General features: G+C 43.8%; 39 protein-coding genes and 1 long non-coding RNA gene across 46 annotated transcripts; 20 read left to right on the top strand and 20 right to left on the bottom strand.

The window, feature by feature from the left end:
• Window positions 1-729: 729 nt before the first annotated feature.
• On the bottom strand, window positions 730-24,833 carry DAAM (disheveled-associated activator of morphogenesis-like protein). Of its 2 annotated transcripts, none has more exons than XM_036820387.3 (10): window positions 24,538-24,833; window positions 7,156-8,121; window positions 4,392-5,360; window positions 4,147-4,324; window positions 3,386-4,081; window positions 3,112-3,317; window positions 2,911-3,053; window positions 2,696-2,857; window positions 2,470-2,633; window positions 730-2,400 (listed from the first exon to the last, which is right to left on the bottom strand). In XM_036820387.3, the coding sequence occupies exons 1-10, from the start codon at window positions 24,583-24,585 to the stop codon at window positions 1,493-1,495; spliced, it is 4,440 nt and encodes a 1,479-aa protein (XP_036676282.2). In that variant the 5' UTR covers window positions 24,586-24,833; the 3' UTR covers window positions 730-1,492. The 2 variants fall into 2 exon arrangements, with proteins under 2 accessions (XP_036676282.2, XP_016936680.3); XM_017081191.4 differs by lacking the exon at window positions 24,538-24,833 and adding an exon at window positions 19,976-20,106.
• A 19,792-nt stretch (window positions 24,834-44,625) lies between these two features.
• On the top strand, window positions 44,626-51,989 carry fs(1)N (female sterile (1) Nasrat). Its single transcript, XM_017081744.4, has 7 exons — window positions 44,626-44,853; window positions 44,908-46,980; window positions 47,041-47,170; window positions 47,228-47,358; window positions 47,418-49,191; window positions 49,502-49,710; window positions 49,763-51,989. Exons 1-7 carry the CDS (start codon window positions 44,716-44,718, stop codon window positions 51,692-51,694), a joined length of 6,387 nt encoding a protein of 2,128 aa, XP_016937233.2. The 5' UTR covers window positions 44,626-44,715; the 3' UTR covers window positions 51,695-51,989.
• Window positions 51,990-52,202: 213 nt separating this feature from the next.
• Window positions 52,203-63,609, bottom strand: LOC108015429 (serine-rich adhesin for platelets). Its single transcript, XM_017081862.4, has 3 exons — window positions 63,288-63,609; window positions 56,240-56,445; window positions 52,203-56,168 (listed from the first exon to the last, which is right to left on the bottom strand). Exons 2-3 carry the CDS (start codon window positions 56,431-56,433, stop codon window positions 52,475-52,477), a joined length of 3,888 nt encoding a protein of 1,295 aa, XP_016937351.2. The 5' UTR covers window positions 56,434-56,445; window positions 63,288-63,609; the 3' UTR covers window positions 52,203-52,474.
• A 6,760-nt stretch (window positions 63,610-70,369) lies between these two features.
• On the top strand, window positions 70,370-73,231 carry Naa30A (N(alpha)-acetyltransferase 30 A). Its single transcript, XM_017081677.4, has 3 exons — window positions 70,370-71,517; window positions 71,576-71,821; window positions 72,192-73,231. The coding sequence occupies exons 1-3, from the start codon at window positions 70,768-70,770 to the stop codon at window positions 72,354-72,356; spliced, it is 1,161 nt and encodes a 386-aa protein (XP_016937166.2). The 5' UTR covers window positions 70,370-70,767; the 3' UTR covers window positions 72,357-73,231.
• A 49-nt stretch (window positions 73,232-73,280) lies between these two features.
• On the bottom strand, window positions 73,281-77,811 carry MTPAP (mitochondrial poly(A) polymerase). Its single transcript, XM_036820413.3, has 3 exons — window positions 77,690-77,811; window positions 76,763-77,621; window positions 73,281-74,500 (listed from the first exon to the last, which is right to left on the bottom strand). Exons 1-3 carry the CDS (start codon window positions 77,778-77,780, stop codon window positions 73,627-73,629), a joined length of 1,824 nt encoding a protein of 607 aa, XP_036676308.2. The 5' UTR covers window positions 77,781-77,811; the 3' UTR covers window positions 73,281-73,626.
• On the top strand, window positions 74,927-76,702 carry Tsp2A (tetraspanin 2A). Its single transcript, XM_017081678.4, has 2 exons — window positions 74,927-75,019; window positions 75,834-76,702. The coding sequence occupies exon 2, from the start codon at window positions 75,845-75,847 to the stop codon at window positions 76,577-76,579; it is 735 nt and encodes a 244-aa protein (XP_016937167.1). The 5' UTR covers window positions 74,927-75,019; window positions 75,834-75,844; the 3' UTR covers window positions 76,580-76,702.
• Window positions 77,812-78,352: 541 nt separating the features above from the next.
• Window positions 78,353-82,636, bottom strand: LOC108015251 (solute carrier family 12 member 8). The gene is made up of 7 exons (XM_017081604.4): window positions 81,972-82,636; window positions 81,373-81,917; window positions 80,969-81,170; window positions 80,679-80,913; window positions 79,984-80,562; window positions 79,746-79,924; window positions 78,353-79,674 (listed from the first exon to the last, which is right to left on the bottom strand). The coding sequence occupies exons 1-7, from the start codon at window positions 82,211-82,213 to the stop codon at window positions 79,515-79,517; spliced, it is 2,142 nt and encodes a 713-aa protein (XP_016937093.2). The 5' UTR covers window positions 82,214-82,636; the 3' UTR covers window positions 78,353-79,514.
• A 74-nt stretch (window positions 82,637-82,710) lies between these two features.
• On the top strand, window positions 82,711-85,284 carry LOC108015250 (ESF1 homolog). Its single transcript, XM_017081602.4, has one exon. The coding sequence runs from the start codon at window positions 82,820-82,822 to the stop codon at window positions 85,178-85,180; it is 2,361 nt and encodes a 786-aa protein (XP_016937091.2). The 5' UTR covers window positions 82,711-82,819; the 3' UTR covers window positions 85,181-85,284.
• A 52-nt stretch (window positions 85,285-85,336) lies between these two features.
• png (pan gu) lies at window positions 85,337-86,379 on the bottom strand. The gene has a single exon (XM_017081601.4). It carries the CDS (start codon window positions 86,298-86,300, stop codon window positions 85,425-85,427), a length of 876 nt encoding a protein of 291 aa, XP_016937090.1. The 5' UTR covers window positions 86,301-86,379; the 3' UTR covers window positions 85,337-85,424.
• A 2,623-nt stretch (window positions 86,380-89,002) lies between these two features.
• On the top strand, window positions 89,003-90,601 carry LOC108015104 (histidine-rich glycoprotein). Its single transcript, XM_017081348.4, has 2 exons — window positions 89,003-89,148; window positions 90,013-90,601. Exons 1-2 carry the CDS (start codon window positions 89,134-89,136, stop codon window positions 90,454-90,456), a joined length of 459 nt encoding a protein of 152 aa, XP_016936837.1. The 5' UTR covers window positions 89,003-89,133; the 3' UTR covers window positions 90,457-90,601.
• A 17,173-nt stretch (window positions 90,602-107,774) lies between these two features.
• Window positions 107,775-131,976, top strand: mei-P26 (meiotic P26). Of its 2 annotated transcripts, none has more exons than XM_036820776.3 (8): window positions 107,775-107,892; window positions 111,102-111,870; window positions 112,331-112,836; window positions 112,982-115,092; window positions 115,567-116,035; window positions 116,492-116,655; window positions 116,723-116,955; window positions 117,096-131,976. In XM_036820776.3, the coding sequence occupies exons 3-8, from the start codon at window positions 112,340-112,342 to the stop codon at window positions 117,198-117,200; spliced, it is 3,579 nt and encodes a 1,192-aa protein (XP_036676671.2). In that variant the 5' UTR covers window positions 107,775-107,892; window positions 111,102-111,870; window positions 112,331-112,339; the 3' UTR covers window positions 117,201-131,976. The 2 variants fall into 2 exon arrangements, with proteins under 2 accessions (XP_036676671.2, XP_036676665.2); XM_036820770.3 differs by having other exon boundaries at window positions 115,513-116,035.
• Window positions 131,977-135,980: 4,004 nt separating this feature from the next.
• Window positions 135,981-137,662, bottom strand: LOC108015092 (uncharacterized). The gene is made up of 2 exons (XM_017081334.4): window positions 137,522-137,662; window positions 135,981-136,903 (listed from the first exon to the last, which is right to left on the bottom strand). Exons 1-2 carry the CDS (start codon window positions 137,561-137,563, stop codon window positions 136,163-136,165), a joined length of 783 nt encoding a protein of 260 aa, XP_016936823.2. The 5' UTR covers window positions 137,564-137,662; the 3' UTR covers window positions 135,981-136,162.
• A 1,767-nt stretch (window positions 137,663-139,429) lies between these two features.
• On the top strand, window positions 139,430-140,210 carry LOC108015067 (uncharacterized). Its single transcript, XM_017081307.4, has one exon. It carries the CDS (start codon window positions 139,479-139,481, stop codon window positions 140,145-140,147), a length of 669 nt encoding a protein of 222 aa, XP_016936796.2. The 5' UTR covers window positions 139,430-139,478; the 3' UTR covers window positions 140,148-140,210.
• A 506-nt stretch (window positions 140,211-140,716) lies between these two features.
• Window positions 140,717-141,928, top strand: LOC108015033 (neuferricin homolog). Its single transcript, XM_017081264.4, has one exon. It carries the CDS (start codon window positions 140,754-140,756, stop codon window positions 141,612-141,614), a length of 861 nt encoding a protein of 286 aa, XP_016936753.2. The 5' UTR covers window positions 140,717-140,753; the 3' UTR covers window positions 141,615-141,928.
• A 383-nt stretch (window positions 141,929-142,311) lies between these two features.
• LOC108014995 (COMM domain-containing protein 3) lies at window positions 142,312-143,173 on the top strand. Its single transcript, XM_017081219.4, has 2 exons — window positions 142,312-142,586; window positions 142,649-143,173. Exons 1-2 carry the CDS (start codon window positions 142,415-142,417, stop codon window positions 143,110-143,112), a joined length of 636 nt encoding a protein of 211 aa, XP_016936708.2. The 5' UTR covers window positions 142,312-142,414; the 3' UTR covers window positions 143,113-143,173.
• LOC108014994 (uncharacterized) lies at window positions 143,124-145,019 on the bottom strand. Its single transcript, XM_017081216.4, has 3 exons — window positions 144,797-145,019; window positions 144,171-144,715; window positions 143,124-143,585 (listed from the first exon to the last, which is right to left on the bottom strand). Exons 2-3 carry the CDS (start codon window positions 144,696-144,698, stop codon window positions 143,283-143,285), a joined length of 831 nt encoding a protein of 276 aa, XP_016936705.2. The 5' UTR covers window positions 144,699-144,715; window positions 144,797-145,019; the 3' UTR covers window positions 143,124-143,282.
• Window positions 145,020-147,152: 2,133 nt separating this feature from the next.
• su(r) (dihydropyrimidine dehydrogenase su(r)) lies at window positions 147,153-152,775 on the bottom strand. 2 transcript variants are annotated; one of them, XM_017081746.4, is made up of 5 exons: window positions 152,582-152,775; window positions 151,159-151,215; window positions 147,619-150,423; window positions 147,392-147,549; window positions 147,153-147,323 (listed from the first exon to the last, which is right to left on the bottom strand). In XM_017081746.4, exons 2-5 carry the CDS (start codon window positions 151,201-151,203, stop codon window positions 147,236-147,238), a joined length of 3,096 nt encoding a protein of 1,031 aa, XP_016937235.2. In that variant the 5' UTR covers window positions 151,204-151,215; window positions 152,582-152,775; the 3' UTR covers window positions 147,153-147,235. The 2 variants fall into 2 exon arrangements, with proteins under 2 accessions (XP_016937235.2, XP_070853330.1); XM_070997229.1 differs by having other exon boundaries at window positions 152,672-152,694.
• A 5,355-nt stretch (window positions 152,776-158,130) lies between these two features.
• On the bottom strand, window positions 158,131-164,219 carry SmydA-9 (SET and MYND domain containing, arthropod-specific, member 9). The gene is made up of 2 exons (XM_017081189.4): window positions 163,112-164,219; window positions 158,131-159,244 (listed from the first exon to the last, which is right to left on the bottom strand). The coding sequence occupies exons 1-2, from the start codon at window positions 163,961-163,963 to the stop codon at window positions 158,591-158,593; spliced, it is 1,506 nt and encodes a 501-aa protein (XP_016936678.3). The 5' UTR covers window positions 163,964-164,219; the 3' UTR covers window positions 158,131-158,590.
• LOC139353331 (uncharacterized) lies at window positions 160,128-163,104 on the bottom strand. The gene is made up of 2 exons (XR_011604564.1): window positions 160,952-163,104; window positions 160,128-160,875 (listed from the first exon to the last, which is right to left on the bottom strand). It is a non-coding gene; the product is annotated as an uncharacterized lncRNA (long non-coding RNA).
• A 1,600-nt stretch (window positions 164,220-165,819) lies between the features above and the next one.
• Window positions 165,820-166,387, top strand: LOC108015070 (sarcocystatin-A). The gene is made up of 2 exons (XM_017081309.4): window positions 165,820-166,035; window positions 166,109-166,387. The coding sequence occupies exons 1-2, from the start codon at window positions 165,857-165,859 to the stop codon at window positions 166,305-166,307; spliced, it is 378 nt and encodes a 125-aa protein (XP_016936798.2). The 5' UTR covers window positions 165,820-165,856; the 3' UTR covers window positions 166,308-166,387.
• Window positions 166,388-169,871: 3,484 nt separating this feature from the next.
• On the top strand, window positions 169,872-173,954 carry Obp8a (Odorant-binding protein 8a). The gene is made up of 2 exons (XM_017081249.4): window positions 169,872-170,018; window positions 173,228-173,954. Exons 1-2 carry the CDS (start codon window positions 169,986-169,988, stop codon window positions 173,666-173,668), a joined length of 474 nt encoding a protein of 157 aa, XP_016936738.2. The 5' UTR covers window positions 169,872-169,985; the 3' UTR covers window positions 173,669-173,954.
• On the bottom strand, window positions 172,041-172,608 carry LOC108015022 (sarcocystatin-A). The gene is made up of 2 exons (XM_017081250.4): window positions 172,362-172,608; window positions 172,041-172,294 (listed from the first exon to the last, which is right to left on the bottom strand). The coding sequence occupies exons 1-2, from the start codon at window positions 172,538-172,540 to the stop codon at window positions 172,096-172,098; spliced, it is 378 nt and encodes a 125-aa protein (XP_016936739.2). The 5' UTR covers window positions 172,541-172,608; the 3' UTR covers window positions 172,041-172,095.
• Window positions 173,955-173,967: 13 nt separating the features above from the next.
• On the top strand, window positions 173,968-175,198 carry LOC108014967 (AN1-type zinc finger protein 6). Its single transcript, XM_017081188.4, has one exon. It carries the CDS (start codon window positions 174,301-174,303, stop codon window positions 174,994-174,996), a length of 696 nt encoding a protein of 231 aa, XP_016936677.3. The 5' UTR covers window positions 173,968-174,300; the 3' UTR covers window positions 174,997-175,198.
• Window positions 175,199-176,088: 890 nt separating this feature from the next.
• t (C45 family peptidase tan) lies at window positions 176,089-182,567 on the bottom strand. The gene is made up of 8 exons (XM_017081816.4): window positions 182,252-182,567; window positions 180,677-180,770; window positions 180,493-180,596; window positions 177,990-178,100; window positions 177,679-177,913; window positions 176,903-177,023; window positions 176,722-176,838; window positions 176,089-176,662 (listed from the first exon to the last, which is right to left on the bottom strand). The coding sequence occupies exons 1-8, from the start codon at window positions 182,336-182,338 to the stop codon at window positions 176,368-176,370; spliced, it is 1,164 nt and encodes a 387-aa protein (XP_016937305.1). The 5' UTR covers window positions 182,339-182,567; the 3' UTR covers window positions 176,089-176,367.
• Window positions 182,568-183,855: 1,288 nt separating this feature from the next.
• Gr8a (Gustatory receptor 8a) lies at window positions 183,856-188,517 on the top strand. The gene is made up of 5 exons (XM_017081763.4): window positions 183,856-183,918; window positions 187,011-187,969; window positions 188,029-188,180; window positions 188,240-188,329; window positions 188,392-188,517. Exons 2-5 carry the CDS (start codon window positions 187,129-187,131, stop codon window positions 188,464-188,466), a joined length of 1,158 nt encoding a protein of 385 aa, XP_016937252.2. The 5' UTR covers window positions 183,856-183,918; window positions 187,011-187,128; the 3' UTR covers window positions 188,467-188,517.
• LOC108015095 (uncharacterized) lies at window positions 184,926-186,315 on the top strand. The gene has a single exon (XM_017081337.4). It carries the CDS (start codon window positions 185,056-185,058, stop codon window positions 186,154-186,156), a length of 1,101 nt encoding a protein of 366 aa, XP_016936826.1. The 5' UTR covers window positions 184,926-185,055; the 3' UTR covers window positions 186,157-186,315.
• Window positions 188,518-188,605: 88 nt separating the features above from the next.
• On the bottom strand, window positions 188,606-192,264 carry LOC108015351 (protein GPR107). The gene is made up of 7 exons (XM_070997450.1): window positions 191,909-192,264; window positions 191,711-191,821; window positions 191,507-191,652; window positions 190,595-191,444; window positions 190,406-190,539; window positions 190,082-190,343; window positions 188,606-189,687 (listed from the first exon to the last, which is right to left on the bottom strand). Exons 1-7 carry the CDS (start codon window positions 192,017-192,019, stop codon window positions 189,094-189,096), a joined length of 2,208 nt encoding a protein of 735 aa, XP_070853551.1. The 5' UTR covers window positions 192,020-192,264; the 3' UTR covers window positions 188,606-189,093.
• Window positions 192,265-192,434: 170 nt separating this feature from the next.
• On the bottom strand, window positions 192,435-197,103 carry Ir8a (Ionotropic receptor 8a). Of its 2 annotated transcripts, none has more exons than XM_017081671.4 (5): window positions 196,956-197,103; window positions 196,747-196,896; window positions 196,247-196,632; window positions 195,820-195,999; window positions 192,435-194,572 (listed from the first exon to the last, which is right to left on the bottom strand). In XM_017081671.4, exons 1-5 carry the CDS (start codon window positions 197,023-197,025, stop codon window positions 192,557-192,559), a joined length of 2,802 nt encoding a protein of 933 aa, XP_016937160.2. In that variant the 5' UTR covers window positions 197,026-197,103; the 3' UTR covers window positions 192,435-192,556. The 2 variants fall into 2 exon arrangements, with proteins under 2 accessions (XP_016937160.2, XP_070853550.1); XM_070997449.1 differs by having other exon boundaries at window positions 197,011-197,028.
• Window positions 197,104-197,222: 119 nt separating this feature from the next.
• mxc (multi sex combs) lies at window positions 197,223-204,070 on the bottom strand. 2 transcript variants are annotated; one of them, XM_070997448.1, is made up of 8 exons: window positions 203,719-204,070; window positions 203,465-203,632; window positions 203,228-203,402; window positions 202,862-203,159; window positions 201,801-202,766; window positions 198,815-201,725; window positions 198,055-198,754; window positions 197,223-197,905 (listed from the first exon to the last, which is right to left on the bottom strand). In XM_070997448.1, the coding sequence occupies exons 1-8, from the start codon at window positions 203,762-203,764 to the stop codon at window positions 197,740-197,742; spliced, it is 5,430 nt and encodes a 1,809-aa protein (XP_070853549.1). In that variant the 5' UTR covers window positions 203,765-204,070; the 3' UTR covers window positions 197,223-197,739. The 2 variants fall into 2 exon arrangements, with proteins under 2 accessions (XP_070853549.1, XP_016937158.2); XM_017081669.4 differs by having other exon boundaries at window positions 198,815-202,766; window positions 203,719-204,069.
• Window positions 204,071-204,851: 781 nt separating this feature from the next.
• Window positions 204,852-206,971, top strand: Larp7 (La related protein 7). Its single transcript, XM_017081235.4, has 2 exons — window positions 204,852-205,202; window positions 205,268-206,971. The coding sequence occupies exons 1-2, from the start codon at window positions 204,932-204,934 to the stop codon at window positions 206,779-206,781; spliced, it is 1,785 nt and encodes a 594-aa protein (XP_016936724.2). The 5' UTR covers window positions 204,852-204,931; the 3' UTR covers window positions 206,782-206,971.
• Window positions 206,962-208,318, bottom strand: amx (TM2 domain-containing protein 3 almondex). The gene has a single exon (XM_017081270.4). It carries the CDS (start codon window positions 208,211-208,213, stop codon window positions 207,329-207,331), a length of 885 nt encoding a protein of 294 aa, XP_016936759.1. The 5' UTR covers window positions 208,214-208,318; the 3' UTR covers window positions 206,962-207,328.
• A 530-nt stretch (window positions 208,319-208,848) lies between these two features.
• Dsor1 (mitogen-activated protein kinase kinase 1) lies at window positions 208,849-211,912 on the top strand. 2 transcript variants are annotated; one of them, XM_017081223.4, is made up of 4 exons: window positions 208,849-209,358; window positions 210,350-210,980; window positions 211,232-211,558; window positions 211,634-211,912. In XM_017081223.4, exons 1-4 carry the CDS (start codon window positions 209,249-209,251, stop codon window positions 211,745-211,747), a joined length of 1,182 nt encoding a protein of 393 aa, XP_016936712.1. In that variant the 5' UTR covers window positions 208,849-209,248; the 3' UTR covers window positions 211,748-211,912. The 2 variants fall into 2 exon arrangements, with proteins under 2 accessions (XP_016936712.1, XP_016936711.1); XM_017081222.4 differs by having other exon boundaries at window positions 208,850-209,358; window positions 210,341-210,980.
• A 561-nt stretch (window positions 211,913-212,473) lies between these two features.
• On the top strand, window positions 212,474-218,499 carry LOC108015339 (kelch-like protein 5). The gene is made up of 6 exons (XM_017081745.4): window positions 212,474-213,136; window positions 214,995-216,038; window positions 216,097-216,304; window positions 216,361-216,483; window positions 216,546-216,782; window positions 218,146-218,499. Exons 1-6 carry the CDS (start codon window positions 212,877-212,879, stop codon window positions 218,236-218,238), a joined length of 1,965 nt encoding a protein of 654 aa, XP_016937234.1. The 5' UTR covers window positions 212,474-212,876; the 3' UTR covers window positions 218,239-218,499.
• Window positions 218,500-219,062: 563 nt separating this feature from the next.
• ric8a (ric8 guanine nucleotide exchange factor A) lies at window positions 219,063-222,189 on the top strand. Its single transcript, XM_017081809.4, has 2 exons — window positions 219,063-219,244; window positions 219,316-222,189. The coding sequence occupies exons 1-2, from the start codon at window positions 219,164-219,166 to the stop codon at window positions 220,963-220,965; spliced, it is 1,731 nt and encodes a 576-aa protein (XP_016937298.1). The 5' UTR covers window positions 219,063-219,163; the 3' UTR covers window positions 220,966-222,189.
• Window positions 222,190-222,607: 418 nt separating this feature from the next.
• Window positions 222,608-225,043, bottom strand: LOC139352158 (extracellular signal-regulated kinase 7-like). Its single transcript, XM_036820778.3, has 2 exons — window positions 224,578-225,043; window positions 222,608-224,300 (listed from the first exon to the last, which is right to left on the bottom strand). Exons 1-2 carry the CDS (start codon window positions 224,601-224,603, stop codon window positions 222,608-222,610), a joined length of 1,719 nt encoding a protein of 572 aa, XP_036676673.2. The 5' UTR covers window positions 224,604-225,043.
• A 437-nt stretch (window positions 225,044-225,480) lies between these two features.
• On the bottom strand, window positions 225,481-231,599 carry Erk7 (Extracellularly regulated kinase 7). The gene is made up of 9 exons (XM_070997862.1): window positions 231,005-231,599; window positions 230,779-230,936; window positions 228,469-228,799; window positions 227,941-228,131; window positions 227,671-227,877; window positions 227,452-227,598; window positions 226,320-226,416; window positions 225,724-226,175; window positions 225,481-225,621 (listed from the first exon to the last, which is right to left on the bottom strand). Exons 3-9 carry the CDS (start codon window positions 228,553-228,555, stop codon window positions 225,606-225,608), a joined length of 1,197 nt encoding a protein of 398 aa, XP_070853963.1. The 5' UTR covers window positions 228,556-228,799; window positions 230,779-230,936; window positions 231,005-231,599; the 3' UTR covers window positions 225,481-225,605.
• A 1,175-nt stretch (window positions 231,600-232,774) lies between these two features.
• LOC108014966 (CXXC-type zinc finger protein 1) lies at window positions 232,775-234,942 on the bottom strand. The gene is made up of 4 exons (XM_036820781.3): window positions 234,799-234,942; window positions 234,606-234,739; window positions 233,863-234,541; window positions 232,775-233,800 (listed from the first exon to the last, which is right to left on the bottom strand). The coding sequence occupies exons 1-4, from the start codon at window positions 234,826-234,828 to the stop codon at window positions 232,844-232,846; spliced, it is 1,800 nt and encodes a 599-aa protein (XP_036676676.2). The 5' UTR covers window positions 234,829-234,942; the 3' UTR covers window positions 232,775-232,843.
• A 370-nt stretch (window positions 234,943-235,312) lies between these two features.
• Aladin (aladin WD repeat nucleoporin) lies at window positions 235,313-237,324 on the top strand. The gene is made up of 5 exons (XM_017081589.4): window positions 235,313-235,800; window positions 235,863-235,995; window positions 236,061-236,212; window positions 236,274-236,650; window positions 236,902-237,324. Exons 1-5 carry the CDS (start codon window positions 235,397-235,399, stop codon window positions 237,240-237,242), a joined length of 1,407 nt encoding a protein of 468 aa, XP_016937078.2. The 5' UTR covers window positions 235,313-235,396; the 3' UTR covers window positions 237,243-237,324.
• c11.1 (maestro heat like repeat family protein c11.1) lies at window positions 237,256-245,317 on the bottom strand. Its single transcript, XM_017081588.4, has 9 exons — window positions 244,994-245,317; window positions 243,430-243,607; window positions 240,926-243,363; window positions 240,221-240,866; window positions 239,684-240,158; window positions 239,421-239,621; window positions 238,471-239,361; window positions 238,302-238,404; window positions 237,256-238,240 (listed from the first exon to the last, which is right to left on the bottom strand). Exons 1-9 carry the CDS (start codon window positions 245,163-245,165, stop codon window positions 238,098-238,100), a joined length of 5,247 nt encoding a protein of 1,748 aa, XP_016937077.2. The 5' UTR covers window positions 245,166-245,317; the 3' UTR covers window positions 237,256-238,097.
• Window positions 245,318-246,917: 1,600 nt separating this feature from the next.
• On the top strand, window positions 246,918-267,090 carry lz (lozenge). The gene is made up of 6 exons (XM_036820779.3): window positions 246,918-247,128; window positions 248,525-249,410; window positions 251,108-251,347; window positions 256,783-256,896; window positions 258,883-259,218; window positions 265,473-267,090. The coding sequence occupies exons 2-6, from the start codon at window positions 248,639-248,641 to the stop codon at window positions 266,366-266,368; spliced, it is 2,358 nt and encodes a 785-aa protein (XP_036676674.2). The 5' UTR covers window positions 246,918-247,128; window positions 248,525-248,638; the 3' UTR covers window positions 266,369-267,090.
• Window positions 267,091-268,428: the final 1,338 nt, after the last annotated feature.

Genomic DNA, 268,428 nt, shown 5'->3' with positions numbered 1-268,428 from the left:
ATGGCCCGTCAAAGTTAATCAAAACCCAAAACTTCGACGTTTCACGGCAAATTTCTTCATTTTCGACACCAGGCGAACATAATTCGTAGCAGGTGGCTGCTGGGATTCAACATTTCAGACATTCTGGAAAACAACAGTTACCTGGCAAGAGCTCCCTGGCGATGCCCATTTCATCTTATTAAATCCCCTACGGATTTTTCTGTTCCCCTGGTACTTGAAATCGAAAATTGGCCCACAAAAATGATTAAAACCCAATAACTTCGCCGATTCTTGGTTCATTTTTTGATTTTTGATACCAGGCGAACATAAATGGTAGCAGGTGGCTGCTGGGATTTAATATTTCAGTCATTCTGGAAAGAAACAGTTACTTGGCCAACGCTTTTCCAGTTTTGTGGAAATCTACCGTTAGTTTAAAGGCAAGCTCAGCCTAGAGATGGGCAACCCCGCTGTTCATCGGTGTGTGTCACGAGCTTAGCACGATAGTCACGAATGTCCCTTGATTTCAGTGGCTGCGTGCCACAAAAAGCAGTCACGCTGTCACCCCTAAGTAAGCTTTGACTAAAGCAATCAGCTGATCGTTTTCACCTGTTGGAAAGTTCTGTTCGCCTGGTATTTCAAACACAAAAATCCTCTCTTTTGCTCAGAAAATGCAGCTGTTTCCTGCAGAATGCAAAAAAACGTTAGAACCACCGCTTTTTTAAGAACTAAACGAACATAAAACCAGCTTCGTTTATTTTTCATTCACAATAAATGTTTATGTTTATTATAATTTGTTAATAGTAAGGGTGTAATTTGCAATAGAAGATAGCTATTTCCGCAAAAGGGCGTGGTCTGTGCAAACTCCCAATGCGCCTTAAAACATCCGTATCCGTGGGTTCGGTACGGGTTCGATACTGGGTCTCGTGCTAAAAAAAATCAAGAAGAAACAAACGATATATACCTTAATTTTGAACATGACTTTATGGCGGGCCCCAGAGCTCGCTCCTCCGAGCTCTCCGGCGGTTCCATGTGCGGGGATTATGCTGAGTTTACTCGATTGCGCTATGTGGATGAGGACGATGTGTGATCTCCGAGAAATCGGTTCGATATATAGCTTTGGGATTAGGATTTGCAGATACAGAAGCATGTATGCCATATTGTTTACGGTTGCCAAATACAATTTCAAGGTACGCTACACACACATGATGATTTCACTCGCCTCGATTCGATTAGATCATAACATTTTTTAGACTTTAAATTACAATTACTTTTCGATTTTGTAAAAAATTTGGTTTCACGCTTTTACGAGCTTTACGTTTAGATTATGTGCTATATATGTAGATCGTAGTGTATGCGTACGGGTAGTATGTATGTATGTAGATATAAATAATTACAAAAAGTGTCTTTACGATGTAAGAAAAAAATACTTTCGCGCATTCCGGAAACATTACTTTACAGCGGGGGTCAGAGGGCGGTTCGAAAGGGGGATCCCTCCCTAGTCCGCACCCCCTGGCTACTGGCGCCTCACGGTCCGCTCGCGCTCCCGCCCGCTCTCCTCCCGCTGCAGGCTGCCGTGGCGGGGCGGCGAGGTGTGTCCGGTGGGGGCGCCTCCGCCATTGAGCACCCGCGCCTTGCGCGACCTCTTGAACTTGGCCATGTCCTCGCCGAAGACGTCGCCGGTCCGCAGCGCCGAGATGAGGTCATCGAACTCGCCCTTGTTGTCGCCGCCGCCGCCGCCCTTCGCCGGGGAATCCGGACCGCCGTTGGGCGACCCGGACTTGAGGCCCAGATTACGGGCCACGCTGCTCATCAGACCGGTCTTGTTCTTGCGCTCGATGGTGCGCTTCTTGAGCTCCGCCTCCTGCTTGGCCCGCTTCTCCTCCTCCTCCTGTCGCCGGCGGAAGCTCTCGTTGTCGTGGCGCGCCTCCGCGAAGGCGCCGAGGAAGGAGTCGAAGATGCCAAAGAACTCGTCCGGCTGCAGCACCGATCCGTCCTCGCCGAACAGACGCACCGCCCGGTCGAAGCGTGTCTTCATGTCCTGGAACTTGTCCTCCAGCTCCGCGAAGCGCACCGACGCCTGCGCATGGAACTCGCGCATCACGGGCAGAAAGCGGTCACCCTGCTGGGCGGGACCCGAGCTGCGGTGGAACTCGATCTCGCGCGCCACATCCGCCAGACCCGTGCGCAGCATTTGGATGTCCTTGTCCATCTCGCCCAGCGACACCTTGGAGGCCTCGCGCACATGCGGTATGTCGTCCTCCAGCTTCAGCAGGTCCTTGAACTTGCGCTCGATCACCTGGACGAGGTAGTGCAGCAGGGTGGTGCCCTTGGCGGCACTGGACTTGGTGTCCGCCAGCCGGTTGAGCGAGGCCAGTCGGAAACCGGAGGCGTTGCCGCGAGCCCCGCGGTTCATGTAGTTGCCTGTTGGGATTGCAATTGGTGGGGGATTAATATCCGAGAACCATTAGCCATCGGGCCAGCGAAACATACCCAATGCCAGGACTAGCTCCAGAAGCTTGCGCAGGCGACGGGAACGAGCCACCTCGCGGGAGGCCTCCATCACACTGGTGATGCGGGGGATCAGGTCGTTGATGGTCAGCATGAAGCGCTTCTTGTAGTGCAGGCTCTTCAGGCGCTGCTCGTAGTGGGGAATCCTGCAAGTGAAATATTTTATTAGAGGAGATTCCCCCTGGATAGTAGCTCAAATGAAACCCACTTGGATATCTCATAGAGGAAGCGGTCGGCCCGCGCCAGTGACTCAATGTCCTCGCTGTGCTCGTCCAGCAAGGCTCGCTCCTCCGCCGAGGGCGTGAACTTGAGCAGCTGCTCGACCATGTCCAGCTGCAGTTGCTCGTTGCTGTCCATGGAGAGAATGGCCCTGCAAGTGGAGGAGGTTAGCAATGGGTAGTGGTTAGTGGCCAGCAATCCTACTTTGATATCTCCATGTCGCTCATCTTCAGCTTGCTCAGCAAGATCGTGCAGTTCTGCGCCCTGCGTCCATCGATCACCGACAGTACCTTCTGCTTGGCCGCCTTGCCGGTCACTCGCAGATCCTCATAGGACCCATCGGTGGCCTGGAAAGGAAGGGGGAATTAGCTGGTTGGACAGCAGAAGCCAGACTCCTGCACTCACCGACACCCCGTTCTTTTGGTAGGCCGAGAAGAGCTTGTCTATCGACTCCAGCTCCATGTTGTTGTACAGCTTGCTCTCGTCCAGCTCGCTCCACACGGTGCCCTGCAGCTTGGCGTCCGGCAGCTTGGACCAGTTGAAGCTTTTCAGCGGATTCGTCGGCTGTGGCACATTCTTCTTTGGCAAATCCACTTTCGGTGGCGCAGGAGCTGTCATCAAGGATGAAAATTTAGTCAGTAGGAGTACAATCAATCCCCATCCACTTGAGACCACTTACCCATCGTCTGGGCCATACTCGGCGGCGGAGGAGGTGCTCCCGGGCATGGTGGTGGCGGTGGGGGCATCATGGACGGCGCCATGGGTGGCGGAGGCGGCGGGATGGCCTTGAGCATGGGCGGCGCCGGCGGCGGCGAGACGGCGCCATTGCAGCCAGTGAGACCGGCCACCTTCTGGTCGTCGGGGATGCTGCCCTCGGTGACCAGCCGCTCCAGGCGAGCCCGCTCCTGCTGCTCGCTGAGCAGGCGGTGCTGAAGGTCCTCTGCCCGCATCTCGGCGGTCTGCGCCCGCTGCACCGCCTGCGAGTGCTGGGCGGACTCTTTCTCCAGGCGTTCCCGCATGCGCGCCAGTCCCGTCTCCAGGTCCTCCTTCTCCTGCATGCGCAGATCGAGTTCCTGCTCCTTCTTAGCCAGCCGCGACTGCACGTCGAAGTTCTCGCGCTCCAGCTCGTCGGCCCGCTTGCGCGCCTGCGTCAGCTGCTCCTCCTTGACCAGCAGGCGCACCAGCTTGGCCACATCGATCTGTAGGGGCGCCACGTCGGGATCGTGGACGGGCGTGTCGCCGGCCAGTTTCAGCTGCTTCTCGGGGTCATCCGGATCGGAGATGAGGTCGCTGTTCGGCCGCTGTTCCACCTGCAGCACGATCTGCTGCACCACGCGGTCAATTAGCAGCCAGTGTTCCGTGCAGTGGCCTGTGTCTGTGGGGGAATCGTATGTGTATTAGATTAGACTCTTTGGAGGAGATGGCAAGGTGACCACTTACAAGGCAGCAGGAGCATGTGCTGCAGCAGGGAGAGCATGTGGGGATAAGCGGGCGAGTGGCTGAGCTTGCGGCGCAGCAGCTCGAACATGGAGCCGGCGCTCTTGGTGTCCACATGCTCCTCCTTGAAGCGGCGGGCGAACTCCTTCTCGTCCTCGGCGCGCACCATCTCGAAGAAGTCCTATAGGGAATTCGAAAATCCGGTATTAGAGGGAGGACCACCACTTTCACGAATACTCATCACTCACCAAATGCCTGTCCAGCGTCTCGTTCTCGTGGGTGCGCAGCTTGTCGATCACCGGCTGGATGCCCAGCATGAGAAACTCGTACCGCAAGTGCAGCCGGAAGTCCAGGTTCTCCTGACCAGGTCCATAGTTCAGCACCGCATTCACGAACGACATGAGGGCCGTCTTCAGGTTGACATTGTCCCTGTAGCCGTACGTGGAGCGATCCAGGTCGTTCACGATGCTCTGGAAACGGGTTCGCTCCGTGGCGAACTCCTGGAAGTAGAGCATAGCCTGCAGCACCTTGCGATGGCCGCCCGGCACCAGGCACACGGCACCCAGGATTTCCAGGGCGGCGATCTTGGTGCGTATGTTGTCCGCCACCAGGGATCTGGCTATGGTATCGATGGCCGTCGGATGGGCCAGCACATGGGCGCGTCCCATCGAGTTGTTCATCAGCGCCTTGATGCAGCCAATGAGGCTGGTGTGCAGCGGGCTGTTGGCCACCCGGATGTCCAGCTGCAGCAGGAGATCGAGCAGGGCCGGCAGCCCGTCCAGCTCCACAAAGCGGAGCACGAAACTGTGCGTGGAGGTGCGCAGGGCCGTCTTTAGGGCGTCCACGAAGGCGGCATGGCCATCCAGGCGGTTGCCCAGCTCGTGGCTGGGCGAGTCCTCCGGCGAGAGGGAGACGTGCACCACCAGCTCCTTCAGTCGCTCGATGTAGTGCTCCGCGGTGGGTGGCTGGGTAATGGCCGCCGCATCCGGGCCATCGGCCGCGTCCAGGGGCAGCTTCCTGGAGCAGTAGATCTGCCACTTCTTTTGCGCCGGCAGGCTCAGCATCGCCTCCTTGTTGGGCGCCGTCAGGTCGAGCTCCTCCACCAGCTCCGCGAACTTGGTGTCCAGCTCGTCCACCGACGGCATCGGTTGGGTGGGCGTGAGCGTCTGCAGGGTGAACGCCCCCTCCACCACGCAGATCTCGGGCGGCTCATCGTCCTGGAACGGAACGGGGAAGGGGAATAGGGGAAAATCGATTAGTGGCAGGTTGCTCAAGCTCCAGCGCATATCATATACGTTCTACGGCCGTCAGCAGTGCGTGTCCAATTAGAAGGCAAACCACCATTGCCCAACCTCGAGCTAAGGCCCACAACCCACAGCCCACACCAGGGGGCAAGCCACCAGTCAGTCCAATCCAATCCAATCCAATCCGCCTGCTCAGGAAGCGGTTCTGCTTGCTGAGCTAATGGCACTACTCATGGTTCGCCCGCTGACTCTGTCTGGGTTCTTGAATATCGACTCTGGCTGCTCTAATGGGGGATCTTTGGACTAGGAAAACATTCCTGCAAAACCAGGTACACTATTTAATGGTATAACTGCTTGTAAAGCCAAGTTTGAATACAACACTTGTCAAGAATAGTGACTAAAATCGGAAATTTATAAGTTCTTAGCTTTGTTTTGATCTTATACCCTTGATATTTTGTTTATATGTCCTATAGTTCCGATATTAATAATATCTCTTTTAGTCTGGAGTACATACGCTTTTAGGAAATCACAATTTCGAATTGTATTTTTATATGAAAATAAGTTAATAGTTAAGATCGGAAAATGAATGGGATTTTGAAAAGGAAACATATTATAGCTTCTTTGTTTGTTGAGTATACTTTCTGCTGTTATTTAGTTCTGCATTTTTTTATGGTTTCATATACAAACCAGTTCAGATTTTTACTTTCGAGTACTTTACTCGAGTTATTATTGCACAGGTGCTAATATCTAGCCTGTTTGAAACTGCTTACATATAAACTTCCTTTATAAATAAAAAAAACCGCCGTTCTCCAAGTATAATCTTATTACTATCTTCATCTTCCCAAAGTTAGTTTCCTTTCTTGTTCCACCTTAAACTCACTTAAGTGCACTCGAAGTACGTCTCTGTTTCGACTTATTTAGCTGGCGACGGAGCAGAATCAAGTTCCTCACTTTGCCGTGTCTCAAAGGGCTTGAGTCGTACCCCCAACTCCCCCTACTTTTCGGATCGTTCCCATGACAATTTGAATTATCGCCTCGCTCTTATGCAACTTCGTGCACAATTTGACAAATTCGCTGACACAGAATCGGCGGAAGAGGTTGGAAGGGGGCTAAGTTGGGGCAGTGCTCGAGTGCAGGCTCCGATTTCGATTGACAATTGGGTCTGTCGGGGTTCCAAGTTTCGCACGTGACTGCCTGGATTTTTCTTTTTTTCGGGTTATTTGATTCGGTCCGAGTTATGTTCTACCGAAGTGTCACCCACACTTTGTATGGTCTGATTACTTCATTTTACTACTACATTTGCGTTGGAATTTAGCTGTTTGATATTAAGTAGTTAGATATGCGTAAAGCCCTCAATACTAGACGTAGGATTATATCCAACTACTATCACTGAAGTGTCACCCACACACATTGTATGGTCTAATCACTTCATTTCATTACTACATTCATATTGGAATTTAGTTTTTTGGTATTACCTGCTTACATATGCCTAAAACCCTCTCAAGGGATAGTAAGTCATTCCTAGACGTCGGATAATAATATAAAATTATTTCCTAAAAATGTTCTAATTACTTAATTTCATTACTACAATCATATATCGGAATTCAGTTTTTTAATAATACCTAGTTACATCTACCCAATCTATTTGTAATGCATCGAAATGTCACTCCTAGTAAATGAACGATATAATACATCCTATAATCACAACATTATAGACCGTTTCCTGTTTTAAAATCAACCTTTGACTTCGGCTGTCACCGGGACCTACCTTGAAGCAGCCGCACCAGACCCTCCTGCCCCTGAACCCGGGCATCTTCTTCTTCTGCTGGTGCCTGTAGTGCTTCTGGAGCGGCGTCTCGTTGCTACTGGTGCTGCCTGAAAGCCACTTCCTGAGGCCGAGACTGTGGGTGCTGCTGTTGCAGTTGCTGTTGCCGTTGCAGTGGCCGCTGCCGCTGCCGTCGAGGTCCTCCTTCAGGCCAAAGGGATAGCCGAAGGTGTAGCCTAGTATGTTGTGGGTGTAGAAGGAACCGGCTCCGCTGCCCAGGCCGTTCTCATGGTCGGACTGTGACTGCTGCTGCTGCTGTTGCTGCTGTAGCTGCTGCTGCTGCTGCTGCTGGTGACTGCTGCTGATGTTGCTGTTGGTGGCACTGCGTCCGCTGTACTGATTCCAGTAGCGATACAGCCCGTGGAAGCAGTTGTAGTCGCTGAGTAAGCCCTTCCAGTGCTCAAAGTCGAAGCGCTCCTGGAAGTTGTTGTTGGACGAGGTGTCGCTGCCGTTGTTGTTGCTGTTGCTGGGATGACTGCTGATGTTGTTGCTGCTGCAGGTAGTGCTGCTGCTGCCGCTGCTGCCGATGGGCAGGGTGGCGGTGCTGCCCTGGCTGAGACTGAGCTCGCTGCAGCTGTTTAGGCTGGTGATGGACACCAAGCTGCTGCTGTTCTTGTAGCAATCGGTCTTGGTGTGGCTGTTGCTACTTCCGCTCCCGTTCGCCTGGTCACTGGTTATCGTTATCTTGGTCACTCCGGCCGCACTGCTGGTGGTTCCCACTCCTCCGGTGGCCTCTCCTACTCCTCCATTGATGGCAATACAGTTGCCATTCAGGCTGGTCACCGATGTGCCCGATCCTCCCGCCTTGGGCTTCTCTAGCGTGCTCTCCGGACTCGTCTGCAGAATCTCCGTGCTGGCACTGTGCGTGTCCGGCTCATTGATGCACACGATGGGACACGACTGTAGCGTCTGCGGGCGAAAGAAGAGAGATGTGGCATTAGTATATGGCGGAGTAATTGACCTGCCCACAACATTGTGACAGCGCACTAATGCCGGCTGACAGGCCGAGGTGTCACGCCAGACAAATGCCCGTCAACTGGGAAATGGTAACTGGCAACTGGCAACTGGCAAGTGGCAACCACCTACCGCCTCATGCCAAGGCAACAGCCCAAGCCAGAAGCCAAGAAAACCAGCCAAAGCAAACCGAGTCATGGCAACGGAGACCAGACAGCCCAAAGACGGGCCAAGAAGACAAATGCAATCGCAGTTGCACACACACTCGGACTTGGACTCGAAAAACTGGGGGGCAGTTGGATGGTGTTGACTGGTCTTCACTCAACCAAGTCGGTTGCACCTCAGGTTCTAACTAATGTGGCCATCGACAGCAATATGGACTGTCCAATTTCATTTAGAGAAACGTTTTCAAGACTTTTTGAACCAAAGAATTACTTATTGTTCCATTTCGAGTAAAGATAATTCTTGTTTCTTAAAATATTTTAAACTTCTTTGTATTAAAAAATAAAAATAGTTAATCCCTTAAACATACTCCAAACTTTCTTGTACTAAGAAATAATACCTTTTGATTCTTAATAAAAATACTTGCATTTCAATAAGATATTCCAAACATTCTTTTAGCAAGAAATAACCTCTTTATGAATAATAATAGAAATATATTCTAAATAATTCTCTAGAAATATTCCAAGATGTTCCACATTTTCCTGTACCAATCATCCCCAATCCCCTTTGATTCTGAATTAAAATAGTGGCATTTCCCAAAGGTATTCAAAACCCCACACGAGGGGGGAGCTTTTCGCCTGTCAGATGTCAGAGAGTACTCACAATTTGCCTTTAACCCACAAGATACAGAGCACAGATCTGCATATTCTGCAGCATTTCCATTTCCACTTCCACATCCACAAGAGCGGATTTTCGTGGGTTTCTGGCTGCTGGCAGCGCGTGGGGGACATCAGACATTTATTCATTTGTACTCGCAGGGCGACAAAAAACCAAACAAACTAAACTGAACCGAGAAACAAACATTATTACGACTGTTGTCAAGTTGTTGGATCTGTCTGTCTGTCTGTTTGTCTGCGATCCGTGTTGCAACTGCCGCAGAACCGAAATTGAATTCATGTGGGAGAGGAGTTGAGTTTTTCTTTGACTATGGTTATGGCTATGGCTCTACGGCTCTATGTCTATGGCTTTCCCTTCCCCTGCTGTTGTTATGCAAATTGTAAATTGTAAATTGTGAACTGCAATCGCATTGCACATTGCACTCTGCACACACCACACACCACAATCCACAATCCTCAATCCACAATCCGTATGGGCGCCACTTAAGACGTAATCGAGGAGCGGACACGGACAGACAGGGGCATCAGTACCAGTACCAAGCACATTATGCTGATGATGGCTTATTAATTTGCTTTCATTACGCCTCTGGCTCGTTCCGAGTGAGTGGAATCCGATTTGGAGTACGAACGAGCTCAAGTTGGTATTTGAATTGGATTGGTATGGCGGGGAATACGCCGTCTGGCTCGTCCGACTTGCTCAATGGATTGGGTAATCGGCTAATTTTTTTATTCGCCGGAGCGAGTGCTCAATCAACAGCCATCAATCAATCAGCCAACTGGTTTTGGCCAGCCGGGGTTCTCGGACACCAAAGGATTATAATTAATACCGAGAGTGTGTAAAAACAATCTTCGATCTGATTGGGTTTATTTCTAATTTGGATGACAGATCGGCATACTTTGTGCTTAATGTCGCACAGAGAAAAACTTGATATTTAAATATCAATTTGATGTTATTCGAGAACTTATATACTGGTTATTAATACACAAAACTGTCAATAATGTCAATTCCCCTCGTTCTAAAGAATTCGCATTTTTTTGAAGAATTAATGTTGTGCTTTTGAAATGTTACCATGGTCAATATTGGTTATTTTCGTTCTGAAGAATTCGCAGTTGATATTGTTATTAAAAAAAGATTCAACTATTCCAGTTTTGACAGATTGATTACCCGTGTTTGTCAAAAATTCAAATAAGATAACATTATAATACATAATTGATATTTATCTTATTTTTGTTGTGTGTAGGAGGTGGTATAGCAAGTTTTCAATTGGAATTAACTATATCTCGAACAGCCTACCACTAAGCGGTCTTTGGAAATACCTCTCCTCGTTCTCTGCCGCCACACGAACAGACTACTTGGAAACTACTCATACTTACTAAAAACAACCAACCGCTGGATCTAGGATAATTAGAATCGCTGTTTATAAGTCGTCGTGTGAATTATCTTGAACTTTCCTTCCGTAAATCATTGTACACTTTCTTGTGCCCGATTCGTTGGGTTCTTATTATTATTATTAGCTTTCTGTGTTTCTGTATGATATTAATTTGAGGTAGACAATAAACGTGCTCTAGATTCTACGCTACCGTTCTCGCTTGGCTTAAGCTCCAGCTCCAGTTGGGCTCACCCACTAAGCGCCGAGCTCCGAGCTCCGCCGGGGGATCATTTCGGATGCAGTTGCCCCAGTTGCCAACTGGGCCCAAAGCCAGCTGCTGTGACAGCCTCTTGTCTTTTGTCTCTTTGCTGTTGTCGTCACCGTCGTCGTTGTCGTCACAAATCAGGCCAATGCTTCAGCTTTGGCTTCAGTCTTGGCTTTTCAGACAGCCTCTATCTCCATCTGGGTCTATGGGTCTATGGGTCTCCAGATCTCCATCTCCATCTCCATCTCCATCTCAAGCTCAATCTCCGTCTGGGTCGCTGCCACCGATCTGCTCTGCTGTGTGGGCCCGTCGCTCGACTAATTAAATACGCGCTTTCGGCCTGCGCGTGGGTCTAATTAGACGCGGCTCGATCTGTTGGCCAAAACGCAGGCCATAAATAGCCATGGATGCGACGCTTTTGGCCACAATTAGAGCCAAATGCTTGGACAGCCAGTAAAAGCAAAGACATACGTTCCGTATTAGAGGTAAGACAGAATAAAGACCTACAATGCGGTTTGATATCAGTTAATTAGTTCATTGCAGGGTCTAGTTCTCGAAATCTATCCAGTTTAGCCTGTCGTCAAAATCGCATTCATTCTGGAAAATGCCCAGAATGTTGAAAATGAACCTCGTGAGGGCATTCCAAAAGCCCAAGCAGGGAGAATATATAGGAGTAATACAGTGGTTAGTACACTTCACGGGAAAATCACTCAAACGATCGGGGTATCTCTCAACTAATGGTGGCTTTGTTATATCTTTCGTTAGGAAAAAGAACTCCATCCTCTGCACAGGAGTTCTCAGTGCTACAAAATCCGTGATTGGCCGATATTCGTCTAGCGTCTCGAAGAGTCCATTTGGCGGGGGAATCAAATGATCTCCGTTTGTTGGTTTCGCCGAGTCCATGGTACTACTTTATTTTATACTTAACTCATAGATTTTAAAAATATTTTTACTGACAATTTAGCTGAACGTTTGTATTACTTTTCGAAACAAATTCACCTGACCTAATGACACCGGCTTGATTTTTGACTACTAGACTGGATTTACTTTAAAAAGTCATGACAACCTTGAGGAGAGAAATGGGATGAATTAAAACCTATAATAATTGAATATAAATTCATGTTTAGCTTGACTTAAAATAAATTCAGTTAGTGTCACAAGGCCTTAATGATAGGCCTGAAACGAAGATGAGTTCACCAACGTCAACCCTAAAATTTTCCCTCTGATTTGTATTTGCTTTTATAAATTCCGGTGAATATAACCATTTGGAGGCCATTTCCTGGGTGTCTCTTTCTCCTGCATTCCCAATGTCTGATGTCTGGTGCCAGAGGCAATCGCATTTTTCACACCTGCCGCCGGCCACGCCTCCGCTGGGAAAATGCTGTGGAAAATGCACTTCCGAGTACTCCCACCAACCCAACAATCCACCACAGTCGCGTAATAACTTCATAAGCCTAAGAAAGTGAAGTGGAAATGAAAATGGAAGTGTGGCAAATGGGTGACGATCGGGGGCCAGGCCAGGAAGTGTTACTGGATCACGGATCTTTAATCTGGAACCGGGGGACTGGAGGGGACTTGCCTCTACCTACATCCAACAGCTGCGCTGCCCTTTTGCCTGAACAACCGAAAATCCATCAAACGGCGCTCGCGCAAGCTGCATCCAAAAAAAAAAAAGATAAAAACGAAAATGAAAACTAGTTTTTCCGCATGCCAGGAAAATAAAGAAAACATGTTGAAAGCGCGCACACAGCTGCTGGCAGCCAGAAACTTTTCCTTTTTGGCACAAAACAGCACACGACACATCAACATAAGCTCATCTTTACCCACTTTTCAGGCACTCTTTCAGTTTTTCAGGCGGGGTGGATGGTTGGTTAATTATCGGTGCGTTCCAGTGGCAGGAGGTGGAGTATCTGAGCATCTGGGCACCTGAGCAGGCATCAATCATACGCACCGTTGTCCGCTTTCCTCGCCGGCGACAACCAAGCAGCCAAGCAGCCAAGCACTTGCAATTGCATTTGCAATTTTGGCCCCGTCGCACGGTCCAAAAATAGTCATTATGACCAACTAACGAAAGCGGCGTGGAAATTAAGGGGGGGGGGGGATATTACGGGTGCCCGTACTCGAGATTTGTGGCATTTCATTTGCAGTTGTCAGTTAATTGCCAGCATTTTTAGCGCATTTGTCAGCCCGCCACTTTTCCAAATGCCACTTTTCTTGTTTTCGTCTTAATAGGGGAAACAGTTGCCCAATGTTCTATCTTAGCAGGGATTATCAACGTTTCTGGCGCGACAGCTGCGATAAGTGAAGTGACAATATTTGTTTGCTCAGCTTAAGGGGCAGTGGAAGATTCCGCCGCGATTAAAGGCAAAATCTCAATGGAAGAGATGTGCGGGATGAGTAAGTGGAAACTTAGACATTTCAATTATTGCTCATTCCAATTTCAATTTGGAAAAAAAAACTTTAAAAAGTATATTTTCAAGGCTCCCAAGGGAACTGAAATAATAGCAGAGAGTGCAAAGACCTCGTAGTCGATCGACAAGGCCCAAAAACGGAAAACGCGGAACTTGCCCTCTTACAAATCGCACCCGAATTTCAGACGTGATCCATGGGATCCATGAGTGAAAAGGCGCAGATACAGATACTTTCCGAGAGATACACTTAAGAAAAGCCAGTGAAGATTTTAAAAACCTACTCATTCTTAATCATAATTTAAGATTTTAGTAGTAAGTAAAGAAAAGTAATTGAGAATGATTTATTTTTAATAGAACAAACTTTCTCGCAACAATAATTTCCGAGAGGAAGTGCGATGGTTTTTTTACGAGTGTACTTATTAGGTTTTTTGTGGCCGATTGGCGGCAACAGCGACACAACGAAAGCCAGGCAAAATACAAAATAAAACAGCAGCGGCTAAGGCAAAATAACAATTGCGCTGGACCGTGGTGAAGGTGTTGTAAGGTGTTGTTTACATGCAACAACAACATTAGCAGTAGTGCCAGAAAAACAAAAAAGAAGAAAAACAATAGCAACCCGGGGCAGCAAAGCTCTGAAATTGAGTTAGACACGACGGCGCGCAGAGAAATAAAAACGAAAACTAGTAAATGTAATCGAGTAATCAGGCATGCGGGTGCTAAAATGATATTGCACAAGCCCAACCTCCTCACCCCCCGTCAATTTGGCCCCCAAAAGAGCTATAACAGAAACTGAAATCGAAACCATGAACAGCGCCACCTGCCCGCGTTTTCATACTACCGAGCAGCGGGGGCTAGGAACACGGAATCGGAACATAGCGGTGGACATAATGTTTTTTGGAACCCTAATTCAAAGACAAAACTTGTTTATATATATGGACACATAATCAAGTAAGGAGATCAGTACTTCAAGTCAGACGGAAAAGTACCTGTATGAAAATATGGAATTAAAATTAAGTCCACAGCGCCACCTGCCCGCGTTTTCATACTACCGAGCAGCGGGGGCTAGGAACACGGAATCGGAACATAGCGGTGGACATAATGTGTTTTGGAACCCTAATTCAATGACTAAACTTGTTTATATATATGGACATATAATCAATTAAGGAGATCAGTACTTCAAGTCAGATGGAAAAGTACCTGTATGAAAATATGGTATTAAAATTAAGACACACGGAACATTTTACATTTACATTTTCGACTATCGAATTGCCAAACTGTCACAGCCCCACATTGGCCAATAAATACCGGTGCCAAAGGAACAGAACAATTGGTGCCGGGGTATTTGTATTAAATATCTGATATCTTATCGGTGACCCAACAATTTGGACTTGTCACACGGGAGTTTATGGACATAAAGACTTGTTGAAACTGACACACGAGTTTGGAAAACGTTTTTCAGCTCGCCGGCTACTTGTTCTTGTCGTTACCATTCCTCTCGCTGCGTTCTTTTATCAACTAACTTGGCCTACCAACTTTTGGGTGAGTGGCTGCAATCTGAGACTCATTTACATTTCAGCTAGTTGGTATTTCGGTTTATCTACCTTTTGATATTTCTGCCCGAATGGGCGAATAGGCCCCTCGCCCTGCCGATTTGCCAACGTGGTCAGGCTGAGAATTTATGGCCAAAAGTTCGGGTACCTCGGGCACAGTCGAAGTGGGTGCAGCAGTTTCCATTTAAATGAGTCGAGGAAAATATCAGAAAATCCACTAAATGCCAGCAGTGGGGCCATTGAAAAGTGTACGAAAATAAAAAACGTATGCGAAAAAAAAGTGCAAGTGTTTTTACCTGGGTCTACGGATCTAAAAAAAGAAAAAACAGCGATCGGCGAAGCGATCATCTCCTGCTGCGGGCATCAACTTTCACTAAATGCACCGATGAAGTTGTCGCCGGTGTCCGTCGTTGTTTTTTTTTTCCGTTGTTTTGGATGGTGGTCGATGGGGGTCAGTAACTACAACAACAACCAGCCGAGGAGCGATCAGGCCCATTGTCCCCGCCCCAAACCCTTTGTCCCCCGCCCATGGCAACTCGGCAACATGTCAACGGTCATCGCTCATCGTTGGTCGTTTTTTGTTTTTAAGCTGATAATCATCGAACCAGCAAAAAAAAAACAACACAGAGCGAAGAGCCCATTCAACATCTTGGCGAACAAGTTGTTAGCGAATTGGCAAAGTGCTTTTTAATTGTGATTACAACGATCACACCATCGAAACCAAGCCCAAAACCCAAACAAAAACAAAGTTGAAAAAATGATGAGGGTACGCTGATCGACGGGATGGATGATTGGGGATGTAGGATGGACAGCTGCCAAAATGGAAAGTCAAGTGCAATTGGCAGATAAGAATGTGCAGATATAATCAAAATGCAGACGGACCAGGAAGTCGGGATGGTAGGAAATGAAGTTCCATCGCAGATTGACCATCACTTCAATCAAGAAAACACACTTTAATTGCAGCCTCAATTATCTAGCTGTTTGTTCAATAAGGTACTTTTAGGTGTTAACTGAATTTAAATGAGGTCTGAAAAAATGCCAAGAACTGCGGATAGTTGTCATAAAATGTCTGGTTATAACATAGATATAAACAGGTACATTAAATACGGATTTTTCAAATAAAGAAATAATAAACTTGATTGCAAAATGAATTATGCAAATGGTTAACTCGTAATGAACTACAATGTATTACAAGTATTTCAAGGTGGGATTAGATTTTATGGATAATTTATGAGGTTTTGATTAAAAGAGTCGATCAAAATCAGAAAAAATATTTAAGGTATGGTATTTGTGGTAAAAGTATGTTTCTTGGTTGATAAATCAAAGTATTCCTACAATTAATTATCCTAACAATTGCAGTTAATAGATGATAATAGCATGGAAGTATATTCCCGGAGGAGGGTTAGTTCTTCCTCAAATTAACCAAATGTGTCTGGAATTTTTATCCAAACCGCCTTCAGCACTTCGAGGAGACATTTGGAGGCTCAGCCCCCGACGATGAGTGGAGCTTTTGCGCGAAGCCGAAACTGAGAAACCGAAACCTTAACCGAAACTAAACCTGGGACTGGCAATCCGGCAATCCGGCAATCCGACTGACATTTAAAGTTTAAGAGGCCACCAAATGTGCGCTGAAAATGTGCTCGGGGAGGGGTCCTCGCCCCAGGGGCGCCCCTTCGGCAGATATTGGTATATATTGGTATTGGCTCGGGTAATTATAGACCAATAACGGGCCTAATTGGCCAACTGGGGGGTAAAAAACACGACTGCCAGAGTAACTGGCAAGTGGGAAGTGGTTCAGTTCGACTATTAGTGTTAGTATCAGTATTAGCAGATGGACTCGCAGCGGCCTTCGGATTCTGGCAGAAGACGGAAGAACTTGGAGTCGCTGCGAAGGCTTCGAGACTTTTACTATATATAAGTGAAGGGGTAAGGCAGGGGGAAGTTGCCTTCAAGTGCAGCAATTAATTACCCGGCTAACTCACTTCTCCCTAATGACTTCGACTTCAAACTGGCCACGATCGAAGTTTAAGAGGGGGGTTCGGTTCTATAAAGCATGCATACTACGAGTACATGCTACAGTACATTTAGACATCGGGGGGAGGACTAATTTATGGGCAGGCACCTCGAGTCTCGATGCAGTACACCCCCAAGTGATCCACTTTGGCGGACCTGGGACAGAAACCAGTTTGCGGATCCAGCAATCCAGCAATCCGACATCTAAATGAGTCTGTCGGCGGTATCTGTAAGATAGTAAGATATACCTGCGCCGAGTCTTTCGTCTTTCGGCATGGGTTTTTCTATTCCAAGCGCTTTGTTTCATTTTCGTAATGACATTTATTCCGCATTCTTGCAACTTGATTTAGGCTTGGTGCAGCTTTACCTGACTAGTAACTAACATACATAGTTGGAGCTGCTACGGGTTCGGCCGAAATCGTGCAAAATTCTTTACTGTTCTGTGGCGAATCGAGAATACCTTAAGATACAGCTGCAAATCTTTGATGATCCTATCTACGGTTCGTTTGGGATATCATTTTAAAAATGTATTGTTACTTCGTTAAAAAAAAAATTTAGTAAATCGAAAGAGTTACTGTTATCCATTACTGTATTTACTATTATTACATTTTTAAAGCATGGCTAATGTAAGGATTTTAAGGTAATATTAAGGTAAATGTTACTAAAATCGTATCTAATATTTTCTACCTAGATTCAAGTGTAAGCATTTAATTTGATAAGGGTATAGGATAGTTATGTGCTCTATTCCTTGATTTTTATCAATGTACATTTGATAAGTATCGATTTCCTATTAGACTGTCACCATCGCAGTGTTCGAAATAAGATAATTTCCCCTTAATTTTCAGCTAGCGATTTTCCGCCATAATTTTCCTTTTGTTTTGTTCCTACTTTGATTTGCTTGGCTAATTGGAAAATCGCCGCTTTACGGCCCGGTAATTTTTCTTATTATTAGGGGTCAAGGCAGGGGCGGTGGCGAGGGGGGCGTGGCATTTGGCACTTGTCCGAAATGTGTCGCTGGATTTTTGAAATTTTTATTTCGGATTTAATGGTGGCTTACGTAAAGCAAGACATCGAAGACTCTTTTGCCGGCTTCAAAAGTTAACCAGCACCGAAAAAACAACTACAGCGACAACAATTGTTGTGCAATTTATCTTTATTTAATTGAACTTTTACTTTCGTCGTCGCTGGCTGCTTTGTTGTTGTTGTGCTCAGCGAACGCGTTTCATAAATTGCAAATAATTTTTCAACCAAAATCAACTTGATACAAAATAAAAAGAAAATAATCGAAAAAAAGAGATATCCAGGCGGATCAGGCCCGATCATGGGTATGTGTATATGTAGATATATGAACATGATGGTTGGGGAGAGGTATGTATGCTAATCCGGTAAATCAATTGATGTGCGCCGCGGGCGCTTATAAAAAATCGATATAAATTATTAATTCAAAACAATGCAAAGCCAAAGAGCCAAAATAAAGTTAAAAAAAAAAATGTAAAAAGCAAAAGCCGAACGAAAACGAATCTGAATCCGAATCGGGGAAAAAAAAACAAAAGCCGGCGCCGGCAAAAGAAAGAAAAGTGCAAGAAAAGCCCGCTCGAAAGAGCAAAACAAGTTTCTTTTATTCACCTTTGCATTGGCCATTTAATTTGCCTAAACGTGGTGTTCGTTTTGGGGGGTAAGAGCCAATATAATTAGTGTATCATAAATGAGCCAAAGGTGAGTGAGATCACGTCGTTCATTCAACAGTTATTATAGTAAGATGGGTTATATTTTGATGGCTTAAAACTTGAATGTCTCTTGATGCACAGATAAAGAAATGGATAGGATATAATGATCATATTGATACATTTTAGTATCAATTTTAGCTAGATACACAGCATCTTTCTTTTTGCATTCATTTTCTGTGTCGGAGAGATTCGAATAGTACTGTCTCGCTGTAACTCCTTTCGATTAGAGAGAATTTTCAAGGAGAGAAACAATAATACCTTATAAATTTACCACACATATATTGATCATTTCTGTGCGAAGCATATTAAATATGAGTTACAGATGAGATCGGATTAAATATTTAACAGTGTCATTCCCAGATGGTTTCTATTTTTTGGATTTGTATGAGAATAAAAAAGGGAACTCCCCTTTTAAACAGGATCTCCAACTCATTTGCCCTTTCCTACATTCACTTTTTGTAATAGGGGTGAGATCCCCAGCCATCCATCCATCATTTTTAGAGGTCGGCTTGACCTCCACGAAGGCGATGAATGGGAATGGGATGAATGCGTTTCATTAGCTTCACTTGTTCGACACGTGCCTCCGATCCCCGATTGCCGATCACTGATCACTGATTACTGATCACTCTGCTCTCCCATTTCTCCGCGCTCCGTAGAAAGCAAAAGTTGGAGTTAACCGAAAACCGAAAGCAAGGCCCAAGTATCTTGACCCTCATTAATTCAAGTAAGCCGTCGGAGGCATTCGCAAAAAAGAAAAAGAAGCCGAAAAACCATAAGAAAAACTTGAAATTTACAGTTTCGGTTTCAGTTTCGATTTCAGTTTTCAGGTGGGGATTTTCAGTCTGGGGGATGGGATGTGGGATGGGGATGGGAACTCCACCACTCTGGGCGCTGCAATTAACATACGAAATTTATTTAAATTCAATTTTTATTTCTCGGACGCGGGTCTCCGTCTCCGTCTGCAACTCCAACTCCTCTTAACTTCTTGTTGGCGGCTTGGCGGCTTGGTGGTGCCCGGTGAATGTTTTCACTTTCGTTTGGCATCCGAAATATCCAAAGTCTGCCTCTGCCGTCTGGGCATCCGCCGGCAACCTGTTTCTTGGCCTGACTGACTGCCCGCTTACCATGATTATTGTGATTATTGGCCGGCGGTCGAGGGGGAAACTCTTTGGCTCGAATCTCGAATCTCGAATCTGAGCGAAACCCCAAAACACACAAATTGAATACGACTACGACTACGAATACGAATACGAATACGTTTACGAAAACGAAAGTGAAAATGAAAATGTTTATCGAAAAATATAAGGGGGGAAAAACACAAAAAAAAAAAAAAACAAAGCAGAAGATCGCATAGATCGTGAGCTTCCCCGTCCCGCATTTCCTAGCCGTAAATTAAGTTGGCAATTTCTTGTTTTGTTGTCGGTGTCGGTGAAATCTGGCTGACAAAGAAAACTCCTGGCCAGGCGTCGTGTGTGGAAAGTGGTCGGTGGTTATTGTTGGGGATAGGGTATGGGGGATAGGGGATAGGGGATTCCCCTCCTCCCAGTGGGGCAGCGGGTCAGAGAAAACGGGCTTGACCTTAAGCCCCCCTGTCTGTCCCCACATCCCAATCTCCACCAGAATCCATCGCTCACCTTGTTTCTGCGCGGCGGCTTTTTCACTTCCATTCGCACCTCGGTTTCCATTTCCATTGCCATCTTGCCATCCCAAAATTGGGCACTCAACTGGAACAACTTGGTCTTTGGCCGAGATTCGTATCTTATCCCACTTTACCCAGAATACACTTTTATTTGCCCTGTTTTGCATGTTTACACTCGTTTTGACACTGACAATGATAAGCACACACAAAAAGATACAGAGATACGGTGAAAGAGAAAGAGTAAAGGAAATCTTATCACAACAGATGCGCAAATGCTGAGATAAATGCTGGAAAGATTTATTCCGAGTTCGTTTAGAAGATCTTTTAATTTAAAGATTTCTTTCTTAAGGGAAAGCAAATATAATCCCTTAGCTGACCAACTGAGTTTTTATTTTTTCCTTGGATAGGATAGGATAGGATTCTGACTAAATCGGACTAAATTTATTTTCGAAGTTTATATGGCATTCTAAAGAAGATTTTATAACTGTAGACCTCTTTATCTCTAGATTACCATGACTTCAAAGATTAAATCTACTCATTCAAAAATCCGAAAAAACAAAGCCAGTGTCATAAGGGTTTAATGGTTTATTACTCTTATTAAAGCAAATTTTATTTATCCGAAGTGCTTGCTTTTAATTGTTTGATTTATTTTCCTGATTACAAATGCTGGGGCATTGAAGATCCACAACCACATCCACATGCCTTATCAGCAATCAATTATCAACTGGCCAGCTAGTTGGGCACTTTCACTTGCCAAAAGGCGAAAACAAACGAATTATGTATGTATTCCAGTTGATTAGCCGGGTCAGACGCGGCTAATTCGTGTCCGCATAAATTTCAACTTCAATTCCAATCTCTGACAAACTCTCTGGAAAGTTTCGGCGCGTAGGTGGCCCGCAAATGGATCGCATTACATGCAGATACTTTTGTATCTTTTGGCATTAGCTTTGATTAAGTAAGTCAAACAAGACGGCCAGCTGGAGTGTATGGGATTGGATTGTATTAGAGTGGAGTGGAGTGGTCTACGAGTCCGAATCCAAATTGGAGTGGGGACTTCACATGCAAATCAGCCAGAGACAGGAAATTATTACAGTACCCCCGCCACCCGAACCCACTTTTCCCAGTCTAGTTTTGGTCATGTGCTGGTGGTGCCCGGTTTCGTTTGCTTTCGCAGCGATTCATTAGCATTACATGGCTTCCGTATTTGGACTCCGAAAAAGTATAAACATCTATGTATGCACATATGCAGTCTGTGCGAGGCCTATACCAAATGGGCTTTATGGCTAAATGGGTCAGAGCTTCCCGTAACGATGGAGCGATATCAATCCGTTATCGAGAATCAGCTTTCTTTAGATGTGGTCACCACAGACGAGCAGACGTGTTAGCCGAGACCTTGGCGGTCTGTCTAGGATTGCCTATAGTATGGATTACCAACTATTGTTGTTTGTTGGTGCTTTGGAAAAAAAAAAAGATCAGCAAATACTTTGTATAGTAGTTACTTATAATAGTGATATTAAACTAATAGTCTAGTCAAGATCTTGCTATAATTCAAGAAATACTATTTATGGCCTTATGACACTGACTGGAATTACTTAAAAAAGTCAGTATATACTAAGTTTAAAGGAAAATTTTTGACCAGCGATATAAAACTAATATTGGACTCAAAAAATACTACCTATAGCCTATGAATATTGCAAAAGTATTGATTAACTGCCAATCTACGGTGTATACTAAGTATAGTAGATAATTTTTGACTAGTGCCTTAATAGCAGTATTAAAATAATAGTTGGGTTAAAAAGTACTAAATATAGCCTTATGACACTTGTTTAAATTTCGCTGGAAAAGTCGCTACCGTAAAGCAAATCTGTAAACATGATTTGATTTAATCATGTAGTTCACATCTATAATTTTGTAAATAAAGTTAGTTGGTCAATATGAAAGCCAGTGTCATATGGCCATAAACCTTGTAGCCACCAGTTGAAAGTACCCCCTATGAATGGGAGGTAATTGGAGGTGAGCAGGTGTGAAGCCATCGCTTGAGATAATTTAGCTATCCATCCACCGACTTGGCCCACATTCCGCGAGCACTCCAAAGCTCGTGAGAATCGAGTTCGTCTGCTGGAGACGGCGACTGGAAACGGAGACTGGAAACGGAGACTGAAAATCGGAGATCGGAGAGTGGAGGCTGGATAATAAAGCCCACTCTGTGGGCTAGGCCAATGTCAGTCTGGCAGGCCTAGAATCCGCCAGGGGCTTACGTCATAAATAATGCGACCACAGGCCAGACGAGATCCAACGAACCAGTACGAATATCACCAGCACTACCTCTACCAGTTCCAGTTCCAGTTCGAGATCGGGTTTGGTGGCACTTGCAGATGCAGATGGAGATGCAGTTGGAGATGCAGTTGGAGATGCTGAGGCAGATTATGCAACCTGCGGATTTAGCGGAGAAAGCTCATCCAAATTCTAGCGCAGATTACGGTAGTTGACGTCACAACGGAACTTGCCGTTAGTTATTGGTCAATGTGATGGGATTCCCGGGTACCCAGGTATCCAATCCCCAGAAGGTGGAGTAAGTGCACTTCCATGTTCCATGTTCCAAGTGTCAACGGTTCAGAATATCGCAGGCCAAGCCCGCAGAATGTCAAGTGAGCGAAAGTCGCCAGGAAATGATACTGAATACTGAAATGTTGTCTCAAGTGGAGCTCAGAGTTTAAATAGAGCGTAGGACAGGTGATATTATGACATTTGCCATCAAGCAAAAAGGTGTTGTGTCATTCGAGTTGGTGTAAAATATGCGATAAATGCCATTGATATTCAGCCTTGGCAGTTTTGTTCTAATAATTATAATGGGTTGTTGCTCAAATGATTCCATACATTCCGTGGGCTACAATGAAGCTATTCCTATTCCTTTGTTTTCCAATTTGAAAAGAATTCTAAGCTTTGAGCAGTATTGATTAATTGCTTCAGATCGAATTTGAAGACGGATATGGAAACAAAGCTGATTTGCTTATCTTCCAAAAAACTAGGCCAAACAAAACTTAAAACCCCTAATAATTTGGGTTATGCAACTCAGGTCTGCAAATACGATAATGGCCACACATTCCAGACGCCTGTTAATCGAGTTATCGAGTGGCTTATCGAATGGCCGATTCACTTGCCTCGAATTGCACTTTAACAAGGAGCTCCTCCATCCACCATCCATCGTTAACGGAACCAGCAATCTAAAGATAGTAGATGGTATGCTATGGTATGGGGGTCTTGAGTTTACGAGGGGCGTCTCGAGTGGATTGCTCAACTCTCACCCCGCGCTTTTACCGCCTCATCAGCATTTCTACACTCGCACAAAGAGGCAACCGAAAATTATTACTAATTAATTATAGTTGCACAAATATTGCTGCATTGCACCTCCATCGAGTACCTCCATTACCTCCATCCCCCCCCCCCTATTTATTTTTATAATTTGCTGCTTTGGACGTAGGCCACTTGTTTGTTTTTCCATTTGATTTTTGTTTTATGTTTGATGTTTGTTATGCGGTGCGCGGCATTTCGTCAGCTCATTCAATTGAAGCTCATTGAGGCGCACTCGAAATCAAGGGGCGGGATTTGTGGGGTTGGGGGGATGGATGGCCGCCAATGGGCACTTAATTTCGCTGGGGCGCATTTCACTTTCATTTCTACACAATCAAAATGCGTCGAGTACCCGGGCATCCGAGCATCGGCGATCGTCGATTGGAGAATGGGGATTGGGGATTGGGGAAAGGGGAAAGGGGAACTGGGAAAACTGAGGCGCAAAAATTTCAATTTCATTTTATTTATGAGCGACCAGGCGACACTTTTGAATGCAAATGACGCCAAATTGTTGGTCAAGTGAGAGTGGACGGCTCTCACTGTCTTTTTGCCCCAGCCCCTTTCTAATTGGCAGGTGGAAAACCTTAGAGGTGAAGAACTCGTGAGGAACCCAGTGCCCCAAAGGGATTTGGATAGGAAATGAAGGGTCCCTAACAAAGTTACCTGATATAGCCTTTGTCAGGATTGATCTAACTCTGTTTGAGTTCAATTTTAAAATATATCCTGTTTTCTGTGTATTGTTAATTAGTTCTTTTTGCTCCGTTTTATTTTACTTATGTTCTTTTTTAATGGTAGTAATAGTCTTTAAAAAACACACTACAGCATAAAAAGGCTAAACTATAATTTGTGCATAGAATATAACTTTGCAAGAAATATAATGGTTCGTTAACCAACACTAATTTCGCGTATTCTACAGACATATCCGTCTTTTTGTCTGCCAGTTGTATATAATGTGTCATCTATTTTTATTGATTTTGTATAGATTTTCAGTTTAATTAACAATAACAGCTACCATATAAATAATTTCCACAAATGACAGTCTAATGGATATTTGGCAATTATCTTAAAGACGTACCATTATACCAACAATCACTTTAAATTTCCCATTTTTACAAAATGAACCGCATCAAATTCTAAAGTGGTTCAGTGAATCGCGACCCAGAGACCCACAACCCAAAACCCGGAGAGTAACCCTGAGTAACTCACCGTGTTGATCTTATCCATGAAGACGCTCATTTGGTTCTTCCCAGACATTTTGAGTCAGCCTTTTCCGCACTAGAACTCGAATGAACTATATAAGAACTATAGCCTACTGGAGCCGATAGCTTTGCAAGTGTTTTCCTCTTTCTGCCGCAGACTTGGATGCAGCACCAAACCACACATCACGCACTGCACATTGCCAATTCACTTGGTGCGAAAAAAAAGTAATCAAAAAAATTATAATAATAAGAATGAAAACGTTTTTAAAGAGGAGTTCGCGACGACGACGTTGGCTGCACGGGAAAAGCACACGCGCGCGCGTATTTCAAATTTTCGATTTCAATTTTGATTGTGATCAGTTCGACTTCTATATGGTTTATATGGTTTATATGGTCTATAGTCTTTAGCCGGTGGGATCGGGATCCGCTCGCGTGCGTTCTTATCGACGGCTGGCAGCGCATTGAACGCTCGCCTCGCCGCTCAAGACGTGCCCACGGCAGCGGCGGCGACTTGGCCAAAAGCCGAAGTCGGTGACGACGTCGTTTTGAGCCGAAGAAGTTAACTTGGCCAAGACGGAGTGGCAACGACAGGTGCCGAAAGAGAGCGCGAGAGAAACCGGCTTAGAGGCTATTCTGTGCTCGTTGCCCAGAGACGCCACTGTGTCCCAGTACCGCCCCCCCCCCCCACCCCCCCCCCCATCCCCCTCTCAACTTGCCTTGGCCAGCGGATTGGGGCCGACTTGTGGGTGGTGGGTGGGGGTTGTTGGGTGGTGAATAGTAGATAGTGGGAGTGCATTCCAGGCGTACTTATGAAAACAGGGGCCAAAAGCCCACTGATGTGACACTTGATCTTTGACGGAAGTGTTGGGGGCTCTGAAAACGAAGAGCTAATTGCTATGACACTCTGCTGAACACTAATAACCGATTGGTAAACTATATCATAAGTCTTAGAGGTAAGAATAGATAACTTTTTAGTGTAGTGATAGGATAAACTGAGATATGAAAGTTTACTTTGAAATAAACTAACATTAGATAACAATGGCATCTTAAGTACAAAAATAAATGCGTATAGCTTTAAAATAGGATCTATAAAAAAGTATATTGCTAAGAAGGATCTTTGATAAGTTCATTGTTAAGAATACGATTATCAAAGCCAAAATAGACTGCATTGTGACTGGTTAAATGGTACTATTATTGTATTACTTTGGTTTACAAATAAATACTATGCCTTATCCTGTGTCCTGAAATTTCTTAACCAACCCAATAAGCTCAACTATCTCAAATCAGTACTGTGGGCAATAAAAACTAACTCACGGCCCGGAAAATGCATTCCCTTTCAACAAACAGAGAGGATAGCCCATAGAGCTGCAAGCCTGAATAGGAAAACAATCGCCCCAACGAGCTGGCAAATATAATCGAACAACTTAATTAGCTCTGGCAAATCAGCCGCAGACAACAGACAATTGCAGGTCCGTACAATAAGTTATTCAGAAACATGCACACAGCCATGTTCGCCAGTAACTTTGGCAATTGTGGCCTGCTCAAAGCCAGAGTCGAAGTCAAAGTCAAAAACAATTTAAGGTCGTCACAGGTAGAGTTTGTTTTTTTTGCAAGTGTCATGCAAAAAAGCAAATATCATGGCAATACCGCCTTGTAAAAATAATCCCCCCATCATCACCCCCACCGATTCCGATTCTCGTCTCTTTTTTTATGTAACGGTCCTTATAAAAGCCAATATTGTTGTTATTTTTATATGTGTGTGGTACCGATGATCATTGGCCAAATGCCGAATATTGACGGTCATTCAATTTAGCGCCAACAGATTGTGGTGGCCAACCGTTCTTCATCTGTTTTGGCTCGCTAAATTTGTCTCTTCTGTGCTCTTGATACCCTGCACTTCTTATAGATGAGGTAAGCTTATGCTAAGTTATATCTTTTGTTTCCATTTTCATAAAAGAAGAAGACATGGACCAAACTAGTAAAGATGTTGCGTCAAAATTTTTACCAAAAATTCGTTCGTATAAATGATTTAGGTGGAAGAAAATCAAATTTCAATGTACCATATTTTTCCCAAGAAAGGGTATATTATATATCTATACACCTCTTTGTCAATATTTTTTCTAGATTTATTTGGCATTTTGCTCTTGCCGATTTGGCCGTTACTGACTACGATCGTTTACTAGACTTCGATGGCTTCGGGTTCGGGTTCGGGTTCAGTTATCGGCCACTTGGCCAACGAACCCACTTGTGGATTTCTTACTCACCTGTTGTTAATTGGCTTCGTTGTTGGGCTTAGTCTTTGGCTGCAAGAAGAAGAGGCAAATTAGTTGAAATCCGTCATAGTCATAGGTAGTCAGAGACCCCCTTACCATCCCCCACCCCCCCCATTGATTAATGCAATCTTCCCGAAACCATTTCCATTTCCCATTCGCAGGGCTCTCTGGCTTTTTATGGGTGGTGTTGTGCCAACTCATCCGAAAGCTAGCACCAGCACGCTTCGATCACAATTACTTGGCCATTATGCGATGCGGCCAGACATAATTTCCCATTAGCAGCTTTTTATGGATTGGCCAAGAAAACGTGAGCATGGTGATAGAGCAGCTGCCTATGCAATCACTCAAAGAACCCATTCCCATTCCCATTCCCATTCCCGTTCCGCACCTAATCAGATTTGTTTTGCGCCCATCCCAACTCCCATCCCATATCCCTATCCCATTTTCATTCCCAGCTTATCGCTGATGCACTCATTTCATCTAGTTTCTCCCCAAGATCTTGTGAAATCTTGTTTATGCCTTCTGCAAGCCAAAACCCTGAAAAAACGTACAGAGTTTGCTCCAAAAAATAAAAATAAAAACGTTGGTTGAAAGTGAAACTTTGTCAACGTCCTCTTCAATTTGTTTCTCTTCTGCTTTTTTGGCTGTTTATTATTAAATGCGTTTTCAATTTCACTAGAAAGCACACAAGTTCGGGCCTCTTGATATTCTTGTTGGGCAGAAATCACAGCGAAATGGAGACATAAACAAACAATTTGTCCGTGCTCGCACCTGAGGTGAATAAGCCAAATAAGATACAAAATGTATAAAAAGTTCGCCCTGTCCTTTTCCAGCAGTCTCTTCCTCTCTCTTTCGCACGCCCATGGAATATCAAGTGGGTGAGGTTGATGGATAAACTTTATTAACTATATTGGATTTCGATCTGCTTGCGATTTCAATTAAATTTAAATTTTGAGTACCAAAACAAAAGACTTTAGCAAAAAACCTGGGTAAAGGACATGGAAAATGGACATGGATTGCCTTTAAACCATTTTTATTTGTATTTAATTATTAATAAATAAAGCTTAGTTTTTGGTTATTCAATTGAAAAGCCCTTTTAATTTAACAACTAACATGTAGAAAGTATCTCAGATTTTCATCTATCTGTACTCAAGTTCCTTGCATTTGACTTTTCTAGTGCTAAAACAAAAGACTTAGGCAACAAACTTGAACAAAGGACCTGGGAAAATTTGACTGTCTTTAAACAATTTTTACTTTTATTAAAATATACAAAATTCAAGTTGTTTTTGATTATACAAATGATAAGCCTTGTCAATTTTAAAAGTAATGTGTAGTGAATATATTGGCTATCAATTCAACTACATGCCAGTGTCCTTGGAACTTTAAGTGAGAAAACAAAAGACTTAGGCAACAAACTTGGAAAATATGATCTTTACTCTTATTTAATTGAAAAGTTGTTCATTACTCAAATAGTAAGCCTTTAGAGATTATTTGTTCAATGAAAACTTATCATACTTCTTAAGATATGAAGACAAATTTAAGCTATCTCTAATGAAAGTTGATTTGTCGGCTTAGAAAAGATGGAATTATTATAATAATTATTGACGGCTGCCCCTCCCAGTGGCGGTTCATCATATCCGTCAATTGGCCGGCTCTTTCCGGCTTGCGGCTCTTGGAGTTTGCATTTTGGCTTTTGGCTTTCGGCCGGCGACTTCTTTGGCCAAAACGGGCGAGCAGTTGAGTTGGCCGAGAGACTGACAAATTGATATGCACATTCGGGCGACATTAGCATATGTCGCGTATGCCTTAATTAACTATTCCGCTCAGCTAATATCGGTTTCACCCACCCCACAGACAAACAGGCCCAAGACCCACAGACCTGGTGGTAAATTGCGGATTGTGGATGACTTGACGCACGAGTATTTCAAATTTGTTTTGAAGAAAGTCTCGCCAGCACTTCCCATATGAAAGTTTTGCTCAGCGGCGGCGGGTTGAATGACTCAGAAATCAAAATAAAAGTCAAAATAAAAATTAAATCTTGCGCTGTTTTCATCGTTTGCCAATAAACATTTTAGGGGGCGCAACCCAAGCCCAAACCCCCAGTGAATAAGTAAAAGTTTCCTAGTTGACATCATCGGCAAGTCGGTTTGCAAAACAAAAACACTTACAACTGGCCTTTTAATTTGCCATTAAAGGTGTGCGATTAAAAAATAATATAAATGCTTTGAGCGCATTAAAGGGCACCCGAAAACGTCGTAAATAAATTGTAAATTGATCGCCGCAGTGCATTAGAATTCCCCAGTTAAATGAATATTAGTTGGGACCTTTTTAGCCATTCCCCCTGCGAAATTAAAGCCAAGTTCAATATCAGATGGCCACTTCGATTTCGCTGGTAAAGTACTTATAGTTTTTCTCCTTTTTTTTTAGCGGTTTTAATTGTTGATGCTGAAAAGCCGCAGCAAACAACGATATAAATGTTATGGCAGAGGGGTAAAATATATGTGCACTGAAAAAAGTGCATATTAAAAGTAAATATTCTATACAAAGTTTCCTGCTACATACTTGATTTAAACACAAAAACTTAATATTTAATGAAAAGTATACTAAATTGTATGATTTAATTTGGAATTTTTGATATCATATCTAATTCGTTAGTCATGTTTGTAGTAAATAAACATTTAATGTCTTTAATAAAGAATCATAAACTAAAAACAATGTTTAACATCTTTAAAACACAGTTAAAATTGAAAATTAAATACATATATTCAAATTATAAAAAACATTTACGTTAACATAGAAAGAACCTTAAATAAAAATCAACACAAAGAGAAATATCCAAAAACATTGTTCTTGAATAGAGAGCATTCGTTCTTAAAAACCGTGTAAGTACATTTTATCATCAATGTTCTCAATATTAGAACGAAAGATGAGAAGAGAAAAGTAAAATTGAGTTTATTTAACAACTTTTAGGTATACACTACGGACTGAACTAGTAGTTCATTTGTTGAGATATACAATGTACATAAATACCGCCAATTCAACTTGATTCGAGCAAAATTAAAACATTTTCAACTTAAAATGTCGTTCTATTTTTAAGAACATTTTCAACTCAGATGAGAACGCTAGAATTTTCTCTGTGAATATTTAAAATCTTTAACACACAGCAAAAATTCAAAACTTAATAAAATATTAAGCCTTTACATTTGCTGATTTTTTTTTAGTGTTCGAGATACTGCGCTGCGGTCGTAAAAATATATTTATGTGCCCAGAAACAAGGGGAAACGCGGTGAAAGAGGTGTGTTTCATGGGGAGTGGGGGCAGTTTTTCATTGCCGGGCTGGTGTTGTTGTAATCAGAGGAGAGGAGATTGCATTAAAAAGCGTGAGTGCGTGAAATGTCTACAACAAAGTCAAATATTGCATCTGCTGGCCTTTTTGGGCAATCATTTCATTTCAGTTGCTGTCCAGCTTTTATCGGTGTAATTGTTATTGTTATTGCCGATCGCTGGTTTTGGGGCCATCGAGAAATGTGTCAATGCGGGATGAGCGTTCCAGGTGGGAAAATAACAACTTGAAATTGGTTTTATTGGTGCTTCAATGCCAGGCGCTCTTATCGAGATGGTTAGGCAAACATTGGCCAAATTGTAAGCCATCAAAAGTTAGCCGTTTAAATTCGAAGTAGAGGTGATGCTAACAGAACCAGAAAGTTTTCATATCTATGTATATATAAAACGAGGGTAACCATTAAAGGATTCAATGCTAGGACTGAACCAAATACTCGTTTTCTAGAGTAGATATATGCTATGAAGCGTATTTTGCCTGATGTGATCACTGATCATAAATAGAAATAAAATATATATTACAAATTCCTTTTTTAACTCCATAAATCTCATTTATGTGCAGGTAGTATTTATTTTTTAGGAATCCCTTCCCCCAACTCCACGCTTCTCACGCGCTAAATCACTCATCCGCACCGTTAGACACCGCAACAAACTAAACTATTACTTAATTTCGCTAAAAAGAAAATGGATAGAGCTCGGACCAGAAACTAAACCTGCCCCACCAAAAACCAAAGCAGCGATCGAACTTCCATTTAATTTCTTTTTGATCTTCGATATTATATTATATTATTGGTCACGTTTTACGTAATCCCGAGTCCCAGAGAGACAAAGACCGAAGAGGCTTCCATTGTTTCTTCTGCCAGCAAATTAGAAGCAAGGGGGGGGGTGCCCGAAAAAAAACAAAATCAAAAACCAAATGCTTTCGATTTCTATTTGAATATGCAAATCGACCAAAGACCGGCAGCAGCCAACCAAGCCATTGGACACTGGATGGTCGCATCTTGGCCCATTCCGATACCATCCACTAAAAAGAAATTCCCATCAATTAATTTCTTCTTCTTTCATCTATCTCCGTTTTTCGATTTTGTACGGTGTTTTTTTTTCTTTTTTTAGATGTTGTTTCTATCGAAGAGTCCACCATTTGGGGTGTACAAATTTCTATACAACAATTTTTGCACACAACCAAAACTGCTCTGCTCGGAGTGAAATAAAATTTGAATTATAATAAAGTTAAGTTGGTCGTAAATAACGTTCAAAGGCGTCCGAAAATCCCAGCGATTATGATGGGGGCAACAACAAGAGATCTCTTTGGATTTTTTCCAAATGTATCATAGAAAACAGATTGGTGTGCGTGTGTGGTTAATAATTTTACGCTTGCCTATGTTTTGATTAACATTTAAAAAGCGTAACAATTAATTTGTTAAATGACCGCAGAAAACATTAGGCAGAGATGGAAATGAAAACAAGATAGATAAAGGATAAAAATATTATGAAAGATAGGCTTATATTACCATTTTTTCTCTACAAGTAAGACAAGTGTACTAAATAGTTGAAATGATTTTTTCTGGAACCAAAGAAAGCTCATAAAATTCGGCTTAGCTGGCAGACATTAATAACACATCTCACCAGATCAGGTACCATTATTCCCAGGCCCAAAATTTCTAGCCCAGAAGTTTCCCACTAACGAAAAAAAGAAGAAGAGAAAAACCCATAGAGAAGCGTAACAATTCGAAGAACCGAACTGCAAGCGAATCTATGTTATTTTTTTTATTTCTACGTGCTGAGCTTGCATTTTCCCATAGTGCACTCGTGCCTAGTGCCGTCTCTTTCTGCACCCGTACGGCCCTCTCTTTCTCCGTCTGCTTTCTAAGCAGAAGATTTACTCATCGAAAATGGGAGGGCGCGGACTGTGGCCACAAATCAAATTGTTTTAGATCTTTAACTCATCGTGTTGTGTTGTCCAAGTTTAATGGCTATGTGCCATTGCCGAGAGTTTTCCCCGCGATTCACCACCGCCTTTTTACCGGGGCTTTCACCTGCGGGTTACAAATGGCAGCAGACGTCACGTACGACGACCACATGGAACGCCCGCCGCGCCCAGCCTTGACCTACAGCACTGGTTTGGACTTGGACTAGGTATGGTCCGAGGTGGGAGTGGGATTAGAAGTGGGAGGGGCTCCAAAAACCAAAGACACTTCGGGTGCCGCCAAGAGAGATTTCCATATAATATGCAAATCAGCTAGAAACCCAGACCACGGGCACTGCTAATGATCTCCCTACTTGGTCGCGATCACAATCAAAACTCTGCTAATTAGTGTTTAACTTCGAAACAGAGGCCTAATCCCCCAGAAGACCAAACACCCACGATCCTTCCTGCCCCACTGCTCAATCTCTCAATCCCTCAACCTCTCCAAAAATCCAATGACACCTAATTAAAATCAATGAGAGCCAGCCAACAATCAACGCCAGCGGTAAACAATGAAATATTTGCTTTAAATATTTATGAAAAATATTTATGCGCGTGGGTGTCGCCATTTCCGCAATGGGGGCGTGGTAGGAAACGCTTAAGCTTGAGGTAATAATATGGAACTATATCTCTATTCCGTTGACTTTATGCCAGAAAATCGGTCAGGTTTTTATTGTTATCTAATACTATCTTATGGTAAAAACTACAAGCTAACAAAGGGTTTTATTAGGGAGCGCTATAGCAGCAAAAAGTCTTAAGCTTGCCTAGAATATATGACCTACCTATGTTGTGATCTTTATGATAGGTTAGTTGTTTATTTATTTTTAACTTTAATTTGTTCACTCAGCATTAGTTGTATCTTGTTTTATGTTTTAGAAATATGTAGGAATGAGTTTAATATTTAAGAATTCATTTCTTTTGGATTTCATATGATATGTATATCTTGTTTAGTATTATAGAACTAAGTAGGCGTGCGATTTCCTAGGAAGAAATACATTAAATATATCATATTTATGAACCCTTTTTCTCTGAATGATATATACTTTTAATATATTACAGTTGAATAGCCCCATCGAATACCTTGTGCGATCTTCAGTTCCACGATCTGCCCTGACATTTCGAAGGCAGCGGAGTATCCAGTAATCTGCAGATCCAGTCGACCGTGTCCAGCGACTGTTGACACATTTCCGACCTGTCCCGGGACTATGGAACTGTGGTTACCCCCATCCCAAACCCAAACCCAAAACCAATTCCAAACCCATTCCCCTTGCTAACTGCACATTTGCAAACGGCTACTGCTGCTGCAACGGCAACAGTTGCATCTTTGGCAGTGGGCAACATTTTTGCTTTGTTGTTAATTTGGAAAACGACGGGAGCGAGAACGTGTTTTTTTGGGCCATGTTGGCCTGCTGGCCAGTTGGCCAGTTAGCCTGTTAGCCTGTTAGCCAGAAAAGTCTGGGAAGTCAGGGAGGCCGAGGAAACGGGTTACGCAAAGCTGGCGAACAAGCGAATGTGTGGCAACATCTCCGCGGTGGCTCCGTTGAACTTTGCGGTCCGCAGTGCGTCGAGCATTGGAACAGATTGCAGCACAGCGATTGCGAAATGCTTCTGCTTCTGCTACTGCTCCTGCATCCCTCCTGGTCGCTCCTCCTCCTCCGCCAGCCTCGAATTCCTGTCCAGAAACCAAAGCGGGCTCAAAATTCTGGGTTTCACGGTGCACGGTGGAACAAATCCCTGCGAGTTGCCACAATCAGTATGTTCTTAACAAGTCAGATATAAGAAAAAACCATTACTATATTTATAATATTGGAAGAACTATTTGGTCACTGTAGCTTAAGACGTTTTGGATCTGCTTTAAATTATATAGGCAGTTTTTTATATACATATAGAAGATAATAATTCATTTTAATTGGCTTTAATTTTTTTTACAATTCAAATAAATTCCAAATTACGATGACATCTTATACATAATATATTCCCCCACCTTTGATCCCCACCTTTGAATATAAAAAGGTTTATGGTATTTAAAATATCCAACAAATTTAAATGCTCAATCACTTCGAGACTTTTTGGTAAATATTTATAAAATTCCATCACCGAAATGGAAATGTACAACTATTGAGCATAATTAAAAGTGTCCAAATATAAACATTGACCATTTAAAAGCCGCCTTCACGAAACGAGAGAACTTTCGCTGCTTAGGTGGCGAGCAGGTCAAAATCAAAAGAAAACAGCCCACGGATTCCTAGATAAAGACTTGCTCCGGGAATTACCTTAATTAGCATGCAGATGCTAATCAATCGATCGATTAGGCCAGCCCCACAAAAAGTGGGCGGCTTGAAAGTCAAGTTTGCCTTGCATACTTGTGGGCATACAGAAAGTTGTATACCATAATTTAAGGCATACGTTTGGGGGTAAGTGGAAAATCTAGACAATACGAACTTGAAACGGAAGCGGAAAAGGGGGAAATTGGGGACCCCAGACACACGAGCACACTTCATCAGCTTCACTTGAAGCTTCTTAAGCTTTCTTATGCACTCCTATCTCTTTTTTTATTTTTTTGCTTGCCCAGCAGTAACAAATATGAATGAAAAGCAGAGGGAAATGGAAAAGGGGTGGAAAAGCACCACAGGATTCCCAGACATTCTCTTGACATGTGTTCACAAGTGCTTCTGTCATTTATACAGGCAAAAACCAGGGGTTTTCCATAAACAAGTTTTATAACTAATACACATTTAGATCTTAATTATAACTTCCACAATTTGTGTACAATGAGAACACAGTGAAAATGTTTGAAATACTATATGAAACCTTTACATTTACTACCTTTTTTTGTTCAGTGTACAGTATAGTAATTTCAACGGGGTTCCTTGAAAGTCCTCAAAATTACAAAAGCAAATCAGCAGGAACCGCAAACGCTAATATCCCTGCTCCACCCCCTACCATTTAGCCCTAACCCCTCTTTAGAGAATGCAAAGGACATTGCCATTGTCACCTCGAACCTCGAACACAATGCCATCCATGCCGAGCTTCCCCCTTCATTGGTTTTCACTCCTCCAGACGGATCAACTTACCTTCGTTGGGGTTCCGAGTCGTCCAATGGCAGTCTCTACTGTTAACCATTAACTTTGGCATGCAAGGTGGCAGGAAAAGTTGTCCAAACTGCAAGCAAACAAGGGAGAATGAATAAAATATGAGGAAGAACACAGCACGCAGAGTAAACTAACTATGTTTTTCCACTAGTTAGTATTTTTCTACATTTAAGGGCACTCGATAAAGTAAGTGACATTATATCTGAGTTCTTTTCCAAAAACAGTAGCCAGGTTATTGGAAAAAACAATCTTTAAATTTATACCATACAAATAAAAAAGGTTAAAATATTTATTTCGAGAATAACTTATTAAAAGTACAGTACTCGCAATAAATTGTTCTCGGATTCTCTCTTTTCATTTTCATTATCAAGTTAACATTTTTCAACAGTACAAATTTACTTGGACTACCTACGCAGAGAAAAATCCAAGAACATTGTTCTTGAATTGAGAACATTCGTTCTTAAAAACCGTGTAAGTATATTTTGGTATCAATGTTCTCAATATTAGAACGAAATGGTGAGAAGAGAAAAGTAAAACTGAGTTTATTTAACAACTTTAAGGTATACTCTACGGACTGAACTAGTAGTTTATTTGTTGAGATATACAATGTACATAAATACCGCCAATTCAACTTGATTCGAGCAAAATTAAAACATTTTCAACTTAAAATGTCGCTCTATTTTTAAGAACATTTTCAACTCAGATGAGAACGTCAGAAGTTTCTCTATGTAGTTCCTGAATTGCAGTTTTCATTATCAAATTAACATTGTTTAACTGTTGAAAATAATCTGTGAATATCTTAAAGGTCTTAATAGGTTTTTTTATCTGTGAGAAAGTAGTTTGTAACAACAGTTAGGGCATACTTTCGGGCATCCACTCAACCACAGTTTACGTTGCTCTGCCAAGTGAAACCAAGCACTTGCCACCACTCACCCGGATGGGCTCCACTCAATGACCCACTCGAGTTCTCAATCGATTTAGCTTTGGTTTCAACGCCGATCTGGCGACGATCTTCAAGTGCTGAGTGCCTTTGTCTCCGGTTTGGCCTCCCTCGCAGGGAAAGTGCCCCGGGCCCCCAGAAACAGAAACAGAGACCGAAACACTTGCCAGCAGCATCGCAAATGTAAACAGAATGCCCGGCCGAACAAAGCAGTCATAACAAAACGACACATCTAGTTCAATCAGTGGCCATTCAGTTCCGACACTTAAGCGAAAGAGTTTGCCTGGCGTAAAATCAAAGGTGGAAGTGGAATTGAAAGCCGTCCTACCCCAAATGATCGTTGTCTATCTCTTGGGTCTCCACTTCTTCTCAATTGTTTTGGCAGTCCAAGTTCTAGAACTCAAGCCTCTTATGCAAACCAAAAACATATGGTGCTCTTGGAAATATTTATTTCGTCTATTGTTTGATTTAAACATTTTTAGAGACACTATAGCCTTCTCATTTTGGCCTTTAAAAAATAATTATCCAAAATCAACTAGTTGACAAATATTGTTCTTAAAATGTTAATGGTAGAGTTTCAAAAGCCTCAAAGATAGTACTTTAATCACAAACTTATGAAACTATTATATCGACTACTTTCGATTGATCGATAAAATATATCAAACTAATACCGATCGTTTTGCATCTTTTAAAGTGATTACAAAATATCGAAAATATCGAAGTACTATCGATTGTTCTGCATTTTTAAAAGTAAGTACAAGGTTTAAAGATAGTTTCAATCGGAATTTCGTTAAAGTTCTTAGGGATGTTTGTCTGTTTCGTAGGCCCATGTCAAAACAAATATTCCTCCAGGCCGCAGACATTGACCCTGACGACCCGCATCTGGCCATGGGCACCCCTTAACCCCTTGCAAAAGCCGTGCTGCAGCAGTGCAGCGGGGGTGGGTCGGTGGGAAAGTTGTGGAAAGGTCATTGGGCTTGTTCAGACGCCAGTTGAGGCGGAGTTTCGAGCTGCATCCTGCCTGAGTTTTTGCTCCTCAGTGTCAACGACACGCCCTTTGGCTCCTCAACTCTCCGTACCCCCGATCCCCTCCTCCGTTGGCCCTCATTAGCGCAGGTTTAAGGCCAAAGCCAAAGGCAAACAAACAATGCCAGAGGTTGGGGCGAAAAATCTGCAACGAATGCCACGCAAAAGGCAAATGCAAATCGCGAACCAAAAAATGCGAAAAAAAATAAAAGTTGTCCACATCTCAAATGGCTGCTCGCTGGCAGCTCAAACATTTGCCAGCGATAAGATTGCGCCCGCCACCCCCTATCCTCATCCTCCTCATCGACCCCTTCCCACCCATCTCGCCGTGCCCAAATGAGCAAATATTTGCGGATCCGATAAAGGCAATGGTAAAAACATTCTGGATAACATTCAAACTCAAGGTATTTTTCCATGTCCATGTAGGGTTCATTATTGTTTGGAGAGCTTGTAAAAAAAATTGCTTATATTTCGACGATATTTGTATTTCTATAATGAAAAAAAAAACCAAAAATTTAAAACTAAAATTATTACAAATAGTTATATTTCGGTCAAAAGAAGAAGAACCTCATAAAAATATGGCTATTTTTGTCTGAAATCCTCACACCCATTTTTCAACCCGAAAAACATAGGTATTTTGGCAATCATTTTGCGAATTACGGTCGGAATATGGAATGTCATACCTCGTTAAGCTCGTAATTAAATTCCCAATCGACTGGCATTCAAACCCGGAAACATTAATTTTTGACCGATTTTTGCAAAAATAGACGATGTTACTACCCCTTAGGAAAAATGTGAAATTTAGTCAAAAAATAAATTTCCCGGAATGTGATGGGGATCGGAAGCCAAGGTTGTTAGCTGCTCAAAACAGTCGATCTTTTAGCTGTGCGCCTTCTTTTGACCAAGTTACGATTGAAAAACCGCAAAAAAATAATGGTATTTTTGTCTAAAATCCTTAAACCATTTTTTTGACCCAAACAAACTAGGTTTTTTGGCAACCATTTGGCGAAATAAGGTCGGAATAAGGAATGTCGTACCTCGTTGAGCTCGTAATTAAATTCCCAATCGATTGGCATTCAAATCCGGAAACTTTAATTTTTGACAAATTTTTGCAAAAATGGACCCCTTATGAAAAATGTGAAATTTAGTCAAAAAATAAATTTCCCGGAATGTGATGGGGATCGGAAGCCTAGGTTGTTAGCTGCTCAAAACAGTCGGTCTTTTATCTGTGCGCCTCGTTTTGACCAAGTTACGATTAAAAAACTTTCAAAAAATATGGCAATTTTTGTCAGAAATCCCAACACCCATTTTTCGATCCAAAAAACCAAGGTATTTGGCAATCATTTTGCGAAATAAAGTCGGAATATGGAATGCCATACCTCGTTGAGCTCGTAATTAGATTTCCAATCGATTGGCATTCAAACCTGGAAACTTTAATTTTTGACAAATTTTCGCCTAAAATCATGATGAAAAATACGAAAATTGGTCATTTATATTTAAAAAAAAAATTATTTGTTTGGACCAAGAATTGGTATAGGTTAAAACATAGTGAAAAACTTCACAAAAGTCAAACCACAAACCAAAACTAGAAGGCAAATTATTACCATTACAAAATCATGCAATTTCTTATTATAATGCACACAGCCCACAATGATTACGGTCAAAAATCGATAACGATCGACAATTTAAGGGGCTTTAATGGCTGTTCTCCTGCCATTATTAACAATCGATCGTGTGCTATCCTTCGATATCAATTATTGATAAACCATCAGACTGGCGCTTCAAGTATTTCAATCAAGCGCACGCACACAATCCTATGCAAATAACGAACACAAGCGGTCTAATTGCATGAAAATTGTTGCCCTGCCATCCGTATTCAGATTATTATTTTTTGCATGTCAGGGCGTCGGTTCACGTAGAAAAGATCAGGAAAGACAAGGGATCAGTCAGAAGATTGTGAAGAGATTGACTTTTTTGCACAGAAAAAAATATATAAGATTAGGTATAAGTTATAATGTGAGCTATTAGGGCAAAATTTTTTTTACCCTCCTATATACTTTATACTTTTAGTTATTTTTCAGTGCAAAGCGCTTCAATTTCGATTGGTAACAGGAACTGGGGATCTTTTTAAGCATTTTCCTGGCGCTTGGCTTGGCCTTTCAACGCCAGACGCAAATCAAGATTCCGAAAGAGAGCGGGACGTCTGCCTGGCTCTCTTCTATTTTTAGCCATCTGTCGATCCGATCCTCCCTTGTCCTCGTCCGCTAATAGATCGTGGCAATAATTTAATGGACATCCCACTTCACCCCGCTTTTCCGCCTCGCGTTTTCCACCGTCGTGATGCCTTTTGGTCATGCGAACGGAGAGTCGGGAGAATCGGGAGAATCGAGGGACTCGGGACTCGGGACCCGGGACCAGCATCTTCGCCTTATAGGGAGGGTCCGCCCCCGTCCCGCCTTCTGCGATCATTCCACAACCCACATATGGTGGCCTGGCCATGACTTGGATTTATATTTAGTTCGCTTCCTGCTTCTGCTTCTCCTCCAGCCACTCGAGATGGGAAACATGGGAATGGAAATGGATCGGGAATGGGAATGGGACCATAAATGGGAAATGGCCCCTTCGAGAAGAGCAGGGAAATGTCTGTCGACTGTCGCTGGAATTGTATCGATTGCACTTTAATATCCCGAACTACACTTTCCCGGTGATTTATGTGAATCGATAGAGAAACAATACTTTCTTTGAAGTCTGGAACTCTTCTCGGCTGTCAAATCACATCTTCAAACGTCCATATATCATCTTTCTTTGGGTCCGCGCTTCAGGAACTAAAATTAGTCAACGGAATCTTTTCGGTCTCGACTTTCCCTTCGTTTTTGGAAGCCCCTCGGCATCAATTAAGAATTTTAACTTAATTGCTTGGGGCAGTGGCACAAGGAAAATGTTATAAAAATAAACCAAAGAACTTTGGGAAGTGTGCCCCAGGAAGATATGATAAATGTGTCTGTGCCTGTCTTCGCCCTCAAAATCGAAAATAGTATCATTTGTTTTCGAAAAAACTTAATTTTAATCGTGTATTCAAGTGTGTCAAGGTATATTTATTAGTATGAAAGAGTAACATTATCTTCTCGACTTTATCCCGAGTTACCTAACTTGGGAAAACCTGTTATGAAGCTGCTCTCAAACTGCAAAGACTGTGAAAAGTGAAAAGCGGTTTGATGGAACCGCAAAACACAAACCGCAGAAGAGAAGAAGAACCTAAAGTACGGATATTGAGAGAAAAGTGCGCAATTAATGAAATCAGTTTTGCCTAGATTCAATTGCTAGGCAATTTAAATGCGAAATTAATTGAGACAGCGGCGGTAAATTGTCGAGTGGAGTGTGTTCCCCCGAGTATCTTGCAGTCTGCATAGAGAACTGGTAGTCTGGGTGTCTGGGGCTAGTCGGTCGACATAGGGCTTCTCCCCGATGCAATTGGCCAGAGGTGAAGAGATGCAGATTGCAACGGGGGTGCACTTTGCATCTGAACTTCTGTGCCCCGGGGAAGATTTAAAAGATTCCCGTCGAGTCCCTTTCTGAACCCATAATACATCCATGTATGTACCTTCCCCATTTCGATATTAGACTATGATGATCTCAGGCTGATCCCCACCTCCAGCTTTAATTTGCATAAATTTCAATTAAGCCCTCGGGTCTAATATGCTATAAATCAATCTATAGTATACCATTAGTCTACGCCATAAATAGCGAGGAATTTTATCTCATCACTTCAGATCCCCAGATTCTCAATTGCATTTCGTACAAAAGCCGATCGATTTGATAAAGTGCTCCAATTTCGATTCCACTTCTTTATTGACAGTTTTATGAGTTCACCCCCGTCTACGCCCATGTTCAGGGCCCCCGCTCAAAGCTCGACTCATCAATTGTTTCCCCTTTGAAAGCGTGTTTTGTGTGCGTTGTCGCCATGAGATTTTATCGCAGATTTTGCAGATTTAGAGCAATAAACTTTATGAATCGAGACACATACATATACCATTTGCTGGTGGGTCACCCCAGAGATTTCTGAAACCGTTAGAGTTGGAAGAACCTATAACCAAGAAGAAAGAACCTAGAAGCAAACGGAGTTTAATTGACGTTGCCAACCCATTAATGCTAATTCGGGCCGATTTGGTTCGAGATGTTTGAAGAACCTTGACGGGAAAAAAAAAGATAGAGACCTAAACAAAGAGAAACTGATCGAACAGAATAATAGCTGGAAGAAACGGTTCATCCGAAAAATGCGTAATTATTTACTTCAACCATCTGTTCCAATCTTTATTTCTAACCAAGAATTCCTTGCTTTTGACGAAGTAAGCAAAAGCTGGGCATGAGAATTAGGCAGAATCGTGGGGTGTTTGGTACAAGACTCCTCCGATTTCAGCTCCGATTTCGCTGGAAGCTCCACCAACAACCCAAAACCGACATGGGAATGTTTTCGCGTGTTGTCAACAAACCCATAAACACACACCTAAAAATGGCAATCTCATAACTCTCCTCTTTCCAAACAAAATGTTCACAGAAATGAAAAACAACCCAAGAACGAAGAATTCAGTGCGATAAATAAGCGCTGCCTTCGATTTTCGACATTGGCTTTGCCTCCTTAAAGGCGGATTTACTGCCCCCTGCTCCATGGAGACTCCTACCTCCCTTTATTTATTTTTTTTTACTTCTGAAACAGCCAAGCGTAACGCCACGCACGCGCTGAAGATGGGGAAAAGGAAGGAAAACAAAGAGGACGCCGAGGAATTTTATGCGCAGGCGCAGCCCAAAAAGGGCACCAACCTCTCTAGATCTTGCTTCCCAGCTTTGCTGCTTTTATTTTTGGGTAGGCGGACAATCCACTTCGGTTGCCAGCTGGGAAAGGCAGGAGGCGGCACCATAAGGATGCAGCATCTCCAGATGGATTCGGCCATAAGGATTATTGGGTGCCCTATGTTTTTTATTTTGGAATTATCATCAACTATATTGTCAATGCTACAAGTTTATAAGAGATTCTCTTTTAAAGTCTGTTTAAGTAATAAAATTAAACTTTATTATTGTGTATACAACAACACTATCTCTTATACTATAAAAACGGTACTTCCTAAAAATGGAAACATGAATAAAATTCTTAAAATAGGACTATGATATATACATTTGTCATTGAAAACAAACATTACAGGAAATGTTGATAAATATGGTGTTTCACGAACATTATCACAAAACATTGGAAGAATAATCGAAATGAAACCCATTACTTCTAAAGGGATCATTAAAATTTTTAAGAATTAAGCCTATCTATTTATATTTGTATTTATTCTTTAAGATTTCTTGATATAATTTAGTACTATACCATTTTATAAGGTGAGTTGATATCGTAATCTTAGGTCAGGTTCAGAAAAGGAGATCAAAATGATATTTGTATCATTGTATATTTTAGTACCAATTTTGCAAATTCTTGAAAGATGAGATGATATCGCATATGTCAGTTTCAGTAAAAGGAGATCAAAAGGGAGCTTTAATGCGGATCGAAATCTTGAGCCGAGTTCAATGTCAAGTTCGTGAGGCCCCCTCCGCCGCCCCCTTGTTTGTATCCCCCTCTTCGGAGTCTCCCGGGGGAATTGATTGTTGTTGCTGTGTGAGCTCATCGCCAAAAGACTCCGGCCACGCCCCAAAGTGACGGCATAGGCGCCAAAAACAAAAAAAGGAGTTGGAGTCGCTCTCCCCTCTCTCTCTCGCTAGCATGTTAAGTGCCCACTCGAGAGAGATTTGTATCTCAAGGACGCACTTAAAAGAGGCGCGAGTGGGTGGTTTTTGAAGGGGGCGGGGCCGGGACTTTTGCACGGGGTCATGGCCGTGAGTCACGCTTATGACATTCTGCAAAAAACGTGAGTCATGCCAAAAATTCCCTAATTTCCTTAAAAAAAATGCACAAAATTGGGCAAAGGAAAGGAAGCCATTGAAGCGGAAAAAAGTATAAAAGCAAAACAAACGAGATTTGAGGGCTACGAAGAGTGGGAGGAAGAATCCAAATTATGCAATAAGAAGAGGCTTAGCTAGGATTTGGTAAAAGGGGGCTAGCACCCAAAACCCCCCTTATACGCCCATGGCAGAATATTCCTTTCTCTCCACCACAGCTTCGCTCCATTTGTTTTTGTTCTTAATCGCATCTCTCTCCATTTAACCGCTATTCTAGTCACGTTGTTTTTGTTGTTCTTGTGGTGGTTGGAATACAGCAATAACAACTAGCCAACAGTTTCATTAGCGTTTTTTAAACTAATTAAACACGCGAGTTCAGAACTAACGCAAATTTGTCTTTCTTTTATTTTTTGTCAACAAAATTAATAGCAGCTGCGTTGTTGTTGTTGCTCTTGGTGTTGCTGCAGGAACAGTTACTAAGGGAGAAAGAGAGCGAGGGAGTGAAAGAGAGGCAGCCGGCTGCTGCACACACACAAACGCACATATGTACGTACGCACAGGGGAATTTTATTGATTTTTCACACTCACAGTAACGGTAACGGTAAACAGGAGCTGCACCGAGATAACGGTGATAAAGGCCAAAATGCGGTGTACAAAAGATAATTGCCGTTTGCAACACGAAATAAACACAAAAAGTGCATTAATCGCACCCCCGCTAAAAACGGGACTCGCTCTCTCTCTCACACTCTCTTCGACCGTCCTGCAACTCCTTTTTGCTCCCTTTTCAAAAGGTGGTTTTTTGGCACGCCCAAAAATGCAAAATGCCGCGCGCACAATAACAAAATATAAGGGGCCACAAACCAATTCACAAACTTGCAAAAAAAACACAAGATTTAGAGTGGGAGGATAACTACCGTTATCCCTAGGGACTCACTTTTTTTTTGGCGCGGCTTTGCTTTCAGCAAAAACCTTCTAACAACCGTTAGTTAAGCGAACATTTAAACCGTTTTGCTTAAAAATCATCTTTATCTTTAAACACACGCGCCGCGCGCAAACCGCTCCGATTCAAAACGCGTCCGCTCGCAGCGAATTCAAAATTCGAAATTTCTCAGTAAGACCTGTGCTAGGTTTAATTAAAAACGCGTAAAAGACAGACCAGGGTGTTTTTATTTTCTACATTTCGCAGCGGTTGGCAAAAGGTCACACTCAGTCAGCTGATTTCGAATTTCTCCCTTCCAATGGAACTTTGGTTCTGAAATGTATGTTTGCCTAGCACTTTCGCTGGGATTTTCAGTACTTACATAAATTACATAATATCATTAATAGCATTATTAATAGTTAAAATACCAAATACGAATTCAAAACCATAAATTCCAACGACTATTAATTTTGTTCCAACACCAGGGGAGCTTCCCTTTTCGGACGCATTGGCGCTTTCGCCACGATCATGTCAGAGATGGCATGGGCAGCACTACGGCGGTGTGTGTCTGGGCTAATCCGCCAGTTGACGATGTGGCAGCCCCGTTTTAAAACGGTAAATTGTTTAAACTTTTTTGATTTCACGTGTTTGCTGTTTTCTTGTTATTTTCGTAATTAATTGTGTTCTTCGCGGAAAATGCTTATTTTGCACCTACTGCTCTGGCCAGCTATAATAGCCAGTCTCCCCTCGTCGCCCTCCGCGGCCCAAAAAGCCGAGGTGGCCAAGCTGCGAAGCGAACTGGAAAAAGCTCTGGAGGACGACGGTGGAGCACCGGTGGGTAAATTGTATTTGAGGAGGTTTCCCATTAACCGAGATATCCGATTCTAGCCGGGAGTGATTGTGGCGCCTAGCTGGACCCAGCCGGCTGGCCATCCGCCCCCTGCGAAGGCCACCAAAGTGGTCGTGGACCATTCCACGCTCCGCAGCGCAGCCGCCATTCGCCAGGAGATTCAGCAGGCGGTGGCTCATCAGGGCCAAAAGCAGGAGGTACTGCAGCTGGAGGCGCAGCTGAAGGCCAGGGGCAGCACCAAGGAGAGCCCCGCCCAGGTGGCCACCAATCCCCGCCAGGAGCTGGTGGGGGCAGCTGACGAGGAGCAGGAAAAACAGGATCACCCACTGGAGGCCAATGTAGTGGAGTCGCATGCGTCTTCGCAGGGCATCGATCTGGAGCAACTGCAGCGCCTGGAGCTGTCGAAGAGGCGCACCCGCGACATGCTTATTCTAGGCGGCATCGAGGAGCTGCTGAACTTCAGTCTGCCCGCGGAGGTGGATCGCTGGCTTAGCCTGCAGGCCAATGGCAGCGCCTACCTGGTGGGCCAGCAGCAGGAGGGCTTCCTGGTGCTAACCGACGACTTCAGGCCCTTGCAGACCTATGACCATCCGTCTCCCGTGGCCGCTTTACTCGGATTAGATCGCTGGAACAGCAGGATGCATGTGCAGGAGGGTCTGCTGCTGGTGGCCTCCGAGGATCAGCTCATCTGGCTCCGCTTGAACGCCAGTTTAGGACTCGCACCCTTCTGGCACTGGCCACTGGCCACGAATCTGACCAAGATGGCCGCCTTCAACTTGGAGGGACGTGACTTCCTCGCCCTCGTCGAGAACCGCACGCTCAGCATCTACGCCTTTGACCTGGAGGCCGAGGAGTTCTGGATTGCACAGCGGGTGCAGCTGCCCGAGACGATCTCCGACTTGGCCATCCTTGACACGGGCAGGGAACTGCTCCTCGCAGTGGGCCAGTGGGATGAGGCGCTGATTTACGCCTGGAGTGCCAGGGGAGAGTCGCTGCAGCTGCGCCAGAAAGTCGGAGCACCTGAAGTGACCGGCATAACTGCATTCCAGATGGGCGGACGCAGCTATTTGGCGCTGGGTGGCACACTGCCTCAGATCCTGGTCTATATGCAGGGCCAATTGGTGCCGCGCACCATTCTCGGCCAGAATTTCGGCTTTGTGGAGCACTTCCTGCCCGTTCCCGTGCGCAGTTACCGCGATGACCTGCTCTTGCTCGTCCAGCACCGAGTTGTCTTCGATCCCCATTCACTGCTCGTCCTGGAGGTTCTGGTGTGGAACGGTGAGGCCTTCGAGGCGGGCTTGCCGCCACCTTGTGGTGCCACATTCGGAGCAGGATGCATGCTGGATCAAGACCGTGAGTCGGGCATTGCGGGATCTGTCCTCCTCCGACGACTGGATAAGCCGCCTCTGGTGTTGGTGCCCAGGAAACAGGCTCCTTCGGGCATCTTCCGGCTGGAAACTCAATTGCTGGCAAGGAATTCGGAGACACAGGACTTGCAGGAGATCAGGGAGTTCATGGAGGACTGGGTGCTCGAGCAGGACAAGCTGATTCATCTAGCCGAGGAGCTCTTGGTGGAGGAGCAGCAGGATAGTCCGCATTACGAAGAGGTATCAACTCCTTTGGTCGTCAACGAGGACGGAATCATTGAGGAACTGTTCGTGAATGAAGCCCGCTGGACGGGAGCGGATGCTGCTGTGGATATGGACGAATTGATCCAGCAGATTCTCCAGTTAAGCGAGCAACTGAGTTTCAAGCGATCGAAGCGTCAGCCAGAGGCCCTCTTCAACTTTCACTACGAACAACTGGAGGTGGAAGCCATTGAGGCTGGAGAACTCTTCCTGGAGAGCCTAAACCAGGCGCCTTTCTACATCCAAAACGGCTCCCTGGAGTTGCCCCTGGGAATCCTCAATGTTCAGCAATTGCAACTACTGGAAGCTCCACAGGAGGAGCTCGTTCCCATCGAGGGCACGGGCACTGAATCCCACGAGACGCTGCAGCTGGCTGGGGATTTGGATTGCATATTTATCAATGGCATGGCGTGCGAGAAGCTGCTTCAAGAGCTAGTGTGGCGTCATCAACCGATCAAGCTTTCCCAGCTGGGCGTGGAGGGAGTAAGTTGGCTTCTTCCTGTAATTTATTCCACTGCTTATTGTTTTTGTGACCTCCGACAGGCTGTCATCTTCGAGGATGTACTGCATGTGAACTCCCTTAACGATCTAAGTTTCCCCGGAGACTTTCTGTGGTCGCAGGGCAACGAGACAAGTGTTGTCCAGGCGCCCAAGGAGTTTACCCAAACGCTCTGTAAGTAGTTTAGTGAGAAAACAGAATATTCCCTTTGTGATATCCAATCCTCAATAGCTGTCAATGCGGTGGACACTTCGGGTACCATCAACGCGGTGAGTCCGCAGGATGTCATCACCCTCAGTGATTCGCAGGACTGGCCGGGTTGGGTGACCTTCTCGCATCTGGAGGTTTCCGAGGAGCTGGAGGTGAGTAAACAACCATATGACAACCAATCATTAATAACTAATCCCCTGCAAACAATCAGCTAAATGGAAGCGCCCAGGGACGCCAGTTCGAGGAGGCTCCCTTGAATCCCACTCTGCTGGAGTCGCGTCTAATCCAAGCCGACTGCCATTTCGATCAGATTTTCGTCCGCGGACCTGTACGCCTGCTTGGAAAGCTGGACAACGAGAGCTTTGACTCCCTGCTTGGAGATCTCGTCCAGCGTTCGCCGGACCCCGGCCAGGAACTACTAGTAGTCGGCGCCAAGCGGGTTAATCAGCTGCTCCTGCCAGTGGACGCCCATGTGGCAGATAATCAGCTCAGTGGGATTCCCATCGATGACTTTGTGACCAAGCATACGCCGCAAACACTTCGGAATCTCACTGAACTGGGAGGATATGTTTACTTCCACCAGCTGGAGTTGGGGAAAGACTCCTCCTACGATGGCGTTCGCCTGGAGGAACTTCTCTCCGAAAGCCTGCGACTGGATGGGCCATCTCCTGTGACTTCCACCCTTACCCGCCTGCGGTTTCTTGGACCTCCGCCGGAATTCACCAGCCTGCAGGTGGACAGCACTTTAAATGGGGTGCCGCTGTCCAGTGGCTACCAGCTGCTCCATGAACCGCTCTATCTGAACAGAGCCAACTTCAGTCGCCTGGAGGCTGAGCAGGCTCAGGTGAACCACAATGTGGTTGGAGGCGGACTTCTGAATGGCCGAAACCTGGGCGATCTGCTCCGAGAGCAACCTCGCACTTGGTCGGGTGAAGTGCACGTCCAGGAACTGTTCCTCCCCCAGGGAGTGCAAGCAAATCAGCTGCAGGGCATAAAGGCAAAACTTCTGCTAGACTTCCTGGAGCAGCTGGACGAGCTGCCGCTGCTGATCCTCCAGGGTCGCCTGCAAGTGGAGCACATCGCCGTCAGCGGCTCAGTGCAAGTGGTGGGAACCTTGAACAGCCGAAACTTGAACGAGCTCCAGAGGCAGGTGGTGTGGTTGGATAGACCCAACGAACTAAGAACGCGTTGGATCCTGAGAGACCCTCCCCAGTTCCAGGGAAATCTCCAAATCCTGGGCAGCTTCAACGATCGCCTACTGCCCGAATTGCTGGATGACATCGTGCTGCGCTCTGACGGTCAGGAGGTGCTCCAAATCGAGGGCACCAAAAGCTTCCTGGCTCCCGTGCACGTTGAGGAACTTCAATTGGCCGCTCTCAATGGGATTCCCTTCGAACGTCTGGCCAACAAGGTGAATCCCCTTAACCTGACGGGAAATGTCCGAGTTCTGGGGCGGCTCTTTGTGGAGGATCTGCATCTCAATGGTGGGGTAAATGGGGATCCTGACTTTCCTAGTGAATTGGAGCAACTTCTTCGTTGGGATCCGACTACGCAAAGCTTCATCCATCGTGGAGTAGTGGAACTGCCACGGAAGCAACTGGACAATCTTGTGGTGCTGGGCCACTTGGGAAACCGCAGCCAAGAGCCTGTGCGGGAACTCTTTGACCAGCTGATCTTCAAGCAGCAGGAGAGGATTCACCTGCAGGGCCACAAGACATTTACGGGACGTGTCCGTATTGAAGATGGGGCATACATAAACAAACTGAATGGTCTCGATCTGGAGCAGCTCCTGGGATCTCTAATCTATGTAGATTCCCCGGAGGAGGTTGTTTTGGAAACACCCATACGCTTTGCAGCTCCCGTTAAAATGGATAACCTGCAGGCAGATCGTCTTGTACTCGCGGGAGAGCTGCTCGATGGATGCAATGTGAGCCAGTGGCTCCGGGACACCATCCGTGTAGATCGCGACTTTCAATGGCCCAAAAGTAAGTAGAGGTATTTGTGCAGTATAACTGCATTAAGAACCGATTTATAAATGTCATGTTAAGATTCTAGTTAGTTATCTGTCAGAGAAAGTTTGCATGAAGTTTATATTCTTCGGAAAACCATTTCATTTTTTCAATGTGATGTTAATTTAACGAGTGATCAATCTTAACTGAGTCAAAAGACACTATATTCAGTGCAATCTAGTTAATATGATGTTAATATATTACTTTTTTCGAATCAGCAATTTAACTGAATGATGAAATCTAACATGGCATTGAAAAATCGGGCCTAAATAATTTTATTTTCCAGTTTCCTTTGCGAAGGGATCGCTGGACGGGAATTCATTGGAGGTGGAGAAGCTTAACCAAGTGGATCTTTCGCGAATTGTCACCCGGCACACGGAGCAGCACCTAAGTGATCCCCTCCAGGCAGAGGACCTTATTCTTGATGGTCAACTGGTGGTGCGGGGCAAAGTCAATGGCCAGAATCTATCAAAGGAGTATGCCAACACTTTGATGGTGCGTAGAATCGTCCAATTTTCATTTTAATGCACTACTACTTCCATTACAGACTAACCCCTTAAAAGAACAGCACGTGGAGACGCCCCTATTTCTATCCAGCATTTTGGTCAGCGGATCTCTGGAGGTTACTCCTCCCGTAAGCGGCCTAAATCTGAGCGATGTGGCCACTTTGGAGGAAGATCCAGTGTGCCTGCAGTCACCCCTGTATTTTGCCACCCTCCATGCTCCGTTTTTAAAAGCGGATCAGAATCTAAACGGATTCAATTTCAAGGATTGGTACGAAGGAAGTCTGTGGGCGCGGGGCAGGGCGCAGCAGGAGATCAGCGGCAACTGGCGGGTTAAGAAACTTCAGGTGAAGCAGGCGGATGAGCTGCGACCACGTCGACAAACTGCCGAGGAGAGCTACCGGGAGTTGTGCGAGGGTTTGGCCAGGATCCTCCTGCCCTATCAAGTGCAGAAGCTGCGCAAGAGTTTCTTCCTAAAGCAGGAGGAGGATCAGGAAGATATTCGTCGGATTTTTGCTTTGGAGGCACCCGAAGGCATCAGTTACCTTCTGGTTAACGAGCAAGGCTGCTGGACCCGCATCCACCGCTGGAATGGCACCGCATTCGATCGATCAGGTGCCTTCCAGAGCGGACCCGTCGACGAGGTGGCTGTTTTGAGGGTGGGCAACAAGAGTTCCAACCAGGAGTTCTCCTTCATGACCAGTTACGAGATGCAGGATGATGAGCAAGAAGCTAGCAGGAACTGCAGCGGGCTGAAGCCCATACTTTTAAGCTGGAAAATGAACAAGACAAGGGATACCGAGCAGATGGATATACCAGCCGATACCTTGAGAAATCTCAGGGAGCAACACGAGCAGCTCAAGAATCCGCTAGTGCCAAATCCCAGTTACCAGCAGGCCATCAAGTACCTCAAGCGACCCACCATCGAATCCCAGCTGGGCTCGCAGTGGCAGGAGCAAAGGGAACTGGATCCCGCAGAACTGGCCAGGATGCGAAGACGTCTACTGGACATCCTGGAGTTCCATCTGCAGGCGGAGGTAAACATCACCCAGCTGAGTATTCCCGAGAGCGATCTGTTCGACGAGCACCTGGTGGAGGACTTCCTGGAGCTCATGCGCCAGCTGCACAGCCTGCGACGTCGTCTGAACACCGACACTCTCCCGTTGCCGGATACTCCGGCCAGAGTCCTGGCCGCTCGGAGTGCCCAGCTCATCTGGCCCACGCTGCAGGAGTTGCGGGGAATCTCGAATGAAAACGGCACTGGCCTGCAGGAGCTCGTGCTCGAGCAGACGCTGCTGGATGTGCTGGCGTTGGCCAACGATGAGAATGGATCTGGGGATGATGAGAAGCTGCATGCCGTCATTGAGAGATTGAGGAGCCTAAGGGAGGAGCTCCGTCAGGCGGAGCGATACCAAGAGGAAGCTTCAGGCTCCTCTTCGGACAAGGAAGAGCAGTTTCTGCCGCTTCCCAGAGCCGACTGGAGACCCGTCGCCACCCTCCGCTTGATTGTGGGGCCCTCCAGCCGTGCCCGGCTCCTCTACGCCCGTCTGACCGTTGTGACACCCAAGGATGGCCCTCCTCCCACCACGCCCTCCACTGCCCCAGCCGCCCACATCCAGCTGCATCATGCCAATGGATCGCTCTTTCAATCCCTGGCAGCGGAGCGTGGAGCCCGCCACCTGACCACTTTGCGGGTGCGGGATGAGACGCTGCTGGCCTTCGTGGAGGGATGCTGCCGGATACGGGTGCTAATCTACCGCGGAGTTCAGGGATTCGTGGACTTTTCCCGTTTTCGAGCTCCTCGCAATGTGGGTGGTAATGGCGATGGAGAGGTGTTGCAATTACTATCCCTACGCTTGTCCCTCAACCGACCACCGGGAGCCATGTACTCCTTGGCTGTGGTCCAGGCCAGGCGCGTCACATTCTACGAACTGGTAATAGCCGGATTACTAGAACCGTGGATACAATGCCAATAGGCGGAAATCTGTCGGAGATTCCCTTGAATGAATTTTTTTGCTTCTAATATTTCACATAAAACGTGTTTGGAATTGATGTTATAGCTAGGATCGTTCAGTTATATCTTTGTGCGAGGTTAATACTTTATATGTCGCATGTGTATTTATAAAGATATTTGTTTTCTTGGTTGTAAATTAAATGTTAAGGTGTTTATGTTAATAAACATAACTGTTTTCTTAAATATGTGAAAAGATATATATATTATTTAGAACCGCAGTCTTTTAGAGACTCGCTAGAATGAAAATCGTAATTCAATTCCCTTGTTTCTTGTATATCAAATGAAAAGTGTTTAAAATGGGTAGTAAGTATAGAGATTATAATGTTAGTTTAGGGTCCTTTTGTTAGATCTCTGTGAGCTGTTGGACTCTATATCATACATGTTATGACAATTTGTTTTTGGACTTACTTAAAAAAACACACTTTAACTATATAGATATATCTTTATTTCAAGAGCTCTAGTTACACATATACATAGCATTAACCACGACTTTGTGCTCGGTGATTGACTCTTACAGCCTAGGCCCGACTTACGACTACGGGTCCCCGGATGGCGGATACCGAATTCCGGATCCCGAATCCCGATCCCTGATCCGAGGGGGAAGCAAATTGAGAGGACAGTGACTACAATAAATACACACACATTACGATAACAAGCGGCTGGATAGGATTAGGATTAGGAAGAGGACGAGGAGGTGGAGAGGGGGAACATATGTACAGCTAATCGATCCAAAGAAACACTCCTACGAGGGAATCTTCACGGGCAGAAAGAGGCGCGGATCCCCGATCTTGGGGCTCAGTCGAACCACCACCTGGTCATCGCCGTCGCCCACCTCGAGGAACGAGTTCCAGTCGGCCAGGAAGTAGAAGCCATTCTTCTTCTTCGGCGGTGGTGGCTCCTCGCTGACGGGATCGGGTCCAAATGAGTCGGCCAAGTCGTCGAGGGACCCGTTTCGGGATTCCTCAGTGGTGGTGGTGGTGGTGCTCGTACTAGTGCTACTCGTTCCCTCATCCTCCTCGGCTGCTCCTTTGGTGTCGCCATCGGTGTCGTCCAAGCCCAGACTCAGGCTGATCTTGGTCGGGGCTTGGGTGGTGGTGGCCGGCTCCTCCTCCTTGCCACTAATCTCCGTGGTGGCATTTGCATCGCTCTGTCGCCTCGCCTTGAGGGTCTCATCCTGACCAGTTTGCAGAGACTGCAGATAGGCGGCATCCGGATTCGGTCTGGTGACGAAGCTCGGTGGAGTCGGCGTCACCTGGTCCAGGCTCACGTTGAGCTGCTGTAGCTCCTGCAGATTGCTGATCAGGCGCTGCAGCTCGCTGAGATTGGCCTTGGAGTCATCCCGCTTCTCCTTGGGCGTCTCGGGCTCTGGCTTTGCCAGCTGGTAGTTGAACTCACTGAACTCCGCCATGAGGTCGCCATCGAGCTCGCCCTCCCGCTCCTCGTCTTCATCCCCTGTCAGATCCTCGCCCTCATCGCTGCGCCGGCGGAAGCCCAATCCCTTGACCACGCCCATGGGCAATCCCTGCTTGGGCGCCAGTTCGGTGCTCACACCAATCCGATTGGCCGCCCGCTTGATGGCCGCCTCGATGATCTTGGTGGCACTGAAAACGGGCAGCTGAAGGCTGCTCTCCGTGGCGGGCTTGGGCTCCGGAATGGGCCTTATCCTGGGACGACTGGTGGTCAGCGAAAAGACCGCCGGCGAGGAGGTGTCATGTGCGGGAGCCGGAGTGGTGGTTGTGGTACTGGTGGTACTGGTCGTTGTGGTACTCGTGGTCGAAGATGTGGAGGAGGAGGTGGCCTGCAGCTGGCTCTCCAGCTGCAGCGACAGCTCGTGGGGCAGGGCCACGCCCAGTTTCTGCAGCTGCTGGGTGTTGTAGAGCAGCTTCTGCAGCTCCTCGAGATCCGGCTGCCTGGGCGCCGAAGTGGGCGTGGTGGGTGCTCTCCTGGCGGGCACGAAACGTGGAGCAGCCGGCGTGGTCTGCGCCGTCTTGTAGATGGGCTGCATGTGCTGGTAGCTTTGCCGCTCGCCCGTATCCTCCAGGCCACCGAAGAACTGCTGCAGCTGGCCAAAGTCTGGCGAGGATCCACGCTGCGGATGGGCGGGCTGGCTCATGGCCAGTTCCCGCAGCTCCTCGCTGGAGGATTGCGAGGGCGTCGGAGGCTTCTGAGGCTTCTGGTAAACGGGCAGATCCAGTTTGAGCTCCGGCTCCACCTCCTGCTCCCTGGCCGGCTGGGCATAAACGATGTGGGCTCCATTGAGGGTCTTGACATTGGGACTGCGCACCGAGGCTGCGGTCACCAGCTGGGACTGCGATTGGGTCACCTGATCCGTCCGCAGTTGCACTCGCTCCAGCTCCTGCACCTTGCTCAACAGCTTCTGCAGCTGCACGTAGTCCTGCGGATGCACTTCGTCCTGCTGGAGCAGCCCATTGCTGCGCTCAAAGTGACTGAGAGGTCTCTGCTTGGAGGTGGATGCCGCCGTGGAGATCTCCACTTGCCCGCCGCCGGGAAGAAGGGAGGCTGAGGTGGGTGACAGCTCCTGCAGGTGAGCAAAATCGTTGCTGGGCAGACTGAGCCCTTGACCCAATCCTGCCCTGTAACCAGCCACATTTCTGGTGAGGAAGTTGGGCGGTGTGGTGGGCTGCTGCAGTTGCTCCAGCTGCTGGACACGCGTGATCAAGGCCTCGAACTGGGCATGGTCCACCGAGGGAGTGGGTCTGGGAGTGGTGGTGGTTGTGCTCGTGGTTGAAGTGGTGCTAGTGCTAGTGGAGGTGCTACTCGTGGTCGTCTTGGGTTGCTGCTTCTTCTTGCCGTTCCTGGCCTGCTCGTATAGCTTCTCCAGCTCGCGATCGTCGCTTAGCAGGCGCTGCAACTGGAGGAGATCGGCGGCTCCCAGGGAGTTGCCCTGGCCCAGACCGAAGCCCAATCCCAAGCCCTGATTCCTCGCTGGCTTCACGGTGGTGGTGCTCGTTGTGGTGGTCCTGCTGGACTGCTCCAACTGCTGCAGCTGCTTGAGGATTCGCTGCAGCTCACGGGCTTCGCTCTGGGAACGGGATGGAGCAGGAGGGGGTGTGGTGGTGCTAGTGGTGGTACTGGTAGATGAACTGGTGGTGGAGAAACGGCTGCTCAGGGATTGAACACTCGGATTGGTCGCCTTGATCACATTCTCCGGATTGATCTTTAGCTTCTCCAGCTCCTGGAGATTCTGGAGCAGCTTGGACAGCTCATCGGAGCTGGTGGGCGTGGTCTGGTGGTTGCCCCCGTTGGCAAAGTTCAGGTCTATATTGGGATCGATTCTCCGGCGAGGCTTCTTGGCCTCGATGAGCAGTGGCTCCCCATGGGTGATGAGGGGCACGGGTGCGGGAGTGGTAGTGGTGGTGGTGCTGGTACTGGTGGTGGTGCTAGTGGTGCTAGTGGTGGTACTCCTCCTTGCCTGTGGCTGCGATTGCAGACGCTCTAGCTCCTGCAGATTCTCCAGGAGCTTGGCCAACTCGGCGTTTCCGTGGGATGGCAAACGTGCCGTCGCCGTGGACAGTTCCGTGTGGGCACCAGTAGGCTCCTCCGTGGGCTTGGCCCCTGCCTCCTTCTTCAGCGCCTTTGGAGCCTTCTTCACGATTCCAAAGCGGGTCAGATAGCCCTCCACCTCGGGCTTCACCCGCAGCTCTTCGCCAATGTTCAGGGGCTTGAAGTTGGAGTACGCCTCCGGTCGTATGCGGGCTCCCTGGAGTCCCCTGAGATCGGCCACCGCCACCACCGATGGCTGCGGAGCACTCTCCGCCGGATAGTAGTCGTCCATGGCATAGCGCTTGTGCGCGGAGTCACTTTTGCTGCCTGAAACGATGCCCAGGCTCTCGAGGATGTCCGCCACGGGCTTCACCGTGCTGGAGGCGGAGGACGTACCCAATCCTCCAGAGGGTTTGGGCTTCCTCAAGAACTGCGCATTCTTGGCACTGTAATGGGAGCTGAATCGAGCGGCTGGCGGTGGAGGATTTGCTGGTGGATGAGCTGCTGCTGCGGTGAGCGGCTTGAAGTCCTGGTAAACCACAGGCGGTGGAGCTGGCGGATGATAGGTGGTGGCCTGCGGCATGGGCCGGAACTGCTGCTGGAGAGGATTCCCCACCGCCAGGCTGAAGGCCGGCTTGTATGTGGTGGCCGCCACTGCGGGATTCCCGCCGGGCACCGTACTCCGCGGCAGAGCGCTGGGATCCGGGGTGAGGAACTTCACGGGATCCGGCGGCGTGTAGGCATCGATGACCCGGGTCACCGGAGGACGCGTGTACAGCTCCTGGAGATTCTCCTCCGTGTTGTTGTCCGTGTTGAAGGGCAGGACAAGCATAAGGGCCCGCATGCTGTCCGCCCGGCTCATGTCGCCCGCCTCCAGGCTCTTCTCGTACTCCTCGCGGGTCACCTTCTCGTACAGCTCCTCGATCTCGCCACTGCGAAGATTGGGGTATTAGCATTGGACTGTCTTGGGCCAGGGGGAAACCCATCACCATTGCCCACTCACCGGGTCAGTCTCGGCAGAGCCGGATCGTTGGCCAGGATCTTCTGCACCTCGTCGATCGTCTGCTCGATCTCCGGCGGCTGGAAGAAGCTCTTGTCCAGCTGCTGGCGCACATTCCCGCCCTGGATGGTGGGCAGGGCTCGCGTCACGACCCCCACTTGGAGGAGGGCGATCAGCGCCAGGCACCCACGGAGCATCCTGCTCGAGGACTGCAAAGGAAAGGCCCCAGAGAAAGTAGTAATATAGACTAAATTACTACTGAGGAACTGCTTACAAAATTATATTTTTGCCCAAAAATTCCTCACTCTAATTTTTGCCCAAAAAAAAGAATTTTGTCAGTCATTGTGCAAAATATGATCAGAATACCATACCTCGTTAAGCTCAAAACGTAAATGCTAATCTATTGGCATTTACATTTGAAAGCTTTAATTTCTGACCAATTTTCCCAAAAAATTATGATGTCGTTTTGTCTGAAATCTTTCTACCTATTTTTTGACCCAAAAAAAATAGGTATTTGGGCAATCATTTTGCGAAGTAAGGTCGGAATAGGGAATGCCATACCTTGTTGAGCTCGTAATTAAATTCCCAATCGATTGGCATTTAAACCAGAAAACTTTAATTTTTGAAAAATTTTCCCAAAAAAAAACCGAGGTTACCCTTATGAAAAATGTGAAATTTAGTCAAAAAATAAATTTCCCGGAATGTGATGCGGATCGGAAGCCTAGGCTGTTAGCTGGTCAAAACAGTCGGTCTTTCAGCTGTGCTCCTTCTTTTGACCAAGTTACGACTGAAAAACTGCAAAAAATTATGGTATTTTTGTCTGAAATCCTTCTACTTATTTTTTGACTAGAAAGAAACTAGGTATTTTGGCAATCATTTAGCGAAATAAAGTCGGAATATGGAATGCCATACCTCGTTGAGCTCGTAATTAAATTCCCAACCAATTGGCATTCAAACCTGAATACTTTAATTTTTGACAAATTTTCGCAAAAAATCATGATGATAAAAATTGAGAAATTTGGTCAAAAAATATATTTCCGGAAAAGTAATGGGGGCCGGTAGCCTAGGTTGTTAGCTGCTCAAAACAGTCGGTCTTTTAGCTGTGCGTCAAGGTTTGACTAAATTACGTGAAAATCAGTTAAGAAAATTGTATTTTACGCCAAGCTATTCTATATTATTGTAATAATAATTATTGTATAAATGTTGTTCGAAATAACTTGTTCCTAATTATCCAGCATAAAAGGCAGAGATTACAGTTATGGGAATAAAAATCAAAACAAAAAATGTAATCGAAATTAATTTAAAAGACTATTACCGCTACAGTCCCTGAAGGATCATAATTTTTCCCAGACCGTAACTTCTCTGCCTATAACTATAGCCATGGAAATTTTACCAACCAAATTCTGTGGTTTAATTCATTATTAATCTTTACAAGAATCTTGTTTCTATATTTTGGTTCTATTAGTTGGAAGATGTTATATGTTAAATAATATCATGATATAATTTCAGTAGTGAATACTCTACAATATGTAATCTTTACCCAAGGCATCAAGAAAAAAGTTCAACACTCTAAAAATAACTTGGCCAAAACCCATACGACACCTTTCGTTTTCGTGTTTCCTCGCTTTTGACTTCCTCCCCGATTGAATGACCCACCGACCCATCGACCACTCAAGCATATTAACCGACCACTTCCAGTTCGGTAGCTTCATCAACGTCCATCAACGATGGTAATAATCGGGTGGCCATGTGTGCGGTTTTTTTTCACAATCACAATCACAGTCGCATTTTGCAGATCACAGATCACAGATCACGGATCTCGAGTCGACTCCCCGAGACAAAAGTTTCCGCCCAGGAAAAACTGGAGAATGGGAGAAGTAATAACCGACTACTCACAACAAACTCAAATGAAATTGAAATGCATGACAAATTTTCGTCAAAAGTCGACAGCGACGACGAAAGTAGAAAAAAACCTATTAAAAACCAACCTATAGAGATAGATGGAAAAAATAGTACCCAAAGACGGCGACAAATATGTGGACAAGTTGTACAAATTTACTAAACCAACGAATGCAGCAAACAAGACGTAACTTAAAATCAGAAAACACTTGTGGCCAAGTGGAGTGTGAATCACCGGCATTAGCCAAGATTTTCGAGGATTACGCAACCGGAGGAGAGTGGTCAGGTCCTCAGATCAGGATGAGAGTGTTGCAAGAGCCTGGGGCGAGGGAAATGGAAATGGATGGACATTAAGATGGAGTTTGGTGGTTTGATGGTTTGGAGAGCCTGCGGCGAAGATCTTGTCCAAATTATAATAGCGCTTTTTGGAAACGAGTGGGGGGGGGGGGGGGTTGCTGTACTCCGGCTGTACTCCATCTATCGAACCTATCGGAGCGTTTAATTTTCACTTAATTGCCGTAGTTAAATCATAAATTAAATGAGTGCCGTAGAAAGCGATGACGAAGACGTTGACGAGATTGTCCAGCAGCGAAGCCGTTAGCGAAATGAACTGTTAGATAATCTGGTCGAAAACGTGTGCGGAGCTAGTTATGGCCAAGCTATGCCGCTCTAACTGAACTCAGTTACACCGAACTGAGCTAAACTGAACTAAACTAAGCTGCGTCTACGTGCCGGGCATTCTAAACGAGCGACAAATGAGGCAAATTGCAGTCGGGATAGGATTGAGGGGGTTAGGAAATGGGATTGGAATGGCAGCCGGTCATCTTGAAGTACCTCTGGAATGCTGTTGGTTCGGATCCATGCAGCGCAGAGATCTGTTTTGAGTTCCATTGGCATTCTCGTTAAATTTGTGGTAAGACTTATGCGAGGATGGGGTATAGTAAGCCCAAGTTATGTGAGTTTTTACAATGATTATTTAACCTAGCTCTAGACTTCTAAAGTACATCCTATTCCCAATATTCCAGCTCATTGTATCCCAAAATCCATCTATTGCAGAACTCAAGTGACGCTGGTTATAATGACCAATCCCTAGAATTTCAAAGTATATCTTATTTCCTGCATTCCAGCTCACTGTATCCCAAAATGTAGTAATCCCCCTAGTGCAGAACTCGAGTTACGGTGGGTAAGTTGACCAGTCTCTAGACATCCAAAGTATATCTCATTTCCAACATTCCAGCTCACTGTATCCCAAAATGTAGTAATCCACCTAGTGCAGAACTCGAGTTACGCTGTGTATGTTGACCAGTCTCTAGACTTCCAAAGTATATCTCATCCCCAACATTCCAGCTCATCGTATCCCAAAATTTGGTTATCCCGCCCGTGTAGAACTCGAGCTACGCTGGTTATGTTGACAGTTTGTAGTTCAATCTGGAATGATTCGCTCGCTCTACATGGCGCATACGCAATTTCATTTTGCATAGAGCGATTAAACCTCGAAAAGGGGAAAAATGCATTTAAATTTCATAATCGACTTTGCTCTGTGTGCGTGACTTTTTGCGTGTGTATAGGCCATATAGGTATAATCAAAACGCAAATAATTTGTTGCCATTGCGGCGGCAGGCACACGAAATGTGAGCCAATCTTGGGTGAGTGCTTTTCCAATCCAGTAAAAAAATAACCACAGTAGCCAAGCCGAGCCAAGACAATGATGATGATGACGACGACGGCGGCAGTGAAGCGCATTAAACCCAGAGCAACTCGGAGCCTCCTTGTGTGTGGTAACGATTAAACGTGTGTTAAGTAATTCCAGGCGCCAATTAATGCTTTAAGCTGCACCATAACCTAGTCCCTGGGACATCCATCAATTGAGCCAACCGCTTTGCTTCATTGTCAGCACTTCCCATTTTCCGTTTCAGATTTCCGTTTTCATTTCCATTTTCTTGACATTTCATTGTGCGATATGATCGTTATTAAAGCCGACACCTCGTGTGCCAAGGCGGAAGCCCGTCAAAAGTCCGAGCTAAAGGCCGTGATCCGGTGTGGAATGGCAGCTGTAGGAAATGTTGAATAATGGTCAGTCCAACGGCCAATGTAACCCGACTTCTGACAAGGCAATTATGATTGTGGAGAGAGAGTGAATGTGTTACTAATGCACTAATAATAGTTCTACACCAATAAAACTCTTTGAAGGGTCACCTAAGATCTCTCGAAGAATCATACAAATATACCATCAAACATAATCTTATCTATCTTCTATATATCAAACGCTATCCTCTCAAAACTATGAATCAACGCACAGCGAATATAACTTAAATGACACTATTTCATTTTATCATCATTCAAATTTTATAACTCTTAATTGATTTGCTATGGTAAATTGAGGCTTCCTTTGGTATTCTATACATATAAAACTCTCATTCAAATTTCAAGAATCAACAATAGATCCACACCTACTCCACGTTTTTACTAAATATTGTTATAGTAATGTAAACTTGTGTTAGGAACTGCTTTTGCGATCATAGCCAGCTTGATGTAAATGATTTAGGAGAACAACACGATCCTCTAATCCAATCTATAATATTACTCAATACAATTACTACTAAACTAAGGAAGACTGTTTCATTAAAAACCTTTGCAAAGTGTCAGCCTAAACCAAATATTTTAGGGATCAAAGTCCCTCAGACATCTATTCGTTACTTTTAGTGACCACATTGCACCCACATTTTGGTCCCAAGCCCTTGGCTCGAATGACTTTAACCGTGAACTTTTACGGCTTTTCAGTCACCCCTCCCTTTGGCCAGCAATCACAGGGCGATTTCCAGTAACAAGCGCAGCAAAAAAAGAGGAAACAGTGGTCTTCGTAAAAACAAAAGACAATTGTCTTCGGTCCAAGCGGCCGCTTCATTAGTTTGGCTTAATCAAGAGCAAAGAGCACTTAGCCTTGCTGGAAGCTGGCCAGCAGAGGTCAGCTTGATTAACTAGTCGTTAATCTACCTAGCTTCGAGAAGTACGATAAGTAAAGGTAACTCAATGGGTTTTGGTTACTTGGAACCGTAATCTGAGAAAATGATCTCGAAACGGTGTCAAAGCTACAGCTTTGTAGGTCAAAACAACAAGAAGAGTATTTACATTAGATCTAAGTCCAGGCAGGTACATAGGTATATCTTATTAACTAGTTATGAGTATTACTTTAAATTAAATTACAGTTTAAAGCCTATGCCTAAGAATTTGAGCAATAAGGGGTAATTAAAGTCAAAAAAGGTCTTAAGTTGATATTTCCAAAGGCCTTTCAATCATTTCCATCCTTTCCCAATGGAAACCTACTTCGATTTGAAGTGGGTGGTCCTTAAGGGAACCTTTCTAGCGCATGTTGGAAAATCTAGGAACCTTATTTGCCCGGTGAGGATTCATCAGAATAGTGTCCTACTTCCTTTCCCCCTGGAAACTTACTTCTGTTAACGGTAGTTCGTTTTGAGGGTCATCTTGGAAAATCTAGCAACCTTATTAGCACGTTTCCAGCTTATTCGTAAACTTTTTCCTAATTAAGTGGCTTTGGCCTGGTGACGATTCAACAGAATAGGTTCCTCCTTCCTTTCCTCCTAAAAACCTACTTCCTATAACAATGGGTGGCACTGCGGAGGATCTTGTAAAATCTAGCAGTCTTAATGGGTTTTTTACTAACTTATTTCTTATATTTTCCCTTATCAAATTGCCTTGGCCTGGTGAGGATTCATCAAAATAGTGTCCTCCTTCCTTTTCCCCTGAATATCTACTTCCGTTTGCAGTGGGTAGCTCTGAAGGTCACCTTTCTGGCTGTCTGGCGCATCTTAAGACCATTTCCGGCTCTTGGCTCTTGCCTCTGAATGGAAATGGACTTCGAGAAAGCGCTGCTCTCACTCCGAATCGGACGATTAGTCAGGCGACAGATTCGTCAGAGCTCCATCATCTGCCGTCTTCTCCCATCCCAGCATCCACACCACTTTTACTCGGCTGGATGGATGGAGCAGCTGCCATGTGCTCCATGGGCTCCTGGCCATTGTGGTTTTGCCCGTTTCGCCAGTCGGACCAGTGGACCGGTGGATTCTATTTGAGCCAACTGCATATGACAAGTGAATGTTGTTTTGGGCGGCAAAGCCAGGAAAAGCCAGTAACTACATAGCCCCCGAAACTGAACCAAGTCGCTGGCGAGGCAACTAACTTGGCCAACTGGCTTTAGCTTTTGGCTTTGGCTTTAGCTTAACTCGGACTTTGGTTTTGGGTTTGGTTTTGGTTTTGGTTTTGATTTTGGTCTTGGTGCTCGCTGCCCATTCGGGTTTGGACCTATTTGGATCTGTTTGACTTGTTTATTGGCACTTTTACCCAGTCGATTGATTTCTTGCCTTGGCAGATGCTTAATTATTGTCTTTATTATTGTCGGCTGTCCCTCTTCACTTTGTTTGTCAAGTGGTTTTGGCCCGGTGGTCGGTTGTTTCCCTTTTTATGGACACTTTCACCAGCGAATTGCCGAAAAAACAACGACAGTAATAATAAATATTAAAACACTTAACATGCCATGGCTTAATTTTTAAATTGTTTCTTTCTTCTTTCGGGTTTCTGTTTCTGCCTTCGGTTTACAATAGTTATGAAAAGATATTAAAAGTGTCGCTGGAATTGTTATGTGTTGTTTTCGTTGTTGGGATTATTTCACTGCCTGTTGAGGTGATTACAATGGAATGTTACTTCATTAGGCTTACTTCTTATAGGGTCTTTTGTTTGGCCATAAAGTATACTACTCAATTAAAACTTTATAATAGGTGGCATAGGTAAATGTTTGGCTTTGTCTATAAAACAAGAAACCCTTATGAAAGTTGTCTTATAAGACATTACAATACTCCACCTTACTCTAAAAATACGCCTTTTTCCTAACCCAAAGACTAAGCTAAGATCCTATTAACCCAATCACTGCACATGCAATCGGATTCCACTTTGCAATGCCCTTGTGTCAAGGTCGTTGCTGTGGTGCGGCCAATTCGAATCACGATTCACGAGTTCGTTGCCTAAGTCTTTTGTTTGCTGGCTGCTTTTCCACCACACCAACAACCTGTCACCAGGCTGGCTCCCCCCCAGCGGTTTTCCAATGGCCGTAGCCAATGGCCAACCAATTTTCAATTACATTTTCAATTTTCGGCCGCTCACGTTCGCCGCGCACTCCAAATTTTCAAATCAAAATCGAATCGAGACGCTTTTTCACAACTCTCAGAGGCGTCAAACTTTCAATGCACCACACACACACAGCTCACTACACAGTTAAAAAATATCAAAGAAATAGAAACCGAAATCAAATCGAAGCAAAACGCGAACACGCGACTGTCGCTTGGCTTCTGTATCGGTTGTGATTTTGATTTAGATATTGGTTTTGTTTCGTTTTCGGGCTCAAGCGCATGCGCGGCCTGCAGACCATTTTCAATGAGCGATCGCAGCGTACTGAGCCCGGTTGAAAGCCGTCTTGGCCAACTTCGCTGCTTTTGCTGCTGCTTTTGCTTCTGCTGCCTTTGCTGCTTTGCTTCTTCTCTGCTGCTGCTGCGACCTGGCCTCTTAGAAGTCGCAGCCAGAAAATACTCGATACATAAAACTAAAATCCCATTTGAAATGCATGGCATAAACTTGCATTTTCTTAGCCCAGTTAGACAACTTGTTAGCCTCACAGACACTGTCTATTAATTGCATTAAAAGCCATTACATAAATTGGTTCATTGTTAAAATACTTGGATAAAGTGAGCCAAAATAAAGACTTTTAATGTGCCTTTAAGGTGATTGATATATTTTCCATCACAATTAAGCTGTAATTGCTATTTCAAACATTTAATAATTAAAATTTGGCATAAAGGTAACGTATGTAGTTATTACTTCTTAATAAATAATATGATCTAAAATATACCCTTTTACTCTTTCTCATTACAATAAAGCTGTAAGTGCTATTTTAAACATTTTAAGGGTATAATCAAAAATGTAGTAATAAAAATCGTACATAAAAGGAACATTTATTTATATTTATTTCAATAGTTATATAAAGTTTTAGTGCACTTTTACTCTAGTGCTTGGGTACTATTACCTACTATTTCTTAAAAATATTAAATATTTTATAAAAATAGTATTAATAATTAAAAATTATTTAATAAATAATTTAGACCCTTTAAATGATTGTTTTATTTATCATAGCACTAACTTGTTCTGTTAAACATCATCATCAAACGGGTTATTAAATATTGAATAAATAAAGTCTTGCATACAGGGATCTTTAATTTAAAGCTTACAGCTTAAAATCTATAAGTAAACCCTTAATTCAGTGCTTTATCTTGATGAGTTCAGCATGACATAATGAGGGTTAAGTATACTTTTTAGCCGTTCTTATAGTTCCACCTCGGGCCAACTGATATGATCTCGTGCCGCAGTATCAATTAAAAATCGATTTGGCATAGAAGGCATTTCTGAGAGGGATTCCAAGCCCCAGGCGTGACCTGTCGCCAAAGCAGAGCTTCAATCTGTCGCTCGATCGCCGGTTAAAAGTGGCTGGTTCACCTTGACCAAGTACACTGTGAACCGCGATAAGGTGGAGGAGCTCGGTGGGTCGGTCAGATCCGTCGGATCCGTCGTATCTGGTGGATCGGGGAAGGTGAACAGGTGAACAGCATTCTGCCGCAGCAGACTGGTTTCGGCAGATGGGCGGCATTTCACTTTGGCCAGCGGCCAGCATCGCCTCTTTTCCCAATTGACAAATTCGATTGGTTTTCTCTCGCTTTCTGCTCCGCTTCGAAACGATTTGGTTTTTATTACAATGCGGTCTCTGGCACTGCTTTGGTTGCATAATGAAACGCATGTCTGGGGTCCGTCGATGGCCGATCGTCGATCGTCGATGGGCCTCAATTCACTCGACTTCCAGTGGTTCCCATTAGTGCACGCTGAACGGTCTAACCGACCGCCAAATGGTACAAGACCAGGTTCCAAAAGGAATATACGTATAGAGAGTGACTCAATTTGGAGCATTTAAGTTGCATTGCAATGATTGTAATGCTCTTGTACCTGGTGTTTTTAGGATGGTATCAAAACTTGCTTAGAAAACGATCGTTTTACATCCAAAACTTATAGAGGATCTCACAGAACTCGGCTCCCAAAAGGGCTATCATCAAAATATTTGGTATACGAACAATTTAGAGTGAACTTTTTTTGGAAAGCAAAGTCATTTACCATTCGTAATAATTTTTTTTTTGAGTGCTCAGGCAAACCTAGTTTCCAAAAACTTTGGGTTCATTTTGCGCTTGGCACGTTTTGCTTGAAATAATTAAAACGATTTTTGGTTATTTGTAACATTTGCCATTTACACACCACAGTGTTTACCTACTCGCCGCAAAAAGGGAGGATGAGGCTGCCTTTTTGTGTGTGTGACAACATTTGACACAATTTAACGCTGACGCGACAAATTCGTCTGCGGTCTTGGTTTGCTGAGCCGTGCGCCTCACTTAAAGTCTTTTTGGGAGGGGGATCTTGGGATTGGGGGTTCGGGATTCGGGGTTCGGGGTAGGTGGAACTTGGGGGTAAGGTTTGCCCAAGTGCTTTACATTTGGTGCGCTTGCGCTTTGACTTTGCCTTTTGCACACACTTGAATTGCAACACGGAAAGCAAGCGGCCACAAGGCGAATGAAACCAAACCAAACCAAACTTAAACTTAAACAGCGAAATATAAACGAAAACTGAAACAGAAAAATGACAAAGCCCATAACTCTTGACATGACACGGCCAAAATGCTTAAATGCTTGCCGGAGAACGGAGTGGGGCTTGGCATGGAAATATGGAACTTTGGAGCATCGCGCAAAATGTGAATTGCTTTTGTGCACCTTGGATGGGCAAAATTACGTTGGTCCTGGGTCGCAGACCAAATACCCTTCCTTTGTAAACATTTAATACATTTTTAGAATTATATACCTTGGTACACCAAAGTTTGTAACGATGATCCTATTGGAAACCTAGTTCTGTGAGACTCTCAGACAATCTGTGGCATTAATTTAGAAAATAGGAAATAAAATGATCATATTTTGTATGTTTATAAATCTACAAAACTTTCAAACATTTTTGGAATAATATACGTCAGTATACCAATATTTTTGATGATGGTCCTATTGGAAACCGAGTTCTCTAAGGCTCTCAACAAGTTTGTGGTATCATATAAAAATATATAAACTTTAACCGAACGGAACAAAAAAAAACAAAGATCAATTATTTAATAGTTAATATCAAAGTTGGATAACAATAGTATCAAATTGGAATTCGTGGATCTGATAAACCATACGACTCTTATTATTAATATTAACTTGCTAAAGAGCTACTTATTTATCTGTGTGGGATTATTAACTTGGATCCCCAAAGTACGAGGTGATAAGGCGTTGGCTGCGGCACTTGCCGTCTCTCCCGCTCTCTCCCCTTTCTCCGCCACCCTTTCTCCGCCGCCGCTTTTACTTTATTCGGCCATTCACTTTCTCCGTGTGTTGTTTGCTTTGCTAATTTCGGATTTGCCTTCGTCACAGAGCAACAACAACGAGAAAAGAGAAACAGCAAAACGGGCGCCAAACTGCTGCTGCTTACACTGTTGCCGCTGCAAATTCGTATGCAAAATTCCAAGAAATTATCCAATCGCGTGTCGGGGATTATCCAATTCCCGTCAATCCGAATCAATTCAAAACCAATCCAATTCCGAATGCAAAATATGCATATAGAGCATGCACTGCAGATCCGATACCAAATCGGGCTGCTCAATCTCCATCCGGGGGAGATTTCGTCATCATCAGGTGATGTTGGCCCAATTCTGGGGTTTCGGCTAACCGAACCCAGCAATGCCAAGTTCGTTGCCCAAGTCTTTCGATTTCGATGTTGGGCGGGGCCGCAACCGCCATCAAATCGACAAGCCATAAAGCTCAATCAGTCGATTGATCGCTGTTGTTAAGTAGACACGAAATTAGCTGCAAATTACAGGGGGGACACTCGAAAAGAGGCGGGGTTCTTCCTGGCCGGGCTGAATACAATGTGAAACCCGTAAAAATGTAATATCTTCCTTATATCATGGTGGGGGCGTAGCCAGGGGTGTTTTCCGGTGATATCCCATGTAAAACATTGTGTTTGTAAGTGTTATACAAGAAATTTGTTCGGAAAACCCCCTCTTAACCAAATCCTGCTTACGCTACTGTAACAGGGGTTTCTTTATCGGCACCGTTAAAAGTTATATCATTTTGAATCGATCCATAGATCAAAACAGCCTTAGAAAAAATTAAAATATCAACCATTAAAGTGGTCTAATCGTCACTGAATACCCAAGTTAGTTCGTTTTTTACTTGAGCCACTTCGTATCACTAGCAATCGTTCGAAATTACTTATCTTAGTTCCAAATTCTGTGGAACAGTTGAGCAGAAAACTAAAAATCAGTTCATTTAACATTCTTGAATGTTAAATACAAGTTTCCACCACAATTTCATATATTCACTCTCTACCCTTTTCTATTTTTAAATACTTGCTTATGAAATCCTTCAGTTTCCCACAGCAGACTGCCTTACATAAGACCACCCAGCTTAAAAGAAAAAGAAAACAAAAACTCGAGGTGATACTCGAGAAGCTCCACTTTGTCCCCCCATTTTCATAGCCCCCTCATTCAACCAAAACAAACAGGAAGGAAACCGGGGTAAACCAATAAGAAAAAGTGAAGCACACGCCTCTCCGGATCTCGGGAAAATTAAGATTTAGTCACAGACTAATGTGTTTGGAGACTGGCATTTAACTTGATTGAATGGAATTTAATTTAGCTGTATTTTTATGGAGTGGCGCCGCATGTAAATAGCCCGAAAATAAACCGAAAGTAGGCGAAGGTTGCTTTATAGACCTATTAGTCAAGAAAAGGGTATACCACAGTAGTTTGTATTTTTAAATTGCAAAACTAATTATGTAAGCATAATAATTGAAACTCAGAATAAGATAATTTTGCTCATTAAGAACAATTCAAATCGATATAGAAATTAAAATGTGCATTTTACAATGTACATAAATGTTTGCATGCTGTTAGTTTCAAGGAATGTTTAAGAAATACCACGACTTTCAGAATGGAACCCAAAACTGCCCTTCCAGATTCCATAACTTGAGTTTTTTGATCCCGATTTTAAAGTGGGATGACTCTATGGGTTGGTAGTTGGATTCCCATAACGGTATACATTAAAATATTCCTTTTAAGAGAGGATCAAAATTTTAGCCTATTTTTATGTTCGATTTTCCGGTATTTCCAATGGTTTTCGGGGTAGGAACCCAAAACTCAACTTCTAAATTCCATAACTTTACTAATTGGATACCGATTTTGGAGGTTGATACCTATATGAGTTTGTGGTTAAATTCTCTAATGGTCTACATTAAACTTTTTCTTTTAAAAGAGGGTCGAAATTTTAACCCCTTTCCATGTTCGATTTTTCCGTATGTCCAATGGTTTTCGGAATAGGAACCCAAAACTCAACTTCTAAATTCCATAACTTTGCTAATTGGATACCGAATTTGGAGGTTGATACCTCTATGAGTTTGTGGTTAAATTCTCTAATGGTCTACATTAAACTTTTTCTTTTAAAAGAGGGTCGAAATTTAAACCCCTTTCCATGTTCGATTTTTCCGTATTTCCAATGGTTTTCGGAATAGGAACCCAAAACTCAACTTCTAAATTCCATAACTTTGCTAATTGGATACCGAATTTGGAGGTTGATACCTCTATGAGTTTGTGGTTAAATTCTCTAATGGTCTACATTAAACTTTTTCTTTTAAAAGAGGGTCGAAATTGTAACCCCTTTCCATGTTCGATTTTTCCGTATTTCCAAGGTTTTCGGAATAGGAACCCAAAACTCAACTTCTAAATTCCATAACTTTGCTAATTGGATACCGAATTTGGAGGTTGATACCTCTATGAGTTTGTGGTTAAATTCTCTAATGGTCTACATTAAACTTTTTCTTTTAAAAGAGGGTCGAAATTTTAACCCCTTTCCATGTTCGATTTTTCCGTATTTCCAATGGTTTTCAGAGTAGGAGCCCAAAACTCAACTTCTAAATTCCATAACTTTGCTAATTGGATACCGATTTTGGAGGTTGATACGTCTATGAGTTTATGGTTGAATTCTCTAACGATCTACATAAAAATATTACTTTTAAGAGAGGTTCAAAATTTTAGCCTGTTTTCATGTTATTTTTTCCGCAATCCCGATGGGTTTTAATATGAGACCCCAAAACTGCACTTCTAGTTTCCATAACTTGAGTTGTTGGATCCCGATTTGGAAGTGGGATACCTCAATGAATTTGTAGTTGAATTATATAATAATCTATGTGCATTACAAATTGTTTTTTAAACTAGGGTCAAAATTCTAACCCATTTTCATGCTCGATTTTTCCGAACTTTCAATGGCTTTCACAATGGGAACGCAAACTGGAGTTATAAATTCCATGACTTGTGTTTTTTAATTCCGGATACTGTAAAAAAGAGGAAAGCTTGTGGAACAAACATTACTTACCTTTGTCTCAAATGTATTTATGTTTATTGCTCCTGAAGTTGTATTTATCAACTGATTGGAAACTTCAAAAATTTATGTGTAATTTTCACTTGAAACTGAAAAAAAATATTCTTAAAAACCGTAAGACACACCACAGCCTACATATACACACATACTTTTACAAAGGCGCCCAAGGGAAGATGTGTGTGTGGAATGCACACATTTATAGGTATTTTCCTTAATAAACTCCAATTTACCCATTTACTAGCGAAACTTTGATTGTTCTTCATTGAACCGAACTGCGTTCACTTGTATATAGCACTTTGAACACATTTTTAAAACATTTGTTCGCCGAAACAAGTTAAATTGGTTCCTTTACCGGAATGTTAAACTTTTTCAGGACGCGAGAACAGTTTGCTTACAAATTTTAAGTTTACCGTTAAGTTTGTGGAATCGAATAGTATCGATAATTTTCAGTCGACTAGGAGAAACGTCGCTGACTGTGAATAGTATGCGTGTATATCACTATTTTGTTTAGCTTATATATTTAAGCACATTCATTAATGGTCAGTTAAATAAATTATTTAATAATTCGTTGGCCAAAAGTTACAGTCGATGTTTGCATTGCAGGGAAAATATCGATATAGCCAACTGTGGCGGGCCACTCGATAGTACCGATAAAACATCGATTTAGGTCACAGCTCTAGCCAGCTGTTCGCGCATCTGTGTGTGGGTGCGGATTTATTCATAGCCAACGGAAAATCAGTCAGTTTCGGGGCACACGATACATAATTTTACATAAGTTTTACATAGATCGAGCTCGGAGTCCGATCGGAACCACCCCCGGGCCCCCCACTCCGGATATCGAGAGGAAAAAAGCAGAGTGCTGCCCCCTGGTGTGCGAGGTGTGCGTTTGTGTGTGTGGGTCCCCGTGTACGTGTGCGTGTGTGAATGAAAAAGCAGCAACTGTGAAAATATAACCAAAAATAAGTCCGAGGTGCACAGTTGCAGGCGGGGATTAGCAGTCCTCCCAGATAACCGCAGGAGCCAGGAGGAGCAGCAGGTGCCGCGTGAGACTGAGACCCAACGCTTTTCAGGATGGCGGATGCCCAGGCAGCGGCGGTCGGAAAGAAAAAGTACAAGAACAAGAAGAACTCGGCGGAGAAGAGTCCCAATCCGAATACAATTCCCAGTCCGAGTCCGGATCAGGATCATGATCAGGAGGCACCCACCAGCAATGGGTATGTGCGGCAGGAGGAGGAGGATGCGGCGGCGGAGGATCTCAGGGGCTTGCTCAAGCAGCTGCACCTTTGCAATGGCCATGGCGCCAAGGAGCAGGCTCCCTCGCCACCTCCGGTGGAGGTGCTCAACGGCCATGCCCATGGCCACAGCAACAACAATCACATACAGGCCACTAGTGGCGGCAGCAACAACAACAACAGCAGCCACCACAACAACAGCAGCGTGGACAGCAGCAACAACAACCGCAGGCAGCGGAGAGACGGGGATGTAGAAGGAATAGGTGGAGGAGGACCAGATGCCCTCCATCCAGAGGAGAAGCCTGTGACAGCCACAAGCAAAAGCACTGCCAACACACAAACAACCACAGCGACGGCCACAAAATCAACAGTATCGGAAGAGGCGGTAGTGTTGCAAAGGGAAGCGCCAGTGGCGACGGGGAGTGGCAATGGCCGGCAGGAGGCCGAGGAGGAGGAGCCGCTGCCCTCCACCTTGGACGAGTCCACGACCACCATCACAGCAGAGTGCCAGCTGCCAGAACCTGCCATTTCAGCCATTTCAGCCGACGAGATCGTGTACAAGGAGTACGAGGCTGAGCACCAAATGCATGTGAGTAGTACCTTTAAGTTCGACCTGTACCACATACTAATACCCCGCCAATCCGCAGGACATCATGCGACTGATCCAGGCGGAGCTGTCCGAGCCCTACTCGATATACACGTACCGCTACTTCATCTACAACTGGCCAAAACTCTGCTTCCTCGCCTCGCACGACAATCAGTACGTGGGCGCCATTGTGTGCAAGCTGGACATGCACATGAACGTGCGGCGCGGCTACATCGCCATGCTGGCCGTGCGCAAGGAGTATCGCAAGCTCAAGATCGGCACCACACTGGTCACCAAGGCCATAGAGGTAGGATGGCTGGGAGAGGTCCCATAGAAGTGATGGGAAGCAGTTTAGGTTGAAGATCTACGGACAGTATTACCAACGGGGGGCTGCCATTATATAGTATTGTTAAGTCTTTGTCCTGTTGTCTCATAAATTGCCATTATAACATAACAATAAGTGGGCTCTGAAAGGCAGGTACTCTTTTACCTCGATATGTAGTCATTAGCTTCAAATATTACCTAAATTTCATATATTGGAATAGAGAATTTCCATTTAAACCCAGTCAAATCCCCTGCAAAGTATACTTTTGGGCATATCTTGGTTAGAAATTCGGTACCTCAATTTATCTGTAATGTAAACCTAATAACACCATCTCTCTCCTCCCCTTTTTCAGGCAATGCTGGCTGACAATGCCGACGAGGTGGTGCTGGAGACGGAGATGCGGAACCAGCCGGCCTTGCGGCTTTACGAGAACCTGGGCTTCGTGCGTGATAAGCGGCTGTTCCGATACTATCTCAATGGAGTGGACGCGCTGCGGCTGAAGCTCTGGTTCAGATGAGTGGACCCGGCGGCTGCCGTTGAAATTGTTGTCTAAGTAGCCGCCGAAGAAGTCGAGATCCGCTCGTCCTGCCTGGCCTGCCACCTGGCAGCTTGAATCGGCGCCCTCTTTTTTGTACCTATTTAACTAGGAAGCATCGTAGCATCAGTTTACACCCCCGCCTCCCACTCACCCCGCCCCTCGTCTCTCTTTCATTTGTAAATTATTTTTTATTATGTAGCAGCAGCGGCAGCAAAAGCAACATCTGCAGATCGCGTTTAGCAAAAGCAGAGCAGCACACAACGGACCCAAAATTTGATTATTTTTACAGAAGGCAATTTTGTATGCAATACGTGATTTTACATGCATAAAATTATACATTAAATTCTTAGGCGAGCAATTAGTTATGTACATTAAACAATCTACACAAATCAATCTAGAGAATAGACAACAACAACATGGAGCAGCAGCGCAGCACACACTCATTTACCGAACTATAAACATAGAATCAAATTTTGTAAAAAGATTGATCAAAAGCAAGCAAAATCGTACGGAAACACACGAGTAATGTATATCAAAATAAACACACACAATCGGAACAAAGAGCTAGGAACAGAACCGGAAACGGAAACAGAAACACTTGCGCAACACATAATGCATATTGTAGCGTTATATACATGTACACACCTGCATGGAATGGACAGAGATTGCCATCCGTGCGGATGAAACGACTCGCCATCTGGTCTTCTATAACTTCTAACTCTGTTCTCTCCAGTGTTAACGCCTGGGATCAGGATCAGAACACAGGAACAGATACACGTAGCGATAAGGATGAGGATGTGATCAATCCCGAGTAACATTGAAAGAATGCAATAAAATCTTAAACAAATACGAAAGCCGTGACTTGTGTTCTTTCTTCAAGTCTTAAACCAAATATAGAGAAGGTTTATAATGTTTTATGATTTATTATGTTATAAAAAACAGCATTATAACTACTTTAACTAGGAAAATATCTCTTAAGGATACACAAAATCAAACTAGGATTCTGACTCGTACCGGCCTCATAATTTTGGTATCGTGCGTCATAAAAATCGATTTGAATACTCAACATTGGCTCGATCCTAGACTTAAGCCTACTTAAGAGGAGGTTTAACAGTATGAACAACATTTAGTTTAGCCAACTGCGGCTGCCTTAACCTTAAGCTTGACCCACTTATGGATGTGGATGTGGTTGTGGAGTTGTGGCTAATCCTAAGTATGTACATGGGTGGTGCCACCAGTTTCAGTAGCATCACCTGCTGCTCCGCCGGTTTTTAGGACTGTTTGTGGGAGCGGAGCTTGCCGATCCGCGGAGCTGCTTCAGTTCGGAGCGCGTGGCCGCCTTGATGCTCTGCACCTGTTGGCGCACGGATGAGCTCTTGTAGGTGACTGTTGTTGTGGGCGCGTTGGAGCCCGTCGTCGTCTCCTTCTGCTCGAAGAGATCGCTGACCTCGACCATGCGCGGCTTGAAGAACATATTCGGCCGGATGACGGCCTTCTCGGGGTGCTTGAACAGGTTCAGCAGGCCCCACGACAGCTCCTGGCCCTCGCTCTCCGGCGGCGAAGCATTCTCCACCTCCGACTCCAGCACCCAGGCCGCATTCCGCACCTCGATGCGCAGCCGCTCGCACTCCTCCAGGCTGACGTTCTTGCTCACATTGAGCAGCTGCTCCAGCGGATTCACAATGTAAATGGCCGAGTGGTCCGGCTTGGACAGTGGCCTGCCCTCGTTCAGGGAGATGGCTCGGTTGTGGAAGTCGAACTGCGAGTAGAACTCGAAGAACTGCAGCAACAGTTCGCTCAGCGAGCTCTGGTTGCGACTTCGGAAGCCCAGTCGCTCCACATCCCGGGCGAAGCTGCAGTTGATGCCGTCTTCGGTGACCCGTGCATCCCCGGCTTCCGCCGCCTTCGCCAGCGCTCCAATGGTGGGCAGGATTGGCTGGCGCAGCTGTTGCAGGAAGAACATCACCAGGCAGGTGAGCGAGAAGTTGCTGATCCAGCGACCAGGCGAGGGGTTCGTGAGGCCGCAGGTCTGCGCCCAGCGCCGAATGCTGAAGGTCAGCGGGCGGACGCGCGGATCCATTTCGCCAAACATGTAAAGCAGTTCCGACATATAGAAGCCAGTGCTGGAAGAGGGATTGGGCTTTAGAACCACCATGGATAAACTTTAAACAACGGGCGTGGCATCGTTCATTGAGCAAAAGCCCGGAGAACTGACCCCCACCACTGGCCGGATATGGAGTGCAGCGCGGAGCTTATCGGGGGGCAGGTGAATGGATGAATGGTTGGGTGGGTGGGTGAATCATGGCCATTGGCACGCCAGGGAAGTCATCACAGAGCGGGAGAGAACTGATTCACCTGCTCCGGCGCGAGAGCATCGGAATATTTACACGGTATTTGGCAATCACAACCTGTCGCTATCTAATCTTATCGAGCTCACGAAGCTTTCTTATCTAAGGCCGCTCTCCCTACCCGACTGTACGGGCCCAACTAGCCTGGATGTTGTCACCGCCGCGTATCTCAGCCAAACAACCAGTTTGGTCAAAACGATTTCAACGAACGAACCCAACGGATCTCTGTTTCTGGTCTTGCTACTGAGCAGCCTGTCTTTTTCTAACGACCCCCCGACATTCGACCAAAACAAGGTGAATCCTAGTGAATGTGTGCTGTGTGTACGGGAATTCGCGGTTCTAAGTTCAGATTTGAAGGAGAAAATCTATTTTTTTAAAGTGCTTTCGAAAAGTGTTGAAAACTGCCACCACACCCAAAGATATAAGCCAGTGGATATCAGTTTCAAGTGTAAAGTGGATATTCCTTTAAAGAATGGGTGTCTACATTAAGGCTTATGTAGGTTCTGATACATTCAGAAGTTACGAATAGTTTTGGAAACCATTCCTCAACTCCAGTCATTGGATCTTTTTCGATTTCTTGAATTGCGGGGTGTTGCAATTGCTCGTATTAATCATCTAGTGCGTGGCTGATAACGCTATTTGCTAAACACAGTTTAGATAAGGCCCTCCGAGGTGGAAAATGAGGCGGTCGAGGGCGGGAAGAATACACCATAAATGTCGAGCAACATCGTGATTAATAAACGCGAACAGGGCGAGCTTTTGGTATGTGACTCAAGGCGGGATTACTTGGTGATTCGCTTGGTCAATTATTATATAGGATCCATTGAGTATTATAGGCGGGTCTGGAGTATCCCATTTGCTCAGCAATATTTTCCTTTTGATACTTAATTAATAGGTTCCCTATATTGGATATCCTATTGTATCTCTCCTAGAGCGCCATCTTAGTCAAGGAATCCACTCCATTCACATGAATTATCCAATACCTTAGTGTATAGGTTTTCTTGTTAATGAGTCCCGTCACATGAAGCATTCAATATACAGCAGAGAATCCTTTAGTTCCTGAATACATCTTTTTCTCGTCCTAATGATCCTCCTCTTGCTTTCCCAGCTTTCCCAATCATGGGTATCGGCTATGGCGCCTCCGACGAGCAGCTGGAGAAGCAGATCGGCTGCGTAAAGTACACCCTGTTCTGCTTCAACATCGTGGCCTGGATGATTGCGACGGCGCTGTTCGCCCTCACGGTCTGGCTGAGGGCTGAGCCCGGCTTCAACGACTGGCTGCGCATTCTGGAGGCGCAGTCCTTCTACATCGGCGTGTACGTGCTCATCGGCATCAGCATCGTGATGATGGCAGTGGCCTTCCTCGGCTGCCTGAGCGCCCTGATGGAGAACACCCTGGCGCTGTTCGTGTTCGTGGGCACCCAGGTCTTTGGCTTCATCGCCATTGTGGCCGGATCGGCGGTCCTGATGCAGTTCAGCACTATCAACTCCAGCCTGCAGCCGCTGCTGAATGTGTCGCTGCGGGGCTTTGTGGCCACCTCGGAGTACACCTACTCCAACTACGTGCTGACCATGATCCAGGAGAACATCGGCTGCTGCGGGGCCACCGGGCCGTGGGATTACCTCGATCTGCGCCAACCGTTGCCCAGCTCCTGCCGCGACACCGTCAGCGGCAACGCCTTCTTTAACGGCTGCGTGGACGAGCTGACCTGGTTCTTCGAGGGCAAGACCGGCTGGATTGTGGCCCTGGCCATGACCCTCGGCCTGCTCAACGTCATCTGCGCGGTGATGAGCTTTGTCCTCGTGCAGGCGGTGAAGAAGGAGGAGGAGCAGGCCAGCAACTACCGCCGTTGAAGTGCCCCGTGCCCCTAAGTAACTTAGTTAGTAGCGACAAGTGACCCTGCGATAGATCTAAGAATTCATACCCAGTTCGAACAATAAGTACAATAAAGATTGCGACCCCATACACGAAGGAAAGCTTTAGTGGAATGGGATGAGTCCAGGCGGATGTGTTTGAAGTAAATGGGGGGTACTCACAGGTTGCTCATGGACAGGTCCACTTCCAGGTCGAGGTGCTCGTGGTGGTACTTGATGATGGGCACCCTGGCCTGCAGGATGCGCCGCACATGGCAGACGCCGGGCAGGAACAGATGCAGCATGTCCCCGAAGCACTCCATGTGTCGCTGCGTCTGCGAGCGGCCGTTGCTCAGGTTCTCCTTGGTGTGGTAGACCAGCCGCGAGGGGTCCGCCGCCTCCCGTGAACCCTTGGCGCCCATATCATTGTCGAAGCGCAGAATGAGGTCAAGATCGCAGCCCATCCGGCCGAATCCGTTTACCGAGGAGCCAAAGGGCTGCGCCTGGGCCGCGGGGAACATGCCGGCGATGGCCTGCTGCACCTGCAGGGCGGCCAGGAAGCGCATGCGAACGCCCAGCTCGTTCAGGCGCGTGTGCTCGTGCAGCAGCTGCACCTGCTCCTCGATGTCAGCCGCTCCGCGCAGAAGCCCCAGTAGATGGGACTGCTCCACCTGCCGGTTGCCATCGAGGGACAGCAGCTGGGGCGATGGGTTGGCCTGGGCCAGCTTGGGGCTTCGCCGGCCGCCTCCCGCTGCCCGGAACCAAAGGAAGGGCGATCGCACGGGCACGCCGCTCAGATCGCCATTTGAGACGCCCGCTCCGATGGCGGCCGCTGCCTCGTCCGGCGTGGCGAACTCCAGCAGCACGTAGTGCAGGGCCTCGTCCTGGCGCACGCAGTAGTGGTGAGCACCGAGGATCGAGCCGAAGCGGCTGCAGTAGTTATACAACTCCGGGTACGACTTCTCGGAGCTCACCTGGACCACAATGCTGCAGCGGGCCTGCCGCTGATGGCGGCCAATGAACTCCTCGTAGTTGGGCCTGCCTGCGGGCGGACATTGACCGTGGTTAGCGCACTCAAAACATCCCCAATCCCCGCGAGAAACCACTCACCTGGAGACGCCGCCTCCGGGCCGCCGTGTTTTACGCAATACGAGCGCCAGAGGCTCAGCTGCCGGGCACTGCGGCGCACCAGGCTGTTCATGGCGGGTGTGGAGGTGGGCTGGTCAAGTCGTGGACTTGAAATCCGGAGTTTAACTTCACCGAATATTTTTGGGCTCTGGGCCTTGAGGTTATGTTCAGCCGGTTATCGACCACAAATAGCGGGTGTGCAGCCCTGGTTGCAGCACCGGAATTAATTTAGTTTAAAACCGAAGATATGTAATACATAAATCATCACTTGACCTTGTCCAGAGCATTTTACCTGCCCTTTTATTCAGTAAAACCCCAAATATGCTAACATTTAAGCGGATGCCAATCCCAAACGATTGGCATGCAGCCCTGCAAACTTATCGATTGCCCCCCTTTGGCGCCACATTCAAATTGCGATCGAAAAGCTTCTTGACTTATCAAACTTTTTATTTCACGTCTCAGTTATTGTGTTATTATTGTTGTTACATGCGGGTTCTCCGTGGGACGAACGTTTTTGCGTACAACTAGGTTTAATTAGGCTAAACACGTACAAAAAGGGGACACGATTGGGTACATTTTCGAAATATACGCCATCTCCTCTACGATCCTGGGTTTGGTTACATTCAATCAACATTTGGGTGTATATATCGGATATATGTGTATGATATATATACATTTATTGGGTGTATATAGAGTGCGGTTATTGCTGATATCTGCGGGATTCTTATTCCTATGCCGAGTGAGTACGCGGAGTACGGGCTTATATTATCAATAGGGCTGTTATTGTTCATCGAGTTGCTAATACAGGGTTACAGCTTAGGTTACGGGGTTAAAGGTTATGTGTTAAGTGTGTGGCTTGTTTTGTATTTGTGTTCTGTAACAATTTCATTGTGCTTGTGTTCTTCTTAAATGCAAGGCGCCAAATCATCGATTTTGATTTCTGGTTTTTGGTTCACTTATTATCTCAGTATCACATATGTCTCCTCAAAATGCGTTCGTTTTGTGTGCCGAAACACTGGAAACATATCCATTTAGCAACAATCTAAACGCTCTCGATCAGGAAGTGATCATTAAAGAACTACGCGAGCAAGGAACACATCGAAAGCAGGCGAAACTTAAGATTAAAATTAAATAATTAGTACAATGCTCTGAGCTGTTGTGTGTGTGCAGTGATGGGTGTGTGCGTGTGGGCGGGGCGTGGTTGGGGCGGTGGTAAACGACGGACTAAGCAACTTCGGTCAGAATAAAAGCCTCCACAACTATAACTTTGATTTGATCTTTATGGTTTACAGCTCTAATAATACGGACTTCTTTGGAAACGCCAAGTAACTCAGCGGATCCACATAAATAAAATGTACAATTGATTCGTTTTTAAATGTTGATAATTGCCAAAAAACCTCGTTATCTTTTGAAAAATTTAACATAGCCTAATGAAATTTTCTTATCTAATCCGTAACGAGCAATTTTGCATAAAAACTCAACAATGGGAAAATCCCAATAAAAATGCGTCATCCTCCTTTAAAAAAACAGACTAAAACCGAAATTGGGATGCTACCATTGTGACCGCAGCTGTTGCTATCCTTGCTATACATCAAACACATCCTTACAGATTTACAAACATATACATATGGGGTTTAGTTTAGTTTCTGCCTCACTTCACTTCACTTCACTTTAGCTTAGCCTAGTACTGTCTAGCGTTAGAGAAATGCACTCGACTATTGCTTTCCACAGCCACGCCGCCTGCCCCATCATCATCTGCCCACCTTCTGTCCAGGTGAACCCCCAGATCCGAGATCTACGACGGGCTCTATATGTCATCGATGAGGCGGCCCTCGATAACAGACGAGTGGTGGTAGTTGGGCCGCGGGCGGAAGTCCTCGTTCTGCTCGTTGAGCTGCGTGGGCGAGAGATCCACGCCGGGACACGAGGGTGTCACCACGATCTGTTCGTACTCGTTCATCCGCTTGCTAAGAAGGCACCAAAGAGAGCGAGATGGCATTTAGATGGGGGAACTCTAGGGGTCGGAGTCATAGCTCACCCGAAGCACCGGAATATGACGCTCTTCAGCCAGGCGAAGAAGTTGAACTCCGCGGTGAGGCCTGGCTTCACGGCCGGGTTGGCTGTGCCCACGTAGAACCACACGACGAACACCACAAGGAAGCAGGTGAGGGCGTAGTACCAGTTCACCAGCAACATGACCAGTAGCTTGGTGAAGGCCTGTCATGGGATTGTAAGAAATTAGCTCAATTTAGCTTCTTCCGAAGCAGCCGACTCACCCCCAAAAGCGAGGCCCAACGGTTGCAGTAGCCGGAGTACCAATTTTTCGTCTTGGAGTGGATGGGCGGGCGAATCGGGGCAATCGGTTCGGCATCGTCGCCCTGCTCCTGATCCTGCTCGCTGCCGATCTGTCCGGCCGCCTGCTCCACGGCCAGTGTGGTGTCCGCCTCTAAGGAATTCGAAGCCTGCGCCTGATTGGAGGTGCTGGACCCCTCGCCGTTGAACTCCAGGGGAACGGTCTGGTGCAGCGGTGAGTTCTGCGGACTCTGCAGGTTCTTGTGGCGCACCCGATCGGGAAAGAGCAGGTCCAGGTCATTGCCCGTATCCGAGACACTGCCGTAACGACGCGTCTCATAGCTGGGACTCGAGGCCTGAATGCGGAAGCGCTCCTCCCGCTGCTCCTGGATGTCGAAGGTCTGGGCCAGCGCAAAGTAGGCGTAGTCGATGCAGGCGTACGTCAGCAGGAAGGGCATGGTCACGATGGGAGCCAGGAAATTGATGTCGCCCACGATGATGAAGGTGACGGTAACCAGGGCCACGATGGCCATGGCATATAAAGGCACTTTGTTGGGACCTCGCTGATAAAGGATAGGGGGAAAAAGGAGTAATTTATATCAAGATCTTCGGTGTAAAAGCTAGATTGCTTTACGACTAATTTCCCCTGATTGGCTTCCCTTTACCGACTGGTACTTACGCCTTTTCCCAGGATATCAATGCCCGGAATGACGCTCTCCTTGGCAATGCTCTGAAGGACGCGCGGGGTGCCGTACATGGCCCCCAGGCAGGAGGACATGCTGGACACGTAGATGCCAGCCAGCAGCAGGCAATTCACGGCAGCCACCTTGACGGAGATCGTGTAGTCCGTGTAGAGGTCGGTCCGCTGGCAGGTGGCTCCCAGAAACAGCACGAACACCAAGTACAGGAACGTGCTGCAAGGCAATCGGATATTAGCCAGGAAATATTCCACAGGTGGAAGGGCCTTACGAGGTGCCAAAGGCGGCCAGGGTGCCGTTGGGAATGTCTGTGGAAGGGGCGCGCAGGTCGCCACTCATGTTGATGCCCGAGAGAACACCGGTGACGGTGGGGAAGAAGACGCCAAACACCCGGAACCAAGAATATCCGTCGTCATACTTCGGCCACAGGTTCTCCACAAAGTTGCCGCTCGCCCAGCCCTTGAAGCCGCCAGCTGCAAAGGGAAAAGGAAGTCAGATTGATTAGTGCATGCTGATTGGGTTTTAAAATCATGCGAAAGGGTCCCTGAAATCTCTTTTTACCAGATCTGTCAGAAATTTCGGTTTTAGGGGTACCCCTGATTGGTACGAAATAATAAAGATGGTTTTCAAATGGATTAACATAAAAAAGAACCCATGAGAAACTACAACACTCACTGGGCTCGTTGGTGAAGCTGCCCACCATGAAGTCCAGCGCCGAGATGAGCAGTATCATAAGCAGGATGAACTGCAACTTGATGACCCACTTGACGCCGGCCACGTTGATGCTGCCCAGCAGGAGCACTGCCGCCGTGGCGAAGCCTCGAATGGCCCACTTGTTGTCCACGAGTCCCACAAGTCCGGCCATCGACTCGCCAAATCCCATTACGTTGAGGGCACATCCCACCGCCTGGCCGAAGCAGTAGAGCAATCCCAGGGCGCCACCGAAGCGGGAGCCCAGGGTGTGTGCTATGAGGAAGTACACGCCGCCGCTCTCCACGCGGCAACGCTCGCAGATTCCAATGGCCGACAGCACGCTGACCAGAGCGATGACCACCGTGCAAAAGATGATCAGCACGGCGTTCAGGATGCCCGCCTGGGCGACGATCCAGCCGGAACGCAGGAACACGATCACGCCGAACACGTTGATCAGGCAGGAGGTAAACACCCCGTCCCAGGTACCAAAGAGCACGGGCTGTGAGATGAAGAAGTTGGAGCGCCACCTGTTGAGGAGGTGGCATAAGATTAGGCTCTCTCTTGCCTAGAGATTTACTTACCAGGGCTTGTCGCCCTGCTCGCCGGCAAAGATCTCATTGGCCCCGGAGGCATGGTGGCCACCAGCCGCATACGTGTATTCATTACCCAGGTCCACGAATCCGCCGGTGTTGTTGCTCCGCTGGCGGAAGCTGGCCACCGTCACATCGCCATCCTCGTCGCCACCGAGTCCGAATCTCTGCCAGTCGACGTTGCGCCGGCTGCCGTTGCCGTTGCCGCCGCTGCCTTCGGAGCTATTAGTCATCTCCGGTCCGCTTTCCCCGAACCGTCAGCTCTACCGCTTCTTGTTGTTGCGCTGTTGCTTCTTCTTTGAAGCGGGTAGTGGTGGCGGGAGCGGTATGTGCGCTGCGTTGTTCTTGCTAACCAAGACGACGACGACGTGGGTTATCTACGACTATTCGGGCGTAATCGCGGCAATTTACTGATTGCTATTGCTCGGCGTTCGCGTTCCCACTTCTGCAGCCAAACATCAAAGCATCCAATCCTGCGGAGAATCCTCTGCAGATCGGCGATCCTCTGGCTTCGCTTCGACCTGGACTCACTGGCGGCTGCAGCGGGCAGCGGCGGGCATTGTTGTGGTGGGACGCGGGAAACTGGACGCGCTGAGTTTGCAAAAAGTTAAATAAAAACACTTGCTTATTGGTAAACTACATGAAGTCGTCATCGATGACTTTTCGGTGGGCTGCGATAGGCGGGCTATGTGATTTCAATTACGGTCTATCGTTTGGAGCCTGCTGATCGGTAATCGGCTATCTGCCATCGGTTATCGATAGCCCGCCGCACGTGTGACATTTCGGATTGCATATTTTTCAATCAAATCAACTGACAGCCGAAACAACTGAACAACCAAATGGGTAAAAAGAAGGAAAAGGCCGAAAAGCTGGCCAAGAAGGCCTCAAAGGCTTCGAAGGAGGAGGCCTCCGCCTCGTCGCCGGCCGCCAAGGGCACCACGGCCGGCGGCACCGATCCGGAAAGCGGAATCTGGCGCGATGCCCGCTTCCAGCACCTCCTGGCGGATCCCCGGTTCAAGGGTGTTCCCAAGGTGCAGCGCAAGGTGAAGATCGACAAGCGCTTTAAGGGCATGTTCACCGACGACAAGTTCAAGGTAAAGTACACTGTGGACAAGTACGGCCGCCCGGTGAACAAGAGCAATTCCGAGGATTTGCGCAAGTTCTACGAGCTGGACGAGAATGAGAGCGACAGTGACAGTGACAGTGAGAAGCTGGCCAAGAAGAAGTCCGATTCCGACTCCGAGGCGGAGGCGGAGCAGCAGGAGCGCCGTGCCGAGGAGCTGGCCATCGCCAACTTGGAGAAGAAGCAGCAGAAGGACGACCTGGGCAACGATGCCCTGGACAGCGATGGCTCCGAGGTGCCCAAGAGTCTGCGCGAGCGCCTGACCAACCCGGATATTGACTACGCCCGCGGAGAGGGTCGCCTGTTCACGGATTCCTCCTCCTCCGAGGAGGAAAGCGACGACGAGGACGGCGACGGGGGCCCGGAACTGCAGATAGACCATGTGTGGGGCGAGCTGGACAACGATGCCGAGCACACCGAGGAGAGCACCCGCCGCCTGGCCGTCTGCAACATGGACTGGGACCGCATCCGTGCCGAAGACCTAATGGTCCTGCTGAGCTCTTTCCTGCCGCCCGGCGGCAGCATCGTCAGCGTGAAGATCTACCCCTCGGAGTTCGGCAAGGCGCGCATGGCCGAGGAGGAGGTGCACGGCCCCAAAGAGCTGGTGGAGCGCAAGGAGGAGTCGGAGGACGACTCTGATGAGGAGCTGGTGCGTGAGGATGACAGCGATGCGGAGGAGGGCGAGGACTACCACATGGAGAAGCTGCGCCAGTATCAGCTGAATCGCTTGCGCTACTACTACGCCGTTGTGGAGTGCGACAGCGAGGCCACGGCCGACAAGGTGTACCATGAGTGCGATGGCATCGAGTACGAGAGTTCCGCCACCCGCGTGGACCTGCGCTTCATTCCGGACGACACCACGTTCGAGGAGGACACCCCGTCGGACGAATGCCACGAGCTGCCGGACGCCAGCAGTTACAAGCCACGCCAGTTCACCACCACGGCGCTGCAGCAGGCCAAGGTGGATCTCACCTGGGACGAGACAGCGCTGGACCGTCGTGAGCTAGGTGACAAGCTTTCCAGCGGCCAGGTAGACAAACTCACAGATAAGGAGCTGCGCAAGATAGTGGCGTACAGCAGCGAGGAGGAGGACACGTCCGAGGAGGAGGCGGAGCAGGCAGCTCAAGAGGAACCTTCAGAGCAGCCGCTGAAGGTCAAGGCCAAGAAGCTATCGAAGAAGGAACGCATTGCCACCTATAAAAACCTTCTGGCCGACATTTTGCAGCAGGAAAAGCAGGAGAAGGAGCAGAAGTACGAGATGGAAATGACCTGGAACGTGGAGCCCCAGCAGGAAGAGGAGAAGCCAATGAAGCCAGGCCCAGCCGCCGAACTTACGCCCATCGAAAAGGTTATCCAGAAGCGCAGCGAGAAGAACAAGCAGCGCAAGGAGCAGCGTCGCCAGCGCCAGATAGAGGCCAGGGGAGGAGATCCCGGGGAGGACAGCGATGCCTCCATGGTGCCCGATGGCATCGACTTAAACGACGCCTACTTCGCCGAGGAGTTTGCCAATGGTGACTATGAGCCCCCAAAGACAAAGAAGGACAAGAAGAAAAAGAAGAAGCGCAACAAGAACGATGGAGAGGAGGATGCAGAGGCTAAGCAGGAGGAGAAGGAGTTGGAACTACTCCTCGACGACGGCGATGGACGCGACGAGAAGCAGCACTTCAGTTTGACCAAAATCCTTAAGCAGGAGGAGCAGGAAACCAGCGGCTCGAAGCGTAAGCGCCGCCAGCAGTTGAAAAAGTCGAAGAATAAGCCACAGGAATCGGAGAAGCCGGACGACGACTTCCAGGTCGACCTCAACGATACGCGCTTCAAGGCCGTCTACAAGTCGCACGAGTACAACATCGATCCCACCCACTCCCACTACAAGCCCACCAAGGGCATGCAGCAGATTATCGGCGAGAAACTGAAGCGCAGGAAGGAGCAAGTGGAGGGCGGCGCTGTCAACGGAGATGTGGATGGGGAGGAGCCAGTGGCCCCCAAGCGCAGCAAGCAGCAGCTGGAGCAGACCGCCCTGGTCAAGAACCTCAAGCGCAAGATCCAGCAGCTCGAACTGCTCGGGCAGAAGCACTAGGGGATTAATTTACTATAGGTTGTAAACCATAAAAGGGTAATTTTATGAGTGCTAAGACTGTTTTGGTTAAAGGAAGGGAAATAAATACTGCAATTATCCAGTAATGTTTGTGATTATGAGATGCTATTTGATGAGATCGCACAAAACCCGCGTAAGTCACAGTCCAAAGCTTAGTTTATTGCTTAGCCTAGCCTAGTTCTAAGAGTACAATAATGACAATTGCTCCAGGGTATCGCAGTTCCCATTAGTAGCTGTAGCTGAAGTAGTGCCTGTACAGGGCCGCAGTGATTCTGGCGTCCAGGTGGAATAGATCCGGCAGGCAGATGCGGCGCTCTTGCTCGTAAACCACCATCTGTTCGCAAACGTGCGCCCACACGGGATCGTAGAGGCGCCGGATGAGCTGACAGTCGAGCCGTGGGCGGACCAGCGCCTGGACCACGGCCTGCAGTTGGGCAGCCGTGGCGTTCTTGTCGAGCAGAGCGGTGAAGGGACTGCGCCCCAGGCACAGCTCGTAGAGAACCAGCCCCAGCGACCACACGTCCGACTTGAAGTCCACCTTGCCCTGGCTGGACATCGCCTCCGGGGCCATGTACATGGGCGTGCCCATGCCGGCCTGCAGCTGGGTGCTGGGCGCATGCACGTTGGAGATCCCGAAGTCGGCGATCTTCACGCGATCCGAGGCGTCGAGAAGCATGTTCTCCGGCTTGATGTCGCGATGAATGACGCGGCGGATGTGCAGGTACTCGAGGCCCACCACCATGTCGCGGAAGAAGCGGAGTAGCCGTTCATGGTGGACACCGCCCGTTCCCGGCGGTAGCTGCTGGATGACATCTCGCAAAGTGCCATTGGGGACGTACTCCATCACTATGTTCACCGTGCCGGCGTGGCTGAAGGAGCGCAGGAACTCGACGATGTGCGGGTGGCGCAGCTGCGAGATGATGTACACCTCCTCCTTGATCAGCCCCAGCTCGGTCTTTGGGTTGCGGACGATGATCCGCTTGACGCACACCCTCCTGTCCGGCTGGCCGCGTCCCTCGCTCTGCAGGCACAGGAACACCCGGCCGAAGGTGCCCTGACCCAGCACGCGAACCGCGCGCAGCTTGGAGTCGCCCAGATCCATTTCGAGAGAGTGATTTCTGTGCCGAGCAGCCGTCGGTTACAGTTAAGTTAAATCCGCGCATGCGCGCCATGTATCGATTGTCTCCAGAACAAGAGATGCGAGCTACCCGAAAAGAAGCCGAAAATGATGGGTACTATAATTTAAATCGATTTTTTATGACGTCAATAATATGAACTATTCTAAGACTTTTGTGCATGGGAACTTATAGTACTTTAAAAGTATTGGGGCTATAACTATTATACAAAAGTATAGGTACTATAGTTTAAAAAGAACAATTTATTTTAATGATGTTTGAAATATATACTATTCCAGGCTTACAAAGGAACTTATAGTATTTTACAAGTATTAGGGCTATGATTATTATAGATTTTTTTTATATTTACTTATGTACATATGTAATTATGCCCATATTTTAGTGATATGTTTTTTTTTAATGTTTCTTTGTTACCCATTTCTATGTTAGCATTTTCTAAGTTTCCAAAGGTGACCCTAAACTGCAATTCTCCTGCGCGTAACTTATAAAATTATGGACCGATTTTTGTTTGTTTAAACTGAAATCAGTCTGTTTTAATATTGATTTTAAATTTTCATTGCATTTTTGGTAAATTTACCCTTTAAAAAGTACTTACCTACGATTTTAATTATCAAAGCTAGGTTAGGTTTTGGTGACCCCGATTATGCTTAATAATCGACATACAATAGTACAAGTTTTAACATTAAAACTATTAGATAAAGCAGTTGGGAAATTCTCTCGAAAGTCTTTGGCTTTTAATAAATATTCGTTATAACATTTTTATAAGTATTTCTTAACCCAAAGACGGTAAAACAAGTCTTAAAAAGCCACCGTCAGATATAATTGTGCCGCTTAGCCAGGTTTTTGTAAAAGTAGGTAGTAAATTTTGGCTTATCATGCAGATGAGAGATCGAGGGGACTGTCCAGAACCGATAGACTGGCTTACTCAACCGATCCTCGGACCGGTTGGCGCTTTTCTCTTTGATTTCGGTACCGCACATATGGGAAGCGAGCGCTTCCTGCCAATTTGGGTGTTATATAAGACGTTTTATCGCCAGATTGATAATTAAAACTGCTCCGATGGGGAGATTCGAGACAAAGCGACATGGGTTGGGGCCCATACTCATACTCATATGAGCCGGGTGCATGTCGGACATGGACTTAGACATGGACATGGAGTTTTGCAGACTGGCGGTATGGCTGTTATGCAAATCGTGGGGCCGGGAAAGCAGTTTACTTTTACTTTTCAAATCGATTATATGTGCGCAGTGCCGCCTTTTCGTGTGCGCCCAGAGCACACTAACCCAATAAATCGGGCTGCTTTGCGCACTCGGAACGGATTTCGGAATGAATTTTGGGCCATTCCGCGAGCTTCCCCAGTAGAGGAGTCGTTAACCTGCCGCCGAACCGAAGTCATTATCTAATGCTATTGTATTGTGCTGCATTTTAATTGCTCATTCGTTCAAATGGGATCGTATGGAATCGAATGGGATGTGGAAAGCCAGCCGCCGGTGGCCAATTATCGCTGCGGGTAGACGCACCTTTCACCTGACACGCCCCTTGCCCCACCACCCAACGCCCACCGAGGGGAACGCACTTGCAACTTGCAGCACGGCATGGAGATTGTGAAAAGCCCTTCACTCCAGCTCAATCGATCATCCATCATCGGGTACTGGGATTGGCCCATCACTCTGGGGACTGGGTTAAGTGGCCTCAAAGTTTAAACAGTCGAAAGCAACGCGGAAGCTGACTATCGGGGGCTATCGTCAGAATTGCAAAAGCGATAACTAAAGGCGATAACTTGATAGATTACATTGTCATATACCAATCCATAAAAATCTGATTGGCCTGACTATTAAATATAGCAGCGGTGGAAGTCTAATTTACATGGCTATAAGAAATAGCATAATTGGATGCTGACTTTTTTATCTCTAGACATGCAGAGGCGATAAAAAAAATCGGTGATAATTGTCAATATTGCGGAAGAGGTAGGTTAAGGCAATAACTTCATAGAATTCCATCGTCGATATAGGCAATTATTTGAGAAAGTGGAAACATAGCTAGGAAGATAGCATAATTGAATGCCGATGGATGTATCTATCTTTAAATTTCCAGGGAAGATAACCAAAATCGGTGGCTATCGTTAGAATTGAGATAACGATTAGAAGGCGATAACTTAATGGATCATCGTTGATCTATCAGGGAACTATATGAACTATTTTTATAGCAAAAAATGATACTGATCCACTGCTGAATTCCTTAGAATTCTAATAGCACCGATTACGATAACCTTCTCCCTTCTTGTTTTTTAATTAATATTTTTTATTTGTTTTTCCGAGCCTAATTGCCTTGCACTTGCATCGAATTTTTTAGCGGCGACTGGTTTTCCAGCTGGGTGGTTGTTAACCCGTTGATTGACAACGGGTTTCGGTTTCTCCTGCGCAGGAAACTGGCCGCAGTGGCAGCAAAGGCCACATGCCGTATACGTAATCCGCTTTAATTGAACCACTATCGCACGCACCTATTTTCCAAATTTTCCAAACAATTGTGGCAGGCAGCGGTCATAAATTACAACAACAGCCCACGACTTTGGCTGAAGTTCGTTGCCGTTGTGTTGCCACTGCTGTTTCTTGTTGCCGTTGCACATTTCACATTTCGCTCGGCTTGGGCCGGGTATAAATCGAATCTGGTCCCGAACCCAGAGCCACATTCAGCCATCCACTGCCAAGGAGAGCACTTCGCGTTACCGTCTGCGGTTTTGAATATTTTTTGATTGTGATCGATCCAGTGTGTGTGTGAAACGAAAACATCCCGAAAACCATGCTGAAATTCGCTGTAAGCATTGGAATTTACCACATCACATAAAATATAATAATCCAGGACCAAAAACTCCTTGAAAAACATCGTATTCTGTGTACCCATTTCAAAGTGCTGGTTCAGTTTTATATTTTTAAGGCCTCGTCCTGCTGCTTATAAATAAACCCATTTTTTAAATATTTTTTTCAAAATATAATATTACAAAAAAAAAAAATTTTATAAGTCCTTTCAAAGGAAACTTTACAACAGTCAAAATTTTGTAATACGTCGAAGAGCTATTTTGAAAATATTCATTTTTTTAGTTAGGTCAAGGAATAATTATGTTTTGTTAAAAAATATTTTGAAAGTCCTTACAAACGATGTTTTGTAAAGGAATATGTTCAAAATATTTTTTTATTGAAGTAATAATAATATTTTACTCTCTTTTTTCTTTTCAATAATGAGATTTGAAAATTTTCGAAGATCTAGATAAAGGATGCACTATTCCTGAACGTAGTTAAGAATTTATTGGAATGTGAAAGCGTAAAGATATGTTTTCACAAAAGTTTTTTTTTAAAGAAAACCCTTGAAAGGCCTTATAAGTAATACTGTGAGCCTGAAAGTTTTGAAATTTTTATTCAGTAACAAGAATTTAAGATTTTCGAGGATCTAAAAAGGGATACTCTACCCTTTAACTTTCTTCAGGTTTGGATAGAATCGAACAACACTGCGAAACCTTTTTATATAAAATATTAAATACCAGGCACGAACACCAAAAATTAAGTAAATCTGAATTATACATGCTCTTACCCAAACATATTGATGCGGCTCAAAATCTCTACTTGTATCCGTTTCCGGTTTACTAAAACCACTATTGAAATCACTGTACAACTATTCCCGCAGCTTCCCTGCCTGGCCCTGCTGGCCGTGAGTGGAGCTCTGAAGATCCACGACTACCACCAGGGGCACGAGGAGTACGAGCACCAGGAACACCACGAACACCACGAACCGGAGCACCACGCCCACTACGAGCCGGAGCACGAGGAGACGGAGCTGCACCACGAGGTGGACCACAAGCACGCCACGTCGCACCAGAGCGTCAAGTTTCACCACTACCACGCCGTGCCCGTCTACATCAAGAAGGAGGACCAGCACCTGGTGAAGAAGCCCATCGAGATCGGGGGCACCAAGCAGAAGCTGAAGATCCTGCACCCGAAGAGCGAGCACAATCACAACCACGGCCTGGTGCTCGAGAACCACAGCGAGTCGCACGTCCATGAGCACGGCCACTACGAGGAGCCGGTGCACCACTCGGAGCACTACGAGCACTACTCGCACCACGAGTAGGCTTCGGATTCGGATCGGATCGGATGAGCATGTGGATTCTGGACCCGAATCGGGAATGCCAAATGAGCTGTAGGGTTTCGCTAGCGTTTAAGTTCTTTCTACGATAATTTTCTTGTGTTAATAAAGCGTTTACCTAGATAAAGTATAGACTACCGTCCAAGTCGAGCGATCTTTTATTACTTAAACTTTTGTAGCACTCAAAGCTCCCTAACTGTTGGATCTACAACTAGACATTGGCTTGTAGGCGAAAAAATATTCAAAACACTCCAATTATGATTACTTAGATTACTGTACTAAGTTTACTCAATATTTAAAAATGTAATTGAAATATTTTCAAAATATTTCCAGAGTAACCAGGCGCACCCTTCGGCAAAATACCACAAAAACTATTTTTGGTATATTCGTACTTTTGGTATATTTAAATTTTGTGGCAGGTGGGTGCACCGGGTACACGCGATAAGTGTCTCTCTAGCGATGGGCAAGCCCCGATAGCCACAAATCGAAAGCACCATTTTTGAACGCGTCGGCGACTCCTCTCTAGGACAACCTGCCTCTGGTACTAGCCATTTCACTGTCTTTCGTGGCCGGCAGGGAAACGGTTCTTAACGCAACTAGTCCAATACTTCAAATAAATTTAATTTTTATTTATTTATTTTTCGGATTAATAAGCTCAAACTTTCAACTAGTTTTCTTTTTCGATTTTTTAATAGATAATTTCCATTTATTTTAACCAGTTTTGTGTTCGGGTTTTTGGGCCTCCGAATAGAGAGAGAGGCTGAGCTTTTCCTGTGATGATGAGTGCGCCACCAAGTCTATCGCCCTATCGTCCTAGCCTATCGATAGAATATCTTCTGTTATCGTTATCGCCTGCAACAATTGAAAGCACCATCTTTAGCACGACTGCGACTCATATAAGGGACAACCTGCATTTGGTATAAACCATTTCACTGTCTTTCGTGGCTCGGCAAGGAAAAGGTGCTAACTGCACCTAGCCCAACACCCATATATAAAAAATAATTTTTATTTATTTTTATTCTTTTAATTGTTTTGAGTATTTAAAAAAAAAATATTATGATATTAATTTTTCGACATTTGCTATTTTCTTTATAAATAGACTAAGAGATATTTTCCATTTATTGTAACCAGTTTTGTGTTTGGGTTTTTGGCCCACCAAATACTGAGCTGCTCCTATTGGCCTTTTTCCCAAGTTGTTAACATATTTATTAAGACGAATAGTTTGGAAGCAATATGTGTAATATTAAAATGACATCTCGTATAAATGTGATGTGCTGAATAGACGTTGATGCCTTTTCCTTCAATGATCGATTGTCGAGCAAACGCTAGTAGGTTTGCTGCTGTTGTAGCTGCCAGCAGATATTACGTTTTTCAAATTTACTTAACTCAATTTTTTAATTTTTTAAATCTCATAAAAATTTACGACTTTTTTTTCGTTGTGCCGTGCTCCGAAACCAGTAACAGGATGAACTTTTCCCCGCTTTTTACACAAAGAGAGATCAGTCAAAAAGGGCATACCTAAAATGTTACGCCGATTTTAAGGCGCATTTTGTGACGATCTCATCTTTTCATGGGAGTTAGGATCGTGAAGAAATAATTGTAGATTTTACAGCTAGATATTGGATTATATGCGATCAAATAATCTAAGCATTATAATTTTGGGGGAAAAAACAGACTTAATTTATATGAACTTGAATACTTCCAGAGTAACCAGGTAAAAAATCTTTTGCAAAATACCACAAAAACATATTTTGGTATATTTGTATTTTCGGTATATTTTAGCTAAAGTGGTGGGTATCTCTGCTATGGTAGCTGCAACGGCTGGAGTCGGTAGGTGCATTTTTAGCGATGGGCAAGCCCCGATAGTCACAAATCGATTATGCAGCTGCGAAAATCGAAAGCACCATTCTTGAACGCGTCGGCGACTCCTCTCTAGGACAACCTGCCTCTGGTACTAGCCATTTCACTGTCTTTCGTGGCCGGCAAGGAAACGGTTCTTAACGCAACTAGTGCCACACTTCAAATAAATTTAATTTTTATTTATTTATTTTTCGGATTAAGCTCAAACTTTCAACTACTTTTCTTTTTCGATTTTTAAATAGATAATTTCCATTTATTTTAACCAGTTTTGTGTTCGGGTCCTCCGAATAGAGAGAGAGGCTGAGCTTCTCCTGTTGGCCTGTTGCCTAAGTTATTACCGTCTTTTTTTGTTCGAATAGCACTTCGATGTTTGGAAGCAATATGTTCACATGGGGCAAGTGAGTACTGTTAAATGGGCACCGGTACAGGCGATATAATAAATGGACGTTGACACCGTTCCCTTCCAAAGTTGTTAACACTTTATTTAGTCGAATAGCACTTCGATTTTTGGAATTGGAGCCTCTTGCCTTAATTTGTTTGAATAGCACTTCGATGTTTGGAAGCAATATGTTCACATGGGGCATGCGTTAAACGGGCACCGGTACAGGCTTTATATGAAATGGACGTTGACGCCGTTCTCTTCAATGATCCATTTTCCAGCAAATGGTTGTTACTGAGCTGCTGTTTTTGTAACATCTTACTAATTTTAGTAAATCATTTATTTTTGTGGTATTCGGCCCTCAAAAAACTGACCGCAGGCTGATGCAGTTTCCGTCGGCTGTTTTTCATATTGTATTCATTTTTGCATTATCATAAAGAATACATAGATAATCCCAATTATTTAAACCAGTTTTGTGCTTGTGTTTTTGACCCTCTGTTAAGTGCTGTTTGTTCGAAATTGTTGGCTGTTTCTTATTCATCGAATAATTTATTAGATTATAATTAACATCGATTGCGCCCGGGTCGCCTAGGCATCGGAGCTCAACATACTTATGGTCTCTATTCTCAGGTTTGCACGCGCGTTCGATAATCGCAAGGATGGTATCATCCATTACGCCATTGGCCGACAGCTTTTCCATAGGATAGCCGAGGGCAATTGGATCACTCACGCGTTCATTCAATATCACCAATGACGGTGGTTCTCTTAAAATAATTAAGGCACTTTCAAATCTTTTAAGTTGTATTTCAAGCATTCTTGTGTAGTATTCCGAGATTTTCGTAAAGTTCACGAAGTGCTCGGGATTTCGACATATATAAACTTTTCTATTAGGCACGTCCTCCCAAGTCACGTAGTACTGTGGAAGCGTTGTAATTTCTTTTAGAGTAAACTCGTCTTTATGGCCTAAGAGGCTCCATATATCAGTGTTTACTGTGCTATGTATTTCTCGAGCTCCTAGCTGTATGAATTCCATCATTTGAAACGAGCTTACGAGCTGGTCGATGCTTGCGACAATATATTTCGCATCATCAACATCAGCCTTAGCTGAATCTGATGGATTCGAGCTTTTTGGAGCATGTCTAGTATCAATCGCAGACGCTGCTTCGGTTGTTCGACCTTTTGGGTCTACTATTTTATCCGAAGCTGCATCTGTCTTTTCAGGATGTATCAGCTTTTCATCATCAGATTTTTTAAGCTTCTTTTCTTTCGTATCAGGCCCTTCGGCCGTCTCACTAGCTTCTTCATTTTTTATTCTGTCCGTTTGTCTTTTCGTTGTCGTCGACGACATAATTGAAAACCCATTCAGACATTCACAATAGAAAGCATTTATTTAGGAAACATTATATTGGAAACATTTTTATTTGTTCGATAGCACATCGATGTTTCCTCTCTAGGACAACCTGCCTCTGGTACTAGCCATTTCACTGTCTTTCGTGGCCGGCAAGGAAACGGTTCTTAACGCAACTAGTCCAATACTTCAAATAAATATAATTTTTATTTATTTATTTTTGGGATTAATAAGCTCAAACTTTTAACTAGTTTTCTTTTTCGATTTTTAAATAGATAATTTCCATTTATTTTAACCAGTTTTGTATTTGGGTCCTCCGAATAGAGAGAGAGGCTGAGCTTTTCCTGTTGGCCTGTTGCCTAAGTTGTTACCGTCTTTTTTTGTTCGAATAGCACTTCGATGTTTGGAAGCAATATGTTCACATGGGGCAAGTGAGTACTGTTAAATGGGCACCGGTACAGGCTATATAATAAATGGACGTTGACACCGTTCCCTTCCAAAGTTGTTAACACTTTATTTAGTCGAATAGCACTTCGATTTTTGGAATTGGAGCCTCTTGCCTTAATTTGTTTGAATAGCACTTCGATGTTTGGAAGCAATATGTTCACATGGGGCACGTGAGTGCTATTGAACGGGCACCTGTACAGGCTTTATATGAAATGGACGTTGACGCCGTTCCCTTCAATGATCCATTTTTAAACAAATGGTTGCTACTGCTGCTTCTGTTTTTGTAACATATTTGAATATTTCCCTTACTAATTTTAGTAAATCATTTATTTTTGTGGTATTCGGCCCTCAAAAAACTGACCGCAGGCTGATGCAGTTTCTGTCGGCTGTTTTTCATATTGTTTTCAGTTTTGCAATATCATAAAGAATACATAGATAATCTCAATTATTTAAACCAGTTTTGTGCTTATGTTTTTGACCCTCTGTTAAGTGCTGTTTGTGTCGCTGCCATCAGATATAACATTTTTGGAAATTGTTGGCTGTTTCTTATATTGGAAACATTTTTTTATTTGTTCGATAGCACATCGATGTTTGGAAGCATTTTGTGCACAAGTCAAATAGATGCGGAACATTGAACGGACACCTCGAATAACTGCGTAAATGAAAATCACGAATTCGTGCATTTTGTTAAATGAACGTTGGTGCTTTTTCCTTCAATGATCCATTTTCGAGAAAATGGTTGCTACTGGTGCTGCTGTTTTTGTAGCTGCCATCAGATATAATATTATTGCAAGATTCAATAACTTTTTTTTGTGGTACCCGCCCCACCAAATTCAGCCCCAGGCTGAGGTGTTCCTGTTGGTCTGTTTCCAAAGTTTTTGTCATTTTATTTAGTCGAATAGGACTTCGATGTTTGGAAGCAATATGCCCACATGGGACTTGTGCACATGCGCATTATCGTATTCATGCGTTATGTTTAATGAAAGTTGATGCCTTTCCCATCAATGATCAAACGGTTGTTTCTGTTGCTGTTGTTGTAGTCGTTTTCCTCAGATATATCATTTTTAAAAATTTCACCTATTCATTTATACAAAGCATTTTATTTATGTGGTACCCTCCTAAAGATAGTTTATAATAAATACCCAACTAAAAACAACATATTCAATTTTACAACTACCTTTACTAATTTCTAGGAATAAAGCAAATATTAAATCTTCAATCTGTTATGCTGAAAATGGCAAGCGCCGCAATTTGATTGCCATTAAGCTCATATTGCCCCATAATTCCTCTCTCCGCCTCTCCTAGAATTTGGTCATTGGACAAAAACAAGGGCGTTTAAGCAATCCGGAAATGGAATTGGCCGGGATTAACTTGAATGTTCAGATTACCAGCCAGATTCCCTGATGAGTGCGCCACCAAGTCTATCGCCCTATCGTCCTAGCCTATCGATAGAATATCTTCTGTTATCGTTATCGCCTACAACAATTGAAAGCACCATCTTTAGCACGACTGCGACTCATATAAGGGACAACCTGCATTTGGTATAAACCATTTCACTGTCTTTCGTGGCTCGGCAAGGAAGAGGTGCTAACTGCACCTAGCCCAACACCCATATATAAAAAATAATTTTTATTTATTTTTATTCTTTTAATTATTTTGAGTATTTAAAAAAAAAATATTATGATATTCATTTTTCGACATTTGCTATTTTCTTTATAAATAGACTAAGAGATATTTTCCATTTATTGTAACCAGTTTTGTGTTTGGGTTTTTGGCCCACCAAATACTGAGCTGCTCCTATTGGCCTTTTTCCCAAGTTGTTAACATATTTATTAAGACGAATAGTTTGGAAGCAATATGTGTAATATTAAAATGACATCTCGTATAAATGTGATGTGCTGAATAGACGTTGATGCCTTTTCCTTCAATGATCGATTGTCGAGCAAACGCTAGTAGGTTTGCTGCTGTTGTAGCTGCCAGCAGATATTACGTTTTTCAAATTTACTTAACTCAATTTTTTAATTTTTTAAATCTCATAAAAATTTACGACTTTTTTTTCGTTGTGCCGTGCTCCGAAACCAGTAACAGGATGAACTTTTCCCCGCTTTTTACACAAAGAGAGATCAGTCAAAAAGGGCATACCTAAAATGTTACGCCGATTTTAAGGCGCATTTTGTGACGATCTCATCTTTTCATGGGAGTTAGGATCGTAAAGAAATAATTGTAGATTTTACAGCTAGATATTGGATTATATGCGATCAAATAATCTAAGCATTATAATTTTGGGGGAAAAAACAGACTTAATTTATATGAACTTGAATACTTCCAGAGTGACCAGGTAAAATATCTTTTGCAAAATACCACAAAAACATATTTTGGTATATTTGTATTTTCGGTATATTTTAGCTAAAGTGGTGGGTATCTCTGCTATGGTAGCTGCAACGGCTGGAGTCGGTAGGTGCATTTTTAGCGATGGGCAAGCCCCGATAGTCACAAATCGATTATGCGGCTGCGAAAATCGAAAGCACCATTCTTGAACGCGTCGGCGACTCCTCTCTAGGACAACCTGCCTCTGGTACTAGCCATTTCACTGTCTTTCGTGGCCGGCAAGGAAACGGTTCTTAACGCAACTAGTCCAATACTTCAAATAAATTTAATTTTTATTTATTTATTTTTCGGATTAATAAGCTCAAACTTTCAACTAGTTTTCTTTTTCGATTTTTAAATAGATAATTTCCATTTATTTTAACCAGTTTTGTGTTCGGGTCCTCCGAATAGAGAGAGAGGCTCAGCTTTTCCTGTTGGCCTGTTGCCTAAGTTGTTACCGTCTTTTTTTGTTCGAATAGCACTTCGATGTTTGGAAGCAATATGTTCACATGGGGCAAGTGAGTGCTGTTAAATGGGCACCGGTACAGGCGTTATATTAAATGGACGTTGACACCGTTCCCTTCCAAAGTTGTTAACACTTTATTAAGTCGAATAGCACTTGTATTTTCGGAATTGGAGCCTCTTTTGCCTTAATTTGGTCGAATAGCACTTCGATGTTTAGAAGCAGTATCTTCACATGGGGCATTTGAGTGCTGTTGAACGGGCACCGGTACAGGCTTTGTATGAAATGGACGTTGACGCCGTTCCCTTCAATGGTCCATTTTCAAACAAATGGTTGCTACTGCTGCTTTTGTTTTTGTCGCTTCCATCAGATATAACATTATTGCAAAATTCCCTCAATTATTTTTGTAAATAATATTATTTTTGTGGTTCCCGCCCAACCAAATACTGCCCAATGCGGAGAGGTTCCTGTTGGCCTGTTTCCAAAGTTGTTAACACTTTATTTAGTCGAATAGCACTTGTATTTTCGGAATTGGAGCCTCTTTTGCATTAATTCGTTCGAATAGCACTTCGATGTTTGGAAGCAATATGTTCACATGGGGCAAGTGAGTACTGTTAAATGGGCACCGGTACAGGCGATATAATAAATGGACGTTGACACCGTTCCCTTCCAAAGTTGTTAACACTTTATTTAGTCGAATAGCACTTGTATTTTCGGAATTGGAGCCTCTTTTGCCTTAATTTGTTCGAATAGCACTTCTATGTTTGGAAGCAATATGTTCACAAGGGCATTTGAGTGCTGTTAAACGGGCACCGGTACAGGCGTTATATTAAATGGACGTTGACGCCGTTCCCTTCCAAAGTTGTTAACACTTTATTTAGTCGAATAGCACTTCGATTTTTGGAATTGGAGCCTCTTGCCTTAATTTGTTTGAATAGCACTTCGATGTTTGGAAGCAATATGTTCACATGGGGCACGTGAGTGCTATTGAACGGGCACCTGTACAGGCTTTATATGAAATGGAAGTTGACGCCGTTCCCTTCAATGGTCCATTTTTAAACAAATGGTTGCTACTGCTGCTTGTGTTTTTGTAACATATTTGAAAATTTCCCTTACTAATTTTAGTAAATCATTTATTTTTGTGGTATTCGGCCCTCAAAAAACTGACCGCAGGCTGATGCAGTTTCTGTCGGCTGTTTTTCATATTGTTTTCAGTTTTGCAATATCATAAAGAATACATAGATAATCTCAATTATTTAAACCAGTTTTGTGCTTGTGTTTTTGACCCTCTGTTAAGTGCTGTTTGTGTCGCTGCCATCAGATATAACATTTTTGGAAATTGTTGGCTGTTTCTTATATTGGAAACATTTTTATTTGTTCGATAGCACATCGATGTTTGGAAGCATTTTGTGCACAAGTCAAATAGATGCGGAACATTGAACGGACACCTCGAATAACTGCGTAAATGAAAATCACGAATTCGTGCATTTTGTTAAATGAACGTTGGTGCTTTTTCCTTCAATGATCCATTTTCGAGAAAATGGTTGCTACTGGTGCTGCTGTTTTTGTAGCTGCCATCAGATATAATATTATTGCAAGATTCAATAACTTTTTTTTGTGGTACCCGCCCCACCAAATTCAGCCCCAGGCTGAGGTGTTCCTGTTGGCCTGTTTCCAAAGTTTTTGTCATTTTATTTAGTCGAATAGGACTTCGATGTTTGGAAGCAATATGCCCACATGGGACTTGTGCACATGCGCATTATCGTATTCATGCGTTATGTTTAATGAAAGTTGATGCCTTTCCCATCAATGATCAAACGGTTGTTTCTGTTGCTGTTGTTGTAGTCGTTTTCCTCAGATATATCATTTTTAAAAATTTCACCTATTCATTTTTACAAAGCATTTTATTTATGTGGTACCCTGCTAAAGATAGTTTATAATAAATACCCAACTAAAAACAACATATTCAATTTTACAACTACCTTTACTAATTTCTAGGAATAAAGCAAATATTAAATCTTCAATCTGTTATGCTGAAAATGGCAAGCGCCGCCATTTGATTGCCATTAAGCTCATATTGCCCCATAATTCCTCTCTCCGCCTCTCCTAGAATTTGGTCATTGGACAAAAACAAGGGCGTTTAAGCAATCCGGAAATGGAATTGGCCGGGATTAACTTGAATGTTCAGATTACCAGCCAGATTCCCTGATGAGTGCGCCACCAAGTCTATCGCCCTATCGTCCTAGCCTATCGATAGAATATCTTCTGTTATCGTTATCGCCTACAACAATTGAAAGCACCATCTTTAGCACGACTGCGACTCATATAAGGGACAACCTGCATTTGGTATAAACCATTTCACTGTCTTTCGTGGCTCGGCAAGGAAGAGGTGCTAACTGCACCTAGCCCAACACCCATATATAAAAAATAATTTTTATTTATTTTTATTCTTTTAATTATTTTGAGTATTTAAAAAAAAAATATTATGATATTCATTTTTCGACATTTGCTATTTTCTTTATAAATAGACTAAGAGATATTTTCCATTTATTGTAACCAGTTTTGTGTTTGGGTTTTTGGCCCACCAAATACTGAGCTGCTCCTATTGGCCTTTTTCCCAAGTTGTTAACATATTTATTAAGACGAATAGTTTGGAAGCAATATGTGTAATATTAAAATGACATCTCGTATAAATGTGATGTGCTGAATAGACGTTGATGCCTTTTCCTTCAATGATCGATTGTCGAGCAAACGCTAGTAGGTTTGCTGCTGTTGTAGCTGCCAGCAGATATTACGTTTTTCAAATTTACTTAACTCAATTTTTTAATTTTTTAAATCTCATAAAAATTTACGACTTTTTTTTCGTTGTGCCGTGCTCCGAAACCAGTAACAGGATGAACTTTTCCCCGCTTTTTACACAAAGAGAGATCAGTCAAAAAGGGCATACCTAAAATGTTACGCCGATTTTAAGGCGCATTTTGTGACGATCTCATCTTTTCATGGGAGTTAGGATCGTAAAGAAATAATTGTAGATTTTACAGCTAGATATTGGATTATATGCGATCAAATAATCTAAGCATTATAATTTTGGGGGAAAAAACAGACTTAATTTATATGAACTTGAATACTTCCAGAGTGACCAGGTAAAATATCTTTTGCAAAATACCACAAAAACATATTTTGGTATATTTGTATTTTCGGTATATTTTAGCTAAAGTGGTGGGTATCTCTGCTATGGTAGCTGCAACGGCTGGAGTCGGTAGGTGCATTTTTAGCGATGGGCAAGCCCCGATAGTCACAAATCGATTATGCGGCTGCGAAAATCGAAAGCACCATTCTTGAACGCGTCGGCGACTCCTCTCTAGGACAACCTGCCTCTGGTACTAGCCATTTCACTGTCTTTCGTGGCCGGCAAGGAAACGGTTCTTAACGCAACTAGTCCAATACTTCAAATAAATTTAATTTTTATTTATTTATTTTTCGGATTAATAAGCTCAAACTTTCAACTAGTTTTCTTTTTCGATTTTTAAATAGATAATTTCCATTTATTTTAACCAGTTTTGTGTTCGGGTCCTCCGAATAGAGAGAGAGGCTCAGCTTTTCCTGTTGGCCTGTTGCCTAAGTTGTTACCGTCTTTTTTTGTTCGAATAGCACTTCGATGTTTGGAAGCAATATGTTCACATGGGGCAAGTGAGTGCTGTTAAATGGGCACCGGTACAGGCGTTATATTAAATGGACGTTGACACCGTTCCCTTCCAAAGTTGTTAACACTTTATTAAGTCGAATAGCACTTGTATTTTCGGAATTGGAGCCTCTTTTGCCTTAATTTGGTCGAATAGCACTTCGATGTTTAGAAGCAGTATCTTCACATGGGGCATTTGAGTGCTGTTGAACGGGCACCGGTACAGGCTTTGTATGAAATGGACGTTGACGCCGTTCCCTTCAATGGTCCATTTTCAAACAAATGGTTGCTACTGCTGCTTTTGTTTTTGTCGCTTCCATCAGATATAACATTATTGCAAAATTCCCTCAATTATTTTTGTAAATAATATTATTTTTGTGGTTCCCGCCCAACCAAATACTGCCCAATGCGGAGAGGTTCCTGTTGGCCTGTTTCCAAAGTTGTTAACACTTTATTTAGTCGAATAGCACTTGTATTTTCGGAATTGGAGCCTCTTTTGCATTAATTCGTTCGAATAGCACTTCGATGTTTGGAAGCAATATGTTCACATGGGGCAAGTGAGTACTGTTAAATGGGCACCGGTACAGGCGATATAATAAATGGACGTTGACACCGTTCCCTTCCAAAGTTGTTAACACTTTATTTAGTCGAATAGCACTTGTATTTTCGGAATTGGAGCCTCTTTTGCCTTAATTTGTTCGAATAGCACTTCTATGTTTGGAAGCAATATGTTCACAAGGGCATTTGAGTGCTGTTAAACGGGCACCGGTACAGGCGTTATATTAAATGGACGTTGACGCCGTTCCCTTCCAAAGTTGTTAACACTTTATTTAGTCGAATAGCACTTCGATTTTTGGAATTGGAGCCTCTTGCCTTAATTTGTTTGAATAGCACTTCGATGTTTGGAAGCAATATGTTCACATGGGGCACGTGAGTGCTATTGAACGGGCACCTGTACAGGCTTTATATGAAATGGAAGTTGACGCCGTTCCCTTCAATGGTCCATTTTTAAACAAATGGTTGCTACTGCTGCTTGTGTTTTTGTAACATATTTGAAAATTTCCCTTACTAATTTTAGTAAATCATTTATTTTTGTGGTATTCGGCCCTCAAAAAACTGACCGCAGGCTGATGCAGTTTCTGTCGGCTGTTTTTCATATTGTTTTCAGTTTTGCAATATCATAAAGAATACATAGATAATCTCAATTATTTAAACCAGTTTTGTGCTTGTGTTTTTGACCCTCTGTTAAGTGCTGTTTGTGTCGCTGCCATCAGATATAACATTTTTGGAAATTGTTGGCTGTTTCTTATATTGGAAACATTTTTATTTGTTCGATAGCACATCGATGTTTGGAAGCATTTTGTGCACAAGTCAAATAGATGCGGAACATTGAACGGACACCTCGAATAACTGCGTAAATGAAAATCACGAATTCGTGCATTTTGTTAAATGAACGTTGGTGCTTTTTCCTTCAATGATCCATTTTCGAGAAAATGGTTGCTACTGGTGCTGCTGTTTTTGTAGCTGCCATCAGATATAATATTATTGCAAGATTCAATAACTTTTTTTTGTGGTACCCGCCCCACCAAATTCAGCCCCAGGCTGAGGTGTTCCTGTTGGCCTGTTTCCAAAGTTTTTGTCATTTTATTTAGTCGAATAGGACTTCGATGTTTGGAAGCAATATGCCCACATGGGACTTGTGCACATGCGCATTATCGTATTCATGCGTTATGTTTAATGAAAGTTGATGCCTTTCCCATCAATGATCAAACGGTTGTTTCTGTTGCTGTTGTTGTAGTCGTTTTCCTCAGATATATCATTTTTAAAAATTTCACCTATTCATTTTTACAAAGCATTTTATTTATGTGGTACCCTGCTAAAGATAGTTTATAATAAATACCCAACTAAAAACAACATATTCAATTTTACAACTACCTTTACTAATTTCTAGGAATAAAGCAAATATTAAATCTTCAATCTGTTATGCTGAAAATGGCAAGCGCCGCCATTTGATTGCCATTAAGCTCATATTGCCCCATAATTCCTCTCTCCGCCTCTCCTAGAATTTGGTCATTGGACAAAAACAAGGGCGTTTAAGCAATCCGGAAATGGAATTGGCCGGGATTAACTTGAATGTTCAGATTACCAGCCAGATTCCCTGATGAGTGCGCCACCAAGTCTATCGCCCTATCGTCCTAGCCTATCGATAGAATATCTTCTGTTATCGTTATCGCCTACAACAATTGAAAGCACCATCTTTAGCACGACTGCGACTCATATAAGGGACAACCTGCATTTGGTATAAACCATTTCACTGTCTTTCGTGGCTCGGCAAGGAAGAGGTGCTAACTGCACCTAGCCCAACACCCATATATAAAAAATAATTTTTATTTATTTTTATTCTTTTAATTATTTTGAGTATTTAAAAAAAAAATATTATGATATTCATTTTTCGACATTTGCTATTTTCTTTATAAATAGACTAAGAGATATTTTCCATTTATTGTAACCAGTTTTGTGTTTGGGTTTTTGGCCCACCAAATACTGAGCTGCTCCTATTGGCCTTTTTCCCAAGTTGTTAACATATTTATTAAGACGAATAGTTTGGAAGCAATATGTGTAATATTAAAATGACATCTCGTATAAATGTGATGTGCTGAATAGACGTTGATGCCTTTTCCTTCAATGATCGATTGTCGAGCAAACGCTAGTAGGTTTGCTGCTGTTGTAGCTGCCAGCAGATATTACGTTTTTCAAATTTACTTAACTCAATTTTTTAATTTTTTAAATCTCATAAAAATTTACGACTTTTTTTTCGTTGTGCTGTGCTCCGAAACCAGTAACAGGATGAACTTTTCCCCGCTTTTTACACAAAGAGAGATCAGTCAAAAAGGGCATACCTAAAATGTTACGCCGATTTTAAGGCGCATTTTGTGACGATCTCATCTTTTCATGGGAGTTAGGATCGTAAAGAAATAATTGTAGATTTTACAGCTAGATATTGGATTATATGCGATCAAATAATCTAAGCATTATAATTTTGGGGGAAAAAACAGACTTAATTTATATGAACTTGAATACTTCCAGAGTGACCAGGTAAAATATCTTTTGCAAAATACCACAAAAACAGATTTTGGTATATTTGTATTTTCGGTATATTTTAGCTAAAGTGGTGGGTATCTCTGCTATGGTAGCTGCAACGGCTGGAGTCGGTAGGTGCATTTTTAGCGATGGGCAAGCCCCGATAGTCACAAATCGATTATGCAGCTGCGAAAATCGAAAGCACCATTCTTGAACGCGTCGGCGACTCCTCTCTAGGACAACCTGCCTCTGGTACTAGCCATTTCACTGTCTTTCGTGGCCGGCAAGGAAACGGTTCTTAATAGGGATGCAAAAACATCGATAGTGAGTACATCGATGTTTTCAACATCGATGTTTGTAAGCATCGATATATCGCTAAAACATCGAAATTTCGCGAAAACATCGAAATTTTGCTAAAACCTCGAAATTTCGCTAAAAACATCGAAATTTTCTTCAATTTATGAATATATACCATAAAACCCTCCAAATATTAATTAAAATATTGTTTTTATGAAACTTATTATAAACTTATATTTATTCAAACAAAACAACAACAATATTTTCAGAAACAAATAAAAAAGCATAATCTTAATACATATTTTAACGAAATCATAAAGAAAAATGGAATCACATTATTTCAGTTCAGTTCACTTCAGTTCAGTTCAGTTCAGTTCAGTTCAGTTCTTACTTATCTTACTTATCTAATCGATATCTATATCTTAACTAATAATCCACTGGTTTTTCTGTAAAAACAACAGCATGTTCAAAGTTTTAGGTTTAAGTCGAGATCTCTTTTCGTCCGCGATTTGTCCTGCCTTGCTGAAAGTCCTTTCCGAGTCAGTAGATGTCGCAGGTATACATAAATATTTTAACGCGCACTGCGCAAGATTGCTGAATTGAACTTCATTAACCTGTAAGAAAATAGGGTTATTCATTATTATTATGCCGAGAGGAACCGCCCTAATATGTTTTACCTGTATCAAACTGTAACAATACTTAATAAAATGGAAAAATGTGCACTTTTTCCCAATTTACGTACCACTTGCTTTGCGTGTGTATCTCTTAGTGATAACATCGATGTTCGAAAAAAAGCATCGATACATCGCTGTTTTAAAAAACATCGATAGTATCGATAGTGACATCGATGTTTTTGCATCCCTAGTTCTTAACGCAACTAGTCCAATACTTCAAATAAATTTAATTTTTATTTATTTATTTTTCGGATTAATAAGCTCAAACTTTCAACTAGTTTTCTTTTTCGATTTTTAAATAGATAATTTCCATTTATTTTAACCAGTTTTGTGTTCGGGTCCTCCGAATAGAGAGAGAGGCTCAGCTTTTCCTGTTGGCCTGTTGCCTAAGTTGTTACCGTCTTTTTTTGTTCGAATAGCACTTCGATGTTTGGAAGCAATATGTTCACATGGGGCATGTGTTAAACGGGCACCGGTAAAGGCTTTATATGAAATGGACGTTGACGCCGTTCTCTTCAATGATCCATTTTCCAGCAAATGGTTGTTACTGAGCTGCTGTTTTTGTAACATCTTACTAATTTTAGTAAATCATTTATTTTTGTGGTATTCGGCCCTCAAAAAAACTGACCGCAGGCTGATGCAGTTTCTGTCTGCTGTTTTTCATATTGTATTCATTTTTGCATTATCATAAAGAATACATAGATAATCCCAATTATTTAAACCAGTTTTGTGCTTGTGTTTTTGACCCTCTGTTAAGTGCTGTTTGTTCGAAATTGTTGGCTGTTTCTTATTCATCGAATAATTTATTAGATTATAATTAACATCGATTGCGCCCGGGTCGCCTAGGCATCGGAGCTCAACATACTTATGGTCTCTATTCTCAGGTTTGCACGCGCGTTCGATAATCGCAAGGATGGTATCATCCATTACGCCATTGGCCGACAGCTTTTCCATAGGATAGCCGAGGGCAATTGGATCACTCACGCGTTCATTCAATATCACCAATGACGGTGGTTCTCTTAAAATAATTAAGGCACTTTCAAATCTTTTAAGTTGTATTTCAAGCATTCTTGTGTAGTATTCCGAGATTTTCGTAAAGTTCACGAAGTGCTCGGGATTTCGACATATATAAACTTTTCTATTAGGCACGTCCTCCCAAGTCACGTAGTACTGTGGAAGCGTTTTAATTTCTTTTAGAGTAAACTCGTCTTTATGGCCTAAAAGGCTCCATATATCAGTGTTTACTGTGCTATGTATTTCTCGAGCTCCTAGCTGTATGAATTCCATCATTTGAAACGAGCTTACGAGCTGGTCGATGCTTGCGACAATATATTTCGCATCATCATCAGCCTTAGCTGAATCTGATGGATTCGAGCTTTTTGGAGCATGTCTAGTATCAATCGCAGACGCTGCTTCGGTTGTTCGACCTTTTGGGTCTACTATTTTATCCGAAGCTGCATCTGTCTTTTCAGGATGTATCAGCTTTTCATCATCAGATTTTTTAAGCTTCTTTTCTTTCGTATCAGGCCCTTCGGCCGTCTCACTAGCTTCTTCATTTTTTATTCTGTCCGTTTGTCTTTTCGTTGTCGTCGACGACATAATTGAAAACCCATTCAGACATTCACAATAGAAAGCATTTATTTAGGAAACATTATATTGGAAACATTTTTATTTGTTCGATAGCACATCGATGTTTGGAAGCATTTTGTCCACAAAGCAAATAAATGCGCAACATTGAACGGACATCTCGAATAACTGCGTAATATTAAATGGACACCTCAAATTCGTGCATAATACAAAATGGAAATCTCGAATTCGTGCATTTTGTTAAATGAACGTTGGTGCTTTTTCCTTCAACGATCCATTTTCGAGAAAATGGTTGCTACTGCCGCTGCTGTTTTTGTAGCTACCATCAGATATAATATTATTGCCAAATACGCAAAGAGAGATCAGTCAAAAGGAGCATACATAAAATGTTACGCCGATTTAGTTGGCCAGCTTTGCTGAAAACCCTTTCCGATTCACACGAAGATGCGGGAACGCACAAAAACTTTTTGGCCAATAAATATCGGAAAAATATATTAATGAATTATTTCTTACCTCCCAATACGTAAGTTGGTCGCATTTTTAATGTGATGTACTGAATAGACGTTGATGCCTTTTCCTTCAATGATCGATTGTCGAGCAAACGCTAGTAGGTTTGCTGCTGTTGTAGCTGCCAGCAGATATTACGTTTTTCAAATTTACTTAACTCAATTTTTTAATTTTTTAAATCTCATAAAAATTTACGACTTTTTTTTCGTTGTGCTGTGCTCCGAAACCAGTAACAGGATGAACTTTTCCCCGCTTTTTACACAAAGAGAGATCAGTCAAAAAGGGCATACCTAAAATGTTACGCCGATTTTAAGGCGCATTTTGTGACGATCTCATCTTTTCATGGGAGTTAGGATCGTAAAGAAATAATTGTAGATTTTACAGCTAGATATTGGATTATATGCGATCAAATAATCTAAGCATTATAATTTTGGGGGAAAAAACAGACTTAATTTATATGAACTTGAATACTTCCAGAGTGACCAGGTAAAAAATCTTTTGCAAAATACCACAAAAACATATTTTGGTATATTTGTATTTTCGGTATATTTTAGCTAACGTGGTGGGTATCTCTGCTATGGTAGGTGCAACGGCTGGACGCGATAGGTGCATTTTTAGCGATGGGCAAACCTCGATAGCAACAAATCGATTCGAACGACAGCGTCAACGAAAACGATCGGGAAATCGCCATCACCAACAACTGCATACAAAAGTTCGACGGGAGCAAAAGTAATTATTAATTTAATCCAAAGCCAATTCGACTCCAATTGGCGGTCTGCTGGTTGTTTCGTATGCCCCGAAAGTGTTGATTTCGCAGATAGAGTGAATAGCGGCAGCAAGTACGAGTAACTGTAACAACTGCGTGTGGGGATGTGAGTGTGTGTGTGTGTGCGTATCTGTGTGTCGAGCAAATATAAAATCGTAACGTAACGAGCAAAAAGGAGAGGAGGAAAAAACGTGTGAAAACGAAAACTACACTTAAAATATAAGGTACCGCCAGTACGGCAATTGGCGAATCGAGTGGTAGCGTCAAACCCATTGGTTTTTCGGTTAATGGTTTCTGCTTAAATGCTGGCCAAGCCGGACAGACAGCGAGTGTTCAGGCATCTCAATCTCAAGGACCTTTTTCGCCTCCTGTCTGCCTAGCAGTGTGTGTGCGTGTGAGTGTTCGGCAGTGCGTCGCGGTGTGCATGTGTGGATGTCTCTTGACCGCGACCACCTGGGCGGTAGTCAAGTGGAAATTTTGCGTTCAAGGACAACGCCAGTGGCGTCCACAGCCCCCTTTCCGTCTAACTCACACCCCCCACCCCACCCCCAACTGCAAATCAAAGCCGACTGACCAAAAACTGTTTATTCCCGAATTTGAAAAGGGGAATAAAAACGTATTTCACATGTTTTTTTTTTAGCCCTGCTTGCGCGTGTATGTGTGGGGTGCCGTTTTCGTATTCTTTTTTTTATAATTTTTTTTTTGCCGCGTTAGAGCGAGCTTGCGCACACCCATACAAACAAAAATGAGAACTTTTCTTCATAATTTTCGATCTCTCTCTCGCTCTCTCTGTCCTTCTCTCCCTCGCAGCCCAGCCAGCGCTGCACTCGACTCGAAAATAACTGTTCGCGAGCCAGCGAGAGAGCGGCACACATTTAAAGTGAAATAAATCAAAAAGTACGTGAAAATGGACAGGAAAAAATCAGCTGCGAAGCAGATTCGACCAAGTCGATAGGGGACCACAAAATAATAATAATAATCCAAAAAAGCGGAACCAAAAATGAAAAAAGCCCTGTCGTTCTAAATTCCGATTCCGTTTACCACGTGTGTTCGCTGTACGCGTGTGTTTGTGTGCAGCTGATTTGCCATGTGGGTGTCCGCCACTGTGAGTGTGTATGGGTGTGGAGGGGGCACGAAACTAAACTAGATTTAAATCTGCCGCATACTTCCGCCGACAAAACTGGCATTTACACTTAAACCCATTTATTTGGGCAATTGCCTTGCCCCCAATTGAATTAGTTGTTCAAGGACTTTTTACCCTTTTGTCGGCTGTCCTTGCAAGGGCAGCTTTTTTTTGCCGCAACTAGCGGAAATATAGCTAGAAAGCTCAGCACTGAGGACGCGCCTGCGTGAATGGGGAAGCGAAAAGGAGGAAGAAGGAGCAAAGAAGAGCTCGGCGGGTGTGTGTGTGTGTGCGAGGCGCATAGCTACACATAACGGCGAAAAACGTAACGTAAACTTGACGCAAACGGGAATTGGATTCCCCCTCCCCTCTTCCGCCCCCTCTAACCCCTTTTAACGGGTTACTATAAATATTAATTGGAAAACGGGCGATCAGATAAACAAATACAACACACATACACACATGCATTCAATGTTCGGCCAAACCACATAGAGCCCAACATTAAAATTCCACGAAATTCGGGACGCACTTGAAATTCTCAGAAAGAGAAAACAAAAAATACTCCAATTAGCTTATGCTTGCCGGCCTAGAATCCAATTGGAATATTCTTATTGTCTAAATTGCCTTGTACTTTGAAGTTAAAGATTCATTTTGAGATACTTTTACTTTCTAAGATACATTATGCATATGTTTCTATGTAACTAACAAAACGAATTATTCTCATGGGCAAAAATACTTGATATTTTAGGAGTTCTAAGTGTAATTTGAGATACTTTTACTTTCGGAGAATAGCGGTTTTTAATTGCATTTACTAATTCATTTCGATAATTTAATTATTTAAAAGATCAATATCAAAGATCAGTAGTTATCCCCGTACAAAATGAAGATACCTACAGATAACATACAGAACCATACATACCCGCTATCTAAGGATTAAAAAAGTGTTCACGTGTGGCGACTGATTTTGCCGACTATACTGATCCATAACTGATAACCAATATGCATAAGTGGGGGTTTAGCAGTTGGCAATACTGAAATCTTTATTCGCTTACCACAGAAGTTATTAACTTTAGTAGAGCATAACAAAACACTTCTCAGACTGATTGCCCAGTTTTCTTAGTTACTTTCGTGTATGCAATTTGAAGACAGTGATCCGGCCTACTTGATCCAAAATGTTTGGTTCTGTTTGCAAGGGTTTTAATTTTTGGGTTTCAAAATCCAAACATGAATAATGAATTTTAGAATATAACATTTTGTTTCAATGTACTACATGTGGCGCTTAGACCCAAAAAACCCTAATAAATTCTATTTTCTGTTGGAAAGTTTATAATTAGTAATAATTTACAAACATTAAAAAAATCTTTAATTCTAAAACGTAATATAGTGAACTATAATATATTCATTTGAGAATTTTTCGAATATTTAAATGCAATTTTTAAAGTTACTGCTTCTATTATCTCGAAAAACGAAGCATAAACAGCTTATTGTAATCCCTGCAAAGGCTAGTAAGATTTTAATCAGCTCTTCAAAGGTAATACAATTCTTGTCGAAAATCGGAAATGGGTTAATATTTCAAAAATGCACCATCGCTGAAACAATTTTCTCGGGAAATTGCAAACGCGGTGGAAATGCCGTTTTCCTCATCCGGAAAGTATGCAGCAAAGTGTGATAGTGTGTGTGTTTGGTGTTGCATAAGCCAGAGGCGTTGTCAAAAGGGGGTTGCATTTCGTATTGGGGGCCTAGTTGCGAGGAAAAAGGATGTTGGGCTGGGGCGTGGCGAAATCCGGACAGAAAAACATTTTCTCATTTGATTTAATGCCAAGTCGATATATTCTTCACTTTCATTTTTCAGTTTGTCAGTTACGTTCGAACCTTTTGTTATTGTTCTGTATTACAGAATAATTGTAGTTTTATTTTTGGTTTTTTTTCTGTTCATTTCGTTTTGTTAGTTTTTCGCTGTGTTTTTCGTTTCTTAGCTCTTTTTGCAAAATTGTGTAATTTTATATTAACCAAGGACCAACGTTTTCTAATCTTTTGCAAATTCCAAAGGAGCGGCGCTGTCGTCCAATTTAAGTCGCCGTCTTCTTCGTCAGTGTTTGTTGTCGTCGCCTCGTTCGTCCTTGATTTCATTTCGTCCTCGTACAACAAGAACAACCAGGATCACCGCAACACGCAGTTTCCAAATGCTTTAAACCGATTCGGCAAACCTCTAAGGCAAAAATGTATACATATATATAGAAATAACAACAAAAAAATTATAAAAAGACAAGCAGCGAATCAAGAACCGAAAACACCAAACAAACAAGCAAATAAACCCAAAGTCACTGGAGGCTCGCAAAATTTTTTACAAATTTGCAATACATTTTAAGTGAGAGAGAGAAAAGGAGGAGGAAAAGGTGTTTGCGTGTGTTCGTCGTCTCAGGATCTCTTTTTTTCCAACCCCCTCCCCCCGGAGGAACAAACTGTTGTTGGACCTTTTTCGCGGCGAGAGGAGAAACCCCATTGGAATGGCTCTCTTGGGAGAGCGGCAGGACATTAGGGAGCACCAGCAGTAGGATCAGCAGTGAACAGGAAGGAGCCAGGAGTTAGGAGTTAGGAGCCAACAGGGGAGGATCAGGAAATAGGAAGCAGGATAAGGAAAGCTGGATATTGGAAGCAAGACAAAGGAAGCTGGATACTGGAAGCAGGACAAAGGACAAAGGAAGCTGGATACTGAAAACAGGATATATAGGAAACCGGAAATACAGCCCAGGCAATAATAGGAAGCATTTGAATCGCAAGTCGAGCACTTAATAAACCCAGGAAGCGTCAGAAAAAGGTTAGTTTACGGCAAAAGTAATAGGATTAACCAGATAATTAAGGGATCTCTGTTAACACTATGATACTTGTTTTTTAACAACTAATTTATAGTCTAAAGTAATCGTACTTGCCCCATTTAATTTATCTTGTATTTTATCCACATTACGTTTATTGTTTTTAACATAATTGCTATTAAGACCTATAGTTAATTGCCTAATTATGAAATAATAATACATTCCTACTTATTTTAATACATTCTTTACGATCTACTTTCGAGAAGAAACTTATTCTTTAACAACTTACCCCATATCAGTGATCTTTACTTGATTAATTGTGTTTATATTAAAAGAAATGTGTAATTTGTCTATAAAACGTTTATTTTTTTTATACATATCAGCTTTATCATTAAAACCTATAGTTATTTACTTAATTATGTAACAAAATATTTTATCAAACTCATTCCTTATTAAATATTTTAGCTCAGGATCATGAATACCTTGGAGGAGCCAGTCCTGGCGGTGGACACGGTCGATCCGTGTTCGCCGGGGCCTCCTAGCCTGAAGACCGTCCTCAGCGACGATGCCTCGAACTCATCGGTGCTGGAGGACATCGACGTGAGCAACACGAGCAGCAGCAGCTCCAGCTCGAGCAGCTCCAGCTCCAGCTCGGGATCCTGCTCGGGATCGGGCACGGACACGGACACCGGCAAGGGCAGCAGCACGGTCGGCAGTCTCGATGTGACCAGCTCCTCGAGCATTGGATCGGCGGCTTCCATCTCATCGACGGGCTCCACGGCCATCGCCGGACCCACCGGCTGCCTGCTGGACGACTCGAACTCATCGGGCCTGGGCCTGGTGGTGGATGTGGACAGTGCCGGGAGCAGCCAGGAGCTGAGCAGCCACGGCGTCACCGAGCTGGACTCGCTGGAGGACTCGTGCAACGGCCTTATGATCAAGGATGGGGACAAGCTATGCAAGCTGTGCAGGTGAGTCGATATAATTGTTTTATTAAAATGTAATATAAAGTGGACTTAACTTACGCGGTCTAGTTTCCACCCCCCCTGAAGGTCTATTTGCTCATTAAATGATTTAAAGTCCTAACCCTCGGCTTCTGTTCTTATTTGCCAACAGCTCGCGCCTTGTGATGCCGCGCATCCTGTCCTGCCTGCACGTGTTCTGTGAGGACTGCCTGCAGGCTGTGGTGTCGAAGGACTCGATGGCGGCCAGCTCGCCGAACAGCTGCTCCTCGTCCTCGTTCGACGGCAGCGAGAACCAGCACCGCCTGCCCGCGCTGCTGCTCGAGTGTCCCGTTTGCAAGCAGGAGACGCCCCTGGGCCCCAAGGGGGTCAAGGGTCTGACCTGCGACTACATCGTGACCAACATACTGGACCTCTCCAACCTGGAGTCGGAGCACATTGTGTGCACCTCGTGCAAGAGCAAAGAGGAGGCCATTTCGCGGTGCAACGACTGCGCCAACTTCCTGTGCAACGGCTGCGACAATGCCCACAAGTATATGCGCTGCTTCGAGAATCACCATGTGGTGCGAATCGAGGACCTGACGAAGAACGTCCACGACAAGCTGATCATCCACAAGCCGGTGTGCTGCCGCCAGCACGTGAGCGAGAATCTCAAGTACTACTGCTTCACCTGCCAGGTGCCCACGTGCAACGATTGCCTGCTGAGCGATCACAAGGGCAGCGACCATCACTACGAGACGGCCACGGTGGCCGAGCAGGCGGTACGCGCCGATCTCGAGCAGACACTGAGCGAGGCGCTCAAGAAAGCCGACTACTGCAACGATGCGGGCGGCAATCTGGGCAGTGCCCTCACAGAGCTCCAGTCGCAGCACGATACGGTGCGCCAGCAAATCGAGGATGCCTACAAGAGCTACAAGCGTATGCTCGAGTCGATCAAGGACCAGATGCTCAACGAGCTAGGTCGCTTGCACTCGGATCGCGAGCTCAAGATCATGGACTTGATGCAGAGCATGGAGAACAACATGGGCAAGCTGCAGCAGGCGGCGCAATTCGGCCAGCGGGCCATCGACAAGGCCAATGCAGTGGAGTTCCTGCTGCTGAAGCCCGTGATCAATGCCCAGTGCTTGAATCTCATGGAGCAGACGCCCAAATGCGATGTCAACTATCAGCTGCAGTTTGACTCCAAGCCGGAAAAGTTTGAGCAATTCGCCAGGGAGATGTTTGGCAAATTTCAAACGGATCAGAGTGACGCTAGTCCCAAGAAGCAAGCGATGGCACAGCAGCAGCAGCAGCAGCAACAACAACAGCAGCAGCAGCAGCAACAGCATCAGCAAATGCAACAGCACCAGCACCACCAAGTGCAGCAGCAACAGGTGCAGCACCAACAGCAGCAGCAGCAATTGCAGTTGCAGCAACAGCACAGCTCAAACAATTTGATTGTGGGCCATCGCGGCAGCTCCTCTGTCCAGGGACGCCTCAGCTCTGCCGTATTCAGCCCCATCTCGCTGCCCTCCTCGCTGCAGAGTTCCTTCGATGGCGACACTAACTCGGTGATGACCAACTTCTCCATGATGGACTCACCGCCGCAGCCGCCTTCGCAACAGCAATTGCCCTCTGCCCAGCAGCAACAGCAGCAGCAGTCTCAACAGCAGCAGCAACAACAACAGCAGCAGCAGCAACAACAGCAGCAGCAGCAGCAGCAACAACAGGCGGTGGTGTTGCAGCAGGTGCAACAACAGCAACAGAAGCACCAACAACACCAAGTGCAGCAGCAACAGCAACAGCTGCACCAGCAACCATCGGCCCAATCCATGCCCCCGCATGTGGCCCAGCTGGTTGCTCCGCAGGGCATTGTCCAGCAGGCTGGTCATGTCAATCTCAACGCCGGTCCCGGCCCGAATATATCCATCAACGGCCTGGGCGCCGGTGGTCCGCCGCCCAGTTTCAGCATGCTGGAGTACAATATCTCGCGACTTGCCAGCTTGACGGAAACAATGCCGGACAGCCTCAACGATGCCATGGCCGTCGGAGGCGGTGCGCCTGGACCTGTCCCGAATGTTGCCCAAGTGCCTGGTGGTTCCGTGGCCGTTGCCGGTGGAGCTGTTGTAGGCGCGCCGCATCCGCATCAGCAGCAACAGCAGGCCGTGATGCCAGCATCGGCAGTGACGCCCACGCAGCCCATTACCCTGGCGGACATCCTCTCGGGCGACCAGCGGGCGCTCAACAACTTGCAGGCGCTGGCCAAGCTGGGACTCAACAACAATGGTGAGTGCTAGCGATTGAAAGACTGACTAAGATTGGTCTGTTTACATGTATAAGATGATACAAAATATAAGACAGAGAAGAGCTAGGTTGGCAAATTCAAAAAATTCAATAACCTTACTTAAATACTTTTTAAAAGTATTTCGATTAGTTTCCTTATGACCCATTTTTCTGGTACAAGTCCAAACTAAGAATAATTCTTTGTATAGGTTTGTGTTTTAATGTTTTAATGATAATCGATAAAAGATCAGCGGCCCGGCCAATGTATCTATATTTTCTTTTCGGTTTCCTTACACTTTTGAGTTCTTTTCTTTTCTGCTTCTTGCACAAAATGCCAACCACCCACACCTACACCACACCCACCAAACAACACCCGAAATCCCACAAACACTCCACGAAACCTCTACGACACCACCCACACAGACGATGATGATCTTTTGTTGAACGGATCCTCAACGGGCATTGATTTTTTGTCAGATTTCTGCATGCCGCCGGCCACATCGCCCAGCCTGCAGTCCCTCAACCCGATCGTGGGTGGCGTAGAGGACATGGGACTCAATAACTTCCATGCCGTGGCTGCGCCGGGCACCACCAGCGTGGTCACGGGCCGCAACAAGGCCACCCCGATGCAGATCCGCTGCAAATTCGGCTCCCTGGGCACCGCCAAGGGCCAGTTCAACTCGCCCCACGGATTCTGCCTGGGTGTCGACGAGGAGATCATCGTGGCCGATACGAACAACCATCGCATCGAGGTCTTCGACAAGATGGGCGCCCTCAAGTTCCAGTTCGGAGTGGCGGGCAAGGAGGAGGGCCAGCTCTGGTATCCGCGCAAGGTGGCCGTGATGCACAACAACGGCAAGTTCGTGGTCTGCGACCGTGGAAACGAGCGCTCCCGCATGCAGATATTCTCCAAGTGCGGACACTTTATGCGCAAGATCGCCATCAGGTAAATATAATGATATTCAATCAGCATACTACTACTCCTTAAAAAATTAATACGATATATAATAATATGAATAGTAAGCGAATAAGAAAGGTAAAAATCTATTTGTCCACAAAAGAATGTGGAAAAGTAGGATAGATAATATGGAGCTTGAGCGAATATGCTTTATTTTTTTCTTCTGAAATTAAAAAAAAAGGCATGTATAAACATATCTCCTAAAAAGTTCGTAAAATTTAAAAAGTATTAATATGAATATTAACCAAATAAGATAGATAAATATATATTTTTTTAACGAAATAAACATGTGAAAATGTGGAAAAGTAGGCTAGACACAAGACGAGTGTGACGCTTTCATCTGAAACTTCAGTTATCAAAGTAATCTCGACTGGGATAGAACAAAAAACGAAATAACCGACTTTGTAAACCTAATAAGTAATTCCGATCTTTTCCCCATTGCAGATACATTGATATCGTGGCGGGATTGGCTGTCACTGCCAAGGGTCATATCGTGGCCGTCGATAGCGTTTCGCCCACCGTGTTCGTGATCTCCGAGGAGGGGGAATTGGTCCGCTGGTTCGACTGCAGCGACTACATGCGCGAGCCCTCCGACATCGCTATACGAGGTGAGTTACCCCCACTGAAAGTAAAGACAGAATGATAATAAACCCTGAAAATGTTCTTGCCCACCAGACAACGACTTTTACGTGTGCGATTTCAAGGGCCATTGTGTGGCCGTCTTCCAGGACGACGGCACATTCCTTTATCGCATTGGCAACGAGAAGGTCACTTGCTTTCCCAATGGCATTGATATTTCGAATGCCGGCGACGTGCTCATCGGCGACTCGCACGGCAATCGCTTCCACGTAGCCTGCTACTCCCGTGAGGGCGCCCTCCAGTCCGAGTTCGAGTGTCCCCACGTCAAGGTGAGTGATTGCCCATCGACATAGCTATGTATATACTAAGCCACAGAGGAAAGGTCAATGAAATTACATTTTACACCAATAATTTGAATTTCCGAGTGCTCTTAGAGATGAGAGATGAGCTAACAGTGACTCATTCGCAGGTTTCCCGCTGCTGCGGCCTGAAGATCACATCCGAGGGCTATGTGGTGACGCTGGCCAAGAACAATCATCATGTTCTGGTCCTGAACACCCTCTATGTTCACTGATTGCAAATCAAAGCGCGCAACAATCGTCCATCAGTCGATATGAACAAATACAACTACAAATACTCGTCGGGCAAGATATACGGGTGTCGACGGCAGCAGCAAGCAACCAGCAACAGCAATAGCAATAGCAATAGCAACAGCAACAGCAATAGCAACAGCAACATTAACCTCTTGGCAAGGACCCAACCTCAACCTCAACACTGCAATAGCAACAGCAACGGCATCAGTCAAATGTGCAACATGAGCAACATGAGCAACTTGAGCAACATGAGCAACATGAACAACATGAGCAACATTAGCCTCATTTGCAACGGCAGCAACACCAGCAACAGCAACCAACAGCCGTCGACGACAACACCATCAGTCATGTAATAGCAACTTTAAGCAAGAATTAGCAGCGGTTGCAGAAAGGCATAGCAAGCTAGCTGGAATAACAACACTATTACTACCAGCAATTGCAACAATCCAGTTAGGCGTATATATAGGACAAAGTATATATACATATGTGCTAGAAGAGGGAAAAGCAAAATCTCGAAACACCAAAAATCCTTTTAAACCACAAACGTTGCCGTTTCACGAGCCACAGCAACTGTATAAACCAATAACAAAATGATAAACAAAATGCAACAAATACTATTTTTGATCTCTAATTTAAAAACAATTAGCGCTACTACTAAAAACAAACATCAACAAATCTAACAAAGAAAAACAAAAATATTTTACTTAGTGTAACGAATAACAACAACAAGCAAGAGGAGAAAACGAAGGAAAGTGGGATATTTTGAAAATGTTTTTTAAAAACTCTTTAAATTGTTTTTGATTATGCTTTTTTCATTGAATTTATGTTCTTGTTAAAAATTGTCATACACACTCACACACACACGCCACACTCACACAAACACTACTTTACATGTTACTTATTATCTATATAGACATATATATTGTTATATCGACCGATTAGCTTTTTTGTGCATACCCTTCCAGAATCTTTTTCTAAAAAACAAAACAAAAAAAAACGAAACACGCATATATATATCTACACCTAGTATACAACATCTATGTATATCTAGCAAAATGTGCAACTTTTGTGCACAGGTTTTTGCTAACAAATAAGCAAATAAGGAAGTAAATCATTTGTTGAGGGCGTCATCAGAGGTCGCGTACAGGCAATAATTATAGAAGAAGATGAAATCTAAGTAGTTTATTTTGATTTCGAAACTGAAACCAAAACACTAAGATAACAAAATTCAGAAAACAAAAACTGTTTAGGTTTTTCCTTACGCTGCTTATATAAGGTGATATCTATTTATATATAAATCTATATGAATATATAAAAACAAAACAAAACTATATATATCTTAAACATATATGTGAAATCCTATGACTATATGACTTTGCCATATAATATACAAAGCAGGACGAGAGAGCAGTAGGGAGTTAGGCATAGGCATAGGGAAAGCGAAAGCGAGGGACGAAGGACGAAGGAAGAGAGGAGGCAACACACACTACACCAGAGACCGACCCAGAGAACATACATTCGATATGTATCCAACTAATTGCGTTCTTTACGCCAGCGATCCAACCAGAACTACAGACAACAAACTCAACATACAAATTACTCTGTAAGCTAACAAACCAAACAAATCGAATGCGGATCGCATTAGGCCAACAACTATGATAACTAAAAACAGCAGAGAGACAACAACAAAAAGCGTTAAAAAACCTACAAACGTATCTGTTAAGTTCTTATATACATTGTTAAACGAAAAACAAAGAAAAACAAATATTCCTTTTGCTTATATACAAAAAATAAATGCAATACACGTGCATGTTATCGACATGCACACACCGCAACACACACAACACACCCACAACAACAACACTCACGATTTATATTGACGATATAACGACAAACAACCATTTAAGATGATATATATGTACGGATACATGCAACATTTCTTTCCCGTTGTAATACAATATAAGGCTGGTTTACTCCCAAGACATTATTATTTATCTATATACAAAATAACATTTTTAATTGTGTGAATTTTATCATGTGAGAAACGATAGGTAGAACAACAAAGTGGCGTTTTATTTAGATGATTTAGAAGTTGGGCGAGAAAGCAAAGCGAAGCAAGCAACTTATTTTTATAGGCTGTAACCACATTTATTATATACATCCACATCAACATCTACACTTATGTTTACACTACACATACTCACTTACACAACATGCAACATGCAGCATGCTGCATATACAACGAAACGAATCCTTTGTATTGTGAATAATATCCTATTCGTTTTCGATTCCTTTTCAATGTTTTAAACAGCAGAAATTATGTTAAACCCATTTTTGGCACTCGTGCTGGGAAAAGTGAAGAAAACTGTTTTAAATCTTGTCATTTTTTTAATTTGTAATCCTAGTTTAAGCATATACACAACACAAAACCATGAAAATCGCGTTTATGTTCATGTTAAATCTTAAGTTGATACTAAATAAGCAAATGTACCATTATGAATACCCTAAAACATTTGCTTAACCATCATTTACTACTGTCATATGTGTAATTACAATTATTTTTGTTTAGTTTTTACGTTGTTACGTGTGAGGCTACACAGTTCTGTATACCTAATTATAGTTTAGTTTTAGTGTAAACCTATGAATAACTACCACAACCAATGTGAAACGCTTCTGTTTATGTTATACCACTGAAATTATAAACATTATAATTGATAGGAAGTACCCCAAAGTTGTTGATCGTAGACGAGAAGGTCTTAGAAAGGGAGGATCGATTATGATTATGTATGATTCTGAGCGAAAGAGAGAGAGGGTAAAAAATGCAATTTTTTGTGAAACAATTTGGCTGTTGAAATATATAATTTTTAATTTAATTATGTTTTTGCATTTCGTTTACTGTAACTTAGGCCCCAAGCGAATGTTATACTATGAATTGAATTTATCGCGAAATCCCTTGGATTTCGGTTCACTTTCCTTAAACCTTTCCTCTTCCATTTTCACATAGATAATTTTATTTTTGTCGCTGCATTAACTACGGAAGTATTAAGAGGAAACATTTTGCTAAAGACAATGAAAGCACTCAAATGCAAAGTATACCAAAAGATTTGTTTTTAATTTCTTCTCCTAATCGTGTTTGTATTTTTACTTTATTGTTTTTTTTTTTACTTATGTTTCCTAATACTTTGTCTTCGTCTTAGGCAACAGAATTTCTGTAAAACAAAACATAAAACCAAACTCGAAAACTGTTATACAAAAAAAGGGATAGACCAACAAAAAAATACCATTTTACATTTGTTTATAGTTTTTATGGAAAGCCTTCAAATGAAATTGTAATTCCACACGCTTTTATTTTATAAACTAAAACCGACACATAAAGAGGTTAACATTTATTATTATCTTAATTTGTGTTTAATTTTTATTTCTCTCTCTTTGTTAAAACCACAAAATGGAAAAAGTCAATTGTTGCTTTAAAGAAAATTTAAAATTTTAATTTAAGTTGAATATGAAAATGATATTAAGTGAAATTGTATATGATTTTTATGCGATGCGATGCGATGCGTTTAAGTAGCAAAAAAAAAACAACTTTTCCACACCAAACACACAAACAAAAACAAATTTATTTCCTATGGCATACAAATTTTTAAGTGAAAAACCAAATAAACATAATGTGCTTAAGTTTAAATCAAATTTACAATTTAGTTGAGATTACGCAACTTAACGACGATAACATTTTACTAACTACGTATGAACTATAGGATTTCTAGCGAAAATATATATATATTTACAACCTGTATATATTCGTATTATGTATACAGTTATGTACGATTAGCGAATGGCCCAGAAAGGGGGCGTGGCCAGGAGAGGGGCGGTACTACCACTAGTCAGTGACAAACACCAATTACTAACTACTAATTACCAATTACTAACCCGAACGAACTGGAAAACGAAATGGAAACGAAACGAAACGAAACGGAAACGGAAATAGTGATTAGAAATTACACGGGGCGGAACATGGACTTTAGGACGCTTTTGGACAAATTGCCATTTTACATTTACATTTAACCAACTTAACCGACTGACGAAATTTGACCAAGACCGCCCCCTGCCACCCCCTTCTCCGCCCCCGCCACCCACTGCGCTTTAATTTTCAAGGCCGAAAGCTGCAACAAGCAATAAAAACCACAAATGTTAAAATGAAAACGAAAAATGTAACGAAACTAATCGTGTGAGGAATGAGATATTTTCTTAGTTGCCTACTGTTTATAATGTGACAAAGTGAAAGCTTTCCACCTCAACTCTTTACATCTATATTATATATCTACGTATATCGAAATCACATGTACTGTATTCAAATATATATATTAATTTTCGATTCGTATTCCCAGTACTTTATGGTTTTTACTTTACTTTGATCTACTCAGCGAAAGTGCAAGTGAATGTGGAGAAGATCCAAACAAATTGTGTACAACTAATTAGGAAATACTTAACTTTACACATGTTTCTCAATCACTTGATATATAGTTACTTTAATTCCTAATCGACACGCATATTACATTATATAGCTATGTATACCTACCTATATATAGTCGAAAAATTGGCAAGATCAAAGCGAGAAATCAAGCGAACGAAGGACACGAACCTTTTAATAAAGATGCTGCCAAAGATTTTTATACAATCGATGTGGAAAATTAGAAGAGATGAGAGAGGAGTTATTACAAAGTAAAATATTACGTATTGTCCACCTTATTTTTACGTTTATTATTTGATTAGTTCAATCAAGTGTATTAATTTTGTTCTGTTTTTCTGTGGTAAAAATAAATGAATTGGAAAACAAAAGCGAGAGATATTTTTGAGACTTTTGCTCAAAAGAAAACCAAAAATGTAAATGTAAAGCAGCGCTATTAACTGAAACTAATTAACGATATCGATATAGTACAGTATTTCCAGCTGGATTTGTTACATAATTTGTTCCTCGATGCGACGCTTAAGAAAAAACCAAACAGATTCGTGCGGATATAGGACATATAACACTATACATATACGATATACATATTGAAAGTGAGGATATATATATAGAGTCGGGTACACGTGCAGGGGTATTCACATCAGTCAAGGTCGATGGTTTAGTTAACTACACACCACTACACACCACAACACACCACACACTGCTACACACAATGCCTCCTGAGCCACCAGCCACCCAGAAAGCGCCCACAAAACGCCCACTACGCCCACAAACACCCACCCCGCCCCTCATGGTTTGCCCATTTAGTAGTTCGTGCGTCTTGCATCATAATTGCATTTAGTTAAATTCCGAGACAAGAGCCACAAGTAACATAAATCGAAAGTAAAACAAACAAACAAAAACAAAAGAAAAACCAACCCAAACAAACGCTTTATACATCAAATTATTTTAATATAAATGTATAACAAAACATATATCTATATATACATATACAAGCAGACATATACAAAACGACAACAAATATATTATGTATTTTATTTAAAGCGAGAAAACATTTTTTAAGGAGGTCTCTCTGGTCCAGAGAACCCATTCAGATAAAGGAACTCAACCTATAAGACAGTCCCCGTTAAAAAAGAGGAGACGTGCGAGGAAAACAAAAACAAAAACAAAAACAAAAACAAAAACAAAAAACAAAACAAATTTACTAAATTATTTATACATGCGTACATATACTTACATATATGTAAAACAATAATTGATAGAAACCAAAACAACAGAAATACAATCTAGTGTACGTCAATTTTTTGATGATATTTTTCGCCTTATTATAGACAAACAAAAAGAAATCGATGGAAAACCAATTCGAAGTAAAGTTAGTTGAAACCGGGGGGTTATTATCCCCGGCTTCCAGTAGGAATACCAAGAAAGAACACTTTTTAATAAAAGCAGAACAATTTTTTGGGATTTATTTGCGGAGATCACATGTCAAGTTGACAACAAGAAAATGAACACTAAACGACAAGCAATCAATTACCAAAAAGAATTATATATATATTATACGGATAAATCATTAATAACATTAAGCGATGGAAACTGAACGAAAAAAAAACAAAAAACCAACAATATGTAATCAAAAGCAAGTTTACAATACACACACGACACTCTAAAAACCAAACATTATCAAAATAAAAAAAAACAACTGGAAACTCAAAGCAAGCAAATCAATTAAACACGTTTCTAAATCGATCTAAAAACATTTTAAATCTAACAGAAAACCATGAAAACTAGCCCCAAAATTTGATTTGCCTGCTATAAGTAATGGAGAAAACAAACAAGTTCCTCAACTTTATGATTTATGATTTATGAATTTACATTTAATTTTCGTTTAATCCTTAATTTATTTCTTGTAATATCTTAACTCACGAAACAATTGTTGATAATATTGAGTTGTGTTCAGCCTATGTGAATTATGTGAACGATATATTTATATGTAGGTCAAATAATATAGAACACCAGGGATCAAAAAGTACTCCCCCTACTTTGTGAAAACCCCAACAAATAAAAAATGAGCCGAAAAGAATTTAAAAACAATATACTGAACATTATCGCCTTTGTTTTTCCTTGGTTCTTACACATCATACATTTTGGTACCACTCAGGCTTTGTATCTGTATCTTGCCTAAAATCTCTGTTCAGATATTGCATTTAAGTCATCGACCATTTAACGCTTTCCGCTTGAACTTAATGTTTAGAAAATATAAAAAAATATGTAGAAACCAATAAGAGAGGCTAAAAAGTAAAAACTCCCTGGTCGAGTTGTTGTGTTAAATTTGCGTACATATCACTGGGAATTATTTACACTATGCTACAAAAACGAAAAACTAAAAACGAAAAAGGGAAAACCAAAATGAAAATGAAAGTAAGAGATTTTTTGCATAATGTTTACACACTATGCCGATATTTATACACCACAATGGGGATAGGTTTGTCGATTTGGTTCCACACCCCTGGTTTTCTTCGATCGATTGTTGCTCACCTTTTTTGTCAGTGTGTGTGTCTTGTGCGTGCGAATGAGTGTGTAGTGTTTTTGAATATATATCTAAGCGCATATGTCTTATAGAGGAAACCACACAGAAACTAAAACTATAGTGCCATGATTTACGATAGAAAACGAAAAACGGACTAGAGTAAGGAAGCGAAAAAGATAAATTGTTTATTGATGTGCTGTAACATTTAGTGAGTCCTTTTTTGACAACCGACAAAACCAAGTAACAAACGAAACAAAAAATATTATATACATACATATTTACTAGTTTATAGCGAAAAATCAAGTTAGAATCAACAAATTGCAATACAAACCGAAAACGAAAACGAACATGAAATCGAAAACGAAATAGGAATAAAAGCTTTTCGTGTTTGGGCCAGAAGGAAGCTATGTACGTATATCTACGATAGGATCGGATCGAAATGGAAATGGAAATATTAGGAGGAGCTAAGCGGCAGGATACCATATGAAAACAGAAGCAATTAGAAAGCTTTTATTTTTCTAGAATTTTAATACCAAAACCGAACAACAAGGAAACCAGAAACTAAGCTAATGAACAAGAAAACCAACTTCCTAATTTCTCTCAGCGCAAAACAAAACAAAAAGCAACAATTTAAATTAACAAATACATAAACTAACTAGTAGCATACGAAATGGCATGGGAAATGGCATACCAAAGACAATTGGGTATCAATATACTAGTTGTAGAACCATAGAGCAATAATATTATAGCAACTAATGCCGAGTGAAACAATTTGAGAACTCAAATTGTCTCTGGGGTTGTTCGCAATGTAAGAAAACCGTTCAACATGTGGCATACCCCAAAAGACCCAACATTTTTATGTGTAGCGATATTATGGAAAACAAAATTTACACAACTAACAATAACAACACATTTATACATAGCTCGATAATAACAAAATATATATATATATGTATATTCGAATTAAGATATGACCAAAAACAAAACCAATAGAAACCGAAAACTTTTGCGCGCCTTGGCAAATTTTTAAGTAATATATATAGTATAACAAAAGAAAACGAAGAAACTAAATGTAGATACCAATTTAGAGGGCAGGAAAATCCAGATCGGAGCGAGCTACACTGCAAGAAACTTTGCCACACCACTAAAATCACACACACACACACACGAAACGCATAAATTAGACAACGATGTATTGGAAAAAGAATAATGAAAGTGAAAAACGTAAAATGTAAAATGTAAACGGTGTGTGGGCAGCATGGATAAGGCCCTCGGGATCCTCCAAAATACGCATAGATTATCCAATCCCTATAGAGATCAAATAATCGACATTTCAAGCAAACGTAATGCAAACCCAATAAACATTAACGAACAAATTCCCTGTGTTGTCAAATGGCTTTAAACAAATGAGAAACCAAATGAATAATGGAAAACCAAAACCAAAACCAGATACAGATACGATTTGTAATCCATAAGCAGATATTTTGTAAGGTAGCGAAGTTTGCAAAAACATTTTTGGGGTCGAGTGCAGGAACACAACAACAATATTTTTGGGCACCAAATATACAGTCAACTTATTGTATTGCATTACGATTACGATTACGATTACGATATTTATACATATACTACCTATATAGGACTACGGATGATAAAAATCAATTGGATGAATATGATAATGAAAAATACGGTTTTCCAGCAGATCGAAGACGAAGAAAACGATAGCAAAACCAAAAAACATACAAACATATTACCATTAGAATGTTTTATGAATTATATACACCTTATATACATGATATATACATGACATATACATGTGTACTTTAGCCTAAACGATAAGATGTTGAATGAATTTTATGTGAGTTATTTTTGATGTTGTATAGTTAAAAACGAAAACGAAAACGAAAAACAAACCATTAACAAACCAAAACAATCTCCCTTTAAGCAACCAAAGCGAAAAACAAACAATTGTTGGGCATTTTAATTAAACTAAAAAAATACAGAGTGCAATACAATAAAAAAATACAAAAAAAAAGTAAAAACCATGTAAGAGAAAGGGCAAACTCAAGGCACAGCAAACATTTTTTCGAGCAGATCGAACCGATATATGTTTACCCAAACTATTCAACAGGATTTTTGAACTTTCTTTGAGAATAGAAAAACAAAACTAAAAGAAGCTGCCTCAAATGTAAAAATTGAATTAACTTAAAATTTACTAAGCAAATATATATACACATATATATTTCATATGGACAGTGGGCGCCAAAAGTAGCCACTGTGGATATATTTAAACTCGAACAAATGGAATTTTACCAAGCAAAAAACCAAAAAAACCAAAAAACAAATAACGAAGAAGCTAAACTAAAAAAGAACACCAAAACACAAATGATTTAAACAAATTTACATCATACATAAGTATTTGTATCTTCGTTTTTTTTGTAGGGCAGCATTTAGTTAATAGCACAAGGGTTAAAGGGCAAACACCAATAATTAAAGAAATTAATGTAAAAGAAAAAAACAAAAGCATATGTAAATGTTCCTCTAGAACCAAGCTAACTGTTCTTCTATCCACATCTAACCCTTGTGACCTTCGAACTTCGAACTTCGACCTTCTCACTTGACTCTGATTTGTGCTAGGTAAACTTTACACATACAATATACATAATATATATATAGCGAACGGGAAGGCGCAGATTTAAACTATTTACATACTTATAACTATGTGAACTACAGAAACCAACTTATACCATTTTTGCTGACTGTACTCCTTAGGCTTTTTACACCTTTTACCATTTTACTCGCAAATGGCAGACTATTTAACGAACGATAAGTAAACTCTTGCATGCCACACACTCAACTCAACTCAACTCAACTCTACTCAAAACTCAAAACTCAAAACACACGACACTCTAGACCTAATCCAGGCAGAGATATATGTATATTCGGATATGGTAGATGACATGATATGATAGATGATTCCCTGACGGCACCCTATACATAAATGCCTCGAGAATAAGTTTCAATTGTTGCTGTCCCGGGATCAGAATCAGGATCAGATCGGGTCTATATGGTCTATATAGACCCGATCCAATAGCCCCCCACAACTCCATTGCCCCTTCAGAGAAACCCCCTCCCGCCTGTGATAGTCTTAAATCAATGATATAACTAATTTATTTGATTTTGGAAACCCCTTCTCTTGATTAGTTTTGGCGCGCGTGTGTGTGTTTGGCTTTGATATGCTTTACATACGTATTAAATAATTTTTAAAATATACAAATTAGCGTTTACAAATATTATACAAATTTTGAGAATTTAATGAAGAGAGTAAAAGAAATAATGACAATATTCATTTGTTGAGCCGAAATCCCCAAAAGCCCTAGATATATCCCTCTGTTGCGTATAACAAATTGTTTCAGCGATTTTTTACATTAGTTAAAAACAAATGCTATCTTGAACTTAAAATTCACACGGTAAAAAACCTTAACATATCTTTTTGTTACGTTACTTGAATTGACAACGTACTTGTTTGAGCAATTTTTTCGCTATAGTTCAAAACTAGATACAAAAATTGCCAGGTCCGAAGAAAACATTTTTTGGTGACCCCGAATAGCCAACATTAAAAAAACGTTAAACATATCCTTGTTTTTTTATTTAATTAATTGGCAAAATAGTTAAAGATATTTTTTAAATGGTTTTTAAAACGCCACCTGCTAGTGACCCCGTTAACTGAGTTTGGTGACCCCGATATCCCTACAGCAAAGGAATAACGAATACACACATGCATACACTGAGCGAACTTTTGAACCAATTATACAATAAAGCATTATAAGAACAAATATAGCATTCTAAATGGTAACTGTACCTTTAACGAAACTCAATCGACGGATAACTATGGAGTATTGATTTGGATTCTGATTTGGACTTGAATTTCGATTCACTCTTTCAGCAATCTTCATCGAATATCGATTTTCGAGCTGACAATATTTTATTGAATATTGTGCCATGAAGCGAGTGAACTATATTCAATTGAATTTTTAGCATTGAGCAATCCCCCTAGAGAAATCCTGATTTTGTAATTTTTTTGCAAAAATGGTTTCATTTAACAATTATATCTACACACACCATTTTAAGGCAAAAAGTCTCTACAGATATTTTTGTATATTTAACAAGCACGTGAGAAATTTAAAGAATCCCCCTAAAAAATTTGGTCCGAATTTTTTCAGGCAGCAAAACCAAACCATGACAAATGAATTGTATTATCAAGGAACGATATATATAAATATATATATACATAAATAGTGTGTGTAATAACTAGAATCACATAATTCCATCCACTTTTGATATTTTAACAAATGATAAAAAAAAAAGAAAACGAGCAAAAAGAAAAAAAATATTTATTAACTTGATGAAGCATCTTAAGTGTTTGAATGTTGTCTTATAAAAATAACAAAAACAAATTATATGAAAATATATTATATATACGGATATGTAAATTAAGGGCGTGTCATTCCTACAACAAGAAGAAAACACAATAAATACGATCGAAAGGAGAGCAGTAGGAAAGTAGGATGTGGGTAGAATAAACATTTATTTCGTTGTGCTTTTTACACGAAAATGTTGAAAGTCTTTTCCCCATCCCAAGGGTTCAATCGATTTTTCTAAGGCCTGGTACAAAAGTTTCTATACATAGGGCTCAACCTCCTAGGCACCGCACCCTCCAACACTCGCCCAATAATTATCGAACACCCCCAAGCTGGGGATACTTTCTGCCTCCCCGCGAAGGACGAAGCTTCACACACTCACTCACTTGGATATTTATATACATATATATACGTATGACTATATAACATAGTGGCACCAAGAAATATGTAATGTCTTATTGTAGAAAACGGTTATTGATATTTACACATCAAGAAGAAAGTGGAAAAAACCAACATAAAACCAACAAAAAACCAAAAACAACAAAAAAATAATTAAATAAAAAAAATATACTTACCTATGTAAGAATGCTTTAAATTATACTCAGAACAAAATATATACAATATACACTTATATATATTTACGAGATACGAGAAACCGAAATCAGTTAGGAACCTTTTTCTAGAATGTTATGTCTTCCCTTTGAATCAATTAAGCAACAAAGCAAGAAAACAACAAAATGATAGATACAATTGATCGAAACCGCTTGACCAAAACTATAGTAAAACCAAAAGCAATTGAGAGGTAAATCAAAGCTTCGAGGAACCGAAAACCTAAAAGTTAACTTTAGCACTGCAGCAGCCAAAAAAATAAATAAAAATAAATAAAAAATAAATAAGAACAAGAAAACGTTGACAAGCTACAATAAGATGAGAAAGTTATAGAAAGTTCTCCTTTTGACAACTCCAACCTAAAAACTCACGCAGAACAACCTGTTTCAGCCAGCCACAAATTTACCTACGTACTAAACTTGGTAACTAAACTAAAACCAAACCAAAACTACAACTACAACTAACGGTACTTATAGACCCTAAACTTATACTATAGTTTGCAGCAATTCAACTCGAACTACAACTCAAGTCAACTCAACTCAACTCAAGACACTACCTATAAGCATTGGACCGCAGGGTTCCATCATCTGTTGATCGTTTTTCGTTTACCACGAGCGGAGCATCGTAATTCTAATTATGTATAATTATTATATCCAACTAATGACGTAACAAATTTGACAAATTATATATACACACATATGCCTATATGTATACATACCTTTAAAGAGTATAACAACAAAAAGAACAACAAATGAAAAATGAAAAATGAAAAACGAAAGTGAAAAATGTAAATGAGGAAAATCGCAGACTACTCAGTGCAACAGATAAGACTAGAAATTGATTACCTGAACCTTGAGAACAAAAGCTTGAGTTTTCTTTTACTTTACACAAAACGAACAAAGAATAAGGAAAATCGATAGGAGCGAATCAATTACAGAAGCAATAACAATTGACAGAATCGAGAATTTGAGAATTCGAGAATCGAGATACAACTTTTACCCAGGACAACAAACGGAATCAGCAATAAATTCAAGAAATCAGTCAACAGATTAGATATATTACTCGCATACACATCTAGAATCCTTGCCAGAAATCCGAAAAGTATAAAGTTCATACTTCCAATTTTCTCCTTTTATTCGGTAAATAGTTCAGGGATTACGGGAAGAGAACAATTAGTGGAGAATTATGTCGGTTTCCGAACAATTTCATAATAGTTTCGGTAAGCTTTTTAGGCACTCGCGGAAAAATGGTCCTACTTTTTCAAAAGTTATGTTAAAAAACTATATATAACAAAAAGATATTCAGTATAATGGATTTTTAGAATACTTTTTTGTGATCCTAAGTGATTTCGAGTTTTTTTTTTATTACATTTATTTACCATTTAGGCTTTTATTCTGAGTGTAGCACCCGTAGAGCAATTTTCACTCGGCTTTTTATGGACACCGGTATCTGTCCTCTTGCTTCCCCTCCAACTTCTTTACATGGTTGTGAACGAAAAAAGGGATAACAAGTTAGACCAATTCCTCAATTTTAATTTGTATCTCAGCCAACTCGGTCGCACTTAACCGTAGGACACTCCAAAAAATAAAAAACTAAAAAACTAAAAAACGAGAAAACAAAACAATTGTTAGGAAATCGATTCGTGTGCCCTCCTTTAATGTCTTGTACTTGTAACCAATGATCATAATTATACACATATATCGACTATATTTACAAGCAACAATAACCGAAACCAATTGTATTGTAGTGCTAAATCGGATGTAGGGACGCGAAACAATTTTCCAGGACGTGGATATATCTTAGATACTTTGCTCATTGAGTTCTAATCGCGTAAGTGTAGCAGAAACCAAATATTTAAACCTAAATATAGCTAATTGTGTGTATTTACATATTAAAGTTTACAACAGCAAGCGACAGAGAGATAGAGAGAGATAGAAAGAGGGGGAGAGTTATGTCCTGTAGAATTTTTGAAAGCGTTTTCGTATTCAAACCAACAACACAAATTATGGCCTAAATATGAAACTAGAACAAAATATATACCTTTATGTATACATATGAATTGTACTTCAAATTATGTCTAAAGCAAGCAACAACAACAACAACAATTACAAGTGTCTGTATTTTTTTTAAGCAAATGAAATAAGATTAAAACCCATTGCAATCAGGTACTGAAATCAAAATTTTTGTAAATTATATAAAAAGCAAGGAAAGGTTTTCGCCGAAGGGATAAAACAAACTAGGAAAAAAACACAATATCAGAGGATATTATGATATATGGTTTATAGGAACTAGGGTTAAAAAGCGGGGAGTATTCGATCCTTATTCGTTTATTCGAACATTCTGTAGCATACTTAGCAGGGCAGAAACAGAAACGGAAATCACGACACAAGGAAAACCCAAAACACTCATATTTAAATACGTACAGCTAAATATACTAATCTAGTTGTAACATAATGTCACTAAGTAGATGCGAAATCGGAGGAAAATCGACGGCGAAGATGAAAAATTGTCCAGACGTTCAACGAAACCAAATGCAATATTTAATTATACAACAAACTAACATAACAAACAAGCGAGTAATATATATATAAATATATTTTACAATTGATTTATATAACGTATAAGTAAATGCCACATCATTTTCGTGTAAAGCCTATTGAATTGTTTGTTAAACATTTTTTGAAACATTTTCTTTATGAAATAAAAATAAAAACAAAAACAAAAATGAAAATAAAAATGGGCAAAAATACAAAAACCCAGCTCACACAAAGTTACGCCAAAAATAAAACAAAGAAAAATCAGAACAAAAAAAATTTATATACATTTATCGAAGGAAAGATATATACAAGAAAGATACATTTTAGTAATTATTATAAGCAAAGACCAAAATGAAATATTACATTTTTGAAAATAATAACTCAAATGTGGAGGAAATGACATCAACACTTAAATAAACCCAACCAAACTAACAACAAATAGCCTTAACGACACGCGATTTTCAAAGATCTCGAAAAGTTTTTATATTTTGCGTTGTACTTTCCCCTTTGTTGTTTAAAACACGATCTAATACGAAATTGAAATTGAAGTTGACGAGTAACGAACATATTTTTACGAAACAAAACCGAAGATATAAAAAACTAAAACTAAAATGCATAACGCTTCCGACAATAAGCTTTGGCCACACTATTGTAATAATAATATTGAATTGAAAAACGGTAGAAATGGGAAAATCGAAGATGCAATCGCAAATGCATGGAGTTTTTGCACTATCGAACGAAAACGGAGAACGGAATTTCAACGCCCAATGACAAAATAGAAAACAAAAATCTTTGCCCAATTTAGTCTACAGATATATAGATAAAATACCTATGTACTTATGTAGTAGCCTTGTTCTACTCTATATATTTTTAAACGGAGTTGTATTGCAGAATCAGCAAAGCAAATGTATTTTCATGACACGCATTTGAAGCGAACATATCAAAACCGAATACCGAATACGAAAATACGAAATTATCTAGAAATTACCGATGCCGTTTACCGATTACCGATTACCGATTGGATGTTATCTTATCGATTAGCCCTTAAAGCGAAGAACTACGAAAATATCCACATATTTGGAAGCTGGCAGATAAACTAGGTTCGGGTAGGTGTCTTGAAAAATATTCGCAAAAGGAAAAAAGCAAAAAAAAATACGAGTTCTTAAGCTGTTTCATCATTTATTATTGAAAAATATTTACAAGCGCATTTAGGACGCGAAATGTGAAGAATAATATGCAATTGAAGCCATAACAAGAGAAAAATACCAAAAATGATCTACCAGTTATACCAAATCGAATGGAAGATGATAAAAAAAATATTATAAAAGAAAAAAACACACAAAACTGAATCTAAATTAAGCATAAATATTTTTTGCTGTGTCTTAGTCCATGTGTCGTAACGAATTTATTGAACTAAATATTATACATTATTAAAATTAAAAAAAAAAAACTAACTAAAACTAAACAAAATATCTTAAAATTTTTTTGTTTTAAACGAATAAAATGCAGGCAAGGAAACAAAATTTCTACAAAATTAAGCACAAATTTTTTCAGAAAAAAAACCAAAAAAAAAAATGAAAACACTAAGAAAATTGCCTTTTACTTATATTTTATTTTCTACTATAAAGAATTGAATTATTAATAATATACAACACGCTGAATTCATTAAAGCATAAAAGCGCGCCTAAAAACATCTGTGACTAATAAACAACATACATATATAACTAAAAAATCTGAGAAAATCCCGAAAACTGCAAAATGAAAATGTAAAACTCCAATAAAGTAATGAAAGTCGGATGGTAAAAATTGTTGAGCAACATATGGCAAATACATACATATACTAGCTACAGTTTAACTAATTATTGATAATGGTACATACATTCTACATATGTACAGCTGACACCCACACCCACACCCACACACTCCAACACAGACATATACATATACAGATATACCAGTACATGCAAACCTAGTTGTACTTGTATGCGGCATCAAACTTGAGTAGAACAAACAATTTATACATTAGTATTTATGTAACAAGCTACTTTTACTCACATGCAAGTGTGCATAGTATAAAGTATATTATATAGTACGATATATACACAAATATATAGACGACATTTGACGACCGTAAGCCCGAACACAGCAATTTACTTATATAACAAACCAAACAACCAAGTTTCTTTCAAACCAAGCGAAAAAACCAAATGCAAATTTTTGGTACGAAGAGAACGACAATTATGAAATAAAGGCAAGTGGATGGGAAGGGAAGAGGAGGTGAAGCAGATGAAGATGAGGAAAAACCCATGAAATACAATATATATACACTTATTTAAAATATTTAACAAAAACAAAAACAAACGATTTATATATATATATATACATACCACTAAATAGTTTAAATGTTTATTTATTGTATTTGAACAAGATGAACGATAATGAAACCAAATTTAAATAAAACTAATAACTCAAAAAACCAACCAAGAACATTTTTTAATCGCAGTGGGGAATGTATGATTTTTTATTTAATCTTCTTTATGATCATCCCTTCGAAATATTTGACAACCAAAATACTGATTTTTCTTGTGCAACTTTTTAGATTTAAATGCCAATCGATTGGGAATTTTGTTACGAGCTCAACGTGGTATCACATTCCTCAATCTGACTTTATTTCGCAATTTGCCGACCGAAATACTGATTTTTTTTGTGCAAAAATAGGGAGTATTATTTTCTGACGAAAAATACGTTATTTTTAAGCCGTTTTTGAGTCGTAATTTAGTCAAATCGGGGCGCACAACAAAAAGACCGACTGTTATGAGCAGCTAACAACCAAGGCTATCGATCCATATCACAAATCGGGAAATTTATTTGTTGACCCATTTTCGCGTTTTTTGTATCATCTATTTTTTTGGAAAATTTTTCAAAAATTAAAGTTTGAAGATTTAAATGCCAATCGATTGGGAATTTAATTACGAGCTCAACGATGTATCACATTCCATATTCTGACCTCATTTCGCAATTTGTCGACCAAAATACTCATTTTTTTTACCTCAAAAATAGGGAGTATTATTTATTTTAACGAAAAGTACGTTTTGTTTTACCAATTTTTGCATTTTTTGTAAGGGGTTACATCGTATTTATTGCGAAAATTCAGCCACCAGGAGAACATAAACGCTAAGCAGGTGTAAAAACGATCAGCTGATTAGCTTATTCCAAGCTTACTTAGAGATGCCCTAGTGATTTCTTCCTTTTGGCATTGCCTAAGCAAAAACATAGGACGTAACTGTTACTTCGTGCATATCGTGACAAGCTCGTGACAAGATCGCTACAAGCTCGTGACAAGCTGGTGACACCGGCATGGTTGCTCATCTCTGGTCTGCGTTTGGCTCACAGCTAACGGTTCTTTCCCATGCAGATCAATTCCTATTGGTCAGTGGGGGAAGGGGAAATATGTAAACGGCCGCCATCTTGAAAATTAACAGCTGTTTAAGTTCACTTTTGGCTACCAGCTGCCACTTGCTAAGTTTTCTGTTTGCCTGGTGTCTGAGACCAAGAAACTACATTTCAGACCTCATTGAAATGTCAATAATAGAAATCATAAGTCGAAATACCTTATTTGCTCGTCGAGAAAATGGTCGAATTGCTTGGTTTCTTAATTTCAGACACCAGGCGAACATAAACGTTTAGTAGGTGTAAAACGATCAGCTGATTAGCTTAATCCAAGCTTACTTAGAGATGCCCCAGTGATTTCTTCCTTTTGGCACGGCCTAAGCAAATTCATAGGACTTAACTGTTACTTCGTACATATCGTGACAAGTTCGTGACAAGATCGCGACAAGCTCGTGACAAGCTGGTGCCACGGCCATGGTTGCTCATCTCTGGTCTGCGTTTGGCTCGCAACTAACTGTTCTTTCCAATGGTCATCAATTCCTATTGGTCAGTGGGGGGAGGGGAAATGTTTAAAGGGCTGCCATCTTGAAAATGAACAGTTATTTAAGTTCACTTTTAGCTGCCAGCTGTCACTTGCTAAGTTTTCTGTTCGCCTGGTGTCTGAGAGCCATATATTTTTTAATTTTTTGAGTTTTAAATATAAAATGATGAATTGAAAACGGGGGATCTATGGACAGCAAGAACGGCTTGCAAAAGAAATCTTAACCGAAATTCTTAAATAATTTTTATAGGAAATTGAAATGTTGATAACTTGATTTAAGGGTGTATAAAAATGTATTTTTGCTATATCCTTGGCAATTATCACATAAAATTTAAATGATGATATCTTGACTTAGGTGAAAAGCTTTGTTTTCGGCGTAACCCTAGTATTATTTTTCTCCAGTTCAGGCTGCACTATCAAATGGATTTATATCAATTTTATAGGACATATCCTTCACTAAAAGTGGGCGGCACAGTCGTCGAGGGCTGCGTTGAACGCATCGAATCTCCGGGTGGCATTCTGGGTGGCCTCGGTGGTGCAGGCGGTGGCATCGGTGGCCACGGCGGGAACGCTGTTCCGGAGTCCAATCAAATGGGCTATCGAACCCGGGGCCTTGGCGAGGAAGAGGGCGAGTTTGGTATAGAATCGACCTTCGCAGGTTTTTGTCATTACGGCGCTGTTGTAGTTCTTGCACTTGCAATACAGCTTGTAGAGCTGATAGCTTCCCACGGTCAGCTGGAGGACCGCCTTCTTGGTGTCCAGGACCAGATCGATGGAGGTGACTGCGGCATCGTAGCCGCATTCCAGGAACTCCACGGTGGTGTAGGCCACCACATCCGCCGCATTGGTAGTCACATTGACAGCACAATCGCCGGCATCCAGGGCCCGCCTCTCGATGTCCTCGGCCAGCTTCTCCAGCTCCCGGATCGGGTACAGGAAGATCTTCAGCAGCTGGCGCTCCGTCAGCCGGATGATGTCCCGGGCCAGGGCCTTCGATTCGTCAACGAAGAAGCTCAGCAGGCGGTTCAAGAAGGCCAACTCTTCCAACTCCGCGTTGCCCATCTCCTGCAGCATTTCATCGTCCAGGTTGAGTCCCAGGTCCAGGTCGAAGTTCAAGTCCAGGTCCAGGCCAAGTTCCTTGACCAGTTCCTGCAGAGAGGCGGAGTCATGGGCCTCCTTCAAGGGCACTGCTGAAACCTGTTTTCAGGAAAAAGACAATTACTCATAGGTACCTAAGAATTGAAGATCCCAAACCCTTTAGCTTGAAGGTTATTTTATTATTCCGTTTTTCTAAATATATCAAGTCACATTAATCATACGCAGTGTTGACCAGCAAATCTCATTCTCAACTAGAAATAATTATTTATCCTACATTTACATTTAATAAATTTACTAATAAATTATATTTATTTATTTTTAAATTTATTAAATTTTAAAATTTTTTTTTAAGTATTTGTTTAGTTACATTAATTATTCTCAGTGTTGACCAACAGACTAAGTTATAAGAATCAATATTTTTCTACATTTATTTGTTGAGTTTAATAATTTTATATGATTTAGCACTATTAGAAAGGTATGGACCAATCCAAGGTAAAAATGTAGGCGTTTGCGATAAGCTTTTACCGAATTTTAGCTGATAGGTATCACTCATACGCACTGTTGTCTTATTTGAGGAACAAGCAATTTGGTATATATTTTATACATATTTAGGTCACACTCACGTATACTGTAAACTTAAAAAAAATTCTTTATGTTTGTTTAAGAACCCCTATATTTTTCAAAGGTTTTATTTGGGTACTCCAGCGATCTACTCACAGCTGCCAAAGCTAAGGCCAACACTAGAATAATACTCCTCATGGTTGATTGGGTTTTGCTGGGATCTCGCTGGGGAGCCACCTTATATACATGAACGGAGTCCAGATCCAGATTGCCATATCGGTGGCCATACCCCCAGTTAATTAAAATATTCAAGAGCCGTTTTATCGGCCAATTGGTTTATTTCCCATTATTTGACTTTGTCTTACTTTAATCGAAATAATTTTCGTCTGCCTTTTTTTTTCTCCAATCGTCCAGAGAAAAAAACAGAAATGAGAGGTAACGCGAGGGAGTCTTTCGATAAGGTCGCAAATTATATTTTCCTGGGCGTCGAGCGATAGAAAACACAGCTATTAATGGATTTGCCACTTGAAAATCGCTCTAATCGGTTAATCTAAATAATGCCTTAATTATAGAAGATAATGTCATATAATTTATGGCTCTGCTCATGCCCTCGATTAAAAGTCATAGAAAACAGTGGCAAGTCAATCTATGAAATCACTCGAGACATATCACACACACGTGTTATGTTATTGGGTATTTCTATTTTTGAGGGTTCTTTCTAAAGTTGTTATTATTTGGGGAATCGCATAAATGGTGAGTGGATTTCAGTCAAAAATAGGCCCGTTTTCAATCGTAACTTGGTCAAAACGAGGCGCACAGCTAAAAGACCGACTGTTTTGAGCAGCTAACAACCCAGGCTTCCGATCCCCATCACATTCCGGGAAATTTATTTTTTGACTAAATTTTATATTTTTTTTATTTTTGCGAAAATCGGTCAAAAATTAAAGTTTCCAGATTTGGTTGCCAGTCGATTGGTAATTTAAAAACGAGCTCAACGAGGTATGACATTCCCGATTCCGACTTTATTTCGCAAAATGATTGTCAAAAAACCTAGTATGTTTGGGTCAAAAAATAGGGAGAAGGATTTCAGAGTAAAATACCATTATTTTTTGCGTTTTTTAATCGTAACTTGGTCAAAACGAGGCGCACAGCCGCAAGACCGACTGTTTTTACCAGCTAACAACCTAGGCTTCCGATCCCCATCACATTCCGGGAAATTTATTTTTTGACTAAATTTAACATTTTTCATAAGGGGTAACATCGTCTATTTTTGCGAAAATCGGTCAAAAATTAAAGTTCCCGGGTTTGAATGCCAATCGATTGGGAATGTCATTACGAGCTCAACGAGGTATGGCATTCCATATTCCGACTTTTTTTTGCAAAATGATTGCCAAATAACCTTGGTTTTTTGGATCGAAAAATGAGTGGTAGGATTTCTGACAAAAATACCATTATTTTTTGCAGTTTTTTAGTCGTATCTTGGTCAAAACGAGGCGCGCAACTAAAAGACTAACTGTTTTGAGCAGCTAACAACCTAGGCTTCCGATCCGCATCACATTCCGGGAAATTTATTTTTTGACTAAATTTCACATTTTTCATAAGGGGTAACATCGTATATTTTTGCGAAAATCTGTCAAAAATTAAAGTTTCCGGGTTTGAATGCCAGTCGATTGGGAATTTAATTACGAGCTCAACGAGGTATGACATTCCCAATTCCGACCTTGTTTCGCAAAATTATTGAGATATGTTGAAGAAAAACATGCTTACAAAATTGTAAAATTAAAGAACTTCTAAAATATTGAATTTTTATTTCTAGAGAACTCTTTCCTTAATATGCATGATGTTTACGATGTCTTTTTGTGATTGTGCGACTTGGCCAATTTTAATCTAAATCCAATTACGGAAACTCTATGAATAGGAGGTTGAATGTAAAGTTTACTAATCAAATCAAGCCATGAATGATTTACAATGGAGGCCATAAATTTATGGCCAGCAATCCAGATTATCGGACCGTCTACGAATGATCCGTTTCTGGATGCCCGGGTATAAATACGATTTTAATTTGTCAAAGTCAGCAGTAGCAGTTGCAATTCTGTAGAAACCAGTAGAAATCATGAGGACCGCCGCAGTCATTATCCTGACCCTTTTCGTGGCCAGCGGATGGGCCCAGCCGCTGGAGCTTCCCGCCCAGCTGCCCGCCCAGCTGGACGCCGAGGTGCACAGCGTGGTGGACGAGATGACCGAGATTGGCAAGTCCACCGGCTTGGCCCTGGTCCACCAGTACGATGAGATCGTCCGGGAGCCGCAGCAGGAGCTGGAGGCTGCCCTCGACCAGGTGGAGTCGCGTCGCCAGGAGAGTCCCGAGTGCGTCGCCGCCGAGGATGAGCAGATCGCCAGCATCGTGGACGCCGCCCACGAGGATCTGCACTCCTGCGGCATTGTTGCCGCCCAGACATCCGCCGAAATCGCCACCGACGTGAGCGCCGCCACCCAGCAGTTGGTCTATGGGGGCTACAACGTGGCCAGCACCTACAACAAGTGCCAGAGCTACAAGAACTCCGTCCTCAAGAAGTCCTGCATGACCAAGTTCTACGTCCAGGCCACCTTCTATCTGGTCAGTGCCCGCTCCTCCATCAAGACCATCAAAAAGTCCACCAGCGAGAGCATCCCCGCTGTCTTCGTCGACGGCAACGCGTGCACCCACTCCGCATCCTCGCAGGCGGTGCTCGCCCTCCAGGAGGTCAGCAGCCACATCGACGCCTGCGTCTCCCGTCGCCGCTAGGTCATGCACCAAGTCAGCTAATTGTTTCACGCTAATAAAAATTATGGATATTCTATGCAAAAAGTTTATTGGTTCTATTTTTGTGGTTTTTAAAAGCTTCTGGTCAAGGCACAGTCAAAATATAAGTCGTCAGGAACTTAGAAAATATAATTTACTTAAAAAATATTTTTCTATAAAATATATAAATTGAAACCTGAAATTCACAGCTTCTTTTGTTATCTGTTATTTTAGAAAGAAATGACTAACATATATAAAAGTTCCCATAATTTGTTATCTTATACCTCGTTTAATCTTTTTGTACAGTGTAAGAAGAATTATGTAAGAGGATGATTAAGAAAAGAATCTAAAAGTTTGAGAAAAGCTGTATCAAGATTTTAAAACAAAGTCTGGAGATATAATAAATAAGGTTTATTAGATGGTCGTTTCCATTGATTAAATTTCTTGTTGTGGCAAGGGACTATTTGGAATATTATATTATTCAAATTTTCAATTCTTAAAAATTCAAACCGGTTTGCCGTTCTTTTTGCACGACATGGTCACACTTTTCACTTACGAGTGAGAACTGCAGGCGGAACCAGTTCCGGTTCCGGGCTGGGAAAGTAAAAGATGTTTGGATTGCTACGACACCTGTTCAAATTGCAGTTTCTCTTCGTAGTGGCCGCCGTCTTGGCTGGAGTTTACCGCACAGAGATTAAGCAGTTCCTGCGGCGGCACACGGACGACTACCTGGACACGGCTGACCGAGATGCAGGCGTTCCGGTGGCCTTTCAGACCGGTGACGAGGTTGGCACGCTCTTCACGCCGGCTGAGTTGGCGCACTTCAATGGCGAGGATGGACGTCCCCTGTACCTTGCCCTCCTGGGATCCGTCTTCGATGTGAGCCGCGGCATCAAGCACTACGGTTCCGGCTGCAGCTACAACTTCTTTGTGGGCCGCGACGCCTCCGTGTCCTTCATTTCTGGCGACTTCGAGTCCTACGATCCGGAAACGTCCGACGATGTGCTGACCCTGAAGCCAGACGATTTGATTGGACTTGCCGGGTGGCGAGACTTCTACCAGAAAGACTACGTCTACAAGGGCCGGATGGTCGGGCGCTTCTACGATGCAACGGGTGCACCCACCACCTATCATCACAAGTTCCTGGAGCTGCTGCAGCAGGCGCGGGATGCCAAGCGGCAGGTGGAGGAGCTGCGCGCCCGGTATCCCGGCTGCAACATCGAGTGGAGCGAGGAGCGGGGCACCCGCGTCTGGTGCACCACCACCAGCGGCGATGGCAAGGAGCGCTCCTGGATCGGTTATCCGCGCAAGCTTTACAGCCGCGGCAACAAGAGCTTCCAGTGCGCCTGTGTGCCCGATTCGGAGCTGGACGAGATCGATGCGGCCGGCAGGACAGTCCACGGAGATGCCATGTTGAAACCGTATGACAATTGCGAGCCCCGGGCGCAAGAGTGCTTCTATAGGGTGTAGCAGCTAGCCCAGGATCTGTAAATATCACATTTTGCTTTTTTGTATTCCAGTTACCGAAAGGTAGCTTTGGTTGTTCGAGGTGACCGACTAGAATTATAGCATCTTGGATTTTCCAAAATAATAACTCCCAAGTCGAAAGATATACTGTTAGTAAACACTAGTTCCGGTTCATTTCTGTTAGCTCTGCTAAGATTCCTGTTAAGTTGCCGTCCTGTTATTAGCAGTTCAATGTATTCTACTTCAGTCAACATTCAAATAAGTTTTGATGTTTTTCAAAAAACTTATATTTAAATAAAACTTAAAAACAAATTTAACCAGATATTTGTCTTTATATTGTCATTTCAGCTTTATCGGTCTAATTTATAAATATTTCTACTTCAGTCAAGTAAACATTTAAACAAGTTTTGATAATAAAATAAATAACTTTTATAATTAAAATAGTACTCTATTTAAATAGCAGCAAACAAATTATCAAAGGGTCTAACGATTCAATAGCTTTTTTAATAGGAAATTATTTTACATGTAATCCGTTAATTCATCAAATAATTGTATTCCTTGTGTAACACAATTTAGTGTTTGAAATTTAAAAATTAAATTTTCTTTTCAAATACTCCTTGTCTACTGTAAAGAGACTTCACTGTACTAAAGAGCTCTGAAGATTTTGCCTCTGTAAAAGGTTGCTGTTAAGTGAGCCAAGCGTGCTGTTAGGCGCATTTCTTGTTTACAACCGGGTCGATTTTTTGGTCCCCGTATATTTTATCTTTTCTTCGCGAGGCCTTAAAGGATATAGGCTGCCACACATGGCTACGTCGCCGGGAAGGTCTCCCGCCCTGGATGCGGACCCTGAGCCAAGCGGCCTGCTCTCCGCCACCGTGGTGGCCGGCCTCAAGAACCTGGGAGGCATCATCTCGCCCCCGCTGACCAAGCTGCTCATTGCGAACTCTCTGAAACTGACCCTACATCCGGATGCCAGTGAGTTGGAAACTGGGAAGACGCCGTATCACATGGTCTAACCAATGCCCACCATCCCACAGCCATTGCACCCGTTCCCGAGCTCTATGCCAGCAATGCCGCCTGCGCCAAACAGAGCGAGTACGCGGTGGTCACCCTCTACGCCCTGGCCACCAAGCACGGCTGGGACGGGCTCCAGCTTCGCCAGCAGCTGGAGCAACTGGCCCTGGACGCCGGCGCCGTCGACGAACTGAGCCGCGTGTTCGAGGACAACCGCAAGGAGCTAATCCTTCGCCAGCTGCAGCTGGGCCACAGCTTCCCGCACATCACCGACATCCAGTGGCGCATTGTGTGCGACGTCAAGTCCTCCACCTCCGACTGCAGCACGGGCGTGGCCAACTTCCACATCAATCTGGGCAACTTCCGGCCGAGCAGCGGCGAGCGGGAGACCATCGTGGAGTTCATCTGCAACGCCGAGGAGCTGCAGTCGCTGATCAACCGCCTTAAGGAGATCGAGCGGCACTGCCACCACATGGCCGTGGCCTAAAACACGCCCTCTTTCAACATTCTTATCGATTATATTTCGCACAGCATATATAACACCAGCATTTGTCGGCTATATACAGTGTCGGGAACAGAAAACCTAAACAGCTAACACAGTCATCATCACTAAAAGGCTTCAACTACATCTTAACTCCGATGGCTTCCGCATCCGCGTCATTGGGCCACCTTGCGCTGCGGCGGCACCAGCAGCTCCACCAGCTGGTCGTAGTGATTCGGCGCCGTGCAGTAGATGGTGCCCGAGAAGTGGGTGCGATCGTTCTCCTCGGCGGCGATCACTGTGCAGTGGTTCTGCAGCGACAGCCGCATGTTCAGGCCCCGAAAGCGGTGATCCTGCTTGTACAGCTTGGCTCCGTCCCGCGGCAAGAAGTAGGGTCGTCCGCTGAAGGGGTTTAGGAAGTCCGCCCAGTAGCCCAGCGACAGCAGGCGATCGCTTATGTCCCGGGCAGCCAGCACAAACTGGAAGTATGGAGTTGTCATTAGTTAAATTACTTCTTTAGATAATAGCCTGGTCCCGGAACTATATTTTCTTGTTTCACGACTGTCATGTACTAGCATTCAAAATGTTATAAATGAACTATACCATAAACAGTCCATCTTAGGTAGTATAAGTACAGGAGAGATCAGTTATTAAACTCAAAAATAAATATGAATTACATCATAATACGAAAATCATTTTCTAATTTAGTATGAGATGCAGGTTCCCTAGTTGATAATATACCTATTCCAGAACCAAATTGTCGTGTTTTACATCTGTCTTATACTTATATTCAACATTATATGAATAAACTTGATCAAAGGTAGTATAAATACAGAAAAAATCAATTCTCTAACTAGGAAATAACTATGAGTTACAATATAACATAATTATATCTAAATCTAGTAATAGATGCAGCAAGCTTTCTTTATATTACAGTAGTAGTGGTACTTAAGGTCAGCTACCTATGAAGCTTTGAACTTGAGAAACTGGTTTAGTACAGAAAGGTGATAAAGGCTATATCTAGACACATGCATATCTGACTAAACTACATTCGGAATCCTCACCTTGGCGGCGCCCATTTCGATGTCCCCCTCGTAGCTGAGGACGAGCATAGTGATGGCCGAATCCCGCTGCGCCACGACGCGCACGGGGAAGAGCTCCAGGAGCGACTCGCGGATGAGCATGGGACACTGGCAGCAGGCGAACTCCAGACGCGACTTGTCTGCATTGGCCTCCTTGAGGAAGTTGACCAGCTGGCCGAGCGGGGTGAGCAGGCCGACGGTGGTGGTGTCACCCTGCCAGGCAGGCCCGGTGGCATTGGGCAGGTAGAAGCGGTTGCTCCGGGCCGCGGTCAGTTCCCAGTTGGGCTCGCTCTCCAGGCTGTTGAGATCATCGTCGTCGTCGAGGTCCCGCGACTTGGAGACCGTCTTGAAGGGTTCGCCGGCATCCGAGGGAGGTCCATTCCGCTTCGAGTACCCGGCCACTGGGACCACAGTGCCGAGAAGTCCGCGCAGGGGCGTCAGTCTGTTGGGTGCCCCATTTCCGGTGGCGGGGCTGAAGGTGCCCAGTACGCGACTCAGAGAGCGCGACATTATTATATCATAGGCTTCTGCAAATGCGTAGAATCCGCTGGCAATCGGTGCTATTTCGGATGCGATGCGATGGTATCCAAGGTAACCGAAACACTCACCTTCGTTGTCGGCTGGAGGAGCTGTGCTCTGTCTGGGGGCGTTCAAAGATAGTCCTGGGTGCCGAACACCTTTTGAAGTTTACGTGGAATTTTGTTCGAGTTTTTACTACCAGCTTTTGTCAAGTCCAACTGACTAAACTTATTTTGGTTGCCACAATCCAAACGGCTGCTGCCTAATTTCTACGCAGTTCCGTTTTTCCTAAACTTTTCAGTATCGACCAACAGCTGATTGGAAGCGATAGTATCGCTTAAGCTCAGGGATGGAGAATTCGTATATTTAATTTGGTCATAGTTTTAAATATCAGGGCTAATTTTATAATTAAGTTAAACTAAAATATACTGTGAATTCCAAAATGATACCTTAATGACCAAAAATGGGAACAATTTAGTGTTTACAAGTTTGAACGCAAATCGATTGGAAATTTAATTACGAGCTTAACGAGGTATGGCATTCCATATTCCGACTTATTTCGCAAAATGATTGCCAAAATACCTTGGTTTTTTGGATCGAAAAATGAGTGGTAGGATTTCTGACAAAAATACCATTATTTTTTGTCGTCAATTTTTGCGAAAACCGGTCAAAAATTAAAGTTTCCAGGCTTGAACGCAAATCGATTGGAAATTTAATTTCAAACTCAACGAGGTATGGCATTCCATATTCCGACTTTATTTCGCAAAATGATTGCCAAAAAACCTAGTTTGTTTGGGTCAAAAAATAGGTTGAAGGATTTCAGACCAAAATACCATTATTTTTTGCAGTTTTTTAGTCGTATCTTGGTCAAAACGAGGCGCACAGCTAAAAGACTAACTGTTTTGAGCAGCTAACAACCTAGGCTTCCGATCCCTATCACATTCCGGGAAATTTATTTTTTGACCAAAATTCACATTTTTTATAAGGGGTAACATCGTCTATTTTTGCGAAAATCGGCCAAAAATTAAAGTTTCCGGGTTTGAATGCCAATCGATTGGAAATTTAATAACGAGTTCAACGAGGTATGACATTCCTTATTCCGACTTTATTTCGCAAAATGATTGCCAAAAAACCTAGTTAGCTTGGGTCAAAAAATAGGTCTAAGGATTTTAGACAAAAATGCCATCATTTTTTGCGGTTTTTCAATCGTAACTTGGTCAAAAGTAGGCGCACAGCTGAAAGACCGACTGTTTTGAGCTGCTAACAACCTAGGCTTTCGATCCCCATCACATTCCGTGAAATTTATTTTTTGACTAAATTTTACATTTTTTATAAGGGGTAACATCGTCTATTTTTGCGAAAATCGGTCAAAAATTAAAGTTTCCAGGCTTGAACGCAAATCGATTGGAAATTTAATTTCAAACTCAACGAGGTATGGCATTCCATATTCCGACTTTATTTCGCAAAATGATTGCCAAAAAACCTAGTTTGTTTGGGTCAAAAAATAGGTTGAAGGATTTCAGACCAAAATACCATTATTTTTTGCAGTTTTTTAGTCGTATCTTGGTCAAAACGAGGCGCACAGCTAAAAGACTAACTGTTTTGAGCAGCTAACAACCTAGGCTTCCGATCCCTATCACATTCCGGGAAATTTATTTTTTGACCAAAATTCACATTTTTCATAAGGGGTAACATCGTCTATTTTTGCGAAAATCGGTCAAAAATTAAAGTTTCCGGATTTGATTGCCAATCGATTGGAAATTTCATTACGAGTTCAACGAGGTATGGCATTCCCTATTCCGACCTTATTTCGCAAAATGATTGCCAAAATACCTTGGTTTTTTGGATCGAAAAATGGGCGGTAGAATTTCTGACAAAATAGCCATATTTTTTTGAGGTTTTTCAATCGTAACTTAGTCAAGACGAGGCGCAGAGCTGAAAGACCGACTGTTTTGAGCAGCTAACTACCTAGGCTTCCGATCCTCATCACATTCCGCGAAATTTATTTTTTGACCAAAATTCACATTTTTCATAAGGGTAGAAAATCGGTCAAAAATTAAAGTTTCCGGATTTGAATGCCAATCGATTGGGAATTTAATTACGAGCTCAACGAGGTGTGGCATTCCCTATTCCGACCTTATTTCGCAAAATGATTGCCAAAATACCTTGGTTTTTTGGATCGAAAAATGGGTGGTAGGATTTCTGACAAAAAGATCCTATTTTATACGGTTTTTCAATCGTAACTGGGTCAAAGTGGAGCGCACAGCTGGTAGACTGACTGTTTTGAGCAGCAATAACCGATCCCCATCACTTCTATTAAAATTTATTTCTTACCAATTTAAGCATTTTTTATAATGCATGATTTGTTTGTGAAAATTGGTCAAAAATTGAAATTTTGAGATTTGAATGTTGATCGACGTAAATAACCCCCACAGATAATTCACATTTGTTGCTTTTGGGCATGTGTGGTATTTTATTGAATTATATAGATCGTATGTAATAACAATTTATCGTAAAACTATGCAAATTTACTGGCACTGGCTAAGGGCATGGGTGTAGAAGGTCTTCTCCTCGACTCCTCTCTTGATCACGTGCGGGATCTTCTTGGGCACCATGCTGAAAATTTGGAAAAAGAAGGGAAATAATTATATGGAACACGATTAAGGGGATTCTCAGAAACCCACGTGATGCAGTCGATGATGGGACACACGGATACGCAGAGTGTGCAGCCCGTGCAATCGTTGTTCACGTGCGGAATGTGGGTGTCCTTGTCGAATTCGATGGCCTGGTAGCCGGAGTCGGCGCACGTCATATAGCACTTGCCGCAGTTGATGCACATGTCCTGGAAAATATTAGGGTTAGTTTAAGGATTTAGCTTTAAATTTTAAGGTTTCTTAATTTCCCAACTCACATCGTCGATCAGCGCCACCTTCTGTTGCTTGTTGTCCAGCTGGTTGTACGACCCGATCTTGTCCAGCGCGGCGCCGATGACGTCCTTGATCCTGGGCGCCGGCTTGGGGGCTCCATCCTCCGCCGGCGGAGTGCTCTTCACCTGCTCGGCGTCCCAGAGGGCTCCCTGCTGCCGGCGCAGATCGGCCAGCTTAAGGTCCCGCTGCCGCTGGTAGGGACCGAAGAATCCAAGCGTGGCGTTGCCCTCGCCCGTGAGACGGACCACCGGCTTGCCCTTCTGGTGAACGGGAGTCGGTGGCGACTGACCGTCCCAGAAGGGTCCGTCCACTGGCGGCGGATTGGCCTTCAGGTAGAGCAGGGCCTTCAGCGCCGTGCAGTAGTCCTCGATGACGGTGAAGTCCTGGTTCTGAACGGAGGAGCAGATCTGCAGGACAGTGGCGCCCGCCTGGATGAACTGCAGGGCCACCTCACCGGAGTCGATGCCGCCGATGCCGAGGATGGGAAATCCGGGCACCCGTCTGGCAATGTCGGAGATGGCCTTCAGGGCCATGGGACGAGTGGCGTTTCCGGAGACGCCGCCATAAGTGGTGCGCTGCTCCTTGCCAATCGCCGGCCAGGCGGTGCTATCCGCCTTCAGGCCCATCAGTCCCTGGACCGTATTGATGGCCGATCCTCCATCGGCTCCGCCCCTCTGTGCCGCCTCGGCAATGGAGGCGATGTCCGTGATGTTGGGCGTCAACTTGATGAAGAAGGGCAGCTTGACCGCCCGTCGCACCCAGCGCGAGATCTGCTCCACCAGCTCGGGATCCTGGCCACAGGCCAGACCCATTCCGCGCTCACCCATGCCATGGGGGCAGGATAGGTTGAGCTCGAGGGCATCGGCACCGGATTGCTCCGCCTTGATGGCCAGCTCAGTCCAGTCCTCCTCGTTGAAGCTGCACATGATGCTGGCAATCACTATCTTCTCGGGGAAGTCCCGCTTGAGCTCGCCAATGGAGCGCAACCAGTACTCGGCCCGCTTCTCCGAGATGAGCTCGATGTTGAGGAAGCATCCCTGCTGCGGACCGTACTTGTAGCCCGAGGTGGTGCCCCGAACGATGCGCGGCGACACATTGGTGACCAGATCCTTGTCCAGGCCAAAGGTCTTGGTGACCACGAAGCCCCAGCCTTGCTCGAAGGCGCGCCTTATCATGGCCGTGCTGGTGGTGGGCGGAGCGGAGGCCAGGCCGAAGGGGTTCTCGAACCGGAGGCCGCACATCTCCACCGATATGTCAACGGCGTCGATGTCCGTGTAGAAGAGCGGCAGGGCGGCTGGGGTGTCCAGCGGGAGGCCCTGCAGCTGGCAGTGGATGCTCCAGGCGGCCACCTTACCGTCGTTGACCGACTCCACCGTGGTGTTGGCCACTCCGGCCAGATCTCCGCCCAGGAACACCTGCTTGTGGCTGCTCTGCATGGTAATCCTGTCCACCACGGGCAATTCACCACGGAATTGCAGGGGAGCAAGAGCCTCCCTGACATCCTGGTCCTCCAAGCCAGATCCAAAGGCGGAGATCACAAAGTTGGCCTTCAGCCGCTGCGTCTGCTCCTCATCCTCCACCCACTCGTCCTTGTCGTTCTGCTCGGTGCGACAGAACTCCATGGCAGTGATTAGGCCCTCCTTGACGATCACCTTGCGGGGACTCAAGTAGGGCAGCAGCTCACATCGCTCATTCCTGGCCAGCTCCACCTCCTCGGGCACCGCACGGATCCCCGATGATCCCTTGCGGAAGACGACGAAGACGCGACGGGCACCGCATCTCAGGGCGGAGGTGGCGCAATCGAAGGCCGTGTCTCCGGCGCCCAGGACGATGACATTGCCATGGAGCTTGGGCAGACCGGCGGCCGCCTTGCAGGCACACAGACCCGGCTTGGAGCCATCGGACACCAGGGGGAGGAAGTTCTTGGACGTGTAGAAGCCATTGCTGGGCTCCAAACCGGCGAAAATGGGATTCAACTTGGGCTCCGGCAGGCCAATGCCCACGAAGACCGCATCATGGCCGTCGGCGAGGAGCCCTTGGATGGTCAGATCCTTGGTGCTCAGCGAGCGACCAGTCTCGATGCGCACGCCCAGGTTCTTGACCAGATCGATCTCGAAGTTGACCGCATCGATGGGCAGCCGGTACTGGGGGATCTCGGCGGCACTTAGGCCGCCCAGGTAGCTCCTCCGCTCGTAGATGGTCACGTTGCGGTAGCCCAGGCGGGCCAGGAAGGTGGCGCAGGACAGCGAGGCCGGTCCGCCGCCCACCATGGCGATCTTCTCCAGCAGCGGATTGGCCTCCGCCTGTGGCGACCGCCTCTGGCGCACGCCCATCTTCTTGAACACCTCGGTGGCGAACTGCTGCAGGCCGCCAATGTTGATGCCGCCCGCTTCGGAGGCCTGTAGATTGCATCCGCCCACGCAGAGATCGCTGGTGGGGCAGACCATGCCGCAAGTCAGGCCCAGCGGATTGTCCGAGAAGATCGCCTTGGCAGCGCCGTAGAAGTTCTTGTTGGCGATGCTCGTGATGAAGCTCTTGATGTCCAGCTGCGTGGGGCAGGACTTCTGGCACGGCGCATCGGCGCACTTCAGGCACCGGGCCGCCTCCTCCAGGGCGCCGCGCTCCGACAGCGTGGTGTGCTTGATGTCCGAGAAGTCGTTGGCCAGCGTGGTGCACGGCGGAGCGGCATGGTCGCTGTTCCGCTTCCAGTGCCGCTTGTTCTCCTTCGTCTGCTTGGTGGGCACCACCGAGCACTGCGTCTTCACGCGCGGGTTCAGCGACAGCAGGTCCTGTGGATCGGGAATAAACCTTTTTAGTCTTATAAACGTACACAGAGAGAAATATCCAACAACATTGTTCTTGAATTGAGAACATTCGTTCTTAAAATCCGTGTAAGTACATTTTGGAATCAATGTTCTCAATAATAAAACGAAATGGTGAGAAGAGAAAAGTTAAATTGAGTTTGTTTAATAACATTTAAGTATACACTACAAACTGAACTCATACTTTTTTTGTTGCGATATACGTTGTACAGAAATACCGCCAATATAACTTGTTTCAAGTAAAATAAAAGCACTTTCAACTTAAAAATGTCGTTCTATTTTTTAAAACATTTTCAACTCAGATGAGAACGTCACAATTTTCTCTGTGTAGTCAATCCAACGATTTCATATTCAATTTAAATATTTATCTCTTTGTTTTTAGTCAGTTTAAAATATGAAAATATTAAATTTAAAAATCAGTTAGTTTGAAGATTTTAAACTAGGCTTTTTTATTTAATCAGTTAATCAATGTCACTAAAAAGAGTATAATTTCTTATCAAATTTTGTATAGCTGAAGAAGTTAAATTAATTTAAAATGTAAGAAATGCACATAAGATAAGATAATACATTTTTCATATCAAAATATTTGAACAAGACCTCTAAAGATTAAACAAGTACAAATTAAATGTTTGCTCCAATTTTTTCGTTTTCTTTCAGCTTATTTAAAATGTAATTTGAAGTGTACCAAGTGAATAGACCTACCTCAATGTCGGGGGAGTCCTTGCTAAGCAGTTGGGGCGGACTCATCTTGATGATCTCCTGGAGGGCGAAAGAGAGGGATTCGGATTAGTGGTGGGCGCCACGTGGGGATCCCCTAGCTTCTAGCTTCCACCTTTCCTATCGCATCGTAGTACTCTAACCTAATCTTGTCTGCGAGCGATCCTGACCAGACGCCGGCTGTATCTATGTGCACTTATGGCACCACCATGGGTCTTATCACCTATAAGGGCGTTATCATTTATCAGTCAAGGTTGCGACGGCCAGCGGAGAACAGTTCGAACACATTGTGGCACCACCCCGAATTTCTATTTGCCGTTTCGAATAGTTTGCGGCCCGAAATAAATGGGGCCACCCCTCGAAGACCATCGAAGATTCGGGACGGGTGAAGGTCACGATAATGGGGGCCCGTTTTGTTATTCCCCGCGATAATTGGGCAAAAACTTCGAGGCGAAGTGCGTCTTTCTGAAAATGGTCTTACACACATGACCAAAACGTACTGGTTTCGATTGTAAACAATTGAGAACATAAATATATGCCTTGCATTTCTTAAGAAAAAGAAAATATTCTCTCTGTTGAGATCATACATATATCATACTTAAAAATGGGTATATAAATAAATGATTTTGTAAACACACTTAATAGATTTGTTCTATAAAAAGTCAAAAATGATTCAATAGCGGAAGCTGATACTTTAAAAATTTAGCTTTAATTTCTAAGCGATTTAGAGTTCAGATAACACAGCCATCATAAATCGTGTACAATGTACATTGATGCGCATTAGAAACTTGCGCTGATTGGGCGCACTTCAATTTCTTTGGCACCACCGTATATATTACATATAAAATGTGGGTCAATGGGAAGAAATCGTGTTTCTAAGTACTTATTTGTTTAAAAAAAACATGTTCCATTGTTATACCAGCTTGTCATTCGAAGTAAGCTAGTTTATCGTTAATAATATCAATTTACTCATAAAAGTAGACCGTTAACTATACAGACCTTCGCCTACAATACATAATTTAATTAATATTTTGTAACTCGCGCTCTCTCGCTCCTCAGCTCGTCCCCTCTTGCTCTCGCACACACTCAATCGTTGATTAGAATATTTTTTCATTTTTGACATAATAGTTGAACCCCCAGCAGCCGTCTGATCCGCCCCATCAACCCCCCTCCCAGTCCATTCCATTATCAGTTTGGCTTTATGGTCCGTCAAGTTTTTGAATATGTTTTCATTTTAGGTATATGCTAATGGCGAAATGCGAAAAACAAGTTCAGAATTCGAGCTGCTAATGCTTAAATTGGGTTTCGTTTAGTTTGTTTTTATGGCTGTTTCTTTGTTTTTTTTTCCTTGTTTTTGGCCACAAACAGTATCAAGTATTGCATGAAGCTTAGTGGCCGAAGTACATACCGGTTGAAGGAACGTTTATTAGTTAATTTATGAACACTTGAAAGCGGAATCGTTTGATTAAGCACAGGAAAAAAAATTCGTAGCTCTAACCGACGAAAATCGGTTGACACTAGCACACCCAAACTAAACGACGAACGCACGAAAAACTTTAATTGGTCTTCACACTGGAAACGCCAAATTGAAAATGCTCTTAAAGAACGATTTCCAAATCGAAGTCGACTCGGTGACGCACTGCAGTCGAAGTCGACGTCGACGTCGCTGCCAGCGCCATCTTCCAATCGCTCACAGCTGATATATGTACATATACAATGCACAGGGGCTCAGCAAAAGGGGGTTTAGATCCCGATCTCATGAGGGCAAACACAAGATTCTGCTATAAAAAGTTTTTCTATACAAGTTTTGATAACAAAAACCATAAATCTAATACATAATATTTAATAATATAATAGTTATCAGTTTGATCAATGAAAAAGTTACTCTCACAACAATAAAAACACACAAGTTACTATTCAATCGTAGTTTTACTATTAAATATTAACCATATTGTTTTTGCATCATAGTACACATCACTATTTGAATAGTTCTTAACCTTTTTCTTACAATTACGTAACCATCTGTACAGGTCAATTTAAGACTAAGGTTAAGGCAAAATATAATTTTCAAAGAATTTATTCAAAAATAATAATATAGTTAATATTAAAAATGTAATAATAAATTTACATTTAAGCTACGCATTCTAAAATGTTACAAAGTTGTATAGCTAAGCAGTTAGTCTAAGTTGATAACTCACCTTTAGAGAGGTATATTATTTCTACGCCCATGTGAACAGACATCCATATTTGCCTGGCTTGCAAAACTCTCGTTCTAGTTGCTTACATTGTTGATCACTTGGAAAAAAATCTATAATCTAAACAAAAGCAAAATCTGCTTGACTTGAAGCTTTCAAAAAGTATCAAGGAAAAGCGTTTTGAATGAACAAACCCTTGTATATGCTGGATATATTTTCATTAGATGTTAGTAATGTATCTGTAGTATACTACCTTGTATCTTTTTTCCGTGCACATATTGTATTCCAAGACGTGCTACAATCGCCCCTCATGTCTTTATCAATTATTTGTTCCTCTTTCAGTTTCTCTATTGCTGGTTCCAAAAAGGCAGTAAAAAGGTTTACATGGCTCTACAGTAAACGTCCTGGAGAGCTAACGATCTTAATAATTCGTTCTTAACAGGTTTTCTCGAAACAACATACATATTCCCATTTAGTTTTCTTCTTCTTTCTTATTAATTATGGTTATATATGATTAGTATTTTACTTAAATATGATCAAATTTAGTTTCGATTACATTCAGTGCACTTTAGTTCCAATTCAGAGAGTCTACTGTAGCACTAAGCGTTAACAGCCCAAAAGAATGCCATTTCGTTATGAAAAGTAACAAACACTTGTCTATAAAATGGATTAACGCAAGTCTGGGTTGTTGAATAATCAAACAAACGGAAGTGGGGATTGGGATTCTTTGAAAGACGAACTTGTGCACACATCAAGAATTTATCCATCAGATACGTATCTACACGATTGATATATAAACGGAGCCAAAAAGTATGCAATGTCATTTCTCTTTATCCAAAAAGATAAACCTGAAAAAAACAAGTACCAAAGTGAAAAATTCAAAATGAACATTAGCTAAGAATGGGATTGTATTACACGTAATGATAATATTCGTTTTTAATCTAATAAAAAGTAAAAATAATAAATTAATATAAAATAGTCTAATAAGTAATATTAATCTAGCAAATAATAATCTAATAAGTGATAATAGTAATCTAATATTATATCTAATAAACTAGCAATATACATACATTTGTAAGATATATTGATTTAATCTTACACATATAAAATAATGATAGAACATTAAATTGCGGAATTGAAAAGCAACTTACTTTCAAAAAAAGATTACTTTTTTTCTTAACCTTTTCTAGATGTTTCACAAAATTTAAAACAATTTACAGAGACCTTCTAAATTCCAAAATATTTCCCGAAACCGTACACCCATTTCTCGGCCCATGGGAATATTTCTGGATATGCGATCACTGGCGGATCATCTTGTTTTCTGGTGTCTGGGCCTTGATTTACGAAGCTGTAATCATTTGGGCCATTAACTGGCGGACATTGCGAGTTGCGAGTGCCAAGTGCCATTGGCAGTGGCACATGACATTGGCCATAAACTTGGGATAATCTTGGGTGGTGCAGCGGCATTTTCCCATTTTTCCCGCCCCCGGAAAAAGGGGGTCCAGCCCCCCGCTGCCACTGGCTGCCCATTAAAAAGGCATAAATTATACGCGACTGGGGGGCCTCAGATCCCCCGATTCGTAGTAAATCAGAGCGTTTAATTAATACACAATGCAGGCGGTTGGTTAATAAATTACATTCGAAATGCATGCCAAAATTCAAATTTGTTTCGTCTCGACGGAACGTGTTGACTGGCGGATTCCACCATTCGTTTCCACTTCCCTCTTTAGACAGTGGATTAGGATTTTGCCGGACAGACTGTCAGATCCATTGTCACATCGCTCACTCATCTTGTGGGTGGGATCTCGGACTATCTTGTAGTTTAAAAATAATTATACTGTGACGGAGGGCCAGAGAAATCGAGAGTGAAGGCGCCATCGCAATTAGAATTGGATCACTTGGAAGATGGACGGAACAAGAGTCGACCAGTCAGATACCCAGAACATTAAATAAAACAGATCAAAATTGTTTGACATTTGAAGGTAGTTTCGATAAAGAACAAGACTTTGGAAACGAGAAATGAAAAACACTTGATAAGCCAATTTACGATTGAAAAACCTCAAAAAAAGGGTGTATTTTTGTCCGAAATCCTACCACCAATCTTTGGACCCAAAAAACCAAGGTATTTTGGCAATCATTTTGCGAAATAAAATCGGAATATGGAATGCCATACCTCGTTGAGCTCGTAATTAAAATTTCAATCGATTGGCATTCAAGCCTAGAAACTTTAATTTTTGACCGATTTTCGCAAAAATAGTCGATGTTACCCCTTATGAAAAATGTGAAATTTAGTCAAAAAATAAATTTCCCGGAATGTGATGGGGATCGGAAGCTTAGGTTGTTAGCTGCTCAAAACAGTTGGCCAAAGCAGTCGGTCTTTCAGCTGTGCGCCTTCTTTAGACCAAGTTACGATTGAAAAACCGCAAAAAATAATGGTATTTTTGTCTGAAATCCTTCTCCCTATTTTTTGACCCAAACAAACTAGGTTTTTTGGCAATCATTTTGCGAAATAAAGTCGGAATATGGAATGTCATACCTCGTTGAGCTTGTAATTTAATTCCCAATCGATTGGCATTTAAATCCAGAAACATTAATTTTTGACCGATTTTTGCAAAAATAGACGATGTTACCCCTTATAAAAAAAGTGAAATTGGGTCAAAAAATAAATTTCCCGGAATGTGATGGGGATCGGAAGCCTAGGTTGTTAGCTGCTCAAAACAGTTGGCCTTTCAGCTGTGCGCCTCGTTTTGACCAAGATACGACTGAAAAACTGCAAAAAATAATGGTATTTTGGTCTGAAATCCTTCTACCTATTTTTTGGCCTAAAGAAACTAGGTTTTTTGCCAATAATTTTGCGAAATAAAGTCGGAATTGGGAATGTCATACCTCGTTGAGCTCGTAATTAAATTCCCAATCGATTGGCATTCAAACACGGAAACTTTAATTTTTGACCCATTTTCGCAAAAATAGGCGATGTTACCCCTTATGAAAAATGTGAAATTTAGTCAATAAATAAATTTCCCGGAATGTGATGGGGATCGGAAGCCTAGATTGCTAGCTGCTCAAAACAGTCGGTCTCTTAGCTGTGCGCCTCGTTTTGACCAAGTTACGATTGAAAAACCTCAAACAAATAATGGTATTTCGGTCTAAAATCCTTCTACCTATTTTTAGACCCAATCGATAGGTTGTAAGCTGCTCAAAACAGTCGGCCTTTCAGATGTGTGGTTCGATTTAATCAAGTTACGAAATAAAATCCGCAAAAAAACGAACTATCAGTGTGCTAAATTCGGCATGCTCCTGGGCAACTCCCCCTTAGAAGGTATCTATAAGGCAAACAAATGTCGTGTTTGGCGATGGAAAACGCGTGCAATTAATCAAAGTGGAACCGACTGCACCCCATCCACCTCCTTGGCTCTTTAACAGCCCCATCAGATCTCAGAAAATGGCATGGGCTAAAAGCAATTTGTGATTAGAACGGCCACATGCGACAAGCTCCGCGAGTTCGTGGGCCTTTCATCTGGCGACAAGTCGGTTCAGATACAGATACAGATATGTCGGATGTCGGGGATATAGAGAGCAGAACTTGGGTATATACATGTAGATGGAGAGATCTTGGGTCGACGGATAGATACACGTCGGTGGGTCATTATGGTCGGCTATATGCAGCATAATTTATTGGCATTTTTATTATAATATTATTTATGACTTGTGAGTTTTCAAATTTGTTTGTATGTGCTCCGCTTTCGCCGAACTTTTATTCTCCCACTACACTACACTCTATAGTACTATATCATTCCGCACGACCATCTTTTAAGATCGCAAGATGACATCGCTCTCGAACTAATTGATGAGACAGGTGGAGCCGAACGGAACAAGAATCTATAGCCAAATGTTAATATGTTTCTGATAATTCCGCAGCGGCAGTGAGAGATTTATTTAATTATTTTTATGTACGCGATTTTCGATTTAATGAGCAGTTTACTGGGGCAAAACTGAGTCAAATCGAATATTGAATGCGGCAAATGGCCAATTCCCATAAGACAACTATCCCGCCGCGTTGTACATCGGTATATATGTATGCATAGTGGCAAACTTATGAATCTGAATCTGAATCCGAGTATATATATTTGTATAGTCGATCGTAAAGCGGCGGCAGGCGGTCGCGAAGACGATCAAAAATAGATACGGCCGCCAGCTTTAACGGTCGCCCAAAGTCGACTGCAACTTTTAATGGCAAATAAAACAAATGCCGGGCAGGCCAATCGAATTAAATGGCCAGAAATTTTGAAATTTATGAGTAGAGCACACAAAGTCGGTGGATCGTTTCCTGTGCCCGCCCCAAAGCTACTTACTTTCGGCCATTACTTTTTAAGGATCCCATAAATGTTGATTTTGGCCTTAAACGTGTGTAATTGGCTGGCCATTCCGAAAATTTATTGCTCTGGTTTGTCCGCTCTGCTCTAAAATAATTAGTTGTTTCTGTATATCTTAAGATCAGAAACAGAACTGGATAAAATTACTTTAACTAAATTTTTTTTAAAATACTTTTGATCCTATTTATTTCGTTATAGTTCCATTTATTACTAATAAACATACCTATTTTCTTCTCGCCATCATCACAGCATGTTTTCGTTATGAATTCACAAATATTTCTAGCTCGATGGATTAAAAAACGTTTTGACAAAACGATTCCAAAGCCCCGTCGAAATGAGGCAGACAGATCTTTGGCAGACACTCTTCCACGAAATTTGCACTCGGCGAGTATAATTTTTAATTTATTATAAATAAATAAATACAAATACAGATACAATTATTTAGTTTAGTACACACAACACAGAACTGGGAGAGGTGACCAGAGGACTGTTGGGGGGACTACGCGTTCTAGGCCACATTTTCGGGATCCAAACTCTCAGTAAACTGTATTTATCACCGCAAACCCTATAATTCGATACAAGAAAACCCCTGATTTCATTGATTACGGCTGTGCTCAAAATAATGTAATCAATGATGAAATTATTATTAAAAAGGAAATGTCTCTGCTTTAATTTTGATGCTGCATTTAAGCTGCATTGTTGAAAACCTTTAAATATATATTTCTAAATTCTGGAAAAAATAAAAAATCTACTGATTTTTGAACACAGCTGCGGACTGAAAACCCAGGGGGAAACGAAAGAAATCAAGGAGTTTGAGTCCTGGAAAATGTGGCTGGACACGGTGAATATCTAGGCCACGTCGGCGGCAGCCGGCGGAGGAGCAGGAGCCGTGCCAGGATCGGCTGTGCCCGCTGCTGCGGCGGCGGCCTGGTCTGCCTGCTCCTTCTGCTCCTTCTCCAGGACCTCCAGCAGCTTGTCCGCTTCGGCAGCTTTGGCCTGGAGCTCGGCCAGCTTGCGCTGCTTCTCGGCCTCGTCCGCCAGCCGCTTGGCACGGCGCTCCTCCTCGCGACGCAGCTGCTCCTCCAGTTGGGTGCGCAGCAGGCTGTCGCCCAGGCCCAGCTTGTCCATCACGTGGGTGATGTCCCGGCAATAGCGGAGCCGTGTGTTGTTCGCCAGCTCCTCGGAGCAGTCCTCGCGGCCCTGCTGCAGCCGCTGCAGCACGGACATCTTGGCATCGACCACCACATAGTTGGAGCTCGGGATGAAGCTGTCGCTCTTCTCGTTCAGGTACTGCACCAGGGTCCGCAGCGAGTTGGAGTTGGCCTTGGCGTTGATGGCCCCGCTGGCGAAGTCTTGCGACTTCATCATCTGCGCATGCGTGGACTTCTGCTTGCACTCCAGGCAGTTCCAGTTCGGATGCGGCAGGCCGGAGATCTCCGGCACCACCAGGCCCGTGCAGTTCGTGTCCCGGCAGTAGAGCCCCGAGATGAAGGCGCCCTTCTCCTGCAATCGAAGGACGGAAAGGTTAGAGCTGGGGCATGGTAAATGGGATAGAGGATGCCATAAAACTAGCTATGTATCATCTCGGAACTTATAACCTGGATTTACACTTAAGGTTTGGATATAGATATATATTTATTTATTAAAGATGATAGTAAGGATGAGTAATTGCAATCCGATCCTTAAACTTCCCCCAAAAGGATAAACAGCGGCAAGGCCCCGAACCACCCCAAATGATGACCATGTTATCCGATGATCGACACATCATTATCAATCCCATCGGTAACCGGTAATCGGTAGTCGGGACACTTGCCAGCCCATCGATCACTTTAAGAACTAGAACACAACACTGGGGATATTTGGGGCGTGAGTCATTGGGGCCAAATATCTCGGCTAATGAAAAGCGCTTTCGCATTTCTGGGATTCCGATTGCGATTCCGATTCCCATTCCGATTCTGTTTCCAGCTAAAAATAATCCGAAAACGGATTGAAGAAGCTCCAACAAGTGATCGCCGTGTATCTGCGATATGAATATATGCCCGGCTATATATCCACCGACGATCCGCAAGATTGACATATACGAAGAAAAAAAATTAAAACAAAAAATGTCGCTCCGTGTGCGTTTTAATATTCGCTCGTGCGATCGATAAATATCCACACACAGGTTGTTAAGGATGTCGGCCACGTCATCTCCATAAAATTCTCAATCCGAATCGTTCGCCCAATTTGCTTGCTCGTAAATTAACTCAGATAATTAATGGTTCCGATCCGCAGACTGCACTATAGACAGCGAAAGTCCACTCTTTTTGGTAGAAAAATTAAAGAACGTTTTTTAATTCGAATAAATATGATGCCTTAAGTAATTTCAATCCAATTTTTTTAGATATTTAGATATGTGTGAAAATTTAGATAGAATGAAAATTTGTTATCATGAAAACTGCAATCACAAACTTTTATTTTTGGAAGCAAAAAGTGGTCAATATATGTATCTCAATATTTTGCTTCCTAAAAATATAGTTTTTACCCACAGTACTCTGGATAAAAATTGGAGCGATTAACAAATGATGAACACTTGAAGCAGAGGAAACATATAATATATGAAAAAATCCCTGCGGCAGTTCGCTGAACTATTTATTAAATATATATGGAATTCATTACACCAACATGTGCCACAGTCGAGGCCAGGGAACTAGCAACAGCTTGGGCTATTTTTGGCATTTAACAAATGGGCTATTGAAGTGGACTTGATATGGGGGAAAACTTGCAGAATATGGTTTTACACATATTAAGGTGAACTATAGCTGAAAATAATTGAAATACCTATCATTTTGTCCAACTTATTTATTTTATAAATTATTATAAGGTATTGTAGCAAGATTCATACGGTTTTTCTGCATTGGTTGTTGATACAACTTTTTGTTAAATCTAAAATAAATTTCTATCTGCTAACTTGTAGTTCTAATTTCATCATTAACTATATGAAATCCAGAAGGTTTTTTAAGCTGTATTCAATCGATTGACACCTAAGCTGCATATTATTTCAGAAAGTTTCCGAATCGAGTCACTAAAATCCTTCTTCCCCCAAAAATGCTCAATTAAATGTAATTTAAATATGCAGGGCTAGAAAGAAACACCTGCTATATGAAATGTATATGGTTTCTATACGAGACATAGTTTGCAATTTAAATTTGCAGGGCTAGAAAGAAATACCTGCTATATGAAATGTATATGGTTTCTATAAGAGACATAGTTTGCAATGTTTTCCCACCCGTTAATAATTACTTTTTGCTTGTTTTGGCTAGATTCTGAAATTTCGGGGACTTTAATTGCTCGCAGGCGATATTTACAGCAAAAAGACTGCTTCCACAGTCTGTTTATGGTTAAATTAAGATGATCTCGAGGGCCTTTCGTATAGGCATAATTCTCGTAGATTTCAGACTATTTGGCCTCTGCATTCCCATTCTAATACTCGGCGAATGTCAAACGGGAAATTACGATCCGAGGCGCTATATGTGGCCATGGCCAAGAAAATCTGTTTCTATATGCATATGAAAACAAAAAGAACAACAACCGATGCGGGGCGAATAAAAAGTATCCGTCGGATAGCATGAGAAAAATGTGACAAAAATGAAAATGGGCAGCGAAATCAAAATCAAATCAATATGAGCAGAAAATTCCACCAAAAACCAAATGCCACAAGATATATGAAAACCGAGGGTTGTGGCTTTATTGTTTTTTCTTTTCTTTTATTCCATCTTTTTGCAGGAATTTCATAGAGAGACTGCCAAACGAATTAAGAAGCTTTTTGGAATACATCTATTTATTTGTGATTTAATTGAATTGTTTTCGGCCCGTTAAAAATAAACAAAGTTGTTTATAGCCATGTTTTGTTGTTGTTGTTGTTGTGGCTTGCCACTTGTTGCGCCTGGAAAATGGAGGGAAATTGGGGAGGTGGTGGTTGGAAAATGGGAAAATCGGGGAGGAAATCAATCGATGGCCAAGAACAACAAAATCCACAACTTGTAATAACAGTGGGCAAAATCGATCTGGCCGCGAGTCTTTAATTGTTTTCGGATGAATTTTGATGGGTACAGGAAATCCTTAATGAAACTTTTCGCACCCGCAACAATTGCGGCGAAAATCAAAAAGCATCGCACTTGGAACACTGTCTTCTTTTGATGGATCGTGGTCCAAAAATGGGCGAAAATCGAATGGGGAGCACGCACTTCAATGCGCAAAGACAATGCCGACCTCAATCGCCTTCGGCGAAACTATAAAGATGTTTGATTATTTCTTTGGTTAATTGGTTAAATAGTTTATTCAGCTGGCCCATCGATCATCGCTGGGATTTTGTGGGGCGGGGGAGTGATTTCCGATCAAGAGATGCGCAAAATAAGTGATCTTTAGAGTAATCATCATAAAAATAAAATGTTTGACTTGCAAAGGGGGCATAGTTACGAGAATTCGATTAAAATACAAGTCTCTTTGGGGGCGAAAATATGAGTAACTATTTTGAAGAATCCAAATCACTTTTTTCACTTTTTATTTAAACCAAAAAATGTAAGAAAATCACCCGATCACCAAAGAAAACGACTCATAAGTATTGTTTATAAGGTCCTTCATCACATATTTGAATTGAAATATTGTCTTTCCTTGGGAATTCAATAACTGATAAGTATTTAGTTAAAAGATATATATATATTTAACAATTTTAAAAGATAATTTGGGCTCTGCCATATATATGTTTAAAAATCCCGTCGGTATCTGCTTCTAGTAGCGTTTATATTATTATATTTACAATATCTCGTAAATATAATATTTATGCGTACTAACAAGAATGCAAAACTACTTGTATATGATTTGTATTAAACGTATAAGCTGTTACTGTGTCTAATAATATATTTAAATTACATTTATAAAGGTTAATTATACATGATCATCATCAACATCAAAAATTATTCGAACTGAATTTTAGAAATTTGTAGTTACTGACTTTGATTTTTGCTTAAGTCTTATGAAACTTTATTTTCATTCAAGGCTTTATTACACTGACTGTAATTTTTTCAAAAATCGTGGCAACCTTAAAACGATTTAATATACAAAGACAAAAGATGTGGCTAAGCCTTGGAACCTTCTTTCTTTCCATTTAGTTTGTCTAAAGACAAAATCTGTTTCTAAGATACTTTATCTTTCGATTCATCCACCAGTTCTTATGACACTTATTTGTTTATTTCATTTGTTATATCTATTTATTTTTAAGAAATATCCCTTAGAAGTGGATTACTTTTTCTAATACAACTCAAAGTACTTTTGGAGTGTTTCCAAATGAAGCCCCACTTTTTAGATACCCAATCCCAGTGGTTCACTCACCGTGGGGTCCGAGCACCGCGAGCACTTGCAGGTGAAGCCCTTCTTCATCTTGAGGAAGAGGTGGCGGGCGATGTTGCCGGTGAAGAGCTTGGTGTAGGTGGTGGTCACCTCGAATCCCTCGGGGATGTCGACGGCGGCGCGGACGATCATGTTGTTGGTCTTCTCCTCGAAGGTGTAGTAGGCGTTGGGAATGCAGTCGTGGTTGACGACGCCGAACAGCGGGTACAACGCCCTGTAGTTGAACTCCTGGTTGTCGTTCGTCCTGTCGGTGGTCTTGTCGAAGCCATTGGTCCTCAGCACGGCCACGGTGCGGTTCATTATCTCGATGAGCTTCTTGTCGGTGGGGAAGTTCTTGAAGCACTTGGCCGCGTTGCGCACCTCGGTGCGATGGTTGTTGTCCAGGTTGGCCTGCAGGCAGTAGATCAGGTCCCGCTGCTCCTTGCTCAGGTTGATGGCCCTGGCCACGCACAGCAGCCGGATGATCACCGAGTTGGCCACGTCCGGTTCATTGGGTCCCCAGGCCTTGAACAGGTCGCAGTCGCTCTTGTGCTGCTTCTTCTTGGCGCACAGGGAGCACACTGGGAGGCCGCATCCCTGGCGGCACATGAATCTCGTGTCGGGCAGCATCTTCAGGCACACACTGCACGCATTCAGGGAGTCCTCCTCGTGGGCGGCCAGTCCGATCAGCAGCGGGCTGTCACGGAAGATGATCTCGCCCCGCTTCAGGCTCCGGGTGGCCACCACCCCGCGTCCCGCGATCTTCGACACTCCGATCTCCCAGGCGGGATCCTTGTCCTTGAACGGGGCCAGGTGCAGATCCAGCAGCTCCGAGGTGCGTTTCGGGCAGATCATCTTGGTTAGGGTTCGGGTTCGGGTTCTGGTCCTTGGGATGGGGACTCGAAACGCGGCACACAGACAAAAAACAGCCGAGCGAGGAGGCACAGGCACTCAAACAAAAAAAAGATAAGATCCTCTGGTTATACGATTATTCCCTGGCGCAATCTCTTCTATATCGGATCTGTATCTATATATCTGGTATGTATCTGTATCTTTGACTGGTTCGCCTGCAGCGTTTGTTGCGCGACTGCCGTGAGTAAACTGTCGCCGTTTTCCAGCCTTACATGATTTTTATGTGAAAAGTCGGCGGAAAGCTGAAAATTCGAAAAGCTGTCGGCGATCGCCAGAAACGAGCGAAATACGAAGATCCCCGATGAGGGGGCTTCTCGGCATCGAGCGTTCGCCGCTGGCGATACGATCCCCGATTTTTGGGTACTCGACGGAGGAGGGAGGGTGTTCAGGAACGACAATCCCCAGAATCCCAGAGCAGTCCTGGTGTCCACTCGGGTGGATATGGATTGATGAACAGCACGAGAAAATTTCACGGATATATATTTATATTCAGGGTGTATGGTTTATTATTAAATACAAATATTAAATTTCTTACTTATTTCAGTATGCTTTGGCTTTGATTTAAGTTTAAAAGTAGATTAGTACATTTTTTATTTCCTATTCTTATCATCTTTTTTTACTAAATATTTTGATTACTTTAAATTTATGATTTTTCTTATCAAAATCACAGATTTGCATTCAAAGTTTCGATCATGCTCTGACGTTTAGCAGCTCACTAAAGTTCACAAACAAAAACAGACCTGATTATAAGAAAAAAGTAGATACTAGTTATAACTACAAATATTTTAAGCTATGATTTGAGTTTTAAAATATTTGGCTTCAGTAAAACAGGATTTTCTAGGCTAGCTTATATGAAAAACATTTCCTAATTTATTAGTTTTAATGAACAACATATCTTAAGTAGGGACATTTCTCCCACATTCTATACATATATTCGGTGATATTTTTCCGCTGTGAAGTTGAACGGACGGACGGATGGATGGATGACTAGGTGGTGGATGTGGATGCCACGGGCGGACGGATGACTTGTCGGCCGGCGGATGTACAGATATCCGTACATTCGAAACGAGTGTTCGGGAATGTCGGCACACACAGATACAGATTCAGATACAGATACATTCAGAGATACAGATCGGCATGGATTTGTGCACTTCTGACAGCGCTCTGGAGTTGCGCCAAGAATGCCGCCCATCAGCGGATGATGAACGATCTCCGCCCGGGTTTTGCGTTTCTGGGGGGATCGGGATGGCGCAGGGGATCAGGAGGGATCAGCCTTCGGGTGAGTGTCTGGGCTGGCTTAAATCACTCGCCCTTGATTAACACGTCCACGGATGTATCGACCCCCCGTAAGCGGAATAAATTCCGGTCAAATCACTTGGGTACAGTGCAAACTGACCCAGAAAAACTTTTATTATAATATGCTAAAACAAGTATAGATATTTTAAAATAGGGTCTCAACCTATGAACTTTAATTATTTCTCATAAAAACGTTGCAATATTTCGATTTTTCGTTTCAAATACTTTTATTCTGAGCCTTGCATAGCTTTAACTTATTATCAAAACATTTTGTAATATTTCCGCTTACCGGTTAAAATACTTTTATTCGGAACCCAGTGTTTTGTTATAAACGTACTTTTCCTTGGCATTGTAATTACTAATTAGGTATTTTGTGAAACCGAGTCTTATCAGCGGGACGAGACCTATAAACACAACCCAGCTGATCTTAGATTCTGCTTGAAATACACAGATTAGCCAGCCTGAGTTGCCCTATAAAAATCGGGGAGGCTGCGATTGAACCACTAGTTTGTTATTTCATCGCAAGCGAAACCATCCGAAATGTTTCTCGCCAAGATTCTGATTTTGTGCACTGCCTGTTTATTGATCAGTGCCACTCCTCAAGGATTTGGAGGATTTGGAGCTCCACAAACACTTCAGGGCGAGGAACTGGCCAGTGCCCAGAGAACTCTGCAGGCATCCCTCACCAAACTGGCCACCGGTGAAGGACCCCACTATCGGTAAGATATAACTAGATCCAGACCTTCAATACCCTTAATATTATTCTATCTTTTTCTATCTATACACTTAAAGCATCTCCAAGATCCTGTCGGCATCTACTCAGGTGGTCGCTGGCTCCAAAGACATCTACTCCGTGGAACTGATCGACAACGAGGGTGTTACCAAGGTGTGCAATGTGGACATTTGGTCGCGATCCTGGCTTCCAAACGGTATCCAAGTGACCTTCAGGTGCCCCAACGAACCAGAATTGGTTAGGCAACACAGTGCTTAGAAATTAATATTATAAATGGCCCAAAGAAATGTTGATTTTATTAAAGACAAGCAAACCTATTCTTGTAGAAGCACCTGGAATACGTAGTTATCTCATTAAATTTCGGAACTGACACCCATGAATATGATGTTTTGTCTGATTGGAACCGTAGATAAATGCCAGTCAAAATTTGAATAGAAAGAATAATGATACTTACAGAAAAATATTCCACTTTGAACAGTGAACCCATAGGTCTTATCAGCGAGATGGAAAGTCCATGAACTATTGCAAATATTGAGAACTACTCGTATCATATGATAACGTATAATAACCAATACGTTATTATATGTTTTAAAAGTCAACAATAATCTAGTAAACATTATATCGTTTATGAAAAAATTATAAGTTGTATTATCAAAGTATAATATCAGTTATAGTACCATTTAGTATTTAATTGATGCAGCAAAAGGTATTTTTAATTCATGATACATTTTTTTGTCTTTTTGTGAGGACTGAGTACTTTGGTTTCTGTTTTCTTTCGGGGTGTTGATCATGCGTCGAGCAAGTGCCAGAAAAGCAACTTAATGAATTCGACAAATTGCAAATTGGCCACTGCCTTTGGCACCCCTTTCGTCACCTATTTCAGATTTCAGATTTTAGATTTCACATTTCAGATTTCAGATTTCCTACTTGGGGCACCGGCACCCCCCCCTTTCGTGCGCCCCTGCCACCGGGGGGCAGCGATGACGAAGATGCCTCACGTGCATCGAATGCATCGCAAATTGGCCAACCATTCCGCGTTCGCCTTCCGACAGCAGCAACTTTAATTTAATGAAATGCAAAATAATGCCAAGCAAATCAAGCAGCACGAAAATGAAACAAAAAAACCAAAACCAACTAAAATATTATAATAAAATTCGATGTATGCAAATGGCTTGCAAAATAACCAAAAGCCAAAAAAACGAAAACAGGCCGGCGGCAACAACAATTTATTGGCGCTTTGACGCGTTTTTGCTGTGCTCCGCTGGCAATGGGGAATTTGGCGCCACCAGTGGCCATGTCGTCGTCCGTGTCACAAAGTTGCCACCGCGGACCCACCTCGGAACAAATAGAAATGGATGGAAATATGAAAATAATTATTCTCCCGCCAGGTGACTGCACTCCAGGCTGTCTGTCACTCGGCTTTTCACCTGCACTTCCGCCGTGAAAATGGACATGGAAATGAAAACGGAAAATGCGTTGGAAAGTGCCAGCTAATTACAAGTTAATCGAGATGCAAACACATTGGTGGCGCAGCGAAATCGCCAAGTGCTGCATTTGCCTCTAAAAAAAATAGGAAAAATCACAGCCAGTATACTAAAATAATATTTTCGAAATTTATAACAAAATAGAAAAAACAAATGAAACTCTGTCAAGCAAAAGGAGTCGCACTGAAAGTACCCTTGGAAAAAAAATCCAAAATAATTATATATGTAGGTGATGAACTAGTTTTTTATTTAATTCTTGTAGTTACTTTAATAAGTAATATTTTATATTTATATTTATATACTTAAACTATGTATAAATATTATATTTACATAATATTTATCACAAATTGACTTGTAGTGGTATACTTGATCATAGTTATATATGTACATACCTCATACGCCCAAAAATTACTCATACGCCATGTTGTACCAATTAACACTTTTTTTAAAAGTAGTTCAGTCTTTGAAAATTTGTTTTAAAATATTTAAAATATTATATAGTAGCTCGTATCATTCCGTATATCAACTATGGTCCCCCAGATATATCGTCGGCCATATGCCGCCCGAAAATAATCTATGAAAATTAGCTGAAAACCGAATGTATGCCATTTTTCCCGCTTTTCTTGTTGCTGCGGCTCTTGCATTTTCCTCCTCTTTAATTTTCAGAGTCAATTAAAATTTGTTAATTTTACTTATAATTTTAAGGTAGGCAAAAATGCAATGCGACGACGAGGAACGACGGAAAAAAAGTGGCAATTAAAATATTTGCGCGACTTTGTCACGTCGGCAAACAAAAACAGGCGGCGTGGGGAAAAGGGGGCGGGCTTTTCAGAGGGGGCGGAGGGGCAGGGGGCGTGGCTGATGGCGGCAAATTTGCCGTTGAATGAATGCAAATGAGTACGTATGGATGGGAATACCACGAGTCGCAGGGATCGGTCCACTGCAAGCGTAAAGATCTCGATATGGAAGGATAATGCCACTGATTGGAGATATATACGACACAAATAGTGCTTCATTTGTACCATATTATGAATGGAAATGGCTTGTTTACCTCATTACGCACTCGATTTCAGTTGAATCGCCTTCGGAGGGCCCACACAAGATAGGTTTTCTTATGACTTATTTTGTTATATAGTGGTTAAAGGTTGTTTAGAGGTCGTATAATAGTATAATAATTAAGACATAATCTGCCAAGCTAAATTGCCTTGTAAATACTCCTTACCTTTTTTTTAATAGTCTTACAACTATATTTTATAGCATACTTTTTGGCAGGTAGTTTGTGACTGATATTTACTTTTTTCTAAATATTTACAGTACTACTTTAATTTAAACATATTTTAATATTATAATAAAAAAGAACTAGTATTCTTATTGAAAGTTTTAAAACATTCCATCGAGCAAAAGTGCAAAGTGAAATAGAATTCCCTGAAAGTAAAAATCAAAGCACACCTGAGTGTTTTCCAAAATCTCTGTGAAGCCGATCGGAACCGATCCGTAAAAGTCTAAATCTATATATCCATTTTTCCCTTTTCCCCCGCCAGATGGCGTGCCAAACTTCATTCACCTCAATGCCAATTACACGGCATGGACATTTTCAAAGCCCCAAAAGTCCACCCACCCACCGCAATTCTTTTTTTGGCGAATTTCGCATTTGATTTTAATACACTTAAACGCAATCAATTTTATTGCTCTCGTTGCGGTTGCCTGTCGAATCGAATTCGATTTGATTTGCTTTTGAATGCGCCATGTTCTCTGGGATTCTGGCTTCTGTGGATGTGGATGCGGATTTGGATTTGGATTTTGGCCTGGTCATGGATTCCGATTCTTCACCTGAAGATTCCGATCGAGAGACGAGATGAGATGAGATGTGGCAGGGAAAAACTTGTTTACAAGCTAAATGCGGGCGTGGAATGTTACGAAAATGAAATGAAAATGTTGCTGCGTTCCATTCCATATGCACATGATCTGCGGATGATCATGATCCATATATATATCTATATATCTGTATCGGCGACTTATGTGCTAACATAAAACAGATGACGAACGGCAGCTGTGACTGCCAATTTCGCCTCAAAAACAAAACTCGAAAAGGTCAATATCGATTTACCAAGTGTTTTTCCAAATTGGAATTCTTCAAAACAGATGCTGTCTGGATGCCAGAAAGTTATCATCAGATAATCTGCTTACTGAGAATCTTAGTAGGACTTTGCAAAACTGGTTTGTAATATTTGTAATTTTTAAGGAAAAATATTTTTGATTTAATCTATTACAATCAGAACATATAACAATAAGTTAAGATGAATTAATCGAAATCTTTCTGATTTCCTCACGAATATAGCCTCAGTTATTGTAGTCCAACCCATGACCGTGCCAATCGGGTTGGCTTAGTTCCACCGATTTCTCTGGAGCTTAGTCCAGCTTTGCGACTGCAGCGGAGGAGATCTCCATCAGAATGGCACGGCGATCGCAGATCTGGTTGCTCGGGGTGAGTAAATGAGATTTATGGCCCATTTGCAAGTGTCTGTGTCGGCAAACAAACCGGTTGCAAGTGGAGCTGAAGGGAACCACTCAAATAGGTCATGCATCTGCGGCTATACTAGATTGTTCAATGCGGTGTCGTATGCAAACCAAAGGTTGCCTTTAAGTGATAAACAGTCGGTGTTCTAGCTGTGTGCCTAGTTTTGACCAACTTAAAATTGAAAAACCGGAAGAGATAGGGCGATTTTTACCTGAAATCCTATACCTATTTTCCGACTCTAAGCAACTCAACTAAAACTACGTATTTTTGCAATAATTTTGCGAAATAAAATCGGAATATGGAATGCCATACCTCGTTGAGCTTGTAATTAAATTCCCAGTCGATTGGCATTCAAATCCAGAAACTTTAGTTTTTGACCGATTTTCGCAAAAATAGACGATGTTACCCCTCATGAAAAATGTGAATTTTGGTCAAAAAATAAATTTCGCGGAATGTGATGAGGATCGGAAGCCTAGGTAGTTAGCTGCTCAAAACAGTCGGTCTTTCTCCTGTGCGCCTTCTTTTGACCAAGTTACGACTGAAAAACTGCAAAAAATAATGGCATTTTTGTCTTAAATCCTTCTACCTGTTTTTTGACCCAAACAAACTAGGTTTTTTGGCAATCATTTTGCGAAATAAAGTCGGAATTTAAAATTTCATACCTCGTTGAGCTCGTAATTAAATTCCCTATCGATTGGCATTCAAACCCGTAAACTTTAATTTTTGACCGATTTTCGCAAAAATAGACGATGTTACCCCTTACTAAAAATGTGAAATTGGGTCAAAAATTAAATTTCCCGGAATATGATGGGAATCGTTAGCCTAGGTTGTTAGCTGCTCAAAACAGTTAGTCTTTTAGCTGTGCGCCTCGTTCTGACCAAGTTACGTTTGAAAAACCTCATAAAAATAGGGCTATTTTGGTCTGAAACCCTACTACCCCTTTTCCTACCCAAAAAACCAAGGTATTTTGGCAATCATTTTGGGAATGGGAATATGGAATGTCATACCTCGTTGAGCTCGTAATTAAATTCCCAATCGATTGGCATTCAAACCTGGAAACTTTAATTTTTGACCGATTTTCGCAAAAATAGACGATGTTACCCCTTATGAAAAATGTGAAATTGGGTCAAAAAATAAATTTCCCGGAATGTGATGGGGATTGAAAGCCTAGGTAGTTAGCTGCTCAAAACAGTCGGTCTCTTAGCTGTGCGCCTCGATTTGACCAAGTTACGATTGAATAACTGCAAAAAATAATGGTATTTTTGTCTGAAATCTTTCTACCAATTTTTTCGCCTAAACAAACTAGGTTTTTTGGCAATTATTTTGTGAAATAAAGTCGGAATAGGGAATGTCATACCTCGTTGAGCTCGTAATTAAATTCCCAATCGATTGGCATTCAAATCGGGAAACTTAATTTTTTGACCGATTTTCGGTAAAATAGACGATGTTACCCCTTACTAAAAATGTGAAATTGGGTCAAAAAATAAATTTCCCGGAATGTGATGGGGATCGGAAGCCTAGGTTGTAAGCTGCTCAAAACAGTTGGTCTTTTAGCTGTGCACCTTGATTTGACTAAGTTACGATCGAAATACTGATACAAAAACGGTATTTTCGTGCAACAGGCCTGATTCGGTTAGAAAATGTGTTCCTTGGTCGTCATGGTCTAATATAAGACGCTGTACTTTTTTCTATTTGTTTTCCAATTCTCTTATCATATAATATAGACGTCCGACCCGGCCGGTTCCGACTCATATTCTACCTGCAACGACAGGCGGACAACCAAGGGGAACACCCAAAGCTTTTACTTAGCTTTAAGCTTAGATTGTTAATTAAGACTACAGCTCTTTAAATACACTCAAAAATGTTATGGGAACCTTGAAGAACCTACTGAGTTAATATAATTCCAAATTATGCCTTATACCAATTGAACGCAAATATTTTTTAAATTCAATTTTACCTTACCCACATTTTTAAGTTATTTTTGTAGGGTTTCATTAAAGGGAGACAAACTTCCTTTATTTCGGTAGAAAACGATAGTATTTATTTATGCACTGTGTGATCGGACCAGTTCCGGTTCGTTGGCACACCTGAAGGTCACTTCGACGCCATTTTCCACCCAGCTTCTTGACCAAATCTCCACAGTGCACAGCTTGGTGTCACCATCGCCGTTGATCAGCTCCACGGAGTAAATGTGTTTGGATCCAGCGACCACCTGGGATGTGGCCGAGATGATCTTGGAGATGCTATACATGGGTGCATAGATGGCACAAGATAAAATAATATTGAGGGTGTAGATGGGTACTATCTCACCGATAACGGGGTCCTTCACCGGCAGCCAGTTTGGTGAGGGATGCCTGCAGAGTCCTCTGGGCACTGGCCAGGTCCTCGCCCTCAAGGGTTTTGGGAGCTCCAACTGCTCCGTGTCCTTGGACCTTTGCGCTGACCAGCAAACAGACTGTGCACAGGATCAGGATCTTGGCGAAGAACATTTCGGATGGTCTGCCTGTTGTTTCGACGGCAACGAAATAAACAAACTGGTGGATCGATCAGCAGCAGCCTCGATTTTTATAGGAGAACCCAGAGATTAGTCGCGCATTGCAGCGGACCTAATTAGTGCACATATCATTTTCAGGGGATGGGGATTATCGCATCGGTTGGGTCATGATTGCCTCCTTTTGAAGAGATAAGACTTTGGGTTGCACTGACCGACTAATTCCACCGCCAAGGCCACAAAGTGCGTTTTATATAAGTGGACTTCTTTAAACCGAACTTAAAATGACCTAAAAGGCTGATACAACTTAAATAAATCGTCTTCGGAGTAAGTTCTATATTTATGATATGAAATTATTACTTATTATAAACAGTGGCTAGAGTATTTTAATTAAATAGTATATTTCTTTAATTGTAGATTACAGTTTTATAATAGATTCGTTTGATCCCGGTCGTTCCAACCTACTTTTTAATATTCTACTTACATTCAACAGAAAACTATTGTGATAGGTTCAATCAGTGGCGTAGAAATACAATTTTAACGGGGGTGTTTTTTAAAATATTTCTATTATTTAATTCTTATAAATAAATTTGATATCATTACGACACCCCTGAGGACTGTACTATACAGATTTTGTCTAGTTCTTCCTTTATTTAAATTTTAAAAAGTTGTTGTTCATTTCCAGCTGTATTTCCTACTGGAACTTCCTCTGATCCTGGCCATCCGTTCCTCCCAGTCGCTGGCTCTCCTGCGAGCCCGGGACCAGTGCGGCAGGGAGCTAACCGCCGGCCAGCGCCTCCTCCTGGACAGGATGCAGTTCGAGGACGCTCCACATGTCCGGCACTACCTCCATTGCTTTTGGTCGCGCCTGCAGCTATGGCAGGATGACTCCGGATTCCAGGCCCAGCGCATCGTCCAGAGTTTCGGGGGCGAGAGACGCCTTAATGTGGAGCAGGCGCTGCCCGCCATCAACGGGTGCAATGCGAAGACGCGGTTCCGAGGTTCTGGATCTGGAATGGGTTCAGTGGTGGACTGGTGTTTCCGGGCCTTTGTCTGTGTGCTGGCCACGCCAGTGGGGGAGTGGTATAAGCGGCACATGTCCGACGTCATCAATGGAAATGCCTAAAGATATCCATGCCCAATCAGTAGATAGAATATAAAATACAAAGTTTATTGTAGAGCAAACAAAACTTTGAGAGGCCTTGGAAATATTTCGTCATAAAGAACTGGGACTAAATTCGTTAACAAAAAATAAAACCGCGAATTCTTCAGATCAAGAGGAACTTATATGGACCATTTCAACATATTTGTTTGTAAAGCATGTCTTAACCATGGCTACATACATATAACAAAATTAACGCGAATTCTTCAGAGCAAGAGGAGCTAATATCATGTTTGATAGTCTCCATTATAGAGCATTATCATATAAATATATATGTTATTACATTAAATTTTCAAATATTCCATTTTGTAACGATGCTACGATACTACTCATACGATTCTACGATACGACATCGCATCGTGCAGGTCTATCACTGGGTATGTACTTACTATAGAAAGTCAATAAGATAGATGTAAAATAAGTGGTTCGGAACTTGGTTTAAACAGAAAAAACACTCCCATCAGTGTGGCCGAAAATTGACTCTGGTCAAAATTGACATCTAGTAGGTCATGTCATAGCTGCAAAATTCGAAAATATGTTACAATAGAGTCAATCGAGCGCAGGGCCTGGATGAAAGATTCAGAAAAGCAGGAAAAATGAAAACCGGAAAACTGTGCGACTCTGGTGAGCCGAAGCCAGACATCATCTTGGATCACAGCGAGGCCGGGCTCCACAGCGATGGACAGCCGCTAGCATCCGAATCCCAACTCCCGGTGGGTCCGGTGGACCATCGGGAGCTCCAGGACCCCAACGACCCTGGTGAGCCGAAGCCAGACATCATCTTGGATCACAGCAAGGCCGGGCGCCACAGCGATGGACAGCCGCTAGCACCTGGATCCCAACTCCCGGTGGGTCCAGTGGACCATCAGGAGCCCCAGGACTCCAAGGACCCCCAGCCGGTGCGGGCGCAGGGAGGTCAGAACTCGCAGTCGGCGAACAGCAGCGATGCGGGCCAGAGCCAGAATCCAGGCCAGAACCAGGACGCGGGCGCCGGCTCCGGATCCGGCCACAACAAGAACCAAAACCAACAGCAACAGCAGAGCCACAATGAGAACAACCAGAACGACCAGGACAAGAACCAGGAGCAGGACGCGCCGAAGAAGCGCTGCGACAAGTGCGGCAAGAAGCTGGGCCTCACCGGGGGATTCCCCTGCCGCTGCGGCGGCACCTACTGCGCCGTCCACCGCTACAGCGATCGCCACGAGTGCAGCTTCGACTACCGCGAGATGGGCGCCACCGAGATCCGCCGCAACAATCCCGTCGTCGTGGCCAGCAAGCTGCGGAAGCTCTAGGCTCTAGGTGCCCACAGTCCCACTACGACCATCCACTCCTACCACGCCCTCATCCCGAGACCCCCTGCCAAGGATCCTCCACGGACGTGACATGACCATCCATCGGGATCGATCCATCTATAAAAAAAACACTAAAAAGCAACATCTATCGAAAGCTTGAAAAATAATGGGTGGACTGCTATAATAAATACCAGTCACACGACCTTTCGTTTTTAGATTAAATTTAGGGCGGTTGGGGATGCCAATTTAGAAATAATATTAAATAATAAATATAAATATATATAAAATAAATAAATATTTGATATATAAATATTCGTTAAGTTTTTATAAAAGATCCAACAGTCAATCAAAACGAAAAAAAAGTATCAGTTACAAATCAAATCACCTCTAGTTTAAAGCGGGTTAAATTTAAAAATAGAGTAAATATTTTCATATTACCCTGAGGTTAATTCTATATAAAAGAAGGAAACATCTTTTCAAATGCCAAATTTCCGAAGTTTTTCCAGTAAAATAACATAATTAGGGGTACTCAATTTATCAGCTCAAAAAAATGCTATACTTTTTTATAAAAATATGTTTTTATTTATATATATGTATATAGGACAATAGTAATTATAATTTTGTTATAATGTACATACATATATACGATATTTTTATCAGATTCCGTATACAATTTGGAATTTTCATAAATAAACACAGTCATACGACAATAACAAAAAAAGGGTTTAATTTTCCATAATTTAGATCAATACATTTAGAGAAGCAAAAAAAATATTTAAACTATTTTTGGTACAATGAAAATTAGTTAAAAAGTGTATGCATATATACTGAAAACATGTTAAATCCGTGTGGTAAATTCACTGAGTAAGTTTTTATATATCTCATATGGTCATTTGAGTAGAAGACACAAATATGTGATAAAGAAATATGGTAAAATTAAAATCATTGCATAATAAAATGTTAGAAACAGTAGCCATTGGGCGTTGTATAACTATTTAGGTTGTTATTCAACGTATAAAAGAAATATTACTTTAATATTAATAAATGATGAAACAATTTTCTTTAAATTCTTCAAAAATTAAAGAATTTCGATGATAGTTTAAAAAACAAAAGTCTAGCTGAGAATGTTTAATTAATTTAAAATCTTGTACATCTAGGAAACGTTTATCTTTAGAAAACCTCAAATGAGGAATACAAAAACAGTTATGAAGAAGCCCTAAATAGCTGGCAATACCTGTATCTGATCATATTGCTATATTATATAGTCATTTGAGAATGGTTAAGTACCATAATCTGATAGATTATAGATCGTAATGCTCATTTGAGAAGGGTTAAGTAGAGGCGCGAGATGTCCAAGGTGCCACTTGGGATCTACTTGAAGAGCAGCGGCAGCCGGCAGTGGGGCTCCGTCTCGCTGGGGTTGTCCGAGTAGAGGGAGATGGTCCGGGCACTCAGGTCGAAGATGCCCACGGCTATGGTCTTCACCACCTCGTCGCAGCTCTTGTTCTCCCGCCAGACGCAGAAGTCGCCGCCGGAGACGTCGCCCAGCATGTGGCGCACATCCTGCTCGCTCATCGGCGGCTTGTAGCTCCCGAAGGTCTGCATCCGCGAGATGCTCGAGTCGATCATCAGGTCGTTGGCCTGGTCCTGCCGGATGCGGTCGAACCTGCAGATTGGTATGTATGTGTACTTCCAGTTCTCTCAGTTATCCCTTGGGTTACTCACTGGTTGACATGGTAGTTGTGCTCGCCCAGCGGCACCTCCTTCACATTCAAATGGGACTCGTTCTTGCGCTCCGGCGAGGGAGCCATCTCCACGTTGTAGCACATCTGGCGGGGATCCCTGTGGGGGGCAGACAAGATACTGGGTTAGGGAGGATACTCCATCGAATGCACATTCTACCTACGCCAGGAAGGTGAAGTTGACGGAGCAGGCGTCCGCCGCTCCCACTCCCGCATCCTTGAGCACCCGGAAGGCGTCGTCCACGTTGCTGGTGGCCAGCAGAGCCCTGGTGATGAAGTGTCGAGCTGATGGAAGGGATTGATTTAAAAAATATATTATTTTCCCTGATAAAAGTATGAAATAATGAGAACATATATCTGCACGTTAATTTCACTATTTCGTATTTAAGATTATATTTAAATAAACTATAAAACATTGCATGATTTCTTTTGAAGATATTATAATGTATTATAAGCAATGCTATTTTAGGCATTTGTTAATTGAATAAAAAGGAATTGTTCTATAAAAATCAAAGTGTAAAATCCTTAAATAAATATAATTATCCAATTTAATGTTTTTATGTTTTAAATTAGCCTACACAGAGAGAAATATTAAAGTACATTGTTCTTGAATTGAGAACATTCGTTCTTAAAAACCGTTTAAGTACATTTTTGTACCAATGTTCTCAATAAAATATTTAACAGTGTTCTGAAATTTGCTGCGATGTGTGATCTATATATAAGAAACGATTAAATCCAGTAAGTTCATCATGGTAAATCTTCACCTTTTAAACTGTATTGCATATAGCCTATGATATAGGATTAAGTATTTTTAGGTTTTATGGTTTAATACATGCAATTTCATTATTAAGGAAAGAGGCTAGCTACTTAAACCATGGTTTTTAGGTGAGAGGGTTCCGAACTTAAGACTAGATTCTCCCACTTTTTCGGGCACACTTACGGGTCTTGCCGCTGCGCAGGAGCTCCGCGCTGATGGTGTTGATGCTGAAGACCAGGCCGTGGTGGTTCTGGCTCATCGTGTAGCCGGGCAGGTGGCCGGCGTAGCAGAGGGACATGAAGTGCTCCTCCTTCACGTTGTACTTGCCCTGCGGCTTGTCGCTGATGATGTGGGCCACCACGAAGTAGTAGTGGTTCAGGGTCTCCGTCAGGGCGTCCTCGGTGTGGCCCAGCAGGCGCTATCCGGAAATATTTCGAAATATTTATGAAATCTCATTTAAATGTATGCAGTTTACTAGACGCCCAGACACTTACGCAATTCTTCTGGTTGACAATGATCGTGGAGCAGCCGGTGGGTTGGTTTTTGCTGCGCGGCTGGTGCTTCAATGCCTGGGGCAGAATCTCATCCAGATGCAGTAGAAAAAGCTGAGAAGCGAAAGGAAAACTAAGTCGAGGTACTAATATACCCAGCTTCGGTTTTATTTTTAGGTTTATATGTCGAGCTGATCCCGTTTTCGAAGGTCTGTTTTTATTTAGTTGCAATAGGTATCATATCATAATTATCATATATGATCATAACTTTCATATAAATAGCCTCAAAAGCAGCTGCACTTTTGGCTACATCTTTTTCATAACCAGTTTTCCCTCGTCTAAAGCACTTTGAAGTACCATTAACAACACATGCGTTAATTAACCCATAAATATGCATTTTTCCGAAGTTTAATGTTAAGTTCAATGTCGTTAAACAAAACCCAGTCATAGAATATTTAAGAAATATTTAACTACCTTATAGGAAATATTAAAAAAGCAATGATATAGTGACTGTAAACTGTAACAAAACAAAGTATTAGGCGTAATGGCTCATTAGATCCCAACTTAAGCGAAAGGCGCAATAAATTTGGATTAATTGAGTACTTATCTCAGGTGTATCCAAGCCATTATCCATCATTCAGTCGTTTAAGACCCCTGCTAATAAGGCACAACTAAAGCGAGGGCAAGACACAATAATAAAATAATGTGTCTCATAAAGTCATCAGTTTTAATGCACTCATAATGCGACTAATTTGAATTATAAAACGCCACCACCTGAGCCCCTAATGATCATGATTCCAATCCCACCAAGACCAAGACGAGGGCGACGCACCATGACCATAGCCAGATTCTATGTAGACTTGGCCAAGGTCGGTGCGAATTTCGTGATGTTTGCGATTTTGCGTGCAATTAATTGGCATCAGAGAGCCGAGCGCAGAAATTATAACACATTATCGATATGTATGCTTGTACACCATATACCACATACCCGCTATACCCATTCGATCCGATACTATCCGATCCGATCTCCATGCTACTTAGCCATGCTAATGAGCCCGTTTAACTGATGGCTAATAATCGTATTGCCATTCCCCATCCCCATACCCATACCCATCCCACTCCCAAACCCAATCCCAATCCCACTTTCACTCCCACTTTAAATTCAAACAATCGAATCGCGGTCCTAAGAAGCCAACCAAGGGTTCGTCACCGTCTTTCGCCGGCTTCTTTTGACGGCTTTTTATTTATATATGCGCCTTGACCAATGGCAAATTGGCTTACAAAGTAAGAAAATAACCATGCAAGCCTTTAAATACCCTTGCTATTTTATTACCCTGTTGAATTATTACAACGTAGGTATTTAATAATACTATTATTAAACATAAAAGAGAATGGAACTGGAAAGTAAAACGAAATATAATCATAACACCCACTTAAATTTCTCAGAACTGCAAAATGGTATACCATGTATACACGGAAAAGAAAAGAAAATATTTTTATAGATTTCAGATCCTAAACGTAACACTAAATATAGAGGGGTACTACAGGAAATAATTATGAAAGAGTTGGTATAGAGCGAAAAAAAAGGTTTTCCTTACGACCAGAAATTATTCTCAAAAAGAAAGAATAGATCCTAAACGCAGCACTGAATAAGAATGCGAATTGTAAAAAAGTTGGTATAGAGGAACTACTTGGGCCGGTTAGAATGGTCACCGAATCGGGGGACAGTCACCTGGCAAAAAGACCGGCTGTCTATCATACTTATCATTCTCAAGACCACAGCACAACGGAACTAGTTCAATGTCTGCGCTCTGCACGGTCACCATTTCGAGTTCTGATCGCGCACAGTGGGCCCCGGCTAATCGCACCTGGCCAGCGGCTAATTATCAATGCATTTCCTTTTCGTTTAAGCCACTCTCTATGGATTGTGCAATCGAATCAATTAAAACGGAATTAAAGGCTGAACCATCTAATTGCACGACGGCGAGGGTTTAGATAACACCTCATCGAGCGGTCCCATCCCATAAATATGGAATAGGCTAGTTAGTTAGCATGCTCCGTAGCCAATTATCACTGTACTTGGGGCGGTGCACTCGCAAATCGCATTTATTGTTGTCATTGGGGTTACAATTGGCAACTTGCAACTGGCAACACGCAACACGAAACTGGGGGTTTTTGTAAGTTTTGGTTTTGCTTTCGGGCTTGGACACTACTAAAAGCCTATGGATGGTTAGACCCCGTACCGTTAGAACTCTAGAGCATTACAATCCACTCCCACGACGACGGGCCTTGCCGCGCGATTATTATTGTTCGATTGCAATTACAATATTTGAGCCACAGTCGCGGGGCAATTATGTGTATTCGTTTTAATGGCCATTTAATTGTGTATTATATTATTTGCTAAAATGCTAAAATGCTATAATGCCTGTTAGCTTATACGCTTATTAGCTGATTAGGTTATTAGCCGGTCGTTTACAGTTGGGCGCTAATTGGACACTTGACTCACCTTATGGAATTCCACCTCCGCACCATCGGCCACGCCCTCCAGTTCGCGAATATACTGCGGGAAGCTGTCCTTCACCGATCCCAGGGTCTCGTTGTAGATTTGCCCTGCAAGTGGATATTAAGTAGATCATCGTGAATCATTGGAACTTTTACACTGCACATATATCATCTCTTTCGGTACTCACTGCCTTTCGGGGAATGGTAGAGCGGCAAGTAGGTCTCGTTGAGGGGCTTCGATAAGATCAGAAAGTTCTTGATCATCGAGCCAAAAGTGCGGCCCTGCAATTAAAATGTATTTTTTACTTATTATTATATGTATTGCTCAACGATTAAGTGCTTTCCCATTTGGACACGATCTCGGCACTTGGATCTCATATCTCGTATCTATTCGCCAAAACGCCGGGGGTGTTTGCTTAATGAAAGACAACAATGAAATCGAAAACAGAAACAGAAACATAATCGATCACGACCGATCGCTGTGTAAACAAAGCCACCAACTAAGACACAAAAAATATGAATAATTATACGAATTAAACAATATATTGAATACGTTGTCCGTTGCAAAGTGTATATAATTTGACTGGGTGGGACCCGAACATGGTGACATAGGTGGACACGGATGCCGAGGCACGTCCATCAAAAAATAAGCAATATATTTTATTATCCAGAACCAAAAAAAATCTTATTCGGGACAAAATACTTGAACCCCAGAGATATAACATTTGATTTTACTTCTCTAAAAAAAATGCATTACAAAACCTAGGGACTTTAATGGGGAGACAAAGATTTCCAAAGATAATATCATTTTCAATCTAACCAATTTAATATGAAAACATTTTGAAATTATCTTTAGTTATATATTATCTTTTATTATATATTATATATTTTATATAACACTTTCAAAGGTTTTATTGTTTTCCGAGTGTAGCAAATATTCTTGACAGTTGGACAAAGACACGAGAATCACGAATCTGCATTCGTAAACAGCGTCTGGGTCCGGGAGTTGTCAAACGAATCGAGGTCTTTGGGCCTGGCCATTAAGATATAGCCCAACTGGCTTTAACTTATAACGACTGCAATCCAGATAAAGATGTGGGTTATCAGGCAAAGTCTGATATGTATATGACCCATTAGGAGCAAAAAATTCTGTTCTTTATCGCAGGCAACACTGCCCAACAGGATTCTTGGTGGCTATTAGTGAATCCTATTTATGTTCCACCACATTCTTACTAAAGTAATTGGGTTCAGATACAGCCCCAATCCAGTGGATCATCGATTGTGGTTAATATATGTAACACAAGTTTAATCATAAATCACCTTAACTTGTCCAACATAAGAAAGCTTAGTTTTAAAATTATAAACATAATTTTTGTATACTTGATTAGGCCATAGATAAGACATAAATGTCTATTGGAACAGTTCGAATTTTATAAGTTAAAAGAGTTTTAAATATGATATTATTTTAATAAAAATTCTTAAAATATCTTATGTTCCGATTTTAATTCTTGTTTTATTAATTGACATTTACTCTTTGAAAGGTTTCAGTTAAAATACTTAAAATAAATAGTTTTCCATGTTTAATACTTAAGCTAGAAGTCTGTAGTGTATTTTTAGAAAAAGTTCGCCCATACTTCCCCAAAATAAAGTTCTAACAATAGCGTGAAACTCTTTAAAAATGTAGCTGTCGTGACCCACTCGCAAGGTGAAGAAAAGTTCTTAAAGGTCGGGAGGGTTTTGGTAGGGGGAGTTCGGGGACTTACCATATCGAAGCCCACCTCATAGTGGGTGCCCCTGGTGTAGAGGACTGGAACCGCCTGGCGACGTGGAAGGATCTTGCCGGAGGACATGTTAACTCAGAGATCTGAAATGGGTTGGGAACTCGGAATGCTGGGGTGCTGAGTAAAGAGTTCTGAGGAAAGTAGTCGGTGATTTTATTATCGCGCGTGGTAAAAAAGGAACAGTCGCGTTCGTTGATATGATAACAAAATGTAGAAGTAAACAAAAAAAGGCGATTCGATCGGGTTCAGTTCACCAGCTGATTTGTTCTAGAGCGCTTGAAGGCAGAATTCAAACTGATTTGTTTTGTTTTGGCGCCGACGCAGGCAGGCGTCGCAGTCGCCGACCGCTGCCGCAGTGGCCGTCGACGTCGACAGCGAGCGCTGCTGCGGCGTTATCGATTACGGCCGTTAGTTTAACCCACTAATGACCACGAATGCCTCAAACTGCCACTCACCTAATAATATTTCCTTTTGAAATGATTAAGTTTATAATTCTTCTATTATGACTAATGCTTTTTTATAAGTAGTGCCAGTTACTGGGTCATATCATCATTAAAATATTTTTTATTTAAATAATTAGTTTATCTGAATCGAATATTATAGCCCTAATCCGTTTGATTTCTCTATCAGTAAGTAGTGACAGATACAACATAAAGGCCTTATTACAGTTCAAATGAATTAAGAATTCCACAAATTTCCACTTCAAGATTGAAGGGAAACGCTTTCTATTAAAAATTCCATTCTGTCATTCCTTTTACAGATACCAAAAATATTAATAATAAACTATAAAGTTTTTTAAGTATATTTGCAACTAGGCAGCAGGTTAAAAAACGCATACCTTAAAGTCAGTCAACCTAAAGAAATGTATTGAGCTTTCGATATGTTTTATTCAACTATTACTTCCGTTAACACTGATCTTTCAGAACCCATTAGGCGGAGATTATTGTACGATAATAAGTTTTATTCTGTTTATTAAGCTGTCAAAAAATCAGATTTTAGAATGTTTTCGGCCTGTAAGACAATTAGTTGCCGTCTAATAGGCTTTACGACTTAATCGAACGATTTTGCTTCACATTGTTACCCTCTTCTTTTGCGTATACGTAATATGAGTGCTAGAAATATACCCCAGTGCACCCCAATACACCCTTCCATTCGACAACTGACCATGAATATTTTCGCTTTTGTTTGCCGTCCATATAAACACGTTTTCGATTGTTTCGCCGTTTTCTTTTCTTTCCATTTATTGCTTTTTAACTGGGTTGGATTTAGCATTCCCTGGTTATTTTTCTGGTTAATTTCCACGCCAGCTGAAAAGCGTGCGAACCGATACTTAATATTAATGAGCGAATTATAGATTGGTTTTAGGGGGTTTAGAATTTTCAGACACTGAATCAAACAAATGAAATGCGAATAAATTAGGTTCTCGAAATATATTCAATCTATATGCCACTTGCATTTTAATTATTTGGATTTTTTTCTTTGTTTATTATATGAGAGAGCTTTCAAAGTGGCCTATAATCGCGACGATAATGATAATGATGATGATGATCATGACAATGATGCCGCAGCGCAACTTTCTCAGTATCTTTTTGCCCATTAGCATCACAATTAAATGTTTTCATTAATTTCGTGGCGAAAAACACAGAGCGGTGCGAAACTTAAAAATAATTTATATTATATAAGTGAGAATATCGATTATGAATGAATGCGTATGTGTGTCTATAGATATATATAGAGATACAGTAATTTCCCCGATAGTTCGAACAGATCAGGTCGCTTTCGTTATTCAATTTGTATTAACTTTCCTTCGTTGTTGTTGGCGCTGTTTGGCTGGCGGCTAGAAAAATATATGCACCGCATTTAAATAATAATGAAAACAAAAGTTAAAACAAATAAAACCCACAAAAACCCGCTAGGTTTTATAGAGAGAGGGAGAGAGTGAGATGCTGTCGAACGACGGACTGCAAGAAAATGACATTTTACAGTTGCCTTTTACACTCTCTACACTCACCTGCTCTTCGGGGAGTTCGGATTACCCGGTTCCATTGGTAACGCTCTGTAGAAAACCATGTAATAGACCATATACGGTCTATGGATCCTATAAACTTTTCCTGGACTATAAAGATCTTACATGAAAATAGAAAATAATAAGTCGTGGGATTTATTTTCCAGTTATCAGGCATAATGTTACGCTTTATATCGGGAAAAGATCCGTTGATAGGCTAAGACGTCAGAAATTGATAAATAACTTTTATTATAATTCTTAGAAGCAAATGGCTGGGAGGATAAGATATACATACTCGTTTAACCTTTACTTACAATGACGGTTTAAACTACGCTTTATGAAGGAAAAGAACAAATATTCCAATCCCAAATTTTTTTAATATAGATTCATAAGAATATTTGAACTTTAGGGGGACAACATAAATTCATAAGATAAGTTAAATATAAGACCCGATCCTAACTGCCCCATAAATGAAACATTTCTTTTAAACAAAAATATTTTTGATATTTCATGAACCTTATTAAGTTATAAGCTAACGATAGCTAGTAAATATAGTATGTGAAGAAAGGGATTTAAGTAATTCAAAACTCATGTTATATGGTATTTGGGTAGTGGGCATAGGGCATTCGCAGGTCGACCCAGTGCCAAGTGCCACCCATTTCACCCGAGGGCTCGTAGGTCAAGATGCTTGTCGTCGCCAGCATTGGCTGTTGTATATAAATTTTGACAAAAGAAAGACTTCGGTTTAAACCATTTTTGGCAAGGCGGCGGCCATAAGGTGATGACCACTCGATGCGAAGACATGGCATGGATTAGCCGTAGCTCCCGGTCGTATTCCCATCTCTATCTGATTCTTCTGCTGCCCATCTTGGCGGTTCCCCTGGCGGCGGGTTTCGGCAACGAGTACGTCCACATCAAGGTGCATGTGCCCAAGGAGGAGTCATCAGCGGAGGCGGTGCCCCCGCCGCACAAGGTTATCCACCACTTCCACCACCATCCGCATCCCCACCAGCTGCTCCGGAGCCGCGGTCGAGCCCGTCCCAAGCCCAGTCCGCTGCTGGAGAGCGTGATCCTCTCGGATCTGGACAAGCCGCTGCACATGAGCGAGCATGCGGACTATCTGAACCACGCCAAGGAGCTGGCCGACCATCTGGCGGAGACCTACGCCAAGAAGCCACCACCGCCGCCACCCAAGAAGAAGGTCAACACCTACACCATCATCGAGGAACAGCACCGGCCACATGGCTACGACTACGAGGATCACCAGGAGCACGGCGTGGAGACGTATCGGGTGATTGAGTCGCGGCCCAAGCAGCAGCACCACCATCACCACCACCCCCATTATCAGCATCCGGAGGCGGAGGAGGAGGAGGAGGACGGGGATGTGGGCTATCACTATCCGGGTGGGGCGAAAGCGCATCACTCTCTGGGCATTGGCGCCTATGCCGAGCCCGCTCCCGTGGAGGAGCACCTGGACCAGGAGCCGGACGCGGGCTACAGTTACTCCCCGCCCAATCACTCCTACAGCCCGCCCAGCCTTGCCCATCGCGGCTCCAAGGCCAACCGCGCACCAGCCTACACCCTGGAGGCGCCGCAAGAATCCGCCTACGGATACGATTACTCCGGACCCTCGGCCGGAAGTACCAGCGACTTCCGGCCGTCCGTTCAGGTACCATCCAGCGATCCGTACGGCGAGGAGGAGCCGGCGGACACCTATGGACCACCGAGACGTCGCCGGCCATCCAGCCACGTGGATTGGCCCGAGGCCAAGGGATTCAACAGTGCCGCCGCGGAGACGTATAGCGGCGTCGATAGCTACAATGTGGGGCACGTCCAGGGCTACGGTTCCAGTGGCTACCAGTACAGTGGGCCCTACCTGTAGGTGGACCACGGCAACACCTCGCCTAATCTAAGATCTGAGATCATATTTATTTCTTTTTTTTTCCTAGTTCCGTAAGTTGATTATTTCAGTTTTAAGACCCAAATTATAAGTAAATAAATGTGTATAGGCACTCGAATAAATGGTACTTAACTTATATTATCGGAGGTGGTGTTTTTTCCACCCTCTTAAAGTTAAAATGTTTTAAAAATTAAGGTTTATTCCATGTGAAAACCTTGGAGATATGTATTTTATAATAATACAGCTATATCGCAGTATAACCACTCGCAAATTATCAACTGATAAATATGCAAATCGTATTTGTTTTCTCAAAAGTTGGTGTATAAAAAAGAGACTGTCCAATTAGTACACATAATTTGATCTTGAATTCATTAATAATCAAATTCAACCACATAAAATTGTAATTATCCAATAGAAAAATGCACGTATTAATTTAAGTACTATTTCCAACTTTGAATACTAGTTCACTTAGCAATATGCGTTTTTAAGGCTGAAACCGCTAATAAAACGTGAATTAGACTTAATCAAAAACTTACTTCCTAGATTATACTAAGTAAAATAAACTAAAATAATTTTAATTTATAAGAAATAAAATGTTCTTAGATGACCAAAATTTTATTGAAATCAGACCCATACTTAATAAAAAAAATTCTAATCTTATTCAGTTTTAAAGAACATTTTATTGAGGTGACCAAACTATTGATTCGATTTCTATAGCTAATAAAAAAACTGTATTTGTATTTGGTCAAAGTATTGTTATAATGCTTATGAAAATAGCCTGTAATTGTGTTTATTATTATTATATTATTATATTATTATCCTCCTATTTTTCCCAGTGCTTTCGAAGAAGTCACTTAGACTAATCGAATTTAGATAGTTGCTTGAAAGCCCCATTTAAGGGAAGATCGGATAAGCCCGTTTCGCGTGGAAGGCCTGGGTGCCGAGCAGTCCACGATGAGCGGCCGTTTGGGTCGGGTCCTGGAGTTCCACCTGCGGCTCTACCAGGTGCTCGGCTTCCATGGACTGCCCCTGCCGGGTGACGGGAGTCCGGCGCGCACCAGGCGGCAGCTGATGGCCTGGAGTCTGTTCCTGCTGATCTCGCTGAGCGGCCTGATCATCACCTGCCTGACCAGCGGCGAGGAGTTCCTCTATCGCGGCGACATGTTCGGTTGCGTCAACGATGCTTTAAAGTACGTATTCGCCGAGTTGGCCGTGGCGGCCATTTATCTGGAGACCCTGAGCAGCCAGCGGCACCTGGCCAACTTCTGGTGGCTTCACGCCAAACTGGGGGGCCGGAGAGTGGGTGCGGCCAGCCTGCGGAGCGAGTTCCAGCAGTACCGCCGCTATCTGGTCTCCCTCTACGGGATGATGTGCTCCGAGCTGCTGCTCCACTTGGGATTGTGGCAGGTGCAGCCGCTGACCAATCACATGTTCCTGTTCTGGAGCAGCTACGAGCCGCTCGTCTGCCTCACATACATGCGAAACATTCAGTTTGTGCTGCACCTGGAGCTGCTCCGGGAGCAGCTGACCGCCCTGGAGCGGGAACTGGGTCTGCTGGCGGAGTACTCGCGGTTTGCCAGCGAGACGGGCAGGAGTTTCCCCGGCTTCGAGAGTTTCCTGCGCCGAAGACTGCTGCACAAGCAGCGCCTCTACAGCGATGTGTACGACATGCTCAAGTGTTTCCTTGGCGCCTTCAACTTCTCCATCCTGGCCGTCCTGCTCACCATCAACATCCGCATTGCCGTGGACTGCTACTTCATGTACTACAGCATGTACAACAATGTGGTCAACATAGGTGAGCTGGGAATTCTATAATGTAAAGGTATTACCATACAGTAACCATTATTATTACAGATTACTACTTGATCCTGCCCGCCTTGCTGGAGATTCCCGCCTTCATATACGCCTCGCAGAGCTGCATGGTCGTTGTGCCGAGGATTGCCCACCAGCTGCACAATATTGTCACTGATTCCGGCTGCTGCAGCTGTCCCGATCTTTCTCTGCAGGTGGGTTCTAATGGTAGGGTCCCATTAATTCAGCTAATCTTCACTTGCCCCCTTGGCAGATCCAAAACTTTTCGCTGCAGCTCCTGCATCAGCCGGTGAGAATAGATTGCCTGGGGCTAACCACACTGGATTGCAGTCTTCTCACGCGGGTGGGTTCACGGCAATGTCCTCGAAGGGTCCACGACCTTAACCTCATCCATTGTTCTTGCAGATAGCCTGTTCGGTTGGAACCTACATGATCTACACCATTCAGTTTATACCCAAGTTCAGCAATCAGTATATGTAAAACACCGAAGGATATATATAATAAAGTACTAAGCTAACCACAAAATAGAAACACGTTTGAGTGGGTCCTTGCAACCTGTAGAGATTTACCATCTAGCATGCTCTACAAGTTTCAGCCGCAGCCCAAAATAGATGGAATATAGGGTTTACATATTAAAGCTTTGTTATATTCATAAAATTATACGTAATTACATAAGTGTATTTATTTATATGTATATCTTAAACCAAGGAAAGGGGGCCTGGGTGTCACAAGCGTTCAGTATTCCGTTAAGCGGCTTCATTAATTATTTATTTATTTATTTACAAGGGTTCCTTGGCTGGCGGCTGGACGGGCGCTGGAAAAGGAGGTGGAGGAGGGGTGGCTGGTGTCCACCAAACGTTGTGCCGACGTTGCCCTATGCAGGTTTACATACTGAGATTATACCCTCCATTGCCATCGCATTACTTAGTTTTTGATTCCTTACGAAGTAAGATACACCGAACATAAAACATATATATTAAAGTAAAGGTAAAGTACTAGCTTGTGGCTCAGAATATGTGTCACATATCAGACCCCGGAGACTACAGACTACGGACTAATGCAGGGAATATGGGTGATGCAGCTCGATCTCTACTTGCGATGCTGATCCTAATCGTACTCATGGCTTGATTCCCGCTTGGCAATCAGATTCTCGCGCTCATCGTCGTTGCCCTCGATGATGGTGATGCCGCCCGAGCCGCTGCCGTGGTTCCGGTTCAGCGCCTTCACGCGGTGCACCGTCTCCGTAAGGCCGGATTCGGTGAGCACCTCCACCTCGTCGTCGTCCTCGTCCTCGTCCGGCACGGTGAAGTATGGATGCGACGAGACCGGACGGAACTTGTATCCCGTGAGCACGAAGAACACATAGGTGGCCATCTCGCGGAACATCTCGTCCAGCCAGGCGTACTGGAACACCACGGTCATCTGCAGCAGGTCGACGATGATCCGCGTAAAGTAGATGTAGCACACGATCATGATGTAGAATTGGCGGAAGAGCTTCAGTTTGCGCAGATTGATTGCCGCCTTGCCATCGGTTGCAGAGGCTTCGTGCAGATGTCGGATGGACCAGACGATCGGGAATAGGATGGCGCCGCAGCAGAGCAGGTCCACGAAGAAGAAGATGTTGTGCCAGGTGCGGAACTCGGCGTCGCTCTGGTCCGACTCATCCGTTATGATCTGGGCCACGTTGGCCAGCACCTGCAGGTCAAAGATAAGAATGTTTACAGTTTATATAACACGAAAAAGCACTCCGCTCCGATGGCTTGTTGGCCACATGCTCTCTTTGGTTTTTTGCTTCCACTTATTGAACTTTACTTTAAGTAATATACTTACGAGTCTTTAATGTATGTCACTTAAAAAGTAGGGTACCTACTTCGCTGACAAAGTCTTAGGTCACCGCGACCGTGACAAATTAGTCATACAAATATTGGTCTTTCACTAACAATATTAGTTACTTACTTACTGATAACGAGTAAGAAATCATTTGAGCAAGAATAGTCATTGAAATACAATATATGTCTACATTTACCACTTGTCTAAGCTCTCAGCTGTTTAGGATAATAACTAAAAACCTAAAGTAGCGATCACTAACCTGCAGCGGGATCACAATCATGAAAATCTTCTTGTCCTTGTCCGAGAGAATGTGCTTTATGAAAGTCCAGCCAGTACCAATCAGCACGATGGTGATGAAAAGCACGGCGCCCTTGAGCAGGTGGGCAATGTAGTAGAGGATGGCCCAAGTCTCCACATGTTCGCCCCGCTTTTCGATGAAGTGATAGTTGATCGAGTGGAACATCAGCGAGAGAGACTTGAGAAACACCAGCACGGCCATCAAATAGTGGATTTTATACACAGTGTGCCTGCCGCAAAGAACACAGAATTGTTAACTCCATAGATGCAAGACTATGCTGCTCAAACTCACTTGCTCTTTTTCAAAATAAACACCCAGAAGAGACCGGAGAGGAAGAAAAGCAGACTCATCATGAAGTACAGGGCTGGCAGGGGCATCTCTCCGGCCGACAAGTAGTTGCCATTGTTGTTCTCCTCAATGTCCACCTGAAAGAGCATTTCCCATAAGCATCCACCTTGGTACATCTTCGATGTTACTCACATTGAAGGACATAATCTTGGAGCTGTGATAGTTGGGACAGGCGTGGAAGTACAGGTTGTACAGGCCCTCGTCGCGGGGCGTGGCCACCAGCATGGAGAAGTTGAAGGCGTAGTAGTTCACATTGTTGATGGTCTCCTTGACAAGTGGCATGGTCTCCTTGCACAGGTCCTCCTGCGACTGCTTGAACAAGCCGGGTCCGTATAGATCGTCCGCAGAGTCGTCGTCGTGGGGAAAGGGATTGGCGGGAGCTGCATCCGAATCGGTATCATCATTTTTGTTGTCCACTTGTGTGTCATCTTGAGCCGGAGCAGCTGGTGGTGGTGGGGCTTCCACTTTGGGAGCTTCTGCGGCTGCTGGTTTTGCTGGGGCTTCATCCTGTTTGGTTGGTGCTTCCTCCTTTTTTACGGCTACATCCTCTTGCTCAGCTTCGTTCTTTTCCTTGGAGACGGCTTCCTCTGGCTTTGGGAATGCATCTGGTTGAACAGGCACCTCCTGCTTAGCAGAAGCATTCAGATTGGCAGCCACATCTGGCTTGGGGGCAGCCTCCTCTTTGGGCGCCTCAACTTTTTGGGCAGGGGCATCAACCTTGGCAGCGACCTCTTCCTTGGGCAACTCAATTTTACCCGCCACCGCAGCGGGCGAAGAGGACTTCAGCTCAGCGGGTTCCTGCTCCAAAGGTTCCTCCATGAAGTCATCTGGACCCTCGGCCGAGTAGGGCTGGACATCGCGAGTGGTGCGGAACAAGACCGAATCGCTGATCTTGGCCATGCGCGAGTTCCGCTTGGTCCTGGAGGGGATTTGGTTGTAGATGTGCCTGTTGACCCACTCGGGGGAGCACTTCACGCGAACCCTGCAGCACAAGGAGTATATAGTGAGGTAGGATCTTGGCCAAAACAAAACAAGGTTACATACTTGAGCTCCTTGAGGTCCAGGACGAAGAACAGAATGGGTCCGCTGATCTGCGTCTTGGGCGACTCCTCCAGGATGCACTTGTTCTGGTGCGAGTCCAGGTAGGGATTCAGCTGGTCAATGGTGGTCTTGTCCAGCGACAGGCCCAGCTGCAAGGGAGAACAGAGATGAGAGGAGGAACTGGCGGGCTCATTAAGGAAAACGAACCAAATCCGTGGGCTGCTCCTCGTCGATTGTCAGCTTGCTGAGCTGCACGTCCAGGTGGCCGTTGATGTAGAACCCAAAGGTGCTGAGTGCGATGTACTGGCGCCTGTCATTCTGCGAGTGAACCCGGGATTAGTTAGCCATGAGGCAGTTGCTCCCGCTCCAGGAACAGGTCACTGGATGCCCTTCCCCCACACTTACGCGGACTTCCAGGTGATGCTTGCGCCCGAGAACCGCCAGGGGGGCGGCGAGGAGCGCCGCCAGTGCCGCCAGCACCACTATTGATTTAACATCCCCGCCGGGAGCACGCATTTTTCGAATTTTCCGACTTTTCCGCTGCCCTGTCGGCGACGTCTCGTGGCACTGTGGCCCCTCAATTACGGCGGAGCGGTCCGGCACAGAACTCCGCGCTTGGTGCGATCGAAAAAGCGGCAATCAATTGGCCGCGACCGCCGTCACAGTTGCTATTATTCACACCGCACTTTGATGAAATAAAACCCCAAAGACTTTTCCTTTTTCGCTGGGAAAAAAGGTCGAGATGTGTGCTAGAGGTGGCCAAACATCGATAGCAACATCGATAAGTCATTGCCGATAGAAAATACCAACTGTCCAGAGGCACTGTGTGCTTTAAAAATACCAAAAATAGACCGTAAAGAACACTAGCCAACAAATTTGACTTTTTGTTATTTCCGTTTTTGCTCTTAAAAACCATTACAAACAAAAAATATTATCTTTGTTTTAAATTAAACTTTAAACTTTTGCTTGTTTTATTGTTGAATACTCATATTTCTAAAGACTAGGTGCATTAGCAAAAAAGTTCTGAACAGGACGACCACCTAATAGCCCTCCTCATTCCATGTAGCCCCCCTGGGAGTCGGAGGCGCCCAGGTTCCTCCTCGAGTAGAGTCCCTGCCGCGGCTTGAACTTGCCATCGCCCAGGGTGATCCTGGCCGGCAGCTTCTTGCCCCGGAAGGTGGCTACCTCGAACGAGGGCGGCGGCGACACCTTCTTCTCCGGCTTCTCATCATCCTCCGGCACGGGGATGTGCCACGCCTGCTTCGTGGTGCTGGTGGCGGTCGGCGGAGCTGTCGAGGACGACGAGGATTCCCCCACGGGACGCACCTGGGTTATCTCCAGGGTGTTCTGCTTCTTCTTGTAGTACATCACCTCCATGCCGAGCGTCATCATGGCCAGAATGAGGCCAAACAAGGTGGCTATAAAGACGCCGCCCAAGCTCTCCAGGGTGATGCCCTCCTGGTCCTCCGAGAGCGGGCAGTTGTGCAGGTTCGATTGGTTCCAGAACTTGGCCTTCAGCTCCTCGAAGAACCGGTCCTTCTGCAGCTCCAGGATGGCGTAGCTCAGCTCGTCGCCCAGGTGACTGCCCTGCTGGACGGCCACGGCATACGGCTGCTCCGCGAAGACCTCGCCCACCTCGGTGAGATTGCAGTTCCGGGTGATCTCGTACTTGATCTCCGCCGAGTCGTGGATGAAGGCGTAGTCGGCGTTCTCGTGGGCGTCCACATTGGCGAATCCCTCCCGGGCATCGGCCACCGGCTGGGAGCTGTTGATGGCCAGCAGAATGTGGCCGTACTGCTCCTTGATCGGGTAATCCCAGATGCGGAACTTCTTGAAATCCTTGCTGGCATTCAGCGCCAGCTCCTTCCACATCCGGTACAGTGTGTCCTCGGCGAACTTCATGTTGACGAAGTACTGATGGGTATCCGAGTCCCTGACCACGGTGTAGTTGATCCTGGACTGACGGGCCAGCTGCTCCAGCGACTGGACGGGCGTTTGCATGCGCTCCACGGTGAGAAAGGCGGCCAGATTGGCGGTGAAGGTGGCCAGCATGAGGACGACGAAGAGCCAGTAGGCGGCCACCAGCATCCGGCCGGAAATGGCCTTGGGAGCCTCCCCGCCTCCCTGCGGAGTGAAGGAGGTCAGTGCGAACCAGAAGCTCTCCCGCAGCGTGAACTCCCGACAGGCATACGGATAGGCCTGCCGGTTGTTCCGCGAGCTGTACGGCGAGTACTTGTCCATGAACCAGATCATTATGGCCGTGCCCACCAGGGCGGCCACAATGCTCAGCCAGACCTCCACCCGGAGCACGGTCATGAACTTGAACAGCGAGGTGCGGCGCACCGGCTTCCGGATGGCTATCGAGATGCCCGTCTGCTCGTAGTACGGCGGCAGGAAGTCGATCACCTCCTCCCGCTCCGAGTACATCTTCAGCGCCGCAATTGCGAAGTCCGTCTCACCGCGGATCAGATCCCCCACCACGCCGTCCCACTCCCCCCGCTCGTTCACCTCGCCCATGTGGCCCACCTGGGGGGCCACGATCTCGTACTCGAAGTTCAGCTTCTGCGACAGCCGGATGATGAAGTCGATGCAGTAGCCCTCCCAGATGGGCGAACCACTGCGATCACGCAGCAGTTCGCCGGTGCGCTCGTTCCGGCGCAGATAGCTCCACGGGATGCTCTCGGCTGTGCCGATGCGGAAGAACCGCTTGGCCGGACTGATCGTCTCGTTGAGCAGCCGCATCTCGGCCACCGACGACCAGGCGGCCAGATCCGTCTTGGCCTCGTGCTCGGAGCTGTAGTAGCCGGCGGATATGTTGACCGCAAATGTCAGGCCCGGCACCGGGCTCTGGGAGGGATCCTGGACGCGCGGCGGCGGCGAGGCGTACGTGAGGAAGTTGCTCCAGTGCACCATGTCCAGCCAGTTGTAGTCGTCCTCCAGCGGATCCCCAACCTCCGACGAGGAGGCCGTGGCGTTGCAGTCCCGGTAGATGGCTGCCGGGTACAGGTGACTCACCTGCGCCGCGTTGATCAAGCTGCGCAGCACGTTCAGCAGCATGGCGCGCTGCATCTGGAGGAGATTGGATAAGGGGCGGTTATATTAAAAGTTATAAGATATCAAAGGGTTCAAATTTTTGTCCAAAACACAAGATTCAGATTTTTGTCAAAAATTCTACATTTTTTTTCGGTTTTTCCATCGTAGTTCAGCCAAATCAAGGCGTACAGCTAAAAGACCGACTGTTTTGAGCAGCTTGCTAAATATGCTAACCATCCTCATCACTTTTAGGAAATTTTATTTTTTTTACCAATTTTCTCATTTTTTATAGGGGTTACATCATCTATTTTTGCGAAAAATGGGAAAAATTGAAAATTTCCAGGTTTGAATGCCAATCGATTGGAAATTAAACAACGAGCTCAACGAGATATGACATTCCTCATTCTGGCTTTTATTTTTGTTATGGCAGCCAAAAAACGGAATTTTTATGGCGAAAAAAGGGCTCAAATTGTTGTCCAAAACACGAGATTCAGATTTTTGACAAAAATGCTACATTTTTTTTCGGTTTTTCCATCGTAGTTTAGCCAAATCAAGGCAAACAGCTAAAAGACCGACTGTTTTGAGCATCTTGCTAAATATGCTAACGATCACTATCACTTTTAGGAAAATTTATTTTTTGGCCAATTTTCGCATTTTTGTCAAAAATTCTACATTGTTTTTCGGTTTTTCAATCGTAGTTCAGCCAAATCAGGGCGTACAGCTAAAAGACCGACTGTTTTGAGCAGCTTGCTAAATATGCTAACAATCCTCATCACTTTTAGGAAATTTTAATTTTTGACCAATTTTCTCATTTTTTGTAAGGGGTTACATCATATATTTTTGCGAAAAATGGAAAAAATAAAAAATTTCCAGGTTTGAATGTCAATCGATTGGAAATTTAACAACGAGCTCAACGAGGTAAGACATTCTTCATTCTGACTTTTATTTTTATTATGGCAGCCAAAAAACGGAATTTTTATGGCGAAAAAAAGGGTTTAATTTGCAAATGTAAAATTGCACTATGAGGTTTTGTAAGACATCATATATGTATTAATTTGAAATCTTTGAAAATCCAAAATTTGCATGAATATCAAATGATAAGATTATATATTAATTGTGGTATCTGATCCAATTATATTTTTTTTATCATATCATGTATTACATTTTTCAGGAAGACCTGAAGAAAACTAGAAACTAGATTGGTATGCAAGTATTTGTATACCTACCCTTATCAGAACCTAGATTTTTGAATATAATGCCAAAAATTACAATCCCCTGCTCACCGTGAATCCGCTTCCACAATAAAGATCTGGCATGGGCATCGATCGGCAGATCGCTCGAGGACTCAATGTGAACCGGGTGCAAAGTTCCGCCTGGCGTCTGTATTTGAATACCCGATCCCGGGTGTCCAGGAACACGAAGTGCCACTCCAAAGGACGCTGGAACAGTCCCGCCTTTTGCACCTGCCAATTTCGGAAAAATAAAGACTATAAATATAGAATGGAACGGATAAAATCGATCCATAGTTCAAAAAGATACATATGTATCTTTTAATTGAGTTGGGGACTTGAATATGTATAACAATGTTTTCGGAACCCTTTTTAAGCATTCCGCAAGGCAATAAAAAAAATAGAACATTATGTTAACAAATATACATAATTTAAAATATTATATTTTGATAATTTTAATCTTATTTACGGACTAGCTCACCTTGTCGAAAATTCCGTTCATGGCGGCTGCACGAGCAAATAAAGCAACATAAGTGGGCGGCGGACGCAGCGAGCGGATGCGGTCGAGGAAATTCTGGCCAGGATCGGTCTGGCTGGCGTCCAGGATGATCGTGCGGAAGGGATAGCCGATTAGCATCTGCTGCATGGCCTCGCCGGCGTCGCGGGCATTCATAAAGACCATGGCCACGTTGTTGGCCCGCTTCTGGCGCATAAAGTCACCGAACATGTCCAGAAAGGGGCGCATTATCCGCTCCAGACGCACATAGCCAATGCCCAGGGATCGGACTAGGTTGTAACCTTCCTCCCAGTGGCGGTAGGTGAGGTCAATCACGGCGCTAGCGCCGACAGTGGACAAAATTTCACAGACTATATAACAAGTTGGGGAGTTAAATACAAAGGAATGTAGGTATTATGCCATTTTTTTAAAATAAAATACTTAAGAATACAAATAAACATTATTATCTCTCCCATACAACTTACACCTCTCCATGTCCAGACCATCTTCGGAGCGGGTCAGCGTCAAGGAGGTATCGGCCACTTTAACATCCAGACGCAGGGCGTCCAGTTCCTTGAGAACCACCAACATATCCGCATCGAAATCAGCCCGCTGGACAGGCTCTACCCAAAAGGCTATTAGGAGTAATCAGAAATTTAACTCCCGATCGAGAAGAATTTCCAAGAACACCCACTAATCTTCAGATCCTCCGAGTTGGCCAAGTAAAATGTAAAAAGAAGTACCATTACCAGTAGCAGCTCCATGGCCAACCGATTACTCAGACTTCTCGCCGGGATTTAAGTCCTGGCGGTGTCGCCAATCGGACCAGTGCCTCAATTGCCGTCCAATTATGCCAATTATTACTCGCGTGCGGTGCCCATCATTGGACAATATGCATATTTTAGCAGCTGGAATGACAGCCAGAGTTCGATTCCCACAAAAAGTCAAGTCACCTGATGGATTGGCTTGGTTATTTCCTTATATTCTCTTTATCCGATAGAGTATAAAATCAAATCATAAATTTTTGTTCGGGCGGGGCCTTAGTAATACGAAAAAAAACGGCTCTTAACAATTAAATCAACTGGCTATCAATATACAGCGCTATATAAGAAATATATATAATCTATATATATGAATGTGGATAATGAAACATAAATTAGTAACTCCTTCTGGGATATTTTTGTGAATGTTGTGTGAGCAGGTTGTGCTACTCCGTCTCAACTTACAGCGAAAATAAATACTTTAATAATAACGATCCCTGGGGCACACCTACATCAGTGGCCCAAGGTTGCAGGTTGCATGGATTACAGACTACAAATGATGATATTTAAATTCATTTAAAAACTTGATCTTTTTCTACAAATAATTAGGGATAACTAGGTATAACTAGGGAGCTTAAAAAGCTGAGAGATTTACTCCCGTGATTGCCAACGAGCGCGGATTTAGGTGTACATATTAACATTAGGATGAAGATGGAATCAGGTTCCGTGAAGGTGCGAGAGTATCGACTCGATGTCCTCGATCTCCACGCTGTGGTTCTGGTTCTGGTTCTGGTTCTGCGGCTCCTTCTGCTGCGCCGAGTTATCCGGGGTTTCCTCGCTGACACCTCCACTGCTGCTGTTCGTTGTTATCGGTGCTGAATTGCTATTTGGATAATATATTGGTATTACTATATTGAGGCTTACTACCATACCACATCTATTATTTGACAATCTATTATACAAATATATAGTACTAAGAGTACCATAGGTGTCATGGAATTCGAATACCTCCAAGGCACAGGGGTTACTTACATGGTAGCCACCTCCAGATCGTCTTCATCCTGCGGATCACTCTTGGATGGAGGCTTCTCCGCCAGCGGCGTGGACGTGGCTGAGGGCTTTGCTCCAGCAGCAGCCGCAGCCGCAGTCACCTCCGCTTCCGCTCCACTTGCACTTGCTCCCATTGCAGTTGCTCCACTATTGCTGGTCAGGCGGCGTATCCGCTTCTTGGGTATATTGCGTATTACGCTGGCCAGTTGCGGGCTCAGATTTATCATCTTGGGACTGGCGATGCGCATCGTATGCACTTGCTCGTCATCGGTCATCATGCGCATCTGGTAGTTCTTAAAAAAGCTCGACGGCTGACGCATCATCGGATTGCTGGACTTGGGTCCGTTGTCCGCATAGGAGAAGTTGAAGGTACAACGCTCCTGGCTGCTGCTCAGGCATATGTCCTGCTCGTAATCGCTGTCCTCGGGCTCTACGGGTTCGGTTTGAGGGGGTGGGTTCTGCTCAATTTCTTGTACCGTCGGCGGTGGGTTTGGCGGCTTTTGGTCTGGTGAAGCCTGGGTGGATTCCGCTTCCGCCACCATGGGCAATGCTGGTCCGGCGGTTGTCGAAGAGGGTGGCCTGGCTTCGGCACGCTTCTTTACCGGCTTTTTGGTGGTGGCTTTGGCGTTGGGCTTCGCTGTATCTCCGCCACTGGGCTTAAGGCCCTCTTCCGGAGCAGGGGCTAAGTAATAAAAGCAATCAATTAGTTAAAATATATTTCTTAGGTATTTTAAGTACTCACTTTTATTGTCGATTAGTCGCGACGATCGGCGCATACAAATCTTGGGAGGCTCTGCGTTCGCGTTCCTCTTGGGACGTCCACGTTTTCCCGGCGCCGGTTGTGCCGCAATCTCGACTGCTGCACGAGTGGCTTTGGGTTTGATGACAGCCGTTGATGGCTCCTGCTTCTTGGCTGAAAGATTGAGGGCGATGAGCAGGGCGGGATCCAGTTTGCTGGTGGGTGGATCGGCTGGCGGATCTTTGGGTGCCACAACTGGCGGGTCGGGAGCCTCTGTGGACGCTGTGACTTTCTGAATAGGTTCGATCAGCTTTCTGGCCGCTTTAGTTTTGAGTGGCTCCACGTGCTCCCGCTTCTTCGGGGACTTCTGGATGCTGGGATTGGCCAACTTGGCAGTTTCGCGCATGGCAGTGAGCTTCTTGGCGGCAGTCTTTTTGCTTTGGGACCTGGCTGGTTGGGCCTGCTCCTTGAACTTGGCCATAACGCGTTGGCGCTTCTCGTCGAGCTGCTGGCGTTGGTGTTCCTGGAGGATTGCAGAGAGCGCTGGTGGAGCGGGCAAAGGATCTGCTGCATCTGGCGGAGGTGGTGGAGGGGCAGCAGCTGGCGGAGGTGGTGGAGGAGCAGCAGCTGGCGGAGCTTCGGGAAGTGGCGGTAGCTTAACAGCTGCACTTAATCGTGCGGCCATGGGTTCAGGAGGTTTGGGAAAGGTTCGCGATTCGCCACTGGTATCCGCCTCCTGGGCCTGCTCCTTGCTCGGTGTGAGCCAATTTCGGATGGGATAGCGAACCTCGCCATCCTGGCTTACTAGTTGACCTGGCTGACTGTCAATAGCGAGCATGGGCAGCACTGCATCCTCCGAGCCGGCTGCCTTTAGCCACTCCTCGTCCTCCGTGCTGCTTATATTCGATAGGTTGTCAATGTTGAGCAACACCTCCTCATCCTTGGAGCACTTCTCACCATCGACATCCTCGCCCTCTGCCTCCTCCTTATCGCTATACGCCTTTCCGCTGTGAGAACTTTGTGATGAAGAGGAACTAGACGATGAACTACTGGATGAACTCGAGCTCGAGCTGGAGGAGGACGAAGAACTGGTCGCCGAAGAGCTAGAATTGCTGGATCCCTCGATGATGGCCTCGGGCAGACCGGGCAGCAGCTTGTAGTGCGGAAGTTGCTGCTGATCTGAAGAAAACGAGCCGGCTGCAGCGGACTCCGCACTGTCCACCGCCTCACTGCCAAAGGAACGAACACGTCGTAGGACGTTGGGCTCCAGGGACAGGACAACGGGTTGCTTCACAACCTCTGGTGTTTTCTCCGAAACCTTTTCCTTTTGCACAGCCTCGATCTCTGTTTCCTGAGCGTGCTCTTCTTCCGGCTTCTCTGGTCTTTTAGGTGTCTGTTTGTTGTTCTCAGGATGCTCCTCCTCCTTCCCCTGATTACGACTTTCCTTCCTTCGACCTGCTGATTGTTCCTTCTCCTTCACAGGACGGTCTTTATTTTGCAAGAGCTCTTCCTCAGTTGCCTCGCTTTTTTTCCTCTCCTTAGAACGATCCTGTGGCTGTTTTTTCTCCTGGATATCTTCCCATTGCTGTATTGCGCACTGCGCATTTGCATCCGTGTGCTCCGCCTCGTCCGGACGATAGTAGGAGCTGCCTGAAGAGTACTCAGTCTTGGCAGCGCTACCCACGGGAGTACCCGGCATCTGGCCAAAGGGTGTCAAGCGGAATCCGGGGGTAATGGCGCTTAACTGGGGCGTATCCATAATACTTTTGGTATCCGAGCCAAACAGAAAGCTGCTGCTGGGCAACTTGCCATATGGCGTGTCCAGCGGTAGAATAGCCATCCCTGGAGTGGGTGGGATGGCGGCGGACTCGGAGCCACCTGCTTCCTTCGATGTTGTGTCTTCTTGTGCTGCACCACTGGCTTCCGGTCCTTTAGGAGATGCCTTAAAAGGCGTATCCAGCAACATGGCCATGTTGACGCGCACCAGTTCGTCCGCATATGCCGTCGCCTGCTCAATATCCTTTTTCTTATTCTTTGCCTCGACCTCCACTTGGGTTTCGTCTATGGTTTCATCTATGGTTTCGTCTACGGTTTCCTCTTTGGTCTCCAAAATCTTCTTCTTTTTCAGAGTCTTGGATTTCTGCGGAGTGATGATCTTGATGTTGATCTTCTCTGTGGAATCGCCAACGCTGCGCACTGCTTTTTTGACCTGGTTCTTGGACTCCACCTTAGCCCTGGCCATGGAGGCTTTTCGTGCTTTTGAGGAAGCTGATGTGGGCGTGTCTTTCTTCTTTGGACGCCTCGCACGACCGGTGGTCTTCACCTCCTCGCGCTTGGAGTTGATCTCACGCAGCCGATTCTCTAGGTCAGAGTTGGAGCCATGCAACTGGCGCTGCCAGGCGGCCATGTCGTTCTCGGTAACTGCTTCTCTAGCGGAGGAGCCTACCTCTGGCTTTCTCTCCACTTTCTGCTGCTCCTGGAGATTTTCTTTGCTGGCCTCGGCGCTGTCATCGTGAGCGGAAGAAGATGCGCTGCAGGCGGAGTTGTTTCTGGGCACCGCCTTCTCCTGGTTCTTTTCCGGCTTGGATTCCGTTTCCGCCTGGGAGATTATCCGTTTGCACGCCTTGACCGCCGCCTGGCGTTTCTGTTTTCTTTTTGGCGTGGCTGTCATCGGCAGTGCCGGAGCTGATGTGGGTGCAGCTGGAGGATTGGCCCTGATCACCGTCTGGTTGCTGCACTCCTCCATGGCAAACAATGGCGGCACACCGCCCAGTCCCTCGTTCGAGCTTAAATCGCAGGCTGCCTGGATGATCTCCACATGGTTGATAATAGGCTTCTCTTTGGCTTTGGCCAGCAAACCAGGTCGCCTAGTGGAGAGCGGCGTATTGGGGTGCAGGACGCCACCAGAAGGAACCTTAGGGGAGAAAGTTAAAGTTCGTACATGCGAGGTTCTCTTTCGAGGAGTGGATAAGCTACGGAAGGCCTTTACATTGATTATCCCCGCCGTGGAGGGCGTCACTCTCTCCATGACCTGTCGGGAAGAGTCCAGGGAAGCGGGTGGCAGCTTTCGCTGCTCCTCTTCCAGTTGCTCCTCCGGCTGTTCTTTTGATCCCGCCCCCTTTAACGTCTTATCCTCCTCTTTTGTCAACTGCACGGGTGGTTCTAAGCTAGGAGGCGGTGGTTGTTTCTGAGCACTGTTGATGATAATGGAATTGGGGGGCAGCTGATTGGCTGACAGTGTTATCGGCTCAGGCAGGGAGATCTCTATGTGAGAGTCATCCATGTTGGCGAAGGCATCCGGGCCCAATTGCTGGGCCACCCATTCGTTGTTCACCAGGAATGGAAGGTGCGACAGCAATCCGCCGTTGGAGAGGTACATGGGGAATGTCAGCTGCCCGGTGGTGGCGTCCACACACACCTGACCGGCAGACGCCGCATCTACATCGGAGAGCATGGACGCCGGATCCGCAAAGTTCAGATTGAGGCCGTCGCTGGTGAAGCTCACATTGGACGTGTCCATGCCGGCCACCATTTTTTGGACACTCTCGTTGGAGTTCAGTACAATCAGCTTGGAGATGGAGAAGTTGGGGTCCGCATTGGTGCCAGCGGTGGCGGCCACAGCGGTACGAATGATGAGCGGCGTTTGCGGTGGCACAGGATCTACGGGCTGTTCTGCCCGAGGCACTTGCTCTTCGGCAGTGGGAATGACAGCAGCCGACACACCAGGAGTTTCCTCATTTGGGACATGCTCATCACCAACCACCACCTCCTGGATGATGCGATCGAATGAGGGATCCTTCTCGGTGGCCTCCAGTATGTTTTTTACCAGACCGTCCAGCATAGCGTCACAGCTTATTGTTGGATTGGTCACGGTCACCGTCTGTAGCGCCACATTTATATTCTTCACCAGAGTCGCCTGGAAGTCCTGGTTCTTAATTATCGCACTAGCCAGTTCCTAGAAAGGACGAATTTTGGGTAAATAATGATTTTTCTAACTTAAATGAGGCATCCCAGGTTGGTATACAAGTATTGAAATGTTTTCCTACTTACCGGCATGCTTTGCGGCGTAAGCACGAGAGGATCGGCCTCAGCATGACCCTGACGCGGAGTGGAATTGTTGCGCGGCCCAGGACCATTCACCGGAGGCAGCTCCTCTTCCTCCAAGTCCTCGGTGGCCGTGGTGCTCTCATCTTCTTCCTCCAGCTCCGCCTCCTGGCCCTCATGGCTGACCAGGAAGCTCTGCTTGATCTTATCGCGACTTACGCTGCAGTAGAAGTGCGGCGGCAGCAGACGAGGCCGCTTGCTGAACGAGGGCGAGGACAGGCTGTTCACGGGCGACTGGTTGCGTCTGGGGAAGAGTGCAAAGTGGACAATGTAAATTCTGATGCACTGCCGGAGGGGAAAATCCATAATTACAAGCGCCTCCTTTTGCGATGAGACTGCGATATGCTGGGCTCGCCAGGAGTGCTACTCCCATTGGTGCAGCTGCTCTTTTCGCCAGTGGCTATCAGTTCGCTGACCCGTTCGGACAGCTTCAGTTGCTGCAGCTGCAGGCGCGACTCCAGGGGCAACTTCTGAACGGCACCGGCCACTGAAACGGAGGAGATTCGGTCAGGTTATGGAGAACTGGGCCGCAGAAGCAGAAGGTCTCACCCAATCCCGTGATCTTGACATGCTCGCAGATGATGTCCTCCAGGCCGCCGTTGAGAAAGTTGTGGGTCTGCAGGCCCTGTTTGAGGGCCAAGAACTCGTGGTGCAGGTGGGGCGATGTGCGGCACAGGGTGTGGGCCGCCCTTTTCAGATTCTGGTTGACCAGGTAGCCTGGAAAGAGCAAGCATTAATTTCCTGCTGCACGGCAAGGCAGGGGATCTCCAGGGAAATCCCAAGCGAAACGAAACGAAACTCACCCAGGACCAAGCGCGCCACATCCGAGTGCAGGACAATCGACTCCATGGCTGGACTTCCCGACTCAGCGGAGCATCACCATCCACAAGCGTCGCGCGTCCTCGTTTTTCACCTTTCCTATTTCTCCGCTTTCGATTCGGTTTGCGAGTTAATAGCGCAATTTGAACGCCCGATATTGCACTGGAGCAGGGATCGGCACTCACTATTCACTCGGATTCGGATGGGGGCTTTTTTTCGAGAGCATAAACACACTCGTCCGCTTATTTGCCTACTATTTTCGTTTTGTTGTTGCCGATTGTAGTAGGGCACTGTACAACCGACATAGGTTAGCATCTGTGTTTTTTTTGCCGCCCGCCAAAACAACGCAACAGGGTTGCCACCGCGCCGGATCATCGATATTTTTCCATTCTTCTGGCTTGCTTATCGAGTCCTGTACAGTTAGTAGAGAAATAAAGGAAATATATCCTTATATCCTGGCTTAAACAAATATATAGGCAAAAACTCCCCCATAGAAGAACAGCTCTTGTCATGTTCATGCCCTATGTGTATCCTTTAAACCATTTAACCCAAACAAACGATGTACAATCATGTATACAACAAATTAAAATCTACATATGACTTCCTTAACAAGAATTTTCTCTTACTCGAATCAAATTCTCTGGGAGCGTAAAGCGATCTAAATTCATAGAATCCTGTCTAATCACATTGTAACTCGAACCTATTGGTTTTAATTATTATCGCGACTTTAGTTTAATTAATCCAATTTCTTCTGGATATTATTTGCGCGTTAAGTTTATTTATTAGTATTTATTTTTATGAATACGCATCTTTTGGCTTTTGGCATCTTTTGGCTTTATGTTTGAAAATTACAGAAATAGTTGGTTCGAGTTCTTAAGATTCCGACGAAATTTCGAGAAATTATGATATTAAATGGTACATATGTACATACTTACAAACATATACCGTCTTAGTTTATCTCGCACAAATCTTAAAATAAAAACATTTTAATATTTTATGTTAATATGTTATCAACAAGATCTGAAAAACAATCATAAATATATCAAAGCCGATATTTGCAAGCCAAACAACTATCGATATGTCATGTTGATACCTGACCTATCTGGAATTTACAGCTACGGAGCGTTGCCAGATGGCGGATAAGGCAAAAACCAATTGTAATAAGTAATTTCTGAGTTAGTGTTTTACCGGCGTCAAATGGCTGCCAAAAGCACCGAGAAGGAGAAGGGCGAGGGCCAGGAGCCCACCACCCCGGCAGAGAAACCAGATCCGGCCGCATCCACTGATCCCACCGAGCAAAAGGCCAAGGAGCCGGCGACGCAGGACACAACGCCGACCAAAAAGGATGGAGGCCGCAAGAGGAAGCGCCACTTGTTCAACTCCATTCGCGGCCAAATGGAGTTCTATTTCGGTGACGCCAACTTGAGCAAGGATCGCTTCCTGCGCCGCTATGTGGAACAGGATCCATGTGAGTAATGAGTAACTAGGTTGCTTCCACAGCCCATACAGTGCTTACATTTGGGTCACCTTTAGATGTACCATTGGAGATCTTTCTGACATTCAACAAGATCAAGACGCTCACCCAGGATGTGCAGCAGATAGCCAAGGCGTTGAGCAACTCCCAGCTTTTGGAATTGGACGAGACCAAGCTAAAGGTGAAGCGCAGGACCAAGCTCCCGGATCAGCGCGATGTCAACGATAAAACCCTGTATGTAGAGGCTCTGCCCGCCAATGCCACCCATGATTGGCTTAAGGAGGTGTTCAGCCGCTACGGACCGGTAGCCTACGTCTCCTTGCCCCACTATCCGGGCACCAAGAAGATCAAGGAGTTCGCCTTTATCGAATTCGAGAAGAGCGGCTCCGTGGAGAAGGCAGTAAAGGCTTTTGCCCAGGTTCAAGGCGTTCTGTCCGTGGAAACCGATCCTGGCGAACTGGCCAGCGTGCGCTCATTCCAGCAACAACAGCAGCTGCAGCAGAAAGCCGATCAGCCGCAGGAGGAGGCCGATCAAGTGGCACCGCCTAAGCGAAGCCTAAAAAGAGAGGCTGGCGACAAGGATCGCGATGAAGGACAAGATGTAAAACGTGTCAAGCTAGATGAAGACCAGCCCAGCGAGATCTCCACGGCGGAGGAAACATGCAGCGAAACGGATGCGGAGGCCACGGCAGAGGCTTCAGAACAGGAGGGAAAGGCAGAGCCAACCGAGATCGATGGAGCTGCCAGGAAGCGTCGTCGCAAGCGGAAGAAGAAGACCATTGTAGACAAGCCAAACATTGAGCCCAGTGCTCTGGAGCTCAAGGTGCTGCCCAAGACTAGTTGGAGCAGCCTGCGCAACAAGTACTTAAATCTGCAGCGTCGCCTGGTCAGCGAGGCCAAGAGCAAGCTGTGGCGGGAAAATCACCCGCAAAATCAGCAGCACCATCAACACCAACAGCACCACCAGAACCTTTCTAAGCCATCACAACTGCCCGAAGCGGCCAATGAGGAGGAAACCGGAGGCGAGGTGCCAAGCGATGGCGGCGAAGCTGCAGCCGATGCAGTTCCAGTACCGGCCAAGCGCCGCAAGGCGGTGCACAAGATGAATATGAACTTCTACGGCGCCGGCGGCGTAGAATCCACAAAATCCGAAGAGCCTTCGCAGGAACGCACACCCCTCTTCAAATACGAGCCCGGACTGATTGTGGAGTGCTCTCTTCTGGAGCCCTGCACCAATGTGAAAGAGTTCAAGGCTGACATGCGCCAGTATCCAGATATTAAGTATGTGGACATCAAGGAGGGGGATCAGGTGGCCCAACTGCGTATGGCCACTCCTTCCGCCGCCGAGGAACTGTTGCGCCAGGTCAACTGTGCCGAGAGGCAGCTAAAGGTGCTGTCTGGTCAGCAGGAGACGCTCTATTGGCGCAAAATCGAGCAGGATCGCGAGGCGAAACTCTCGAAAAAGGTGCGGGTTCAGCAGAAGCGCGGTCGCGAGAAGGTCTCCAAACTGCTGGCCAAGCACATCAAGTTCGATGAAGGTGATGATGAAGTACAGGCGGCCGCCATGGAATGAGCCAACGATCCGTTGGGGTGAGTCTACAAGCTGTACGGTTTCAGAAAACAATCTGAATCTTAAACATAAGCAAAGAAGCACAGAAGACTAGCAGTAGTACATTTAATGATAGAAGAAAATGTCTGTGAAAGAATTTAATTTTAAAAACTGCCAGGAAATATGAATCAATAAATCTACTGATTTAAAGGAACCACCATTATTTATTTAAGATGTTTCCACATTGTTTTAGTAAACATAGACGTAAGATCTTTCAGGAATAAGAAAGAGATGACAGTAAGCCTATGATCTTTTTTTTTTTTTATTTGTACGATCAAAAATTCTATAAAGTATATTTTCAAATGTACTAGTTCAAAAAATCAAAAAAAAAAATATAAGGAGTATATAACTAGGATAAATTTTCTAATTTTGTATGTACAATCTTACAGTATACAATGGTTAAGTAAGCTTTCGTATTTATGTACATGATAATGGAAACATTTAGCTTATGATCTATATTTTTGGCCTAATCTCCCTACAGTTTTTAAGCCCCAGCCCCTGTAACCCCAACTTAGATATAAAGCGAGCCATCCGCTGGCCCCAGGTAATGCATCGAGATGAGCAGGACATCGATGATGGTCCAGACGCCCAGGCCTCCGAAGCTGAACAGCTTGCCAATCCCCTCTTGCCAGTGGCCCAAGTAGAATCGATCGGCGCCAAAGCCGCCCAAAGTGAGGCTGATCAGCAGGGCGGTGCTCCAGCGATAGCCCTGCGTCCAGTTGCAGCGCAGGTTGCGGGTGAAGGAACGATTGCCCAGACAGAGCACGTCCTGGTGCACGGTGCAGTTGGTGCGGAAGGGTTTGTCCGACGCCGAGTTGCAGCTGGAGCGCTGGCCGCAGCTCTGTTGCCACAGCTCCGTTTGGTAGCAGTAGCGGCAGTTCATCTGCCGCTGGAAGCTCCGCTCGCCCTGGCACTGGACATTGTTGATCACCTCGCAGGTGACGTTCAGGTCCCGGCCGTAGAGGCAGCCGTGATTGTAGTTGCACCGGATGCAGGGAAACTGCAGGCGATCGCAGGGCGTGTCCTTGTCGTACGGGCAGAGCATGTTGTTGTTGCTGTTCCCATTGCTAATGGTGCCGCTGCTGTAGGCGGTGATGTTGTCCAGGAGTCCGCCTGTTGCTCCTCCTCCGCCGCCTCCACCTCCACCTCCTCCGTTTTTGGCAGCCGCGCTGGACACTACTGGTGGCACATACACCTCGTTCTCATTTGCATTTCCGTTGCCATTGCCATTGCTCGCGTTGCTGTTGTCCTTGTGATCGCCTTTTGCGTCCGACAAGTCCATTTGGTTGCCCCCGCTGGCCGTCTCGCTGTTCCTGATCCCCGTCAGCACAAAGATCATGATCAGGACAATGGCCGATCGCCTGTTGATCACAATGCACTGGCGCTGGAGCCTCATTTTGGGCAGATAAAGCGGATAGCAAGCCGGAAATGTTATTGTTTTTTTTCGACGGGTGTGGGTGTTCTAGTGGCACTGTAGGACCGTCCACGCGTGGCACGAAAATACCAACCGGGAATTAATATTTGTAAAGGATCAAGACTGAAGAATCCGCGAGCCTAACCGAAATGGCACTTGTGTCCTTTGCATATATAATAATTTATTGGCTATTCTACATATAAGATGTTTTTTTCGTTTATTTTATAATAACAAAATGTTACCAATAATTTATTGAGATTTATCATAAAAACATTTAGCAAAAACTGTGTTTTTATAATGCCAACAATTAGTTGAAAACTACTTCTTTAGAGTGATCATTAGAAACTGTAGGCCTTCAGCTCATCAGATATAATTTGTTTGCTTCAGTTTTGCTTAAAATCAATTGTACATATTTTACTGTTAGTTGTTTTTAGATTTTGGTGTTTTACATTTTCCAAACCTTTTTTTTTTAACAAATAGGAGATCTTTATATTTTAAATGAGATTTAATTTTATTAAACAATTTATTTTGGTAGTTTAAAAAATCGATTTCGGCCTGCGATATATCGATATTACCGATTTCCCAAGACATCGATGGCATCGCTGTTGCTCCACCTCTAGCATCTGCAAAAGAAAAAAAACCAAAAAGTCGGCAAATTTTTTTGCAGCCGCAGTTTTTGCAAAACTAGTACAGACTTCTCGTTCGTTATTGGTGTTAGAAACTAACTCCAAATCGAGTGTGCAAAAAAGGGGAAAAAGGTGCAAATTCACAAGCGGCTGGAGAAGAAAACGGAACTATTGCATTGGGCCTCCGCCTCTACCCCCCTCGCCGACGCCCCTCGCCCCCTCCAATCCCCCTCTGCGGACGCCGCTGTTCGTCGTCGTGCGCTTCGTTGTTGTTGTTGTTTTACTTGGACAGCTCCATAAATTGTGTTTTCTTTTTAATATTGTTTTTGTTATTGTTGTAATCTATAACTTATCGGTTGGCACGACGGAATCGTGCGAATATATAGCCGCAATGTCGAAGAACAAGCTAAACCTGGTGCTGCCGCCGGTAAATACGGAGGCAACTGTTGCCGCGGCCACAGTGGCGCCGACGCCGCCGTTCAAAACCCCCTCGGGCACAGAGTAAATATGATACATATTACATCCCCTAATAGATTACTGGTTTTTTGGCCACCCATGTAGCCCCCGTCCGTTCCTTACCTCCCTCCCTCCCTCCACCGATCGATCCCTTCTTATTTTTTTGTTTATCACTTGGGAGTACTGTTAGGAGTCTGTGTCAGGTGGCTAATTTTTAACGGTCAATTGATTGATTCGAGGAAATTCAATCCGCCCAGGAAGAAGAAGAGGAGCAGAAGCGAGAGAAAGCTCTCTTTGGGTTTGCTGGTGTGGGTGGTAGCTCTTGGACGTGACGCACACACTCACCTACACAGTGCAGACAATGGAGGGCAAAAGCATAGGTACACCGCGGATAAAATGGAACGACCCTATGGTCGTTCTGAAAAAATCAAGGTCGAAATAAAGTACATTTTCTTTGAGCTCAAAAATTCTCATCTCATTTCAATCTTGCCCCCCTGTGATCCAATAGAGAGCCAATAAATAATGTTGTCTGAATGTTGCAACCATTCTACATAATAAATTTAAATTTGTTTTAAGAAGAAAATTGATACCATTCAGACAGAAAAAAACTTGTGGAATCATATGGCATCCATTTAGAGCTGTGAAACTCTTTACTTTTGAACGAAATCAAAGTTTCCTTTATGTGTATATATATGTATATGTATTACTATTTATCAAGTCAATATTAGTCATGATTGTCAATGTCAAGGAATTATTTATTTTCCGGGTTGATTATAGAGATATAAAGTAAGCAATTAAAAAACAATCTCTAAGATTTCAATAGTTTTGCCTAAAAAGTTATTTGCACTCAGCACCGAAATGTAGGCAATGATTTTTTACAGGCAAGGCTTTAACCAGTCTTTGTAATATTAGAGAAATAAAGCCCTTCCCTTGATCCCATCCCCCACTTTTGAATCCCCTCCCAATGCCTGCACATTACACATTTTCGTTTTGGTTCGCAAAAATTCATTAAGAGGTTAAATTAAAGCACACACAGTTTGCTGGGGAAGCCGAAGACGAGCATCGATGCGCTGACGGAGACGCTGGAGGGCTTGAAGATGGACGACACGGAACGCAAGCGGATCAAGGTGTTCCTCAGCCAGAAGGAGAAGATCGGCGAGCTGTCGGACGAGGATCTGGAGAAGCTGGGCGAACTGGGATCCGGAAATGGCGGCGTGGTGATGAAGGTTCGCCACACGCACACACACCTGATCATGGCCAGGAAACTGATCCATTTGGAGGTGAAGCCGGCGATCAAGAAACAGATCCTGCGCGAACTGAAGGTCCTGCACGAATGCAATTTCCCGCACATCGTTGGATTCTACGGCGCCTTCTACAGCGACGGAGAGATCAGCATCTGTATGGAGTACATGGACGGCGGTTCGCTGGATCTGATCCTCAAGCGGGCTGGTCGAATACCGGAGTCCATTCTCGGTCGGATCACGCTGGCAGTGCTCAAGGGGCTTAGCTACCTGCGCGACAAGCATGCCATCATCCACCGAGACGTGAAGCCGAGCAATATACTCGTCAACAGCAGCGGCGAGATCAAGATCTGTGATTTCGGCGTCTCTGGCCAACTGATCGACTCGATGGCCAACTCCTTCGTGGGCACCCGCAGCTATATGTCGGTAAGTGGTCGGAGAGCTTATAAAAATATGTATGGGTTTCCTAAAATAACGTATAACCTATGCTAGAGATAGCTACAATTGATCAACTAGAGATTGAGATTTAGTAGAATTCTGAGGGAGAATTTTTTAAAAATGCGCGTGGTATTGGAGTGCATGTGCATAAGAAAAGCCAAGCATTCAGTTGTATATGCATGGTTGGCAAACTATAAAACATTTATATTCCTCACTTGCTAATGGCTCCTTTGTTTCAGCCGGAGCGACTGCAGGGCACTCACTACTCGGTACAGTCGGACATCTGGTCGCTGGGCCTGTCGCTGGTGGAGATGGCCATCGGCATGTACCCCATCCCGCCGCCGAACACCGCGACCCTGGAGTCGATATTCGCGGACAACGCGGAGGAGGGCGGTCAGCCGACGGACGAGCCGAGGGCAATGGCCATCTTCGAGCTGCTGGACTACATAGTGAACGAACCGCCGCCGAAGCTGGAGCACAAGATCTTCTCCACAGAGTTCAAGGACTTTGTCGACATCTGCCTGAAGAAGCAGCCCGACGAGCGGGCCGATCTCAAGACCCTGCTGGTATATATCATTAGTCCCCAGCGGTACGTCGCAATTTCTGCATATACGTAAGCTTTTCCTTTTGCTCTTTTGCAGAGTCACCCGTGGATACGCAAGGCGGAAGTGGAGGAGGTGGATATATCCGGCTGGGTGTGCAAGACAATGGATCTGCCTCCGTCGACGCCAAAGCGGAATACGTCGCCCAACTAGATGCAGATGCAGCTGCAGCTGCATTCAGGCCCCCGATCTTCTATCCCCTCCCATATCCGCATTTGCTCTTTGTTCAACGTCGCGTTGACGCCGGGCGAAACAACTGAACTATTATTATTATTATTATTAAAACGAAAATAAAGAAATCGAAGTCATACCATGTAAGACGAGTGACTCTTGTTATATGGTTGGGTAGGTTATATTTTATGAAGATGAAAATCTTTAAATTTAAAAGTATACAGATATACATTCTTAGATTTTGGTAATTGCATGCTTTTTAAATTAAGAAAGTATTCCCATACGATAAATTATGTGTTTTTAAATTTTTTTTGAAAATGTTTTGTACTTTACGTACACAAAATCAAGGAAAACATTTAGAAAACGCATCGTCAACTTTATTTTTCAATGTAAAGCTTTGTATTTAATCCTCACATTTATAAATGTAAAAAAAATTGTATCGTGAATACTAATAGATTCAGGGTTCATGTTTCAAGGTATTGAAAGTACGTGTTTTCTAGTTTTCATATTTAGCTTCTATCATTAAGCTTTGTAACTATAACACATTCCAAATTTCTAAAAATCAAAACGAAAGTTAAAATATATATTTTTTGGGGAACTCCCTTTTAAATAAAATACTGATGGTATTTTCCTGTATGTTTAAGTATATTTTCGTGAGCAGCAGTACGGTCACACTCAGGGTGCCTAGAGTTGAGCACAACAGCTGTGCAATTTGTATATAAACACATAAACTAAACACACACACACGCACAGTAGGCAGCAGGCAGTTTGATAAGCGATTTACAGTTACAGATCCAGCACGCAATTCAATTCCCGGCCAATTGAGACCATTAAAAGAGCGCGGAGCGAAGGCGACACCAGTACCAGCACCAGCACCAGCACACAGACAGGCAGACAGAGAGGCACGGCAACAAGACGCAGCGTTCTTTGTTGCAAATTGCCGTTGGCCCCCCATTCCGCGCCTTCCAACGCCCCCTTCCACTGGCCCACCGATCCACGATCCGCCAGCCAGTAGCTTCCAGCCAGTGCTCCGATGCAGACGTCTCGCTGAGGAGGCAACAAATCGCTGGACTGGAAAGGAGCACAGCACAGCCACAGCCACAGCACAACCATGTCGGCGGTCAACCAGAAGGAGAGTCCCAGCCGGGACTCGACGGCCTCCACATCCGGCCACATCTCGATGCTGGCGGACAACACCCTGGAGTCGCTCTCGCGGGACTACAGCCTGGGCAGCCTGAACTCGGCGGGCAGCCAGGACGAGTTCTTCCGGTGCCGCGACCATGCGGACAACATCCTCAAACGGATGCAGCTCTACGTGGATAGCCAGCAGCTCTGCGATGTGGTTCTCATCGCCGGGATCGATGGCAAGAGGTGAGTGTGGTTGATCCTTTATCATTCCTGTGGTATTTGTCACTAGAATTCGCGGATTACCCATTCCCATTCCAAGTCCTTTTGGGCTGGCATCGCTGGAAAGCAAGCAGTAGGGATCGTGTGGAAGTGGAACTCCTATTCCCGACTGACCATTCCCATTCCCTTTCCACGGAGACAAAGGAATGGAATATGGCAATTCGAATTGGAAAGTTCATTAGCAATTCTCTCCCGCTTCCTCTTTACCCCATCACCATCACCATTCCCATTCCCATGCCCACCTCCCCCTGCCCCAGCTGACCTTCACTTGGGTTCTTTGTCTGCTCTCTTTGCTGCGCTGTCCCCAACGCAATTTCAACAGTAAACACTCACACGCACTCACATGGTGCACAGTGGTGGGCAAGACTATAGCACTGCGCAGATCTAGATCCAGGAAATGCAGCTGCGGTCAAAATATTAGCACCCGCGAAACCATCGACAATACAGCTGCCTTAAAGCCATGTTTAAGAAATCCGGTTTCCCTTTCGAATGTTTTACTGTTTGCACAAATGTTTTCATGGTAAAAATAATCGGATACATCAATTATATCCCCTTACAGACGGTATAATATCATTTTGGAATCAATATATTTTCCAGATAGTTCTTTGATTATTTATTGGTTGCAAATGCCCATCGAAAGTTATGTTGATACGATACGATACGATGTAACTTAAGCTTTAAAGTAATCAAAGCACTCTTATTGCAAAAGTTACTTGTAACTATAATGGTTTATTTACCAGACAACGTTTGTTATTGAATGGGTTTTAATTACATTATTGTTTATGACAGTCATTTGCAATTTGTTTTGCTTATCGAAAGATATGCAGATAAGCAGACTTAATTGTTTATCACAAGATTCGTAGTAATGTCAGCACTGGATAAACTAATTAGAAAGTTTATTGAACTCGAAAAAACTGCCATTCTCTTATAAAAATATAGAAATTTTGAACTTTTTCGATTAATAATTATCTAGTAAAAACCTTGAGTTGCAAAGTTGTGATATTCCTTTTCGACCTTTGCTGTGGCGTGAACCTTGCCGCAACAGTGCAGAAAAAGAGAGAGAGAGCAGAAGAGATTCCGATCCCGATCCCGACTTCGAGCTTCAAAGAGAGGATCCCCATCCCCATCTCCATCTTTATTTGGTTTTTTTCTCCCCGAACAATGGCAATGCAACGCAACAGAGAGAAAATATCCGTCTCAAGAAACAAAGACGAAGACAGAGAGCATGAAAAGATATAGATATAACGATTTGCGATCCGAGTGCAGTTGCAGCTTTATTTGATTTCTTCACCCGCTCGCTGCACTCAACCGGTTTTGGATCGTGAAAACCTGTCGATCTGTGCCATGGTAAACAAAGGGAAAAGAACCCACCGTCCTACAGTTGCGGTCGCAATAATAGTAGGACAGTGCTCACTCTATGCAGTGAACTAATAAGTGCGGAAAGTAACAGAATAACATTAACATATTAAAACCATGTCAAAGCATCATTTATTCTTATTTTAACTAACATATATGGAGTTAATATTTTTTTTACCCCTATGAGAGTTCACATAATCTGAAATTTGTATATTTTTCAAAACATTTCTCCAAAATAATTTTGTAGTTCAATTTTTATAAAATACCAAGATCCGCATTTCCCAACTACGTATAGAGGCTTAACCACAAAGTAAATTAGCACCCTAAGAACCAGAAGATCGTTCATAAATGCATACAATTGATGAATATTGGACAATAGTCGAGCCCAAGATGCTAGTTATTAATAAGTCCATAAATATCTTTCAAAATTACTTAAAAATTTATTAAACCGATTCCAAACATGCAGAGTCCCCGCCCACCGCCTGGTGCTATCGGCCTCGAGCGCCTACTTCTCGGCCATGTTCACGGGATCGCTGCGCGAGACCAAAGAGCAGGAGGTGACCCTCGGCGAGGTCCATGGGGATGCACTGCATCTGCTCGTGCAGTACTGCTACACCGGCTTCATCGAGATGCGCGAGGACACCGTGGAGACGCTGCTGGCCACCGCCTGCCTGCTGCAGCTGACCGCCGTGGTCACCGCGTGCTGCAACTTCCTGGCCCGCCAGCTCCATCCATCCAACTGCCTCGGGTTCGCCTTCTTCGCGGAGCAGCAGAGCTGCACCACGCTGCTGCGTCTGGCGCAGGCCTACACCTGCCAGTACTTCATGCAGGTGTGCCAGAACCAGGAGTTCTTCCAGCTGAACGCCGACCAGCTGGGCAAGCTGCTGTGCAGCGATGATCTCAATGTGCCCTCCGAGCAGGATGTCTTCCACAGTCTAATGTCGTGGGTGCGCCACGATTCCACTGCCCGTGAGCAGCACATCCCCGAGCTGTTGGCCCTGGTGAGACTGCCCCTGCTCCAGCCAGCGTTCATCATGGACCACGTGGAGAACGTGTGCAATGCCAACGAGTGCCAGCAGCTGGTGATGGAGGCCTTTAAGTGGCACCTGATGCCCGAACGACGATCCCGTATCGCCACCGAGCGGACTACGCCGCGCAAATCCACAGTGGGCCGTCTGCTGGCCGTCGGCGGAATGGATGCCCATAAGGGCGCCATCAGCATCGAGAGCTATTGCCCGCGATTGGACAAGTGGACACCGTGGAAGCACATGACCGGCCGTCGCCTCCAGTTCGGCGCCGCCGTCATGGAGGACAAGCTGATCCTCGTGGGCGGCCGCGACGGGCTGAAGACCCTGAACACCGTGGAGAGTTTGGACCTGAATACGATGGCTTGGGCGCCGCTCAATGCCATGGCCACGCCCCGCCATGGACTGGGCGTGGCGCTGCTGGAGGGACCACTCTATGCGGTGGGAGGTCACGACGGCTGGAGTTACCTGAACACCGTGGAGAGGTGAGAGGGGGTCAGGATTGAGTAAGCATGCAAAAGTGAACGTTAAAATCCTTTCCAGATGGGACCCCTTTGCCCGCACTTGGAGCTATGTGGCGCCCATGTCCTCGATGCGCTCCACCGCCGGCGTGGCTGTCCTGGGCGGTCGACTGTATGCGGTGGGCGGACGGGACGGTTCCGTCTGCCATCGCTCCATCGAGTGCTACGATCCGCACACCAACAAATGGAGTCTCCTGGCGCCGATGAACAGACGACGCGGCGGCGTGGGTGTAAGTATGGCGGCAGCTCTTTGGTGATCTTTCGTAGTAACTCCTTTGACCACCAGGTGACGGTGGCCAATGGTTTCCTCTACGCCTTGGGTGGCCACGATTGTCCAGCTAGCAATCCGATGGTCTGTCGCACGGAGACAGTGGAACGCTATGATCCAGCCACCGATACCTGGACACTGGTGAGCAGGGCTCCATCTCCATCTCCGATTCTGATTCAATTCTAATCCTTCTAATCCCTCAGATCTGCTCGCTGGCCCTGGGCCGGGATGCGATTGGCTGTGCCCTGCTCGGCGATCGCCTGATCGTCGTCGGCGGCTACGATGGCAATCATGCGCTGAAGAGCGTGGAGGAGTACGACCCGGTGCGGAATGGATGGAACGAACTGGCGCCCATGGGCTTCGCCAGGGCCGGCGCCTGTGTGGTGGCCATTCCCAATGTCATACCGCCGGCGGCCCAACAGCCGCCGCCCAGTGCTACAGTTTAGTCTAAACCCACTCCACTTTCGGTTGCAGTGTAGGCTCGTTGAATGCATCGCTAGTGGGTACGGTTTACGGGTATGGGCTTGTATTTCGGGTTAATAGGAAACTTTCTAGGAACTAGTTGCATTTAATATCCAGCCAAATTTGCACTTCATTAGCTCAAACTTGAGTTAACTAGACATTTCTGATAAAGAAATATGATTCCTTTACCTATAAAATATAGTATAACAATATTTTGGTTCAAAATGATGGGAGATCTACCATAAAAACCATTCCATAAATTTGTAGCTTACTCATAGATATTTTTTTCCTCAAAAATGCAAGTGCATTATAAAAAACACATTTCCTGTACAAGACTCATGATTTTAGACTTCAAATATCATTCCACAATTGCAAAATTATACAATAATTACTTCCTTTGAGTAACCAGAGAATATATCTAAATTGTTTTCATAGTATATTTAAAGCACTCCTAGATTTTAGAAAGGTTAGATCGAAATTCGATTTTTGAGTAGCTGCACCTGAGCCTGAAAGCGATGCACTTAGCGAAAACACACTGCACCCAGTTCTATAGTAGTTGTTGTTACTGTTGCCGTGAGCTGCTCGTGGTTGTTGCTCGTGTTCCCTAACCCGGAAAGTTTGAAAATGCAGCTCACCTTCGCCTCGCTCTCGTCTGTGTTCTGACATGATTCCCTGTGGTATGGCATACACCCAGAATTCACCAACTTCCCGCACACCCAGCACACCCTGTACTTCCTGTAAACCCCCCACTTTTCGGCTGCTATCTAAAAATAAGTGAACTAAAACTAAAATAATAGTAATAACAAAGACCCGGAGAAATCTCATAGGTTCTAAGAAGTGCATGTTGCGAGGCTTCCAATCCTAAAATCGATCCCTAGTTGTAATTAACCAACGTATTTTACACGATCTTCTAGATTTTAAACATCCTCCATCCCTCTCACTCCCATGGTGTCGTACGCTTCACACAATGCATGCCATCTCGCTCGCACCGGTGACGGGCCCACATTCCATATATTATATCGTATATATGTATTCTAGATAAGACTGCGCCAAGCCAAAATTTCCAAACAAAATTGCTCATTTTTGCATGTGAAGTGTGCGAAACCATTAAAAAACGAAAACAATCAAAAAAGACAGCTGCAATTGCTTAGTTTTAGTTAGTAAATACGTATGTATTCCATGGAATGATTAAATTTCGACCTCTGCATCGTCATTTTGTACCGATATTACTTAGTAAATCTAGATGTGTGTGTGCGTACATCGAGCATTTATTTCTAATTGTTTATTATGTTTTTATTTCTTTCTTTTCCCCTTTCCCTTCGATTGCATTTAAAAAAAAAGAAAAAGAAGAAGTGGAAGCCAGTGAGATTGGATCCAATCTGCTATAATAGGCGTCCCAGATCTGTCGAGTTTGTCGACTACTATAACATGTAAATGCAAGACAGACAAGACAACAAACAAAGCAAACTATAAACTTTAAACTATAAACATTTAAGCCAAGCTACAAAAACACAAGAAAACGTAAAAAAAATAAAAAAGAATCCAAATATTACGTATTATTTTATATTTACACATATATATATTTTTACACAAAACATACACTGCATAAATGTATACACTGAATATGTATTTTTTGTAATAAAAGCGAAAATAAAACAGTTATTTCTCTGCAGATGCAAGTTTGAACATCGAAAATTATACGTTTTTTGATTTAGACAATTATCAATGGGTGTTATTAAAGAAGGGGTCAAAAAAAAAGTTGTTTAATGGTTGATTCAAATTTGTTATAACAAAAAGGTCGGAAAAATAATATTTTAAATATAACTGACATTCCATGACTTTATTATAAACATGCAACAATAACTTTTTTTTGCAGATACAAAAAAAAGATATGCAAGATAACAGCAATCCCAAGACGTTTTGGAAGTCTATGAGTCAAAAACCATTTTTTTTGTATGATGAAACTTATATAAATCTCAAAATCTGTTTTCAGCGGCAGCTACACTCCAATAATTTTGGAGTCCGGTTGAAACCTTTACTTGTGTATAGGATTTTTTCTACAAAAAAAGATTGAAGTAAAGATTTGAGTTAATATATATTAGTTTATCCAATTTTTAATTGCTGCGTTAAAAGCAAATTTGTTAAATTAAAGCTCTAAAATTTCTGTTTTTAAATATTTAAAAAAAGAGTACCGTGCTTAACCGATACTTGTGTAACTTCCGATAGTCGAGCAGTCCGGCAACGCCGCGTGGTATATATCAACGACCGCGACGGGGTCACACTGGTGGAAATTAAAAAACTAATTTAATTAACCCAAAGGACTTAAAGGCACCCTCAACGAACGGCCATCGCTGGCGACATGGAAGCGGAGCACCTGAAACGTCTGGAGGCCAAGGAGGTGGACCACATCCCCGCCATCCTCGGCGAGTTCAACACGAAGGTGAGTAATCTCGCAGAGAATCCCGATGATTAAGACCCCGGACCCCTCCCTTTGGAATCTTTCGCCCACAGAATGCGGACCTGCTGATCTTCGACAGCTTCCGCACGGACAACCAGTGGCACGAGCTGTGGCTGGCCATCTTTGGCATTCTGGAGGACCAGCAGCTGAGTCACTTGCATCCGCAGTGCCTGAACACGGTGAGGATTCTCACGCGCGACGAGTTCAGCCTGCAGACGAACTACATCGAACAGGAGGTGAACACGCTGCTCCGGCTGGCCAGGATCGAGGCGGGCTCCCTTAAGCTGCCGGCCACCCCGGATGAGCTGAAGCAGCAGGAGCGCGAGGAGCCGCCCAGCCAACTGGACGAGCCCAGCCAGGCCCAATCGGAGGTGATAGCCGAGGCGCTGAAATGCCTGTGCAACCTGGTCTACCAGAGCTCCGACTGCCGGCGCCAGTGCCTGCGACAGCACTGCCTCGACGCGATCCTCAAGCGGGTGGCCTCCTCGATGCGCCATCCCTGCGCCCTGGAGTACTACGACATGAAGCTGCTCTTCCTGCTGACTGCCCTGGAGCCGGCGGCTCGGTCCCGCCTTCAAATCGATCTCAATGGCCTCACCTACATGACCAAGTGGCTGGACGACAAGCTGGGCGAGGAGACCGCCGGCGAGGAGCAGCTGAACATAATTTGCGAGCTGCTCAAGGTGATGTTCAATGTGACCAGTGCCCCGGACAAGAGTCCCAACGAGTACGAAATCCAGAGCTTGCATTTGACGGGAGTGCTGCGGGAGCTGCTCCTGCGCTTCGGCGACATGGCCACAGACAAGGACCGGGCAGTGGTCACACACGCCATCAATCTGCTGACCAACATATCGGGCAGCTGCCTAACCGAACTCACCCTGCGCTGCTCCAATGCCGAGGTGGAGTCCCTCAAGGACAGGGAGCAGGACAAGGAAAAGGAAAAGGACGCGGAGGCAGGAGCCCGAGCAAAGCCGCGCCAGTGCTGCTCCCAGTGCTTCGAGAAGCGCAATGTCCGCAGTCTGGACATTCTGCTCCGGTATCTGCGGCAATCCCTGGCCCAGCAGGAGGCCGAGGCCAGCTCGCACGAGCTGCTCTCGCCGGTGCTGACCGTGCTGGTGAAGTGCGCCCGCAGCGACCGGGTGATGCGTCACTATCTGCGGCAGGAGATTCTGCCGCCGCTCCGGGACGTGAGCCAGCGTCCGGAGATTGGCCAGGAGCTGCGCAACCATCTGTGCCGCTTCCTCACACTGCCCGCCATGATCCTGCGCGATCTGTCCGCCGAGCTGCTGTTCGTACTTTGCAAGGAGGACGTCGGACGGATGATCAAGTACACGGGATATGGCAACGCGGCCGGACTGTTCGCCAAGCGGGGCATACTCGACTGCCGGCGAGTGGAGGGCGCCGACTACTCCTCGGATAGCGAGGACAGCGACACCGAGGAGTACAAGCAGCAGCAGCAGGGCATCAATCCCGTGCTGGGCTGCGTCGAGCCGCGCAGCAGGTCTCATTTGGACGACATTAGTGAGGAGCAGAAGGAGTACGAGGCCCTGCAGCTGGTCAATCTCATCGAGCAACTGCGTCAGGGCGGAATCGTCAAGCCGGCGCTGATTGACAAGGACGGGCGGCCGCAGCCGCTGGAGCACATCCTCCAGCTGCAGGAGGAGCTGCCGCAGCAGCAACTCGACCAGAAGCGGAAAACCTAAGCCTGAACCGAATCCCGGGATCTGCTATGGCACAACTTCCAAAAAGCTACCAAATAATCACCCTACACTGCATTTATTTAATAGGTATACTATCGAATGTAGCTTTGAATGTGTTCCAAAACCAGAATGGCTTCGCATTGCTTTCGCTTAATTGTTATATGTTTTATCTGTCGTTAAAAATAAGGATCAAATTGCGAATTTTAGTTAATGATTACTAAATGACATTGCTCCGAGAACATCTCATTATAATCCCACAAGTTGGTATTCAATAACGAAGTATTCTCGTTTGGATTTCCATGCAAAGCTATAGGTACTTAATCATTTAATTCGATAATGATTCACCTGTCTTCTAAATGTTGTAGCTAAACTATGTATTATTGCTAGTGCTAGCTAAAATCATTATAATCGATCGTATTAGAAACAATTTGTAGAAATAATCTCTCACCTTTTATAAATTATTTAGCTATGAGTTTGACTTTGTTCTTTTTGCCATCTAGTTTTGCCTACTGATTTGTTCAGCAATTTGGAGTTAATACCATAGCATTCCTTCCCATAGATAATGTACCGCTTGAATCGATAACTAAATGCAAAACAATCGTTGGGGTCTTCCAATTCCAGGAAGTGGGAAGCAGATCAACATAAACGAAACGAAAACTGAATTATATACACAGACGATCGCGCATTGATCAACAGATAGGCAAATCTCTGAATAATCTTTGTAGTACTTAAGTGCATGTATTTATAAAAATCCCACTTTTACACTTACGATCTAAGTACGGGCTGAAAGAATGGCTCCTATGCGGATTCTCGGACCTAAAAACTGTCTTATAAGACCTATTTCATACCCGGCTCCTAAATTATAAACTCTATCGTAACACTAACTGTAACTGTAGGATCTAGCTAAACTAACTAAAAAGTGTGGCGCCTTTGGTTCCCACTCATCCTCAAATTGTTTGTATCCAAAGCTATTCTATGTTGTAAATTCCGCATCAAGAGGGTAAAGAAAGGATTCTGAAACTTCAAAAGTCACGTGTCTTTGATCTATATACAGGAAATCCTATATAGAGCTTTATTGTGTTCAATTTGCTATAGCGATAGAAGACCTAAATATATACAACATACAACAGAACGTAGTAATATTTGTTGCCGTTAATGTGTGTGCGAGTCTTAATGTGCGTCTATCCTAAGCTTAATAATAAATCAATCAACGTCTTGCTAAATCAATCGAACTACCTATTTTTCTATCCATTGGAGGCGAAGCTTCGGAAATGCATATGTCTTTGTAGTATGAAGAAATGGGAAGGCTTTAGATGTTGGAAAGACAGGATTAGACCATCCAATTAAAGAATAAAAAAAATACTTACATCCCTTATTATCAATTATTAAAAAAAAAAAATATATTCCGATTAAAGGACCTAGGAGGACCAATATTGGTTCGTAATATATCCTATCAGAAAAAAAATTCTATTCTCTTAAGGGAATAATATACTAGGAATAGGAGAAACTAATACTATTTTCAAAACCATTTTCAAACATTGATCTATAACCTTATGTCAAGGATTCCTTAACCAAATCCCCAGAGAAAAGATTACCAAAGATTCACTAATGCACATGCGTATATATTGCGTCAAGACTGGGACAATTACCCAAGAACAGTTCCGCTGATTCCTTGAGAGAAGTTCGCCTCCTGGATGTCGTTCTCCCGCAGTCGCATGGGATCGTAGCGAGGACCGCTGGCGGAATGGTGGTGATGATGGCGGTGCACCTTGTGGTGGAGTCCCAGGGTCTCGTGCTGCTTCCTGCAGGCTTCCAGCTGGGCCTTCAGGCGCTCCTGCCGTAGCCGGTGCTCCTGGAGGCGCTCCTCCAGCTGTCGGGTCTTCTCGTTGCGCTCCGGGTGCACCGGCTGGTCCCTCTGCCTTTGCCGCGCCTCCTCCAGCATGGTGTATTTGGGAAAGTAGTTGGCATACTGCGTGTGGTGCGGGTAGTTCCGCTCCTGGGACAACTCCGACCCGGACTCGCGTCTCCCGCTGTCCGGCGACGAGGAGTCACTGGCCACCGGCTGTTGGTGGAAGGGATGATAGCAACTGGCCCGGTACACATTGGCCAGATCGGGAATGTCGAACTCATTGGTGTCGTCGCGGGTCAGGAACTCTTGAAGCTGGCGCTGCCGCTGCTTCTGCTGCTCCCGGCGGAAGAGCTCATACGACTGGGAGCCGGGATCCCCACTGCCCTCCGGCAGGGGTTTGCCATCCCCCTCCTCCTCCTCCTCTGGCTCCGAATCCTTGTGGGGCTGGAGTTTCTTAATGTGGTACCGCAGGTTATTGTGGTTAAGCAGATCCTGGTGGTCCTGGACGAAGTTCACCAGCTGCTCCTTGCACTTCGCCATCTCGGCCTCCAGGTGGTTGATCCTCTGGCGATAGCAGACGCTCACGCCCGCGGGCAATATGCCCGGGTTGTCCTCCTCCTCCCGCTCCGCCGGCACCGAGTCGCCGCCCACCCGGTCCTTGTCCTTGTCCTGGTTCTTCTTCTTCTTCTGGGTGAGCTTCTCCACCTTGCGGGCAATTTCGCTGAAGGCCTTGGCCGTCGCCTCCTGCTCGGCCATCTCCTCCAGCTGCTCGCGCTCCTCAGCCATCAGCCGGAGGTTCTCTGCCACCTGCCTCCTCTGGAGATTCATGCGCTCCCGCTTCTGCCGCTGCATTTCGAGCACCCGCATCTTCTCCTCCTGGATTTCCAGCCGGCGGCGCTCCATTTGCTCCTTTTCCCTCTTGGTAGCCTCCACTTTCTCCCTGGCCTTGATCGCCTTGCTCAAATTGGATCGCAGGGATCGATTCCTTTGCAGGGCCGTCGACTCCTCCGCCACCGGAACACTCTTCGCTGGAGAACTATCGGTGGTCGTGGTGTTGTTGTTAGTGGCGGTGTTGGGCATCTGGGCCTGGAGCACGGCCTCCATATTGGCCTTCGCCTCGGCACGGAACTTGCCTTGGGCCTGGACCTGCGTCTGCCACGCGGTGGTCTTCTTGCGCGGCACAGTGGCCGCTACGGCAGCCAATTCCCGTTGGAACACCATCCGGTGTTGCCGGCACTTGGCCAGGTGCCGTTCGGCCAACGACAGAGCTGCTCCGGACTTAGCTAGTCGAGCCGATGGCGCCGGTGGCTCTGCCCGGATGCCATCCTTGGAGGGGGGACGTGCCTTCGGCAGGGTCGAGCAGGAGGATGGGGCCACCGGCTGGAACGGCTTCGTCTGCTGGACGATCCTGCGGGTCAGGGTGTTCGCCTCCGGCTGATGCAGCTCCATCTTCCTGTCCGCCTGGCTCGGCTGGTTGGCACTCAACGTCCTGGGGGAGGAATGGGGATGAGTGGAACACAGGTGATTCTCCCGGCGGGGAGGTGGTAACTCAAAACAGGGTCTACGGTTGGGTTGGGTATAGTGTGCTTGCTCTAAGGAACTAATATATGGTCCCTTGAACTATATCCTAATACTTTTTCTAAGGAAGTTGGGATCACAAGATCATTCGGTATAGTTTGTAAGGTGCTTATATAATTCTTTTTTATGACATGCTTAATATTATTAAAAGTATTAAGCTCTATTTAATACCTTATCAAGGTACATACCTGAATAGGTTCCAGATGCACTGCATCCTGGAGTCCAGTTCCAGTATGATGACATCCCCACATGTCCCTTATGATCACTCCACAAGCACCAACATCTACACATTCATTCGCGGAAACTTCCGGTCAACTGATATATCGGTTGACCATAGCAGCATGGTCATGAATTTGATGCTAGTACTAATTGGGAATTACAAGTAGTCACTAAAATTGTCGATGACGTGGTCAATTTTTCAAATTTACAAAATCCACGCCATCGATATTGTTAATATTTTTAATTTTAAAAACGATGCCCTGAGTGCGTAATTAAAATTCCTAACCATTTCCGGTACAATAGATAAGCGGGGATGTCATCATACTGGAACTGGACATTGTGCATCAATAACCTCTCCAGTCATGTACCTATTTAATATTAAATTGGAAATTTTTAATAAAGCATTACTTAAAATAGAGTGGGTTATTTTAAATCATTTTTTCCCCCAAAACTTAATATTATTATGGTCTTATTATTATAAGATTATTTTCGACTTGACATTACAAGTATTTGATGTTTGATATTTGTATGATAAACCAATTTTCTTACATTATAAACGTAAGATCCTTAAACCAATTTTCCAATAAACTAATTTTCTTACATTATAAACGTAAGATCCTTAATATTACACTTTCTTACAGTACATACTTATAGCTAAGCATTTAACAAGATCTTAATATAGTAAGATATAGGAAAATTAAAAATATTATAATAGAAAATGTGACCCTAGCATTTAAACTTATTCTACAAAATATATAGTGGTCCTTCGGTCTTCTTGCTAAGGATGCCTATTCCTATTCAGCTTGGTGTTCTATTGGCTCTGGCGCGGATTGAGGCGCCTAGGATGCGGCTGTCGGTGCCTGGAACGATGCAGTCGCTCCTTCAACGGGGGGTTGTCTTTCTCTGTTGACTCCGTGGAGTCCTCGCGCTCCTTGGAGGTGTCCTGCTGGCAGAGAACGGACGTGGTTGTTGCGGCCGTGGAGGTGGCGCGTCTATGCTAGGGACGACGGTACCTGGAAGAGGGGACGAGCAGCTAGAGAAGCTCCACCAGCCCTCCCCAAACGACAGCCCCCTAACCAGCAAAGATCCCAACCCAAGATCCCCGAGGAACTCACCTGGTCCGCGAGACCACTCGCTGGGGCTTCGTGGAGATCTCCCGGATGCTGGACGGCGTGGCATTGCTGATCGTCCGGGCACTGCCCCTCGACTCCCGGCCCACCATGTCGTACAGGCTGCTCCGGTACTGGTCCACCCCGTAGCGCACGTCGTCCTTCAGCGGCGGATGGATGTCCACGCGGAGCTCCATATCCGCGGAGGAGGTCCGGAAGCGACTCACATACGGATGCTGGATGGCCGCCTTGGCCGTCAGCCGTCCGTGGGGATTCAGGACCAGGAGGGCCTTCACCAGCGATATGGCGTCGTCGCAGCAGTTCCTCAGCATCTCGTCCAGCGAATGGCGGCGGTCGCGGTGGATCTTCTTGCTCAGCAGGGCGGTCCCGAAGCTGGCTCCGATCGACTCGATGTCCCGCTGGGTCACATCCGGCAGGGCCAACACGATTTTCTCTATCTACAAATGGTTATTACCCCAACATCCACTTTATTAATTTGCGCTCATTGGGTTCCGGAAAACTTCTCGGGTGCCATAACGCCCAGTGAAATAAACATGGGCGTTATTTCGCTGCCCGTTATTGCATGCCCTTAAACTCCTCACCTGATTGACAGTGCTGGTGCCTTGGAACAGGGGTTTCTGTCTTATCATCTCGCCCAGAATGCAGCCCAGACCCCACATATCAATGCCTTTGGTATAACTGTAAAAATAATTTTAAGATTAAGATTTTAAGATTTTTGAGAAGTTACAATACACAATTTTTTGGACCAAGTTACGACTGGAAAACTGCAAAAAATTCCTTCTACCTATTTTGTGATCCAAACAAACTATGTTTTTTGGCAATCATTTTGCGAAATAAGGTCGGAATATGGAATGCCATACCTCGTTGAGCTCGTAATTAAATTTCCAATCGATTGGCAATCAAATCCGGAAACTTTAATTTTTGACCGATTTTCGCAAAAATATACGATGTTACCCCTTATGAAAAATGTGAAATTTAGTCAAAAAATAAATTTTCCGGAATGTGATGCGGATCGGAAGCCTATGTTTTTAGCTGCTCAAAACAGTCGGTCTTTTAGCTGTGCGCCTTCTTTTGACCAAGTTACGACGGAAAAACTTAAAAAAAATATGGGTTTTTTGTCTGAAATCATTCTCCCTATTTTTTGACCCAAACAAACTACGTTTTTTGGCAATCAATTTGCGAAATTGGGAATGTCATACCTCGTTGAGCTCGTAATTAAATTCCCAATCGATTGGCATTCAAACACGGAAACTTTAATTTTTGACCGATTTTCGCAAAAATAGACGATGTTACCCCTTATCAAAAAGTGAAATTTAGTCAAAAAATAAATTTCCCGGAATGTGATGGGGATCAGTAGCTTAGGTTATTAGCTGCTCAAAACAGTTAGTCTTTCAGCTGTGCGCCTCGTTTTGACCAAGTTACGATTGAAAAACCTCAAAACAATAGAGCTATTTTTGAAATCCCTCTAACCATTTTTCGACCCAAAAAACCCAAGGTATTTTGGCTAGATCGACTCGGCTAGTGATCATGTCGGAACGCTTCCTTTTACTGTTACATACTTTCCGACGAACATAGTATACCCTTTTACTCTACGAGTAACGTAAAAGTAACGTGAAAGTATTGATCCGGAAATCAAACGTGTGTTATAAAAAGATTTCTAATTTAGATTTTTAATTTCAATCAGGTGTGAAATGATGTACCTAGGGTACTCACTTTCGACTAGCCACTAGAATTTCGGGGGCGCGATACCAACGGGTGGCCACGTAATCGGTCAACATGCCCTGGTGGTCCATATCATCGAACTCGGCCTTGCGTTTGGTGGAAAGCGTGCGAGCCAGACCAAAATCAGCCACTTTGAGTCTGGGAAAAGACATTTAGAAATGCATCTATGAGTTACCAGATGGTCGGGAGTGGTTCTCGCCTATCCAATACCTGCATTTGCTATCTATCAGTATGTTACTGGGCTTCAGGTCCCTGTGGATGACGTTGCCCGAGTGCATGTATTTGATGGCGTTGATCAGCTGGTACATGACGAATCGCTTGTGAATGTCCTTGAGGACATCGCCCTTTTTGATCACATTATGCAGGTCGCTTTCCATGAACTCGAACACCAAGTAAAAGTCTAAATTGTTGCCAGCCCTGCATGATGAGAAAGGGAATAGCTATATACATATATTTTAAAGGATTTGCAGGACCACCCACTTGAAGACATCCATCAGCCTGATGATGTTGGGATGGTGGCGAAAGGCACGCAGAAATATCACCTCGCGGTAGGTGCGCTGGGCATCGGTTTCGTCACGAAAAGCATCGAATATCTTCTTCAGGGCCACGGTGTCCTTGTTTCGCTTGTCAGTGGCCTTCCAAACGATGCCGTAGGCACCTTTCCCCAAGCGCTAAATGAATTGTTTAATATTATTATGATCTATGTATGAGAGCTTGGAAATACCAATACACTTTTACAATAAAGGCACTCACAGTGTCCTAACAAAACTCAAACTGTTAAGATTAAAGATATTCAAATCAAGGTTAAGGATTGGTACTAAATGGATTCTTTCTTAGGTATGAATAAAAAAACGAACTCAGTTCAAAATAATTATTAATCCTTCCTAAAATAAGAATGAAGTGCTTATTTCTTTTGGTTAAATTAATTTCAAAAATTTTAAAATTAATTTTCCATACAAATATTTGCATGATTGAACATGATTTTTTATGAACAGAACTTGTTCTCACCTTTCGGACATCGAAGACGCGCTCTACATTTTGGTCCAGCTCATGGATGCGACGCTCGTGAGCGGGAACGTTGTGTTGGTGGGCCATTGGCTGCTCCTTCTCCTTCTCCCGCTCCTTGACCTTGTCCTTGTCTCTATCCTTGTCCCTGTGCCTATCCTTGTCCCGGTTGTGGACCCTGTCCTTGCGAACCTCCTGCTCGCCGGGATGCTGGGACTTCTTCTTCGCCAGCTTCGAGGTGTCGACGCACCACCAGCTTCCCGAACTGGCGACCTTTTGGAGAGCTCCACCCTGCAGGGCAAGGCCTCGAGAGGTCCACCACGAAGCAGCTTCCCTGTGGGAGGATGAGATGGAGATCAGTGGTCACCACTAGCTGGCATCCACAGCCACATCCACGTCCACTTCCACTTCCACTGTGGCTGTTGCTGTTGCGCGTGGCAGTGGCAGTGGCGCCCGAGTGGTTTTGCGGCTCCAACTGGAGCATCTGGGACCCTCGTCCTCGTCCTCGCGTGCTCGCTCCCATATGCAAACGGCATCAAGTATGTAAAATAAAATTAAACGGCAACAAAACAAATACAAAACTCCACAGAGGAAAAAAAAGTAATGAGGAAAACTTTTTCATAAATATATTTTGAATATTCGATAAATCAAAATTTGTATATTTAGTTATTATTAAAGTTTTTGAGGATCTAGATATATGCGAAAATTCGTTGAATTCTATTTAATAAATATGTATTAAGTATTAAATTTTAAGCAAGTTATTGGACGATCTGAATATATTGAAACATTTTGTAAACTTTATTTCATAAATACATATATTAAGTATCTAATGAATCAGCCGTTTTATAGCAAGATAAAACATTTGGCGATCTGAATACATTGCAAAATTTTGTAAATTCTAAAAATATAATATATAAATATATAATATAATAATTCTAGAAATATAAACATACTAAAATATAGTAACACAAAGAATTTGATTTTACACCTTCAATAAAATACCAATATTGATGGGGTAAGTGGGATCAATCAAATGGCTTTTTTTTGTGAGAAATGATCATCGCTTTCTCTCTCTGCATGCAAATGCACCGGAAACGGAACAACGGCCATAACGGGAGCACAAATAAAAAGCGAGAAAAAATAGCAAACGAATAAATAAATCGCGAGGCGAACCTGATTGAAACCGAATTATTGTTAGATCGATCGGGGAGAAGGCGAAAGCGAAAACGAGAGCACCAATTGGATGGCCTGGCTATGCCTACAGTGGACCCTCAAGTGCCCAGGGCAACGTCATGGGCAGTGGGACGCCGGTACAGCAAACCAAGCCGAACCCTATGGATATTACTTCATTGTTGATCTTATATTTTTTAGTTAAACATAAATATTACAATTATCTTATAAGATGATATATTTTCTTTAATAATTTAATCAGATAAATATATATATTTTTTTAAGTAATGTTAGTAAGTGTAAGTAAGAAATTGATGATCAATTTAGGTATTTCTTTTATAAATTCTCCAGATATATTAATATAAAAAAATATAAGTATAGAACAAAATATCGGGGTGTTCGCTGTATTACTATTACTATTACTTCGCCTACTTCAATTTTGGTTGCTTTTATTAGTGTTGCTGCAGGAAACGCCGCAAAACAATCAAATGGAAATACATGGCATGCAATCTGACTGAACCAAAATCACCAAAAAAACATGGCAAATGAATTTGTTTAACAAATAAATAGGCACAAGTACACTCATATGGCAAGGGTAACACAGGACTACACACATCAAGCTAAATCGATCATAAGTTTATATCATGCATCATAACTATGATGTCACATTTGTTAACTATGAAAATATGTATGTACATACTATATACTGATGAATTCTGATCTCACTGCAAGTTGCTATTCACAATAATAGGCTATAGGAAAACTGGCAATATAACTAGAAATTAGACCGAAAATGATGTTATATGCGCTGGAAAGTAAGCACCTTAAGTTGCAGGATCGTGCGCCTTGAAATGCAACCCTGTTTTGAAGTTACTTTGCTAATAACTAGATAAACCAACTGAAAGGATCAAATCCAATGAAAATAATTTGACTTTCTTAAATTTGTAGGTTGTTATTGTATCCCCTGATAAATTGCATAATATCCAACCGAATTTATTTGGACTTTGGTCCAATATACTTATAAAAGTAGGTAAGTATTTCCAGCAAATCAGCTCTCTGTTGGCTAGTGTATCCCCAAAACAACAGCAACAACGGAGGGATTGAATTTGGCACAAAAGTTTTGAAGTGGAGCACGTCACTTACCCGTAAAAGGAGGCAGGATTCGCAGGATTCGTGGGGTGGTGGGCTCACTAGGAGTCGGTGGATATGTGGGGATTGCAAGTCAACTGGCAATTTGCACAATAAAAATACAAAATATATATAATGAGGAACGCAACGCGAATCACAAGATGTAACCAGAACTGCAAGAGAGCGGGGCTTTCGGTTATATGGTTTCCAAATATCTGGGGGTACTCCTTCTGGGACAAACCTGCAGTCAGTGTGGTGAGCTGTCCTCAAAGTTCTCCGAGAAGCAGTTCAGGAACACAGAAAACGAAACGCGTAAAACAAATGCCACACACAATCCTTTTCTATCTGATCCTGTTCTGATTTGATGTTCTACCAAACTCTAGATCTTCTCTCTTCGGTTTTCGGGGCTTCCCAACTCCTTCAACTCCTGTTATAGTCCGTGGAATTTGTTTGTAATTTACGTGGTTGCTGTTTCTGTTTATCGGCTCTTGTTGTTGTTTTGTTTGTTATAACACCGATTGAGTTTTCGGTTCAGCTGCCGCGACTTGAAAATTTTAATGTTTCACTCGCGGACCACGCGCGTTTTAATTTGCACAGATTTTATTGGAATTGAAAATACGGATATTCTAGATGAGGAACGCGGAAGGACGAGTCCATATGACCATGTGTGGATGGTGCCTCCGCCTGTCACGCCTCGGTCACGATTTTACAAAGTAAAAGATTCGAACCAGATACAAAAAAAAAATGTGTGTGTTTGACTATTTTGGAATCGGGTCTTGTGTGAAGTAGAAAAATTCCGGACTATAACTGGCATGATCGTCAGCTCGTCTGTCGTCCGACAGCCACAAATCGCCACGACTACTTGCTCATATCGTATGTAGATCCTATCCTATCCTCCGTTCCGTTTCCGATTCGTTTGCAACCTCGACTGCACTTCTTTCCTGGGTCCCGGGCTGTCATCCCTTCGATGTCCTGCTCCCTCGATTCCATTCCATTTTCGAGGTCCTGCCGTTTCCAATGGTTGCCCCCCGCCTCTCTAAAAAGTTTCCTGGTGGACCCTTGCTTGTCATTCACCCTAAACCTATTTCACATATTAACAGTGCCCTTTCCTTACTTGATTACAGATATAAATAAATCTATCCTTAGTAACAAGGTGTATCTATGCGTAGAAATCGGTAGGTAAACGTTGAAAGCGTTTATTAAATTTCTTTTTGATACAAAAATATGTAAGGTTGTAATCAAGTTACTAATTTTTTCATATTTAGGTAAAAATATATTATTCGATTTCATCACTTAGTGAAAAAATACATGCTGGACCTTAAGAGTTTAAGCATGTATTTTTTTTTTTACTTGAAATATAGAACTACTTGATTTGATCAAATGTACCATGACATTTTTATTTTATATCTTATACTAATATTTTCTATACAACCTATAGATAATAATAGAGGCGCTTAAAAAATATGAATTTAAATTATTCAATTACACCTAAATGTAAACCCAAGCTTGATTTCCAAATTTACAGCAAAAAAAAAACATTTAACAAAAAATAATTTATGAACAGAAAACTTAGAATTCCTTGGAACAAAATTTGAAAATTTCCCGCCTAAATTTACGTACATAATTCAAGAAAGCTTAAAGTTCAACTTAAGAAACTACTTTACTGAGATTAAAATACTTAATGCTATAACAAATACTCAGAGTATCTACAGAAAATACAATAGTTCACTTAAAAGTACTTTAGACAAGACGAATGATTTCCCTGCGCGAGCTGGCCGAGCGGGGCATTTCCCGTTTTTATGGGCAGGTTGCTATCAATAAATGCATATTTGATGCTTAGTTTTCAATAACAAACATGGGCGTACCCCGATCCTGGCGCGTAGCAACCTCCTTCTTGCCGGGAACGGGAACTCAACAGCCGGCGAGTGTGTTATCCGGTTGCCCGGAGGAACGCGACACCAGAGACATGCTTCTCCTGCGGAGTGGGTGGTAAGTGAAAAGATTGCTGGGCTCTCGTACAAAAGGGTTTCTTGCATGTCAGTTTATTGCTTGCTTTAACTACGCTTAGAGGAATGGAAATCTATGGCTTTCGCTGCAGGTAGATTACTTTAGTTTGCTGATTTAGCAGGGCTTGCTGCTGCTGCTGTTGCTGTTGCAGTTGCTGGAGTTGCTGCTGCTGCTGTTGCTGTTGCAGCTGCTGCTGCTGCAATTGCTTTTCCTGGTACTGTTGCTGCTGCGCCAGCATCTGTTGCTGGTGCGCCTGCCGACGCTTCTGTTTCTCGAACTGGGCCAGATGCTCCTGCTGCTTGCGCACCAGCTCGTCCATCACCTCGTGGTTGTATGTGGAGTGCAGCATCAGGCCCAGCAGATTGGCCCGCGAGGTCAGCTGCTGGCGCAGCATGCGCTCCTGCTCCATCAGGTCGTCCATCTTGAGCCACTGACGCACACGCTCCAGATCGATCTCCGCTCGCCGGATCTTCTCCCACGCGTAGTGCTTAAAACAGTTCTTCTTCGGCGCCCGGCAAAATTCGCCAGTGGGGTTGAACGCGTTGTTCACCAAGGGTGAGCCGCACACATCCGTGTCGTTCACCTTGGGATCCTTGCTGTGCTCGGGACACAGTACCCTTAATCTTTTACAGTAGGTCTTACTTGCTGGGTTGTAGAAATCACAAAACATATTGTTGCCCTCCATGCGCGTTTGGAATATACTGCCGAAGCTGGCCTGCGATTCGTATTTGTTGAAGCACTTCTCCATGTGCTTGATGGCCGTGCGCGAGTGAATCTCGTGGCCGCAGGTGATGCAGTACATGCTCTGCTCATCCTCCGCGTCCCCGGTGTCGTGTGGCCCCATCGCGTCGATGGAGCTACGGTTGGCCCGCTCCACCACCATGCCCAGCTCTTCGGAGCGCTTCTCCAGCTCGGCGAGGGCAAAGCGCACCAGGGACTGCTTGTGCCGAATACTCTCTAGCTGCTTGCGTGTGTCCTCGGCGGCGCGGCAGGGCGTTAGGTTCCACTCCTGCAGGCGCTGCGGCAGGACCTGGAAGTTTAAAGGATTTCAGTGGTTACAAAGGTTTTGTGGACTACCCAAAGGCTGCGAACCTGGAAGATGCGGTTGGTAGCAAGCTTGAAGCCGCACTTGTCGCTGCAGTACTTGCTCTGCGGCCTCGCCTGGCAGCAGCAGCCGGGTCCGTGGCACTGACGCATGCCTTCCAGCTCCGGATTAAGGAACACCTCCGGGCTGGCCGCGCGCAGGCCCACCTTCACCTTGCGATCCTTGGGGGCCGCCTTCTCGCGCTTCCGGCCCGGACCCGCCTGACTCTGGGGCGCCTCCTTGACGGGGCCCTGGGCCACGCAGGTGCGGAATATGCAGCGTGGCTTGTGGCCCACGCGGACGCGGCAGGCGTCGCACTGGTTGCAATTCGGACGCCGGCATCCCTCGCAGGTGCCGCATCGCTTGCCCGCCTTCGGTTCGCGGGCGTTGCTGTTCTTGCGCTTCAACGGCGCCGTCGTCGCAGGCGGCTGCAGGCTAGCCGTGCCGGGCGCCAACGGCACGCCGCCAGGGACACCAGCCGGCGGACCCGATCCCGGGGCATTCAGACTCGTGGAGGCGGCATTCGAGGCGGCCGTCCGTTCAGTGGCCACCAGGCGGAAAATGGTCTGCAGCTCGGGGTTCTCCTTCTTGCAGCGCCGGCAGTAGTACTGTTTGATGTGCTTGGCCTCCTTCTCGGTGATCCCGATGCAGTCGCCGTGGTACCACTCCTCACAGCCATCGCAGCCGCTGGAAGAGAATCAGGGAACAACCTGGTTAGCAGGGACTCCTGGCTGGGCATCGGCGGACTCACATCATAAACCTGGAGCAGTCGGAGGTGCGGCAGATGCAGTACGCCTGGTCCTCCTGCTTGAGTATGGTGGCTATCTTTGACTTGCGCTCCGGCAGGTCGAACTCCCGGGCGATCTCCCGCCGGATTTCCTCTTTCTGTGGGCAACAAATTGGAATTGCTGTGATAATGACCATTGCGATCGCCGCCTGCTTACGGTTTTCTTGTACTTCCGCTTTTCCGCCATGCCGCTCCGATCTCTCCGAGAATTCAAGTTCGTGAATTAACGTCCGTTCCAGAAAAAAAATAAACTATTAAGAATGGTGATGGCACTCTAAGCGATAGTTTGTTAGAAATGTGCCAAGGACTTATCGATGGTTGCAAGTTGAAATTATGGCAAATTAAAGTTTGGTAAAAATGCCATTTAAATTGCCTTGTTATTATTATTTATTTATATAAAGCTAACTTTAGGCCAAAATATTAAAAAATATTAAAATAATAGTAAAGTCCCTAAAATTTATAAAACTTAACCGGTCCATTCAGTGGCACAGGTAGTTTTGAATTATTTGTCCTTCAATTCGAATTTATAACTTAAGTTTGTTATTCAATTTTTTAAATTTTGCTGACTGTAGTTTCATTGTGTAATTTTTTTAAAAATAACGATATTTTCTGTCATTAAACCGAACATCGATAGTCAAATCAATTATCGATTAATCACCAGTAACATCGAGTTTCTCCCATGTTTAATAACCGCGCGTTTTGCCGCATTTTGTTGGGATTTTCTGAATTGAATTGAATGTGAATTATCCGGCATAATGGCGGCCCTGAGCAACTTGAAACAGTGCCCGCCGTTTTCCACGCTGCCGGATCTGGCCCTGCGGCACAATCACATCCCGGAGCTGGAGCGCTACCCGCAGATAAACCTGAACCACGAACTCCTGGCCCATCCGGCTGGACAGAGATTCTACGGCGGCCAGAGCTTCGTGCCCGTGGACGAGGGCGTTCTGAAGCGTATTACCCGCACCTTCTTTGACGGCGGATTCTGGGAGTCGCTGGAGGAGGCGCGCAGCCCGAAAAGCCGCGAGCAGGCGCCACTGATTGCCCAGGCGGGTGACCTCATTGCCCAGATTTTGGGTCTGGCCACCGGGTTGCGGCTGAAGATCCTCCCGCACACCCAGGAACTCAGTGCAGAGCGCATAGCGCAGTTTGTGGAGACAAGGTGGATGGAATCACAGATATACCCCCAATAGATAGTTGACCGTTTCCCTTCGTTTCTTTCAGGGATTGGCTGAATAGCGATGTGCGCTTTCTCGCCTGGAACTGGCACTTCTTCAGCCTGGCCGTGGCCGGCGTAGACGATGTGGTGCGCATATACTTCAAAAATTCCAGCGCCGCCACCGCCACTGTTTTGAAGGTGGATAGATCCTCTACGGGAAGCTTGATAATCTACTGAACTCTGTCATGTATTTCTCATTTTAGAGCCCCTCGCAAACGCAGATCACATGCATGTCATGGCGTCCGCTCTGCTCCGCGGAGATAGTGATTGGCTGTCGGCAGGGTTTATGCTTCTGGGAAGTGGACAGCAGTCTGCACTTGGGACGCACCAATGCGCCCAGCAAGGTCTTCAAACAGTCAGTCAGCCACACATGATCAAGCTCATTATATGTTTACTCACCCAGTGTTCTCCTTTAGTCCCGCCAATCTGCCAATTACCTCGCTTCAGTGGAACAAGGATGGCACCCAGTTGGCCACCGCCTCGATTGGAGATCGCTCCATCATCATCTGGCAGCCGGACAACGGAATGATGCAGCCACTCAAGCGCCTGGGTCCGCCGGGATCGCTGCTCAAGTGGTCGCCGGAAAACGACTGGCTGTTTGCGGCCACCGTGGACCGGGTGTTCCGCGTGTGGAACTGCAACCAGCAGTGGACCACGGAGCGCTGGGTATGCGGCCCCGGGGGCCATGTGCAGACAGCCTGTTGGTCGCCCTGCGGTCGCTTCCTGCTCTTCGTCAGCAGCGCCGAACCGATCATTTATCGCCTGCAGTTCGTGCAGCAGAGTCTGCTCTCGTGTAAGTACGAAAGAGCGATGTGCAAGTACACCAGCCCAGGGCAGTCTGTTTCCAGTGTCTGTTCTTAAGTTTTGGACAGATGCCAGGGAGCGATATACTGAGATATACTGCCCCAGATTAAAGCTGTCAGGAACAGGTTGGCGGCTGCCAAAGCTTCCAGACCGCCTGTATAATGCTGACTACAAGACAAAGTCCTACCAAAACCGCGCTTGCTTTTTAACTAACATCTTTTTTATGGGTCTTCCTTGTAGCCTCGGCAGATGAGAAGGAAATCCTGCCCATTGCGGACCTGAATGCCTGCAGCATCGATGCGAATCGCACGCTCATCGGTGGTCCCGCCCAGCAGTTGGCCTGGGATCCGCACGGCAACTACCTGGTGGTCACCTTCAAGTCGACCAACTGCATCGCCGTCTTCCGCACCTTCATTCAGAAGTTCGATCTACAGATATCGGCGGCCTACTATCTGAGCGGGGAAACGGCTACGGAGCATCCCAGCTTCATCTGCTTCCAGCCCCTCTACAAGGACAATGATCGTTCCGTACTGACCATCGCCTGGTCATCGGGCCGCATCCAGTACTACGCCTTCGACTGATCCCTAAGCTTAGTCCGTTTTCATTGTTATATTTTATTTGATTTGGTTTTTGTAAGCGTTAATACACAGTTAAACAGGACAACCATAGTTTGGCATCCATCAATGGTGGTGGATTGAGATGAATCCGCAGGGGTGCGGATGTGGGGCACAAAATTTCTTTTTAACGTGTTAGGTAATTGACTTTGAATCGAAAAAAAGTTATAAAGAACTCGGATCTTTCTAACCACATCCCCATTTTCATCTCTTTTCCACATTCGATTCAAATGCGCAGAGCGTTTTACACCTTTAAGGTAGTTGAACAATTTTCACAAAAATTCCTAATAGGTTAATTTCTTTCTTAAAATTGGTCCAACAATTGTTTGCAACTAAAATTTTTGATTATAAATATTTATTTTAAAATACTATTAGAACAAATTTAGACAAAAGAACAAGTAAAATCACATATTTTCTGTGGAATCATGGTGTTTTTATCTATAATAATCCTCAAAAAGCCGAGGTATCTTTGAATAGACTCGGTATACCAAAGAGATTATTGTCTGTAACCAAGTCTTCTATAGAATACGATTTCCTATCACTTACGACTGCCTTAAAGCTGCAAAGCGCTCCGCATAAACTTGAATATAAATATATAAATAATGGTATGTGTATACCTATATATAGTATATAGTATATAGTATGGTATATAACGTGACTTTCGATTACATAACAAAAAACAAAGAGTTAGATATCAAACATAATATGGGGAACGGTTGCTGAGGCAAAGGGATCACACTTGGAGCAATACTAAGTCATAATTTACAAACACACAATATAACCGCACAATACACTTAATCGAGAGTTGGTCCCCCAGATGGCCTAGATGTCGCCAAAGAAGTATCCCAGGGCGGTGGCCGCCCGCATCCGCACCAGCGCCTGTTCGTCCTTGAGCAGCACGGCGATCTTGCTGGCCACCGTCTCTGTCTGCAGGTTCCGCTCGCTGAGGAAGTTGTGCAGGATGCCTAAGATGGGAAATTGGTGTAACAAATATCTTATGGATTCCCAGGCATCAGGCTGTCTTACCAATCACGATGGCCGCACTGCCCCGCATCTCCGGCCACTGACTACGCAGCTGCGGCAGGCACGAGTCGATGAAGTCCTGGATGTGCTCGGTCAGCTCTTGGGCCTGGAGGGTACCGAAAAATATATTTAAAAATCCATTGGGCAAAAGTCGAAGACATTAGAAACTCACAATCATCTTGACGAACTCCAGCACGAAGCTGCTGTAGTTGAGCTGGTGGCCTCGCTCTTCGCCCAACTGTTGTTGGGCCATCTCCGCTACCTTTGGAGCGGCCAGGAGGCGGCAAACCCGCTGCAGAGTTCCCCGGCAGGCCGACACAATGGCCGCCTCGCTTTCGCTGAGATGGAGCAGCAGCGGGAAGAGATTGGCTACGAGCTGCTCCCTCAACGCCTCCATCGAGGAGGTGGGCGAGCTGCTTCCATCGTCGTGCTTGCCCTCGCAGATGTCACCAAACAGTTGGATGGCCGCCTCGCGCATCTCCAGCGCATAGTTGCCCAGGAAGGGTCGAATGCGGATGGCCAGCGAGACGTGGAAGGACTCCACCCGCTCGCTGGGCAGGGCCCGCAGGATTCCGGACAGGCCGCGCATGCTCTCCAGCGGAATGTTGATCAGGCAATCGCCCACCGGATCGTCGACGCCCTTCAGCAAGGCTCCGATGGCAGTTTCCGAGTAGCGCTTCGCCTCCTTTTCCCCCAGTTGTCCCACGTAACCCATGCCCTGGATGCTGAGACCACGCACCACCGCATTGGGATCCGACAGAGCCGCTCCGAGGTGGAGTAGAATGGATGCAGCCAGCTCTCCAGTGGGTTTCAATGGCACCAGGCGGGAGAAGAGGCCCACGGCGGCCACCCTTTGCCCGTCATGCGGCGAGGCCACGTATTTGCTTAGCGAGTTGACCAGCTGCCTCATCTGCGGACTGCCCAGCTGCAGCTGCTGACCCAAACCGATGGCCATGGGGGTCAACAGTTCGATGTAGTTGTGCCAGTCCGCGCTGCTCGCCAGTCCGGTGTTCACAGTCAGCACGCTGGCGATCTGCTCCATTTCCAGGTTGGTGAGAAAGGCCTGAAATCGGGGCAGTTATGATGATGGGTCTATACAGCTTATGGTCCAGTTGAACCCACCTGAAACGTTTCCAGGGCTATTTGGCAGGGATTGAGCTTGATCAGCTCCTTGTTCGGTATGAATCCAAACTTGGTCCTGCCCGAATGCGTTTGGTTTGGACTAAGAGAAGCGATTGATGAATTCGGGGCGGCCAGATTGGTGTAGCTGCTCAAGGAGGTCAGCAGCATGCAGAACATGTCCGCAAATCGTGTCTCCAGTTGCTAGAAACAGGAATTACTTGGTGTTAAAGAGTAGGTCTAAGGGATTCCTCTTTAGCACTCACCCCCTTGATGTCCTTGCAGGGCAGCATCTCGTGCAGGGCGCAGAAAATAGCAAACGGCTGACCGCTGGCCAGCTTCTGACGCTCGGACAGGGAGGCCTCCTGACCGCCCTCCTGCAAGGAAGCGCCGCTCAGCAGCTGCAGGAAGTTGTCTAGCGTCAGGCCCGTCAGCTCGGGGTCGTTGCAGACCAGGTGCCAGTACTCCACCAGGTTGGGATCGTAAGGCAACGGCTGGGCCAGCATCTCGGCGCAAACCAGCTTGGGATGGTGCTTGGTGAGGGCCACCAGGGCCTTGAGCACTCCGGACTTGGCCCGGGGCACCTCGCAGACCCGCAGGGCCACCAAACTGTCGCGCACCAGGTCGGGAATGGCGTGGAAGAGCTCCGAACCCTTTTGCTGGATGAAAAACTTGAGCACAACACTGGCCCCGATGGTGGAACTCTGCTCGGGATCACGCAGCGATAACAGCAGGGTTTTACTTTAACAAGAAATACGACAATTAGATACATATCTAAATATGTGGCCAAGGCGCATCCTCACCAGAACTGGAGATACTGAAAGCTGGAGATGCGCAGCGCAATGATCTTAGCAATGTCTCCAGCTAGGTTGTAGATCTGCTTGGGCTCGTCGGTGATGATGTGCTCCTTAATGACCTCGATCTCCTTCAGCCAGTCGGCGGTGCTGTCGATGCTGGCTATCGTCAACGTCTCGTAGATGCACGCGATCTCCAGCGTCTTCTGCAGGATATCCACGGACACCTGACGCACCGTGCCGTTTGAGTCGATGCACCTGGGCACGATCTTGCCCAGCATCTGACCCGTCTGATTGAACTTCGACGGGGCCTCGCAGCCAATTTTCATCGCCTTGATGTACACCTCCAAGGTGTTGTTAAAGACATGGCTGGCGCAGATTCGCACCTCGGAGTTACGATCCCGTGTCCAGCCCTCCAGGATGCCAATGATCAAGTCCAATGTGGCCGGCGAGGCGTCCAACTCGACAATGGCACGCACCAGGGCGTTCAGCTGGGGTAGCGATTCGTTGAGGTGCTTGGCCAGGAAGCTGTTGCGCTCATCCTCCTCCTGCGAGTCGAACTTCATCTTTAACTGCTGGGCGCAGCCGAAGAAGTTGCGGCAGGCGATCTCAAAGATCACACCGCCATCCACACACTCCTCGGTATCGGGACCACCTAAAGTATAGGGTAGGGTTTGGGTTCTAGTTGGGTATATATTAAAAGAGAGTCCTCACCTATTCTTATAAAGTCTGTGCCAAGCTTGAGGATTGTGGGCAGCAGTGGCAGGTCGTTGAAGGGCGCCTCAATGGGGATGTTGAAGACCGTCTCCATGATCTGCTTGCGGTGCCGCAGAGGCGCTGGCAGCTGCTCCTTGGTGGCGATCAACTGGTTGCAGATGCTGAGCAGCGTTTGCAGGATGGCCGACATGATCGTTTGGTCCTTGTGCACGGCCAGCTGTTGGATGAGGAAGCCCAGCATGGTGTCATCTTCGTCCAGGTGCTGGATGGACTGCAGCGGATCGGCTTCGTCCATGATGCGACCAAAGGCCTTGACCACCAGCAGGTTGCTCTTGTAGTTCTCTAGCTCCTTGTGCGTGTCCTTAATGAAGTGCAGGTTGCTGAAGAAGCCCGTGGAGTGTTTCCGTCCCCCCACTTGGGCCAGTTCGGTTAGCTTCTTGACCAGATGACCCAAGTGCTGCCTGGATATGTAACCCAGGGCTCTGGCGCAGGGTTCTATCCGCTTCTCGTAGTCTGCATGCTTGACATGTTTGTCCAATCTCTCCTGCCTGGCACTCGTCACAATGAGATCGATCTTGGTGTGGATGCAGGCCACATCGGTCACCTGGAGCAGGGTTAGGGCCACAGCCTGGAGCAGCATGCCTCGCTCGGCGCTCAGGTCGGGCAGTTGCCACTCGGAGTGCGGCAACTGCATGGGATACAAGTACATCTGGTCCGCCAACTTACTGGCGAGCCGCTGGGCAAAGTTCTCATCCAATCCGCCCAAGAACTCATTCGTTTCCAGTATGAAATCGTGCAGCAGCTGCCGGTAGGCACTCTCTCTGTTGATTTGCAGTAGGAGATCGGGAATCCTTCGCTCCCACAGCTCTTCCAGGGCGGGGTTCACCTGGGGATGATAGTAGCGCAGGAAACTGAGGACATTGGAGCAGCGTTTGATGCACTGTTGGTTGCCCAAAAGTGCCAGACACCTGGCGTAAATTGTCTCCGCTCCGGGGACAATCACCTTCCCGCGCTTGATCACACTGCGATCCTCACCAGTGGCTCCCAGGGAAACACCTTCTGGTGTGGCCTGTTCCGCGGCCGCATCTTCGCCCGCAATGTCATACTCTATATGCGGCGACTTGGCAAACAGACTGGCCAGACACTTGGCTAGATTCCCGCAAATATCCGTGTAGTCCAGCAGGATTAGGTAGTTCAGTAGCTCCCGCTTGAGCAGCTCGTCCAAGGTGCCCACCGTGGAGGCCAGCATGTACAGGGTGTTCTCGCAGCTGAGGACAAGATTCTCGTGCTCCTCCTGGCTGCCATGCTCTTGGCTCGGCTTGGAGTACCTGCAACTGTGCCGCACCACGAACCACACGAACTCCTTGTCCCGTATATGGGACTTTTGGGCCAATGCCACAATCGTTTTCAACAGGGTGAGCTTCATTTTGATGCCCCTTTCACTCAGGATCAGTTGCTTCAGGCACTCAATGCTGGCCGGAATGCGGTTCTCTATGTTGCCTGCACAGGAGTTGAGCAGATGGGTGAGTATCAGCAGGGATTTCATCCGTTCGCGTTCGCTGTTGTTCCGCAGATGAATCAGCAGGGTATCCATGATGCGGGTGGAGTAGGGATGATGTCCGGCCAGCAGGTGGAAGCAGCGCAGCACCTCGTAGTGACCCTTGACGGTCTGGGGCTTCTCGTAGTCCGGATAAACGCAGACCAGATCGAACAAATGGGTGACCAGGGCATCGATAATGCCATCCAAAACGGAGGCATTGAGGGTTAGATTTGTTTTCAGCACGGAGCACAGGAACTGGGTAACCGCATTCCTGTCCACACTGCGTCGATAGAGGGCGAGGATCTGGGGCACCAATCTGGCGGCCTGATCCTGAATCCGATCCTTGGGCAGCAGGGGATACATGCTGGACAGAGCTTGCAGTATCTCTACGCACACTTTGGGCTCCCGGGAGTGCAGCCACTGGTTGAAGAGAACGTCGTAGGCCACACTGATCTCCGTGGAGCAGTTCTCTTCCTCCCCCTTGCCGCACTCCTCCAGCAAAGCCTCGCTGAATCTACCGATGGCATAGGCATGTGCTTGCTTAATGTGATCCTGGCGAATTCCACCCAGATGCGGCTGACATCGGCTTAATATGGCCTTTATGTGGGGCACCACGCCAGCCGGATTCTCGGTGGCCAGCAGTCCGAGGCACTGCATCAGCATAAAGTGGGCCACACCATCGGCATTCGAGCCCTTCTCCTGGAGAGCCTCCATAACCTGTTCACAGCTCTCCGGACTGCTGCGTCCGATGGCCACAAGAATGCGCTGGGCGGGATTCTGTATCAGGGGAACGTGCTCCTGACTCCTGGTGAGTTCCTGCAGGGCCAGTGCAATGAGTTTCTGGTTGGCGGCCGGCGGAAGGGGAGTTTCCGCACCCACCACCCGACGAATGCAGCTGAAAAGAGGAATTCAAGGCGGAATTAGGGTGGCTGTTCAGTGGCGATCCTCTAGCAGTACTCACTCTAGCAACATGGCCACCGTCTGCTCGGTCATCTTGGGCTGCTGTGTTCGGTGCTCGCTGAGGATCTCCGCAGTCCGCTCAGGATGCGTCTCCAAGATCTTCACGATCGCCTGCTGCATGGCGACCCGCACCTGCTCCTCCTTGTCTGTCAGCCCATCGAAGATGTTGTGGAGAACCCCTGCGAAGGACAAATCAAGTATTATGTTTATCCAATAGATAATGTAATGTAATGTAAATCTTTAAATTCTTATTTATGAACATATAAATTATGACACAACTTTTATGATAAAATATCATATATCATATAATAAATTTACATTTTTTGAGGGATTTCATTTTAAAATACATTTTTTAACACCCGATTTGCAGTTTTTAGATTAATATACAAATTTTTTATATATCTGACTAAGAGCTATAGAAATATTCTGTATCACAGATAAGAAAGAGAACTACTGAATACAATAGATGAGTGACTAATTATATACCCTTTGCAAACAGTGAGTGGAATTAGTGAGAGTTATAAAAAAGTAAAACAATGGAGAGCATTCAGAAAATACAATGTACTAGATCAAAGTCAAGTTTACAGTGCAGTTCTGTTTAAATGCACAATACTGATTCAAAGCTTAATAATGTTGAACAAATTTTGGTTTGTAATGGATTGTATTCATATCAGTGCAATTCTTTTATATTATGATGGAAACAAGCATAAGAAATATTAGTAAAAGTGGATATATTATTATTATATATTATATTTTATTATAATTTTTAAATATTAAAATACTACTTTTTTGCACACAATTGTGTGACATTTAGAACATAAATACTGATAAGACCCAGAGTCTCTGACATATTTGCATAAACTAAAGATTTGAATATCTCAGTATTGGACAATATAACGAAATAGACTAGAAAACCGACTTATGATAATGATATGGCCAACAATACAAGCATCTAAATATGTACCTATGTGGAACACGTCATCCATGAGATACTAAGTGCAAGTGTATTGAATTTCCAGTGATATTCGAGAGGACCTCTCAATGTTCTTTTATTTTTCCAACTTTTAGCTGCAACCCAAAACACACCCACACACACACACTTACTGATGAATCAAATCAAATTGAATGCAATTTGTCGGTGTAATTGTGAAATATTGTTGTATTGATTTGTCATACCAATAAGTTATTGTTTTTTTGTGCTTTGTTTTTAGATATGCTTTTTTAGGGCTTCACACACTCAACAGGTCGCCATAATACACACACATATTGCGATACCTCCGTCTCTTTCGCACCTCCCCCTAAAGCAAAGGGGAGCCCACAGGATGCCCCGTTACTTTTGGGCGCTCATGTGTGTGTGTTGGCCTAATGCGTAGTTGTATTTTTAGAACAGGACAAAGGGCTGCCCTTTATCTTTATCACTAATCAGGGATTGGAGTGAGAGAGAGGGAGAGGGAGAGGGAGAGGGGGCGAAACGCCCCAGTTACCGTTAGGTTCTAAGCGTATGCGTGTGTGTTTGGGGGCTTATCTCTAATGTTTTCTTTGTTTTCACATCCCATTTTCTTTACCTTCCAAAATCGTTGGCTTATCAACAGGCGCCGCCGAAGAAGAGGAAGCAGCAACCGCTGCAACGGTATTTCCAGTGGCGGCGCTATTTCCAGCAGCTGATGTGTTGTTGTTGCCTGTCGATGAGGATCCACCCCCTGAAGGGCCACCCCCACCGCCCCCTCGCTCGCCCATCTTTTTGGTGGAACTGCGCGTTCTCTTCCACTTCTCCAGTTTTACGGGATTTCGGATAGCGATAGACTGACGCGCACTTCTAGATCGCGGAAAACCTCGGAAAAACAAGCGAAAAGTTGCGAAATTGTTTTTGTTTAACTAACAGTATGACCGTACTGGGAATGAAGAAAAAAGCCTTAGCGCGTTCCATGCATTAGCGAGGTTTCAAACCATATAAGATTGGCAAAGTTTAGTGTTACCCCGGACACAAGCCACAACATCCAATAGGAAATTCAAATATTTTCAATACAATTTTAGGAAAACTAGTTTTAATTATATAAGTACTTAAAATTAAAAAAGTTGTTTTTAAAAATAAGTAAACGATATATTAAGACCTTTTTTAAGTTACTTTGAACATTTAATTCTCTTTAACGTTTTCAAGTATACCTTACCAGAACGGAAAAAAAAAGTTTTTTTAAAAACAACGTATACGCATTTTTCCGAACTTAATACATTTTCTTGACTTAACAGCAAACCATTAGATTTTCTCGCAATTTCCGCCTCCGCAGATAAGCTGCTCTTTTCCCACGCTTTATTCCCACCGATAAAAAGTATTTTGCCTGTTTCCCTTCGGCTCGATAAGTCGGAGGTAAATTTTAAATAAACACTCTTTAACATGTTAGAGCCTTTCCCTTACTGTTTTAATTTGATATCAGTATTTCGACCACAGACCAAGGCTAAACCACAACAAGTTAGGCCCAATGATAACCTCTTATCACGCCTCTCCCTAAAAAAACACATGTCAATTCAAATCCGTGTTTTCTTTTCGCCAGAAACAACACACATTTTTTAATTAACATTTTGGTTTTGGATAACGCAAGTTTGATAACTATGTGAAATTGCAAATGGTAAAGGGATTTTAAAGGATTCAATTTAAAATAGATTTAAATATTATTATAATGTAAAATAAAATCCCAAATATTTTCTAGATAGACAAAGTTAATTAATGTCCTTTCAAAAATGAGGGGAAAGTTGGAAACCAAAAATTGTACCTAAAAAGCTCAGAAGTTTTAAGGTATTTTTATTATCTACATAGAATATAAATAACCGAAATTGATCAATATAATAAAATTAACTGTTTTGAAAAGCTACAATATTATAAACTCTTTCGGACTGCATTTTAAAATGTAGTTTCTATATTGCACTATTAAAATTAAAAATAAAATACGTGGGAAAATAATTTTGAAATTTTAGGTTAATCTCTTGAATTGCTAGAAAATTCCCCGCTTGGCAACGACATTTCTCTTAAATCGCAAATACCTCAGCTGAATAAAGAGAACGATTTTCCTGCCGAATTCCAATGGTGGTTGAAATGGGTCCACCAATGTGGATTGAAAATGATGTTCAACCACCTCCAATCAAAAACCAAGGGGCGGGGCCTAGCCAAAGGGCGCTTAAGAGCTGCAGGAGCGAGCGAGAGGGAGTGCGACTTACTATATTTATAAAAAATAAATTATTAACAAATATATTTAATTTTAAATGTAACTAGCTGAGCTTTAAATAGCAACTTTTAAAAGGACAGGTATTTTTCCCACCTTGGAAGCAGTAAGGAAAGTGAAGAGAGAGAAGAGGGAGAGCGCGCCATCTAAGAGAGGGAAAACCGCCCCAATTGAAGAGAAACCGATTCGTACTCTCGTTCCATTGGCCCGCAAAACAAACGCAAAAAACAAAACCCGATTCAACACGATTCCAAGCCGGGCTCATTCGTCTCGCGAAACTCAAGCCGCGCAGTCAAAAGTTGAAGTCTGTTTCAGTTACATTTTGGAGTACGACGCGCGAGCATTATTGTTTCCATTCTGGGCGAGGTTTTTAGTTGACAAACACTAAAAAATTAAAACACCTCGTCTTCGTGTTTCCCTTTTTTTTATTTTGTGTGCTAAGGCCGATACAATAAAAATACCGTCTTAATAAACTAACAGTGTGTGTAAGTGAAAAACGTATTGCCCCAAAAAGCGCGCCAAATTTAAACAACTTTAAACTATTACCTCGAATTTCACCACAAACTAAAACAAAACAACAGAAAAAACATGTTCCCAAGAAACTTAAATTTAAACCAAGTGCTATGTGGTTTCTCAACAAACTAAACAAACAAAGTTTTATAAGGGGTTTTAAAAAGAAAAAACTGAATTAGTGAAGAAGTAAAAGTGAAAAATGGATAAATTATTTCCATTAACTTAAAAAATTACAAAAGCATTTTCGCCAATACCTATTAAGTTTTTGTTTTGAAACTTAGAAAATATTCAATATAATTTTTTTAGTGTCAAGCTATATTAGTTTACTTAGATCCTCTTTAAATATTAAAATGTTTTTTTAATTTTTTTTTTAATTTTTAAACATTTTAATAGTTTTTTACACAATTTCTAATTAGTTAATGCGATCTGATTTCTACTTAAACAAGAGATTATGTGGCTACTAAGGGTTTAATTTTATTTAAAAAAGTTTTCTTTTCATATTTGGTTATAAATACAAACATGGTTTACTTAAAATGGAGTCCTTCCCAGAAGTAATACTAGAATTTTAACCCAGAAAAGGAGGCCCGCCCAAACAAAAAATAATATTAATTAGCCGAGTGAAGTGCCAACAATAACAATAACAACCGGAATGACAAATCGGTTCAAATAAAGCCAAGAAAAAAGAAATCATCTGGCAAAATCATGCTCGGAACAACAATATCAGCAAACTCAATGTTAATTTTTGTGACTAATTTATCAAAGTGCGAGCCTAAGACGCCTTAAACTAGGCATCACTACCAGAAAAGTGGAATGCTGTCGTTTCCTCAGAATATGTTTACATTTCATTAAAACTATTCAAATCTTACTTACACATTCCACACCACTTTGCTTTATTTTAAAAACTATTTTTTAATACATCCATCAAGGATACTAGGTATTTGGTTTAAAAGAGCACATTGGAATTTTGTAATTTCCCGAAATATAATCTTTATTGATTTCATTTTGAGTGACCTTATCCTCTGTTTCTTTATTTATTAATAATAGTTCTAGACATTAATATTTCTTTGGTAGATTAAATTAAAACTAAATGATATCCTAAGGGGTTTATTTTATTTTATGGACCAAAGTTAAATTCATTAAATTTTGTAACCTATCATATCGATTTTCTTAAATCATAATAGTAATAAAAAAGAATCCTTTCAAGTGCTTTATTTTGTTTGTTAGATTCCCTGACTGGTGTTCTTAGGGATTTATTGCGATCCATAAATTTCTTATAATATATGATTTTACGTATGGATTTTCCTATATTACAATCACAAACGAAAAAATCAATTGTTGTTTTTTGTGTGTTTTTTGTGAATCGTTTAGAGATTAGAGTTTATTGATGAGTGAACAAAAGACACCGCCACGAGGAGTGATAAGCGACCTGCGACCCGCACACTGAGAGAAAAGCGGAGGATCAAAGGTCACCGCCGACGACGAATGCATTTGCATCTCCTGGTGGCAGCCAAGACGCCTCCATCGCCAGCTGAGCATACGGGCTCGGGATTGGAAACGGGTCTGGAATTGGAATTGGAAGGAGTCGGACTGGGATTGGGACTGGGATTGGGTTCTGGCCAGGAGTTGGTGGCGGACCAGGAACACAGCACCACTGTGGCGCCCGTCAGCGTCGCCGGTCCCGGCCGCCTGGGTCGCAGCATCAACGGCAGCGGCGGCAGCCACCACCACCACCTGCACCACCACTACGCCCCCTACCACCACGCCCACCCCTACCACCCACACCACCCGCACCACCCCACGTATCCACCGTATCCGCCGGCCGCAGGTGCACCCCATCCACCGGCCATGGTCACCTCGTCGTCCACCTCGCCGACGGGCAACGGCTGGAGCAGCACCACCGGCGACTTCAAGGGCATCACGGCGGTGGCATCCACGGCAACGGGTGTCGGCCCCGGCGGAGCCACCCAGGGAGCCACTGCGTCCACGGGAGCCACCGCCGCCGAAGTGCTGGCCGTCTCCAGTAGCGCCAGTGTGGGCAGCAGCTCGCCCACAGGTGGCGCCAGCAATGGTACCGCCCACAGTGGTCACAGTGGGCACACCGGCGGTCACAGCAGTAGCACCGCCAGCAATGGCAACAACAATGGTGCCAGCAATAGCAATACCAACAACAACAACAACAACGCTGTCCACCAGGATCTACTGTGGATGGAGCGATTGGTCCTGAAGCGACAGCAGGAGCATCCAGGCGAATTGGGTGAGTTCCAGGGGGATATTATATCCCTATATCTAAGAATTATACTTTAAGTGTTATTAGGGCTTGAAATCTATGATCTACAGATTTATATTTATGTTAGTACTCAAAATCTTTGAGTTGTAGATCCATATTTATTGTAGTACTCAAAATGTATGATTCATAGATCCATATTCCCAATTCTTTAGAGATATACGAACACACCATAAGAAATAAATCTAATTGGCATTACCGTCATTAAAACATACTTTTAAGGGCCTTAGATCTATGATATCAGCCACATCAAGATTATCTAAGAACAATACCTCACCAAAAACTATTATATGATCTGATCATGATATGATCTACTTTTCATTTTTTTTGAAGTGCGTATGCAACATAATATAATGTTCTGTTCCCTTAATATATACATATATGAATATAATAATAAACCTTTTACAAAAGATCATAGATTCATGTGATTGCTATAGATAGGTGCTCAAGGTATGTCATAAATATCTGTTATTTATAGATCCATTTTTGTAATGCACTAAAAAAAGACGAACTTTAAAAAAATCAACAATTTTAGCTCGTGTCCCAGTTGAGATTGAGGGGACCCGTAGATAGGTGCTCGATAACCCGATCCCCAAAGGTGAAGCGCACATTCTTTGCCACATCCTTGCACAATGCACTTCTGGGGCTTCCCCATCATCACAATCACGATCATCGTACTTAGCCTTATCGGGTTCCATGGGGATGACGGCGACGGTGATGATGATGGGACAGGCCGCGTCGGAATATGCGTAAAATGATATCAATAATTGTTATTGATATCAACGCACGAGTCGTTCCCCTTTTTTTTAAACATTTTTTCCCTCAGTGCCCAGTGCCCGTTGAACTTTCCTCCTCATCGCGATGAGATATCAATGATATCAATGACCCAGAGCGAAAGCTGCTAATGAAATCTCAGCTCATCGCTCCCCCAGTTGAAAGCCGAATCGGATCGGATAATTAGCTGGAGAACTTATAAACTGGTTCCATCGACGCTCCCCAGTGTCCTTTCATAACTTGTGCTCAATGAAAGAGTCGCCCCGATATCGAATTGCAACTCCCAGGACTTGCATGCAATATTTTATCGAGATTTTATAGGCATTTTTATGTTCAAAATTAAGACGGAGACAGTAGATATTATAGAGTGTATCAATGCAATCCACAGATATATCACATTTTTGAGAGCCTAGCTATTGAAACTTTAAGGGATCTAACCTTAAAGTTCTTCAACATTTTTCTGACAATTTAAATTAAATGATTATCACAATTAGATCCGCTATTTCGGGCCATTTTCCCGGCAGACAAGAGTGAATAAATCATTCATCTGGCCCGGCTCCCCACTTTTTGCTCCACTTTCGCCACCAGGTCAACTGTCGACTGGACTGTCAAACGTCATCTGATAATGCGATAACCATAACCCCTTCCGGTCCGGTTGACATTCCCTCGCTCATTAATTAATTATGCACCGCCGGATGGCGGGCAGTGGTGGTGGTCGAAGGACCCGATGATTGATATTTATGGACCGACGCGAAACTATAAATAATTGAATATTTTTGCACATTTTGATGGCCCAGAAAGTGTGATTTTAATCAGGGGAACCTTGGCTAATTGAAACCACCTAACCGAACCCACGTTTCTGATTTTTTCCTGATTTTTCCCTGATTTTTCAGTGCGCACGAGCAATCCGTACTTCCTGTGCTCCGCCCTGCCCGCCCATTGGCGCTCCAATAAGACGCTGCCGATGGCCTTCAAGGTCGTCGCCCTGGCGGAAGTGGGCGACGGCACCTACGTCACCATCCGGGCGGGAAACGACGAGAACTGCTGCGCGGAGCTGCGCAACTTCACCACCCAGATGAAGAACGACGTGGCCAAGTTCAACGATCTGCGCTTCGTGGGTCGCAGTGGAAGAGGTGAGTTCCGGAATAGCCACTTGGGAATTATAAGCTAGAAGAAGCCAGTCACTTGGGAATTACAACCCTTACGAGATGTGGCAACTTGGGAGTTGCAAGCTATAAAAGATATGGCAACTCTAGGCGGGAACTTGGAGATCAGGAAAAGGATGATATAATTAATCAAACTATATTTATACTCCACATGATATATGCTACAAACAACATTTGTGGCTTAGTTTGCCGAAATTAGTGACTTCCTCAAGCAATGTAATCGCCATTTCCTTAGCCAAATGTCGATTATTGAGTGCCCAAAGAAAGCTTCCCACAGTTTCCTCAAAACGTAACCCAATGAGCGGAAGCTGCAGGTTAATCCTTTAAAATGCGCTTTAAAGTGCACGGTAAAAAATAAAGGCACTGTGTTTAAGACTCAAGAACTTAAAATTGCTATCGTTGGGTATTTCAAGTTCTTCTATGTATGATCTTTAACTAGCGCTTGAGATACATGATATAGGGTTCCAAGTATTATAATTTTTTCTGGACTCCTGTTTGATCTTAAACTAGCTGTTAGGATAAATGATATATTTTCTGGAATGCTGTTTCTTTTTTCGTGGTGTATTCCCAAAAAGAATGAGTGGATCGGAAGTGCATTGATTGAGTGACAAGCCAGGAGTTCTGGAACCCCACCTCCCCCAGTGACTAATGTCTCCGGTGAAAAGGATCAATGGTACAGCAGTCGTCACATTAGGCTGCAGTTGGCGCTGTCCTCGGGGCAACATGCAACATGCAATGTGCAACACGAGTTCTCAGTTCTCGGCTGCCAGTTCTTAGGGCTGTTGCATATGATATGGAAATAATGCTGGACGGTGATCACGCAATGCCTTTGCCGATCCTTTTGGACCCGGTAATCGATTTGAACCCACAATTAATGCCGCATTGCAGGCGATATGTGTTGTGTGTTGCATAGAATTGCCAGCAGCAGCAGTTGGCTAATTAGCTGCAACTGTTGCCGCCGCTTTTGACCCTAAGTCAACCTCTGGCCCACCACTCCCCCTGCCTCCCCCTCCCTCCTCCTTGCAAATTGACGGCTCGTGCCGCAAAAAAAAAACAAAATATAATTACAGCGACGGCAAAGGGCATGCAAATAACAAGCTAATGATGTAAGAACATAAACGCTGACCAAATTGTCAACGGCAGGCAGCAACAGTTCACTTTACTTAACCGGCACGCCCCCACGCCCCCACGCCCCACGACCCCGCGACCCCGACGAACCACCCACTTTTGACCTGTTGGGTGGGCTTGAAATCGCGGACATCATGCAGCGATTTCTGATTAGATGACAAAGCGAACGAAAACAGATGGAAGCGAAACCATCAGCATGTCAAGGGGCACAAAGTGCACACGGAATTATGGGGTCGGTTGATGGACGAGGGGATAGCCTGGAGAACTTACGAAATACCAATCCGAATATATTTTAGATACTCTTTACTAAACTTTTAGAACCGAACAATGAAAAGGTAAAAAGTTTCTTACAGAAATATTGGTAATGAATATTCTGAATACATCCTAAGTTGTTTTTAACAAAATATTCCCTAAACCTATTTAATGCATTGATTAAAAGATAACTTCTTCCCCTTAACTCCTTCAATACCAAAATATTTATTTCATATTTAATGCCAGCCCTAAGATCCGATCCATAAAACGGCTTAAAGTTTATTAAATATTTAGCTCCACTAGGAAAAGTGATAAATAATATTATAGGATAAATACAATACAGTTCCCAATAGCTACTTATCTTTAAAATATACATTAACAAAGTACAAAAGATTAGAAACATCAGGATATGGTGAGGAGTTTACTTGAGTAAGGCTTATATCACTATTCAGTATCATAGTCTATAGGAAATATTAAATTCAAAGAAGGGCATCAACCATTTCGATTGGCTCCCTTCCGTTGTTTTTCTTCTTTTTTTTTGGCTGTCCAAGTGGACTGGTGGATAAATGGGCGGACAATCCCTATACCAAGTGGGTGGGGGCGTGGCAGCTTATCGCCTTTTTTATCCTGGACATGGCATGCGTCGACATGTTTTTAATTTACCCCGCCGTCCGCAGTCTGCAGTCCAAACACAATCCAAATATGAATTCAAATCGCCATCTGATTCGGACATTCCCATGTTTATCCTTATTTTGGGCCCGCTTAATTACCAACATCAGCGGAACATCAAATTCAACATCGACATTATAATCATCATCTATCATATCAAAGGACTTGACTTTTGCCGGCGATGGGATTAAAATGTGGAAACAAAGCAAATGAAGGACACGCGCCACCAGGAATTCATAAGTCGCATCAGCATCATCAGGATTTATTTCGAAAAAGGGTTGATGGGAAGGGGAAGGGGAGGGGGAAGGGAAACCGATGTCCTGGCAGACTCTCAGATGCCCGATAAACTTGAACAGGTCCCTGATCCGACTTAGTGGTTGGATGGTCGGTTTACCAGGCGGAAAGGTTAATGGGATGAATATTTGGAATGTTTAGACAACTGGGGCAAAGGAATCTCTTCATTAAATTATAGTTATGCGGGGAGCATAGTATTAATAATTCTAATTAGTTTCAACTTGAGAAAAAAATGTTATATTAAAAATGGTACTCTCTTCTGCTAAAATCCGAACAAAGTCCCTTTAAATTCTGGCTGATAAAGTCGTTTTGCATACAGGAATATTCCTGTTAGCACGAGCACCACTACTTATCAGGCTGGGAACTCGTTCGTTTTTATTTTTCCGCCCTATCAGAACAGATCTCGACTTCCCTCCCAGAAGTTCCCAGCCGAAAAAAGCTATCCCAGCCAGTGTGATGTAACGCCTGGGCATATAGCATATAAATACATGTTCCGTGTGATATCGGGCTGGGGTTTATCGCTATAAGGCGAGGTTCGAACGAGGTTCCCACAGAGTCGTCGTCATGAAGCTTCTTGCTTAGTCTTATCGTCCCGCTGAGGCGGTGGCTCATGGATGTTCGGGTGCTCTGGTTCGGGGTCTGTTCTGATCTGGGATATATTTTTAGACGGGGCTGCATGGGGAGGAGGCGATTGTGGATGCCACTGACTGACTGTCCGAGTGCGTGGTCATTGTTCATTGATGATGACTAATTTGTGGAGATCCCAATCGCGGGATCCCTCCAACTCCAACGCTACCATCTCCATCTCCATTATGACCATTATCGCTCCCATTTCGGGGTCTTTAGTGGGGTGGCCGGTGGTACGATATCTTACCAAAAGACAATGGGGCCGGGCAATAACGTTTTCCAATTACTCTAACGAACTTTTACATACGATGCTCCAGTTTTGCGGCCATTTGAAAAATTACCCCGAAAAGGAGCCAGGCCTATTTAACAGTTTCTCTCTGTGCACAGCTTCTGCGGCACTTGATTAATTTGAGTTTCAGTTCGACTCTCAAATGGATCTTTCTTTCGGTCTCCATATAATACGAAATATGTCGAACACGCACGGCTTTTGGGGGCTGTAATGAAGACATTTCTAAACTGAGACTCAGACCGAGATTTCGAGGGTCCAAAACGCTTTCTAACTGATGGCCATTCGTGGTTTCGGTTAATGAACCCATCAAATCTTCAATTATCTTGGCCAGTCCTTCATTGTGTGTCTAGTTTGAAGGTTTTCGGATCCATTGCTGCATTTCTATTATTTATCGCAGAGATACTTATTACTATTCCCTGGCCCCTGAAAGTCTGGAGTTGGGAAACAGCACAATAACATATGTATAATCTTTTTTTTAACTAAACAATGACATATTTATAATCTGTTTTTAACTAAACAATAACATATTTTTAATCCCTTTTTTGGAGCATTTTAATAACAAAGATTATACATTTTCTGATTTTCTTAAGGAAGTGAATCACAAGTCCTTCGATTACTTATGCTTGACTAATTCATAATCATAATCTTGAACAAAATAACACTAACTTAACTGAGAAATTCATAACTCATAGTTGAATACTTGCTCCGGAGATAAAGAATTACTTAGGCATGTAAGTCACAGAAGGAACACGATTATTCATATGATTTCGAATCATATTTTGAATGGTTTTTGTGTTTCAGATTTAGATTGTCCTTTTCGTCCTTGGAGATTTAGATATGATAATATTTATATTGATATAATATTAGATTTTATTTTAACTAGACCATTTTCTCTTTACCCTATTCCCTTTTTCCCCCAAAAAGGAATACGCAATCCCAAACTCCTGATTCTTCTTGCGCATTCAGAGCTCTTAATTAAAAGTTAAATGCAATTTCCATCAAGTAGGACTTGCTAGCAATGCCTGGTCACCACCCACCTATGTAAAATCCCCGGTCATTCCGAGATGGAGGATACATAGAAGTGAACTTTATAGATGGGTTTGGGTTCGGGCTTGGGTTTGGGTTTGGGTTTTGGGGATGCGACTGAGGTTTCTGCGGTCAGCTTGGATGGTTCTCTTTCTCCGGCTTTGGAACCTCGTTCTGGCCCTGCAACAACAATGTCGCTTTGTGGGTGTTTAATTATATGTATATATGTACTGGCCAGCCAGCCAGCCAGCCAGCCAGACAGACAGACAGACTGCTAAAATATCGAAATAAAAAACCGAAATTCATTTCACATTTCCCCAATCGATAAATGCTGCCGATGGCTTTCAGTTTTATTTTGCAGCCGCTTCAAACGGTGTCTAGTTTAATGGCCATAAATAGTGTAAACATTCGGTCAAGCCCAGAACACAAAAAAAAACAAAAAAGAAACTCTTTCTGGCCACAATGTTGCCGTTCCTCAGAGAATTGGGGGCGTGGGGCAGTGAAATGAGGGGCGTGGCCGGGCGGAAGACAGGTTGCAACATTTCCTCATTTTATGTGCACTTCGAAAACGGCTTTGGCGGCAGTCATTAAGGCGGGATAAACCAAATTTATGTCAAGGGTTCGAGCAAATTGCATCGCCGGCGGTGCGAACTTTTGAGGGCTTATGCAAAGTGGGCCATACCCTAAAGATTGTACCTCAAAGTATATATATCTAAAACCAAACAAACCCATTTATCTTGGGATACACTAGCCGTACAGAGCTCTACCCTGAATGTGCAACATATAGATGTACGACGAGGCCATATACCAAAATTCATAATAATAGCTCAAAGGGTTACCGAGTTCACTCAGACCACAAACTCACACTTTCGCCCAAAAACCATAAGAAGTGCAGCCATTGAAGGGGTAGACCCGCAGCCACACGAACGACGACGCGGTGACGCGTGTTCCCTGGGTTTGGTTTTTGGTAATTTCGGACCTGGCAAATTGATTCGGTAGCCCAGTGAGGTCGTCGCATAAATCCTCGGCGGACATTTACGACTCAATTCCCGCATTTGCACCGTTCTCTAATGCCGTGCCGCTTCTGATTCTTTCGTTTTCTTTCCGATTCTTGCAGGGAAGAGCTTTACGCTGACCATCACGGTGGCCACGAGTCCGCCACAGGTGGCAACCTACGCCAAAGCCATCAAGGTGACCGTCGACGGACCCCGAGAACCCCGCTCCAAGACAAGTAAGTGCCGAAGATCGTATAGTCCTGAAGATATGGGATTGGAATTGGTTATTAGGTGTGAGCTGAGGCTCGAAGATTTCCGCATTACATTAAAATCGAAAGTTAACAGCTAAAGTAAAGGGGGAAGATAACTATCTATACATGCTTATAAGGAAATTTCATTATAACGGAATATTTCTTATAATCAGTATTTTGCGCAAATAATATTTCAATGCTTTGACTTAACCATATAAAGGCTTCCAATTGTTACATTGTTTTTCCCCCTGTGTAGCACCCTTGTCAAATAAAGAATATTACTAGCAAACATAAGAGGCTACATTGTTTTGCCAATTAGCAATTATCACTTGCCACAACTATGGACACACAACAAAGGAAAAGCGGGAAAAGTCGTGAAAAGCCGTCCCGCTGCGTTTTGGGTATCGCATTGCAACATATGTCCATGTCCGCTCTTTCCGCCGTAATTCCGAATACCTAATTCCCGACCGTATTCCGGAGTCACTTGGCCAGCATTTAGACAAGTGTTTAAGCCGGGCCAAGAGCTAAGCCGATCTGCTCAATTGCCCATAATCGTTCTTAATCCCTCGTACCCACTTTCAAGTTGAACAGACGGTCTCTTTTGCAGCTCTAGAGATTCCTTGATACCATTTGAACCGAAAATAAATCGGATTATATGATACTAATAGATCATAACATTATTTGTAATTATGATCTGTAAAGAAAGCAGAATTTTTTATTAATATTATTTTTAATAAGATATCAGTATATTTGGAATACATTAGTGATTTAAGAGACCACCACTGATGATTAGTTCTAACTTGTAGTTAAATTTTCACGCCCTTTTCGTAGGAAAGTCTTCCCAATAAGTGCATACAGATTTTTCCAAGTATTAGTAATAAAACAACCTACAAATTTGTTTCCTGTGTGGTTTCTCTCTCTCTGGTCTTCTGGAGAGTTGAAGATCGAGATCCTTTCTCCGTCTGTCGGGGATCGTGTGTGACATCTGACGATCGCCATCTTCGACGTTCTGTCATTCGGAAAGGTGTTTGAAAAGTGCAGCCGGTTTTAACGGACTTCAAGCGGGGAATGGAATGGGAAATGCTTCTGCTTCTTACGCTTTCTGAAAATTTTGCGGTTTGCCAAGAAAACCTTTTTTCCTCTCTTTTTTGTTTCTGTATCGAGTTTTTAGTTCGTGTAATGCATATATGAATTAATTTTTTCTCTTGATATTTCGTTAATGCATTTTTAAGTCTTCGCTGCAGCGTTTATCGCATGCAGGGAAGGTAACACTATATATGTGCAGATACTTATGTATATATCATTTGGGAATATAGAGAGCAGCTTGAGTTTACCTTGAGTTCAATTAAGATTGGAATAATAAAGAGTGCAGAGCAAAATGGAGTCACCCTTTGAGTTGTTCGGCCATAAACAGGACATGTCCTAAGCTGAGGTTTCATATTATTTCATTTATTGTGAAATTATGCACTTATGGAAAGATATATGATGATTGTGCTTATCGATAAAATAGGGGTTTTCCTATTTGATTTAATGAACAAGGGCGTTCTAGAATGTTTTTTAATTATGAAATATTTAATTTATTTGTATTATCTGTGTTTCATTTTGTAGGTTACTATAAAATAGCAATAGAAATGTCTATTTGAATGCTAAAATGATATTATTTACGAAATATAAAGAGTGTAAAGAGTAACCAAGGTTGTTCAGTTATTTAATAATATTTTTCTGGCTCTTGATAATGATAGTGAATAAGATATAGCATAAGGGATAAGGTTCAATACCGACGGTGTTGGGTTAACATTTTCTTCTATCGAATTACACAACTATTTCTTTCTACTATTTGTATTTATTTAATATATCTCTGGCTTAATGATAAAACGTAAGGAATTAGGTTCAAAGCCGGCAATGTTTAGTAATATTTTTTTGGTTTATATTAAATATGTTTTCGTGCACTGTTCCTTTAACCCTTGTTAGGTCCGACGGGTGGGCCACACTACCGTGCCCTGGGACTGGGCCAGCGGCCCTACATCGACGGCTTCCCCTCGACGAAGGCGCTCCACGAGCTGGAGACGCTGCGCCGCTCCGCCAAGGTGGCAGCGGTAACGACGGCAGCGGCAGCGGCGGCCACGGCGGCGACGGCGGCGGCGGCCGCGGTGGCGGTCACTCCCCCGGGGGGCGGTGGAGCTGGGGGCGTGGCCGGCGGACCGGGCGCTGGCCTGGTGCAGCAACTGAGCAGCAATTACTCATCGCCGAATAGTACAATCAACTCGGACTGCCAGGTCTACAAGCCAAATGCCCCGCACATCCAAGGTAAGCAGGCTGCACTGTACCAAAAACCGTTTCATTTGAAAATATCGATATTATGTTATTTACTAAATAGTAGCCAGAATTGATTATTATGGGTAAACAATATTTGATCACTTGAGCCGGAAATCAATTGTAAGAAAATATCAACTCTACCTAAATAATAATATTACTGCTTGAACTCGGTATTGATTCTTCAAATGGTTACAAGGGCTTTAGATATAAAGACGATTAGTACAATTTGTAACATACAATTTCTAGCAAAGGAACACAGAATGGATGACTATGAAAATACCAGAATTTGGTAGTTCATTACTTATATGATAATCTATGAAATGATTTTTTATATATTATAATATTTAGTATTATAAAGTACAAAGTTGAGAACTGAAATTAAATAATATGTTAATTCTAATAATAGTTAATACGAAACTTTTGGGCCGTGCAACCCTCTGCAGTCATGTTACTTGGTGTACCCAGAATTTCTCCCAGTGTACCTCGCTTTCCCCAACCCCTTTTACCCCCTTCAATGAAGTTGTTAGCGATGAAAGCCGGCCACGCTTGGGAATTTATGTGTGATGTCTGGGCAGCTTCGTTGACTGGCACCAGGCTGCCTAAACGTTTTAATTGAGTTAATCAACCTGCCATACACCCCAGCCCTCATCTTGATTTATTTTTGGTATTTTTATGGCTCGCTTTGTTTTTGGCAGTCGCTCGCTAATTTATTTATTTTCCCAAAGCCCAGCTTAAAATAGTTCAGAGCCGTAGCCTCTTCATATATATGAACATAAAAATATATATTAAAAGGCATTCCTTATGATATTTTCTTATAAAAATAGAGGGTGTACTCAGAAATCGGAAAAACCCCAGAAGATATGTGTAGCATCATCTTATCATTTGAAAAAACTTAACATGGAAGAAACGGAAATTGCAAATTGAAACTTTAAGGCACAGTTTGTTAAAGTAGTTCATTGTTATATTTTAAAATTAATACTGACATAATAGTAGTAAAGTAGTTTTAAATCTTATAAATAGGAGAGTATATACATAGTTAGTGTGTTCTTTGGACCGCGAATAGCGACAGACCTCCAAAATGGTATAATTTGTATATTCAGGAAATCTCTGCAGACATGGATTATGAAGTATTTACTTAAACCGACCTAAACCACATGCCACGCCCCTATTTGGCAACCGCATGCGATCGACCTTATGTGGGATATGGGGCCGATCCTCCCCAGAGTTGCCAGGCCACCCCTTTTCCAGCACCCCCTTTCCAGCATCCGAACTAATTTTAGCCGCCTCAGAGGCTTGGCCAACAGCACGCGCTTAAACGCGGCTCTAACCAGTTCGCACCAAATCCAATATATATGATACACACTTAATGCCTATAACTCCGATCTATTATCATGTGGGTACAGCTATTTTTGGGTTGCCATGAGCGCCACGAGCGCCCCTCGCAGACAGTGGAAAATTTCATTTAATTTCATTTCGGTTTTCATTTAATTCGCATGGATTTGTTTCGGGGCTGTAAAATCTTATCAAAATTTCGGTGGATATATAGCGAGAGTAGCTGGAACCGGCCACTGAGTCACTGGATATGGCATATGGATGTCGATGCCGATGCCGATTCCGATGATGCGGATGAGTCAGTGGTCGGTGGCCAGTTTGGAACTAGACGAATCTGAGCCCAGACTTAAGCATTTTGCTTATGCTAATTAACTTATAAATGTTTCTTTTTCGCCCACCCTTTCTCCGACATGAAGTCCCCTGATTTTGGTATCTTCTTTGGCATCTTCTCTATCAGATCCTTGGGACTTTTGAGGTTAGATTAAATGGTACTTACAAGTGCTACTAAAAGATGTAACATTTCAAAAATGTTTATTCAAGAAATATAATTTAAACTAAATTTAAATACTTAAAAATTATTAAAGTATAAAGAAATACCTATATAAATAAATATTCTACAAACTTAGTATTTTATTTTTTTATATATAAAATAGTAGTTTTAGTTAAAAAAAAAATTTTTTTAAATAGCAAATATTAAAATAAGAAATAGACAGGTATGTCTTGACCACTTTTGTAATCCTCTTTCTTGACCTACATTTTTTGAATGGCCCAAAGACCTTCTTATAAGCTTATCTAGGGTATCTAAAGCCTATGCCTTCACCGTTTCTTGGGTTTTTTCAATTCAGAGGCGGGGGCAGTTGAAGTTAAAATAAACGCGTAAACGTATTGTCAATGGGGAATGACACATCGTTGTCTTTCAATTAGCCAAAAGCAAAAGCGGCCAAAACAGCAGCAACAATAATAGCAACAAATGCAGTATGTTTCGGTTTTTTTCGACTGCTGGAACCGGAAATGCCCGAATCGAAGCGAGAAATCCACGTCTGAGTCTCAATCTCAATCCGAATCGGAATCGGAATCGAAGCCTCTATGGGGAAAACACTCGAGGCGCTTTTGTTGTTGCTGTTAAGTCATAAATATTTAAATGTGGCGCTTAAGCTGTTAATTTACACAATATAAGGCGGCGACAAAGGCAATCGGGCGGGCATTCAGCGGAAATCGTTGCAAAATTCAAAGAATTTGGGTAGAGATTATGGCAAAAACAAAAGAAAGACACTCATTATCGAATCATTTGTAAGTTGGAGACGGAGAAGTAGAGCAGAGTAGGTCCGTAATGATAAGTGATGATAACTGAGGGTCTAGACAAGAATGTAGATCCAAATTTGGGAAGGAAAAAAATAATAAAAGTACTATAAAATATTTGAAACAGAACAGAGGCTTAATCTAAAAATCCCATTATATTTAATATCAAAAATGGAACCCGTGTAAAGTATGATAATAAGCAAACGAAATATAAACAATTAGACCTTGGTATTTCCAATTCTATCATCTTTACTTAATAATAGAAAACCAATCTCAATAAGGTGAATCCCACTGTCAAGTGAATAAAATCCCAAGAGACGTTTTAAGTTGTGTGATAATTTGCATTGATAGAATCACCAAAGGGGTTTTTGGGAAGAGGTTAATGGGTTTTATATATGTTCTAATAAATCACTTGGAACTAGAACAAGTATGGGAATCAATTTTATAAATCCCTATATTTCGGATTTCCCTCCAATGGCTTGTGGTTCAAACACCTGTGGCTCATCATCATTATTATTCCGCATCTCGGTGCATTTTGGCATCTGGTCCAAACTCACGCCTTCGTGTTTGCCTTCATTAAAAGGGGGGAAATATGCAAATTTGGCCACAGTTTGGGGTTAGTTGGTATTGGTATTGGCATTTTTTGTTGCGGGTTCCCACTTTTGGCCACAAATCAATCCAAATGCGGTTGCGCAGCTGTTGCAGCTTCAGTTGAGCAGTGTGCAGTTTGCAGTTTGTGGATTGCTGCCGTAGATGCAGGCTGCAAGATGCAGCCACCAGTGGGTTAAGGGGCAGCCAGGGGGTTAGGGGTGACAACAATGTCACACATATTGAAACGGAATCTTTTTGGCCCATAAAACGGCCAACTGTGGCGAGCCAGCTTCGGCTTGGCTTATATATTTCCAGCTCTGCTGTATTCGGGTAGGAACCCGTACTACCAATGGCCGCAGTCACTTACTTCTACTTCCCTGCTCATCGCCATCGCCATCACCCCCTTCGAAGAACCCAATCCCGAGACCCAAAAAACCGCAAACTCACTTCCGTTTCGCATCGTTGTTGTTTTTAATGTACAAGTACTTGCTTTTTTCCTTTTTGCCGCCATTTTGCCGGCAAAAAAAGGGAACACCTATAAAAAATGATGTAAAAAAGAACTCCATTCACACCAATAAAAGTAACTACCACAGACGCACTTTAATTAAAATTACTTCAAGACTCGCCAGCTATCTGCTTTTGCACTGGGAAAAAAATGTACACTCAACTTTTTACCAAAACAAAATTGTCTGTTGAAAGGAAAACTTATTATAAATTATCAAACTATGGGCTATAAATTCCTACTATTCTGTTTCTCATCAATTTGTTAGTGATACATTTTGGATTATATATAATGGTATACCATTTGATCCCTGTAGCAACAAATAATATAAAAAAAGAAGACTTAAAATTAAAAGTTTGCTTTCCTTAAAAAGGTGCGAAGATGGATATGATTTTAAGAGGTAAATATCCCTGAACCACCAATTTTCTTTCCCATTTTTGGCCACCACTTGAAGACACTTGACTTATCCGCACAGTTTGTGGTTTCAGTTCGAATGGTTTGATCAGACTGCATCCGCATTTCAGACCCCTCTTAGCCACTTCGTTTTTTTTGCTGAGCGGATATATGGCCAAAATCGAAGATATCCGGTTGAAGCCGTGGGATCGATTGGAAGTGTAAGAAACTTGGTAATGTTCAGGTGAAGAAAAGCTTGAGCTTTCCAGGCTGGAACATATAAGTATACCTATATATAACTCTAACCCTTTTAAGCCCCCTCTACCCCGCCCCTCGTTCACATTGCGTATACGCAATTTCAGGAAGGCAAATAATTCGCATAATTTCACGTGCCAGCAGCAAATTACCAGGTATTACCAATGGTAGTGACCCCTCTTACCCCGCCCCTGGACACCCAGCCTTTTTGGCCGCCCCTTTACTTGGCTAACTTGGCTTTCATCCTGTTCGTTTCGCTTCATTGCAACCTCATTTGCCTAAGTTTGCGGTGGTCCACCCTACCGCAGCCCCCCACCAACCGACCGACCGCCGCCCATGTCTTGGGCTTCTTTCGCCTCATTGTTGTTGCTGCAACGCAATTTGCGCCTTAATTGAAACATTAAAATGTGATAAGTGCCGGGTGAAAAGTTGCATGCAACTTGCAATTTTCCTACCTTTCATTAGTCGCCGCCCCTGTTTTCAAAAAGGGGGGGGTCGTGGTCGTGTTTGCTTTGAGTTTATTATTTATTATAGTGCGTAACTATTTTTCCCCCTTTCGAGTGGCATTTTTTATGTCTTCGGCTCGTTGACAGGAAAATTACGCAGCTAATTACAAGAAAAAGATAGAATGACTTTATTAGGTACATTTGATTATAGATTGTTTCTTTTTCGATTTCCTTCAGACTGCCGCTTAAAAAGTTAGAAATAATACTTTGTATCAACACATATTGAAATACTTTTATTTTAAATGGATTGGTTTTATAAAAAATTAGTGAAAGATAATTTAAAGTATAATTTCTAGAACCGACATTATTTTAAAATGAACCATGACCATGTTTAGTTTATATTCCCGTATTTAAAGGCTTTCTTAGAATTATTTTTCAACCTGGGATCAGATTTACCTTTCGCTAAATTAGCCTTTCGTGTTTCTTTTATCGGTCCTAATGAATTTGATTAATTAAGCGACATTTTTGTCGCTGCTTTTTTTGGCAGCTGACACAGGGGCGTGGGTGGGCACTTTGAGGGGGGTTTGGGGATTGCGTAATTAATCAAAATATGCGAGATTATTGGGATGGGGTCGCGATGTCGATGTCCCGCTGGTTGCTCGGGAAACCCAGCGCCAATGTCTTGGAATTTTCTTTCGTCTTTTCGCCCAACTTAACCCATTGGTATGCACTACGGCCGTCGTGGGGTTAAGTGGGTGTGTGACTGGTGGCTGGTACTACACACATGCCCCCTTCTCTGTGTTGCCATGCATATGAAATGATGTTTTCAATTATCCCTTTGGACACGCCCACATTTGCGACTGACAACTTGGCAAATTTCACTCAAGGGTTAACTGTGGGTGGGGTAAATCAAGGGTTAATTGGGCTCCCAGCTGGCACTCATTTACCGGCTCTCGCGATTGTTAACTCCTTGGCCGTCTTTCGTTGAAACAACCTTTCTGAAACTCAATATTTCAAAGGTTTTTAAATATTCCTTAAAATTCCGAAAACCGTATTGTAACGTTAAAAAAGGTACGCTCTTAAATGTCTTGACATATAAAGTGGAGTAACGCTTAAAACTTTTTAAATAATCCCAGTCTTGTTGTTCCATTTTTGAACGATAAATTTGCTGTAATAAAGTACAAAACCCGTCTATGTCTAGTAAAATACAGATCAACATTTTTATTAGCATTTTTCTATAAGCTATGGGTTCAACAATAAATACATAAAAGGAAAGCAAAAATATTTATCATTAAAATTAAATACAGTATTTTTATGATATAAGAAATAATATTTCGGGTAATATTATCACAGGTTAATATATTTTTATCTACCGTTCTTACCCTATATACGTTATGTGTCATATTAATGAATATCTCTTTTTTTAGGAGCCGATATGATGGGCGCTGGCGAGTGGACGGGATCCTCGAGCTCGGCGGCGGCCTATTACCACAGCCACGCCCACCACTCGCACGCCCACGCGCACGCCCACCTGCAGCACCAGATGGCCTTGCCGCCGCCCCCACCGCCCCCCGCAGCCGCCCCCGTTACGGTGGGCGTGGGCGTGGGCAATGGAGCCACCATGGGCGTGGGAATGGGCGTGGGCGTGGGCATGGGGATGGGCATGAACTACGGGGGCTACGACTCGGCCAATTCGCTGGAGGCGGGGCAGTATGCCGCCCACCTGCCGGCCGTGCTGCCCGAGATGCACGGCCATGGATTCGCCACCGATCCCTACCAGACGGCCGGCTATGGCGGCGGGAATTCGGGCGGAGGCAGTGCCCCCAAATCGGAACTGGACTATGGAGGGGGCTACAACCAGGCGTGGTCGAATGGCTACCAGAACTATCAGTATGGCAGTTGCCTGGCCACCGCCCAGTACGGTCCGCAGGCGGCCCCGCCCCCCCAGCCGCCGCCCCCGCCGCCGGTGGTGCTGTGCCCGCAGCTCTACTCCACGGTCAACCAGAACCAGATCCACCTGCACCTGCACAGCAGCGAGAAGCTGGAGCAGTACCTGGGCACGGCCACCGGGGCGGAGCACCTGACCATTGGCTCGCTAACCGGCGGCAGTCGCTCCAGCATCGAGATTGGCCAGGATCAGTACCACCAGACCCAGCAGCAGCAGCAGCAGCAGGTGAACCACCACCCCCAGCAGCAGCAGCAGGTGCACCACCCACAGCAGCAGCAGCAGCAGGTGGAGTCCGCCGGCGAAGTGGGCGGCAGCGTGGAGTCCGCGAGGGAGGAGGACGTGGGCGATCTCACGCAGGTGTGGCGACCCTATTGACCCAATCGGATCACCCATCGGCCAGCACCACCACCACCACCACCACCGAATCCCACCCACCCACATCCGAATCCCACCATTGCCGCCCACCACCCACCGCCGCTGCACCTGCACATCGAACTGAACTAGGAGCACAGCAGGATCACCACAAGAACTGTACAATTTTTTTTCTTTTTTTTTCATAGCTATAGATCCTTACTTTAGGTAATCCCAAAGCATCTGCAAGTTGTACATACAAGATTGAATACCCTTAAGCTATAGATCTATTACGATACGAAAGCCAATTTATAAACACATACATTTCAGCGTAATTATACATTATCAACAATGAATCCCAAAACGCCAGAGATTTGAGTTTAGCCGCATCATAATAATATAATAAAATATTACCTAATAAAATAATGTATATAAAAGAAATTTTAAAGTTAAGATCATTTGGAAAATACCGAACATGGAGATGATCTAACCACTAACCCTAGCGCGGAGAGCACCCAATCCCCTACAAACCGTAGACAACCATTTTTTTTACTAGCCCTAAGCCTAGAAAGATACTCGATAAAGCCGCACAACTATCTATAAATATATAAATACCTATGTATACATTTTTTTTCTGTTACTTTGTGTGTGAATCTTCTAAAGGATTCGAGATGAAAGTGAAAGTGAACGATGATCGATGAACTATGAAGAGAAGACTATAAATAAAGTTATCGTATTTATTTAAATCTTATTTATTGATTGAGTGTAAGCAATAGCTAAGAAGGTGAGTACATTTATCCCGAAAAATATATCCACATCAAGAAAATACCTATAGTAACTCGGATGCGCAATTTAACGGATTTTGTTCGCTTTTTATTAATAATCTTAAAACAAAGCATCATGTTAACGAACGGCGGTATTTACACTGAAAATTAACAAAAAAAACTGCAACTCCATATCTATGCAGAAATATTTTCCTGACCACAAGCACACACCGGCGTATACTTAATTATGCGCATATTTTAGATTAGAAGCAACAATGGCGTAAAAAAGAGTTTGCAACAATTGCGAAAAATGGTGAATTTTTGAGTGCGAAGCCTTAAAAATGCGCGTGTAAATAATAAATTAAAAGTTATTGCCAAACAGAACCACAAAGTGTGCACAGGCCATCGCCCATCGCCCCGTTCCCCGGGAAGATCTCCAATCTCCGATCTCCGGCAGCTCTAGTTCCATTTTCATTTTGATTTTTTCGCCTCTTCTGCGGTCGCTCCATGGCATACATAAATTGGAGAAGCGGCAGCAGTGGGTTGCTCTGGCCCCCGGCATCCCCCTCGCACACCGCCTTTGGGTGCCGCCATTGTTGTTGCTTTGGCAGGCAAATCAAGACGGGGCAGTCAAGTGTTAAATTGCAAAAGACATTTCCATTGTCGGCAATTGCGAAACGGAAACCCTAGACAAGAGACCCGAGCCGAGGTGGGGTCTACCTATAAAATCCATAACCCTATGGCCTATCCACTGCGAGTAACCGATCGATCGATTAAAATCGATTTTAAATTTACAGAAAGGTATTTAAGATCAGATTGTAAACATATTTTTCACTCAGAAGTTATTTAAGTTCCATAAATTTCAGATATTAGAGATATCTGTCAACTTAAAAACCAAAGTTCTCAAAATAAAACACACCACAGCCCATTTATAGGAGATATTTAAGATGCCAAAAATCTCTAGATTAGTGAATTTCCGAATAAGATGTATCATTGCATGGTTTTACTCACCATTTCAAGTGATTTCAAAATACCAGTGATTTAATATTTCAGTGCAGAAGCCAGATCCAGGCAAGCGTTAAAGACAACCTTGTCACCCCCGCGCGATTCGTAATCCCCCTTTGGATACCTGAAGCTTTCTTCGGGCTTCTGGCCGACACACGTCTCATCTTCGAACCCCGCCCCCCCAATCCCATAGCTAGAGCTCCGGCTATAGTAAGTGATCCACGCCAAGATCTTGCGGTGGCCCAGAACAAAGGGGACCAGAAGGCAAGGCTAGTAACTTTGTCAGCAGTTTATGATGGGCGACTAGAATTACCA

Source organism: Drosophila suzukii, chromosome X (genome assembly GCF_043229965.1).
Source record: "Drosophila suzukii chromosome X, CBGP_Dsuzu_IsoJpt1.0, whole genome shotgun sequence".
Classification (NCBI taxonomy): Eukaryota; Metazoa; Arthropoda; class Insecta; order Diptera; family Drosophilidae; genus Drosophila; species Drosophila suzukii.
This window is presented reverse-complemented; position numbering and strand designations above follow the sequence as displayed.

Bases quoted from the DNA above. Each gene is read 5' to 3' on its own strand.
- LOC108015067 (XM_017081307.4), top strand. From the start codon at position 139,479: ATGAGGACCGCCGCAGTCATTATCCTGACCCTTTTCGTGGCCAGCGGA.
- LOC108014967 (XM_017081188.4), top strand. From the start codon at position 174,301: ATGAAAACCGGAAAACTGTGCGACTCTGGTGAGCCGAAGCCAGACATC.
- LOC108014966 (XM_036820781.3), bottom strand. From the start codon at position 234,828: ATGGCGGAAAAGCGGAAGTACAAGAAAACC. The intron at 234,740-234,798 runs GTAAGCAGGCGG...TGTTGCCCACAG, and splicing joins AGCGGAAGTACAAGAAAACC to AAAGAGGAAATCCGGCGGGA. The intron at 233,801-233,862 runs GTTCGCAGCCTT...TTAAACTTCCAG, and splicing joins CTACCAACCGCATCTTCCAG to GTCCTGCCGCAGCGCCTGCA.
- LOC108015339 (XM_017081745.4), top strand. From the start codon at position 212,877: ATGTCGGCGGTCAACCAGAAGGAGAGTCCCAGCCGGGACTCGACGGCC. The intron at 216,305-216,360 runs GTAAGTATGGCG...TTTGACCACCAG, and splicing joins GACGACGCGGCGGCGTGGGT to GTGACGGTGGCCAATGGTTT. The intron at 216,484-216,545 runs GTGAGCAGGGCT...CTAATCCCTCAG, and splicing joins CCACCGATACCTGGACACTG to ATCTGCTCGCTGGCCCTGGG.
- LOC108015033 (XM_017081264.4), top strand. From the start codon at position 140,754: ATGTTTGGATTGCTACGACACCTGTTCAAATTGCAGTTTCTCTTCGTA.
- mxc (XM_017081669.4), bottom strand. From the start codon at position 203,764: ATGGAGTCGATTGTCCTGCACTCGGATGTGGCGCGCTTGGTCCTGG. The intron at 202,767-202,861 runs GTAAGTAGGAAA...CGTCCTTTCTAG, and splicing joins TTACGCCGCAAAGCATGCCG to GAACTGGCTAGTGCGATAAT. The intron at 198,755-198,814 runs GTGAGTACTTAA...TTTATTACTTAG, and splicing joins GCGACTAATCGACAATAAAA to CCCCTGCTCCGGAAGAGGGC.
- LOC108015022 (XM_017081250.4), bottom strand. From the start codon at position 172,540: ATGTTCTTCGCCAAGATCCTGATCCTGTGCACAGTCTGTTTGCTGGTC. The intron at 172,295-172,361 runs GTGAGATAGTAC...ACCCATGTATAG, and splicing joins GGTGAAGGACCCCGTTATCG to CATCTCCAAGATCATCTCGG.
- LOC108014994 (XM_017081216.4), bottom strand. From the start codon at position 144,698: ATGTCGCGCTCTCTGAGTCGCGTACTGGGCACCTTCAGCCCCGCCACC. The intron at 143,586-144,170 runs GTGAGGATTCCG...CCATACTTCCAG, and splicing joins TCGAAATGGGCGCCGCCAAG to TTTGTGCTGGCTGCCCGGGA.
- LOC108015070 (XM_017081309.4), top strand. From the start codon at position 165,857: ATGTTTCTCGCCAAGATTCTGATTTTGTGCACTGCCTGTTTATTGATC. The intron at 166,036-166,108 runs GTAAGATATAAC...ATACACTTAAAG, and splicing joins GGTGAAGGACCCCACTATCG to CATCTCCAAGATCCTGTCGG.
- LOC108014995 (XM_017081219.4), top strand. From the start codon at position 142,415: ATGGCTACGTCGCCGGGAAGGTCTCCCGCCCTGGATGCGGACCCTGAG. The intron at 142,587-142,648 runs GTGAGTTGGAAA...ACCATCCCACAG, and splicing joins GACCCTACATCCGGATGCCA to CCATTGCACCCGTTCCCGAG.
- Gr8a (XM_017081763.4), top strand. From the start codon at position 187,129: ATGAGCGGCCGTTTGGGTCGGGTCCTGGAGTTCCACCTGCGGCTCTAC. The intron at 187,970-188,028 runs GTGAGCTGGGAA...TTATTATTACAG, and splicing joins CAACAATGTGGTCAACATAG to ATTACTACTTGATCCTGCCC. The intron at 188,330-188,391 runs GTGGGTTCACGG...TTGTTCTTGCAG, and splicing joins ATTGCAGTCTTCTCACGCGG to ATAGCCTGTTCGGTTGGAAC.
- mei-P26 (XM_036820770.3), top strand. From the start codon at position 112,340: ATGAATACCTTGGAGGAGCCAGTCCTGGCGGTGGACACGGTCGATCCG. The intron at 115,093-115,512 runs GTGAGTGCTAGC...CCACCCACACAG, and splicing joins GCTGGGACTCAACAACAATG to ACGATGATGATCTTTTGTTG. The intron at 116,656-116,722 runs GTGAGTTACCCC...CTTGCCCACCAG, and splicing joins CTCCGACATCGCTATACGAG to ACAACGACTTTTACGTGTGC.
- lz (XM_036820779.3), top strand. From the start codon at position 248,639: ATGCATTTGCATCTCCTGGTGGCAGCCAAGACGCCTCCATCGCCAGCT. The intron at 256,897-258,882 runs GTAAGTGCCGAA...AACCCTTGTTAG, and splicing joins AGAACCCCGCTCCAAGACAA to GTCCGACGGGTGGGCCACAC. The intron at 259,219-265,472 runs GTAAGCAGGCTG...CTCTTTTTTTAG, and splicing joins AAATGCCCCGCACATCCAAG to GAGCCGATATGATGGGCGCT.
- Aladin (XM_017081589.4), top strand. From the start codon at position 235,397: ATGGCGGCCCTGAGCAACTTGAAACAGTGCCCGCCGTTTTCCACGCTG. The intron at 235,801-235,862 runs GTGGATGGAATC...CGTTTCTTTCAG, and splicing joins GCGCAGTTTGTGGAGACAAG to GGATTGGCTGAATAGCGATG. The intron at 235,996-236,060 runs GTGGATAGATCC...TTCTCATTTTAG, and splicing joins CCACCGCCACTGTTTTGAAG to AGCCCCTCGCAAACGCAGAT.
- LOC108015250 (XM_017081602.4), top strand. From the start codon at position 82,820: ATGGGTAAAAAGAAGGAAAAGGCCGAAAAGCTGGCCAAGAAGGCCTCA.
- Naa30A (XM_017081677.4), top strand. From the start codon at position 70,768: ATGGCGGATGCCCAGGCAGCGGCGGTCGGAAAGAAAAAGTACAAGAAC. The intron at 71,518-71,575 runs GTGAGTAGTACC...GCCAATCCGCAG, and splicing joins AGGCTGAGCACCAAATGCAT to GACATCATGCGACTGATCCA. The intron at 71,822-72,191 runs GTAGGATGGCTG...CCCCTTTTTCAG, and splicing joins TGGTCACCAAGGCCATAGAG to GCAATGCTGGCTGACAATGC.
- png (XM_017081601.4), bottom strand. From the start codon at position 86,300: ATGGATCTGGGCGACTCCAAGCTGCGCGCGGTTCGCGTGCTGGGTCAG.
- Erk7 (XM_070997862.1), bottom strand. From the start codon at position 228,555: ATGGCCCACCAACACAACGTTCCCGCTCACGAGCGTCGCATCCATGAG. The intron at 226,417-227,451 runs GTGAGTACCCTA...TTATTTTTACAG, and splicing joins ATTCTAGTGGCTAGTCGAAA to TTATACCAAAGGCATTGATA. The intron at 226,176-226,319 runs GTGAGGAGTTTA...AACCATTTGTAG, and splicing joins GCACCAGCACTGTCAATCAG to ATAGAGAAAATCGTGTTGGC.
- c11.1 (XM_017081588.4), bottom strand. From the start codon at position 245,165: ATGGGCGAGCGAGGGGGCGGTGGGGGTGGCCCTTCAGGGGGTGGATCC. The intron at 243,608-244,993 runs GTAAAGAAAATG...TGTCCTTCGCAG, and splicing joins TAAGCCAACGATTTTGGAAG to GGGTTCTCCACAACATCTTC. The intron at 238,241-238,301 runs GTAAGACAGCCT...TTCCCATCTTAG, and splicing joins CAGTGCGGCCATCGTGATTG to GCATCCTGCACAACTTCCTC.
- DAAM (XM_017081191.4), bottom strand. From the start codon at position 20,038: ATGGCAATGGAAATGGAAACCGAGGTGCGAATGGAAGTGAAAAAGCCG. The intron at 4,325-4,391 runs GTGAGTGATGAG...AATTCCCTATAG, and splicing joins AGACGCTGGACAGGCATTTG to GACTTCTTCGAGATGGTGCG. The intron at 4,082-4,146 runs GTAAGTGGTCAC...ATTCCCCCACAG, and splicing joins GCACATGCTCCTGCTGCCTT to ACACAGGCCACTGCACGGAA.
- amx (XM_017081270.4), bottom strand. From the start codon at position 208,213: ATGAGGCTCCAGCGCCAGTGCATTGTGATCAACAGGCGATCGGCCATT.
- ric8a (XM_017081809.4), top strand. From the start codon at position 219,164: ATGGAAGCGGAGCACCTGAAACGTCTGGAGGCCAAGGAGGTGGACCAC. The intron at 219,245-219,315 runs GTGAGTAATCTC...TTTCGCCCACAG, and splicing joins TCGGCGAGTTCAACACGAAG to AATGCGGACCTGCTGATCTT.
- Obp8a (XM_017081249.4), top strand. From the start codon at position 169,986: ATGGCACGGCGATCGCAGATCTGGTTGCTCGGG. The intron at 170,019-173,227 runs GTGAGTAAATGA...GTTCATTTCCAG, and splicing joins CGCAGATCTGGTTGCTCGGG to CTGTATTTCCTACTGGAACT.
- LOC108015092 (XM_017081334.4), bottom strand. From the start codon at position 137,563: ATGAGGAGTATTATTCTAGTGTTGGCCTTAGCTTTGGCAGCT. The intron at 136,904-137,521 runs GTGAGTAGATCG...TCCTGAAAACAG, and splicing joins TGGCCTTAGCTTTGGCAGCT to GTTTCAGCAGTGCCCTTGAA.
- LOC108015251 (XM_017081604.4), bottom strand. From the start codon at position 82,213: ATGACTAATAGCTCCGAAGGCAGCGGCGGCAACGGCAACGGCAGCCGG. The intron at 80,563-80,678 runs GTAAGTACCAGT...ATCCTTTATCAG, and splicing joins TTGATATCCTGGGAAAAGGC to CGAGGTCCCAACAAAGTGCC. The intron at 79,675-79,745 runs GTGAGCTATGAC...GTGCCTTCTTAG, and splicing joins GTCATATTCCGGTGCTTCGG to CAAGCGGATGAACGAGTACG.
- LOC108015429 (XM_017081862.4), bottom strand. From the start codon at position 56,433: ATGCTCCGTGGGTGCCTGGCGCTGATCGCCCTCCTCCAAGTGGGGGTC. The intron at 56,169-56,239 runs GTGAGTGGGCAA...CAATCTTCGCAG, and splicing joins GCTCTGCCGAGACTGACCCG to TGGCGAGATCGAGGAGCTGT.
- Tsp2A (XM_017081678.4), top strand. From the start codon at position 75,845: ATGGGTATCGGCTATGGCGCCTCCGACGAGCAGCTGGAGAAGCAGATC.
- Dsor1 (XM_017081222.4), top strand. From the start codon at position 209,249: ATGTCGAAGAACAAGCTAAACCTGGTGCTGCCGCCGGTAAATACGGAG. The intron at 210,981-211,231 runs GTAAGTGGTCGG...CCTTTGTTTCAG, and splicing joins GCACCCGCAGCTATATGTCG to CCGGAGCGACTGCAGGGCAC. The intron at 211,559-211,633 runs GTATATATCATT...GCTCTTTTGCAG, and splicing joins CCGATCTCAAGACCCTGCTG to AGTCACCCGTGGATACGCAA.
- LOC139352158 (XM_036820778.3), bottom strand. From the start codon at position 224,603: ATGCAGTGCATCTGGAACCTATTCAG. The intron at 224,301-224,577 runs GTATGTACCTTG...TTCCTCCCCCAG, and splicing joins TGCATCTGGAACCTATTCAG to GACGTTGAGTGCCAACCAGC.
- SmydA-9 (XM_017081189.4), bottom strand. From the start codon at position 163,963: ATGATCTGCCCGAAACGCACCTCGGAGCTGCTGGATCTGCACCTGGCC. The intron at 159,245-163,111 runs GTGAGTGAACCA...CTTCGATTGCAG, and splicing joins CGCGGTGCTCGGACCCCACG to GAGAAGGGCGCCTTCATCTC.
- Ir8a (XM_017081671.4), bottom strand. From the start codon at position 197,025: ATGGAGCTGCTACTGGTAATGGTACTTCTTTTTACATTTTACTTGGCC. The intron at 196,897-196,955 runs GTGGGTGTTCTT...TACTCCTAATAG, and splicing joins CTCGGAGGATCTGAAGATTA to CCTTTTGGGTAGAGCCTGTC. The intron at 194,573-195,819 runs GTGAGCAGGGGA...AATCTCCTCCAG, and splicing joins ATTGTGGAAGCGGATTCACG to ATGCAGCGCGCCATGCTGCT.
- MTPAP (XM_036820413.3), bottom strand. From the start codon at position 77,780: ATGAACAGCCTGGTGCGCCGCAGTGCCCGGCAGCTGAGCCTCTGGCGC. The intron at 77,622-77,689 runs GTGAGTGGTTTC...GTCCGCCCGCAG, and splicing joins CCCGGAGGCGGCGTCTCCAG to GCAGGCCCAACTACGAGGAG. The intron at 74,501-76,762 runs GTGAGTACCCCC...TCCCTCTTCCAG, and splicing joins GACCTGTCCATGAGCAACCT to CACTGGCTTCTATATGTCGG.
- LOC108015095 (XM_017081337.4), top strand. From the start codon at position 185,056: ATGACCACTCGATGCGAAGACATGGCATGGATTAGCCGTAGCTCCCGG.
- t (XM_017081816.4), bottom strand. From the start codon at position 182,338: ATGTCCTCCGGCAAGATCCTTCCACGTCGCCAGGCGGTTCCAGTCCTC. The intron at 180,771-182,251 runs GTAAGTCCCCGA...TTTTAATTGCAG, and splicing joins ATGAGGTGGGCTTCGATATG to GGCCGCACTTTTGGCTCGAT. The intron at 180,597-180,676 runs GTGAGTACCGAA...ATCCACTTGCAG, and splicing joins CTACCATTCCCCGAAAGGCA to GGCAAATCTACAACGAGACC.
- Larp7 (XM_017081235.4), top strand. From the start codon at position 204,932: ATGGCTGCCAAAAGCACCGAGAAGGAGAAGGGCGAGGGCCAGGAGCCC. The intron at 205,203-205,267 runs GTGAGTAATGAG...GGTCACCTTTAG, and splicing joins CTATGTGGAACAGGATCCAT to ATGTACCATTGGAGATCTTT.
- LOC108015351 (XM_070997450.1), bottom strand. From the start codon at position 192,019: ATGCGTGCTCCCGGCGGGGATGTTAAATCAATAGTGGTGCTGGCGGCA. The intron at 191,822-191,908 runs GTAAGTGTGGGG...GTTCACTCGCAG, and splicing joins AGCATCACCTGGAAGTCCGC to AATGACAGGCGCCAGTACAT. The intron at 190,540-190,594 runs GTGAGTAACATC...ATGCTCTTTCAG, and splicing joins CCAAGATTATGTCCTTCAAT to GTGGACATTGAGGAGAACAA.